We start from the raw sequence: 288,358 nt of genomic DNA on the forward strand, positions 1-288,358 counted from the left end.
TCCCCAGGTCCAACAACTTCTAACCATTGTGGTCAGATCTGAGAGAGAAGAAGCCAATTGGGAGAAGTATGGGAATAAGGAACCTAAAACAATTAAGACAGGCCCTATAAGCCTCCACCTCCCACAGCAGAAGACCTCATTGCTGTGAAAGTCAAGGCTAACCGTCCCCCGCACTCCCCCACCAAGTTAATGGAATGAAGTGCTGACTTTAATTTCAGTTATCATACTTTCTACTTCCATTTCCCCTTTCTCCCTTCCTCCCTCTCATCTTTCATTCATCCAGTCACTTGTTGCTACAGCACTGATCAGGACAGACAGACATGTAAGCCGCCCTAAAGGACTTTACAGTCTAGCAGGGAATACTGGTGAGTAACCACAGTTACTACAAAATCTCAGAAGGGTTATCCTGGGAAGTGCAGGTTGCACAGGAGATGCTGTTAGAGCTGCGTTTTTCACAGCCTGCAGGAGTTTGCAATTTTGCAGGCCTCCTCTCCCGGCAGAGGGATGTGCAGAGGGACCCGGCCTTACTCTCGGAACAGCTCCTCCCACGGCCCGAGAGCGGCCCACCAGGGCCCTTCCCCGCAGCGAGGACAGCGACCCGGCCCCGGCGGGAATCTGGGGCGCGGCGGCCCCGCCCAGCCCGGCCCGGGGCAGAGGCCGGTTCCCATAGGGACCGTAGACCGGGCGGGCGACGAGCCGAGCCGAGCCGAGTCGAGCGAGAGACGGCGAGGAGGGAGCGACGCCAGGCCCGGGCAGCCGCGGTTCGGTGAGTCCGGGGCCGGGGCTCGGCGGGCCGGGCTGCCACGTGGCGCCGCTCGAGGCCGCGCGGCGGGCGGGCCCTGGGAGGCGGCGGCTCTGGGCGCGGCGTGGGAGGGAAGCCCGGGAGGCGCTGGCGGGTCTTCCTACCGCGGCGCAGCAACGGCGGAGCAGGAGAGGCGGCCCCGCGCGGCTGCGGGACGGCGCGGCCCTGCTCCCGCCGTGTCCCGGTCCCGGGAGCCGGCTGCAGAGGCCGAGGGGCGCCTCGCGGTGCTGGGCGGTTCCCTCCGCTCCCGGCCTCCGCTGCTCCCGCGGGAAGCCGGGCGGTGTCTTCTTGCCGGAGGGAAATGAGACCCGAAATTAGAACCGGGGAAGCCCTTTGCTACCTGTTCTCCAGCCAGCTCATGTGTCTTAGATCGGATGAACTGTAACATTAAAAAGATGGATTAGCTTACAACTTGGTTCGTGTTAGGATGACGGGTTACATATTAACTCGAAGTGTGCGTAACAGGCGATTCCGATTAAATTGGGTCACGGAAGGCAGCAAACGCCAGGCTGTCATCCTCGCTCGCGTTGCCATTGCAGAGTGGTGAGACTTTAAGGATCTGAGTCCATTCCTAATTCTTTAACGGGAGCCCTTGTTCCGTTCTAGGTCCTTGACAGACTCATCTTTGAGTGGGGCTCTAGTGCAGTCTGACTCCAGTATTGTGTAAGTGACATTTTCAAACTATGTGAAGATCCTTTTTAAGAAGATTTATTCCTTTGTGATGGAGAAGTATGAAAAAATTGGGAAAGTTGGCGAAGGATCGTATGGAGTTGTTTTCAAATGCAGAAACAGGGACACGGGTCAGATTGTGGCCATCAAGAGGTTTCTGGAATCAGAAGATGACCCTGTCATAAAGAAAATTGCCCTTCGGGAAATCCGCATGCTCAAGGTAACTGATTCTCTAAAGTGAATTTTCAGGGATTATAAAAATAAAGCGAGTCTTCTTTTGTTAAATGAACACCTTGAGAAGTGGTTACATCTCCACTGCACGGACCTTTGTCCTCAGTGACACAAATGGAATATCCAGACACAAGTCACTCATATAATGAACTAGAAAGCAGAGACATAAATGAAGGATAAAGTGAGGAGAGCAAAAGCAGGGGTATTCACTTTCTAGATGATGTGGGATCTTTATTTTTCTTCCCAGTAGCTTCTCTTCCACACCACCTGTAGTTCTGGATTTTCAAGAGCCATCACACTTTAATAGTACAAGGGACTTAAAACAACTCAAGTTTGCTAGCATTCATGATTTTTAAACCCACAGGCTGTTTTCTGTTGATGTCTCGGTCCAGCCATTTCATTTTCATTCTATTTTACGTTTACCTACTGTTGACCATCATAGCATCCCGTCTCTGAAAGAAGAGTTCTCCTTAAGGAAGTGAAATTAACACTTTTAAAATGTTTATCAGTTAACCCTAGGAGACCATGATATCAGAGAAGAAAATAAATTATTTATTACAAGCTGAAAGTGGTTTTCCCCCTAATAGAAAAAAGCTTCTTTTTTGAATTTCTGTGAAGATGAAATCCAAATTGCAACATAGAAGGTGATAGGCAATGAATTTAGCAGGGATCAGCTTTTTAAAATTCTGGCCCCTGTGGTCTGAGAACTATGACTGAACTATATGACGAAGGAAGAACAACTTAGTAAAAGATGAGTGAACCTTGCAGAGCATTTACTCTTATCCTTGCTTCTCCTTCTCATTTACTCTTTCTCCAGCCTCTCTAAAAGTCTTCTTTTTCCTCCTAAATTAAGTGTGTGGGGTCATCTCTGGATAAGGACCCTGAATGGAAAGTAGCAGACTTTGGCTAAATTAAAAATAAGTGGCTAATGGGAAAATCTTCTTTGTTTGGGTCTGGAATGTTCTTTACTACTGTGGGTGTTACCTGTTCTAGGAAGACACTTCCAAAGCCCGGCAGTGAAATGCTCACCTGGGAAGGTGTGAGACCAGCAGTATCTTCCCACCCCATGCTCAGGGCCACTGTCCCCTTCACCCAGTCTGCATGAGAGTTTATCACCATTGGGCTGATCAGTGTTTTTCACTTTCTCAGATTTTCGCTAGCAAAGGGATCCTTCACTGCAAAGGAAAGAAAATCTTTCTAGCAGAAAGATACTCTTTTCTGTTTCTAAAGTTCACCTGTGAATGCATCTTTCAAACCTCTCACTGCTCTTTGTTAATACAACGTTTACAGGTATATTTCCCTGAGTTAAAAATTGAGTTCCTCCAGGATGGGGTCCTTGCCTCTTTATCTCTGTATCCCCAAAGCTCACAACTTTGCATATAGTAGGCCTCTAGTAAATGTTATTGTTGAATTGAAGAAAATATTAAAAAAAAAAAAAAAAAGCTCTTAGGAAATGTAGACGTTGCCAATAAAATAAGACTTGAGATATGTCTTCTCGTATAACTGAATATTGATGTACTTCAAAAAGTAATGTGCACAGGAGCCTGATTTCACAGCACACAGCTCCCCACTCTCTACAGTCAAGTGAAAGTTCATGGGTTTAGACTTCCATGATCTATAGGAGGTGATAGGATCAGATTATCAGTAAAGTCTGTCCCTTCAAGCTCTAAATTTTCAGAATTCTGTGATATTCCTAACACATAATATGTACTTAATAAATATTTGTTGAATGAGCAAATTGAAAGTATGTTAAATGAAGTCATATTTATTTTCTCTATTTATTTACTCAGTAAAACGCTTATAGAGCCCCAAATTGTGCCTCACACAATGTTTGTACGAAGTCGTGTACTCTGTCTTTCAGAAGCTTAAACTCTAGGAAGGGAGGTAAGGTGAGTTTCCCCTTGGCTCTCACTCCCGATAAGCTGGATTCTTAATGGCCAGGGCCTGTGTCATTCACCTTTTCCACCCCTGGCAAGAACTCTCCAAATGCTTGTTGAATAATGAAAATAAATTGTTTCGAGGCACGTTTGAGCCAGAACTTGAAGGGTTTGGGGAGACACAGAATGAGAGATAAGGCTTTCAGGGCAGACAGGCTACCCTAGGAAAAGGTACATGAGTGGAAAGCACATTGAGGAGACACAGGGGATGACCCCAAAGTCTTGGCCGTGATGCCTGCTGGGTGCTAACAGGCCAGCGAGTGAAGGCTGGGGAAGGGAGCCAGGGTCCTGTATACCTGGAATACGAGTCTGGCTCTGCAATGGGAGCCGTTAGCTGCATCTTGGCCCTGGGTGGCTGATGCGTTTGGAGGCTGACTCCTAGAGACATGTGGCAGTTCCTGAGAACAGGAATCCGGTGAGGTCTAGGCAGGTGTTTTAGGGCCCCATCTGAGCTGGAATTCAAGGTAGGGCTCCTGTGCCTGTGGGAAGGAGAGATACTAAACTGAGAGAAGCACAGTTAGGCAGACCCAAGAGAAAGTTCTAGCTAAGTGGCACATTCAGTTCCTGGGATTTTCCTCAGAGCACCCCTCATGGAACTGGGGCTGTTGGTGACCCGGCTAAGGAGGAAAAACTCAGGAACTAGGGGAGCTGAAGCTAAAGGTGACTCTGAGCTTTGCCAAGTTGGGTGAGTGCAGGCTGGGACTGACCCCCAAATGCTCCCATTATGGTAAGGAAAGTAGGAAAGATAGGCTGAGGCCAGATATGGAAGACTTTGGATGCCAGGCTGAGTTTGCCTTTCTCCCAAAGAGAAGGGAAGTCATCAGACATTTTTTTTTTAATTGAAAAATTGTCTTTTGCAGACTTGTGGATTCCATGGACCAATAAAATTTCAAATTTTTTTTTTCACAGATTGCCATAGGATTGTCAGCATTTTTTAAAACCAACTACCAACTACTATCACCATCATTTCATAAAAGAAAGGACATTTTAATATCCTGCAGTTAACCCTTTAATTTTTAATTTTGAATCGTATTTTTAGGGGTCATGTAATTAGGCTTTTAAAAAAATAAGCAGTTGCTCCAGTTAAAATTAAAGTTAATAGCCTGTACTTTAAGAACAAATTAAGTACCTCTAGTGGCAGTAATAAAATTATTCTGCAATGCCTGAGCACGGAGCAACTATCCTACCCTTTCCCAAACTCACTATCCATTGTGTAAAAAGGAAAATAATTCAATGCTTTCAGTCAGTGTTTTTGATGAGATACCTGTACATAAGATGGCTGACCTTTGTTCATTTGGCAAGTGTTTACAGAACTCGTGCCTTGTACCACACACTGTTCTTGGGCCCCTGTCCTCACGAAACTTGCATCTTAGTAAGAAACACCGATAGTAAAACAGATAGTAAACTAACTGGTGAAAAATAAAGCAGTGGGGGGGGGGTAAAAAGTGATTGGGGGAGGGCTTCCTTCTTTATATAGTGAGGTTAGGAAAAGCCTTTCCCATGAATGACATTTGAACAGAGACCAGAAAGAGATGTGGGAGTGAGTCCTGCAGCTCTTCAGAGAACAGCGTTCCAAGCAGAGGGAATAGCAAGTACAAAGGCCTTGAGGCAAGATCAGGTAATGTGTTTCAGTTGTGTTCTGTTGTTATGGGAGGAGTAAACAGGCCAGTGTTGCTGAGGCAGAGTAACTGAGGGGAAGGGTCATTTTAGATTAGGTTAGACAGGTAAGGGAGGTCAGACACGATTCTTGTGGTTCATGGTAAGGATTATGGATTTTCCTCTGAGAGAGATGGGAGCCATAGAGGGTTTTGAACAGAGGGTTGCTTTGACATGAGTTCCATTCTAAAAGGATTCCTCTAGCTGCTGATTGCTCTAGCTCCATGAGTGGGGGCATGAAGATGGATTAGGTGACTGTTGGAATAATCCAGGTGTCATGTGATGGAGCTTGGGTCAGAGTGGTTGCAGTGGAGGTGGTGAAAGGTCTTCAGATCCGTGGTTTATTCTGAGAGAGGAGCACAAAGGATTCTGATGGTTGCAGGAAGACTCAAGGACAACTCCAAGGTTTTTGACTTGAGCAATTGGAAGAATAAAGGCATCATTCACTCTGATAGGAAGACCCAGGATTAAATTTGGAAGAAAGGAAATTGAGTTCTGTGTTGGTCATGTTAAGTTTGAGATGTAAATTATACAAATCCAAGGAGATGTGTAAATTGGGCAGTTAAATACATAAGTCTGGCATTCAGGGTGGAGGAGTCCAGATTGGAGATATAAATTTGGGAGACATCAGCAAGTCAATGGTATTTAGAGCCATGGAACTGGCAGAGATTTCCATTAGGAAGGAGATAAAGGCCAAGAACTGAACCCTGGAGCACTCCAGCATTTGGAGGTCAGGAGGTTGAGGAGAGGCAAGAAAGGGTGATTTGCGAGGCAGGAAAATCCAGAGAGCAATATTCTTAAAGCTTAGTGAAGAGAATGTTTCAAGAATGTGGGGATGATCAGTGGTGTCAATGGTTAAGTGAGGTGAAGACAGAATTAGTCAAGGCTTTGAAAATATGAAGGTCCTTTGAGATGGGTGAGTGGTAGGAATGGAAGCTTCATCATGGAGGGTTCGAGAGAGAATAAGAGGAGCAGAAGTGAGATGGTGATGTAGGCAATTCTCTTGAGGAGTTTTATTATAAAAGGAAGCCAAGAAATGGAGTAGTAGCTACTTGGGAGGGGTCAAGGGAGGATTTTTGGGGTTTGGGTTTTTTTTTTTAATATGGGAAAAAATAAGTATGCTTATTTTATGCTGATGGGATCAATCCAGTAGAGAGAAAACTTGGTGTAGGAGAGAGAGGGGAGAGTCTCTGGAGCCATGGTCTTGACCTACTAACCAGGATCATGACCAAAATGTATACAATAGCATAAGAAGATTCCAACTCATGGGCAATCTAGAAAATTATGCTCCCCCTTTATTTGGAGTGTTGCTAGATTCTTTACATCCACCACTATCCTTAATCCTTATGTAACAGGACCCTCAGCTGGGTCCAAGCTAATGGTGTAGAACCTCTTCCGCTAGAATATTCTACCTCTTTTGATTTGCACGTGACCCACAAGCCCTACAGAAAAGAATTGAACTAAACATATATCAGATTCTTTGGGAGGTGGGGTATTCATGACAGAAGCCAGATTACAGAGACAAAGTCCCTGAAAGAAAAATCACCTTGAATCAAGAAGTCTGTTATGATGAGCTGGAGTCATCACAGACCCTGCTGGGGAAAGGGCCACTGATTCTGCATAAAGCAGGTGGACGTACTTGAACCCAACCCAGCCCCCTGGGGGACCATCTCCAAACCCAGGAAGGAAAGGGCTGTATGGCTCAAAACAAATTAAAACAAACACAAACCAAACAACCCAGAATAACTGTGTTTTCTAAGGCTCCAAGCCTCTTTCTGCTGAACCATCTTTTTGTTTCAATGCAAATGGTAACACTATTAGAAGAGGAAGGAAAGAATTCCAAGCAGCAGTGGAAGGAAGTGTAGATGCTCCTAGAGGAAATGGAGGTCAAGGGCAGGTCAGTGCCACCAAGAGGTGCCTGGGCAGACCTTCATTACGTGGTAGATGGTACTGGGGGCATTAGAGTAGATCAGAAAAGCTTCAGTCAAGGGCTGAGAGCAGCAGCTCAGGGATTATCTGTGGCATCCTTCCTCCAGAAGACTAGAAAAACAAGAGAGACAAGCAAGGAGAAGGAGTCAAATATTGTCATTTGGCAAGTAGGGGCTAGTGACCCAGTAAGCAGACTTGGGCAAACTGCCAAGCATCGTTACCTAGGGTGCACAAATTACATTTATAACAACTTTGGAAGGTAGATATTGTTATCCCTATTTTACAAATGGGTTTAGGATGGTTAATGATTTGCCAGGGCTTCCTGGTTAGTGAGCTGGAATGCAGACATACTGCTATCTGGCCCCAAGTCCATGCCCTGCTGCTCCTACACATCAGAACCGTCATGTTACACCAAACACCATACTCTGAAGTCTCCCAGTGACTGGTCTTTAGAATGTATCCTGCCCTTGCTTCCCAGCAGGGGCCTAGCTGTGATACCATGCCTTTCTTGGAAACCAATTCCAATTCTGGATGCCAATTCTTACTAGAATGGCATTTCTTTCCAAATCCCATTCTATAACCCCATAGATAATTTTAGAAAGTAAAAAGTATGGTTTGCCAGCAACGAAGATGAAAATAAACGGGTAGGGGGAGAATTTCCATCAATTTAGTGCATGCATTCTCAGAGGAATAATATGTCCTTCTTCTCAAGGGGGGAAAATTGGTTCTTGTAGAGGCAGGGAATCTTACTCTTTTTATGTATAATGCACAGATATATATATATATATGTACAGTACTTATGCAAACATACAGTATACCTGTGCTATTAAAATGTTACAGGGAGGAGATTTGGGAAAAAAATATCCAAAAATGTTCTTAGAGGGCAAAAATGAAAAAAAAAATGTGCATAGGGTGTGCGCAGAGTGATAATGTTAAGTGTATACTATGTGCCAGACACAATATTCATTTGATTTTAATTAATTATGACTATTAATAACCTGAGAATGGTTTGAGCATCCTCTTTTCTACTACTCTTTCCTCACTTTCAATAGCCTTTTGACAGCAACGTGGACTATGAGTGAATGGGGACAGGGACCACAGTTAGGGATTTCAGATTCTAATCCTGCTCAAAGTCATTGGGTGACCTTGGGCAAGCTCTAATGCCTCCGGGAACCTGTCCCACTGTTTTAATTTCCCAGCTGCTAAAACAAATACCATACAGTGGGTTGGTTTAAACAACAAATATTTATTGGCTCCCAGTTTTGAGGCTAGGAGAAGTCCAAAATCAAGGTGTCAGTAAGCCTTGCTCTCGCCCCGAAGACTGGCATTCTGGGGCTGGCTGTAGGCGATCCTTGGTTCTTGGCTTTCCCATCACATGGCAAGGCACACAGCCGCATCTTCTCTTTTCAAGTTTCTGTTGACTTCCAGCTTATGGCTGCTCACTGTGGTTTTCCCTTTCTTTCTCTGGCCCTCTCTATAAGGCCTCCAGTAAGAGGATTAAGACCCACACCTTAACTGAACTAACCTCTTTAAGGTCCTATTTACAATGGGTTCACACCCACAGAGTTTAAGAGCATGTTTTTCTGTGTTTCCAAACCACCACACCCACCTTATTTCCTTGATTTATGTCTGTTTGGCCATTGCTTTGCTGACATTTTGCTGAGGAGAGTAGAGTGCTCTCGGGCCAAGCATTTAATAGGGGTTAAGCAGTCTCACGGAGTGTACAGGCAGGAAAGCACGAGGGTCAGAAGGAGCAGTAGCACATGAGAGAGAAAAGCTCTGGTGGGAAGTGTCTGAGGGCAAAGCAACGCATACCATCTCTGCCAAGAGGTTCAGTGCTTTCAAATATCAGTCCAGAATTACCCCTGGGCAAATTACCACCCGGGAGACAGTAATGCACTGTGGGAAGGATGACTGTCGCCGTTCCCTGTTATCCCAAGAATTAAGTGTTTAATTGCGTGTGCTTTTGTGCCAGGACCTCAGTCTACCAAATGCAGAGTACCATGTAATTGCTCTGTAGCATTAGAATCTCATTAGTTGAAGGAGTATTTCCCCAATGTTAGTTGAAAGAACATTTCCCAACTCTTGAAAAAACCTCATTAGGAAACTCTGTGGCATCTTTAAGAAGTTAGTCCTGTTGTTGCTAATAGAGGCCATTTCTAGGTCTCTTCAAATTGCTTCATTAGCTTGCTAAAGTGAATTTAGTAACATCTCTCTCTAAATGGTTTAAGCCATGTCCAGCATTCTCTGTTATGGATTATATGGGATTACAAACTCAAATATCTGTGGGGATCACACAGGGCACAAAATATATGCAGCAGGCTGAATGTAGGGCAAGAGGCAGAGGGAGAGTCTGGGACAAACTGGAGACTCCATGTCTCATCTGAAGTGCATAGCCGCTGCTGGGTGCCGCAGACTGCGATCCCAGGGTGCCAGATTTCCAGAATCTTTAAAAGCCAGAAATCAGAATTGTATGTCAATTCTTCTAGTGCTTTTCCTTTAACTTTTTATTTTGAAAAAACTTCAAAATATATAAAAGTTGAATGAACAGTACAACGAATGCCTGTATACCCTTAACTAGAGTCATTCACCAATTGTTAGAATTTTGCTGCCTTTCTTTCATATTTCCCTTTCTTTTCCTCTCCCTCTTCCTCTCTCTCTCTCTCTCTCTCTCTCTCTCTCTCTCTCTCTCTCTCTCTCTCTCTCTCTCCCTCACACACACACACACACACACACACACACACAAACACACAGACTTTTTTTGGTTGAACCAATTGAGGGTAGGTTGCAGACATTATGACATTTCTCCCTAAGTATTCAGAATGAATCTCCTAGAACAGAAATTCTTCAACATAACCATGATACGATTTCCACACTCAAGAAATTTATCATTGACTCAATATTATATCTAATGTAAGTCCATGTTCAATTTTCTCATTGCCCCATAATAGTTATTTAATATGTATATGCACACACATACATGTAACTATATAAATATGTGTGTTATATTTTACATCCAGGATCTAATCAGTGACCATACCTTGCATTTAGTTGCCATACCTCTTTAGTCTCCTTTAATCTAGAACACTTTCCTTCCTTTTTTTTTTTGGTTCCTTTTTGTTTTCCTAATTTTCATGACTTTGACATTTTTGAGGAGTCCAGGACAGTTGTTTCCGGTATGTCCTTCAACTTAGATTGTCTGGCTGTTTCCACATGACTTGATACAGGTTCAGTGTTTTCAGCAAGAGCACACACTAGATGAAGCTGTGTCCATTGTGGAAATTTCCATCGGGAGGTACGTGATGTCTGTTTGTCCCATAATTGGTGTTAACAGATTTAATCTCCTGATTAAGATGGGTCTCCTGTATTTCTCATTTTTAAAGAAACATTTTCCCCTTTACAATTAGTAAGTAATCTGGGGGGTGATTATTTGAAACTGTGTGACTACTTTGTTTCCAGACAACTTTCACCCAATGGTTTTAATAGATTGATGATCCTTGCCTGAATCAATTACAATAACTTACTGTAAAATGGTGGTTTTCTGTAATTCTTTCTACATTCATCAGTCAAAAAAAGGGCTTTTTGTCACCTCCTCCTCTTGCTTTTTAGTAACGCTATGTATTCATGGTTCTTGTTTTTTTTTTTTTTTTTTAATTCAACATGTTACAAACCATCACGGTCATTATTCTTTTTGATTCTCAACTTGTCCCACATTTGGCCATTTGGGGCTTCTCTGAGGCAGCTCCTGTGCCCTGGCAGATGTCCATGGTTCTTTGAGTGTTTCTTTACCTTGTGGTGGAACAAAGTGTTTCAGGCTCATCTTATTTTTTCCTGCAGTAGTCCTGGAATCAGCCATTTCTTCAAGGAGTCCTGGTGCCTTTCAGTAAAAATGAAATCTCCTGACTTTTAAATGTTGACAAATACATTTTTAAAATTTTAAACAGCACTTAGGCCAAATAAAACACATTTGCTGATATCGTTTGGCCTGCCGGCTGCCAGTTTTAGGCCTCTGTGTTACACAGCTTTCATTTTATGCAGATGTTCTCATCAGAGACTAGCAGAGAGCTGGCTGTTGATGTTCATTACTAACATATAGATAGATGTTGGGAGTTGACATAATGTGGTTGTCAATGGCAGGGAAGACAAAGCAGGGCATTCTCTTTCCCACAGTGATAGACACCAAACAAATTCACCTTATCATCATCTCTCCGTATTTGTTCAACAAGTGGAGACCTGTTTAATTTCATTTTTTTTTTTTTTTACAAGATAACATACTAACTGCAAATAGTAACAGACTGTTTTGTTTGTTTATTAGAAGTATTTTTTGGCTTAGCTCACTATGTGTTTATCTAGAAAGATTGTATTCCTGCTGTGTAGTGAACTTCTTAGTAATAATGCTGCCGAGCAAATACTTCAAGAACAAAAGCAGCAAAAATCAACAATCTGGCATATTACCTTCTTAAAGACACCTGGTTTATAACTCGATTAAGCACCTACCACCATCTGTCGGTGTCCTAAAGACCCATACGCACATCCTGCCACACGCCTTCAACTTCAGGAAATAAAATACGGAGCTAGAGGAGGTAGGATAAGTAATTTTTTAATTCACACTGACAAAAATATAATTACACTATTGACTTTTTGCCATGTAAAGTATTTTATTTCCAGCAAATAAAACTTCTAGTTAGACAACCTATTTACATACAGTTATTATAAAACATACAAACCACACTAGAAAGTAGGTTTGTACAAAATGGAACATTTTTTTAATGGGTGGAACTTGTGTCCTTTACACTTAAAATATTTTTTTTCATGTTTTAATTTGCCTTTTCATTTAGCAGAATTAATGTTTTAAGCCACAAATTTGCTTTCAATGGGCATATTTTCTTATGAATTATTAACTTACTTTATGGCTTATTAACTATAACAGTCCTTTAGTAAAAAGACTGTTAGGTAAAATTGCCTGGTTGAAAAATCTTTGAACTCTACCTCTCTTTTTCTTGGAATAATGAAAGGTAAGAGTTTCTAAACCAAATGATGCTATCAACCTCCCATTTAAAATTAAGAATAATTTACTTTATAATTCTCAGAACATTGCATCATTAATTTTTTGCTGTGTTGGGTGGATATTCATTGAAAGCTGGAGGAAGGGGCATCCTGATATGTGTTGTCTGTGTTAATTTTCATTTTGGCCACTTTCATACTATTACTTCTTTCATAGTACTTTTCATATATTTTATTAATCAATGCAATGCAGTGAGCACCCACTGGAAGCATCATTGGCCAATGCTGGGCCTTGGGAGGGATCCAGAAAGATCTCAGCTCAGGTTTCTGGCTGGAGGAGCAGCTGGCACATTCTTTTCTCTCCATGTGGACTGCAGCAAACCTAAACGAAAGCTCTCCACTCAGTGATTCCAGCCCGTTCACTACTCCTTTACTCCATATGTAATACATTTTCCTTCTCCAGCTGTCCCAGCAACAAGACATTATCCAGGGCTACTTCCTGGGGGTTCTTGGCCTTAGAGGAAATGTGGGATCAGGGCAGCTTTCCTTTATCAAAAGAGTGTTCCTGAAGGATTCTTCAGCAACACTGGGATGGGAGGGGTGAGGAATATTTCCCCCCCAACTGGTGATCATAGTAATAATCTATATAGCTTCTTAATTTATAGAAATAATGTTTTTCCAAAGCTGATTATATTAACTAGGGATCTGAAACTAACTTAAAAATATTTATCGTGGTGATACAGTTTAGTGAAGGGACTTAAACAATTATTTTTAAGCTATTTGTATGAGATAGTAATATATGCTCATGTTAAAAAAAAAACAGAAAAGAAGCTTGAAGGTACAGAAGAATGTAAAGGGAAAAGGTAGTCTCTCGCATCCTTCATTCCTCAATCTCATTGCCCCCCAAACAACCAGTTTCTCATGTATCCTTCCAAAAGATTTCTTTGCTTGTACAAGAACATATTTCTTAAAAAAAAAAAAAAAAGATGGAAGTGTTATGTTATATCTACTGTTTTGTAATTTCCTATTCAGTGCTCACCCGGGCACATGGAGATCCTGCAAATACTGCACTTGAGGCAAGTGTCTTCTATACATGCTTGTCCTTAGATCCCATCCCCACCTTCTGCCAGGACCTAGAAACCTATAACTAGGATGAGGTTGTAGCAGTGTTTGTGCAAGGCAATATAGTTCCTGCTCCATGAGGAAATAACTATACTCAAGGGAATATAAGACCTCGGTCATGGATACCAGCAGGAATTTAGTTGGACCATGGCAGTGGTGAAAAATGAGGCTGGAGAGGGGAAAATTCATTATTATGGGAGCATTGTCGCATGACATGGGATGTGGTTCCTAACAAAGGACACCTGGACAGTCTTAGCTCTGTTGCTGGCATGGCTCATTGAAGGTTGAGCAAAATGATGGCTTTCAACAAATAAGGTGGAGATGTTGGAACTGCCTTGGCAGAGAACTAGGGAAGGGATCTGGGAACTCAAAGAGGTGGAATTATTCGAATGGATGTATGATGTGAGGCTGCAGAGCCCATCACCTGATTATGTTTACTTGGATGGCTTGGAGGATACTCCCTCCAATAAAGCTGTAAGGAAGGCACAGGTGAGATCACTGGCATATTTGGGAAGCTCCCTGGCAGCTGTCTTCTGAAGGCCAGAGTGGGCAGGGTAGTCCTCTGTAGGCTGATGATGCTACCGTGGAATGAGGCTGTCTAGTTCCAGCAGGAGTGATAAGATTCCACAGAGTCAGGGCTCGCGTGCTGAGTGGCAAGGTGCACATAGTTACCATAATGGAAGCAAGTCAGGATGTCTTAGTTCACAGAAACTTGTGCTAATGCAAAGAAAGGAACTCACTTGGAGTTCCTGTAGGCGAGACAGAAGGGCAGCTGGATGGTACTTTACTTGATTTGTATTATCAGAAGAAATCGGGAGTGTCACTTCCACAAATAAATATATTTTTTCTTATTTGTCTTGAAATATGTGGTTCTCTCAATTGCTAATACATTTTTCTGCTTTTAATAGAAACATGGGTAAATTAACTGTTCCATGTTTAACTCTAATATGGAAAACAGTAGTACAAGATTGATAATAAAGGCAACTCTCACTTGGCATGTCAGAGTTTGAGAGGGAGTGGTGGGGACTGTGGTGAACTGCAGTGCACAGGCCTTATGTAAAGTGGACAGCTGCTCCTCCCCCCAGCTCCTTACTGCCACAGAGACTACAGACCCAGCATTGCTTGATCACCAAAATTCTGGAGAGAAGCCTGGTAACGAGGCTTTTGGAGGAACATTTCCTGATTTTGAAGTGTTGGCATCTGGTTCAGAATTCTTCAGAATGCTGTGGGCTGAACAAGTCAAACAATTGGCCTTAGACCAAGATAGGGCCTGAGCTTACAAGAGCGAATGGATGGCTAGTGAAGACTGAGGGCTGATGAAGAGATGGCGGAAGTTGCTCGAGTAAAGTTGTGTAGGCTTCTCAGCTCTGCAGAGGAAACCGAGTAGAGCTCAGTTTAAGTTCAGTCAATGAAAACAGAGTCTTTTTTTTAAATGTCAGAGATAATGTTTCACTCAACTGTCTAATGTGGAGCATCAGTATTCAAAATACAGAGAGAAAAATAGAAGGGAGATCAAAATAAAATAGCAGTAGCAAAGGCGGAAACTTTTTACGTCAGACACTAGATCTGAGTTTGAGCAGGCCCGTGCTTCTATATATAGTGTTAACTGAAGGATGGTGTCAACTGGCCTGGAAGGACCACTGAGCCCCTCAGGATTGAGCTAGCACAAGACAGAATGCTGAGGAATAAGCCCAGGACTCAGGTTTTGGCTTCACATACCCACAAACAGGAAGGAATTACAATTAAATGAACCCTGAACTACATCTTTGTAATATATATGATAATTTTATGTATTCCGTATATTAGAATGACCAATATATTTAATACACATGTTGAGTAAGCCTGTGAACAGTTCATCCATCATTTTGCTTGATTCTTCTCATTTAATTCCTTTGTATGTCTCTCAAGAAGGTCACTTAATATTGAAGTAGAAAAAGCCAAACATTCACAATATTGGGGCTGTGACTGATAGCCCCAGGCTACCAACTGCAAAACTGGTTTAGGACCAGAGGTTGTCCTCTGAGGAGTGAGGTGGTTTGAGATGCTAAACCCACCCTGTCTCATTCTTGGTCTTACCACGGCACAGACACTGCTCCCAGCAAGGCCACACGCCTTCTGCTGGGAAGTCCACTGCGCGCTTCTCCGTCCTCTCCCCGCCTGACCTCTCAGCAGCAGCGTCTGTCACCACTGAGCACTTCCTCCTTCCGTCAGGCACCCGTGGCGTCACACTCTGCTGCTTTCTCTCTTACCTCTGGGCCGCCCTCCCTTTCTCCTTTGCTGCTTCCTCTTCACCCACTGCACATGTGGATGTCAGGGTTCCTTGGGCCTCTTCCTAGGCACTCTTGCCTTCTAGCTCTCACGCTTCGTGGGCAATCTCATCCATCCATGGCTTCAGTTCCACACACACACAGACTTCCTGGCTTCTGCCTTCAGCTCAAATTCCAGTTGACCTGACGACTCCCAAAACAATAGTTTCTTCCATCAAAACCTGTTCCTCCTTTTAGTGATGGCACCACCATCCACCCGGTTTTATGAATCTTTGTGTCATTCTTGACACGCCCATTCCCTCATCCCTCACATCCAGTCCATCACTACATCCTGACTATTGTAAAAATAAAATATATCTCAAAAGGGTGCCTTTCTCTCCATCTCTTCTGCCACTGCCCTAGTCCAAGCCACTATTATCTCTAACCTATCCACAGGCTCTTTGTTGCTCTCTTCTCATCCATTTTTGTCCATTCCAAACCATTCAGACCCTGCAGTCATAGCAAGCTTTCAGAAGCCTGAATTGTGTGCTATCACATCTTGCTAAAAATTCTCCAGTGGCTTCCCATTGCTCTGAGGATGAAATCTAAATGCCTTAGCACAGCCCAGCAGGCCCTTAGGCCCTGCCTTCTGATGTCTCACTGGCCTTAGTTCCACGTGCTCAACCCTCTGGCCACACACTGTACCTAACTAATCCCAGCACCTGTGAATATGACCTTATTTGGAAACCAGGTCTTTGCAGATGTAACCAAGTTAAGATGAGGTCAGACTGGAATGTGGTGGGCCCTACTGTTATTGACCGGTGTCCTTATAAGGAGAGGGAGATTTGGAGACATGTAGACACTGATACACGCACGCAAGGAAGAGGGCCATGTGACAACAGAGGCAGGGGCAGGAATGATGCATCTATAAGCCAAGGAACATCAAGGGTTACCAGCAGCCACCAGGAGCCAGGAAGAGATGAGGAAGGAGTCTTCCTTAGAACTTTCTGAGGCAGCTTGGCCTGCAGAACTGAGAAAATAAATTTCTGTTGTTTCAAGCCACCCAGTTTGTCGTAATCAGTTGCAGCAGCCAGAGGAAAGTAAGACACGGCCCAAGTTTCCTCCCACCTCAGGGCCTTGGCATTAGCCAGTCCCTCTGCTTGGAAAACTGCCATCCCTCCCCTGCCCCTGGTCTGGGCAGGTCCTAACTCACTGTCCAGACTCAGCTGAAGGTCATTTCCTTGGAGACAGTCTCTCTGGGGCAGGTTTGTCCTGTACATGGAGGACTTCATGGCACTTCTTTGTTTCATGCTCGAGTCCTCTGTCTCATTCGCCCATGTGTCTCTAGGGTCTGCAACAGTGCCCGCTGCAGAGTAGTTGTTCTACAGATATATTTTTTAACTTTTTATTTTGAAATAATTTCAAACTTGGAGGACAGTTGCAAAAATAATACAAAACCCATACAGAGTACTTCAGCATAGCACCACCCGGATACCTAGATCCACCAACTTTTAACATTTTGCAACATTTGCCATATCATTCTTTCCATCTATCTTTGCCATCCATCCATCCATCCATCCAGCCAGCCAGCCAGCCAGCCAGCCAGCCAGCCCTATTATCTATCTATCTACCTATCTATCTATCTATCTATTTTCTAAGCATTTCATAGTAGTTTGTAGACATTCCTTGAACACTTAATACTTCCATATGTATTTCCTAAGTACAAGGACATTTACTTATGTAGCCATCTTAAGTACAGTTATCAAGTTCAAGAAACTTAACATTGATGTAAAGCTTACAGTCTGTATTCTAATTTTCTTCAAATGCCCCCAAAATGTCCTTTTGGTCCTTTTATCTTCCATTGTTAGATCTAGTCCAGGATCATTAATTCCCATGGTCTCTTTAGTCTTTTTCTTTAAATTGTGGAAACATATATATAATATAAAATTTCCCATCTCAGCCACACCCAAACGTACAATTTGGTGGGATTATTCATATTCGCACTGTTGTGTTGCCCTCACCACCAACCATTATCAGAACTTTCCCATCATCCCAAATAGAAACTCTGCACCCATATACATTAAATACCTATCCCACCCCCTCCCTCTGCCCCTGGTAACCTGTAATCTACTTTCTGTCTCTATGAATTTCCCTATTCCAGTTATTTCATGTAAGTGAATCATAAAATATCTGTCCCTTCGTGTCTGACTTATTTCTCTCAACATGATGTCTTCAAGGTTCATCAGAACTTCATTCCTTTCTATGGCTGAATAATCCATTGCATGCATAAACCACATTTTTTAATCTATTCATATATTGATTGACATTTGGGTTGCTTCCACATTTTGGCTATTGTGAATAATGCTGCAATGAACATTAGTTTACAAACATTTGACCAAATCTCTGCTTTTATTTCTTTTGGGCATATAGAACTAGAAGTGTGATTTTAACCTTTTGAGGAACTGCCAAGCTGTTTTCCACAGCTGCATAATTCTACATTCTCATGAACAGTGACCTGGGGTTTCTATTCTTCGCATCCTCACCAGCACTTGTTATTTTGTTGTGTAATAATAACCATCCTAGTGGGTATGAAATGGTATCTTATTGTGGTTTTGATTTGCATTTAGCTAGTGAAAATGATGTTGAGCATCTTCTAATGTGCTTAATGACATTTGTATATCTTCTTTGGAGAAATGTTTATTCAAGTTGTTTGCCCATTTTTAATTGGGTTGTTTGTCTCTTTATTGTTGAGTTGTAGGATTTCTTTATATATTCTGGATATTAAACCATTATCAGATATATGGTTTGCAAATATTTTGTCCCATTCCATTGATTGTCTTTTCTTCTTCTTGATAATGTCTTTGGATGCACATTTTTAATTTTGATGAAGTCCATTTACCTATTTTTCCTTTTTTTTTTTTTTGCACAAATAACAAAAAAAAAAAAAAAAAAACAAGGACCTGAAGATACTTCCCTATGCTTTCTTCTAGGAGTTGGTATTTAACTCTTTTTTTTTTCTTTGCAATTTTATTGAGATACATGCGCATACCAGATACTCATCCAAAGTGTACAATCAGTGGATCAGTGGTTCACAGTGTCCTCATATAGTCATGCTTTCATCACCACAATCAATTTTTGAATGTTTTCATTACTCAAAAAAGGAAGAATAAAAATAAAAATAAAAATAAAAAAGAACATCTAAAACATCCTATACCCCTTATCCTCCCCTATTATTTATTTATTTCTTATCTTTGTTTTCTTACTCATATGTCCATACAATGGATAAAGGGAGTGTGAGCCACAAGGTTTTCACAGTCACTTGGTCACACCATGTACGCTACATAGTTATACAGTTGTCTTCAAGAATCAAGGCTAGTGGGTTACAGTTTATCAGTTTCAGGTATTTTCTTCTAGCTATTCCAAATACACCAAAAACTAAAAAGGGATATCTGTATAAGTCATAAGAATAACCTCCAGAATGACCTCTCAACTCCATTTGAGATCTCTCAGCCACTGAAACTTTGTTTCATTTCTCTTCCCCCTTTTAGTCAAGAAGGCTTTTTCAATCCCTTGATGCTGGGTCCAGGTTCATCCCCAGGAGTCATATCCCATGTTGCCAGGGAGGTTTACACCCCTGGGAGTCATGTCCCACATAAGGAGGAGGGCAGTGAGCTTACCTGCTGAGTTGGCTTAGGGAGAGAGGCCACATCTGAGCAACAGAAGAGGTTCTCTGGAGGTGACTCTTAGGCACAATTCTAAGTAGGCTTAGCCTCTCCTTTTCAGGAATAAATTTCATAAGGGTAAGACCCAACACTGAGGGCTTGGCCTTTTAAATTGGTAGTCTCCAATGCTGTGGGAATATCAGGAATTCCCCAGGTGGGGAAGTTTACTATTTCCACATTTTCCCACAGTCCCTCAAGGGGATGTTGAAAATACTTTTTATTCTCTGCTGAAATTACTCTGGGATGAGTCGGGGCATCACACTTACCTGTATAAACCAACAAGATCTCACTCCCTATTCAAGTTTCCATTCAGTTATGGTGTTCAAATAAACTGACCATACAAGTTAAATTAGTTAGTGTGCTACAGAAGAGTACTGGTTTGTATATATTATGTCCCCCAGAAAAAAAAACATCTTCTTTGATGCAGTCTTGTGGGGGCAGATGTATTAGTGTGGATTAGATTGGAATTCTTTGATCGAGTGTTTCCATGGAGATGTGACTCAATCAACTGTGAATGAACTGTTTGATTGGGTAATTTCCATGGAGGTGTTACCCCACCCATTCAGGGTGGATATTAATTGGATCACTGGCATCTTATAAAGGAGTTCACAGACAGAGGGACCTGAGAGCAACTGAGAGTGAATTTTGAAGAGCAGCTGCAGCTAACAGAGGGCAAAATGCCCCAAGAGCAACATTTTGGAGAACACCATTTTGAAATGCCACCTAGGAGCAAGTGGATGCCAGCCGTGGGCCTTCTGAACTAACAGAAGTTTTCCAAACGCCATTGGCCATCCTTCAACAAGGTATCCTATTGTTGATGCCTTACCTTGGACACCTTATGGCCTTCAGACTGTAACTTTGTAACCAAATAAACTCCCTTTATAAAGCCACTCCATTCTGGTATTTTAGTGGACAGCAGCATTAGCAAACTGGAACAGATTTTGGTACCAGAGAAGTGGGGTGCTGCTGAGTTTACAAATATCAAACATTTTGGAATGGCTTTTTAAATGGATAAGGGGAAGATTCTGGAAGAATTGTGAGGAGCTTGATAGAAAAGCCTAAATGGCTTTGAAGAGACTGTTGGTGGAAATATGGACTCTAAAGATACTTCTGATGAGGCCTTGAGCAGAAATGATGAATGTGTCATTGCAAACCGGAAGGAAGGCAATCCTTGTTTTAAAGTGGCAGAGAATTTGCCAAAACTGTGTCCTGGTATCAGATGAAAGGCAGAATTTGAGAGCAAGGAGCTGGGATACTTAGCTGAAGAGATTATGACACTAAATATTGAAAGTGTGGCCTGGCTTCTCCCTGCAGCTTATAGTAAAATGTGAGAGGACAGAGATAAGATTTGAAATGAACCCTTGGGTACAAAGAAATCAGAAACTGATAGTTTGGAAAATTCTGGGCTTCCAGAAAGTGAGACCCCAGAGGCTACAGCCCCACATAAGGATTTAACCAAACATGGAACCCGACAGCCATTTCAGTACAAGCCAGGATTGGAGATGGAGTTATCCAGAAAGGATTTGTGGAAAGTTCTATTGTCTGATGGTTTTGACCCCTGTGTGCTTCATGCCAAGCCAACAAGATTTTTGCAACATCTGTATAGACAGAGCCGCTGCCAGTCTGGACTTGGAGGGAATAGAAAAGGAAAAAATTGAAGGAAAAATTTCTTCAAGGACGGAATCATGGAAACTGAGATCTGGAGTCAAGAAATCTTGGACGAAAAGAGCAGAGCAACCCAGGCACTTGGAAAGTGTAAGTTTGCCCTGGATGAAGGAGAGTGGGCTTTCTGCCTAGATGCTCAGGAAGAGAGCTGCCACCCCAGGCCCCAGAGAGGGTGGAGCACATTCCTTGAGGATTGGGGAGAGTCTGGCCACCACCCCACTGTTGGGAGAGGGGAGAGCCTTTGCCCTGGAGAGGCAGAGTCCGGGTGGCACCCCGATGTTTGAGGAGGGTGGGGCCAAGAAGGTGGTCTCCCCAGTGCATGGATATGTTGGAGCACTCACCCCAGAGTTTGGAGAGAAAAGGGCTGCTGCGTAAGCCTTTGGAACATGTGGGACCGCTGCTCTCTCAAGCCCCAAGGATACAACGTCATTCTGTAAATGACTCTCAGACTTTGAAATCTAATGGAGTTTGCCCTGCAGGTATTAGGAACTGTTTTGGACCTGTGAACCCTGTTTTCTTTACTATTTCTCCTTATGACAATGGGAATGTTTATCCTATGAATGTCTCTCCTTTGTATATTGGAAGTAGATAACTTGTTCTAAGTTCTACAGGTCCACAGCCAGAGGGGAATTTTGCTTTAGGACAAGACCACACATGTGAATGATTTTGATGGGATCTTGTACTGAGCTATCATTACTGAAATGATTTAAGTTTCTGTGATATTGTGATGGGATGAATGTATTTTGTATATGGAAAGATCGTGGTTTTCTGGGGTCCATAGGGTGGAATGTACCGGTTTATATATATTATGTCTCCCAGAAAAAGCCATGTTCTTTGATGAACTCTTGTGGGGGCAGATGTATTAGTGTTGATCAGATTGGAATTCTTTGACCGAGTGTTTCCATGGAGATGTGACTCAATCAACTGTGAGTGAACCATTTGATTGGATAATTTCCATGGAGGTGTTTCCCTGCCCATTCAGGGTGGATATTAATTGGGTCACTGGAGTCGTGGGTCACAGACAGAGGGAACTGAGAGCAACTGAGAGTGACATTTTGAAGAGCAGCTGCAGCTAAGAGAGGGCAAAATGCCCCAAGAGCAACATTTTGGAGAACACCATTTTGAAATGCAACCTGGGAGCAAGTGAACACCAGCCACATGCCTTCCGAGCTAACAGAGGTTTTCCGGACACCAGTGGCCATCCTTCAGTGAAGGTACCCGATTGTTGATGCCTTATCTTGGACAATTTATGACCTTCAGACTGTAACTTTGTAACCAAATAAACCCCCGTTATAAAGCCAATCCATTTCTGGTATTTTAGTTAATAACAGCATTAGCAAACCAGAGCAAGAAGATATAAATTTTACACAAAATGAACATCTCTTCCTTTGATCTCACACCAAAGTTGAAGTTTTAAAACACCGTCAATATCATCCTTTATCCTTTAGTCTGATTTGCCTTAGTCCTAACCAGATCAACTTCATTCATATCTTTAATTGAGGTCTGATCTCCATTTCAGCTTTTTTAGCAGTTGCTGTATGGGATAGTAATTGACTTTCATAGCTGCAGAACTCTAGTTCTGAATCTCAGGTGTCATACAGAGGTTTTACACAAGAGCCCAGCATCTCAGAATTTAGAAATAATCATAAAATCTCAGGAATGGATGTGACTGCCATTAAGAGCTTACAGTCTAGAAACCTTCCCCTGATAACCTATGCTCTTGAATTCTATTCTCAGAGTTTGTACATTATATTTGGTCCATATTAGTGAGGTATTATACTATGAGTCTTTTCTTTTCTGGCTTATTTCACTCAACATACTGTCCTCAGGGTTCATTTTCATCTAGGTACATGCCTCACAACTTCATTCTTTCTTGCAGCCACTCAATACTCCATTGTATGCATACACCACAGTTTGCTCCTCCATGTGTCAGTCCATGTACCCTTAGGCCACCTCCATCCATTGCAAATCATGAATACTGCCACCATAAATACACATACACAAATGTCCATTCATGTCCCTGTTTTCAGTTCTTCCAATATGTACCTAATAACAGGGTTGCAGGATCACATGCCTTTGTTACATTTCATGAAAGTATATTACAATGTTACTGTTAACTTTAGACTCTAATTTGCATTGATTGTATTTTTCCATATACCATCCCATTTGTAACACCTTGCAATGTTGACATTCATTTGTTCTCCTTCATGTATAGACATTTTATATTTGTACATTTAATTACCATCATTGTCCACTTGAGGTTTCACTAAGTAATACAGACCCAGTCCTTATCTTCCATCTTTCCTTATGGTGTCATACATGCCCCTACCCTTCCTCTTACAACCATACTCACACTCATCTTTGTTCGGAGTACTTACAATATTGTGTTACTATCACACACTGTTATACTATCCATTCCATTTCTGAAGCTATGTAATCAATCCTGTTGAACCTTCTGTACTCCTTCAGCATCAAATGCCCAATCTCTAACCTATTTCTATCTCCTGATCACCTGTGTTCTCAACTCTCAAATTTCACTCATCAATGTTAGTCCATATCAGTGAGACTATACAATACCCTTACTGATAGTCTTCATTTCTACACTCTTCTCCAAACCTCTGTCTCCTGTCTTTTCCTATCTGCCTGTGGTGCTCCCTTTAGTGTTTCTTGTAGAGCAGGTGTCTTGTTCACAAACTCTTTCAGTGTCTGTTTATCTGTAAATATTTTAAACTTTCCATCATTTTTTAAGGACAATTTTGCTGGATATAGAATTCTTGGTTGGCATTTTTTCTTAAATATATCATACCACTGCCTTCTTGCCTCCATGGTTTCTGCTGAGAAATCTGCACATAGCCTTATTGAACTTGCCTTGTATGTGACGGATCAATTTTCTCTTGCTGCTTTCATAATTCTCTCTTTGTCTTTGACATTTGACAATGTGATTAGTAAGTATCTTGGAGTAGGTCTATTCAGGTCTATTCTGTTTGGGGTACTCTGCACTTACTGGATCTGTAATTTTATCTCTTTCATAACAGATGGGAAATTTTCAGTGATTATATCCTCCATTATTCTTTCTGCCTCTTTCCCTTTTCTTCTCCTTCTGGAACACCCATGACAGGTATATTCGTGTGCTTCATGTTGTCATTCAATTCCCTGAGACCCTAATCATAATTTTCCATTCTTTTCCCTATCTGTTCTTTTGTGTGTAGGGTTTCAGATGGTCTATCCTCTAGTTCACTAATCCTTTCTTCTGCCTCTTCAAATCTGCTGTTGTATGTTTCCATTGTATTTTTTTATCTCTTCATCTCTTCTGTGCCTTTCCTTCCCATTAGTTCTACCATTTGTTTTTTTAACTTTTGAGTTCTTCCTCATGTTTGCCCAATGTCTTCTGTATATCCTTCATCTCTTTTGCCATATCTTCCCTCAACTTGTTGATATGATTTTTGAATTGATTTAGAAAGTTTGTTTGAGCATTTTAGATTAGTTATTTCAACTCCTGTATCTTGTTTGAAGTGTTAGTTTGTTCCTTTGACTTGGTCATATCTTCATTTTTTCTAATATCACTCTATGTTTAACTCTTATATTTAGGTCTTTGACCCATTTTGAGTTAATTTTTATACAAGTTGTAAGGTATGGGTCCACTTTCATTCCTTTACATGTGGATATCCAGTTTTTCTAGCATCATTTGTTGAAAAGACTATTTTTCCCCACTAAGTGGCCTTGGTACTCATGTAAAAAATTAAATGACCATAGATGAATGGGTCTATTTCTGAGATCTCATTTCTATTCCATTTAGTGTATATGTCTGTCCTTGTGTCAGTGTCACACTGTTTTGATTACTGTGGCTTTGTAATAAGTTTTGAAATCGGGTAGTGTGAGTCCGTTGACTTTATTCTTCTTTTTCAAGATTGTTTTAGCTGTTCAGGGTCCCTTGCCCTTCTGTATGAATTTGATGATTAGCTTTTCCATTTCTCTGAAGAAGGCTATGGAATTTTAATTGGGATTGTGTTAAATCTGTAAGTTGCTTTGGGCAGTGTTGTGATCTTAATGATATTTAGTATTCCAGTCCATGAGCATGGAATATCTTTCCATTTATATAGGTCTTCTTTAATTTCTTTCAGTAATCATGTGAACTTTTCTGCATACAAGTCCTCTATATCCTTGTTTAAATTTATTACTAGATATTTCATCTTGTTACCTGTTATTGTGAATGGAATTGTTTTCTTGAGATTCTTTTTAGATTTTTCCTTGCTGGTGTATAGAAACACCACTGATATTTGTGTTTTGTTCTTACTTTATGCCACTTTGTTGAATTCATTTATTAACTGTGGTAACTTTCTTGTGGGTTCTCTGGAATTATCTCTATATAGGATCATGTCATCAGCAAATAGGGATAGTTTTAACTTCTTTTTCAATTTGGATGCCTTTTATTTCCTTTTCTTGCTTAATTGCTCTAGCTAGCACTTCCAGTACAATGTTGAATAGCAGTGGTGGTAGCGGGCATCCTTGTCTTGTTCTGATATTAGGTGTAAAACTTTCAGTTTTTCACTGTTGGGTATGATTCCATTGATATTTGCTGAATAAATCAATGAAGTGAAAACAGGGACTGGCTTTATGGGACTGGCTTTATAAGTGTGTTATGTCAGGTCAAATGCATATGCAGATGCTCTGGAGTGTTTTTAGATCAGCAAGAATCCAAGCAACTGAGAGAGAGTTAAAATTTTATTTTAAAAATTTATAATTTAATATTTTAATTGCTAATTATGATTTAGTCATTGTCATCTATTTTTTCTAAATTTAAGTTATCTTGAAAAAAAGGTTGACCAATAAGTTATATATTTGTAATTTTATAAAAGTTATCTCATGGAGACGGATCAGAGAGATGCAGTTTGAATGTATATATGTTTATGACACCTTCCTATGTTACCATAAGCTTTGCAAGCCCTTCTTGCAGGACACAATTTGACAGTATAGATCACAAGCCTTAAATGTCTATATCCACCTCAAAGCTGGCCATGGTGAGGTAACAAGTTCACTCATACTCCTTGCAGAGGGGCAAATATGTAGAATCCTTTTGGAGAGAATTTGACTGTATCAATTTAGAGCATCACACACTATTTCTGGGGTTCTAGAAAGTGCCCAGCTAATTTTGGTTCATCCTCAGTTCATACCTAATGGTCACTTCTTCAAGAAGATCTTCCTTTGGCCACCCTGACCCTCAAACCAGGATTAGTTCATCCTGCTCTTCCTCATGTAACCTTTAGCTTGCTTTCTAGAATATTTATTATATCTGTAATTGCTTATACAGTATCTGTCTCCACTCCTAAATTCTAAACTCTATAGGGTAGGGGCAGTATTTGCTTTATTTGTCTTTATATCCTTAGGGCTGGCCCAGTGCCTTGTACATATTAAGATAAATAAATAATTGTTGAACAAAATAAATAAGGAAAATCATCTTAAATAAAAATAGACTTGACACAAAGATAACAATTAACCTTCATGGAGAACTTAATATGTGCTTGACACTGTTTTATGTGCTTTATGTGTAATTGTCACAGCAGCCCTTAAGCTTCTTGCTCTTACTGATGGAAAACTGAGGCCTAGAGAAGTTAACTGTCAGTCCTTCATTCAGGACTTATAATAGCTAAAATAAACTTTATAATAGCTAAAAATTAGAAAGAACTGAAATGTAATTTGAGTAGAATGTCATGCAGTTCTTAGAATCTAGGTTTCGGAAAGGTGTATGATATCATAGAAAGATGGATGACATATAATATTTACTTGGCCCACCCAGTCCAATGGATTCTGCTGTGACATGCCATTCACTGGCCATAGCAGTACCCCCTACTTGGCATCCAAAGCTAGAGCTCTTTTAGTTCAAACCAACTGTGTCAGGCTGGGGCAGGGGAGGAAGGAAAGAGAAAGTGACATCTGGAAGGATGGGGGGTGTTTCAGATGGGAAACGTGGTGAACTAGTACTGAAATGACCTGAAATAAGAGGGAGGATGAGCCTTCAAGGAAGTGAAAGAAATTGAGTGTGTCTGGGAGGAAGTTATGTGAGATGAGTCTGGAGAGGCAAGGAGAGGCCAAACCAAGAGTCTTTGCATTTTATTCTGGGGTAGCAGTGCCACATGGTGATCACTGCAGATTTGGGCATGGCAAGTTGGATGCACCAGTCTTGGCATTCAGTGAATGTGGGAGGATTTATTTCAGTAGCATTGATACATTTGTACTTTTGCCAAAAAAAAAAAAAAAAAAAAAAGTTGACTAAAGATGAAATGAGAAGTAGATATGGAACATGGAAACTTAAAAAAAAATCTAAGATTCAAGGTCTTGGCCTCAATATTATGACCTTGCAAAAAGTGTGAAAATGAAAAGTAAAGCCAAAGGACAGTGATTTCTCAGAGCCTGAAACAAAATCTTTGCTTTCCACTGATTCTGTCATGGAGCTGCTGTTTAGCTGTTTTAATTTGGTTGTTTGCTTTATGTTTGAAACATCCCAACCAATGAAATTCATTGGTTGATGACAGTACTTCTATTCCTACCTATCTTAGTTGGTTCTATCTTGAAAATATTAGTTCAGGATAAAAGTTTTCAGGCATGGAAGCAGTGGGTTTTATAGCGTGGAATGCCCTCCATTCAAGGCCCAAATGTGACTAATGGACTTTTGAGGATCTTGGGTATTTTATTCTTGCTGCATTGAGTATAATGTCTGAAGCAGGAATTTCATGTCTCAAAGATACAGAGGGACTTTACAAAGAAAATGAGAAGACATTGGCAGCATCTCTCTTTCTGGCTGCCTCTCTTCTGATGACATCTGTGCTCCAGTGTGCAGTTCAAGAACTTCAATTTCTCTCCTTCTACCTTCTATCACTTACGGGGTGCCTGCTTACCTGTGATTCATACTTCTGGCTACACGTTAGAATCACCTGGCGAGTTTTGGAACAAACAAATGAACAAATGTCTGCCCACTTCCTGAGAACAATTCAGGATATCTGGGAATGGGGCCTGGGCATCTATATTTTTCAAAAGCTCCCCTGGTGATTCTAATACAGAGTTGAGAACTATGTCAGTTACCTATTGCCGCTTAATAAAACTCCTCCAAACTTAGTAGCTTAAAACAAGGACTTATTTCTCATAATTCTAAGGGTTGGCTAGGTGTGTCTTCAGCTGGTCTTGCCTGGGCTCACTCATGCAGCCAAGTTCAGCTGGAGGGTTGGTTGGGGGCTAGGCTCAGCCTCTTTCTCCACATGGTCTTTCATCCTGAGTTTCTGCAGAACACAAAGGTCTCCAGGCAGTGGTCTGAGAGACCTAAAGGAAGTTGCAAGCCTTCTTAAGGCCTAGTATTGGAAGTCAAGCAGCATTACTGCTGCCTCATGCTATTGGCCAAAGCAAATCAGAAGACCAACCCAGATTCAGGGGGTGGGGAGATAGACTCCACCTTTTGCTGGGAGGAGTCACAAAGTCATATGGCAAAGAAAGGAGGAAAGGAGTTGTAACAGTCATGTTTGTAAACAATCCACCATGAGAACCATGGCTCTTTGATCAACTTAACTTTCAATTCTCACTTGAGACCATCCATCAACTACAACCCCTCTGTGTACCCTAAAAAGGAACATGGGAAGAAGACTCGGTTTCCTTCTTCTCCCTCATTCAGATTCCTCATTCTTTTCAGCAGTCCCATCATCCATCTATTGCAAATGTTCATAACTTGGAAGTAATCTTTAACCCGCTTTCTTCTACAATAAAAAGATGTGACATAGCTCTCCTTATCCCAGGAAGTCCTTTAACGTCAACCTGCATCCTTCAGCCCTCCACAGATTCATTCACATTTGTGTATGCAGCAGGCTGGGTATACATGTGTGTGAATTTAGTATTGGCTACTTGTATTTTTCCAGGCCGGTTTAGGCAGAGCTATCTCAGAGCTAGGCTGTCTTGTTGAAGAAGCACACTTCAATAGCCAAAAGTGATTGTGAAGGAAGCCTATCCTTTAGTCATTCCTTTCAAAAAACATTAAAGGGTCCTAGCCATAGATCCCACACCCTCACCTATTCAAATCTTTGTCTCTGGTCCACTTCCCTCACACCCTGCACCTTCACCCTGTTTTTCTCAAACCCCAGGTCAACTCCTTACCGCAGCCTCGTGGTCTTTCCTCTACTCCTTCTTCCCCCTGCACCACGATAACCTGCAGCATTTTAAGTAGATTGACTCAGCCTCTGTCCCAGCAAGAATAAATCTTGTCTTTTTAGAAAAGGGATGAGATGGGAACATCGGATTGACAGGGACAGGATTCTCTTTGGCAAGCTGGGGGATGAGGGGAGTCTGTGAATAACCTCATGGTAACCTTTGTATGCCTTTTCACAGTAGTGTCAGGATGTATTGGTTATTGTTTTGGCTTTGCATAATAGAAAGCCAAAAAGAATATGGCTTAAGCAAGGTAAAAGGTGGACTGGAGGTAGGGGGTCCAAGCTGGTTTGGGTGCTCACAGCGTAAGAAGCCCAGGTCCTCCTTGTTGCTCCCCCATCTCCAAGACGTGGCTTCCTTTTCTTGTTCCCAAACGGCCGCTCGCATCTGCATTCCAGCCAGTAAGGAGGGGGAAGAAAAGAAGTGTCTGCTTTCTTTGAGAACACATCCTGTGAGTTGTGTGTAACACCTTCATTGAAATTCCTGTGGCCAGCACTGAATCACAAAGCTACAGCTAGCTGAGAGGGACGGTGGGAAATATGGTCTTTATTCTGGAGGCAGGTGACAGCTAACCACAGGATTCCATGACTAAGAGAAAGGGAGAACGTTTGAGGTACCACAGCACTTTCTGTCCCACGAGCTGACCTTCTGCTGAGATGAGAATCCATGTGCCCTGAACTGCTTAGACCTGGCAGTCTCTGTTTTTCCACATGGAAGAAGTATTTCCAGTTGTCAAGGGATATTTTCATCTGAACTGGTTAGTATGAATTAAAAATATTTCTTTCATTAAAATTTTTAATTTTAATTTTTTTCTTGATGGAAAAAGTCAGTAGTGTAAAGCAACACAGGATTGTAAAATTCTTACAGAAAATTATCCAGTGGCACTATCAAAGAATATCTGGAAAAAGATGAGCAATGTATGAACTGTTAAAATTCCTCAACAATAAATAAAACAGACACTAATGGTGATCAATTAGATCAGTGGAACAGGAATGGACACCACAGAAAAGGACCCCATAATTGATGTATTTTCCTTTAAATTTTTTTCTTCCAAAGCACATGTTTCTTAGTTCCTTTTCATAAAACAAGATCAGTGCCTGGTTATATTGTTTGACAGGATTGTGTAAAGAAGGGGCCAAGAAGCTATGTACAAGATTCATCTCTGTCAAAGCCAACATACATCCATTCGTGTCCTTTTTTTCTTGACACACATCTTCAGGCACATCAGATTGGAGAGCCTTCCTCATTTTCCCATTTAAAAGTGTTTCATCAGCCTATGATTCACTCATTCACCCACAGATAATTATTGAATGTCTGATGTGTGCAAGGCCCGGTGCTGGGGATACAATTACATAATTTTTAGTAAACCAGAGAACCCAGGCCCTGACCACACCGTTCTTACATTCTTATGAAAGTGATACACATTAAACAATTAATTAAACAATAATTACTAAGTTAGCATTGTGATAAATTCTCTAAAGGTCAATTGCTTTAGCTAATTGTTATTAGAGTATTAACCTGGGTGCTGAACCAGTCTGGGAGACTGAACCTGTCTGGGGAGATCAGGGAAGGGGCATTTTTGAGCCTTCAAAGGTGAGTTTGTATTAACTAAAAATCCACCCTCTTTCATCTTCTTTTCTTTTCCAGACTTCTCATATCTCTCTTTGCCTTTATCAGCCACTGGGTTAAAGTCATTTTTCACTTAAGCTATGAACTAATAGCTTGTAAAGAGCTATTGTTTGCAGCCTCCTTCAATCCATACAAATAGCTTTCTTTCTTTCTTTCCATTTTTTTGTGGGTTTTTTGTTTGTTTGTTTGTTTGTTTTGTTTTTTGCCAGCATAAAGCACTTTTATTGCAATAATAACTCAAAACTCATATGTGGTATAGGAGATGGGAGAATGAGGTGGGGAGCAGCTGCAATTTCTCTCACCAAATCACTGCACAGGTCAGCAAAGTTAAGAAGCGGAAGGAAAAGCCTGGGAACTTGGAAAAATCAGCAGCAGGGCTGAGCATCAAACAGGGGCAGTGAAGCTGTGATGATCAACATCATTTCCTGACAAGGACAATCAAGGATTTGTCAAATGCCTGGGCTTTCATTGGATGTTAACTGTCTGCAAACAGCACCTTCAGTTTATACTTTCAATTAAAGTTGTTAAAATTTAGGAAGTGGTGGAGCTTTGACAGCTATGAGAAGAGTACAAAAGTGCTGAAAATCCATTTAAAAAACCACAGAAGGGGGGCGAAAAAAAACCAGGCCATAAAAAAGGCTTCAGAAGTCCTGCCGGCCTGGGGTCAGATACCTACAGTGTCCAGCACCGCAGTAAAAACTGTCTGCTTTCAAAAGGCAGCAGGTTTGAGGGGAGAATAGGGTGGGGCTGGTGGAGGCAAAGGCTCTCCCCTTTCCCATTTCAGTTTTGGGTAGGGACTTGAATTAAACCCCAAGACATCTCTCAGCTTGGAGAATGATTCAGCCCTCAACAGCATGTCACATCTGCTAAGACTTTGCAGTGCAGCAGCAAGAATGTTCAGTATATAATAGATAAAAATTTCATCCAAAAAACCCCAATAAAGTTCTTATATCCCCTTTCCCCAAACACCGATTTCTATTCTAACTTTAACCTATCGTTTGTTCTGTTGATACCTGAACATATACTTAACCGGAACCTAGACCCAAAAGACTGGAACTGAATCATCACCCCAAAACCAAAACAAAAAATGAATAATTTGAGGTTTATGGCATATTGTTTAAGTCAACACATATACGAAGAGAAAGGGGAAGAGACAATGGAAATGTCAGAAGCAAACCTGAGTAATAGAACACTTTCTTTTTGTTGGATCAAAAATTGTTTTCCATAACTCAAATTTAGCACTTTGCTTTCTGTGTTTTCAGCAACTCAAGCATCCCAACCTTGTCAACCTCCTTGAAGTCTTCAGGAGGAAACGGAAGCTTCATTTGGTGTTTGAATACTGTGACCACACAGTTCTCCATGAGTTGGACAGATACCAAAGAGGGTAAGTGATCAGTCTCTTAATTTCCACAGGAGGAAATTTAAAGCTAAAAAAAAAAAAAAAAAAGCAAACAACAAAAACACACACACAAACAAACAAACAAACAAACAAAAATCCACCAGGATTCATGTGGAAAAATTAACAATGACCTTCTTTAAGATTAGGCAAGAACACTCAGTCTGTACAACCTACGCTGCAGCTGGGGTTGACAGCAGACATATTACCAAACATTTTGGGAAAGAGATCAAAAATAATAATTTTATTTAAATAAAAACAGCAACATTATTAGGTTGAACTTGATTTCTTTAGTTCATTATCTCTTTGTAGAAGCTGTTTCAGTCTCTAAGAATGAAAAGGAGGGGTATTAGTTTCTCCATGCCTGACTAGGGAGCCGTAAGGATTTGGAGACTGAAAGAAGGAGCCCAAAAGCAATGACTCACAGGAAGTTTAAGGCCAAAACAAATGTGATATTTCATCCAAAGCATCCTGGGTGCCCAGTCTGTTGTATTAATCAGGATTTCTTTGGTTGGACATGACAGAACCCCAACTGAAGTAAATACAGATGAAAAAGAAAGATGGTGGTGGATGTAACTGGGAAGGATGGGGCTGACTCTGAGGGTGCGGTCGCAGCTAGGGGCGTGCAGTCACGGAACCCTCTGCGCTCAGCGTTGCTTGAGGGGTACTGGCGGCAGCTCTTCCCGGAGGCGAAGGTGAGGCGGGGGACTTGGCCGAGTCCCCGGCGGAGGCGTGCAAGGTGTGGAGGGCGGTGAGAGAGGGACGCGAGACACTCGCTTTTCAAGGTAGTAGAAAAAAAGCCTTTATTCAGGGGTGAGCACAAGTTATATAGGGTGGCATAGAGGGCGGGGTCGGTGTTAGGGGTGTGGGGTCCTTACATGGCAATGCTGAGGGGATAAAGGCTAGGATTGGTTCTGAGAGGGCGCGGAGGTCGTTTGAAAAGGGGCGGGAGTTGCTCTGGCAACGGTGTAAGCGCACTGGCGGTGGCGGGAGTTGCTCTGGCAACGGGGCGTGTGCGGGCAAGATAAAGGGGGCGGTTTTCTCTGGCAAGCTTCCTCTAACGGTTGTATTTTGGGTGAGGGAGGTGGGGCCTGTAGCCGGCTCCACTTTCTCAGGCCCGGGGGGCTGTGGAGGGTATTACTGCCCATGCCCACTACCCTCTCCAGGGGCTGGCCAGGTTCCCTGGGGGGGGCTGTGGAGGGCGCTACTGCCCATGCCCATCGCCTCCCCCAGGGGCTGACCAGGTTCCCTGGCCCCGGCCCGCCAAGTTGGAACTCAGCACCAGCAACCCGCATGGGGGCTTAGTTGATCTTATCGTGCATCTCTTTAGCATATGCAACACTTTTGTGCACGTTAGAAAGAAGCCTGGTGAGCAGAAACAGCCCTTGTACGAAGAAAAAGGAGTCCCTTCCTCTGGTTGAGGGTAGCCTCCCGCCGCGGTGAGCAGAGTGCAAGCTGTATTTTGTCTCCCACTCACTTCTCAGTGGGACACCATTGGGTGAAGACATCATAGGTGGTAGCTGTGCTCTCTCTTTCAAATTATCCTCATCACTGCGTGTTGACTTCATTCTGTCTTGCAGATAAGCCTTCACCATACTGTGGGGTTTGAAGGGTGTATGTATGGCATGGGATGGAAGGAATTAGGAAGGGAAAAATAAGGTATGGAAACAGGCTTATATTAACCTATGTAGTGATTGTAGAGGAGAAGAAATTCTAGAATATAGCATCTGACTGTCTCAGCTCAGGTGATGTGACTGCCCCTGGGGCCAATCCCTGTGACCTCAGGGAGAAGGTAGAATGATTAGCAGCTCCCAGGTGTGGTCAACCCTTAGGCTGGAATTAAACTGTGGAACTATGGTAGGCAGCCTCTCCGGAACCACGCAGCCTGAGAAAGAGGGGTTCCCAAGGAAGGGGGTGCAGGTGCTACTATTACAAGAAGATGGAGAAAAAGGGACCCATTATATCTATACCTTTCAGGAAGTAACCTGTATTCAGTTCACTCATACTAAGTGAGTTGGTATGAGTCCTTATTTCAGGCAGTTCTCACTCCTTGTTTCAGGCAGTTCTCACTTCTCTTCAGTTTTGTGTTTTGTCTTTATTTTAAAGGCCCTGGAAGTGTGTATCAGTATCTCATATTAGTCTACAGTGCGCACTACTTCCAACAGAGCACTAAAAAAATTAAATTGAATTTGTCTGTTTAGGGTCTCACTTTCTCTTTAAACTGTAAATGAGCACAAGGACCACGAATACTCATCTTTGTACGCAGTGTATGTTTATTGAGTTCTTAAAGTATTGTCTCTGTATCCACCGTGTCAACCGAGATGTCTTCCTTCAGGAAGCTGGGGAAACCCCTCCTGGATTCCCTCTTGGTCCTGTAGTAATGTTTCACCTAAGGATTCTTCATGGATGGTTCTGGATTCAGAGAATTTAATTAATGAAAGAACTGTAGATAGATGTTATATAGATAAAAGAATTCATGTTAGGTATGTAACTGTGGTTCTGTTGAAAGGCAAGAATGTAACAAACTTACCACCATAGTACATTTTTCTGCTTAAATGATGATGTATGTCAAGAAGCTTTGTGGTTTGCCTAGTTTTGTGTTCTATGTATGTCTATGTAAAGGCACTGGAGTTTGTGTCAGTATCTCATACAAATCTGCAGGAAATTTTTGATGGATAAATTCCGTTTTAACCTGAGCTGCAATTTTGAGTGATAGGTCCTTAATTACCAGAATCTGAGTAGCTGGAGTTTGTGATTCTCCTGAGTTGAATGACTGAGCTGATGGCATAAGTGATGGTTGTCATATGCAGAAAATACTTATCAAGAGTGATGTGGCTATTTTTTTTTTCACCCTCTGGTAAACATATATATTGACCAGAAGGCAAAGCAAAACCAGAGGAAGAAATAGGATATCAGACTGGTGCCCATCTTGATAGATTTTTCTGCTGTTTTGCCCTTTACCAGTGCATGGTCCTGATTCTCTGCCTCTAAGAAAATTATGTACTAAGACCACCATATATAGATACATGTCGTGGATTATGGTTAACCTCATGGACTGAGGAGCTGTGAGTAAGATATATCTGCCATATCTCTAGCCTGGGAAAGTGGATAGGGACTTGCCCAGGCTAGCAGTGATGGGCACAGTAGCAGAGACAGAGTTGCATTGGAAGGAGTGGGGCGCCAAGCAGTGGCCTAGCCAGGAACCCAGTGGTCCTCACAGGATGTGATCCTTACCAGTAGCCTAGGAATCACTTGCTAAAACTAAGATCCTGATTCAGGATGCGTGGGGTGGGTCCTGAGGGTATGCATTTCCTACAAGCTCCCAGGAGATCCCCAAGCTGCTGGTCACACTAAGAGTAACGAGAGGCTAGACTGACTGGAAAGAACACGTAATTATGACAGCTCCTGTGACCTCCCAGAGCTCCTGTGAGAAAAAAGGGACCTTGAAAAGGGGACCTTGCATCTGTCCTGGGGACATGGATTATACATAAATAAAAGGAGTTAAATAGTATTTAAATTCCATGTTTATATACTTATATATGCAAGCAATATTTATATACTGCCTTGTGGTTTACCTTATCTGTGGTAACAGACATTTATCTGCCTGCCTCTCACTTGGGCTTCAGTAAAGAAGGCTTTGTTATGAAGCCAGGAGATCTTTGATGGATTAAAATAAGGTCCTCCAGAAGAAATAGGACGCTGGACAAGGGGGCCTGTAATCAAGAATGTAATCAAGAATAAGCTAGGTGAGTAGGTGGAGTTTGGTCCAGAAGAAGGATTAGGAGAAAGGAAATGTGAGGAAAGATACAAAAGAGGATATTGGGGAGCATTTTAGACTTGCTGCAGAAGGTGACAAGGGACAGTAAGAAGGCATTGAAGTGGGTTGTAAGAGTCCTAGAGATGGTTTGGGATGAAGTATGAAGAAGAAAGAGTAGGAAAATGGAAGTATGTAAGGTTAGCATGATTCATTTGTCATTAGGGTTTGGTGGGGGGAGGAAAACAAAAGTAGGCTTATTTTTACTAGGCTGGGAGGAGAGAGCGCCATAAGAATATGATTGATTTGAAAATAGTCTCTAAAACAAAGACTCTTCAATATGTTGGCTTGCTACTGTTTTGCAATGTTTAGACTTGAAGAGATCAGGCATGAGAGACCATACTTATCTTTAAATACGTGATTAAAACCCAATCCCCAAGCTGCTTAGGGATCTCTGCCCCATGCCACTCTGCCATTCCTTTATAGAAGAGATGGAAGGAAAGGAGGATGAGAGATGAGCCTCCTTGGGGTGACCTGAAAGAGGAGGCAAATCAGTACACCATGACTCACGTGACATTCTTCTGGGGCTCTGACCAGATCCCCTGCCAGGGCTTGTTGCAGGATCACACAATAATCAAGCTCCAGCAGGATACAGAAAACTTCTCCAAATTGGTGGTTGAAAGCATCTGAGCTTCCACAGGGGCCCTTAGCCTCCACCATGGACAACCACTTTGGTGTTTGAATTGTCCCATGTCTCATTTCTCTGACTTAGAAAGCTGTGTGGTGTGTCTGTCTCTATGGAGTTGCCACTGTGACTACCCAGAAAGATAGTATTAGGGTCACACTGCCTAGAGAATCTCAGAGAATACTCCTGCTAATAGGGGTTGGCAGCAATTCTCAGACAGCCGAATGGATGAAGTTGTCAAGGAAAGAAGAGATGTTGGGGTCATATTGCATTGATCAGAAAGTTGTTTGACAAAAAAAAAAAAAAAAGAAAGAAAGAAAGAAAGAAAGTTGTTTGAATGTCAGTTATCACTGATATGCATTTTTTTCATGTTAAGTGTTTCTCCTATCTCCTTGGTGCCTAGTTTTCCAGTAACTTTTTCATATTAAAAATATCCCCAGTGCAAAAACACCTAACCTTCATTTTTAGTTCATGCTTGGATACTTCCTGCATGATGAATTAATCCAACAGACACTTTTTTTCATGTGCAGAGAGCTTTGTAAAGTAATTGAGAGATGAGCAAAACACAGGTCTACATCTTCACAGGGTAAGTAAAACAAGGCAAAAGGTGATACTTTGCACAAAAAAATATAAGTTCAGAGAAGGGAACTATTCAAAGATGATCAAAGAAGGCTTCATAGAGGATGTGGCCTTTGAGAGTTGAAAGGTGGAGAGGATTTAGAGAAGTTGAACTGGGGAGAGGGATATCCCATTTTCTCCTTCTTTTCCTCTGTTCTAGGGAGCCCCACTTTGGGGACAATATGAAGAGTGCACTGGGGAGGGGGCTTTCAGATCAGAGCTGTGGAATGGTGCCCCATCTCAGCTCACATTCGCACTCCAGTGGCTGGAGGCTGAGGCTCTTCTAACAACTCTTTCGACCCTTTGCCAACAGCTTGCTCTGCCAAGTGCTGGTAGACCTGTATGACCTGCCATTACCTCCAGGCAAATGGGATTAAAGTAGCTCGTGACCATGTTAGTGACCGTGACACAGGCTTTTCATGGTCCAGAATGTTAATGTACAAAGCCAGAGAGAGCAAAGAGGGCAGACACTTTTTTTCAGAAAGTCATTGATACAGTGTTCAAGAGAGAAAACATTTAGTATGCTGATATTCGTTCTTTAGACAGCTTGCAATTGATACTTCAAGTAGTGTAATTTACTCATGGTTATGTGGTACTATAGAGATTTTAAATGGAGTTTGATTAATCATGTTAAGTTGAGTGGCTTGAGGAACACTAATCAGTGGGGATCAAAAGCAATTAAGAATTAGTTCTTTTTGGGCATATAGTTTGGGCAAAAGAATAGGACAGACCAAGGAGTGATTAGAGTTTTGAAAGCAATTTTGTTTTGTTTTGTTTTGTTTTAACACCACTGGCTAAAATGTATGTTCCAGGAAATAGAAAATGCTTTAATATGGAGGTGAGTTATAGCAGGGAGAGATAATGTGTGGGTTAATTACAAGCAACCTCATTTCCAAATGATAAAATGCCATGAATTTTCAAATATAAGATTTACTTAAGGAACACTAATAAATAAGCAAGTTTGAAAAATAAGATTTTCTCTTAGCCAGATCAGAGCCATTTATTCTGAAGCTTAAGAATTTTTGATTGTTTTTAAAATAAAACTTACTTTCCATTATACTGAATATTTGGAAATTCTCTGACCTAATTTAGATGCTATTTCAAAATTTTGCTTGCTGTCATTGAGGAGTAATTGTCCTTAAACTGTGTCAAGCAAAGATTTTGAAATACATTGAAAAACTTTCTAAAATTTAAAGATCTCATATTATAAAATAAAACTTAGTAAGTATATTCCCAGTAAAGTTGAAGCACCATCATCTGTGTGACCTTGGGTTTATAGGTATCCTCACCTGTAAAAATGAGAATGTAGACTGTGTAAGGCTTAAAGGGAATTCCAGCTGTAGAATGTGATGGATTGATTATTTACTCCCCTAGGTCGGAAGACTGATCTCATTTGGTTTCATATTTGATCTAGCAGACCATATCAACAAAGGATAATATGTTAACTGCAGATGTTTTCCCTGCCTGGCATTGGTTTGGGTCCTCTATAAATTTGCACACTTACCCCAAGAGTGTCCTGTGGTCACTGACTGTATTTCTGAATACACACTTCTAAAAGACAAAGCTGATCATGCCACTTACTTACATAAAATCCTTTACTGGCTTCCCAAAGCTTACAGGTATGGTGAAAACTCCTAACCCAGAATACAAGCTCTCACCCACTTTACAGTCCCATTTTCCTCAATTTGCCACATAAAACATGACCCAGCCATACTGAATCATTTGCATTCTGAGCTTTGGTACGTGCTTTCTGTCCTGCCTGGCAAACTCTTACTTGTCCTTCAGATACAGCTCAAATATGACCTCCTTTAAGAAGCCTATGTTAGCATTACTGGTGGTATTCTTTCCTCTAGGCTCCATAACATATTCTGGAATTATTTATGTTGTATACCCATTTGCCCAATAAACTATAAAATCCTCAAGGGTAAGGGCTGTGCCTGCATCTGTGATTCCCTAGTATCTTGTAGCTCAATGCCTAGCACTTCGTATATACACGATACTTGTGGAATGACTAAACTATCAAACCAATAAATTGATACTTACAAAATTATTTCAAAGAAGTCACCATAACAATGTTTTGATTAACTTTCATTTTGAAATAGTTACTTTGATTTAAACATTCTAAAACCTAATAATGTCAAAGGAAATTATGAGTACCCACCCAGGGGGCAACTTGTTAATGTATAGTAAAAGCCTTAGAGGCATAATGTTTCATTCAGCAATTCTACTTCTATGAGAAAATAATTGAATTTATGTGCAAAGACTTAGTTACAATGGTGTTTATAGCAGTACTGTTTATAAGGAAAAAACTGGCAACAGCTGAAATGTCCAATATAGAGGATTGGCTAAGTAAATTATGATATATCCGTACAATGGACTACAGTAGACCATTAAGAATCATGCTTATAGATAAAATATACATTGACATAGGAAAATGTCCATGTGAAATGACCAAATGAAAAACATTTATGTTATAATATAAATACATATCATTTCATTTTCATAGAATTTATATATAGATAGGAAAAAAGAAAGGTAATACATATAAACATTTTGTTAGTGATCATCTCTGAGTTATTGTTGATAGATATTTTTGTTTCATTTGTGTCTTTATATTTTCTCTATGCCCCATTTATTATTATGATAGTGTTTTTTTTTTAAATTCAGTTTTATTGAGATATTTTCACATACCATACAGTCATCCACAGCATACAGTCAGTTGTTCACAGTACAATCATACAGTTGTGCATTCATCACCACAATCAATTTTTGAACACTTCATCACTTCAAAAACAGAGAATAAAAATAAAAGAAAAAAGAACCTAAAACATCCAACCCCCCCCCACCCTATTTTTCATTTAATTTTTGTCCGTAATTTTCTACTCATCTGTCCATACACTGGATAGGCACACTTCAAGGTGAGCCACAGGGCTTTCACAATTACACAGTCACACCATGTGAGCTACATAGTGTGAGCTACATAGTTATACAGTCATCTTCAAGAATCAAGGCTACTGGGTTACTGTTCAACAGTTTCAGGTATTCCCTCTAGCTATTCCAATACACTAAAAACTACAAATGACCTCTTGACTCCGTTTGAAATCTCTCAGCCACTGAAACTTTATCTTGTTTCATTTTTGCTTCCCCTTTTTTGGTCAAGGAAACTTTCTCAATCCCATGATGCCAGATCCAGGCTCATCTCCGGAAGTCATGTCCTGCATTGCTAGGGAGAATTATACTCCTGGGAGTCATGTCTCATGTAGGGGAAAGGGCAGTGAGTTTACCTGCCAAGTGGGCTTAGAGAGGCCACAACTGAATGACAAAAGAGGTACTCTGGGGATGACTCTTAGACACAATTATAAGTAGGCTTAGCCTCTCCTTTGCAGTAACAAGCTTTATAAGGGCAAGCCCCAAGATTGAGGGCTTGGCCTACTAAATTGGTAATCTTCAGTGCTTGTGAGAGTATCAGTAATTCCCCAGGTGGGGAACTTTAATATTTCCTCATTTCCCCCCAATTCCTCAGGGGGCCTCCTGCAAATATATTTTTATTCTCTTCCCAAATTACTTTGGGCTGTATCAGGGTTTCACACTAACCTGTACAAACTTACCAGATCTCACTTCCTATTCTAAGTTCCAGGTACTTATGGTGTTTGAATAAACTGATAATATAAGTTAAATTATTTAGTGTGCTACAGAAAATATAGATCCTGCACCAAATAAACATTTCTTCCTTTGGTCTCACACAGAAGTTGAAGTTTAAAAACATAGTCAATATCATCCTTTACCCTTTGGCCTGATTTGCCTTAGTCCTAACCATATCAGTTTCGTTCATATCTCTAATTGAAGTCTGAACTCTTTTTCAGCTTTTTTGACTAATATTGACATTCACAGCTGCCAAGCTCTAGCTCTGAGTTTCAGGTGTCATACAGATACCCAAAGTTCCAGAGACTGACCAGGTTATATACAAAGAACTTAGCATCTCAGAATTTAGAGATAACCATTACAGCTCAGGAATAGGTGTGACCTGCTGTAAGAATGTAGAATCTCAGGACCTTTAAATAAGCCTCCCTCTGATAACCTATGCTCTGAGATTCAATTCTCAGAGTTTACGCATTATAGTTGTCTATATTAGCAAGGCATAATGTTTGTCTTTTTGTTTCTGGCGCATTTCACTCAAAATGCTCTCCTCAAGATCCATTCACTTGGTTGCATGTCTCACAACTTCATTCCTTCTTGCAACCACTCAATATCAATATTCTGTTGTATGCACACACCACAGTTCACCATTCTGTTCATTAGTCCATGTACCTTCAGGCCACCTCCATCCATTGCAAATCATGAACACTGCCTCCATAAACGTTAGTGTGTACATGTTCATTCATATCCCTGCTTTCATTTCTTCCAAGTATGTACCCAATAATGAGGTTGCAGGACCTTATGGCACTCACATACTTAGCTTCTTGTGGAACCACCACACTCTCCTCCAGATAGGCTGCACCATTCTACTTCCCCACCAACAGTGAATAGGTATATCCCTCTCCATGTTTTCTCCAGCACTTGTATCCCTCTGTTTATTTTTTTCCTCTGCAATCTTATAGAGATATATTCACATACCATACAATCATCCACGTTGTACAATCAGTTGTTCACAGTGTCATCATATAGCTGTGCATTCATCGTCACAGTCAGCACTTGAATATATTCATTATTCCAAAAAGAAATTTAAAAACAAAATAATAAAAAAGATAAAAGAAAAAAGTTAAAATAAAATAAAATACAACAATGTCAGACAACAACAATTCCACCACCAAGAATCCCATACCCCTCACTTATAGCCCCCTCTTATAGACATTTAGCTTTGGTTTATTGCCTTTATTACATTTAATGGAAGCATATTAGAATGTTACTGTTAACTATAGATCTTGTTTGCATTGATAACATTTTTTCCAATACCTCCCTTTTCAGCACCTTCCAAGGTTGACATTCATTTGCTCTCCCACATGTAGAAACACTTTTTTTTTTTTGTATGTTAGTCACCATCATTGACAACTCTAGGTTTCACTAGGTTATACAGTCTCAGTCTTTGTCATCTGGCTTTCCTTCTGATGTCATACATTCCCCTAGCCTTCCTCTTTTAACTTTACTCACAGACATCTTTGTTCAGTGTACTTACAACATTGTGCTACAGTCACACATTATTGTGCTATTTCTAGATCTATACAATCAGTTGTGTTGAACATTCTATACTCCTTCAGTATGAAATGCCCGATCTCTACCTTTTTTCTATCTCCTGGTAACCTGTGTTCTCAGCTTTAACTCTCAAAGTTTGTTCATTAATGTTAGTTCATATTAGTGAGACCACACAGTATTTGTCCTTTTGTTTCTGGCTAACTTTGCTCAAAATATAACATCCTCAAGATTCATCCATGTTTTTATATGTTTTGTGACTTTGTTCTGTCTTACAGCTACATAATATTCCATTGTATGTATATACCACAGTTTATTTATCCACTTGTCCATTGATGGACATTTGGGCTATTTCCATCTCTTAGCAATCATGAATAATGCTGCTGTAAACATTGGTTTACAAATGTCCATTCATGTCTTAGCTTTCAGTTCCTCTGAGTATATATCTAGTAATGGAATTGCTGGATCATATGGCAGTTCTATACTTAGCTTCCCAAGGAACCACCACACTACTGTCCAGAGTGGCTGCACCATTCTACTTTCCTACCAACAGTGAATTAAGTGTGGCTCTTTCTTCACATCCTCTCCACCACTTATAATTTTTTGTTTTTTTTTTTTATAATGACCATTCTAGTAGGTGTGAGATAATACCTCATTGTGGTTTTGATTTGCATTTCCCTATAGCCAATGAAGTTGAGCATCTTTTCATATATGTTTGAGCCATTTGATTTCCTCTTCAGAGAGTGTCTGTCCACGTGTTTTGCCCATTTTTTAAATTGGATTGTTTATTTTCCTGTTGTTGAGTTGTAGGATCTCTTTGTATATTCTGGGTATTAAACCCTTATCTGATATGTGGTTTCCAAATATCATCTCCCATTGTGTAGGTTGCCTTTTTACTTTTGTGACAAAGTCCTTTGATGTACAAAAGTGTTTAATTTTGAGGAGATCCCATTTATCTATTTCTTCTTTCATTGCTCATGCTTGGGTGTAAGGTCTAGGAAACCACCTCATATCACAAGATCTTTACAATATTTCCCTACATTTTCCTCGAAAAGTTTTATGGTCTTAGAGCTAATGTTTAGGTCTTTGATCCATTTCAAGATAATTTTTATGTAAGGTATGAGAAAAGAGTCCTCTTTCATTCTTTTGGATATGAGTATCTAGTTCTCCAAACACCAGAAGAGGCTGCTCTGTCCATTTGCATTGGCTTGACTGCCTTATCAAAGATCAATTGTCTCTAGAGGAGAGGGTCTATTTCTGAACATTCAATTTGATTCCGTTGGCCAGTATATCTATATTCATGCCAGTATCATGCTGTTTTGACCACTGTAGCTTTATAGTGCTTTAAAGTCAGGTAGTGCGAGACCTCCCACTTCATTCCTCTTTCTCAAGATATTTTTGGCTATTTGGGGCACCCTGTCTTTCCAAATAAATTTGATTATTTGTTTTTGTATTTCTGAAAAGTAAGTTATTGGGATTTGAATTGGTATTGCATTGAATCTATAAATCAGTTTAGGTAGAATTGATATCTTAACTATATTTAGTCTTCCAATCCATGAACACGGTATATTCTTACACTTTTTTAGGTCCTGTTTAATTTCTTTTAGCAGTTTCATATAGTTTTCCATGTATAGGTCTTTTGTGGCCTTGATTAAGTTTATTCCTAAATACTTGATTCTTTTGGTTGCTATTGTAAATGGATTTTTTTCTTGATTTCCTCCTCCTGTTGCTCATTACTTATGTATAGGAACACTACTGATTTTTGTGTGTTGATCTTGCACCCTGCCACTTTGCTGTATTCATTTATTAGCTCTAGTAGCTTTGCTGTAGATTTTTCTGGATTTTCTGCGTATACAATTATGTCATCTGCAAAAGTGAAAGCTTTACTTCTTACTCTCCTATTTGGATGCTGTTTGTTTCTTTTTCCTGCCTAATTGCTCTAGCTAGAACTTCCTGCACAATGTTAAATAACAGTGGTAACAGTGGGCATCCCTGTCTTGTTCCTGACCTTAAAGGGAAAGCTTTCAGTCTTTCCCCATTGAGTATGATGTTAGCGGTGGGTTTTTCATATATTGCCTTTTATCATATTGAGAAAGTTCCCTTCTGTTCCTATCCTTTGAAGTGTTTTCATCAAGAAAGGATGTTGAAGTTTGTCAGAGGCCTTTTCTGCATCGATCGAGATGATCACGTGGTTCTACTGCTTTGATTTATTTGATGTGGTGTATTACATTAATTGATTTTCTTGTGTTGAATCAGCCTTGCATACTTGGAATAAATCCCGCTTGGTCATGGTATATAATTCTTTTAATGTGCTGCTGGATTCAATTTGTGAGTATTTTGTTGAGGATTTTTGCATCTATATTCATTAAAGAAATTGGTCTATAATTTTCTTTTTTTGTAGTAACTTCGTCTGACTTTGGTATTAGGGTGAGGGTGATGTTGGCTTCATAGAATGTGCTAGTTAGCTTTCCCTCCTCTTTAATTTTTTTGAAGAGTTTGAGCATATTGGTACTCATTCTTTCTTGAATGCTTGGTAGAGTTCACATGTGAAGCCATCTGGTCCTGGGCTTTTCTTCTGGGGGAACTTTTTGATGACTCTCTCAATCTCTTTACTTGTGATTGGTTGTTGAGGTCAACTACGGTAAGTGTTTTGATTAGTAAAAATAATTCTTGCCAAATCAGACTCAACGTCTTGTGTCTTCTAGACTTTGAACCTTAAAACATACACTAATTCATCTCTTATTATATGTTGGTAACTTTTTGCACTCCTTTGGAAAGCTTTTGGAGAAGAGCAACTTCATGTTGCTACTAAGAAGCAAGTTTATGTCACCAGATAGTCTCCAACTACAGTGACCTATGAATATGTATCCATTATAATCCCCAGCACTGTGCTCATTTTGTTTATGTTTGCCTTCAAACAAAGCAAACCTTTTACCTACCACTCATTTTCTGTAGTACTTTATATGCTTTATACCTGTTTTCCTATAAACTATTGTTCTCCTCTACGTCAAAGTTTCATAAACAAGTAGTTTATTTTTCTGCTCACCTACAAGTGCAGCAAGACACAATACTTCATTGATTCCTTACTGCACATATTTCATTGCCAGTTCCTAGTCTGACTCTTATTTTGTTTTGGTCAAACATCTGGTGAGTAAATGGTTTTACCACAAGTTTTCAGTTCCTGACAATGGAATTCCAGAAGAACATAAAACTCTAAAAATCTCTTGTTTTCGATTTAAAAAGCCATATATTGTTTGTTGAACAAAAAAAATTTCAAACAACAGAGAAACATAGTAATAAATAAAATGAACAGTGTGAGAAATTGTTTTCCAGGTTAGTTTTTCTATGCTTATATATTTAAAGAGGTAACATGGTACATACTGTTTGTTTGTTTTTTTTCTTTTAAATGTGTTCTGGACTGTCTCCAGAACCTTGCATATCTACTTTTATTTTTAAAATGGCTATGTAGAATTCCATTGTATGGATATACCATGATTTATTTATTCAATCCCCTCTGATATTTAGATTGTTTCCCATTTTTCTCTTTTACTAACAGTGCAACAGTAAACATCTATTTGTGTAAATTTTTCTATAGGATAAATTCCCCAAAACAAACCCTTTTTATGGGAGCTAGGCCAGTCCTCACCCCCAACCTTGTTGTAGCCCTAAATGGAAATGAAGCCTTGATGAATATTGACTGTTTGACCTCTCACAGTGTCACAAATATTGGAAAAGATGGCTTCTGTATTGAGAATGCTGGAAAGAGATCCATGTTCTTTCTTCATCTCTCCTATCTCATATTTGTAAAGAATTTTTTAGAAATCAGTTTGAACCTTCGAAAGTTGTTTATGTTTATATTTCTCGGTGTTCATTTCAATTTTGTTACTGCACCATTAGGTTCAAAGTATAGCTTTCCCCAGAAAAACAAGGATATGAGAGACAGAAGGTTTCTGAGAGTTATTTTATGAAACCAATTTGTAATGTATCAGGGCAGAGCTATGCAAAACAACCTTAAAGAGATAGAATGTGTGGTAGGCCTGTTAGATTTGGCTGAATCCATGTATTTTATCTACTTACAAGACTTTCATAATGCAGGAATGGTTGCAATCAAGCTATCTCAGCTTAATGACACTAACTAGTTGAGTTGAATTGTCTGCCTTCCCTCATCCTGATTATTTGCTCACCATACAACACTCTGATTAAAACGTGGCTTTCTTCATGGAATGGCCTACAAAGAGAGCATGAGCTGGAACTCAGAATTTGAACATGGATGAATATATTGGCTTTATTGTTTTAATATATCAGGCTAACAAATTTGCTTAAAGTTCACCTGCCCTTTTGAAATGTATACTCTCTGGTGTACTGACAGGATTTTTAAGTGTCCATGTGTGCAAGCCTGGAGACCATAGTAAAGGCAGTTGACTGCTTTTCCAAACAAAGCACCACATTTTCTGTGACTGAGATGACTGTTTTTCCCTTCAATTCTATACCTTCACTTAATATTCTTTTGTGTGCATTTCTATATATGCTGCCATATAAATTTTAGATGTTATTAATAGATATAAGATATTACATTTAATTACATTGCATCTAACCATTCCTCTATTGTTGAATGTTGAAGCTGTTTTCAGTATTTGGTCTTATAAATGATTCTGGTATAAAAATTTTCCTATAAATATATTTTTCTTCTTTTGGACTATTTCTTTAGGAGAAATTCTCAAAATGGGACGTTCAGGTCATAAGGTTGGTTGAACTGAACCAATTTACCTTTCCACTAGTTATATGGATATATGTTTTTCGTTTTTCTTCCTATAGTCTTGCCACTATGGGTTCTGTTATTAAAATGTTTAACATATGAATTCTATCAGACATATAAGGAATAAATAATATCTGTCTTACATAAACTCTTTCATAAAATATAGGATGAAGGAACATTTCCTAAATCATTTTTTGAGGCCACCATATCCCTGATAACCAAACCAGACAAGGACATTTCAGGAAAAGAAAGTGACAAACAAATATAGTGCATTAATTTAGGTGCAAAATATTAGCAAATTAAATCCAGCAATATAATGTAATATAAAAAGGATGACACACTGTATTTCTTAATTTATTGATTTTTTAGGAATTATTTATAGACTACTTCCTGTAATGATAGATGAGGATTTAGCTCTCTTACACCATTATCTCCTCTTCTGCCCCTTCCCCATCTCCCAAAATAATTACATTAAATTTTTTATTAATTTAATATTCAGTATTATTATGCCTATGTAAATATTACTTATAGCTAAGCATTGTATTGTACTATGGTTGTTTCCTTTCGTACTTTGTTTTTCCTCAAATTAATATATGCCTTATTTTTAAAATTTGCTTGATATTCTTTAATACTATTGCTAATTTTTCCCATCTCTTTTTATAGCTTTTCAGAACACTTTCCACAAGGATAATATATTAGTCAGGGTTCTCCAGAGAAACAGAACCAACAGGGAGGAGGGGGGGGAGGAGAGATGTATTATAGGAATTGGCTCATGTGACCATGAGTTTAGCAAGTCTGAATTCTGTAGGGCAGACCACAAGCTGGAAACTCTGATTAAGGTGAAGTTGAATTCCCCAGAAGTGGGCTGGCTAAAGAAGAGGAAGAAATTCTTCTTTCTGACTTTTGAAATCTTCTGTTCCCCCTTTAAGCCTTCCTGTTGATTGGATGAGGATACTCCTCTTATTGTTGAGGGCAATTTCCTTTGTTGATTATAGATGCAATCAGCCATAGATGCAAGCAACTGACGAATGATGTAAATGCATCTACAAAATGCCCTCACAGGAACAATCAGGCCAGTGCTTGCTTGACCGAAAACTGAACATAACCTAGCCAAGTTGACAAATGAAATTAACCATTTCAGATAATAACATCAGGTACTCTATTAGTTCCGTTTTTTTCTTGGTGATGCTCTGCCTTTAGACCCCCATTCTCCTTCTGTCTGGCTTATATTCTAGGCCTGTGTCCAGCTGTCATCCTGGGACTTCTTTTTGCTGTCATCCTTGGGATTCCCTCTACACTTCCCTATGGTTAGATTCATTGCTTCCTAGATCTCCTGTCTTCCTCTTTCTGTGTTTACTTGTTTTGGTGGGGCACATTTTTAAATTGGTTTAAAAATGGTGCATCCACACAGAAATATAGACCACAGACCTTTCCAAGGACACAGACAACCCCCATCCCCACTGCTTCTTGGAGTCAAGCAGTTGGGCCCATTATGTTCCTGAGGGTGGAACAAAATTTCCAAAGCAGGCAAGAAGAATGCTGGGGGGTCACATTGGTAGAGGACTCGGGACTGCACCCCACCCTACCCCTTCCCACTAGTGGAAGATGTATGCTAGCTCACCAGAAGGGCTGCCTCAGCTGAGCTCTCCGTGAGGTAACTGAATTTAGGAAGACCCCAGGGAAGACTACCTGACTAGCCATGGGATGAAGATAAACTTTCCTGAGCCCCTTCCACCTTGGTTTGGGATACAGAGTAAAGGGGGTGTCCTTGCTCAGTTTTCTCATACCTCACCTGGATCCCTATTGCTAGGGCCTGGGGAGCTGACATCTTCGGGAGTAGAGATCCCACCATACTTTGCCCAGCTGGCTGGAGCCCAAGAGGCCTGGGCTGGACACTGTCCAGCTCCTTCTGAGCACCATTTCCTAGGAAGAGGAATTGGGGATGTGTCTTTTCTAAAATTCAGTCCCCTAATCTCAGTGTGGAGAGGAATATCAGGACCTGGAGCAACTCAGACCCTGTCTTCCCTCACAGGTCAAGGTTGAGTTTATTTATGATCCCTCTGAAGGGAGAGCTGGTCTTTGAGCTAGAATCCCAATGGGCTCCTAAGTTTGAGGGAGAATTGGGCCCCTTCCCTTCATCACTGTTCAAGTCCTCCCCCTCCTGCTCCAGATCTCAGCCTTGATCATTTACCCCAAAATGGAAACAAACACTTTGAAGTGGGGAGAATTCCTTGGCTTTGCCAGCATAGGCTATAGCTTTAAGCAGACCTTAGAATGCTTGCCCTATCCCAAGGAGTTTGGCCAGTCACCCAGACTCTTCCAAAGCTTTTAAGTTTGTTTATTAAATATTTTCATATTTTAAAGATGGTATAAGGCAGAGGACATGGTGATGACAACCCTCAACATGCCTGGCTCTTGAGTCACACATCCCAATCTGGACTGGTTGTTTCTATGCCTGGAATGCAGCTGTCATTCTGTCATCTCCCTCCACTATCTTCCTACAGATTCCCATTGCTTTTCTCTTGTGCTGGGTCTCCAGATTTCTCTATCTCATGACATCTTTTTCTTTAGTTTACTCCTTTTGGAAGTATCCTGCAGGGGCTTCCTAAGAAAGGGTGTGTGAAAGATAAAAATGTTGAGACCTTACATGTTTAAAAAGTCTTTATTCTACCCTCACACTCGATATATTTTGTTTGGGTGTAGTTTTTTTTATGGGTGTGGTGTTCTGTTTTTTTTGTTGTTGCTGTTGAAAATAATTGTCTTTCAACATATTGAAGGCACTGTTCAGGTGCCGTCTCCTTTCTGGTGCTGTTAAGAAGTCTGAAACTATTCTAATTCTTGCTCTTTTGTATATGTCCTGTTTCATTTTTTATTTCTGGAAGCTTGTAGAATTTTCTGTTTGTTCTCAGCATTCTGAATTGTGACACTTTTTGAGCACTTCTTTCTGGCACAACATGTTCCAGGCTCATTTTGTTTTTCCCTACCTCAACCCAGGAACCAGCAATTTCTTCAAAGAACTCTGGTTCTTTTTAGTGGAGAAGGGTATTTAGAAACCAAGATCTCAGCTCTAGCTGTACTCATTGCTTTTGGGTGTTGCTGCTTTCATGCCCTTTCATTGGACAGAGCCAAGAAATATTCCAATCCAATTCCAACCCCAAACCACAGGATATATTCTATTTTTCTCCCTTTCTGTATTTGTAACTCCTGTCGCCAACAGTGAATAATTATTCACTCCTATTACTGTCTCAGAGTGTATTATCACCTCCCTTAGTGTGCTGCTAAAGGGATCTTAGAGATAGAGTCTGTGGCTCCCACATTCCAGATGAAGAACCTAAGTAATGAAGAAGTGAAACGAATAATCAACCCAAGAGGGAACTAGGTAGTTAATGCAGTTTTTCATTTGAGAATTATGTGATAATATGCTCAACATTAGAAGAGCATTAATGATATACCATTATGGTTTATTTTCTTAAAGAATTTTTATTGTGCTAACATATACACAACATACACAACACATTTCCCATTTTAACCACTTTCAAGTGTACCATTTACTTTTTTTATGCTTTTTTTAATTCAGTTTTATTGAGATGTATTCACATACCATAAAATCATCCAAAGTTTACAGTCTGTTGTTCACCGTACCATCATATAGTTGTGCATTTACTTTTAAACTCTTTTTGCATAATTTTCTTTCAGAGATTGAAGTTACTTTTGCACTAATAACCTTGTACTAATGTTTTATTTGCTGAATCAAAATATATTCCATTTTTTCTGGACAAAAAGTGGAAACTTAGGGAAAGCATTCTTCCTGAAATGTCCCCTTTTTAGTTGCATTTTTCTAGACCTTCCTTCTAAACAGGTGAGTTTTCCACCATTTGTGCCTATATGCCACAGGTATAAGGAAGAGAATTTGAGGAGAAGCTACTTCAAATCCCGGGACTTAGCCTGGTCCAGAAATGTCCCAGCTGTTCTTCCTAGAGGCAGCCTCTTCATCTTCCTCCACGTTGTCCCACATCCCTGTTCAAACGTCCTTGGGTCTGCTTCAAAGGATTTCCTGAACGGCTGGTCTGTGACAACAGTGGCCTCACAACTTCTCCTAAAAGCTGGAAGTGAATTTTTTCAGTGACCTTATCACAACCATTCAGGGGTTTCCTCCCTGGTTTACTTATTAGTTCTGCCTGAGGACCATGACAAGGTCAAGGACAGGAAGTCCAGGTGGTGGTGGTGGCAGTCTCTAAAGGTACCTGTATTCCATTTCACTCATTGCCTAATATTTAAAAAATGCTGCCTAAACCTTCCCGAGGGGATGCCTTTTTCTAATTTGCACAGAGGGTCTGCTGGGGCCACCAGTTGCCCTTGTTATTTAAGCTTGGAGCGAGGGAAGCAGTGCTAGGAAGAGTGGCAGGGGGTTTAGAAGCTGTGATGGAGTCGAGGACAGAAAGATGTGCGTGGGAGGCAGCTGGCTGCCAGAAAGCAACATTGTGGGGAAAGAATTAAGATGCCTATCTGAGTTTTTAATTGTTATAATTTTTTTTACATGATGTGCAATATAAACCTCTTTCCTGTCTTCTATAAAATATTTATTACCTTATAAAAATGTTGCCTAGAGAGTCTTGGAAAAATGATGTCTATCTATTGTGCCCTCAGTTTGGAATAACTTGGAAAAATATACATCATTTTGCTGTAGATTAACTAACTTTCCATCACCAAAAGTTCCTTATAGAAATGGAGCTCAGTGTACCACCATGCAGTTTCCCCATGGTGTGACAGATGTTTGAGGCAGGTGGCTATAAATACCCATTTAAATTCCTGTGGATTTTCATAATCCCTCCCTATTGAAATAGATATTGACATTTTTGTTAACTTGCTGTCCCTAGACTTCAGCAGTGTGCTAATTTCGTGTTCTTTACACTTTGGACCCATGTAATGACTGCTCAGTGAGTTAGATGCCTTTATGTGTCACCTAGGATTTTTCACTACGTAAGCCTGTCTTAGTTACTCCTTTTTTTTTTTTTTGAGCTGAATTCTGTGGTTACACTAAGGAACGTGTTTGTGCTGCTGCTTTATTTTTTAATAGGGTACCAGAACATCTCGTGAAGAGCATAACTTGGCAGACCCTGCAAGCTGTAAATTTTTGCCATAAACACAATGTAAGTCTCATGATCTCCCTTGAAAAATAAGAAGGCTGTTCTTAAACCAAGGTGTAGCATTTATACAATGTTTATATCTTACTTTTGTGATATAATTTTTATCCAAATCTTCATAAGCCTGGTTAGGGTAGGTGGAGGCTAAAAAGCCAACCCAGCAATCTTTTCTTGCTCAGGTTATATAAAAGATATATTTTTATGCTTTTATGAAACCAGTTATATATTTAAAGTACAATTCCATTCACTTGGAGTCTGTAGTGGCCTGGTGACCCCAATAAGGCCCAGGTGACTTATGCCTGTTTAGGTGCAGTAAGAGGAGACCCAAGTGTGTGCCCAAGTGCTGGCGTCTGCATTGATGAGCTATGAGGGCTGAGTCCAGGTTGAAGCAGCCCAGCAGAATTCTCTGGAACCCCCAGCCACAGCCAGCCTGGCCGGAGGCACAGTGGACTACTGCCCAGGTGGTGTGATTTCACAGATGCTGGGAAGCCTGCTCTTCCATAAATCCAACACTGCCCACTCCCGCACAGAGAAAGCAGATTCCAATGTTAGTGCTTCATTTTGGCAAGAAGGGCAATTTGAGTGCAACATGTCATCCCACCAAGAGATGGGGTCCATTTAGCTGGTAGGGTTGATTTCCCTGCCTTGTGCGGTTCCAAATGAGGCTGTGTTCCCAGGAGGTGGGAGAGAGGCCTGCATTTCTTCCCACTGAGCCTCTACTTAACTGAAGCTTAAAATATCTGTCAAAATGCATGGAATGCAAGGAGGTGGACACCATATTTTGCTAATTACTGTGAATAAGGGTTAACACTTTCCTGAGAGCAAGTTTTAGGATGGAGGAGCCAGAGAGACGGCATGAAGGCCCCGGTGGGGAAAGACCAGTGTAATGCATCGTCCAGTTCCTTGGAGAGCCCACAAAACCTCTGACGGGCTCCATGTGCTGGTGCTGATGTGGGGGCAGATGCAGAAAACTTGTAAAGAATTCCAAGAACAGGATGGGAGCATATATTTTGCTTACAAATACTTCTGACTATATGTCATCATGATATTCAGGGGTGTTCTCATTTATAGCTATATGTGAACCCAGTGGTAATCGAGTAAAGATCTTGGAGTCATTAATTGCTGAGAACCAGATAGATTATTATAATAAAATAATTAATAAAATAATAATAAAACAATTAAGAAGTTGCCTCCCGGAAGATGTGCCAGAATAATAAATACACGGGGGTAGTGGTGGGGGGACTGGGAAACACGGGCACTGATCTCTCACCCTACAGGTCGTTTGCAGTGTGAAGTAGGCCAGGACCAAGAGTAACCCCAGATCCCCTCCCCAGATTCTAGAAAATTAAGAATAACCCAGGATTTTAGCTGCAGGCCAAAGAGGGTTTTGCGGGCTGCAAGCGGATCCAACCTTCTCCTCCAGAGAGGAAAACCCTTGGGAGAGGGAAACATTATTAGGAACCCTGAGCCATATTTTGACCCCACTGTTATTTTTATGTAATTGTTAAGATGGTTGATTTGTTCTTTCCCAAGGAAATTGCCATTTAATAAGAAACTCATGTGAAGATTCTTAAGCGCTCTCTCAAACATCACCCTGTTAAAGAATGTCTGTGGTCTGAAACCACAGGTGATTTGAGTCTAAATGACTGCGGGGGGCCACTTCCCTTGGACAAGATGCAGCACTGAGCACTTGTGTGTGGGTCTGAGCTGACATCTAGCGACAGTCCCCAGAATTGGGGTGGGGGAGCTGGTGCACTCTTGTTTATCTTGTTGGGACAAATGTCAGAGCTGGAAGGGCGATCTCTTGGCAAGCCAGTGGTTCCCACCCTTCTCTTCCCTAGTTTATCTCAGCAGGCCCAGGGCTTGTCCTGTTTACTGGGCAGACTGTATTCTGTTCTCAAACAACCGAATTGTGAATTCTGCTTAATGCACCAACTTGCAGCTCCTGCAGCTGTCATGCAGGCCTCACCTAGAGCCTTTTAACATTTTCCCCTTTGACCCAGGGCTGCCTGATTAAATACAGGACACCCGATTAAAATGTAAATTTCAGGTAAACAATGAATAATTTTTAAGTATAAGAATGTCCCTAATAAGTATGTCCCAAATACTGCATGGGACATACTTATACTAAAAGTAATTTGTTGTTTATCTGAAATTCAGATTAAACAGGGCATCCTGTATTGTTACTTGCTAAATCTAGCAACTCCCTTCAGAATTTGGGGTGATTCAGGCCATGAGAATTATGGTACTAGATTTAATTTAGGTTGTTGCTTTACTATTATCCAAAAGGCCAAAGAAAGATTCAAATAGTTTCTCAAATATTTTCTGAATATTCCTGTTTTATTTATCTCACATATTACAGATGCTTCTTACTAATCAGTTTTTGTTTTAATTTATTTTTTCATGATCAGTGCATACATCGAGATGTGAAGCCAGAAAATATCCTTATCACAAAACATTCAGTGATTAAACTCTGTGACTTTGGATTTGCTCGGCTTTTGAGTGAGTATTGAAATTGTCTTTAGTTAAGTGTAAAAGATGGAAAGTTCTTTGTATGATAAAGGAGCTAAACACTATAAAAAGCTAATTCTTTTATATTTAAGGCATAATATTGCTATAAATTTTAATTCTGTAACTACTGAGAAATGCGTGTAGACACAGAGGGATTTTAAAATATATGCTATATGTTTACTACAATAAAGTTGATATTAAGTATATTACCGCTTTTGTTTTTACCATCTTTTTGTTGTTGTTGTTGTTAAACTAGTACTTTGCAGAATATTTAAAAGAGTGGTTCCCAACCTTGGCAGCGGATTAGAATTATCTGGAGAACTTTTAAAATTATACTGATATCCTTCAGACCCTCCCCCAGGAATTCTGGTTTAATTGGATGGGAGTTGGGCCCAAGCATCAGTATCTTCAAAAATACTATGCTCCAAGTGATTTTAAAGTGACTCCAACATTGAAAACCATTGATTTGGAAAAACCCTCAAGACTGGGCACTAGCTTGATTTCTTAGGTCTTCCCTTCCCAGTTTTGATTCTAGACTTCCGCTGCTCTTTCTGTTTTCCATGTTCCCTTCTGGACAGCTGGACCGAGTGACTACTACACAGATTATGTGGCTACCAGGTGGTACCGCTCCCCTGAGCTGTTAGTGGGGGACACTCAGTATGGCCCCCCAGTGGATGTTTGGGCAATTGGCTGTGTCTTTGCTGAGCTGCTGTCAGGCATGCCTCTGTGGCCAGGAAAATCAGATGTGGATCAGCTCTATCTGATTAGGAAAACCTTGGGTGAGTGATGGTCTTTTTCTGCTTTTTGGGGAACTGGATGTTTTTATCCATGACAGTGCAGAGCAGGACCCAAGTTCCTAGCCTCTTCGAACACCCTTTATAATTAGGAAAGTATTGAGAACTCTGGAAGTCTTGTTAAAATGACTCCAATAAAGGCATCTACATTTGCTTTAATAAAAATAACGAACAATTGCTGAGTACTTACTAAGTGCCGAAAAGATACAGGATTCTCTCTTCAACATAGTTTAGATTAAGTTATATTCTGAATAGCGATAATAGCAACAATAAAAACTTATGTTTCTCTAAGGCCTTAAAAGTTTACAGAATGCTTTCAGGTTCTATTTCATTTATTTTGATGTGGTAACTCATTCTTTGTATGTTCTTGCTGGTTTGGATTATACAGATTATAGAGGAAGATTCTCAACCTTTTAAGTATCAGGAAGAAAGTCTGGTTTCTCCTAAAATGTCACTCTTCCTGTCTTGCTTTTCCACCCCAATGCCCTGTTCTTTTTCTTGACCTTACCTGAGGGGAGAGGGGTGGGGAGAGGACAGGTGAAAAGATCCACAAGTAGTGATTGCCCTCTTCAAAAGTCAGGGAGTTTAGAAGGAAATACCTGAAATTGTTGAACTGCAATCCAGTAGCCTTGATTCTTGAAGACGATCATATAACTATATATCTTATATGGTGTGACCATGTGATTGTGCAAACCTTGTGACTCACACTCCCTTTATCCAGTATATGGACAGATGAGTAAAAAAATGGGGACAAAAAGTAAATGAATAATAGGGGGAGGGGAGGAGGAGTATGCAATGTTTTGGGTGTTCTTTTTTACTTTTATTTTTATTCTTATTCTTATTTTTATTTTTTGGAGTAATGAAAATGTTCAAAAAATTGTGGTGTTGAATGTACAATTATATGATGATACTGTGAACAGCTGTACACTTTGGATGATTGTATGGTATGTGAATATATCTCAATAAAATTGCAAAAAAAAAAATCAGGGAGTTTAGACTCTGCTCCCCAATTTAAAGCAAACTCTTCGACCTCTAAACTCTTGCAGCACCTGCTATCACCCTGCCTTGCCTTGTACTCTTGTCTTCCCAAAGATTCTGTAAGCTGCCTGGGGGTAACATCATGTCCTATATCCTCCACCAAGGCTGGCACATAGTGGGCAGTAAATGTTTGCTGATAGTCATGTTTTGTTCAGAGAAGTATAAGGGACCTTATAGCCATTCCAGGGTCACACAACCTGGCTTTGATGTGTTTCCTCCAGTGATTTTAGCCCCTTCCCCACCCCGTGTTACCCCCTCTAGCAGTCTGATCCAAGAAGGTTGTTCAGGTCCAGGGGATTGTGTTCAGGATGAAGCTCACTGAGAACTGGGGCAAGGCGTTAGAGAGTATTTTTTGGTTGCTCATCCAAAACGGGGTGTGGCAGCAGCTTTTGGATTTGAGAGATAAAGTTCCAAAACAAATTGGTAAAATTAGACAGCTTGGTATCCTAGAGTGGGAGCTCCAGCCCAGTCCAATGCCAGCATGTCCAGGGGCCCTGGTCAGGAGATTTTCGTTTTCCACTGTGCTCTGGGAACGGGCCCAGTGTGCCCCACTGGGGCCCCTGAGCATCTCCCGATCTTCTCTATTCAGAATGCCTCTTCAAGCGTGATGTCCCTAGGAGTGTACATGAGGGCCATTTTAGCTCATTTGCTTGAAATGTGGGCAGGATGAGGTTCACATAATCCCCCAGAATATAGAAATGGTCCTTTTGTTGTATTACCTCACCTCATAAGTACTTCTAAACAGTAGGTACAAAGAAGAAAAGATGATTGCAGTTTGTAAATGTATTCCTTCTAGCTAGAAAATATTTCATGATTTGTTCCCTCCTTTTCTCTTTCCTCCTTCCTCCCTCCCTCCCTTCCTTCCTTCCGAGTGCCTGCTCTGTGTCAGGCGCTATGCTAAGTGTCAGGCCAATATATTCTTCTTATCTTGACCCATAAGGATTCAGTTAACACAATTTTCATTTGTAATTATTGTACTTTTGCTCTGAAAAAAAAAAAAAGCTGTTATTTTATGTGTTTCTGAGTTTTTTGGGTTGGATTCCTCAAATACATTGTAAGCCCTTGAGGGGCAACAATCTTGCAGCCTCCAGTTTCTGTTCATGCCTCCACTGTGCCCAGCATAGTGCTTTGTTCGCAGAGAGCTCCTAAAAGCTGCTGATGGCTTCTTGGAGGCCTTTCCCTCTGAGTGGATGAGAAAACTGCAGCCTTCATAGGTGTGTGCACAGACAGACACAGCCTCTAGAACTGTACATCAGTGTTTGCCAGTCAACCTCATTTTACTTCCTTCTCTGTTCTTGTTCAAAGGGGATCTCATTCCTAGGCACCAGCAGGTATTTAGCACGAATCAGTACTTCAGTGGTGTGAAAATTCCAGACCCCGAAGAAATGGTGAGTGACCAGGGTGTTTTAGTGGTGAATGTTCTGCTTACGTGGTGAGTTGCAGAGCTGGCCTGGCCAGGCGGCTAGGGTTTAGTGGTTGCTCAGCTGCTTAAGCCCCATGGCCCACCCTGTGCTGGAAGGTCTAAGGATGAAAAAGAAATTTGGTGCAAACTGGCTAGCAAGCCGCAGGCCTTCAGTGCTAATTTAGATGCTGCTGATAAGGGTTCAGCCAGCACAGTGGACAGGAAAGGAGAGCTGCCAGCATCTGCCCGTCGTCATTTGCAGCAGTTGATCTGAGGTATCTCAGAGTAAATCAATTTTTAGACAGTAGCCCATGAAGGAAAAGTTAACTATTCTTCCCCAGCAATGTCTAAAACCTCTGTTCTAAAGTGCTTTCACTCCCCAGACCTGGGAAAAACCATTATGAGTTTGCTTGGCCAGCCTCACTCTGGGACCTGTTCCTTGCAGCCAATTTGGAGAAAACCATGTTTAAAATATCTGAAAAATTAAAAATGTCTATGCCCTCAACTCACTTCTGAGAATTGATCTCAGTGAAATCATTAGACAAGGGCATAAAGATGTAGCATTATTTAATAAATAATAGTTCCCTTTAGTGTTCCAGCTGTAGGAGATTCAGTATTATAAGTTATGATATCTTCTTACATTAGAAAGACCATGTAACCATTAAAAAATGATTAGACATATATGTATTAACATGAAAAAATGTCCACAACATACTAGTAAGTGAAAAAATGATTATAAAACAGTATATATATATAGTGACATAATTTTAGTAAATATTTAAAAAATACACACATACATATGCACATATATTTACCTGTATAAATACATAATACATAATAACCTCTGGGAAATCACTCAAAGCTTTTTACATTTGTGAAAGAAATGGAAAATGATTATAAAACAGTATATACATATTGTGACATAATTTTAGTAAATATTTTAAAAATACACACATACATATGCACATATATTTACATATATAAATACATAATAAATGATAACAACCTCTGGGAAATCACGCAAAGCTTTTTACATTTGTGAAAGAAACGGCTGCAAGGATATATACCAGAATATTTCCAGCGGATATCTCTTTGTGTAGAATTTTGGGTTTTTTTTTTTTTTCTTTATGGTTTTCTATATTTTCTGAAGGTCTTCTAGTGAGCATATATTATAACAAAAAATATCTCAGAGCAAATTAAAGTTTGTGAAAGTCTGAGTTTCTACTGTCTGAGGAAGATTCTTTAAAACTGAAACTAACCCTCTGGTTGTTCAGTTTCCAGATGGAAGCTCCGTCTGTCCATTCCCGCTCCCTCTCAGCTCATCCGCCGTGAAGGCTCTCACTTCCCTGTGCCACCCCCTTCCGGCAGTACCAGCAAGAGGAAAAGTGGGTCAGGCTGGAGCATGCTGGGACCCAGAGGCAGGAATGACACCTGGAGTATGGGAGGCGACCCATCTGGCTCCCCATGACCTGGACATTCCTAGATCCGCACTAAATGTCGCTTAGCAATTTCCTGATCGCTAGTCTGCCAGTGAAACCCCAGAAACAGCCAGATTTCATAAATGTAAAAGCTTCTCATGGTTTCCCAGGGGTAGTCCTGCAGGAGATTTCCTGTTGACAGAAAGAAACACAGGAAGAAGCCATGCGGGGGCTGCACTGGTTGAACATCTGTGCCCAAGAGCCTCTGCCGGCCTGTCACCCTGACAGAGGGAAGCCTGCTTGCTCCTGGGGCTCGGAAACTGGCTAAGCAGGCAGGATGGGCCCCAGCATATCAGAGCCAACCAGCCGGCCTCGTCCCAGGCGTTGCTGCTGAGGCAGCAGAACCCAGTGTCAGCAACGTCATGTCACTCCCCAGCCGTACTCAGATTCAACCACAGAAACAGCAAGAGAAAGATTTAAGCTATGGGAAAAATAAAGTCTACTCCCAGAGGCTAATACAAATCTGCTTTAAGACTTTTTTTTTTTTTTTTTTTTTTTTTTTGAGTTTAGGAAACTCCAATCTGAGGCTGATACCTTTAGCTCCTATCAGTGATCAAGTAAGGGCAAAATCCTGAGTTGGTTGTTAAGGGCTGGTTCCCTGTCCAAAATAACACTGTGCTCTTCAGCTTGATCACAGCACCTGAGATTGTATTTCATTAGAGGAGCCCGGCCAGTCGCTGCAGTCTCCAGCTCACACGGTGATATCTTTACACACATAACAAACTGTGGTCATTTCTTTTGCTCAGCTTGGCTAGCTGTTTGTAGTTTTTCAGTTTCCTCCCTTGATTAGCCTCTTTATCAAGGGTATATTTCTTTAACTGGCCTGTTTGTCTGCCTGACATTCAGCATTCCTCCCACTTTGTAGTATTTGTTCTTCCAGACTGTCTCCAGCATGTGACTGGAGCAAAATAGCCTTATATGGCCAAAGGGAGATTGATGAGTGCCTGCTCAGGAGACTGTTTAAACAGCAGGCTGATCAGGGAAACAGCAGACTCTTGTGGGCGGGAACAACAGTGTTCATTCCAGAAAACCACGAAGTATCTGGACATTACCTGGGTGGGGGAAAAATCTCTTTTGAAGTTCTCTTTATAAAAATACTAATGAATGCCCCCAATTATGGGCAAGTTATATAAATTGAGTAAGAAAAAAATGAAATAGCAATTGCTCAGCAAGTGTTTTTTTTTCCCCCTCTCTGTTAGTGTTCCCTCATAATTTGTTACCTACATCGGTTCTTCAGAAAGTGAAGGGAGTGGTTAGGAAGTGAAATTGGAAAAGCAGTTTGGAGGTGGGGAGAAAGGAGCTTATGAAACAGGTAAAGGGAGGTTGTGTAAGATGGGAGGGTGGGCAAAAGGTGGAGGAGGTACCTCCTCCAAAGAAGGTAACAGGACGATGCTTTTCTCACTTAAAATAAATTTAATTTGAGGTAATCAAATATTTGAATAAATTGCTGTAAATAAAAATAACTTTTCTTTTTCTCTCTCTTTCTCTTTCTCTCCCCCCTCCTCCCCTCCTCCCCTCTTTCTTTCTATAGGAACCACTTGAATTAAAATTTCCAAATATCTCTTATCCTGCTCTGGGGCTCTTAAAGGTAAAAACATGGCTTTCAAAAGACCAGAAAGAACACAGCAGCTGTCATCATTAGGGAATTGAATTTCTTGTCATTCCATAGATTGAAATGAAAACAGTTCCTCTAGAATTCTACTTCTCCTTTAAAAAGAATGAACACTTTCAATTTGTAAAATGAGTCACATTCTAGTTCAGGAAAACATCTTAAGTGTTTCTCACTTTAAATAAACCTAACATTGGTATTTGAAACCTAATTTTACACAAAATAGAAATTTCAGGGGAGTGGTGTTTGTTATACAAAGGGATTCTTCCTTCAAAACATGCTTAGCTGTAGGATTCTTTTAGTCACCCCATACATTTATTTTAATGTATGTACATTTTGATTTTCAAACTTGATTTATAGACATATTTTTAGAAATACAGTTCATATAAAATGATGTTCGGTTGCTGCAAAGGAGAGGCTAGGCCTCCCTGTATTTGTGCCTAAGAGTCTCCTCCTGAATGCCTCTTTGTTGCTCAGATGTGGCCCTCTCTCTCTGGCTAAGCCAACTTGAAAGTTGAAATCACTGCCCTCCCCCCTACGTGGGATCAGACACCCAGGGAAGTGAATCTCCCTGGCAACGTGGAATATGACTCCCGGGGAGGAATGTAGACCCGGCGTCGTGGGATGGAGAACATCTTCTTGACCAAAAGGGGGATGTGAAAGGAAATGAAATAAGCTTCAGTGGCAGAGAGATTCCAAAACGAGCCGAGAGATCACTCTGGTGGGCACTCTTACGCACACTTTAGACAACCTTTTTTAGGTTCTAAAGAATTGGGGTAGCTGGTGGTGGATACCTGAAACTATTAAACTACAACCCAGAACCCATGAATCTCGAAGACAGTTGTATAAAAATGTAGCTTATGAGGGGTGACAGTGGGATTGGGAATGCCATAAGGACCAAACTCCACTTTGTCTAGTTTATGGATGGATGTGTAGAAAAGTAGGGGAAGCAAACAAACAGACAAAGGTACCTAGTGTTCTTTTTTACTTCAATTGCTCTTTTTCACTCTAATTATTATTCTTGTTATTTTTGTGTGTATGCTAATGAAGGTGTCAGGGATTGATTTAGGTGATGAATGTACAACTATGTAATGGTACTGTAAACAATCGAAAGTACAATTTGTTTTGTATGACTGCGTGGTATGTGAATAAATCTCAATAAAATGATGATTAAAAAAAAAAAAAAAAAAAAATGATGTTATTTGCAAGTTACAGTCAGTGCCCCACACATTTTTAGAAGTATTTAATACCTTTACTGATGCATTTACAACAGAAAAAAATTGAGAAAATTCCTTAGGGTGTATAGTTCTGGGACTTAATCTAAGTATAAGCCCAATGACCTACTAAATGTCAAAGAATATAGTTAAGAATGTATAGTATGCCCTCCCCCCTTATATAAGTATACATTTATTCTAGTAAATACAGACACTATTTCTGGAGGGATACACCAAAAAACAAACACAAAACAAAACCAAAAAACAAAAAAACAAACAAAAAAAAAAGTGGGAGGGGGAATGGAAGAACAGGTATGATGGACTCTGTTGCATGTGTGGGTATTATTTTAAAATAAAAAATAATAGTTTTTACAAAGTACACACAAGGGACCAAGCTGGCTAAGTGTATTATCCCAGCTGACCACTGAGGTAAACTCAAAAGTTATATACTGCTTGCTGCCTCAGGGCAGAGTACCAACTGACTCAAGAACAGAACAAGGTGGAGAAAACAACTTTTGTTACTCTTCCTAGAAATTGTGTGTTTATTTATTTGTTGTTTGGGAACAGCAATGGAGGGAACTAAAATCATGATTGGTGTGATTTTCCTAATTTCCCCCCATCTTGTTCCCAACTGAAGAGTTTAATCTTTCAAAAAAAAATTCACATAAGTTAATACAATTTTTAAAAAATTGTTAAGTACAGGGAATTTTCATGTCTTTTAGGGCTGTCTCCACATGGACCCCACTGAGAGACTGACATGCGAACAGCTGTTGCAGCACCCTTATTTTGACAGCATCAGGGAAATAAGGGATTCGGCAAAAGAACATGAAAAACCACCAAGGAGGACCCAAAAACAGAACCGAAAGCACTTGCCTGGGGTAAAAATGGTGCATGACTTTAGGTTACAGTTTCCAAAGATACAGTTTCCAATTATTTCCTATTTACCACCTGTTACAGAGTCTGAATCTAGACTCAAGGGTGGCAATTGTTAGCCTGCAGCTCCAGCACCCTCATTCCAGCAACAGGAAACGGGCCACATAATCTATCAACCAGGACCCAGAGACCTCTGCCTCCTGAGGTCCCTTTTCCCTGAATCCTAAAGGCTCCCTTGTCCTGCAGTTTCCTGCTACCCTGCAGGAGCCAGGGCTTCTGGTGAGCACGAGTGCAGGTCTCAGTCAGGTACACAAGCTTGAGTCTAGCCAAGCATGTTGCTTGTGCTTTGGAAAACGAAATCAGACTTATCCCAAGAAGCTTCTTCTCTTTTGTGATTACTTACCACGTTTGCCTTCAGTATTGACATTCCAGGTTTATCCAAAAAGGAATTGTTTTCTTCCCTGATCTTTAAAGGTACTCTTCAGAGCTGGTTAGGGTACAGTACAATGATGCGTGCTTTCAGTGATTTCAGCAAATGGTACATTTAACCAGATGATGGTATCTAAACTGCCCACTGGGGGCCCCTGAAGAATTGCAACTGACGTACAGTGTCAAAATGACCTAAAGCTATGTCTTGTCATAAGCCAAAATCTGTAATAATTTAGAGTGGCTTACAGTTGGAACCACAGTCAAGATAAGCTGGCTACTCTAGTCACTTCTCGGTCTGCCTAGATACCCTTAAGCTGTAAATCAGCTTGCCTTAGCCTTTTCCTTTGCAGAACTGACACTGTGAGTAGCCTCCACTGTCAGCATGCTGAATGGCATCTGGGTGGTACGTGTGAAAAAAAAATGCAAGTTATTGTTCGGACCCTAATTCTGTGTTTTGTATTTTTAGCTGCAATACCTACCTCAACTGACCAGCAGCAGCATTCTTCCAGCTTTGGAAAATAAGAAATACTACTGTAATACCAAGAAACTTAACTACCATTTTCCAAACATTTAAGGAGTTTTGAGATTGATGATAAAGAACGTATTGATAAATAATCTGAAAAGGAAATTTTTGATTGAGAACAACCACACTGTACACCAGGAGAAAGCACATGGCACAATATGAAGGGGAAATCCAGGTCCAATCTTCCATGCTCATTGATATTATCTTGAACAGAAAGTTTGTTTGGAGTTTCATTTGTATTTTTGTTTTATCTAAGCAGCCAAACTTATGATTACAGACAGAATATAAACTGTGTCTATTGCCCATACCTCGGGCAAAATTAGATGATGTCAAAAGATTTGTTCCAGTTGAACCATATGCAACAAGTTAAAAGCAGATTACAAACTGTTTATGTGTATTTTCTAGGATCTTTGTTACCTTGAGTCCTATCTCCTGCCTTTCAGATTGACTCAACAGATTTAAGGATAGTGTATTTCTTGAAATCAAAATGTCCAAAATTCCATTTCCTGCTTACTCTATCTCTTGATTTTTATATTTTAAAAACATTTTTTTGGAATATTTAAGACCTGTTCAAAATATTTAAAATAATATTATCATTAAAAAGCTTTGTAATTTATATGCTTATATATTTAGTGATATGTTTTTAGACATTTCTTATATATACTTTTTTCTTTACTTTCATTAAAGTGTGCATCTTAGTCATTTTTGTAGGCAAGATGGATGTATAATACTTCATCTGCACTTGTTTGCCCAATGCCCCTAGCAACCAATGTCATGAAGCTTGGCAGCTGACCAGTGTGGTCAAGGGGTAGAACAAGACCTAGAGCTTCAAAGGAACTAAACCCATCATCCTGAAAATGATTAGAACTGCATTCTGTCCAGCTCAGCCTTAGACCTGGAGACAGATCTACTTCAAGTTGTACTGTACATAGCGATCTGGATTTTGGAAGAAACTGCTTGAGCTTTCACTTGGATCATGAAAGACAACAGGTTGCAAACTGATGTATTCCCTAAAATATCTCTTTACATTGAAAGTATGTATGTGTGTATGTATGTATGTTATCTATCTATATCATCCTAACAACTAATGTATAACTAATAAGTAGTCCAAAATGATATTAAGGATTCCTAGCTTTGTACAGTGAGACTTAAAATGATGACATTGATTAGCTTTTATTTGGCCTACTACCCGTATTCAAAAAGCTTTTTCCATCCTTGTTCTCTGGACACAAAGGCAGCGTGAAGTTCATGTTTCTCTTACAGCCCAACACTAGTTTTGATTGATGTGCTGCCACTATTTTCTTGCCGTTCTGTCAGAGTTTTCAATGTTATATTTTACTGTATCATCAAAACACCTTTCTTCTGCATTTCAAGTTTATTGCAATGTTAATTTTCTTCATGGGAGCATTTGACCCCATTCGCTTACTGCTAAGTGATCCACTAAATTCTGGTATCTGCTCAATAATTTTGGCTACCCCAGCCAGTTATTGACATCCTAAGGCTTCCTGATGTACATAGCTTCTTGCATAGAGCTGATGGTGGATTATATAATAGTCCCAGTTCCATCCCACTCTTGTTATGCAGCCTTGATTCAAATGACAAGGAAGGACATCCAACTTCAGTGAATAATTTACATTTCATGTTCTTTTTTTTTTCCATAACCCAAGAAACTGTACTTGACAGAGGCAGATGACTATAACTGCCTAACTCATTTCTAATTGTTTTACAGAAAACAATTCAGAATAGAAAAGTAGCACCAAACTAAATTGTGGCAAACTGGTTGCCTGACCTCACAGAAATGAAACAGAAACTTGAGGAAAAGGGCTCCTCTTTTTCCTTAATGAGTGCTATTAAATTTATGCTTTTGTTTAATTTAACCATACTTGTAATGCTTTTCTTCAGCATGTAATCACCACTTTATCACATGAGACTGTTCTAGATCTTTGTTTTGTTTTTTAAATTTGCTATTTTCTGATTTTTTAATGAAAGATATTAGCAATTAAATTAGCAAACAGTATATCATTTACGGTACATGTGATTTCCATAAAGTGTTTTCTAAACACAACAAAAATTAATTTTTATACTTGAAAGCTGCATCATAGAAAGTGGTTATTTGAAAAGTATTTCTAGTCAAGGTTATATTCAACAGCTTAATGTTAAAATCAAATATACAGATATCCACAAACAAGTTAGCATATAACTAACAATAAAGACCTATTTTATATGTTTATAATATTCTTTATCCCTTCTTTCTAGATCTAATTTGAATTTTGGGTTTATGCTTCTTTTTTGATGTCCCTTGAATTCACAGAAGGTAGAGTATCCAAGAGAATATGAAGGAAGAAAAATTAGTTTTTAATCAACATGTTAAAATTTTTTATGTTTAAAGCAATTTTTTTTTTTAATTTAAGAAAAAAGTAAGTATAGCTGTGCTGGTCTTTACCTTCGCAATTTGTTTCCTCTGTTCTATTGCAAATTAACAAAACTATTTGAATTCAGCCAAGTATCTCTAATAAAACACTACTTTAAGCTTACAAAATAGACAAATTAACCAGAAATTATTCATTTTGAGAAAGGGTATATGTTATAAACAATACAGGAAACCAGGATCATAAGAAATGCATGTGAATCCCGGGAAGCAATATAAAATGCATGCCTGAATAACCACTGATTACTATGCATAATTGATTCTGTCAATGAATCTGTAATTTAGCGTCCCACTTTTAATTATTGTGCATTTATGTAACAGGCTTAAATAACTTTAAAGTTGTTAAAATGTAAATTACTGTTATAATTCAATAAAGAATACCTGTTGCACATTTAAATCATTTTGAAGAATTCTATATCAATATCTATACATCAAGAGATATCTATGTAGATATCTATATTATGTGAGGAATATATTAGAATTAAAATGCTACCTGTTTTGCATTTTTCTTAAAATGATTTAATGTACATAAAGTCTCACTTCCAACTTAGTAACTTTAGTGAGTCACATCTGAATATTTATTTTCTGTCTATAATTGAGTCAGCATATCCTTTCTTCTTAGAAAGTGTCATGATATGACATCTTTATTGTTCTGTGATGATTATATAATATTTGTTTCTGTTAAGGTCAACAATCTCAAATGATTTCTATACTGAAATGAGACACCTGATTATCTTTTTTTCTTTTACTTCAAGTCCAATTTTAGTTCCAGAGAAGGAAGTGTTGTCTGAAACATTTGAACAAGTTTTTCTTTTTCTCTTACTCCAGGAAGATCACGTAACAACAAATACTTAAGGTTTCTGCAAATAGAGGGAAAAAAAAATTCACTTCAATTTGGCCTTATTCTTATAGCATTAAAAATAAACTTAATTTATTGACTTTTAGGAAAGTTTACTCACAGAATATATTTATGCTACCCTGGATCTTCAAACTGACTTTTGGAACAGTATTCTTAAATGAAATTCATGCTAGGAACTAAGCCAGGCTTTGGAAACTTTAGTTGTTCTGAATTACATCAATATTTCTCAGTGAATCTTTCCAAATACTATATGTAGATTATGGCAAAGAACTGCCGTGTATGTGAAATATGAAATTTGAATCTTAATTCAAAAAAGGAAAACATTAGGAAGGTTCTTAAAGGAGCTCACGTTTCTATTAGAAGATGAAGCCTTGAAGCCTCAATAATGTAAGACACAAACAATCCAGTACTTCTGGTTTTAACGTTTAAAACTTCTCAAACTTCCTGTGACATTGAGGTTATTGGCAGGTGTGTTACACATTAAAGCGGAAGCACATTGAGGATTGAAAATCTAAACAATGGCTCACTGAAACAGGAATTTGATTAAACAAACATAAATTCTCCATTAATCTGATAAGACTCAGAATTCTGCAATTTGAGAATTAAAAATTCCTTATTAGTATTATCTGTTTTTGCATTTGGAATTGGGTGATTGCTATTGCAGTGGGTTGGGTTGGTGGCAGAAGTGGGCCAAGGACACCTTCCTGACTAATGGATGCTTGCTTTTGAAATGCAGTATAGAGTCAGACAGTGTCCTAGGCCCCAGGTACAGAAAGGTGAATATTTCAAGGTTTTTGGTCTCAAGCAACTTAATTATAGAGTTAAATGCTGATGGGCATATACCAGATGCCATAAGAATACCAAGAACATGGGGGAAATTTCTTTAAATGATGAAGAGTAATAGTAGCAGCTAATAGAGTGTCTACTATGGCAGGTACCATGCTAGTTGCTTTATGTAGATTTAATTTTTATAAAAGCATGCCCCTAAAAAATACAATATTACCTTAATGTATGCAGGTTGATAATTTTAACCATTTTGAAGAAATGTAGATAAAAGTTAATTCATTTTCTTAAATTATACTGTGCCGGTTTGAATGTATTGTGTCCCCCAAATGCCATTATCTTTGTGGTCTTGTGGGGCAGACATTTTGGTGCTGGTTAGATTTGCTTGGAATGTGCCCCACCCAGCTGTGGGTGATGATTTTGATGAGATGTTCCCATAGAGGCGTGGCCCCGCCCATTCAGGGTGGGCCTTGATCAGTGGAGCTATATAAATGAGCTGACTCAAAGAGAGGGAACTGAGTGCAGCTAGGAGTGATGTTTTGAAGAGGAGCAAGCTTGCTAGAGAGGAACATCCTGGGAGAAAGCCATTTTGAGGCCAGAGCTTTGGAGCAGACGCCAGCTGCCTTCCTAGCTAGCAGAGGTTTTCCGGACGCTATTGGCCATCCTCCGGTGAAGGTACCCGATTGCTGAGGTGTTACCTTGGATGCTTTGTGGCCTCAAGACTGTAACTGTGTAGCGAAATAAACCCCCGTTTTATAAAAGCCTATCCATCTCTGGTGTTTTGCATTCTGCAGCATTAGCAAACTAGAACATATACTTTTCAAAACTAAAAATAAAGATACCATCCCTGAATTGTTTTAAATCCTGATTATTCATCTTAACATCATCAGTTTCCATTTTGGCTTTGACCACCTACCTTAAGTGATGCAAAGCAATGATGCCTTTGTCTGTGATATTCCCACAGGAAATTATTTCCATTTCCAACATGCTTCTTTGTAAATTTTCAATTTGACTAAGCCTCTCCAAACACTCATCCTCGATATAATGACACTTGCATAGCTTTATTTTTTGAACATGCTGTAGGCCCTCTGTGGGGGGAAAAGTGCAATTTAAGAATCTGCTTTAATATTAAGGTGACCAACTGTCTTGGTTTGCCTGGGGCTGTCCTTGTTTTAGCAGTGAAACTTCCCTGTCCTGGGAAACCTCTCAGTCCCAGGAAAACTGGTACTATTGGTTACCCTATTAACTGAACAGAATAATCACTGTAGAAGTTGTGCTGATGCATTACATATTAAAGCATTCTTCAATCAGATGTTCATGCATTGGAGGAAAAAAATGCCCAAATAAGGGGAAGCTGTATGCATATAATTATTTCTACATTATTGAGGGTTTCTCAGTGGCAGAAGTTTGGCAAAGATATCAAAGGCCTTGAATTTGAAGTCAAACTACAGACTAAAGGCATGCATAGACAAGCTTAGAAAAGTGTTGTGGGTTGAACTGTGCCCCCCAAAAAAGATATGCTGAAGTCTTAGGCCCCAGGACCTATGAATGTGACCTTATTTGGAAATAGGATTTTTTTTGTTTTGTTTTTTGTTTTTTTTTTTCAGATATAATCAAGTGAAAATAAGGTCACACTGGGTTAGAGTAGACCCTAAATCCAATGACTGGTATCCTTACAAGAAGGCCATGTGAACAGAGACACAGACACAGAGAGAGGGGAGAATGCCATTTGACAACAGAGGCAGAGATTGGAGTGACATATTTGCAAGTCAAGAAATGCCAAGGATTGCCAGCAACCACTCAAAGTTAGGAGAGAGGCATGGAACAAATTCCCTCTCAGAGGCTCCAGAGGGAGCATAGCCCTCCTGACACCTTGATTTCAGATGTCCAGCTTGCAGAAATGTGAGAGAACACATTTCTGTTGTTTTAAGCCACCCAGTTTGTGGCACTATTATAGCAGTCCTAGAAAACTAATACATGAAGAGAGGAAGGAGAGGAAAGTGTTTGTAACCTCTATTTAATTTGAAAATAAATACCAAACACAGGAATAAATAAACTGGAGTGTACTGAAGTGGTCAAAAAAGAATATGATAGTGAGTCAACTCCAAAAAAATGGTCACTGGAGGGCACCTGTATTTCACATAAGTAAAATGGTAGGGTAGTTACCCATGTGATCAAATCCAATGCTCATGATACAAGAGTGGGTGGCATCAATCGCTTGAATCTTGTATTTATCCAGAGGGCCTGTTGGGAGGTGGTTGTAGTCCTTCTGCCACTTCTCCTGGCCCTGGTATCGCACCATCGCCCCACAGCGCAGCAGCCACTCAGAGGCCGCCCTGTCGGGGCCAACGGCCCTGATGCGCTCATGATCCACTCTGTTGGCAACAGAACAAAAGCAGATTTGCTTTTTTCTTTCTTTCTTTCTTTCTTTTTTTAAGAGTAAGCAGGTAGAAAATTTATTAGATACACATGTGAGAGGACATCTTTAAGTTTAAGCCGACATGTGGGCACTGTCCCAAGAAAACGGCAATGTGGGGCCATTTGCTTTCATAGATTAGCTTTACTTACTCCCCCTTCCCCTTCTTTGTTCAGAGCTCCTTCTCCTACCCTCCCTTCTCTCTTCTCTCCAGGGTGGTGCCTGGTGGCAGACAGTGCATTTGGGTGGGTAGGCTGGCATGGGGTGTTTCCTGTAAGCAGGTAGCCCCCAGGCAGGGGGTTTGTGCTGGACAGGCCCTCCTGGGCCTCCCGAACTTGATTAACCATCCTTGCTCAAGGGCTCCTTCACAGGCTCTTCTCTCCCCTCTCCCTGTCCTAGCCTGTCCCAACTTCCCCCTAGATTCGCTTTTACTATAATCATTAGCTTCTTAACTATGTTTTCCAACATAAATACAGAGCAGGAACAACATTTCATTTCAAATGACTGAGGAGAGAGATAAGTATGATAGTGAGATCCAGGCAAAAAAGAACATACTGTAACTCTATCTGCTACTTTTTTTGTTTTTGTTTCCAAGTGAACTTTATCAAGGTATATTATTTTTATATAAGATTATCAGGGAGGCATGAGTCCTCATTGATTCCTATGTAGCACACTGCTTGACATCAGGAGGCTCTCAGTAACTGTGTATTGAATGAAGGACAATTGGTTATCTTTTATGCTTAATGACTAAGGATTTAAAAGGGAATAATTTTGAAACTATGTTCAAATTAATCTCATCAAATGATATTTTTTAATTTCCACACATGCCTTTTTCTCTGGTTAGTGGTCATAATGCTATACTAAGCAACGAGGTTAGTTTCATCAGTCTCAGATACTCCTCAGCATGTCACCTGCTGCTTTTTAAAAAACCTGAGTTGGCTACCTACATTCCTTAAGAAGCCATAGAATAAAGTATCTTAAAATTACATTTATTGATATTTTCTGATTTTAAATGTAACAAATGTTCATTGTGTACAACTTGAAAAACATCAAAAAGGTCAAATAAGAAAAGAAAAATCACTGAAATCTTGCAACCCAAAGAGCCACAGCTATTACTTTAGAATCAATTTTTCTAGTCTTGTTTCCATGTTTGTGTGTATGTTGTATTTGTTTTTAAACAAGATTAGGAGCATACTGCATATATTGTTTCAAAAACATTTGAAATACAAGAAATAACTAAACTAGCTATTGGGAATTCATCTAGCTGTAATAATACCCACATTTCTTCACTTTAGTTAGAGTAACTTACTTATTAAACACAGCATTCAACCAGCCCCAGAAGTATCTGGAGTCACATGACCATGGGAGTTTCTTTAAGTTTAAGCCGCCCAACTGCTGGGAAATTTTTCCAAACAGCATCACTTGATCTAGACACACAAAATAGCACTTATATTAGATCATCAGCTGACAATCAGAGTCCCATACATATAGTAACTTACTTCATATCTTCAGTCAATGCTTTTGTGCTGATAAAGCTGATGACTCACTTGTCATTCAGCAATTATTGAGCAAGTCAGGTCCTGTCTCTCGTTCTCAGTTTCTCTGGCTGTCAAAATGAGGAGTTGGACTGGATGGTCTCTAAGTTTCCTTCCAGACTTACATTAAGTTTCATTGTTCAACTCTCAATTGGAGTCTGTCTGCAGTTTGCCACCTTGTGTCCATTCAGGCAATGCAACTACAAATTTGCTGAAACTAGCTCCACTCCCAAACTACATTTCTAGTATCAGAATGACAAACTAAAATCACTTAGGGAACATTCTTGAGCTTTTCCATCTCTCCTGCCTGCCACAAAGCTGCATGCCATGGTCACAGAAGGCCACAGCAAATGAATTCTTTCCAATCTCTAATACCCTTAGCTGATCTCTAAACATCATTTCAATTTAGCAAATATTTTATGAACACCTACTGTGAACATGCACTTTGCTCAGCTCTGCCGTGATCCAGATATAAACAAACCATAGTCTAGATCTTAAGATGCTTATATCCAGGAAGGAGATGAGACATGAAAACACACCTAATGACTAAGCTATGAGTAGTGTCATTGGAACAGTACAAAGAACTGTGCAAGGGCAGCTGGGAAAGACTGGGCAAGTAACTTTACCTCTCTGATCCTTGGTTTTCTCATTTGTAAAATTAGATGATTTGCTCAGATTGTTTCCAGCTGGAAAAATCTATGACCATGATTTGCTCAGATTATTGAACTGGGTCTCAATCTGATTTATCTCAATTCATGGTTCTCTACTCATGTGTCAGGTGTGTGTACGGGGGTGGGTGGGTAGGGGAACAAAGGTAAGTGAAACTTAGTCTCTGCCTTTGAGGAGCTGACAATCTAGTACAGGAAGGAGTGGGCTAAGACAAGTTATTGAGTAGTCAAAGTAAATGACAGAACCTGATAAATGCCTCAAAAGTGTTACAAATAAGGATAGAGAGGATTTTAGCACACAAAGATGCTGAGAAAGGGTATTTCAGGTTATGAGCTGAGGTGGGAACATTTAAGGCATGTTGTAGCATGAAAAGAGAGCTCAGTGATTTGCACAGTCAGGTCATGAAAGGTCTCACATGCTCAGCCAGGGAATTTGGACTATATTCTGCAAGGAGTTGGGAATCACTAAGATTAAAACAGCATTGACATTGTTAGAACTACACTTCAGGACTGTTATTCAGATAGTAGTGTTAGGACCAGGGGTTAACAGAATAGGGCAAACGACCAACAAGGGCTTGAACTACATGTAGCCAAACAAAAGGGGCAGAGTGGGGTGAGCATGGGAGTGACATTTCAGAGTTAGTTACCATATGTACCATATGACTCAGTAAGTGAGGTGTAGGGGCAAAAGTCTGAAGAGTTGAAGATAAAACAAAGGGTTTGGTCCTAGACCACTGGTAGGATAGTGATACCATTAACAAAATCAAGTCCAGGAGGGCAGAGTTGTGGGTTCATGTTTTTATATTCTGAATGTGAAGTGTTGGAGATGACCAAGTCGTTGGAATCAGAGACACAAAACGTAAGAGCTGGAAGTGACCTAGACCAATCCTCTCATGGTGTAGAAATGGGGAAACTGAAGCCCTGATATTAAGTAACTTACCAACACCCTAAATCCTTTCTGGAAAAAAGATGGGGTATTAATAAATGCATTTGTTTAAAGGGACTTGCCCAACTTTCATGGCTAATTAGTGGCAGGGCTAAAACTTGATCCCAGTTCTCTCTCTTGCCATTCTAAGACTCTTTATTAAATTATTGGATGGTTCCAGAACTCAGGAGAGAGAAGAGAATTAGAAAGAGGCCATGATGAGTGGTAGCTGCCTTAGAGCTGAGGAAATGACTTAAGGATGCTGAGGTTATAGAAAAATAAGAGATGAGACCTGAGGACAGAACCCTAGGATCACCCATTACCCTCTTCATCCCTTTTCCACCATCACTCCCCTTCACTACTGCAAGACCCTCCCCCTGCTACCTCCTCTGATATTCTCAACCCTATCCAGCTTTTTGCTAACACTCTCTCCACTTGTGCCCACCTCTAATAACTCCAGTCATTGCTAATCTCATTAACAAGTCTGAGCTTTCCTCCTACCTGTGCTGTTCTCTTCTTACCTTCTCCCTCAGTCCTGTCTGTGGAAATCTTATCCATCCCCAAAACCTCAGTCAAAGGCCATCACCACTCATTCATTCATTCACTCACTCACTCAATAAATATTTATTGAATGTCTGCTACATTAGTGCAGGAGTTGCAAAGGTAAAGCAAAAAAATAAAACAATGAAGGAGAGAAAGACATGGTTTCAAATGTCCTCATAGAATGTATAACCTAATGAAGAAGACAGATAAATAACAATGCAACATGGTATCTAAGGGGTATGAATAAGTGCAATGAGGACCTGCAGACGGGACAAAGGGAAAAACGTCACATTGGAGGTAACTTTTGAGATGGATCTTGAAGGATGATCAAGACTTTCCAATTGGGAAGAAAACTGAAAAGTATGCAGAGTAAAAGGAAAAACAAGGATCACATTTTATTCATTTCCATTTTTCTCAGCAGTGAACAGTGCCATCCCCCAAAGCAAGGGATTAATAAATATTTGTTAATTAATAGTCTTCAGTGGTTAAAATATGTCCATGAAGAGAGGTAAAACCAGAGGAACTGTTATTAGGCAGGTAAAGTAGAATAGTCTGTGAAATCTGAAGTACTATTACTTGATTGATTATGGCCTATCTTACAATTCTGTTTGGAAAGGCCAAATTTACTTCAGCTGTGATCTCTAAAAATCACTAATCTATTTAAACTAATTTAAACATGAAAGTTAAATTTCTATTTGTCAATAAAGGAAAAAAATAAATAGGTGAGTTTTTACATTCTCAACTGCTACTTTGCTAGTTGATTTTTGGAATTATTCTTACTTGAATCCAAGCAGCTACCCCTGGGCCTGCTTTCTATAGGGAAGCAGGAGCCCTCTAGTGGCAAGTTAGTGAATTTAGCTTGAATGAATTGGAAGAGTTAAAAGCAAGTTGTGAAATAAAGCTACCAGTTGACTACTGTGATAAATAATCTAAGAATTAACATTGTTGGAGGGAAAAAAAACCCACAACAAAACCTTCTTACTGTAAGAACATGGCTTAGATCCACAAGTTTTGTAACAGATGTTTCTGAAAGTTGCAATTATGTGACTTTGAGGCCATATCTCTGATGTGTTACTGAAAATAGGATATCATACAGTGTTTTCTGAGTAGGTTTGATTCAGAGTTTTCCTGTTTGCATAAAAATAATCAATTTTTTAAAGTAGAAGTCCCGATTTTACATATTAGATGTAAATACTTAGGCTGGTTATTTAGAGTGATGGTCAAAGATAAACCAGGTACCATTTAAATTTGGTGGCTGTCAAAAAAGACTGAACTAGAGTACTAGTTTATGATGATGGTAAAATGTGGAGAGAGGGATGCAGTGGCATCAGAATGAGAGAGTTGTTTTTCCAAATGGGATTGGGATGGATAGGGAGTAGAGGGAGTGGCAGTAAAGCAGAGACAATTTTATAAAAAGAGCATGTATATTGTGAGCTTTTTCACCCTTGGTAAACTAAGAAACGTATGCCCCAAATCACATAGTAATGAAGAAAGCCACTAACATGGGCCCAAGTGGCCCATGAAAGTCTGACTATAGCCCTTCAAGATGCATAATTCTATAGTCGGCCTAGCAACAAATCAACTACATTCTCTGCAAATAACCATCTCCACTGCACACTTATCAGAAAGGTTAAAATAAAAAATAGTGACAATACCAAATGCTGGAGAGGATGAGGGGAAATTGGATAACTCATACATCATTGGTGGGATTGTAAAATGCTGCAGCCACTCTGGAAAAAGTGTATGGCACTTTCTTACAAAACTAAGCATGCACTGAACATATGACCAAACAATGCTGCACTTCTGGGCATTTATCCTAGGGAAATAAAAGTTTACATTCACACAAAAACCTGTACATGAACGAACAATGGTTTTACTCCCAACAGTCAAGCCCCAGAAACAACCCAGATGTCCTTCAATGGGGGAATAGTAAAATTGTACCTCCTCAATAGGAAATACTACTCAACCACCAGGATGACTCTCCAGAGAATTATTCAAGTAAACAAAAGCCAATTCCAAAAGGTTATATACTGTTTGATTCCATTTATATAACATCTTGACATGAAAACATTTTAGAAAGGAAAGACAGATTAGTGGTTGCTAGGACTGGGGAGGGGCCCTCAGAGGGAGGGAGGTGGGTATGCTTTATAAAAGGCCAACCCCCAGAATCCCTGTAGTTTTGGAACTGTGCTGTATCTTACTGTGGTGGTGGAGACACAAACTTACACATATAAAAAAATTGTAAAGAATTAAATACACTGGCCAGTACAAGTAAAACTTGAGAAATCTAAATAAGATCAGAAGATTGTATCAATGTCAATATCCTGACTGTGATATTGTACTAAAGCATGATGTTATCATTGGGGGAGAATGGGTGAATCTACAACTGTCTCAAAATAAGTTTAATTTTAAAAGTAACTGTTTTTTCATTTGTGACAGAACAAGCAGGTAGCTTTCTACATTGTGTTTTCATAAATAAAGCAAAAGTCAACAATAGTCCAAGTGTAGAACCATTTAGAAATAACAAAGGCCATCATTTACCAAGGACTTCACTGTGCTAAACACCTAAAAAGTCTTATCTCATGTAATCTGGTCAGTATCCCTGTGAGGGAGACACTGCTATTACCCCTAGTTCACAGAAGAGGGGCTAAGGAAAAGAGGTGGAACAACTTCCTCAAGTCATCTTGCTAATGAGTGGAACCAAGATTCAAATGGACAAGTAGAGTCTTTCTAGCAATACTGTTACAGGCATACCTCACTTTATTGCGCTTTGCAGATATTGTTTTTCATAAGTTGAAGGTTTCTGGCAACCCTGCATTGAGCAAGTCTATCTGTCATTTTTCCAACAGCATACGCTCACTTCATGTCTCTGTGTCGTGTTTTTGGTAATTCTCACATTATTTCAAACTTTTTTATTACTATTAAATCTGTTACAGTGATTTGCGATCAGTGATCTTTGATACTACTATTGTAGTTTTCTGGCACCACAAATCGTGCCCAAATAAGATGGCAAATTTACTTGATAAATGTTGTGTGTGTTCTGACTGTTCCACCAGCCAGCCGTTCCTATCTCTCTCCCTTTCCTTGGGCCTCCCGATTCTCTGAGACACAACAATACTGAAATTGGGCAAATTACTAACCCTAAGATGGCCTCTAAGTGTTCAAGTGAAAGGAAGAGTTGAATGTCTCTCACTTTAAAAGCTAGAAATTATTAACCTTAGTAAGGAAGGCATGTTGAAAGCTGAAAAGGGCTGAAAGGTAGGCCTCCTGCACCAGTTAGCCAAGTTGTGAATGCAAAGGAAAAGTTCTTGAAGGAAATGATAAGTATTACTCCAGTGAAGAGACAAATGATAAGAAAGCCAAACCACCTTATTGCTGATATGGAGAAAGTTTTAGTGGTCTGGATAGATCTAACCAGCCACAACATTCCCTTAAGTCAAAGACCGATCCAGAGCAAAGCCCTAATTCTCTTCAATTCTATGAAGGCTGAGAGATAAAGAAGCTGCAGAAGAAAAGTTTGAAAAGCAGAGGTTAGTTCACGAGGTTTAAGGAAAGAAGCTGTCTCCATAACATTAAAATACAAGGAGAAGCAGCAAATGCTGATGTAGAAGCTGCAGCAAGTTATCCAGAGGATCTAGCTAAGATCATTGATGAAAGTGGCTTCTATTGGAAAAAGATCTCATCTAGTACTTTCATAGCCACAGAGAAGTCAATGCCTGTCTTCAAATCTTCAAAGGACAGGTTGACTCTCTTATTAGGGGCTAAGGCAGCTGGTGACTTTAAATTGAAGCTAATGCTCATTTACCATTCCAAAAATCCTAGGGCCCTTAAGAATTAGGCTAAATCTGTTCTGTCAATGCCCTATAAATGGAACAACAAAGCCTGGAACGCAGCACATGTTTACAACATGTTTACTACTTTAAGCCCACTGTTGAGACTCACTGCTCAGGAAAAAAAGATTCCTTTCAAAATATTATTGCTCATTGACAATGTACCTGGTCACCTGTGAACCTACTGGAGTTGTACAATAAGATGAATGTTGTTTTCAAGCCTATTAACACAATATCCATTCTGCAGCCCTGGATCAAGGAGTCATTTGAATTTCAAGTCTTCTTATAGAAGAAGCACATTGTGTTTAAGGCTATAGACTCCATAGATAGTGATTCCTCCAATGGATATGGGTAAGGTAAATTGAAAGCCTTCTGGAAAGGATTCAGAATTCTAGATGCCACTGAGAAGATTCGTGATTCATGGGAGGCAGTCAACATGTCAACATGAACAGGAGTTTGGAAGAAGTTGATTCCAACCCTTATGAATGACTGTGAGGAATTCAAGATTTCAGTGGAAGAGGTAACTGTAGATGTGGTGGAAATAGGATGAGAACTAGAATTAGAAGTGGAGCCTGCAGATGTGGCTGAATTGCTGTAATCTCATGATAAAACTTTAACAGATGAGGAGTTGCTTCTTGTGGATCAGCAACGACAATGATTTTTTGAGATGGAAACTACTCCCAGTGAAGACGGTGTGAACATTGCTGAAATGACAACAAACTTAGTCGATACAGCAACAGCAGGGTTTGAGAGTACTGATTCCAATTTCAAAAGAAGTTCTACCGTGGATAGGATGCTACCAAACAGCATTGTATGCTACAGAGAAATCTCTCCTGAAAGCATCCTATACAGCAAACTTCACTATTGTCTTATTTTAAGAAATGGCTATAGCCACACTCCAAACTTATGCAACCACCACCTTGATCAGTCAGCAGCCATCAACCTCAGGCAAGAACTTCCACTAGTAAAGACTGTAATTCACTGAAGGTTCAGATGATGAACAGTTTTTAGTAATAAAGCATGTTTAATAAGTATATTTAATATATACAGCAGATACAATGCTATTGCATACTTAATAGACTACAGTATAGCATAAACATAACTTTTATATGCACCAGGAAACCAAAAAATTCATGTGATTCACTTTACTAGGTGGTTTGAAACCGGGCCTGCAATATATCCCTCTGAAGTATGTGTATATCAATCTGTTTTTGTTCTGTTCAGCTGTCCTGACCTTAAAAATTAAAAACTTCCCTCAAGCACAGACAAAAGTTAAGGGTTAGAGTTAAACAACTGGGGCAGTAGTACAGAACCATGTAATTTTACAAAGTCAGGTCTTTTTGAGATCACTTAGCCCACCTCTCTCATTTTACAGATAAGGAACCAGGGATGAAGTGATACGTACAGCATAGTTAAGTCGCTAGCCCCAGGTCTACTCAACGTATCTTAAACTTTATCTCAGTCCAACACTTAAAAAAGGACCCAAATTCAAAAGATGGTAGAGGCCAGGCTGTCTGGTTCTGCTAGTACTCCAGCGCCCAGCTGAGTACAGAACAGGAGATATTTACAGGACGAATAAATGAATGACCACCACCAGGAGCCCCAATAAAAGCTCAGAAGATTGCAGGCTGTCAGGCGTTGCCTTGACGAAGAAGCCCCACCATTCCAAGCTAGGGCCAGAGAGGAGACGCCCCACGGTGGGTACCCTCCAGAGGGGGTACGGTGAGTACCCCGCTGGAGTGAGCGCCCCAGTGGGTAACCTCCGGAGGGGGCTGGGTTGGAGACGCAGGTGCCCAGCAGAGGGACGAAAGGAGACCGCTGGGCCCGCCCAAACAGGACTTTTCACTATAATCACGCCCGGACTTTGTTCCGCGGACCTAAGGCTGCCCGGCGGTGAAGGTCAAAGACGGGCAACTTGGCTGGCCACGTATTCGTCAGCCCAGCGACGGAGCAGGGAACACCGCACAGCGTAACCCAACCCTAGGCCTGCTCCGCCGGAGCCTAGCTCTTCTACTCACAGCGTCAGAGGGAGGGAACGAGCGAACGTCCCCCACGTCTACGGCGGCGGCAACTTGCCCTTCGACCTCAGCCGCGCGCCCTTCCATTGGCCGCCAGTGGCCGCTCCCACGTGTGGCAAAGGCGGGCGCCTCATTGGCCTCGGCCTGGGGGCGGGGCTAATGCACGCCTAGACTCGGGGAGACCGAGGCTCACGTGGTCGCCAGTAGTGGCTGAAGGAGGGGAGGGGATGCAGGCGGTGCTGCCCAGGCTGCGCCACTTGAGTGGCGCTTGCGGGCGGGCCCGTGGGGGCTTCTCCGAGGGCTTCCCTGGGGCTTGCGGGCAGGCTCGGGGGAGGTCCTGGCCGTTAAGTGTAAGTTCCCGCTGTGGCTGTAGTGCCAGCACCAGGTGAGTGGCCGCTGGCCCGCCCCCGCCACCATGCTGCTTCTGTTCTCTTAGGTGGCTTGTGCCGGACCGATGCCACAGCTTGTACTTCCCTCTCTCGGGAATGAGAGAAGATCGGGGTCCTTTGGAGGTTCATTCCCTGTATTTGTGTGCCAGCGGAAAAGAATAGGATAGGAGAGGCAGCCTTGAGTATAAAGGTCAAGAGTAGTTCTGGATTTGAAGACAGCTCCTCCACTTACAAGTCAACTCGAGGCTGGTTATTTAACCTGTTTAAGGGCCCATTTGGGATTAGGATCCTAGGCTGTCTCTAGGTGGATCTTTTTGAGAATTAAATGACCTAGTGCACTATGTTTCTTCGGAGATCTGGAACCAGTCTTAAATCAGTAAGTTTCTGGAGTTGCCCTGTGAGAAGCAGCTCATTTGCTAAACCAAAGCTTGCAGAATTCATTGTCCTGTGATTTGAAGTTTGGAGGTCACGTTTGAAACCACTGTCTCTGCCCTCTGTAGAGGGAACAGTTTGTGCGAAGGCTCTAAGGCTGGAAATCTCTTGGCTAGTTCAAGGATTAGAAGTGGGCAATAGGAGTGTGGCTGGAGCTTTAGTGGACTGGAGATGGTGCGGAATGAGGCCTGAGAGGGATGACATCCGGCAGAGTTTTTATTGTGTTTTTACCAGACATTGGATTTTGTACTAAGAGCCATGGGAAGGTTTTAAAGGGTTTTAAGAAAGAGTTTGAATGTCGATTTTTCAACAGTTGACTGGCTGCTGTGTGTTAGTGGATTGGAGGGACATTAGAGTGGAATAGTAGTTACAAGGTTTGTGGTTGATTGTGGAATATGTAAACAATTATTTTGCAAAGCTTTTCTTAGGGGAAGAGATGTAGGGTTAGTGAAGGTTTTGTTTTTACTTTTCATTTTGAAATAATTGTAAATCCACAGGAATTTGCAAAATTACAGAATTCAGTGTACCTTTCACTGGTTTCCCCCAATGCTAACACCTTTTCTAACTATACAACAATATGAAAACCAGGGAATTGATAATGGTACAATTCACAGACCTGTCAGATTTCACCAGTTTTACATTCACTCGTGTGTGTGTGTGTGTGTGTGTGTGTGTGTGTGTGTGTAGTTCTGTGCAATTTAATCTTATGTGTAGATTTGTTAAACTACTCCCACAATTAAGATACAGAAATGTTCTGCACCACAAAAATATTACCCTTTGTATTCACACTCCACTTCTCCATCTTCCCTGAAGCTTAGCAACCACTAATGTTCTTGCTCTCCATAGTTTTGTCATTTTGAGAATGTTATATAAGTGGCATCACCCAGTATGTAACTTTTCATTCAGCATAATGCCCTTGAAATCCATCAAAGTTGTTGCATGTATCAATAGAGCATTCCTTTTTATTACTGAATAGTATTCCATGATATGGATGTATCATAGTTTATTCACTCATTGAAGGACATTTGGGTTGTTTCTATTTTTTTACTGTTATGAATAAAGCTGCTATGAAACTCATATATAGGTTTTTGTGTGAATATGTTTTCATTTCTCTGGGGTAGATGTCCTAAGAGTCCAATTGCTGAGTCATGTAGTAAGTACATGTTTAATATTTTATGACACTGCCATATTCTTTTCCAGAGGGGCTGTACTGTTTTACATTCCCATCAACAATGGATGAGTGATCCAATTTCTCCTCAACCCCTCTAGCGTTTAATGTCATCACTTTTTTATTTTAGCCATTCTGATAGTATGTGATGATGTATCATTGTGATTTCTTAATTTGCATTTCCCTAATGGCTAATGATGTTGAACATCTTTTCATGTGCTTATTTGCCGTCCATATATCCTCTTTGGTAAAATATCTATTCATATCTTTTAACCATTTTTTAATGGATTGTTGTTTTGAGACTTCTGTATATATTCTAGATATGAGTCCTTTGTCACATATGTGGTTTGCAAGTATTTTCTCCCAATATGTTGGTTCTCTTTTCATCCTCTTAATGGGGTCTTTTGCAGAACAGAAGTTTTTAGTTTTGATGAAATCCAATTTATCAAATATTTCTTTTAGGGATTTATGCTTTTTGTATCAACTCTTCACTTTGCCCTAAGTCCCAAAGATTGTCTCCTTTGTTTTCTTCTGAAAGTTTTGTAGTAAATATTTGGTGCTATAAAAAATTCATTATTTTTTGTTGTTATGATAGCAGCATTATGGTTGTGTATGTGTTTGAAGAGACCTTTTAGTGATAACATATTGAAATATTTATAGATGAAATAATGTGATTTGGGGATTTGCATCAAAATAATAAAGGAGGGGTGAAGCATGTGGGTATAGAAGAAAATTAGCCATGAATTGATAACTGTTGAAGTGAGGTGATGGGTATTTGGGGGTTCATTGTACTAGTCTGTCTACTTTTGTGTATATTCACACTTTTCTGTAATAAAAAGCTTAAAAAAAGAAAATTATTTGTTAAACTCCTCATTGGTGTTGATTTGAGATTGAATTGCAGAGGAAGATGCTCCCTTCAGCCTCCATGATTAACTGGGCCTGTGACTGTCCTCCAGCAGTCATCCATTATTGTAGTTCTAGCCTCCCTTCCCTGTGTGCACACACACACCTTCTTTCCATTGGTTCTTATAGGAGATTGAGTTTATTGGTTGATATAGATGTCACCTTCATAGACAAAAAAGAAAAGTACATGACATATGGTTAAGTCATAAACATACCAGTATCTTAAGTATTTGTAAATGTTTTGAATCCCTACCTTAGTCGTAGATTCTGGAGATTTTTGGAAAATAGAAAGCCTATTTTAAACACTGTTGGAATTCTTATAAGTCAGGGTTTTTAAAAGATCTGTGTATTATAAAAGTTGTGTAATTGGTGAATGGATGTACATCAGTGTAAGTAACGATAGTGGCATATGAGTACTTTACATTTGATCTAGTAAAATTTATGTGTTTTTGTTTGTTTGTTTGTTTTTTAACAAAACTGTTTAAAGCCTTGTACTTCCACATGCCCTTGGACTACACCATTAGTTCTTAATTGACCACTGGAAGCGTTTACTGATAACCACTTTAGGCACGGACTCAGAATCTCATTTTACCTGGGCTGCTCTTTTTACACCTTTTCTTCTTAAATGTGGGCATTGTTGACTATCACACACACACACACACACACACACACCTTGGTAACCATTTCATCCAACTGTCTAAAAGTGCTGCAAGTGACAGCCGCCTGTTGAGCACCATCTCAAGTCTTTCCCGGTCCAGGTTTTGAGGCTTATACACAGGGAGTGAACTTTATGCACTTATGGCCCCCAGATTAATTAACATCCAGGTTTTGATTTATGAAGCACATGTGGCTTGGTCCCTACATTACCTAGTAGCTGCTTCTGGTTCCAGACGTAGCCTCAGAAATGGTAACAAATGTAATAATTGATGTGCTTCTGCAATATTGATGTGCTTCTGCTAATGATTTTGAAAGTAAAACCTCAGATCACATTTCAAAGGAAGGCCCTGGACTGAAATTTCCTCACACTTGTGGTGCTATAAAACGTAGAGTTGTTGACCATGACGAGGTCAGTGCTAAAGGGAATCTTTTAAGCTTCTCATTGCGAAGTTAGATGGACTTTAAATGCCCTTTGTAATTTTTTGAATGGTTATGTAATGTTTGTCATGGCTGAAACTGTGGTTCTGCACCAATTTCTGGGCCACTTATTTCCCTCAGGTTTAATGATCTCACTGGCTATTTCCCTCTCAACAGAAAAGAAACACACACACATACACAAATTTAGGGTATTCGGATCTTAATTGTTACTATACTCAAGAATACTTGAATTTTAAATAAAAAAGCTGTAGAGAAGAGTGTGATGCTTAACACAAAGGAGTTACTGATGTAACCAGCTGTCATGGTTTAGAGCTAGATGTACCCCAGGAAAACATGTTCTTAAACTTAATCCATTCCTGTGGGTGTGCATCCATTGTAAGTAGGACTTTTTGATGAGGTTTGATGAGGTTACTTCAGTTAAGGTGTGGTCCACCCCAATCAGGATGGGTCTTAATCCTATTATTGGAGTCCTTTATCAGCAGAATGAAAGTCAGACAGAAAGAGAAAAAGCTATGGAAAGTGAGAAGCTGAAAGTTAGTGGAACCCAGAAGAGAAGGGAGAGACCAAGAGAGGTGGCCATATGCATTGCCACAGGACAGAAGAGCTCAGGACCAAAGATCACCAGCAGCCAGCCCCAGAATGCCAATCTTCTGGAAGAAAGCATTGCCTTTATTTGGACTCGCTTTAAACTTTTTCCTGGCCTCAAAACCATAACCTAATAAATCCCCATGTTTATGCCAACCGATTGCATGATATTTGCTTGAGCAGCCAAGGAAACTAAAACACCAGCCCAGAATGAAGAGCTGAGTGGCTCAGGCCACCAGCCACCTGGCCTGCCAGTAGGGTGTACCTGGTTATACTTCTGACCAGCAATATATGCAACTTTTACAGGTTTGTTCATGAGTGTGAAGCCAAATAGTACCAAGTTTAATAAATATTTGCTTTTAACAATTACAAATTAATAGCGTAATTGCACATTGATGATGAAAATTATGCCTGTGAAGCTTGGTGATGTCAACTGTAAACATGCATTACTTTAAAGGTGACTGACTTTCTCTTAAAGCTCTTTTGATGTAGTCATTATTGGTGGCGGAATCGTGGGGCTTGCCTCAGCCAGAGCACTCATCCTGCAACATCCAGCCCTTTCCATTGGTGTTCTAGAAAAGGAGAAAGATTTAGGTATGTATGTTATCAGTGGTGTTCTTCAGGCTTACCTGAGCGCCTGCTCATTTTGTCATTTCCTCATCTTTCATTTTGCTGATTATTTCATTTTGCTGAATATTTTTGTTTGGGTCTCCTGGAAACAGTCTCAGACAGGGACTTGGGTGTAGGTGATTTATTTGAGAGGTTATTCCAGGAGGCAGGTCTGAGGGAGTAGGGAGAATACAACAGAGGAGGAAGAAAAGTAACATAAAGGGTGCATTATCCAGGTTACCATTGTGGGTTTGATTCTAGTGGGACTTCTGAGGAGCTATGTGATGTTTCCCAGAATTGTGCTCAATTATCCATCAGCATCTGTCCCATTTGGCTGATGATTGCCCATAGAGATTGAAGCCCCCACCTTCATACACGTAAATACATTAGAAAAGGCTCTGGTGTACAATGTAGAGTGGTAGTGGTCCCTTGAAGTGGTCTGGAGAGGTAAGTCTGTGCAACAAAGTAGTAACTGAAATCAGAGAAGGGTTGGGTGTCACGGGGTAGGTGACACAGACACTGGGACTGCTGCTATAAGAAGTTACCAGCTCTCTCAGAACAAGTTCAGGCAGAATTTTAAATGATATGGTTTCTAATAGTTTCAAATATAAATTTGTTCCCTACTTCTTAGGTTTTGTATAAGTGCTGTACTTTCTCTTACCCAGTTTCTCATGTTTTGTAGCTATTCACCAGACTGGACATAACAGTGGTGTTATACATAGTGGAGTTTATTATAAACCTGAATCTTTGAAAGCTAAATTATGTGTAAAAGGCGGAGCCCTCATCTATGAGTACTGTAACAGAAAGGGAATTTCCTACAAGCAATGTGGCAAGGTATGACATTTTACTTGGGCCTTGATTTATTTATAACTAGATTTTCTTAGTGATGTTTGATATTGAATTTTAAAAAAATACTGGGCTTTTCTTCTTTTGTATCTATATAATTTGTAAAATCTAATATTAGGGAATAACATTTTAAAAAATGATTGTATGACTAAATCCACATAATTTTTTTTAAAATAATAGTTTTATCAAGATACAATTTATGTACTGTATAATTCACTCTTTTAAAGTATACAGTTCAGTTTTTTAGTTGGGCAACCATCACCACTACCTAATTTTAGAACATTTCCTTTTCCTCACCCCAAAAAAGAAACCCCATACTCATTAGCGGTCACTTGCCATTCTTCCCTCCCTCCAACCCCTGGCAACCCCTAATCTACTTTCTGTTTCTATGGATTTCCGTATTTTGGATATTTCATGTAAATGGACTCGTGCAATGTGTGGTCTTTTGTGACTGACTTTTTTTTTTTTTTAGGTTTCATTTTGTTTATTTTAATTTGTGACTTGAGCTTTTTTCCACTCTAAATATATGAACTATCATTTGTTTTTCTTAATAATTTTTAATTCAATTTATTGAGATACATTCACATACCATACAGTCATCCAAGGTATACAGTCAGTTGTTCATAGTACCATCACATAGTTGTGCATTCATCACCCCAATCTATTTTTTGAACATTTTCCTTGCACCAGAAAAAGTGAAAATAAGGATAAAAAATAAAAGTAAAGAAGAACACCCAACCCCCCCACCTTAATTTTCGTTTAGTTTTTTGTCTCCATTTTTTTACTTATCCATCCATACACTGGATAAAGGAAGTATGATCCTTAAGGATTTCACAATCACACTGTCACTCCGTGTAAGCTATATTGCTATACAGTCGTTTTCAAGAGTCAAGGCTACTGGGTTGCAGTTTGATAGTTTCAGGTATTTACTTCTAGCTATTCCAATGCATTAAAACCTAAAAAGGGTTATCTGTATAGTGCATAAGAATGCCCACCAGAGTGACCTGTCGACTCCATTTGGAATCTCTCAGCCACTGAAACTTTATTTCATCTCATTTTGCATCCCCCTTTTGGTCAAGAAGATGTTCTCAATCCTACTATGTCAGATCCAAATTCTTCCCCAGGGTGACTGGCTTTTTTTCACTTTACATAATGTTTTCAAGATTCAGCCATGCTGTAGCAAGAATAAGTACATTGTTCCTTTTTAGGACTGAATAATGTTCTATTATATAGACACAATTACATTTTATTCATGTATTCATCAGTTGATGGACATTTGGGTTGTTCCACTTTTTGGTTATTATAAATAATGCTGCTATGAATATTTGCATACAAGTTTTTCTGTGGACATATGTTTTCATTTCTCTTGAGTATATGTCTAGGAGTGGAATTGCTGGGTCATGGTAGCTTTATGATTCCTCCTTTTGAGGAAGTTTTCCAAAGTTTTTTTCAAAGTGGCTGCAACATTTTGCATTCCCCCAGCAATGACTGAAGATTCCATATTTCCACAACCTAACAGTTAACTGTTATGGTCTTTTTAATTCTAGCCATTCTTATGGATGTAAATGGTATCTCATTGTGGTTTTCATTTTTATTTCCCTACTGACTAATGATGTTGAGCTTCTGTCTTTTCTTGTGCTTATTGGCCATTTGTATATTTGATTTGCAAATATTCTCCCCCATTCTGTAGGTTTTCATTTCACTTTCTTGATATTGTCCTTTGAGGCCCAAATGTGTTTTAATTTTGATGAAGTCTCTTTTATCTATTTTCACTTTTGTTGCTCATGCTTTGGGTGTAAAGTATGAGAAACTGCTGCTTAACACAAGAAGAAACCACAATGTTTCCTCTACAAATTTTATAGTTTTAGTACATATATTTAGGTGTTTGATCCATTATTAGTTGATTTTTGTATATGGTGTGAGGTAGGGATCCACTTTCATTCTTTTGCCTGTGGTTATCCAGTTCACCAGTACCATTTTACTATTCTTTCCCCACTGAGTGAACTTGGCATGCTTGTCAAAGTTCAGCTGGCCAAAGTTATGAGGGTTGATTTCCAAACTTTCAGTTCAATTGCATTTGTCTATATATCTGTCCTTGTTCCAGAATCACACTGTTTTGATTACTCTATCTTTGTAATAAGTTTTAAAATCAGGAAGTGTGAGTTCTCCAACTTCGTTCTTCTTCTTCAAGACGGCTTTAGCTTTTTGGCGACCCTTATGTTTCCATATGATTTGTATTATTTTTTAGTTTTATTTTTAAAGAGAAATTGATCATGCAGAAAATCATATACTTGCCCCCATTATTAACATTTTGCATTAGTCTGATAACTTTGTTACAAATTGTGAGAGAATATTATTATGAACTATAGTCCATAGTTTACATTAGGAATCACTCTTTGTGTTGTATACTTCCATATGAATTTGGTGATTGGCTCTTTCATTTCTGCAAAGAAGGCTGTTGGAATTTTGTTGGGGATTGCTTTGAATCTGTAAATTGCTTTGGTATAATTGACATCTTAATATTTTTGTCTTCCAGTCCATGAATGTGAAATGTCCTTCCATTTATTTAGGTCTTCTTTAATTTCTTTCAATAATGTTTTATAGTTTTCTGTGAATAAGTCCTTTACATCCTTGATTAAATTTATTCCTAGCTATTTGATTCTATTGTAAATGAATTGTTTTTTTCTTAATTTCTTCTTCAGATGTTGTGTGTTGATCTTGTACCCTGCCACTTTTTGTCTTGTTCCTGATCTTAGAGGAAAAGCTATCAGTCTTTCACCATTGAGTATGATGTTAGCCCTGGGGTTTTTAATGTATGCCCTTCATCATGTTGAAGAAGTTCCCTTCTATTCCTAGTTTCCTAAGTGTTTTTATCAAAGAGGGGTGCTGGATTTTGTCAAATGACTTTTCTGCATTAATTGAGATGATCATGTGGGTTTTTTCCTTTGTTTTACTAATATGGAGTATTACGTTAATAGATTTTTTTTTTATGTTGAATCACCCTTGCCTATCGTGGATAAATCCCACTTGATCATGGTATATAATTCTTTTAATGTGCTGTTGGGCTCTGTTTGCTATTATTTTGTTGAGTATTTTTGCATCTATATTCATGAGGGTTATTGGTCTGTAATTTTCTTTTCTTGTATTATATTTATCTGGCTTTGGTATCAGGGTGATGTTGGCCTCATAGAATGAGTAAGGGAGTGTTCTCTCCTCTTCCATTTTTGGGAAGAGTTTGAGCAGGATTGGTGGTAACTCTTAGAATGTTTAGTATAATTTACCGATGAAACCATCTGGTCCTGGGCTTTTCTCAGTTTGGAGGTTTTTGATGACTAAGTCAATCTATTGCTCTATTGAAATTTTCTGTTTCTCCTTGAGTCAGTGTAAGTAGTTTGTGTATTTCTAGGAATTTGTCCTTTCATCCAGGTTATCTAATTTGTTGGTGTACAGTTGTTCATAGTGTCTTTTTATAATCCTTTTTATTTCTATGGGGTCAATAGTATTGTCCCCCCTTTCTTTTCTGATTTTAGTTATTTGTATTCTCTCTTTTTTTCTTTGTTGGTCTAGCTAAAGTTTGTTTATTTTATTGATCTTTACAATGAGCTAACTTTTGGTTTTATTGATTCTCTTTATGGTTTTTTTAAAATTCACTATTTAATTTATCTCTGCTCTAATCTTTATTTCCTCCCTTCTTGCTTTGGGTTTAGTTTGCTCTTCTTTTTCTAGATCTTCCAGTTGTGAGGTTGGGACTCCTATTTGAGATCTTTCTTCTTTTTTAATGTAAGCAGTTAGAACTATAACTTTCCCTCTCAGCACTGCCTTTACTGCATCCCATTAGTTTGTTTGTTGCTTTTTTTTAATCTCTGAAATGGCTTTTTATTAAACAGCAAAGCAGAATTGCAATACAATTTTCAAACGTTTGTAAATTAGTCACAAAAGGAATGTAAAATGTTTTCAGTACAACTATTATATATTCATACAGCTAAAATCATTTATTGAATTTTACTTGCACCAATACAAATATAAGATTATTATTTCATGATTAAAAGTGGCCCAAATCTAAAACCACAAGCTATATTAGTGGATCTGTCTTCCTATTATAAATAGCATTTTAACATTACTTTTGCAAAATTCCTTTACCAAAAACAAAACAAAACAAAACTCTTTAGTAAAAGGATGCCCAGAATTCTGCAAATCAAGTAGTTGGATTTACAGAAAATTCAAGAACTGGTGAGATAAAATATTGAGAAAAACAAGCAATTAGTACAAATGTAAAACCCTCCCATTTTATTCATTATTCTGGTACAATATACTCTTAAGAGTTTTTGCGAACTTGATCTTCTGGGCACCATAAATAAACCTTAAGAGACCAAACACTTTGTAGCTGTTCTCTTCCAGCTGTGGCTTACATAAAGTTAGTCAGACTTAATCCGCTTTCATATATAGTCCCCAAAAGACCTAATCTATGTCAGGGATGACACAAATCTGGAGTGAAAGCATTTGTAGTTAGTTACTGTTTATCAAGTACTTTTTCCATTCTATTTCTATGTTTCCTGAGATTTTCTATTTTAAACACACACGCATACACACACACAACCAGAGCTCCAAGTGGTCATTTTGTGCAGAAGGAAGTTTTGTACAACAAATCTTCCCAGTTTGAAAATTCACAGTTTCAGTGAACAATCATCATTTTTATAGTCTCAGTTTTCAGTTTCTCAAATAGGAACTGATAGTCCTGTCTTGTTACTAAATATAACAAATGACAGGTCCTGGCTGAGAAACTGTCTTATTTTGGTTAAGTTCAACAAAGAGTTCGGGTTATTTTCATAAATGATTAATTATTAAAATTACTTTTACAAATGTGGAACCAACTGCTTTTCCTTAGGGGAAGGGAAATGGGAAGGAAGAGGCAAATAGAAAAGAGGCACAAGACGGTGGGCAGGGTACATAAAGCCGTGCACTCAGTACATGATTTTGTTCACTTTTTTACAACATGGTAGTTATTTTCTTGTATCGTCTTTTATGAAGCCTATAATAAAAGATAGTGCTAAACTTATAAATCAAAGAAAATTTGATAAAGCACTCATTTTCAAGTTTTCGTAAATATAGGCAATTCTAATTATAAAGTCTCTACAATCAATACATTTACACGTTTTCATAGACTAAGATAATATGCAAACTCATGAAGTCTCCAGTTACACTTTTAGAGCTCTTCATTTTTGCCTAGCTCTGCCATTATCTTCATAAATATTCAATGAAGTCACAAACAAAGGTACTGTAACTTTTGGACTCAATTCAAATTTTAAAGGAAAAAAAAATCAGCAATTCCATAAAACAGAATGGTTATCAATCCCTTACTTTCTTTTGCTTTTTGTGTCAGTTGTTTGAAAAACACTAGAAGCTGACATGGGTTTTCTATGTATTGTCCAAGAACTTGGTTTTCTGATTTTAGCTTCAGATTTTCTTCCTTAACTGCGTCTACTCTTGCCGAGAGATCTTCTAGTTTGTGTTGGAGTTCCAACAACACTTGATTAATAAGTCATGTTTTTTCCTCCAGTTCTACCTGATTTTCGGCATCAACACCATCCATGTCGACATTCATCATCTTGGGTAAAAAAACTTTTGGGCTGCAGATACAAAACCCTTGATGAATGGTCTGTTGCTTGGGGCCCGGGAGAGGGGAGGGGATTTGGAAAATTAAGCCTGAGGCTGGGGCACTTGGGCCAAAAAAAAACCCCAGTAGTTTTTTTCTTTATTTCTTTGTGTGTTTTTATGTTTCCTTTCTTTTTTGCTACAGTGTTATAGATACTGAATTTGCTGTTTTTAACATAGAAGTTTTTTTTAATTTTATTTTATTGATTGTTCACATACTGTACAATTATCCAAAGATCCAAAGTGCACAGTCAGTTGCCCACGGTACCATCATACAGCTGTGCGTCCATCACAATTTTTTTTTTCAATTTTTAGAACATTTTCATTACTCCAGAAAAGAAAGACAAAAAAAGAAAACTTAAATCCTCCCATACCCCTAACCACCCCCCTTCCATTATTGATTCATAGTATTGGTACAGTACATTTGTTACTATTGATGAAAGAATGTTAAAATACTACAAACTGTAGTGTATAGTTTGCAATAGGTATATATTTTTCCCTTTATATTCCTCTATTATTAACTTCTAGTTATAGTGTGATACATTTGTTCTAGTTCAGAAGAGAGATTTCTAATATTTGTACAGTTAATCATGGAGATTGCCCACCACAAGATTCACTGTTTTATACATTCCCATCTTTTAACCTCCAACTTTCCTTCTGGTGACATACGTGACTCTAAGCTTCCCCTTTCCACCACATTCACATACCATTCAGCACTGTTAGTTATTCTCAACAATAACGTGCTACCGTCACTTCTGTCCATTTCCAAACACGTAATTTCAACCTAGTTAAACATTCTGCTCATAATAAGCAACTGCTCCCCATTCTTTAATCTCTTTCTATATCCTGGTTCCTTATATTTCATGTCTGTGAGTTTATCTATTATAATTAGTTCATGTCAGTGAGAACATGCATATTTGTCCTTATGTGTCTGACTTATTTCAGTCAATGTAGTGCCCCCAAGGTTTCTCCATCAGTTGGTTTTTTTTTTAAATGGTTTTGTTGACCCACCATACTTTCCATCCTAAGTAAACAATTGATGATTCCCTGTATAGTCATATATTTATGTATTCACCACCATCAACACTATCTATTTAAGGATATCTCCATTTCTTCCACAAAGAAGTAGGAAGAGTCAAAGAAGGCAGAGAGATGAAAAAGAAAGAGGAAAAAAAAAACATGACAGCTAAAAAGCAACAAAAGGAAAGACAGAGTTCACCTAAAGTAGAATAAAAGAGTCAGACAACATCACCAATGCCAAGAGGCCGAAACCCTTCCCTTTTGTCCCCCTCTTAAAGGCTTTGGTATATTGCCTTTGTTATGTTAAAGGAAGCATAATACAATGTTTCTGTTAACTATAGTCTCTAATTTGCATTGATTGTGTTTTTCCCCAATACCTCGCTATTTTTAATACCTTGCAAGATTGACATTCATTGTTCTCCATATGTAAAAACATATTTGTAGATTTTATCACAGTTATTGAGCACTTTAGATTTCACTGAGTTATACAGTCCCAGTCTTTATCTTTCCTCTTTCCTGCTGGTGTCCCGCATGCTCCTAACCTTCCTCTTTCAACCATATTCACAGTCATCTTTATTCAGTGTACTTACATTGCTGTGCTACCATCATCCAAAACTGGGTTCCAAGCCTCTCACTCCTGTCTTTTCTTATTTGTCTGTAGTGTCCCCTTTAGTATCTTGTTCACAAACTCTCTCATTGTCTGTTTGTCAGAGAATATTTTAAACTCTCCTTCATATTTGAAGGACAGTTTTGCCAGATATAGGATTCTTGGTTGGCAGTTTTTCTCTTTCAGTATCTTAAATGTATCACACCACTTCCTTCATGGCTCCATGGTTTCTACTGAGAAATCCGCACATGGTCTTATCAAACTTCCTTTGTATGTGATGGATCGCTTTTCTCTTGCTGCTTTCAGGATTCTGTCTTTGTCTTTGACGTTTGATAATCTGATTATTGTCTTGGCGTAGGCCTATTCATATCTATTCTGTTTGGGGGTATGCTGTGCTTTTTGGATCTGTAATTTTATATCTTTCATGAGAGATGGGAATTTTTCATTGATTATTTCCTCTATTATTGCTTCTGCCCCTGTATTAGTTAAGGTTCTCTACGGAAACAGAATCAATTAGAGATATCTATAAATATAAAGATTTATAAAAGCGTCTCAAACAACTGTGGGTATGCATGAGTCTGAATTCCGTAGGGCAGGCAGCAAACTGGCAACTCCAGTGAAGATGTTCAATGAACTTCTCAGGAAACGAACTGGCAAGTTCAACGAATGTGTTCGATGAACTCCTCAGGAAACGAACTGGCAACTTCAATGAACTCCTCAGCAAACACTTCTCTGGTTAGCCGAAGAAGAAGTGAAGGTCCTCTATCTGTCTTGCTTAAAAGTCTTCAACAGATTGGATTAAATCCAGCTGACTGCATTCTCTCATTGTGGAAGACATGCCTTTCGTTGACATCATCAGTCACAGCTGCAGCCATTTATTAACCAGCCACAAACATCCTTGCAGCAACAGTTAGGCCAGTGCTCGCTTGACCAGGCAGCTGGGTACCATCACCTGGCCAAGTTGACACATGAACCTAACCATCACAGTCCACCCCTTGTCAACTTGGCAGTTATACACATCACCTAAAACCATACTTTATCTCTAAGTAGGTAACAATAACAGACATATATTTTGCCTAACAATACTCAGCTGTGCAGCATACAACTGGAAACGTACTAAATCTCTCCAGAGTATGGTGCAAGTCCTTGGGTGACATTAACTTTTTTTTTTTTTTTTTTTTTAATCGTCATTTTATTCAGATATATTCACATACCACGCAGTCATACAAAACAAATCATACTTTCGATTGTTTACAGTACCATTACATAGTTGTACATTCATCACCTAAATCAATCCCTGACACCTTCATTAGCACACACACAAAAATAACAAGAATAATAATTAGAGTGAAAAAGAGCAATTGAAGTAAAAAAGAACACTGGGTACCTTTGTCTGTTTGTTTCCTTCCCCTATCTTTCTACTCATCCATCCATAAACTAGACAAAGTGGAGTGTGGTCCTTATGGCTTTCCCAATCCCATTGTCACCCCTCATAAGCTACATTTTTATACAACTGTCTTCGAGATTCATGGGTTCTGGGTTGTAGTTTGATAGTTTCAGGTATCCACCACCAGCTACCCCAATTCTTTAGAACCTAAAAAGGGTTGTCTAAAGTGTGCGTAAGAGTGCCCTCCAGAGTGACCTCTCGGCTCGTTTTGGAATCTCTCTGCCACTGAAGCTTATTTCATTTCCTTTTACATCCCCCTTTTGGTCAAGAAGATGTTCTCCGTCCCACGATGCCGGGTCTACATTCCTCCCCGGGAGTCATATTCTACGTTGCCAGGGAGATTCACTCCCGTGGGTGTCTGATCCCACGTAGGGGGGAGGGCAGTGATTTCACCTTTCAAGTTGGCTTAGCCAGAGAGAGAGGGCCACATCTGAGCAACAAAGAGGCATTCAGGAGGAGACTCTTAGGCACAAATATAGGGAGGCCTAGCCTCTCCTTTGCAGCAACCGTCTTCCCAAGGGTAAAACTTATGGTAGAGGGCTCAACCCATCAAACCACCAGTCCCCTATGTCTGTGGTCATGTTCGCAACCATGGAGGTGGGTTAGGCGAATACCCCTGCACTCTCCACAGGCTCCTCAAGGGGGCACTACATCTTTTTTTTTTTCCTTGTTTTTCTTTCTTTCTTTTTTTTTTTTTAACTTTCCCTTCTTTTTTAAATCAACTGTATGAAAAAAAAAGTTAAAAAGAAAACAAACATACAATAAAAGAACATTTCAGAGACTATAACAAGGGAGTAAGAAAAAGACAACTAACCTAAGATAACTGCTTAACTTCCAACATGTTCCTACTTTACCCCAAGAAAGTTACATAATATAGCAACATTTCTGTGAACTTGTTCCTACTATATCCATCAGAATTTAACAGACCATAGTCATTTCTGGGCATCCCCAGAAGGTTAAATAGCTTATCTGTTCTTCTTGGATTATCGTTCCCCCTTCCTTAATTGCTCTCTACTGCTAGTTCCCCTACATTCTACATTATAAATCATTTGTTTTACATTTTTCAAAGTTCACATTAGTGGTAGCATATAATATTTCTCTTTTTGTGCCTGGCTTATTTCGCTCAGCATTATGTCTTCAAGGTTCATCCATGTTGTCATATGTTTCACCAGATCGTTCCTTCTTACTGCCGCGTAGTATTCCATCGTGTGTATATACCACATTTTATTTATCCACTCATCTGTTGAAGGACATTTGGGTTGTTTCCATCTCTTGGCAATTGTGAATAATGCTGCTATGAACATTGGCGTGCAGATATCTGTTCGTGTCACTGCTTTCCGATCTTCCGGGTATATACCGAGAAGTGCAATCGCTGGATCGAATGGTAGCTCTATATCTAGTTTTCTAAGGAACTGCCAGACTGACTTCCAGAGTGGCTGAACCATTATACAGTCCCACCAACAATGAATAAGAGTTCCAATTTCTCCACATCCCCTCCAGCATTTGTAGTTTCCTGTTTGTTTAATGGCAGCCATTCTAACCGGTGTTAGATGGTATCTCATTGTGGTTTTAATTTGCATCTCTCTGATAGCTAGTGAAGCTGAACATTTTTTCATGTGTTTCTTGGCCATTTGTATTTCCTCTTCAGAGAACTGTCTTTTCATATCTTTTGCCCATTTTATAATTGGGCTGTCTGTACTACTGTCATTGAGTTGTAGGATTTCTTTGTATATGCAAGATATCAGTCTTTTGTCAGATACATGGTTTCCAAAAATTTTTTCCCATTGAGTTGGCTGCCTCTTTACCTTTTTGAGAAATTCCTTTGAGGTGCAGAAACTTCTAAGCTTGAGGAGTTCCCATTTATCTATTTTCTCTTTTGTTGCTTCTGCTTTGGGTGTAAAGTCTAGGAAGTGGCCGCCTAATACAAGGTCTTGAAGATGTTTTCCTACATTATCTTCTAGGAGTTTTATGGTACTTTCTTTTATATTGAGATCTTTGGTCCATTTTGAGTTAATTTTTGTGTAGGGGGTGAGGTAGGGGTCCTCTTTCATTCTTTTGGATATGGATATCCAACTCTCCCAGCCCCATTTGTTGAAAAGACCATTATGGCTCAGTTCAGTGACTTTGGGGGCCTTATCAAAGATCAGTCGGCCATAGATCTGAGGGTCTATCTCTGAATTCTCAATTCGATTCCATTGATCTATATGTCTATCTTTGTGCCAGTACCATGCTGTTTTGGCAACTGTGGCTTTATAATAAGCTTCAAAGTCAGGGAGTGTAAGTCCTCCCACTTTGTTTTTCTTTTTTAGAGTGTCTTTAGCAATTCGAGGCATCTTCCCTTTCCAAATAAATTTGATAACTAGCTTTTGCAAGTCTGCAAAGTAGGTTGTTGGAATTTTGATTGGGATTGCATTGAATGTGTAGATGAGTTTGGGTAGAATTGACATCTTAATGACATTTAGCCTTCCTATCCATGAACATGGAATATTTTTCCATCTTTTAAGGTCCCCTTCTATTTCTTTTAGTAGAGTTACGTAGTTTTCTTTGTATAGGTCTTTTACATCTTTGGTTAAGTTTATTCCTAGGTACTTGATTTTTTTAGTTGCTATTGAAAATGGTATCTTTTTCTTGAGTGTCTCTTCAGTTTGTTCATTTCTAGCATATAGAAACATTACTGACTTATGTGCATTAACCTTGTATCCCGCTGCTTTGCTAAATTTGTTTATTAGCTCTAGTAGCTGTATCGTCGATTTCTCAGGGTTTTCTAGATATAAGATCATATCATCTGCAAACAATGACAGTTTTACTTCTTCTTTTCCAATTTGGATGCCTTTTATTTCTTTGTCTTGCCGGATTGCCCTGGCTAGCACTTCCAGCACAATGTTGAATAACAGTGGTGACAGCGGGCATCCTTGTCTTGTTCCTGATCTTAGAGGGAAGGCTTTCAGTCTCTCACCATTGAGTACTATGCTGGCTGTGGGTTTTTCATATATGCTCTTTATCATGTTGAGGAAGTTTCCTTCAATTCCTACCTTTTGAAGTGTTTTTATCAAAAAGGGATGTTGGATTTTGTCAAATGCTTTTTCAGCATCTATTGAGATGATCAATTGATTTTTCCCTTTCGAGTTTTTAATGTGTTGTAATACATTGATTGTTTTTCTTATGTTGAACCATCCTTGTATGCCCGGAATGAACCCCACTTGGTCATGGTGTATGATTTTTTTAATGTGTCTTTGGATTCGATTTGCAAGTATTTTGTTGAGGATTTTTGCATCTATATTCATTAGGGAGATTGGCCGGTAGTTTTCCTTTTTTGTAGCATCTTTGTCTGGTTTTGGTATTAGATTGATGTTAGCTTCATAAAATGAGTTAGGTAGTGTTCCCTTTTCTTCAATGTTTTGAAAGAGTTTGAGTAAGATTGGTGTCAGTTCTTTCTGGAAAGTTTGGTAGAATTCCCCTGTGAAGCCATCTGGCCCTGGGCATTTATTTGTGGGAAGATTTTTGATGACTGATTGGATCTCTTTGCTTGTGATGGGTTGGTTGAGGTCTTCTATTTCTTCTCTGGTCAGTCTAGGTTGTTCATATGTTTCCAGAAAAATGTCCATTTCTTCTACATTGTCCAGTTTGTTGCCATACAGTTGTTCATAGTATCCTCTTATAATTTTTTTTTAATTTCTTCAGGATCTGCAGTTATGTCACCTTTTTCATTCATTATTTTGTTTATATGGGTCTTCTCTTTTTTTGATTTTGTCAGTCTAGCTAGGGGCTTGTCAATCTTGTTGATCTTCTCAAAGAACCAACTTTTGGTGATATTTATCCTCTCTATTGTTTTTTTGTTCTCTATGTCATTTATTTCTGCTTTAATCCTTGTTATTTCTTTTTTTCTACTTGGTTTAGGATTGGTTTGCTGTTCATTTTCTAGCTTCTTCAGTTGATCCATTAGTTCTTCGATTTTGGCTCTTTCTTCCTTTTTAATATATGCATTTAGTGCTATAAATTTCCCCCTTAGCACTGCTTTTGCTGCATCCCATAGATTTTGGTATGTTGTGTTCTCATTTTCATTCGTCTCTATATATTTAACAATTTCTCTTGCTATTTCTTCTTTTTTTTTTTTTTTTTTTTTTTTTCATTTAAATTGTTACTTTTTTGGAAACAGACTACAGATAGTACCACAAAGTATAAAAAAATGCAAAAACAGCTCATATGAATTTTCTAACCTCTGACAATGTCATTGCTCAAGAATATAACTAAATTTCTTTTGAGGTATTTTATAATTTGGGTTTTACATTTAAAAAGTTTTTAAAATAAAACTCTACATAAACATGAATTCAGTAATTACTTAATCTTTTCTATTTATATTCTGATAAATTAATTGGCACTTAAAATAGCTACATTTTATTCATAAAATATCCAAATTAAAGGTTATACTCCAGAAATAGTATTTAACTTCTAAAATAATTGTTTTAACAGCAACATGCTTACAGTGGCTCAGTACTGCATATGATGAAGGTATTTCAGGAAAATGTGCTTACAATGGGCATAGCTATATTATAATTTGAAAACTTACATATGAAAAATAACCAGTCTACTCTTAAGGTTTCACTGATTCCACTAATTCAATTTTGAGGATACTAACAGAATTTTATATCACATTCCATATGTGATGATTTACATAAAAAAGTAAATCTTTTTAAAAAGTTCAATAATTCAAACCAAAACCTGCTATAAGCTAAAAAAGAAAAAATTCACTTAAAAACTATTTGAAAAAAATACACTTAACACTAGATTACCATTCTGAAGCTTTTTATGACTTTGATGACATGTTATTTTTAAGCAACTGAAGACTTGAACACCTTTATATGCTTCCAAATACTGTTGACAATCTTGTTTAATACTGTATTAGATGCCATTAAAGAGAGCCTTGTTCTCTGAATAAGCTTCCTTGTTATTGTGGGAAATACTATAAGGCATGAGCTTAAAATGCTGTGACACTGAAATACTGTTGGCTTCTGGAAGAATCTTCTGACATTTGGAATTCTAGTTATACATCTGAGGAGTCACTCCAATCAGTCACAGTTACCAGGCTGCTTTTTAATGTGCTTGATTCATTTTCTTGAAGTCCTTCTCCCTTTGGCCCTCTAGCATTAGATGCACCCCAGGCACTTGGTATGTGAGTAGAATTTGATTCATTCTTCACCAGTGGAGGTTCCTTCTGTTCTTTCCCAGTTTTTTCCCCCAAAGATTTTTCTTCCTCTAAGGATGATATGTCCCAGTCATCCTCATCCACATCTGCACACTTTAGTCCTTCTGGTATTTCTTCTTCTTTGATGAATGCCTCAGCAACATTAATACCACCAACTAGTTTATTAACATTTCTGTGATTTGTAACTGTTTTTTCAACTTTTTCAGTTAGTGTTTTAATGGCGGTTCCTGCAGGCTTGGGAGAAACATCAGAGTCCTCAATTTCACTCTCTTTGGTCCAGTCAGTGTCACTTTTGGCAGTATTCATTGCAAAGCTACCCTTGTTGCTTTTAGATGATTGCAGAGGAGGTAAGTCTGGGGATGCATATGTCTGTACGAAGTCATCATCATCCAATTCCTCCTCTGAACTAAAGGGAGGGGTCGTAATAGTAGATGGCTTTCCGGGAAAATTATCTTCTAGGATATTTTTCCGAATTTTTGGAACAGATGTTCTATCAGTAAAAACTGGTCTTTGTCTAATCAAATGTCTGCTTTTGGAAGAATGTTGCATTGCTTTGGATCTTTCTCCAGTTGCAAGGGTATCCATTTGAGAAATACTGCATTTATCTGAAGACAGTAATGTTCTCTCCTCAATTTTACAGCTGACCTGATATTCAAGGAATTCTCGAATTTGCTGAATGTTAGGTATTTGTCTTTCTCTTTCATGTCTTGCTGATTCCACATTTCTCAGCACTCTATTCAAGTGATCACTTGGGATACCACGTATATCTGTATTAATTCCCAAGGTTTCCAGTTTCTCCACCAAGCTCTGTTCCAAGACAGTTCTTATTTCCTTAGTGAGGGAGGGATTATTCTTCAAAGCTTTCCTTAAATGTACCTTGCTGTTATTTAATTTGAGTTCATTTTCCCTTACTTTTTCTTCCTCTGAAAGTTCTTCTATTGGTTCCAGTATGTGTGATGCGAATGCCTGTTCAGGTGCTATTGTTAGACCTGATTTAGCATCCAAAGTCTGTGGTGCTGGAGCATTCACAGGTACGGCTGGGGCAGGTGTCTTAGGTTCGAAAGTTTGCCAGGCTTTGGGTTCACTGACACTGTTTAATGGTTTACTGGTAAACTCTTTAATCTGCTGCCTCTGAGTAATAATCACCTCATTCTGTTCCTGGAGTCTCTGGCCTAGCTCTTCTATTCTTTTCTTGTAGAAAACATTACTTGCATTTAGATCATCTATCATTGAGGTTCGAAGTTTCTCTATATGTGAAAGGAGCCGACCCTTTTCTTTCTTGTGTTCTTGATGAAGGGCTTGAACTCGAGCTGTCCACTTGCTTTCCTGACTATCAAGAAGTTGCATCACATTTTGGAAATCCTGAGGATACTGAGGACGGTCTTCTTTAAACTCATGTGCATCTTTTAATGTGCCTATGTTTGACTTGATCTGCATATTGGACTTCTGTATTTCTGACAATTGATATTCTAATGCTGAATTCTTGGAAGTTAGTTCTTTAAACTCCTTCATAAACATCTCCTTGACTTTTTCCATCTCATCAACTAGTTTCTCCTTTTCTTCTTCTTTCCATCTATCAAACAACTTCAGAAATTCTTCCTCTTTTGTTTTTTGCATTTCATACTCCTTAGAGAATCTGACCGCATGTGCATGCTGTGCCGCCTCTAACTGAGATTTGGTGAGCTGCAGCTGTTCCTTCAATATGTTGATTTCATCCTGGAGCTTATCGGTCTGCACCTTTTTCTTATACTCAAGGTGAGAATCTTCAGGATGGCGGCGTTGAATATGACTTTGCAGGAAAGCTTGGTTCATAAAAGCCTTGTCACAAAAATGACACTGGTAATAGCTGGCTTTGGCCTCGATCATCAGCTGCTGGGTGGAGATCATCTTTTTCCTGCGTTTACACTCATCCTTGAGTAACTTGATCTCCCCCGCCTGTTTGGTGACCAGCTTCTTGCTCTGCTCGCAGTCGGCCAGGGTCAAGCGCAGCCGCTCCTCCAGGGTGTGCAGCTGCGAGGTGAGGAAGTCCTGCGAGTGCAGCAGGTACTCAATCGTGAGCTGTGCCAGGCGGATGAGTTTCAGCAGCACCGGGTCCACGCTCGACTGGCAATGCGGACACTTCTCGTCCTCCAGCTTGCAGAAGGTGATGTTCATGATGTTCTCCTGCAGTGTGAGCACGTCCACGGCCCCCGCCACCTTGTCCACGTCGATGGCGCTCAGCCGCCGCCAGTCCACGTTCTCCAGCCGCGGTCGGAATTGGAAGAAGGGCAGGGACCCCGAAGCCGCGGTGGGGGGAACACAGGCCATGGCGGCTGCGCTCGCCGCGCCCGCCGCAGAGGCGGCAGTGGCCGCCGGAACCTCCGGGCCGCTGGCCAGCGGATAGTACACATGCTTCTGGAAGGGCATGCTTGGAAGCTAGTGCGCCGCCTCTGGTTGCATCCAAGGAGGGGGGCTGGTCTCGCCAATCCGGGCCGCCGCCGCCACACTCCTTGCGAGCTGGAGAAGGCCGGGACCCCGGAGGCGGCGGCGGCGGCCTAAAGTCTGGGCGTCCAGGCCGTTGCTATGACAGCGCCCCCGGGCGTACCGGCAGCAAAGGGCGCCCGCCCCGCGCGAGGTCAGCGCGCGCCCAGGGCCCTTACAAACTTATATCCGGGCTGCATTCTGTTTTCCGGAAAATTGAAAACATTTCTAGCAGCTCCTTGCAGATTTCGGGCCTCTCATTCTTGGGGTTTCTTGGGGCTGCCTGTGGTTACCACAGAGAAGGATGGCTGAAGAAAAGCCAGGCATTCCTCAGTGGCCAGCGAGGCCCTGCTTGGACCATCAGGAATTTTTTTTTTTTTTTTTTTAATTTCCTGGTAGCTAGGTGGACTGTCAGTTCCATCCACTGGACTGCAGGCTCAGCGGCAACAAGGATTGTGCTCCCTCTCGCTCACGGTTATATCCCCAGCATCTAGCTGCGGGCTCCTCGGCGGGCGCCGGGCGCTGCAGGCAGATGGGGACGACAAAGGGGATCCGGACTACAGGGGCGCAAGTCGCGCAGGCGGTGCCCGTGGAGGCGGAGGAGAAGCAGAGCTAGTAGAGGCGAGCCGGCTTTTTTTTTCCAGGGCGCAGGATGAAGCCTGTCTCGTCTGGGCAAGTTGTGGCTAGGCGGGACGACTGGCGCTGCTCCCGGGCCTCACAGACTCCGGGCCGCGAGTGCCTCGGGATCCCCCACCCCCCTCCCGCCCCCCTCCCCTCCGCGTTCTCCCTCCGGCCTCTTCGCTCCTCGCCCCGGCCCCTTCTCGCTATTTCTTCTTTAACCCACTGATTGTTTAGGAGTGTGTTGTTTAACCTCCAGGTATTTGTGAATTTTCTAAGTCTCTGATGGTTATTGACTTCTAATTGTATTCCATTGTGGTCAGAGAATGTGCTTTGAATAATTTCAATCTTTTTAAATTTATTGAGGCTTGTTTTATGTCCCAGCATATGATCTATTCTGGAGAAAGTTCCGTGAGCACTAGAAAAGTATGTGTATCCTGGTGATTTGGGATGTAATGTCCTGTATATGTCTGTTAAATCTAATTCATTTATCAGATTCTTTAGGTTTTCAGTTTCCTTATTGGTCTTCTGTCTGGTTGATCTATCCATAGGAGAGAGTGATGTGTTGAAGTCTCCCACAATTATTGTGGAAACATCAATTGCTTCCTTTAGTTTTGCCAGTGTTTCTCTCATGTATTTTGTGGCACCTTGATTGGGTGCATAGACATTTACGATTGTTATTTCTTCTTGCTGAATTGCCCCTTTTGTTAGTATGTAGTGGCCTTCTTTGTCTCTCAAAACATCCCTGCATTTGAAGTCTATTTTATCTGAGATTAATATTGCTACACCTGCTTTCCTTTGGCTGTAGCTTGCATGAAATATTTTTTTCCATCCTTTCACTTTCAGTTTCTTTGTGTCCCTGTGTCTAAGATGAGTCTCTTGTATGCAACATATTGATGGTTCATTTTTTTTGATCCATTCTGCGAGTCTATATCTTTTAATTGGGGAGTTTAATCCATTTACATTCAACGTTAAAACCGTGAAGGCATTTCTTGAATCGGCCATCTTATCCTTTGGTTTATGTTTGCCATATTTTTCCCTCTCTCTATTAATATCCTTTATTGTACCCATACCGAATCTCTTTAGTACTGAACCTTTCTCCAAGTCTCTCTGTCCTTTCTTTGTTTCTCTGTCTGTAGGGCTCCCTTTAGTATCTCCAGTAGGGCAGGTCTCTTGTTAGCAAATTCGCTCAGCATTTGTTTGTCTGTGAAAAATTTAAGCTCTCCCTCAAATTTGAAGGAGAGCTTTGCTGGATAAAGTATTCTTGGCTGGAAATTTTTCTCACTCAGAATTTTAAATATATCGTGCCACTGCCTTCTCGCCTCCATGGTGGCTGCTGAGTAGTCACTAGTTAGTCTTATGCTGTTTCCTTTGTATGTGGTGAATTGCTTTTCTCTTGCTGCTTTCAGAACTTGCTCCTTCTCTTCTGTGTTTGACACTGTGATCAGTATATGTCTCGGAGTGGGTTTATTTGGATTTATTCTATTTGGGGTTCGCTGAGCATTTATGATTTGTGTATTTATGTTGTTTAGAAGATTTGGGAAGTTTTCCCCAACAATTTCTTTGAATACTCTTCCTAGACCTTTACCCTTTTCTTCCCCTTCTGGGACACCAATGAGTCTTATATTTGGACGTTTCATATTATCTATCATATCCCTGAGGTCCATTTCGATTTTTTCAATTTTTTTCCCCATTCTTTCTTTTATGCTTTCATTTTCCATTCTGTCATCTTCCAGGTCACTGATTCATTGTTCAACTTCCTCTAGTCTTGTACTATGAGTGTCCAGAATCTTTTTAATTTGGTCAACAGTTTCTTTAATTTCCATAAGATCATCCATTTTTTTATTTAGTCTTGCAGTGTCTTCTTTATGCTCTTCTAGAGTCTTCTTGATTTCCTTTATATCCCCTACTATGGTCTCATTGTTCATCTTTAGTTCTTTGAGTAGCTGCTCTAGGTGCTGTGTCTCTTCTGGTTTTTTGATTTGGGTGCTTGGGCTTGGGTTATCCATATCGTCTGGTTTTTTCATATGCTTTATAATTTTCTGTTGTTTTTGGCCTCGTGGCATTTGCTGAACTTGATAGGGTTCTTTTAGGGTTTGTAGACCTATTGAAGTCCTTATCTCTAATTTATCAGATCTACAGCTTCGTGGAGTACACTTTCTCTAACTAACCAGCGGGTGGCGTCCACGAGCCACCTGTTCTCCACAAGCCAGTTCTCCCCTGCTTAGCCTTTTTGGTGAGTGGGGGAGTGAGTCTTGTGGGGCCCAATTGGTGTACCAAGCTTGCATGTGCAGTTGGTGTTGCCTGCCCTGTATGTGGGGCGTGTTTCTGGGCAGTCGGGGAGGGGTGGTGGCCCTAACAATCAAATCTCCCTGATGATCCTAGAGTTTTAAAGCTGCTGCAATAGTCTAATCCTTCAGTTCAGTCCTGCCACAGTTTGTCTCTGCCACTGACCCACAAGTCTTTGGTATTGGCGTATGGCTCCTGAGACTTGCAAGTGGGCCCCTCTTCCAGGCTGTGCACCCCGGGTCCTCTGTTGAGGGATGACTGTGCTATGTCACAGGTGAGTGCCGTCCCCCCAGGGCAGTTCTGGGCTGCTGGGCTGTGTAGGGAGGCTCCCAGTCTGCTCAAATGATGGCTGAGTGGGGCTTTGTTAATTCACACTGCTCCACCTTCCCTACTCTGGGACAATCAGCTGAGGTTGCAGGGAAGGCTAATGTCCACGCCCAGTTTTGTGGTGTGTGCCTGTTATTTGAAGCACTTCCGTCACACTGGGTTGTCTGGGGCAGCTCTGGGCTATGGGGCTGGCGATGGGCAGGAGTGTTTCCTGTCCACCAGGATGATGGCTGTGAGCGGACACCCCCCTTTTCTTGGGAAGTTGTGGTGTTTAGTGAATTTTCTCAGCCACTGGATTATTGCCTTTTGTCTCAGAGCTCTCTTAGTTCTGCTCTTGACTTGACGTGCCCAAATTGAAAGTCTTTGAAGCTTTCTGTATTGGGCTTCTTAGAGTAATTGTTTTAGAAAAAGAAAAAAAGGATTAAAAAAAAAAAAAAGGGCCTTCCTCAGAGATCTAATGGGTTATTGAAATGCTAATAGACAAAGCAACCAGGGCCATTAAGGAAAGGTCCACAGGGCAGAGAGATCAGCTTTTCTTCAGGGATTTGCATATGCGCCTCAAGGCCTGAGCTCCGCCCTTCCCCTTTCTGTGTTCACCAGAACTCCAAAAATCCTCCGCTTTTATTTTGGAGTTTTTCGTGTTGTTTTTTTTTCTCTGTGCCTGTCTCCTCTCTGCTGGGCTGGCTGCTCTCAGATTCTCTGGTGTCTGGTCTCAGTCTATCTATGGTTGGAGTTTGGATCAGTAGAATGAGTTTCTGATAAGATCTGCCACTGCAGTTCTCCCTTCTCCTTCCCGGAACTGACAGCCCCTCCTCCCACGGGACTGAGCCTGGCAGGGAGGGGTGCGGGTCCCCTGGCCGCAAAAACTTACAGATTTTGCTGATCTCAGCAGTTCGACATTTTCATGAGTGTTGTATGAAGTATGCCCAAAGACAGATTGCTCTGTGGTGTCCAGTCCACGCAGTTCCTGGCTTTCTACCTACTTTCCTGGAGGAGTGACTAAAACATACAGGTCACCAGTCTGCCATCTTGCCCTGCCTCCCGACATTAACTTTTAAAATTTATTTCCTTTAGCTTAAATACAGCAAAATGAACAATAAAGTTTATGTCATATGGTAAGGGGATAAGACAGAGAAGAAAGCAAAGATATTTGCTTTACAAACAAATACAAACATAATCCTAACAAAACAAGGAGGAAATATTCATGCCATCATAGTCCTCATTTCTGTAACTGGTCATGTTGCCATAGTTCATATTTATCGCTACCTTCTTCCACTACCCATACCATGTTCCCTTTACCCTCAGCAAGCACTTCAGCTGGATGTGGTTCTTTGCCTGGTAGGGTGACCCAAACCTTCATTCCTGAAGTTTCTTGGCCATTGGTAGTCCTACCTGGATTGGGTTGTTGCAGTTTTCCATTGACTTTAATCACAGGGCATGGTAGTACTAAGAAATACCCTAGGGGATCTCCTGTATTCCAGGAAAGCTCTTCTTTACTTCCATTGTGTAGTTGCAGTGCTATTTCCCCTTGATAGTCAGGATCAGTCACCCCAGCCAGTAGAGTAATCCCCTTTCTTGCCTGTTGATTCAGAGACATAAGAAGCCCACAATGGCCAGGTGGCAGTCTTAACTTCCAGTTCAATGAGATTATTGCTGTGTTTCCTGGTGGAAGCACTCCTCCTTTTCGAACAAAGACTTGTAGACCAGCAGAGCTTAAGCTTTCAGGGACAGGAAGCAAAAATTTACCTAGTGGATCACTAGGAAAGATAGTGAGTGGTGCCAGTCCTGTTTCCACCCCATTATTCCTGGACCCATGAATCCTGTCTATGAAAGAAACAGCCCCATAGAGTGGACGCTGATTCAGAACATACACAGTCTCCTGGAGAACACTGCCCCAGCCCTGCAAGGTATTGCCACCTAGTTGGCGCTGTAATTGAGTCTTCAACAGGCCATTCCGCCGTTCTATCAACCCAGCTGCTTCTGGATGATGGGGAACATGGTAAGACCAGAGAATTCCATGAGCATGTGCCCATTCCCTCACTTCGTTTTCTGTGAAGTGGATTTCTTGGTCAGAAGCAATGCTGTGTGGAATACCATCATGGTGGATAAGGCATTCGGTAAGTCAACAGATCCAGTAGTTTTGGCGGAAGCGTTTCGTGCAGGGAAGGCAAACTCATATCCGGAGTATGTGTCTGTTCCAATAAGAACAAATTGCTGCCCCTTCCATGATGGAAGTGGTCCAGTGTAATCAATCTGCCACCAGGTAGCAAGCTGATCACCTTGGGGATGGTGCCATATCGGGGATTGAGTGTGAGTCTCTGAGTGTTCCCACTGGCAGATTGGGAACTCAGCAGTGGCTGTGGCCAGGTCAGCCTTGGTGAGTGGAAGTCCATGTTGCTGAGCTTATGCATAACCTCCATCCCTACCACCGTGACCACTTTGTTCATGAGCCCATTGGGCAATGAGGAAAGAGGCTGATTGGTATCCACCAAACGGGTCATTTTATCCACTTGGTTATTAAAAATCTTCTTCTGCTGAAGTCACCCTCTGGTGAGCATTCACATGGGACTCAAATATCTTCATGTTTTTTGCCCGCTCAGAAAGGTCTATCCACATACCCCTTCCCCAGATTTCTTCGTCACCAATTTTCCAGTCATGTTCCTTCCAAGTCCCTGACCATTCAGCCAAACCATTAGCAACAGCCCATGAAGCAGTATACAAATGCACCTCTGGCCAGTTCTCCTTCGAAGCAAAGTGAACAACCAGGTGCACTGCTCGAAGTTCTGCCCACTGGGAGGATTTCCCCTCACCACTGTCCTTCAGGGATATCCCAGAAAGGGGTTGCAGTGTCTACTTTCACGTGGTGCCTGCATGTCGTGCAGAACCATCTGTTAACCAGGCCCAAGTTTTCTCTTCCTCAGTCAACTGATTGTAAGGAACACCCCAAGATGCCATAGCTGAGGGTTGGGAAAGAGAAAGTAAGGTGGAAGGAGTGGGGGCTATGGGCATTTGGGCCACTTCCTCATGTAACTTACTTGTGCCTTCAGGACATGCTCAAGCTCTATCTCGTATATACCATTTCCCTTTTATGATGGAATGCTGCTGTGCACGCCCAACTTCATGGCTTGGTGGGTCAGACAACACCCAGCTCATGATAGGTAACTCAGGTCTCATGGTAACTTGGTGGCCCATGGTTAAGTGTTCTGTCTCTACTAAGGCCCAGTAGCAAGCCAACAGCTGTTTCTCAAGTGGAGAGTAGTTATTTGCAGAGGATCGTAAAGCTTTATTCTAAAATCCTAAGGGCCTGCTTTGTGATTCTCCTATAGGAGTCTGCCAAAGGCTCCAAACAGCGTCTCTATTTGCCACTGACACTTCCAGCACCATTGGGTCAGCTGGATCATATGGTCCAAGCGGCAGAGCAGCTTGTACAGCAGCCTGGACCTGTCTCAGAGCCTCATCTTGTTCTAGTCCCCACTCAAAACTAGAAGCTTTTCTGGTTGCTCGGTAAATGGGTCAGAGTAGCACACCCAAATGAGGAATATGTTGTCTTCAAAATGCAAAGAGGCCAACTAAGCATTGTGTGTCTTTTTTTGGTCATAGGAGAGGCCAGATGCAACAGCTTATCCTTCAGCTTAGAAGGGATATCTTGACAGGCCCCACACCACTGGACACCTAGAAATTTTACTGAGGTGGAAGGCCCCTGTATTTTTGTTGGATTTATCTCCCATCCTCTGCCACACAGATACCTTACCAACAAATCTAGAGTGGTTGCTACTTCTTGCTCAGTAGGTCCAATCAACATGATATCATCAATATAATGGATCAGTATGATGTCTTGTGGGAGGGAGAAATGATCAGGATCCCTGTGGATAATATTACATCATAGGGCTGGAGAGTTGATATAACCCTGAGGTAGCACAATGAATGAAAACTGCTGGCCTTGCCAGCTGAATGTAAACTGTTTCTGGTGGTCCTTACTAATAGCTATTGAGAAAAAAACATTTGCCAGATCAATAGCTGCATACCAGGTACCAGCGGATGTGTCGATTTGCTCAAGCAGTGATACCACATCTGGAACAGCAGCTGCAATTGGAGTCACCACCTGGTTAAGCTTACGATAATCTGCAGTCATCCTCCAAGATCCATCTGTTTTCTGCACAGGCCAAATAGGAGAATTGAATGGGAATATGGTGGGAATTACCACCCATCAAGTCCTTGAGAGTGGCATTAATCTCCGCAATCCCTCTAGGAATCCAGTATTGCTTCTGGTTTACTATTTTGCTAGGCAGGGCCAGTTCTGGTGGCTTCCACTTGGCCTTTCCCACCATAATAACCTTCACTCCATGAGTCAGGGAACCAATGTGAGGATTCTGCCAGTTGCTGAGTATGTCTATTCCAGTTATGCATTCTGGCTCTGGGGAAATAACCACAGAATGGATCTGGGGACCCACTGGACCCACTGTGAGACAGACCTGAGTTAAAAGTCCATCAGTCACCTGACCTCCATAAGCTCCAACTCTCACTAGTGGATCAGAGTGACGTTTTGGGTCTCCTGGAATTAATGTCACTTCTGAACCAGTGTCTAATAATCCATGAAATATCTGATCATTTCCTTTTCCACAGTGCACAGTTACCCTGGTAAAAGGCCATAGGTTCCCCTGGAGAAGACTGGGAGGAAGATTAACAGTATAAATTTTTGGCAGTGTGACAGGGTCCTTCCCCAAGGGTACCCAGCCTTCCTCTCATTCAAGGGGCTCAGTATCTGTAAACTGTCTCAAGTTTGGGAATTGATTAAAGGGCTGTGACTCTCTGTTTTTGTAATTCAGTGGAGACTTTTTTTCACTTGACCGAGAATTCTTCTGCTTATATAGTTCAAACAAGAATTTAGTCGATTGCTCATCTGTTTTACTACTTGGTACTCCATGATCTACTAGCCAATGCCATAAGTCTCTGTGAGTCATATTATTTTGATTGCTGCTTTGAGCCTGTGTTCCAGTATGGTAGCCATGCCTACCTTGTCTGTGGTAATTAACTGCAGCTATTTGGCTTCTGCCGGCTCGGGATCTGATTATCCCCATTGTGTTTAAGAATTCCAGCTCAGTGACAGCAGTTCCTACAGTAATATCTGACCTACAGAGCAGGGCGACTGCAGAGCTCTTCAGAGATGATGGAGTTAGTCTCACAAATATATTCCTCACAGTCCTGGTAAAAGGTGTGTCCTCTGGACATTCCAGGGGTATGTGAGCAGGTCTTCCATGATAAATCCACTCTAACATTCCGATCTCTCTAAGCCTTTGAATCTCTTCTTCTACATTATACCAGGGCAGTTCTGGCATTTCAGCCTCCAGTAATGCTGGCCACCTTTTGATCCATGTTTCAGCCAACCACCCAAACAAACTGTTAATGCCCTTTCAAACCCCCCAAACTACAACATTGAATGCAGAATCTCTGCTTAGTGGGCCCATATCAGTAAATTCAGCCTGATCCAACCTTATATTCCTTCCACCATTATCCTACACCTTTAATATCCATTTCCACACATATTCCCCTGGCTTCTGTGTGTATAGGGTGGAAAAGTCTTATAGTTCTTTTGGAGTATAGTGTACTTCCTCATGGGTCACACTTTGTACCTCACCCTTCAGCACCTGTTGGGACTTTAGTCTAGTTACAGGTTTTGAAGCAAAGATTGGTGGTGGGGGTGGATCATAAAAAGAATTAGAAGTATCCTACAAGTCATTTACCTTAGGACATTCTGTTGCATCTTTATCTTGTAAAACAGGATTAATCTCTCCAGACAGAGGAGTGAGGGCTGCTTCCTCAGGGGAGGTGATTGCAGGATTAACAGGCACTGAAGGGTTAATCTCCTTAGGTGGAGGTTGGATGGCAGGCTCCTTAGGGCAGACTGGAGGTGGGGAAGCTGCTTCTTCAGGGCAGATTGGAGATGGGGGGACTGTTTCCTCTAATCTAATGGTGACTCAGCAGAATCCAGGGATCCCGTGTCCTCGCTGCCATTATTATCAATCCATGTGTCCCCATCCCAAGTTTCAGGATCCCATTCTTTTCCAATTAATGCCTTTACTTTAACTGCAGACACCCTGAGAGGTTGAGATTTTAGTTTACGTTGTAAATCTACTACTCGCACAATGAGAGTCTACATCTTGTTTTCAGAAATCTCAAGTCTGCAGCCACAGGAAATAAGATTTTCTTTCAGGGCTGACATAGAAACCTTCACATCTGTCATACGGTGCTTAAGTTTTAAATTTGAAGCCTTTTGCTCATCCCTTTCCCTTATAATTTTATCTAACATATCTAAGAACAGCCAGCCAGCATCATTATACCTCTTAATTCTGCAAAACTCTGTAAAGGTGTCAGAAACACTGTCACCCAGAGCCTTGCTTCGTATAAGAGTATGATTAGGAGAATCAACTGTGCTATTTTGTGTATCTCCATTGCCAATTCATGCCATGGACTGTCAGTGCCCCCTTGATTATTGGAAATGGAGTCATTAGTGCCTTTGAATCTAATCAGGTAGAAAACCACTTGTAAAAGCCCATTTTAAGATTCTATTTCTCAAGAACCACTCCTGGTACCAAGTTGTATTGGTTAGGGTTCTCTAGGGAAACAGAATCAATGAGAGATATCTATAAATATAATATCTATGAAAGTGTCTCACACAGCTGTGGGTATGCATGAGTCCAAATTCTGTAGGGCAGGCAGCAAACACAACCTCAGTGAACATATTTGATGAACTCCTCAGGAAACGAACTGGCAACTTCAATGAACTCCTCAGGAAACACTTCCCTGGTCAGCCGAAGAAGAAGTGAAGGTCCTCTGTCTGTCTCACTTAAAAGTCTTCAACTGATTGGATTAAATCCAGCTGACTGCGTTCTCTCATTGTGGAAGACATGCCCTTCGTTGACATCATCAGTCACAGCTGTAGCCAATTGACTGATGATTTAATAAACCAACTTCTTGGTTTATTAACCAGCCACAAATGTCCTCATGGCAACAGTTAGGCCAGTGCTTGCTTGACCAGACATCTGGGTACCATCACCTGGCCAAGTTGACACACGAACCTAACCATCACAGCCCCTTTTCCCTTCTCTTGTCCTTCTGGGACACCATGACATGTACATTCATGCACTTCATGTTGTCATTCAGTTCTCTGAGATGTTGCTCATATTTTTCCATTCTTTTCCCTATCTGTTATTTTGTGTGTAGGCTTTCAGTTGTCTTGTTCTCCAGTTCCTAAGTGTTTTCTTCTGCCTCTTGAAATATACTGTTGTGTGTCTCCATTGTGTTTTTCATCTCTTGTGTTGTGCCTTTTATTTCCATAGATTCTGCCCGTTGTTTTTTCAAACTTTCGATTTCTACCTTGTGTTTGCCAGTGTTTTCTTTATAGCCTTCATCTCTTTTGCTGTATCTTCCCTGAACTTGTTGATTTGGTTTTTGATTTAACATATTTCTTTGGAAATCATTAATAGATTTTTTCATTAACGTGAAACAATGCCTCAAATGTATCTTGATTGATGTGTAAATTTATTACTTTTACTGGGCCATATCTTCGTTTTTCCTGGTATAGATTGTAATTTTCTGTTGTCTTGGTGTGCCGGTTTGAGTGTATTGTGTCCCCCAAATGCCATTATCTTTGTGGTCTTGTGTGGGGCAGAAGTTTTGGTGCTGGTTGGATTTGCTTGGAATGTGCCCCACTCAGCTGTGGAAGATGATTCTGATGAGATGTTCCCATGGAGGTGTGGCCCCGCCCATTTGGGGTGGGCCTTGATCGGTGGAGCTATATAAATGAGCTAACTTGGGGGGAGAAAGGAGAGTGCAGCTGGGAGTGATGTTTTGAAGAGAAGCAAGCTTGCTAGAAAGGAACGTCCTGGGAGAAAGCCGTTTTGAGGCCGGAGCTTTGGAGCAGATGCCAGTTGCCTTCCCAGCTAACAGAGGTTTTCTGGACGCTTTGTGGCCTTAAGACTGTAATTGTGTAGTGAAATAAACCCCCGTTTTATAAAAGCCTATCCATCTCTGGTGTTGTGTATTCTGCAGCATTAGCAAACTAAAACACTTGGCATCTGGTTTCCTTGGTTACCCCTGTCAGATTTTCCCAGACCAGTATGGGTTTAGGTCTCAGAATGGGGTTATATTCAGGGTGCATCTTAGAAGAATGACAGACTTTCCTGTGAGATCTCCAGTGGCTGTGCTTTTCCTAACCTGCCCAGCAGTTGGTGTCTGTCAGCCTGTTGCTCCTGACTGGTGTAAGGAGATGTGTTTTGGCTTCAGTTTCTGTTTTGGCTGTTTTCCCCCAGGCTCTGGGGTCTAGTTCTGAAGGGAAAGCTGGGTCCCACCTCCTTACTCTTAGGGAAGATACACCCCTAGGTAGTTATCATTTGCATTTGAATTGTCTCTCTGACTCTGTTATCTCCACCCCTGTCTGGGTCAGAGTGCTGAGAACTGAAAATGGCTGTGGCTCTCTTCTCTGAGCCCCTCAGGTTGAGAGAGGGAAAAAGGGACAGAAAACCCCCTTTTAGAGCCATTACACAGCCCCTCAGTTTCACTTGTCAGCCAGAGGTAACAACTGGTCTTCTGGGCTCCCCCTCCCAGGACTGATGAGTTTTCTCGTTCTTTAAGGTCAGTCGTCACTAAAAGCCTCTCTCTGCTTGTTGAGGATTTGTAGCTTGTATTCAGCAGTCCACATTTGTTAATTAAAACCCCATTTGGAGCTCGGTTGAGCTATATTCGCTTGCTGGGAGAGTGCTGCTCTCTACCACAGTGAGGTTTTGTAGCTAAGCCTGCCATGGGGTAGGGGGCTCCCAGCACAGTTCCGCAGTTTTCACTTACAGATTTTAGGCTGCAATCTCAGGCATTCCTCCCAACCCAGGTTGGTGTACAATGTGTGGACAGTCACGGTTGTCCCCCCAGCAGTTATTCCAAATTATTTACTAGTTGTTCCTGGTTGTCTGTTAGTTGTTCCAGGGGACTAACTAAATTCCACTCTTCTCTATGCCGCCGTCTTGCCATTCCCCTCTCCCCCATAATTTTGATATGTTGTGTTTTCATTTTCATTTGTCTCAAGATATTTCCTAATTGTGATTTCTTCACTGATCCATTGGTTTAGAATGGATTGTTTAATTTCTACATATTTTTGAAATTTCTAGTTCTCCCTCTGTTATTGATTTCTAGCTTCATTTCATTGTGATCAGCGAAGATACACTTAGGATTTTTCAGTATTTTTTAATTTATTGAGACTTATTTTGTGATCTAACTATGATCTCTTCTGGAGAAAGATCCATGTGCATTGGAGAAGAATGTGTATTCTTCCACTGTTAAATGAAGTGTTCTATACACGTCTATTAGGTCTAGTTGGTTTAGAGTATCATTCAAGTCTTCTATTTCCTCATTGATCTTCTGTCTAGATGTTCTGTCCATTATTGAGAGTGGTGGATTGAAGTACTATTAATGTAGAACTGTCTATTTCTCCCTTCAAATCTGTCAGTATTTGCTTCATATATCTTAGGGCTCTGCTGTTAGGTGTATAAGTATTTATAATTTTTGTCTTCTTGTTGAATTGACCCCATTATCAGTACCATTTGTACCTAGCACTATTTGTTGGAGATACTATTCTTTCTCCATTGAGTGGAGCTGGCTCTCTTGTCAAAAATCAATTGGCCATAGATGAGTGGGTTTATTTCTGAATTCCTGGTTCCCCTCCATTGGTGTATATCTCTGTCCTCATACCAGTACCATATGGTTTTGGTCACTGTAGATGAGGTGTAAGTTTTAAGATATGGAAGTGTGAGTCTTCAAGTTTTGTTCTTTTTTAAGATGGTTTTGAGCCCCTTGCCTTTCCTTATGATTTGATGTTTAGCTTTTCTGTTCCTGCAAAAAAGGCTGTTGTTTTTTTTTATTGGAATTGCGTTGAATCTGCAGATCACTTTGAGTAGTATTGACATCTTATCAATATTAAGTCTTCCAATTCATGAACGTGAGATATCTTTCCATTTATTTAGGTTATTTGGTTTCTATTTCTTTATTATATTCTCTGTTTATTACTCTCCTGGTTTACTTTAGTTGTTTGTCCATGGTTTCCTTAATTCTTTGAGCATATTTAAGACAGTTGACTTATATTTGTCTAGGAGGTCAAACTTCTAGGTTTATTCAGGGATGGTTTCTGTCAAGTTCCTTTTTCCCTTTAACTTCTGTAATCATATTCTCCCCTTCCCCAGGGTTGGTTGGTTGGTGAAGACTATAGTCATCTGCTTGTATAGTGACCTTTCCAAACTGTTTATTGCCAAGACAGTATTCCTTGTCTTGTTGGTCATTGTGGTGTAACAGAATAGTTATGAACTGAACAGAATAACTGTTCTGTTACACCATTGGTCAGCCAGTGACCTGACAGATCACCTTAAATTCCTGGGTCCAAAATTTAGCAATCTCTTTCTTCATTAAGCATTGCCCTGGTAGTTGTAAGTTTATTAAATTTCAGGCTTCCAAGAATTTTTTTCTGTCAGTTTTTGCTAGCATTGTTGATTCAGTGGGGGATCTGATTCTTGGAGTTCTCTACTCTGCCATTTCCATGATGTCACTCTTTGCATGTGATTTTTAGGAGTAGAAGTTCATTGTCACCATTAAAGATGCTTATGAATATTTTTTAATGCTGTGTGAAAATGGTTCTGATATATTCTTAAGTGAATAAAGCAAGATATAAAACTCTTTTGTTGTTGAGTTGTTAAGAGTTCTTCGTATACTCTGGATACTAGATGCTTATCAGCTACATGATTTACAATACTTTCTCCCAGTTTCTGCTTTGTCTTTTCACTTTCTTGATAGTATTGTTTGACACCACTTCTATTTTTAAGGTTAATTATTTGTTGATTTAAAGTATTACCTCATGAAAGTCATTTGCCCACTATAAAATAGTGACTTGTGAATTCAAATGTCCCTGTGAACATGCAATTGTGCCTTCATTTGCTAGTAGCTGTTATGTAAAGAAGAAACTCAACCTCAAGCAGATACTTTGTCCAGAAATAAATAGAAAATGTGTCTTAAGTAAAGTTGATGAATTTATTCTTTTTTTTTCCTCTGTGGTATAAGGCATTAGAAAATACTTTGTAATGTACTTTATTCCAAGTTATAAAATGGATAGTTTTCTGTTGGGAATGTCCCATTATACTGAACACTGACTGACTTTTTGATGTACTAATAATTCATCATGTTCTCCCATAGAAATAAGAAGGCCATTCTGTCTTGAAAAAAATTTAGAGACTAAGCAACTTGTGCTTCTGCCTCCCTCTGAGATTGAGAGGTGGTAATTATAGTTGCTTATGGCCAAGATTCATGTAGGGATGTAATAGCAGATGTGTAAATTGAGACTATGTCTCACTTTTGGAAAGATTTGTCATCATACAGTTTTCTTAAGACAACTTTTTTGGTGGGGAAAGAAAATGAAGTAATGAAGAAAGGGAGAAGTAGATACAATAGAAAAAAAACAATGTAACTTGAGTCATGCAATAATTTATGATTTTCTTTTGATGCTCTTTTTCACAGTTGATGGTATGTTTAATTGCATCCATATTGTTAATCTCTTTTTTGAAGCTTATAGTAGCTGTTGAGCAAGAAGAAATTCCTAGGCTTCAGGCCCTATATGAGCGAGGGCTGCAAAATGGTGTCCCAGGCCTGCGGCTGATCCAGCAGGAGGATATAAAAAAGAAAGAGCCATATTGTAGGGTAAGTGATTCACCCACCCCCACACATGCGTTCAAAGGGACATTTTCACTCACAGCTCAGTCCTGTGATATGGAGGCTGGTGGTGAGCGCATCATTTGAAATCGATTTGATATCCTTGTCACAGAAGCAGTGAGGTGACAGACACAAGAAGGCATTACCACAGACTCTGGACACCTGGTTTATTCTTTCCCTGTGAAAAAATACCAGGATCAGCTGACATAAGCAAAGGCGAGAAGAGATGTGAGACCACAGGGCATGTTTGGAAAGCACTGAGCAGTGATGTGTGGTTGGAGCACAGAGTGTGTAGGGAGAGAAGATATGTGAGACTGGAAAGACAGGATTAGGCCTGTACAGAGGACCTGGCATTCATGCTAGCAACTTTTAAGTTTATCCAGTAGACTTGGGGAGCCACTGAAAATTTTTGAGGAGGGATAGCTAGTTTCTAATCTGTATTTTTGGAAGATAAGGCTAACATGAGTGTAAAGAATGGATTGTCAGATATCTTACTTAAACATGTGTGGTGGTTTCAAGCTGTATGTACCCCCAAAAAGTATGTTCTTAAAGTTAATGCATTCCTCTGTCTGTGGACCCATTGTAAGAAGGATTGTTTGGTGAGGCTATTTAAGTTAAGGTGTGACTCACCTTATTCAGGTAAGAGGATTAATCCTCTTACTGGAGACCTTTATAGGAAAATGAAATTCAGACAAAAAGAGAAAAGCCATGGAAGCAATAAGCTGAAAGCAAAGAAACCCAGAAGAGAAAGGAGACACCAGTAGATGCCACTATATGCCTTGCCGTTTGACAAAGGAGTCCAGAATTGCCAGCAGCTGGTCTTCAGGAAGAAAGCATTGTCTGTCTTGATGATGCCTACATTGGGATATTTTCATGGCTTTAAAACTGTAAGCTTGTAAGCTAATAAATTCCCATGGTTAAAGCTAACATATTTCATGATATCTGCTTTGAGTAGTTTAGCAAACTAAAACAACATACTGTGGGGAAAAATAGATCTTTTCTTTTTTCATGAAGGAGACATGAATAATAATATAATAGTTACTCTTACATGTCAGCTTTCACCAGAGACTGTCAGTCCAACCCCCAGCTCCACTCCAATGAATGGCCATTTTTCCTACTCCCCCAACCCCACTGTTTAATTGACAGTATACAGTAACTGGACTCCAGGTACCTGTCTTAGAGTGTGCCCTTGAACTCACTGCCAGGAAATGCTTATCAAAACCTTGGTTTAGAGGAACCCTGTGTATCGATATATCCTTGAGGATATGCATTCCATTCTTTCCTCTGCATCTCTCCAGGCCATTAGAGTGGTACACCTACATTGTAGTGTTTTGCCTTTGCCGCCACCCATCACCCACCCAATCTATTCCCCAACCCCAGATTACTCTGAATTGTACACTGGTTTTTTGGCATCAGCCTATGAAGGAGGCCATCGTGTCATTCACTGCATCTTCTGTAAGGATATGGTTGAGGACATATGTTGTTCACTGTGTTACACAATGTCTCACTTTGAAAGCCCTCAGGAGAAATTTCTCTCAGACCTCAATTCTAAGAATAATTTTCTTCTTCCTGGATGCAACTGGCTTGTTTTATTTATGGACATTGTGAATCATTTAGCTGATTGAATTCTGGTAAATTCAAATTAGTTTTATTTTGAAATTTTTGAGGACTTTTTCCTGATATCTGTTAAGATAATTAGGGATACTTAGTTATTTATTTTCTTTTCCCCCTGGTTTATAATTTCCCCTTTCCTGATGCTTTATTGTAACTCATTATTTTATTCTGTGTATTTCCTTTAAGCCGTATCAATTCCTTTCTGTGGTAAGATAGGCTGTTTGAAAACATGAGAGAGATATCCTAGGATATTATAAAACTGGAGTTGTCAATAACCCATAAAGAGCTGGTTGTTTAGACTGATTCCAGGCTTCAAGGAAAAAAATAAAAACTAGAATTAAAATCAAGATATGAAACTCACTTCCGTCCCTTATCCATATAGTGAATGACAAAAACTACTGAGTGCTTCCTGAAATTGACTAAACCTGTGTCTATTTCACAGCTTTCTGTGATTTTGATGGAATGTGGTTGTGAAACTAAGATGTTAGAATCTCACTGACTTGTTCCTATCAAATATTACCATGCCATTTGAGAATAAAAGTAATTTATAACCTCCCTCAAAAAGGCATGCTAATTTTCACATGATGTGTTTCTACTTTATATTTGCTAATGAAAAGCTCTTTTAAACCTTAAGACTGGTGTCAAAAAGAAAAAGAAAAAGAAAAAATATAAGAAGGTCATTTGAGTTGCTGACCCCACTGTAGATATGATCATGATATAAGAACAATATTGATTGTAGAGTTTGAAGAACAGGATTTCTGGTTTACTGGTGGTATTGAAACTTGGGAGATTTGGAAGATTCCAGGTGATTTTCTCTTGTTGGTTGCATATCCTTAAAATAGAAAAAACAGGAACAGGAAATTATGAAACTGTAGACTGTCCTTTGCTGTGAAAAATGCCTTTTCACACATTGTAAAGATTAAGGATGTGGCTGGATATTGTTCTCTGCACTTGATCATCCTCACGTGTCCTCTGAGTGAGGTAGAATGAGGTATGTGTGCATAGATAATAAAATTACATCTATAATTTTTTTAATTAGAGAAGTTATAAATTTACAGAAAAATCATGCAGAAAATGCAGTTTCCATTTACCCTTTCTCTCTCACATAGTTTTCCTTATACTAACACTTTCTAAAAATATTTATTCTAGTAACACTTATAGTACCTACTTTTCCCTTTTAACTACATTCAAATATATAATTTAGTGGTGTTAATTACCTTCACAATACTGTGCTACCATCACCATTGTCCAGTACCAAAACTTTTCCATCATCCCAAACTGAAACTTGGGGTACCAATTAAGCATTAATTCATTTCCTATCCCCATCCCTGCCCCTGATAACTTGTATTCAAGTTTTGACTCTGTGAATTTGCTTATTCTAATTATTTCATAAGTGAAATCATAAAATATTTGTTCTTTGGTGTCTGGCTTATTTCACTCAGCATGCTGTCTTCAAGGTTCATCCATGTTGTCGCATGTGTCAGAACTTCATTCCTTTTTATGGCTGAATAATATTCCATTGCATGTATATGCCACATTTTGTTTATGAATTCTTCTGTTGACAGACACTTAGCTTCCACCTTTTGGCAATTGTGTATAATCCCGCTTTGAACATGATGTGCAAATGTCTGTTCGTATCTTGCTTCCAGTTCTTTTCAGTACCTACAAGTGAATTGCTGGGCCAATAGTATTTCTATACTTAACTTTCTGAGGAACTGCCAAACTGTCTTCCACAAATATTCCCATTTCTGCACATCCTCTCCAATACTTATATTCCATTTTTTAAAATAGTAACTATTCCAGTGGGTGCGAAGTGGTACCTTGTGCTTTTGATTTGCATTTCCCTAATGGCTAGTGATGTTGAGCATCTTTTCATATACTTATTGGCCATTTGTGTATCTTCTATGGAGACATTTCTATTCAAGTCCTTTGCCCATTTTAAAATTGGGTTGTTTGTCTATTTGTTGTTGAGTCGTAGTAGTTCTTTATATATGTATATTTTTGATATTAGGCCCTTATTAGATGTGATTTGAAACTGTTTTCTTTCATTTTGTAGTTTTTTGAAAAAATTTCTTGATAATGTGCTTTGCACAAAAAGTTTTAATTTTGATGAAATCTAACTTATCTTTTTTTCCTTTGTTGCTTATGTTTTTTTATTTTTAATTTTTTATTATTGTGGGAAAATACACATAACATAAAATTTACCACTCTGACCACTTAAAGTATACAATTTAGTAGTGTTATGTACATTCATAATGTTGTGCAACTATAACCAGAATTTAGTTACAGAACTTTTTTACCACCCTAAATAGAAACTTCCTAACCATTAAATAGTCACTCCCCATTTCTCTCTCCCTCCCAGACTCTGGCAACAGAAATTTGCTTTCTATCTCTATGGACTTACCAATTCTGCATTCATATAACTGGAATCATACTATATGTGACATTTTGTGTCCGGCCTTTTCTTTCACTTAGCATGTTTTCAAGGTTCATCGATGGTATAGCAGGTAATGGATTTCATTGCTTTGTATGGCTGAATAATATTCCATTGTATGGATATACTACATTTTGCTTATACATTTATCTGTCAGGCATTTAGGTTGTTTCTACTTTCTGGCTTTTGTGAATATTGCTGTTATGAACATTTGCGTACAAGTTTTTGTTTGCACCTATTCAATATATATTCTTTTGGAGATACACACACACACACACACTCTTTTGGGTATATATGTACTTTGGGTTATATACCTAGGAGTGGAATTGCTTGATAATTCTGTGTTCATCTTGTTTAAGAATGAACAATCTCTCTTCCATAGCAGCTGCACCATTTTGCGTTCCCACCAGCAATGTATGAGGATTCCAATTTCTCCACATTTTCACCCATACTTCATAGGAAATTGTCTATGAAATTATAATCTATGGAGAAGGAGTCGAGACATAAGTTGTTTTTTTTTTAATTCAGTTTTATTGAGATATATTCACATACCATATAAGCATCCACAATTTCTAAACATCTTCATTGCTCCAAAAAAAAGATAAAAATAAGAATAAAAATAAAAGTATAAAAGTAAACCTCAAACATTGCATCCCCCCATCCCACTCTATTTTTCATTTAACTTTTGTCTCCATTTTTCTACTCATCTGTCCATACATTAGATAAAGGGAGGGTGAGCCAAAAGGTTTTCACAATCACAAAGTCACACCATGTAAGCTACATAGTTATACAGTTGTCTTTAAGAATCAAGGTTACTGGGTTGCAGTTCAGCAGTTTCATGTATTTCCTTCTAGCTATTCCAGCACACTAAAGACTAAAAACGGATATCTATATAGTGCATAAGAGTACCCTCCAGAGTGACCTCTCAACTCCATTTGAAGTCTCTCAGCCACTGAAACTTTAATCTGTTTCATTTTGCTTCCCCCTTTTGGTCAAGAAGATTTTCTCAATCGCACGATGCTGGGTCCAGGTTTATCCCCAGGAGTCATGTCCTGTGTTGCCAGGGAGGTTTACACTCCTGGGAGTCAGAGACATAAGTTTTTGTTTTGTTTTGTTTTGTTTTGTTTTGTTTTTTTATTAAATTCAGTTTTATTGAAATACGTTCACACACCATACAGTCATCCATGATATACAATCCACTGTCCACAGTATGATAACATAGTTATGCGTTCATCACCACAGTCTATCTCTGAACATTTTCCTTACATCAGAAAGAACCAGAACAAGAATAACTGCTTAACTTCCAACATGTTCCTACTTTACCCCAAGAAAGTTACCTAATATAGCAAAATTTCTGTGAACTTGCTCCTCCTATATCCATCAGAAATTAACAGACCATAGTCATTCCTGGGCATCCACAGAACATTAAATAGCTTATCTGTTCTTCTTGGATTATTGTTCCCCCTTCCTTAATTGCTCTCTATTGCTAGTTCCCCTACATTCTACATTATAAGCCATTTGTTTTATATTTTTCAAAGTTCACATTAGTGGTAGCATATAATATTTCTCTTTTTGTGCCTGGCTTATTTCACTTATCATTATGTCTTCAAGGTTCATCCATGTTGTCATATGTTTCACGAGATCGTTCCTTCTTACTGCCGCGTAGTATTCCATCGTGTGTATATACCACATTTTATTTATCCACTCATCTGTTGAAGGACATTTGGGTTGTTTCCATCTCTTGGCAATTGTGAATAATGCTGCTATGAACATTGGCGTGCAGATATCTGTTCGTGTCACTGCTTTCCGATCTTCCGGGTATATACCGAGAAGTGCAATCGCTGGTTCGAATGGTAACTCTATATCTAGTTTTCTAAGGAACTGCCAGACTGACTTCCAGAGTGGCTGAACCATTATACAGTCCGACCAACAGTGAATAAGAGTTCCAATTTCTCCACATCCCCTCCAGCATTTGTAGTTTCCTGTTTGTTTAATGGCAGCCATTCTAACCGGTGTTAGATGGTATCTCATTGTGGTCTTAATTTGCATCTCTCTAATAGCTAGTGAAGCTGAACATTTTTTCATGTGTTTCTTGGCCATTTGTATTTCCTCTTCAGAGAACTGTCTTTTCATATCTTTTGCCCATTTTATAATTGGGCCGACTGTACTATTGTCATTGAGTTGTAGGATTTCTTTATATATGCAAGATATCAGTCTTTTGTCAGATACATGGTTTCCAAAAATTTTTTCCCATTGAGTTGGCTGCCTCTTTACCTTTCTGAGAAATTCCTTTGAGGTGCAGAAACTTCTAAGCTTGAGGAGTTCCCATTTATCTATTTTCTCTTTTGTTGCTTGTGCTTTGGGTGTAAAGTCTAGGAAGTGGCCGCCTAATACAAGGTCTTGAAGATGTTTTCCTACATTATCTTCTAGGAGTTTTATGGTACTTTCTTTTATATTGAGATCTTTGGTCCATTTTGAGTTAATTTTTGTGTAGGGGGTGAGGTAGGGGTCCTCTTTCATTCTTTTGGATATGGATATCCAACTCTCCCAGCCCCATTTGTTGAAAAGACCATTATGACTCAGTTCAGTGACTTTGGGGGCCGTATCAAAGATCAGTCGGCCATAGATCTGAGGGTCTATCTCCGAATTCTCAATTCGATTCCATTGATCTATATGTCTATCTTTGTGCCAGTACCATGCTGTTTTGGCAACTGTGGCTTTATAATAAGCTTCAAAGTCAGGGAGTGTAAGTCCTCCCACTTCGTTTTTCTTTTTTAGAGTGTCTTTAGCAATTCGAGGCATCTTCCCTTTCCAAATAAATTTGATAACTAGCTTTTGCAAGTCTGCAAAGTAGGTTGTTGGAATTTTGATTGGGATTGCATTGAATGTGTAGATGAGTTTGGGTAGAATTGACATCTTAATGACATTTAGCCTTCCTATCCATGAACATGGAATATTTTTCCATCTTTTAAGGTCCCCTTCTATTTCTTTTAGTAGAGTTATGTAGTTTTCTTTGTATAGGTCTTTTACATCTTTGGTTAAGTTTATTCCTAGGTACTTGATTTTTTTAGTTGCTATTGAAAATGGTATCTTTTTCTTGAGTGTCTCTTCAGTTTGTTCATTTCTAGCATATAGAAACATTACTGACTTATGTACATTAACCTTGTATCCTGCTACTTTGCTAAATTTGTTTATTAGCTCTAGTAGCTGTATCGTCGATTTCTCAGGGTTTTCTAGATATAAGATCATATCATCTGCAAACAATGACAGTTTTACTTCTTCTTTTCCAATTTGGATGCCTTTTATTTCTTTGTCTTGCCGGATTGCCCTGGCTAGCACTTCCAGCACAATGTTGAATAACAGTGGTGACAGCGGGCATCCTTGTCTTGTTCCTGATCTTAGAGGGAAGGCTTTCAGTCTCTCACCATTGAGTACTATGCTGGCTGTGGGTTTTTCATATATGCTCTTTATCATGTTGAGGAAGTTTCCTTCAATTCCTACCTTTTGAAGTGTTTTTATCAAAAAGGGATGTTGGATTTTGTCAAATGCTTTTTCAGCATCTATTGAGATGATCAATTGATTTTTCCCTTTTGACTTGTTAATGTGTTGTAATACATTGATTGATTTTCTTATGTTGAACCATCCTTGCATGCCTGGAATAAACCCCACTTGGTCATGGTGTATGATTTTTTTAATGTGTCTTTGGATTCGATTTGCAAGTATTTTGTTGAGGATTTTTGCATCTATATTCATTAGGGAGATTGGCCGGTAGTTTTCCTTTTTTGTAACATTTTTGCCTGGTTTTGGTATTAGATTGATGTTAGCTTCATAAAATGAGTTAGGTAGTGTTCCATTTTTGTCAATGTTTTGAAAGAGTTTGAGTAAGATTGGTGTCAGTTCTTTCTGGAAAGTTTGGTAGAATTCCCCTGTGAAGCCATCTGGCCCTGGGCATTTATTTGTGGGAAGATTTTTGATGACTGATTGGATCTCTTTGCTTGTGATGGGTTGGTTGTGGTCTTCTATTTCTTCTCTGGTCAGTCTAGGTTGTTCATATGTTTCCAGGAAATTGTCCATTTCCTCTACATTATCCAGTTTGTTGCCATACAGTTGTTCATAGTATCCTCTTATAATTTTTTTAATTTCTTCAGGATCTGCAGTTATGTCACCTTTTTCATTCATTATTTTGTTTATATGGGTCTTCTCTCTTTTTGATTTTGTCAGTCTAGCTAGGGGCTTGTCAATCTTGTTGATCTTCTCAAAGAACCAACTTTTGGTGATATTTATCCTCTCTATTGTTTTTTTGTTCTCTATGTCATTTATTTCTGCTTTAATCCTTGTTATTTCTTTTCTTGTACTTGGTTTAGGATTGGTTTGCTGTTCATTTTCTAGCTTCTTCAGTTGATGCATTAGTTCTTTGATTTTGGCTCTTTCTTCCTTTTTAATATATGCGTTTAGTGCTATAAATTTCCCCCTTAGCACTGCTTTTGCTGCATCCCATAGGTTTTGGTATGTTGTGTTCTCATTTTCATTCGTCGCTATATATTTAGCAATTTCTCTTGCTATTTCTTCTTTAACCCACTGATTGTTTAGGAGTGTGTTGTTTAACCTCCAGGTATTTGTGAATTTTCTAAGTCTCTGATGGTTATTGACTTCTAATTGTATTCCATTGTGGTCAGAGAATGTGCTTTGAATAATTTCAATCTTTTTAAATTTATTGAGGCTTGTTTTATGTCCCAGCATATGATCTATTCTGGAGAAAGTTCCATGAGCACTAGAAAAGTATGTGTATCCTGGTGATTTGGGATGTAATGTCCTGTATATGTCTGTTAAATCTAATTCATTTATCAGATTGTTTAGGTTTTCAGTTTCCTTATTGGTCTTCTGTCTGGTTGATCTATCCATAGGAGAGAGTGATGTGTTGAAGTCTCCCACAATTATTGTGGAAACATCAATTGCTTCCTTTAGTTTTGCCAGTGTTTCTCTCATGTATTTTGTGGCACCTTGATTGGGTGCATAGACATTTACGATTGTTATTTCTTCTTGCTGAATTGCCCCTTTTATTAGTACGTAGTGGCCTTCTTTGTCTCTCAAAACATCCCTGCATTTGAAGTCTATTTTATCTGAGATTAATATTGCTACACCTGCTTTCTTTTGGCTGTAGCTTGCATGAAATATTTTTTTCCATCCTTTCACTTTCAGTTTCTTTGTGTCCCTGTGTCTAAGATGAGTCTCTTGTATGCAACATATTGATGGTTCATCTTTTTTGATCCATTCTGCGAATCTATATCTTTTAATTGGGGAGTTTATTCCATTTACATTCAACGTTATAACCGTGAAGGCATTTCTTGAATCAGCCATCTTATCCTTTGGTTTATGTTTGCCATATTTTTCCCCTCTGTCTATTAATATCCTTTATTGTACCCATACCGAATCTCTTTAGTACTGAACCTTTCTCCAAGTCTCTCTGTCCTTTCTTTGTTTCTCTGTCTGTAGGGCTCCCTTGAGTATCTCCAGTAGGGCAGGTCTCTTGTTAGCAAATTCTCTCAGCATTTGTTTGTCTGTGAAAAATTTAAGCTCTCCCTCAAATTTGAAGGAGAGCTTTGCTGGATAAAGTATTCTTGGCTGGAAATTTTTCTCACTCAGAATTTTAAATACATCATGCCACTGCCTTCTTGCCTCCATGGTGGCTGCTGAGTAGTCACTACTTAGTCTTATGCTGTTTCCTTTGTATGTGGTGAATTGCTTTTCTCTTGCTGCTTTCAGAACTTGCTCCTTCTCTTCTGTGTTTGATAGTGTGATCAGTATATGTCTCAGAGTGGGTTTATTTGGATTTATTCTATTTGGAGTTCGCTGAGCATTTATGATTTGTGTATTTATGTTGTTTAGAAGATTTGGGAAGTTTTCCCCAACAATTTCTTTGAATACTCTTCCTAGACCTTTGCCCTTTTCTTCCCCTTCTGGGACACCAATGAGTCTTATATTTGGGCGTTTCATATTATCTATCATATCCCTGAGGTCCATTTCGATTTTTTCAATTTTTTTCCCCATTCTTTCTTTTATGCTTTCATTTTCCATTCTGTCATCTTCCAGGTCACTGATTCGTTGTTCAACTTCCTCTAGTCTTGTACTATGAGTGTCCAGAATCTTTTTAATTTGGTCAACAGTTTCTTTAATTTCCATAAGATCATCCATTTTTTTATTTAGTCTTGCAATGTCTTCTTTATGCTCTTCTAGGGTCTTCTTGATTTCCTTTATCTCCCGTACTATGGTCTCATTGTTCATCTTTAGTTCTTTGAGTAGCTGCTCTAGGTGCTGTGTCTCTTCTGGTATTTTGATTTGGGTGCTTGGGCTTGGGTTATCCATATCGTCTGTTTTTTTCATATGCTTTATAATTTTCTGTTGTTTTTGGCCTCGTGGCATTTGCTGAACTTGATAGGGTTCTTTTAGGATTTGTAGATCAATTGAAGTCCTTATCTCTAATTTATCAGATCTACAGCTTCGTGGAGTACACTTTCTCTAACTAAGCAGCAGGTGGCGTCCACGAGCCACCTGTTCTCCACAAGCCAGTTCTGCCCTGCTTATCCTTTTTGGTGAGTGGGGGAGTGAGTCTTGTGGGGTCCAATTGGTGTACCAAGCTTGTGTGTGTAGTTGGTGTTGCCTGCCCTGTATGTGGGGTGTGTTTCTGGGCAGTCGGGGAGGGGGGGTGGCCCTAACAATCAAATCTCCCTGGTGATCCTAGAGTTTTAAAGCTGCTGCAATAGTCTAATCCTTCAGTTCAGTCCTGCCACAGTTTGTCTCTGCCACTGACCCACAAGTCCTTGGTATTGGCGTATGGCTCCTGAGACTTGCAAGTGGGCCCCTCTTCCAGGCCGTGCACCCCGGGTCCTCTGTTGAGGGATGACTGTGCTATGTCATAGGTGAGTGCCGTCCCCCCAGGGCAGTTCTGGGCTGCTGGGCTGTGTAGGGAGGCTCCCAGTCTGCTGAAATGATGGCTGAATGGGGCTTTGTTAATTCACACTGCTCTTCCTTCCCAACTCTGGGACAATCAGCTGAGGTTGCAGGGAAGGCTAATGTCCACGCCCAGTTTTGTGGTGTGTGCCTGTTATTTGAAGCACTTCCGTCACACTGGGTTGTCTGGGGCAGCTCTGGGCTATGGGGCTGGCGATGGGCAGGAGTGTTTCCTGTCCACCAGGATGATGGCTGTGAGCGGACACCCCCCTTTTCTTGGGAAGTTGTGGTGTTTAGTGAATTTTCTCAGCCACTGGATTATTGCGTTTTGTCTCAGAGCTCTCCTAGTTGTGCTCTTGACTTGACCTGCCCAAATAGCAAGTCTTTGAAGCTTTCTGTATTGGGCTTCTTAGAGTAATTGTTTTAGAAAAAGAAAAAAGGATTAAAAAAAAAAAACAAAAAAAAACAAAAAAAACAAAAAAAACAGGCCCTCCTCAGAGATCTAATGGGTTATTGAAATGCTAAGAGACAAAGCAACCAGGGCCATTAAGGAAAGTTCCACAGGGCAGAGAGATCAGCTTTTCTTCGGGATTTGCATATGCGCCTCAGGGCCCTTCCCCTTTCTATGTTCACCAGAACTCCAAAAATCCTCCGCTTTTATTTTGGAGTTTTTCATGTTGTTTTTTTTCTATGCCTGTCTCCTCTCTGCTGGGCTGGCTGCTCTCAGATTCTCTGGTGTCTGGTCTCAGTCTATCTATGGTTGGAGTTTGAATCAGTAGAATGAGTTTCCGATAAGGGCTGCCACTGCAGTTCTCCCTTCTCCTTCCCGGAGCTGACAGCCCCTCCTCCCCCGGGACTGAGCCTGGCAGGGAGGGGCGCGGGTCCCCTGGCCGCAAAAACTTACAGATTTCGCTGATCTCAGCAGTTCCACGTTTTCATGAGTGTTGTATGAAGTATGCCCAAAGTCAGATTGCTCTGTGGTGTCCAGTCCACGCAGTTCCTGGCTTTCTACCTACTTTCCTGGAGGAGTAACTAAAACATACAGCTCACCAGTCTGCCATCTTGCCCCGCCTCCTGTTGGGAGGATTTTGATGACTGATTCAATCTCTTAACTTGTAATTGATCTGTTGAGGTTTTCTGTTCTTCTAGATTCAGTGTAGGTTACTCATGTGTTACTAGGAATTTGTTCGTTTCCTCAAAATTGTCTAATTTGTTGTCATATTGTTGTTCATTGTACCCTCTTATGATCCTTTTAATTTCTGTGGAGTCAGTAGTAATGTCCCCTCTCTTATTTCTGATTTTATTTGCATCTACTCTCTTCTGTTCTTTATCAGTCTAACTAAGGGTTTGTCGGTTTTATTGATCCTCTCAAGACAACCAACTTTTGGTTTTGTTAATGCTACTGGTTTTTTTTGTTTTTTAATTCTCAATTTCATTTATTTCTTCTCTAATTTCTCTTATTTCTTTCCTTCTGCTTGCTATGAGATTAGTTTGCTGTTCTTTTTCTAGTTCCTCCAGATGTGCAGTTAGGTCTTTGATTTTAGCTCCTTCTTTTTTTAATGTAGGCATTTAGGGCTATAAATTTCCCTCTCAGCACTGCCTTCACTGCATCCCATAAGTTTAGATGTATTTTGTTCTCATTTGCATTTGCCTCAAGATACTTACTGATTTCTCTTGCAATTTCTTCTTTGACCCACTGTGTGTTGTTTAGTCTCCATTTATTTGTGAATTTTCCAGTTCTCTGCCTGTTACTGATTTACAGCTTCATTCCATTAAGGTCAGAGAAAGTGCTTTGTATAATTTCAATATTTTTAAATTTATTGAGACTTGTTTTGTGACCTAATAGGTGGTCTATCCTGTAGAATGATCTATGAGCACTAAAGAAGAATGTTTATCCTGCTGTTTTGGAGTACATTGTTTTGTATATGTCGTTAGATCTAGTTTATTTATCATGTTATTCAAGTTCTCTGTTTCCTCACTGATCCTCTGTCTAGATGTCCTATTCATTGAGGGTGGTGTATTGAAGTCTCCAACTATTATTGTAGAGACATCTGTTTCTCTCTTCAGTTTTACCAGTGTTTGCCTCATTTATTTTGGGGCACTCCGGTTAGATGCATAAATATTTATGAATGTTATTTCTTCTTTGTGGATTACCCCTTTTATCAGTATAGTTTCCTTTGTTGTCTCTTGTAACAGTTTTGGATTTAAAGTCTGTTTTGTCCAATATTAGTATAGCTACCCTAGCTCTTTTTGGTTATTATTTTTGTGGAATACTTTTTTACAACCTTTTACTTTCAACCTATTTTGGTCCTTGGGTTTAAGGTGAGTCTCTTATAGATAGCATATAGATAAATCATACTTTTTTATCCATTCTGCCAATCTTTGTCTTTTGATTGGGGAATTTAATCCATTAACATTCAGTATTATTGCTGTAAAGGGAGTACTTACTTCAACCATTTTTATCCTTTGGTTTTTATGTCATATCTTATTTTGTCTCTCCTTTTATCCTTTTAGTTACCCTTAATGATAATCTTCATTTCTACACTCGCCACCAAGCCTCTCTCCTGTCTTTTCCTTTCAGCCTGCAGAACTATTTTTAGTATTTCTTTTAGTATTTTAGTATCTCTTGATGATGAACTCTCTCGGTTTTAATTTATCTGTGACTATTTTAAACTCTCCCTCATTTTTATTTATTTTTTTAAGTTCAATTTTATTGAGATATATTCACATACCATCAGTCATCCATGAGGAGCAAAACAGTGTACAATCAATTGTTCACAGTGCCATTAGATAGTTGTGCATTCATCACCACAATCAGTTTTTGAACATTGTCATTACCACACACAAAAAAGAATAAGAATAAAAGTTAAAGTAAAAAAGAACACTCAAAACATCCTGTACCCCCCATCTCTTCCTATAATTCATTTACTTTTTGTCCCCGTTTTTCTATTCTTCTGTCCATACACTGTATAAGGGGAGTGGGAACCTTAAAGTTTTCACAATCACATGGTCACACAGTATAAGGTATATAGTTATAGAATCTTCTTCAAGAATAAAAGCTACTGGGTTGCAGTTCAACAGTTTCAGGTATTTCCTTCTAGCTATTACAATACACTAAAAACTAAAAAGGGATATCTATATAATGCATAGAATAACCTCCAGAATGACCTCTCAAATCTATCTGAGATCTCTCAGCCACTGGAAATTTATTTTGTTTCCTTTCTCTTCCCCATTTTGGTCCAAGAAGGCTTTCTCAATCCCATGATGCCAGGCCAAGGTCATCCCTGGGAGTCATATCCTGTATTGCCAGGGAGATTTACACCCCTGGGAGTCATGTCCCATGAAGGGGGGAAGGCATTGAGTTTACCTGCAGAGTTGGCTTAGAGAGAGGCCACATCTGAGCAACAAAAGAGGTTCTCTAGGTGTGGCTCTTAGGCACAATTTTAAGTAGGCTTAGCTTTTCCTTTGCAGTAACAAACTTCCTAGGGCAAGCCCCAAGATCAAGGGCTTGGCTTTCTAAATTGGTAATCTCCAGTGCTTGTGAGAGTATCATTAATTCCCCAGGTGGGGAAATTTAATATTCCCACATTTTCCCCCAGTCCCTCAAGGGGGCTTTGCAAATACATCTTTATTCTCTGCCCAAATTACCCTGGGATGTATTGGGGCTTCACACTAACCTGTACAAACCTACCAGATTTCACTCCCTATTCAACATTCCATGTAATTATGTTGTTTGAATAAACTAACCATATAAGTTAAATTATGTAGTGTGTTACAAAAATATAGATTTTGCACTTAATAAAATCTCTTCCTTTGGTTTCACAGAGAAGTTGAAGTTTTAAAACACCATATCATCCTTTACCTTTAGTCTGATTTACCTTAGTCCCAACCAAGTCCATTTCATTCATATCTCTAATTGAAGTCTGATCTCTTTTTTCAGACTCCTTAACATTTGCTGTATGGTTTAATACTGACATTCATAGCTGCTGGACTCTGGCTCTGAATCTCAGGTGTCAGACAGATGCCCAAAGTTCCCGGGACTGACCGGATTATACCAAAGAGCTCAGGATCTCAGAATTTAGAAATAACCATTACAACTCAGGAAGAGACATAACTGCTGTAATTGCTTACAATCTAGGAACCTTTACAATAAGCTTTCCCCTGATAACCTATGCTCGCAGACTTAATTCTCAGAGCTTGCACATTATAGTTAGTCCATATTAGTGAGGCTTTATAATGTTTTCCTTTTCATTTCTGGTTTATTTCACTCAACATACTGTCCTCAATGTCCATTTACCTCACAACTTCACTCCTGTAGCAGCTCAATATTCCATTTATGGTATACACCACAGTTTGCCATTCCGTTCATCAGCTGGCACTGCGAATCATGAATAGTGACACCATAAAACCCACTATGCAAATGTCCATTCATGTCCCTCTTTTTAGTTCTTCCAAGTATATACCCAGTAACCGAGTTGCAGGACTGTGTGGCAACCCCATGCTTAGCTTCCTGTGGAACAACCACACTGCCCTCCAGATGGGCTGCACTATTCTACTTTCCCACCAATGGTGATTAGGTACATCCCTTTCTCCACATTTTCTCCAGCACTTATATCCCTCTGTTTATTTTTTAGATGGCTTTATTCACACACCATACATTCCATCCTAAGTAAACAATCAATGGTTCCCTGTATAATTACGTAGTTATGCATTTACCACCACTATCTATATAAGGACATTTCCATTGCTTCCACAAAGAAAGAGGAAGAGGCGAAAAAAGTAAAAAGAAAAAAGAAAAAGAAAGAAAAAATGACAACTAAAAAGCAACAAAAGAAAAAATAAAGTTAAAATAAAATGCAATAAAAAAGTCAGACAACACCACCAATGCCAAAAATCCCATATCCCTGCCTTATATCCCCCTCTTATAGACACTTAGCTTGGGTATATTGCTTGTGTTACAATTAATGGAAGCAAATTACAATGTTACTGTTAACTATAGACTCTAGTTTACATTGTTTGTAACCCCATTTTTAACACATTGCAAAGTTGACATTCATTTGTTCTCCCTCATGTAAACACATATTTGTACATTTAATCACAGTCATTGACCACTCTAGGTTTCACTAAGTATACAGTCTCAGTCTTTATCTTCTATCTTTCTATCTTTCCTTCTGGTCTCCTACATGCTCCTAACCTTCCTCTTTCAGCCAAACTCACAGTCATCTTTGTTCAGTGTACTTACATTACTGTGTTATCATCACCCAAAATTGTGTTCCAAACCTCTCCTATCATTTCGTGTCTGCCTGCAGTGCTCCCTTTAGTATTTCCTGTAGGGCATGTATCTTGTTCACAAACTCTCTCAGTGTCCTTTTGTCTGGGAATATTTTAAACTCTCCCTCATTTTTGAAGGAAGTGTTGCCAGATATAGAATTCTTGGTTAGCAGTTTTTCTCTTTCAGAATCTTAAAATATATTGTAACACTGCTTTCTTGCCTCCATTTCTGCTGAGAAATCTGCATATAGTCTTATCGAGCTTCCTTTGTATGTGATGGATTGCTTTTCTCTCACTGCTTTCAGAATTTGTCTTTGACATTTGATAATCTGATTATTAAATGTCTTAGCATAGGTCTATTCTGTTTGGGATATGTGGTACTTCTTCGATCTGTAATTTTATATCTTTCATAAGAGATGGGAAATTTTCAGTGACTTTTTCCTCTATTATTGTTTCTGCCCCTTTTCCCTTCTCTTCTCCTTCTGGGACACCTATGACATGTACATTCATGTGCTTTGTGTCATCATTCAGTTCCCTGAGACGCTGCTCATATTTTTCCATTCTTTTCCCTATCTGTTCTTTTGTGTGTAGGATTTCAGATATCCTGTCCTCCAGCTCATGAATCTTTTCTTCTGCCTCTTCAAATCTGCTGTTGTATGTCTCCATTGTGTTTTTTATCTCTTGTATTGTGCCTTTCATTCCCATAGCTTCTGCCAATTGTTTTTTTGAAACTTTCATGTTCTTTCTTATGTTTACCAAATGTCTTCTTTATAGCCTTCATCTCTTTTGCTCTATCTTCCCTCAACTCGCTGATTTGATTTTTGGATTGATTTATAAACGTTGCTTGATTAATAATTAGTTGTTTCAATTCCTGTATCTCAGTTGAAGTGTAAGTTTGTTCCTTTGACTAGGCTGTATCTTCATTTTCCTGTGTGACTTGTAATTTTTTTTTTTTCCCCTGTCTAGGCATCTGGTTTTCTTGATTACACCAGTCAGATTTTGCCAGACCAGATGGGCCCAGGTCTCAGGATGTAGGTGCAATCAGTATCAGGTTTCCTTCAGGAGCAGGTTGTCAGATGTTCCTGTGAGGCCTCTAGACTTGGTGCTTTTTCTATCCTGTCCAGCAGGTGGCACTTTTCAGCTGGCAGCTCCCCACTGGTGTAAAGAGTTGTGGTCCCTTTAATTCTCTGTGGACCCTGTCCTGGTCAGGGGCTGAGGGTGTGAGAAGCCGACTTAAGTTGTTTCTGGTCCCCCCTGCCCCCCCAGGCCCTGGGGTCTGAGTTCTCTGAGGGAGCTGGGCCCTGCCCCCCTTTTCTTAGGGAAGATACACCCCCCCAGGGAGTTATCTTCTGCACTTGAATTCCTCCCTTGTCTTTCTATCTCTCTTAACTCCACCCTTGCCTGGGTCAACAATTGAAAATGCCTGAGGCGTTCTCTAATGAGTTGCTTAGAATGAGAGGAAAAAAAAGGAAAAAGAGCACAAGCCCCTTTTCAGAGCCAGTCCCCAACCCCTCAGCTTCTCTGGTTGACTGGTGTTTGTACCCAGTTCTCTGTGCCCCTTTTCTTGGGGCACAGCCATTTTCCAGTACACAGAGCTCAGCCGTCTCCAAAAGCCTCTGTTTTTATTTAGTTGTGTATTTTTTTTTCTTCAGCCCTGCGTCCTCTCTGCCAGGAGGAACTTCAGATTTCTGCTTGCTCAGGGCTTATCTGTACTTGTAGCTTGTATTCAATAGTACAAAATTTTTAAATTAAAACCACAGTTGGAGCTTGGTTGAGCTACCATCCCTTGCTCCCAGCAGGGACTGCTTCTTTCTCCCACAGCGAAGTTTTGCAACACAGCCTGCTGTGCAGGTAGAGGAGGGGCACCAGCTCCGCAGTTTTACTTACAGTTCTGTGCTGCGTTCTCAGCCATTCTACCCATTCCAGGCTGGTGAATAATATGTGAGCAGTCACGGATGTCCTCTGTTCTGGTTTGCTAATGCTGCCCTTTTGCAAAACACAGAAATGGATTGGCTTTTATAAAGGGGGTTTATTTGGTTGCAGAGTTACAGTCTTAAGGCCATTAAGTGTCCAAGGTAAGGCAACAACAAAGGGCACCTTCACTGGAGAAAGGCCATTGGCATCCAGAAAACCTCTGTTAGCAGGGAAGGCATGTGGCTAGTGTGTGCTGCTCCCAGGTTGTGTTTCAGAATTGCATTCTCCAAAGTGTTGCTCTTGGGGCATTTTGTCCTCTCTTAGTTGCAGCTGCTCTTCAAAATGTCACTCTCAGTTGCTCTCTAGAGGGTTCTCCTGTTTGTGAACCCCTTTATTAGACTCCAGTAAACTAATTAAGGCCCACACTGAATGGGTGAGGCCATACCTCCATGGAGACTTTCAATCAGAGGTCACACCCTAAGCAAAGTGTCACTCACAGTTGGGTGGGTCACATCTCCATAGAAACACTCAATTAGAAGGTTCCAATCTAATCAGCACTAATACTTCTGCCCCTACAAGATTGCATTAAAGAATATGGCTTTTTCTGGAGGGCATAATATATCCAAACTGGTACATCCCCAATAATTGTTCCATACTGTTTACTAGTTGTTCCTGGCTATTTACTAGTTGCTGTAGAGGACTAACTAAATTCCGCACCTCTTTATGCCGCCATCTTGCCCCCGTCCACTCGCCCTCATTTTTGAAGGACAATTTTTCATTTTTATTTTTTGCCTTGGATTATAAAAAACTTTATTTTGTAAGCTGTTTTCATATTCATTATTTCATTATTCCATTTGGGCATCAAACATTCTTGTAAGGTGGCATGTGTACATTACTACCATTTTTCAGATAAGAAAATGAGACACAGGTTATTTAACTTCTTCTATGTCACTTAGCTGGTTTGTGTTGACAAAAGAGCTTGGGCTTGGATCTTCTTTCTGAGTCCAACATCCTTTCTGCTGCAGACACCCAAGCAGCTGGTCACACTGTAGCTAAACAGCTTAGTTTGAATTAGCCTTTATGATACAGATATTTACTGGGGGTACTAGTTAATCAGAATTCAACCCACTGCCCTGAATACGATTCCAGATATTAGAATCTAAGATAACTTAAAGCTCAGTGAATTTCCTAAAATTAAAAACAGTAGAAACCCTGGCTATCCAGTTTTTACTGTCCCTTTGCAAGAACTAATTAAAGCTTATGGATAAAAGTTACTGGGTTGTTGCATTCTTCTAAAGTGAATTTCCAATTCACTTTAAATACTAAGGATTAAAGGTTTTTAAAGCTTTTTCTAAAATTCTAGCCATAGGCTTCTTCCCCTTTTACTCATCAACTCTCCCTAAGCAATCTCAACTACTGCTGAGCCTCAACATCCTCTTGCACACTGACAATCCCAGGTTTCTCTCTCTGTCTAGCCTGTTTCTCTCTCCTGATGGTGAGCCCAGTACATTCAACTGCTTACAAGAAATTTCCATCTGGATGCTTTGTAAGCACCCTGAATATCAAAAACTGAATTTGTTATCTTAATTACACCAAAATCTCCTAAATTCTCCTAACTAAATTTCCTATTTTGAAAAATATCAGGACCTTCTTCCTGTTAGTCAAGCTAGACTTGACTCCTCTCTCTTCATTTCCCACAATACACTTAATACTCTTCTTTCTGTCCTATGACTACTTTACATTTTTGTTTCTCTTGTCTTCATCCCTCTAATATCTGTTCTCACACTCATGTTCCCACACTGCTTTCTTATTGGTCTCCTACCCCCAGTTTCATCCCCCCTTCATCATTTCTCATGCACTATTCCATGGTTATCTTTTTCAAACAGGAATGTCACCACATTTTCCCCCTCCTTCAAAATGTCAATGCTTCCATTCTAGGCCCCTTAGAATTCTACCCATGACTGTACAAAATCTGGCCCTACCTTTCTAGAATCATCCCCATCACCTCCTAATAATGAGGGGGAGTATGGCATAATGATTGAGAATGTAGGCACTTAGTCAAGATTACCTGGCTTTACCATTAAGTTTCTTAATGTATTTGGGCCTCATTTTTCTTCATCTGGAAAATGGGATAATAGTAATTATACTTACCTGACTCATTGGGTAATTTTTAATTGCTGAGAAAAGACATAACTGATATGTTCAAAGGATTCAATAAATGTTAGCTATAACTGTGAGCTTCCTTATCCAGCCATAAGTAAATACTTATTATCCTGTGCTCTTTATGCCAAGAAAGCCCCCACCCCTCTTTCCTGGTGGTTCAGTGCCACAGTCTTCAAGATCCAACTCAAGTATTATCTCCCTGTGAAGCTCTCTCTCCTCCTCCAGTAGTTAGTTACTCCTTCCCTTTGGGCTCTGTAGCCTTAATATGTCTTACTACCCTTACACTTTGTACTGTAATGTGTGTGTATATATATGTATATATATATATTTTTTCAATTGTAGAAACATATATACAGCCTAAATCTTCCCATTCTAATCCCTCCCTAGCATTCCATTAGTGGGATTAATCGCATTTAGAATGTTGCAATGCTATCACCTTCCCACCTTCCATGTTATGTATATATTTTTATGTACCTGGCCTTTTCCTTCAACTCTAGTTTGAGCTCCTAAGAGAGGTAGCGTTGTTTCCAGTGCTGCTGCCTTTCACAGTGCCTGATTGAATAGGCATGCAGTACAGCTTTGCTGAATGACTAGATCTTCATTCCTTAAATTATGGGAACTAACGGACTCTGCTTTGCAACACTGTTATTTGCTTGAGAGCCTCAGACCACATCTTCCCCATCTTTGTGTCCTGGAAGCACCAAGAGTTCTTCCCACAACTCCTCTATTGTTAAAAACCACACATCTGTATCCTAATTCTTCACTGACATGGATCATATGAAGGATATATGGTTCCTTGCTTATTCAGTAAGGCCAGGCAACAATAAGATAGTAGGACTGGTGTCAGCATCCATGTAACACTTAATGTTATCATTATCAAACCAGTCCAGTGAAATCTGCCCTCCATCTGCAGTTTTAATAAGCTCATTCCTGTACTGCTCTGGGGGTTTGGAGGTGATGAAAGGTCTCCACAGTCTCTCCTTGCCTCTCCCAGCACCAAGCCATCAGGTAGTATATTTCTGTCACGACGGGATAGTGGCCCTGAAGGAAGCAGCTAAAGCTCTCACCTCCTGTCACTAACTGGGGTTCCTTGGCAATGCTGCTCAGGTAATAGCAGGCATAGGCAATGCTGAAGCCCAGGATCAGGGATAAGCCCACTCCCGACCTGAAGAACCCGATTGGACCTGGTACTCCAGGTAGCGGGAGAGCCCCTGCAGGTCTGTGGCTAGCCACTGTATGGTCCAGGCAGGGTGGCGTGTTGTCCTACAGCCAGAGGCAAGCCAGTCAGCAACAAGCAGGAGCTTGGCAATGTGCAGCCCCTGCCCCTCTGGATAAAGAATTCTTGCCTGGCAGTTTTGCTCTTTCATTACCTCTGCCTTCTTGCCTCCATGGTTCCTGATGAGAAATTGACATTTAATCTTATTGCTCTTTCCCTTGTATATGATGGACTGATTTTCTCTTGCTGCTTTCAGAATTCTATCTTTATCTTTGGTGTTCAGTATTCTGATTAGTATGTGTGTTAGAGTAGGACTGTTAGGATTTATTGTTTGGTTTGCATTGTGCTTCTTGGGCATGTATATTTGTGTCTTTCATAAGAATTGGGAAATATTTCAGCTGTTCTTTCCTCAAATATTCTTTCTGCCTCTTTTCCCTTCTTTTGTCTTTCTGGGAACCCATGATGTTTATGTTTGTGTGCTTTGTGCTGTCATTCAGTTCCCTGAGATTCTGCTCAATTTTTTCCATTCTTTTCTCTATCTGTTCTTCTGTCTGTGAGATTTTTATTTTCCTGCCTTCTAGTTCACTGATTCTTTCTTCTGCCTGTTCAAATTTGTAGTTGTATGCCTCTAGTGTATCTTTAATCTCCATTATTGTGCCTTTCATTCCCATAAGTTCTGTTTCTTTTCATACTTTCAAATTCTTCTTTATGCTCACCCAGTGTCTTCTTCATATCTTTTAGTTCCTTTTTCCATATTTTCCTTCATGTCCTTGAATTGATTTAGGATATTTGTTTGAACGTCTTTGATTAGTTGCTCCAAATTTTGTGTCTCCTCTGAAGTTTTAATTTGTTCCTTTAACTGGTCCATATCTTTCTGTTTCTTAGTATGGCTTGTAAATTTTTGCTGATGTCTAGGCATCTGGTCATCTTGATTAGTTTACTCTGAAGGTCAGTTTCTCTCTCGTGCCTAGGGTTTTATTTTAGATTGGCTTTGTGTTAAGCCTCTTCTTTGCCACTTGGTTCAACTTAATCTAGACCCTTAGAATTGCCTGTGGTTTATCAGATTTTTTTTTTCAGCTCTTCATCTGATTCTTGCCCTGAGGATGCTATACAATTTTAACATTGTGTTACTTGTACAGCGTTTCACCCCCAGCAGAAAGCTTCCCTTACTCAGTTCCTTCTCCAGGTATCTTGATCTGTTTTGTTTTTAGTCTCCTTTCATAGCCTCTGGCTGCTTTTGCCTGGAGTGCAAATTCTGAGAGGAGGGTCATCCCAGAGACAACTTTCCCAAGTTAGTATTTCCCAGCCAGAACAGGACCAGGGACCCACAAAGGAGTTGTAGACCAGTTCCAAAGAGCCTTGGGAAAAGGGTCAGGAAAGATGCCAGAAAGCCTTTTGATGGCTGTCCAGATCTACACTTTCCTGGCCTGCCCAGCAGATGGTGCTATTCAACAGACTTTTCCCTGCAGGCCCCAGAAGGCCTTGCCTCTTTGAACTTCCACTGCCTTTGCCCCTGTTGAGGACGGGGTTGAAACAATGGCCATGGTGTTCCCTATCCGGGGTAGGCTGAAACTGTAGTGCAAAGCCAGGACCCAGAGATCACAATTTGCTGATCAAAAGCCACAATCAGTACTTGACTGTGTCCCCTCTATTCTTGGAGAAGAGGGCTTCCACATCCCTCTCTGTCTGCAGCAACCATCCAGTAACAGGCTGGAGGTGGCTAGCCTTGAGAGTGGGGGTTTGACGTAAGCATTCGCTGCTGAGTGCTTTACTCACACTTCTTTATTTCAGTGTCTCAGCTTTTTTGTCCCGCTCTTCCCTAGATGCTATATAGTGCTCCCCTGGCCTCCAGAGCCCCAAAACAGTTGTTTCAGACAGTTTCTGCCTGCCCGCTAGCTGTTTTGGGAGGAGGAGTAAGAACTGCAGCTCCCTACTCCACCATCTTTCCCAGAAGTTGCCTAAGTGATTCTTAACTGTATTGTGTTGATGTTTTTCACAATCCTGTCCAGGGTCTGATGGCTATTGATTGCCCATACACTGGCATTGTGAATTATCGGCAGGTGGCTTTGTCATTTGCCCAGGATTTCCAAGATGCAGGTGGCTCTGTCTTGACCAAATTTGAAGTAAAAGATATTGAAATGGCTAAAGAAAGTCCTTCAGGAAGTAAAGATGGTAAGCCATCCTTATTGTCTTTTCTATTGAATATTTTTATTGACCTTTAAAAAAACCGGGTCCAGTTTTTGTCTGGGGTAATACTGGTGGGAGACTCTCCAGGTGCTGGACTAGAGTAGGGCCCAGAGTTGGAGGAGGATTCAGAAGGGGGAGAGGTAAGATTGGTTGCAGGAGAACTAAGACTCCTGGAGCTTCTTGTGTTGTTAGAACTGGGCACTGATTGGATGCTAAAACCTGAACCTCCAAGGCTATTTATGGAAAATATGCCCCCTAAACTCTTGCCTTACATACTGCAGGCTAGAGTCATAATCTCTTTGGATGCTTGCTAAAAATGCAGATTTTAGCATCACCCATACTTACTGAATTAGACTATCTGGGGATAGGGATCATCTTTTAGTGATTCTTAGACATACCAAAGGTTTAGAATGAAAGCGTAAGGTCATAAATGACTGAGTCATTCTCAATCTCTTCTACCAGGCTGCACTTAGATTTTGTTTTGTTTTGCTTTGCTGGGGGTGGGAGTGGGTGGGGTTGGGTGTGTGTGTACACGCACATATACATGCACACATTTATATGTTTATATGTAATATAAATATATATGTATTTAAACCAATTGAATGATTGGTAAGCTTTGTATATGCTGTAGGGAAATTTGAAGGAGGAAAAAAGTAGAGTTTGGTTCAGTCTTCCTGGAGAGCTTTTTGTTTGTTTATTTGTTTTGAGAGAGAGAGAAAAGGAAAAACTTTAGTTAAAATCTTTACAATAAAATAATTTTGATTATAAATCTCTTCATAGTTAAGTTTTATGTACATATTACATGGTACTTTATAAAAGAATGGAACTGGGTAAAGTTTTCCAGGCAAGCCTAATGCACAAATACACCATATTTTAGAGTATAGTGTCAGTTAAACATTCTTAAATAGCTGTGTCAGACGATGGCTCTGCTTTGCGCAAAACATGATAAGCAAAATTAAGAAAAATTCTATAAAATTCTTTAGTTCCCCAAGGAAATTACTACAAAAGAAAATAATAAAAGGAATAAAGGTCGTACACTCAAGCTTGATTGTATACAGAGGCCAGCATGACCAGCACAATGTAACCCCCATATCTGCTAGAAATAAGTCCTTGGGTAGCTTTAGTTTGGAGTTAAAAGCTAAAGTCCTAGCAATTGTGCTTTTATGCAGCCACATGGCCAATAAGGTAGATGTTATCATAAAAGTGCCCTACAGGTTAGACTAGGACTGGAATTGAGTTTCCTCGCCCTTCGGTTTGAGAAAAAAAGAATGTCTTTGAAGAGGAATTACAGGAAGAACATGTGATAATCACATTAGTTCCAATAAAAGAGGAATCTCAAGTGGGTCATCAGATGGAACCAAGTACTTCAACTGCACAAGTTAAACCAAAGAAGTCTAGGAAAAAGGATAAAGTTCATCTTCCTCAAATGAATGAGCAATTCAAAGCTTGCTCAAAATGTAAAGTACCAATGCTTCCCTTGCCGACCATTTTGCCTCCTATTAATAAGGTACACCGGGACACTTTGCGGAAGTGGTGCCAACATTTTAATTTGAGTACCGACGGCCCGAAAATAGACGTTTATCTGAGGCTCCAGCAACATGCTTACCCTGAGCAAAAACAGGATATTCCTGACACACCAGAGGAGGCTAAGTTACAGTTATGTTCGAAGAAATGCAAGGTGATGCCCAAGACAGCAAAGGATCAAAAAAGTTGTAAGAGAAGGGAGAGAGAAGAAATGACTAATAGAGTTGAAGTGATAACTTCAGCTCAGGAAGCCATATTGGCATCATGGACAAGAATTGCTGCAAGAGCAGTGCAGCCTAAGACCGTGAATTCATGTCCCATTCCCACTTCTGTCGAAACCTTTTTGCTTCAAGCCTCTGGTGTCAGATGGTGTGTGGTCCATGGCCGAGTTCTCCCTGCAGACACCCAGGGCTGGGTTCGCCTGCAGTTCCATGCAGGGCAGGCCTGGGTACCTGACACTCCTAAGAGGATGATCTCTCTCTTTCTGTTACCAGCCTGCACTTTCCCATCTGCAGACGTAGAAGATAATATGTTGTGCCCTGAATGTGTGAAGAGGAATAAGAAGTTAATGAAAAGATTAATTCTAATGGGGAAGGAGAAGTGATCTGCTTCGAACACACCATCATCTCTCTTTTTGGATGGGCAATGTTTTAATAAACAGCAAATAGCCTAGAGCCCATAGCCAAATTGACTTGCATCCCAATGATTGCTATATGCTGTGTTGTGTGCTAATCATCCTCAGTGCTGCCTGCTTTCTTGAGTATAAATAGGAATTTCTGGATTCTGGATTTGGGGTTTGCCAAAAAGTGGCTGCTACTGCTGCTTTTTTATGAGTTAGGTTTAAGAAGAGGTTTTCCCATCTGCTCCAATTAAAGTGTTTCTCAATGAATTGGTTCCATATAAATTGCTATTAGAGGAGAGTTCCATTACAGAAAAAGCATCAGTAAATATTTTAACATTAAGTATGTAGCGATATAGAATATGTTTTTGCTCCTTTAAGAAATTTTCTTGTGTGTATAAATTCACAATATTCAAAATGTGCTTAAGGGTATAAGTGACATATTTCTCATTGTAACACGGACACAGTTAGCCTTGTTGAATCATATTGTGTGTGTGTATTTGTACAATGAAATTTCTAAAAATGGATTTATTGTTGAATAAAATTCCTACAAGTGGAAAAAAAAAAAAAAAGTGCCCTACAAAATCTGCACAAGGTTTTGAGCAGCACAATGGGTATTTCGAATAAATTCTCTTTTTGACATTTTATTCCTCATGTGAGAGCTAGTGAGGCCAACAGAAAATAGAATCAAAGAGTAGCACAGTACATAGACCACATCAGAACTAAGGCCAAGTTCTCTCATTAAAGCAGGGTCACAAGCACATAACCTATGTGAGAACTTTGTTAGAAGAGTTTCAAGATATTCCCCCACGCACTTCAGGGGCATGGATATGATGAAAAAATACTCTCAGTGTATTTGGCAAGAACTGATTTCTAAAATTATGCTGTGTTACATGGTCATCCAAGACATCTCTTCTTTCATTAAGAAGTTTCTCGGTTTCTTCCAAATTAGTGTTCTTGTACAGAAGATAAACTTTGCTATTTCCTTTAGCGAATCATCTATGATACCCTTGGATATACGGTAGCTCGCTCCCTCATCTGGGTTGGCATTGAAAGTCAGGCTTCCTTCATCCAGCTGCATATACAGTTTTCTAAAAGGAAATCCTAGAGGTGGGTTCTTATTGTAGATGGATCGGTGACCCCAAGTGGATTTGCATAGCCATTGCCAGAAAAGTTCTTCATTAGTGAGATCCTGCCAAACACATGAAGCCAAAAAGAGGTCCTGGACAGCTTTTTAAGGAGATCTGGGCTATCTGAATCATTTGCTCAGCATCCTCCTAAATTCCAAGATGGTGAACAAAATTGTTAGTTAAATAGTTAAACTTGTTATAACTAGGATAGTGAATCACATTTATGATACAGGTATTCTTTACCTATTGTATAATATGCTTTATAAGACTCTGAGATTCCATGTGTTTGATTGGGAACTAATTTTATAAATGATCAGTTTACTACTGAGAGTTTTGTTTTGATGTTGACTCTTGCTTCTCTACACCTAGAATCTGTAGGGACTCAAGTAACCAACACTTGCACAAAAAGTTTTCTCATATCATAGCATTAGTCCTTGGAAAATACATACTAATTTATGATAATCCATTTGACAGCATGGTTTCCAGGATTGTACCTCAGGAAAAACCTGGGACTGCCTATATTGGAGTTGAGGAGGGAAATGGTTTTATAAGCATGGATGAATTTAATTAAAATAAAATAAAATAAAGCATGCCTTAATTTTATAAATTGCCAAATGTGGATTAGTTTAATTGTTACTAATAAGAAGCTTAAGAATGAAAAGTGGGGTGTAAGTATTGTTATGACAGAATAAAATCATCTAAATTTGTTACTAGTGTAATATTTCAGATAATGTAGGCCCTTTGCTAAAAATAAGCCCTTCACTAATTCTTTTTTTTTTTTTTTTTTTTCCTTTTTTTAGGATTGAAATACCCAATTGTTATTAGAAATACAAAGGTAAAGTTTCTTAAGCATGGTTGTCTGCTTTCTTCACCTCCCATTTCTTAAACTGTCAAATAATCTGAAGTGCTATAATTTAAGTCATTGAATGAAGTTTGTCTAATTGTAAGTTTTACTCTGAGAGAAATTCTTTAAGAGCAGTATAACTGCTTTTATTCCAAAAGAAGTTTCAACTTGGGACTGTCTTCATAAAGAATAGGATTATCAACATGTGGCATGTTTAATTTAAGGCAAAACTGGTAGAAATTTTAGAGATCTGTCTACTGATCAACATAATCTTGCTAACTCCCTGTTAATTAGATGGGGTGCAGCGGGAGATGAACTGCTTTCCTTGATCCCCACATAGTCCAAAATAAGAACCATCAAATAACAGAAGCATTGCATTTGCTGTCTGTTCTCTGCATTATCAGGGTTCACTCAGGAGCAGAGTCATTTAGGAATGATACAGGATTTATTGTAAGAATTAAACTTAATTGCAAAAGGATCTGGGGAAGCAGAGGCCTAAAAGGGGATGTGGCAGAACAAAGAAGTCTTCAACCAATCTGAGAAGCCAAGCATGCTAAGGGTATGCTCATGGGAAGATCTGTGGACACCTGTTGCCACTGTGTCTGTACCCAACTAGTGGGCCCAGGGCTGTTCTTGGTCAGTAAGATCTGCAGTTGGGAAGTAGAGCTAGATAAGAAGTGTAACTCACTGGGAAATGGGTGGCTGTCTGTCCACCACATCAAAGTAGGATGACCTACAGAAAATAGTGACTGCTGTTTACTTCTGCCTGCCAAATACTATGCATATTCCTCTTTTGGTCAACTTAAGTTGGGACCCTACAGTAAAGAGGATTCTGTTAAGCATGGTTCCCAGCTTAAACAAGTTGATAGAATACAAACCCTCAAAATCCATCCCTTGTCAACTTGGCATCCATATGCATCCCTTATAACCATATTTAACTTCCAGAAAAAGAAAGTAATGAAAATTATGTGTGCTGATTTGTATATATTATGTTCCCCCAAAAGCCATATTTTAATGCAGTCTTGTGGGATATTTGGGTTAGGTTGTTTCCATGGAGATGTGACTCACCTAACTATAGGTGATACTTTTGATTAGATTATTTCCATGGAGGCATGGCCCCGCCCATTCGGGTGGGTCTTGATTAGTTTATTGGAGTCCTTTAAGAAGAGCACAGGCCCATACACTTGCTGATGCTTTGAGATGCTAGCCCAGGGTTTGCTCTGGAGAAGCTAAGAGAGGACAGAATGCCCCAAGAGCAGCTGAGAGAAACATTTTGGAGAAAGCCATTTTGAAACACAACCCAGGAGCTAATGATCAGCAGATGCCAGACATGTGCCTTCCAAGCTAACAGACATGTTCTGGACACCACTGGCCATTCTTCAGTGAAGGTATCTTCTTGTTGCCTTATTTTGGACACATTTATGGCCTTAGGACTGTAAATTTGTAAACAAATAAACCCCTTTATAAAAGCTAATCCATTTATGGTATTTTGCATAATGGCAGCTCTAGAAAACTGGACCATTATGCTTCCACCTAACAAGATACGACTATTCCTGATAGAACTGAAGACACGCTAACCCTCTCTCCAAAGAGGAGATTACTGGGTAATGTTCATTCCTTTTCTAGCTGAATCATACTCCTTCTTTGATGCTTTGTAATTTATATACTGAGTTACAAGGTTAACTACTATTTAAGCATCTTATATTAGATAAGTTGTTATCAACCAGAGGTGATTTTGTCCCCCAGGGAACATCTGGCAGTGTCTGGAGACATTTTTGGTTGTTAAAACTGGAGGAAGGAATTACTACTGGCATTTAGTGGGTCAAGGCCAGGGATGCCACTGAATGTTCTACAATGTACAGGACAACCCCCCATAATGGAATTATCTCGCCCCAAATATCAGTAGTCCCAAGGTTAAGAAACCCTGTGTTAAATAATAGGGGAACAGTAGAGAAAGAGAAAAGAAAGAATTGGTTAATCTATGTACAAATATATTTCAAAGTAAGGAAGAGATACTCATAACTCCTGTATTCCTTGTTTCTGTAACTGGTCATGTGAACATAGCTGATATTTATAATTTTCTTCTTCCGCTACCCAATCCATATTCCCTTTGCCCTTGGCAAGCATTTCAGCTAGTCATGGTTCCAGGCTTGGTGGGGTGACCCAAAGTTTCATTCCTGAAATATCTATGTTATTATCAGCACTGCCTGTTTTGGGTTGTTGTAGGTTTCCATTAACTTTTATAATAATACATAGGAGTTCTAAAAGGTGCCCTAGAGGATCTGCATTATCATCATACTCCTTTATTCATCCTCAACCCCTCTTGAGAGCCAGGATCAGTTGCCCCATTCAGTATAGTGATCCTCTCTTGACATGAGGAACCCAAAGTGGGCAGGTGGCAGTCTCAACTTGCAGTTTAATGGAACCATTGCTTGTTCTCTAATGGAAGCATTACTTCCTTGGGAATTAAGACCGCTAGATCATCAAAGCCCAAATTGTGAGGATAGCAAAATTCTCTATTGAATAATTGGGGTAATGGTAAAGAGCTACTCCCATTTCTACCTTTTGATTCCCAGACCTATAAATCCTGGCCGTGGGAGAAATAGCACCATATATTGGTCACTAATTTAGAGCATATACTGGATCCTGGAGGACATTGCCCCAGCCCTGCAGGATATTGCAGCTGGTGCAGTAACTGAATCTTCCAAAGGTCATTTCACCATTTTGTCACTCAGCTGCTTCAGGGTGACGGGGGAAAGGGTAAAACCAGTGAATTTCATGAGCTGGAGTCCATTACTGCATTTCATTTGCTATAAAATGAGTTCACAGATAAGCAATAATGTTTCTTTGATCAAGTGCCATGATGCTAACTAAGACATATTGGAAGTTCACAGATGGTGGTTTAGCAGAAACTTTGTGGTCAAGGAAGACAAATCTATATCTAGAGCAAATGTCTATTCCTGTGAAACCTAAGCACTGCCCCTTACATGATAGAAGTGGTCCATGGATCATATCAGAGGCTCAATTGGTCTCTGCTATTGATAGACTGAGTGCTCATCGGTGGCTGTAGATTGATTGGCCTTGGTGAGCAAGGCCATGTTGCTGAGCCCATGAATTCCTCCATCTATATTGCCATAACCACTTAGTTCATGAACTCATTGGGAAAGGGCAAGGGAGCCTGGGAAAGAGGTTTACTGATGTTCACAGAACAGGTCATCTTATCTACTGATTATTAAAATCTTCCTCTGCTGAGATTATTCTTCATAAGCATTCATATGGGACACAAATATCTTTACTCTCTGAGCCTGAGTTCTTGACAGTTCCTTTTCAACAATCTTCCTGACCTTACAGCCAAACCATTAGTCATTGCCCATGAAGTAGTATAGATCCATACTTCTGGCCATCTCTCCTAGGCAAGATAGCCAAATGTGGTGCTCAAAGTTTTGCTCCCTGGAAGATTTCCTTTCACCACAATCCTTCAGGACCACCCTTGAGTGGTGCTCTAGTGTTACAACTGTTCACTCTCAAGTGGTGCCAGAATGTTGTACAGAGCCATTTGTAAACCAGGTGTGTTAGTCAAGTTTCTCTAGAAAAACAGAACTGACAGAAGTTATCTGTAAGTATCAGATATTTAATAAAATTGTCTCACATGACTTGGGATAGTGAAGTCCCATTCTGTAGGGCAGACCGTGAGCTGGAAATTCCAATGAAGGTTTTCGATAAATTCCCCAGGAGAAACTGGCTGGCTGAAGTAGAGATGGAAATTCTCTCTTCTGACTTCTCTCATTGTTGAAGGCATTCCCCTCAGTTGATTACAGATGTAGTCAGCCATAGATGCAATCAACTTTCTGATGATTTAAGTCCATGAAATGTCCTCACAGTGTCAATCAGGCCAGTGCTTGCTTGACCAAGCAACTGGGCATCAAACCTGGCCAAGTTGACACATGAAGTTAACCATCACAGTCTACGCCTTGTCAGCTTGGCAGCCATACACATCTCCTTAAAGCACACTTAATCTCTAAATAAAAACAATAACAGTTATATTTTTGTCTAACAATACTCAACTGTCCTGCATACAACTGGAGGCACACTAACTCTCCCCCAAATAGGGTGCAAGTCTTAAGTTTACTCTTAAACTTAATATTCTATATCTTAAATAGTACAACATGAAGCTAATACAACTTATGAAATATGATAAGGGGATAAGATAAGGAAGATGATATTCGCTTTATGTACATATACAAACATGCTCATAACAAAACAAGGAAGAAATATTCATAACTATAACAGTCCTTGTTTCTGTAACTGGTGACTTGGTCATAGCTCATATTTATGACTGTCTTCTTCTACCACCCATTCTGTATTCTCTTTGCCCTCAGCAGGCACCTCAGGTGGCCATGGTTCTTTGCCTGGTGGGGTGACCCAAACTTTCATTCCTCAAGTTTCTGGGCCATTGATAGTCCAGCCTGGATTGGGTTATTGCAGGTTTCTATTGACTTTCATCACAGGGCATGGTAATACTAAGAGACACCCTAGAGGATCTCCTTGTATTCCAGGCAAACTCTTTTTTACTTCCATGGTGTAGTTGAAGTCCTATTTCCCCTTGATAGTTAGGGTCAATCATCTCAGCCAGTATAGTAATTCGTTTCTTTGCCTGTTGATTCAGAGGCATGAGGAGCCCAAAGTGGCCAGGTGGCAGTCTTAACTTCCAGTTCAAGGGAATCATTGTTGTGTTTCCTGGTGGAAGCATCCCTCCTTTTAGAACTAAGAGCCTGCAGCGACAGGAACCAAAAAATTTTCTAATGGATCACTGGAGGTAATAGTTTGTAGTGCCATTGCCATTTCCATCCCTTGATTCCTAGACTTATGAATCCTGGTGATGGGAGAAAGAGCACCATAGAGTGGATGCTGATTTAGGGCATACACAGCCTCCTGGAGAACATTGCTCCATCCCTGCAAGGTATTGCCACCTAGTTTGTGCTGTAATTGAGTCTTCAAAAGGTCATTCCACTGTTATATCAATCCAGATGCTTCAGGATGTTGGGGACCATGGAAAGACCAGTAAATTCCATGAGCATGTGCCCATTCTCACACTTCATTTGCTGTGAAGTGGCTTCCTTAATCAGAAGCAATGCTGTGTGAAATACCATGATGGTGGATAAGGCATTCTGTAAGTCTACAGATGGTAGTTTTGGCAGAAACCCTGTGTGCAGGGAAGACAAACCCATATCTGGAGTATGTGTCTATTCCAGTTAGAACAAAACACTGCCCCTTCCTTGATGGAAGTGGTCCAATCATGGATAACCTACCACCAGGTAGCAGGTTGATCACCTTGGGAATGGTACCATATCAGGGATACGTGTTGGGCTCTGCTGCTGCCAGGTTGGGCACTCAGCAGTGGCTATAGCCATGTTGGCCTTGGTGAGTGGATGTCTATTTTGCTGAGCCCATGCCTAACCTCCATTCCTACCACCATGGCCACTTTGTTCATAAGCCCGTTGCACAATGACAGGAGTTGCTGGGGAAAGAGGACAGCTGGTATCCACAGAATGTGTTATCCTATCCACTTGATTATTAAAATTGTTCTCTGCTGAAGTTACCCTCTGGTGAACATTCACGTGGGACACAAATATCTTCATGTTTTTTGCCCACTCAGAAAGGTCTATCCATGTACCTCTTCTGCAGACTTCTTTGTCACCAATTTTCCAATCATGTTCCTTCCAAGTTCCTGACTGTCCAGCCAAACCATTGGCGACAGCCAATGAATCAGTATATAAACATACCTCTGGACAGTTCTCCTGCCAAGCAAAATGAACAACCAGGTGTACTGCTCGAAGTTCCACCCACTGGGAGAATCTCCCATCAACACTCTCCCTTAGGAACATCCCAGAAAGGGGCTGTAGTGCTGCAGCTGTCCACTTTTGGGTGGTTCCTGTATATCATGTGGAACCATCTGTAAACCAGGCCCGAGTTTTCTCTTCCTCACTTTTTTCCTCCTAAGGAACTCTCCAAGAGGCCATAGCTCTGGGCTAGAGAAGAGAAGGTAATGTGACAGGAGTAGAGGCCATGGGTATTTTTGGCCACTTTCTCATGTAACTTACTTGTTTCTTCAGGACCTGTTTGAGCCCTATCTCATATAAATCAATTGCGTTTTATGAATTGCTATGCATGCCCAAATTTATGGCTTGGTGGGTCAGACAACATCCAGTTCATGATAGGTAACTCAGAACTCATGGTAACTTGGTGGCCCATGGTTAAGCATTTCACTCCCTACTAAGGATCTGTAATAGGCCAAAAGCTGTTTCTCAAAAGGAGAGTAGTTATCGGGAGATGGCAAACCTTTGCTCCAAAATCCTAAGGGTCTATGTTGTGATTCTCCTATAGATGCCTGCCAAAGTCTCCAGACAGCATCTCTGTTTGCCAGTGACACTTCTAATGTTCTCAGAGGGTAGAGCCTTCACCGCAGTGTTTGAGGAGAGCATGGCCACTGAACAAGCACTTGGAAAGGGTGGGGCTGCTGCTCCATCATGCCCAAAGGACAAAACATCATTCTGTAGATGACCCTCAGACCTTAAAATCTAATGGACTATGTCCTGCAGGGTTTCAGAATTGTTTGGTGCCCGTGACCTGTTTTCCTTCCAATTTGTCCCTATGGGAATAGGAATGTTTATCCTGTGCCTGTCCCTCCTTTGTATATTGAAAGAAGGTAAGTTGTTCTCTAGGTTTCACAGGTCCACTGACTGAGGAGAATTGTGCCCCAGGACAGACCACACCTATAACTGATTTTGAGACTATACTTAGTAATGCTACTGAAATGGTTTAAGGCTTTTGGGATATTGTGATGGAATGAATGTAGTTTGTATATAGAAAGAACATGTCTTTTTGGGGTCCAGAGGGTGGAATGTGGTGGTTTGAAGCTGTATGTACCCCAGAAAGACATGTTCTTAAATTTATCCATTCCTGTAGGTGTGGACCCATTGTAAGTAGGATCTTTTGATGAAGCTACTTCATTTAAGGTGTGACCCACCGCATTGAGGGTGGGTTTTTATCTTCTTACTGTAGTCCTTTATAAACACAATGAATACACAGAGAGAGAGAAAGCCAATAAAGCAAGAAGCTGAAAGCAACAAAACCTGGAAGAGAAGGGAGAGACCAGCAGATGCCTCTGGGTGTCTGGTCACATGGCAGAGGAGTCAAGGATCACCAGCAACCAGTCTTTGGAAAGAAAGCATAACTTTGCAATGCCTTTATTTGGACATTCTCACAGCCTCAAACTGTAAACTAATAAACTCCCATTCTTTAAAGCCAACCCATTTCATCGTATCTGCTTTGATCAGATAAGAAAAGTAAAACAGATTTTTGGTACCAGGAAAGTAGGGTGCTGTGCCGGTTTGAATGTATTGTGTCCCCCAAATGCCATTATCTTTGTGGTCTTGTGGGGCAGACGTTTTGGTGATGGTTAGATTTGCTTGGAATGTGCCCCACCCAGCTGTGGGTGGTGACTTTGGTGGGATACTCCCATGGAGGTGTGACCCCACCCATTCAGGGTGGGCCTTGATCAGTGGAGCCATATAAAACATGCTGACTCAAAGAGACTGAACGGAGTGCAGCTATGAGTGACGTTTTTAAGAGGAGCAAGCTTGCTAGAGAGGAACATCCCGGGAGAAAGCCATTTTGAAACCAGAACTTTGGAGCAGACGCCAGCCATGTGCCTTCCTAGCTAACAGAGGTTTTCCGGACGCCATCGGCCATCTCCAGTGAAGGTACCCGATTACTGATGTGTTACCTTGGACGTTTTGTGGCCTTAAGACTGTAACTGTGTAGTGAAATAAACCCCCATTTTATAAAAGCCTATCCATCTCTGGTGTTTTGCATTCTGCAGCATTAGCAAACTAAAACAGATTTTGGTACCGGAGAAGTGGGGTGCTTTTGCTGCTGAGTTTGCAAATACCAAACATGTTGGAACGGCTTTTTAAATGGATAATGGGGAGTTTCGGGAAAAGTTGTGAGAAGCTTGATAGAAAAGGCCAAAACTGCTTTAAAGAGACTGTTTATGGAAATATGGACTCTAAAGATACTTCTGATGAGGACTTGAACAGAAATGGTGAATGTGTTGTTGTAAACTGGAAGAAAGGCGATCCTTGTTTTAAAGTGGCAGAGAATTTGGCAAAATTGAGGCCTGGTGTCAGATGGAAGGAAGAATTTAAAAGTGATAACCTGGAATACTTAGCTGAGGAGATCTCCAGACTACATGTGGAGGATATACCCTGGCTTCTCCTTGCAGCTTATAGTAAAATGCGAGTGGAGAGAGATAAACTTAGGACTGAACTCTTGGGTTCAAAGAAACCAGAAGCTGATGGCTTGGAAAATTACCAGCTTCCAGGGGGTGGAATCCCAGAAGCTACAGCCCAACGTGAGGATGTAACCAAACATGGAACCCAGCCACCATTTCAGTACAAGCCAAGATTGGAGATGGAATTATCCAGAAAGGATTTGTGGAAACTCCTATTGTCTGATGGCTTTGACCCCTGTGTGCTTCATGCAAAGCCAACAGAATTTTTGAGAGAACTTTATAGACAGAGCCGCTGCCAGTCTGGACTGGAGGAGACAGACAAGGAACAAATTGCAGGAAAAATTTCTTCAAAGACAGAGCCATGGAGGTTGAGGTCTGGAGTCAAGAGGCCTTGGGCTGGGAGAGCAGAGCAGCCCACACACATGGAAAGGGTGAGTTTGCCCCGGAGGTCGAGGGCAGGCATTCCACCTCGGTGCTCTGGAAGAGTTTTGCCACCTCAGGTCCCAAAGAGGTTGGAGCACATTCCCAGGGAATTGGGGAGAGCCTGGCTGCCACCACACTGTTCTGAAGGGGTTGAGCGTGTGCCCCGGAGATGGAAGGGAATCCGGGAGCTGCCCCGATGTTTGAGGAGGGTGGGGCCGAGAAGGTGGTCTCCCCAATGTGTGGAAATGTTGGAGCACTCACCCAAGCATTTGGAGAGGAAAGGGCTGCCAGAAAGGCCCTTAGGAAGGGTTAGACTCCCACTCTCTCAAGCCCCAAGGATGCAACGTTGTTCTGTAAATGACTCTCAGACTTTGAAATCTAATGGAGTTTGTCCTGCAGGTTTTAGGAACTGTTTTGGTCCTGTTAACCCTGTTTTCTTTACTGTTTCTCCTTATGGCAATGGAAATGTTTATCCTATGAATGTCCCTCCTTTGTATATTGGAAGCATATAACTTGTTCTAAGTCCACAGATCCAAAGCTAAAGGAGAATTGTGCCTTAGGACCCACCACGCCTGTAATTGATTTTGATGGGATTTTGTACTTAACTTTTGTTACTGAAATGGTTTAAGTTTTTGTGATATTGTGATGAAATGAATGTATTTTGTATTTGGAAAGATAATGTCATTTTGGGGTCCAGGGGGTGGAATGTGCCGGTTTGAATGTATTGTGTCCCCCAAATGCCATTATCTTTGTGGTCTTGTGGGGCAGACGTTTTGGTGATGGTTAGATTTGCTTGGAATGTGCCCCACCCAGCTGTGGGTGGTGACTTTGGTGGGATACTCCCATGGAGGTGTGACCCCACCCATTCAGGGTGGGCCTTGATCAGTGGAGCCATATAAAACATGCTGACTCAAAGAGACTGAACGGAGTGCAGCTATGAGTGACGTTTTTAAGAGGAGCAAGCTTGCTAGAGAGGAACATCCCGGGAGAAAGCCATTTTGAAACCAGAACTTTGGAGCAGACGCCAGCCATGTGCCTTCCTAGCTAACAGAGGTTTTCCGGACGCCATCGGCCATCTCCAGTGAAGGTACCCGATTACTGATGTGTTACCTTGGACGTTTTGTGGCCTTAAGACTGTAACTGTGTAGTGAAATAAACCCCCATTTTATAAAAGCCTATCCATCTCTGGTGTTTTGCATTCTGCAGCATTAGCAAACTAAAACAGGTGCTGCTATTGCAAATACCAAAAATGTAGAAATGACTTTGGGATTGTTTGCTGGTCAGAGGCTGGAAGAATTGTGTGCTGTTTGATAGAAAAGACTTAGATTGCTTTGAAGAGACTGTTTGTAGAAATATGGATGCTAAAGTTACTTCTGTTGAAGCCTTAGAAGGAAATGATGAATGTGTTGGAAAATGGAAAAACAACGATCCTTGTTTTAAAGTGGCAGAGAACTTGGCAAAATTGAGTCCTGATGTCAGATAGTATGCAGAATTTGAAAGCAATGAAATTGGATATTTGGCTAAGGAGATTTCCAAGCTAAGTATGGAAAGTGCAACCTGGTTTCTCCTTGCAGCTTGTAGTAAAATGTGAGAGGAGAGGGATAAGCTGAGAATTGAACTCCTGGGCTCAAAGAAACCAAACATTGATGGCCTGGAAAATTCTGAGCCTCTGGAAGGTGAGTTCCTGGAGACTAGTGCTCCATGTGAGGGTTTAACTGAACATGGACCCAGTCAGCCATTTCAGTGCAAGTCAGGATTAGAGACACAGTTATCCAGGAAGGATCTGTGGAATGTCCTACTGTCTGATGGTTTGGACTCTTGGGTATACATGCAAAACCAACAAATTTTTTTTTTTCAAGATCTATATGAATTTGCCTGGACTAAAAGGAACAGAAAAGGGACAGATTGAAGAAAGAATCACTTCAAAAGCAGAACCATGGTAGCTGAGGTCTAGACCAAAAACATCTTCTTGGCCAAGAAAGCAGACCCACGCATGTATGTAGAAAGAGTGAGCATGCCCTGGCACTTGGAGAGGGCAGGACTTCTGCCTGTTGTTCAAGAAGAGTGCTGCTGCCCCAGTCTTTGTAAATTGGAGCATATTCCCCAGGGATTGTGGAGAGGCTGGCTGCCACCCCACTCTCAGCACCAAAGCTGTATTAGGGTTCTCTAGAGAAACAGAACCAACAGGAGATACCTGTAAATATTATGAGATTTTTATAAGATTTGTCTCACATAACTGTGGGGACACACAAGTCCAAATTCTGTAGGGTGGGCCACAAGCTGGGAACTCCAATGAAGGTTTTCAGTGAATTCCTCAGGAGAAGCTAGCTGGTTGAAATAGAGTTGGAAATTCCCTCTTCTGACTGCTTAAATCATCACTTCTCCTTTTGAAGCCTTCAACTGATTGGATGAGACTTCTCTCGTTATTAAAGATAATCTTCTCAGTTGCTTGTAGATGTAATCAGCCATAGGTGCAATCAACTGACTGATGATTCAAATACATGAAATATCCTTACAATCAGGCCAGTACTTGCTTGACTAAGGAACTAGACATCAAAACCTGACCAAGTTGACACATGAACTTAACCATCACACCAGGCTTGTGTTTTTTCTTCCTTGGTCTACTAGACATAGGTAACTCCCCTTGGGACCACATGAGCAGGTTGAGAGGTGAGAGGCAGTTTAGCAGCAGTAGAGTCATGGAAACCTGAGCTACTTGCCTCTGCAACTTACTTGTGCCTGCAGGACTTGTATAATCATGATGTTGTATCTTTTGCGTCCTCTTGGTGAAGGAGTACTGCTGTATACACCCACTTTTGTGGCTTTTGAGGTCAGATAAACACCCAGTTAGCTCAGCTCACATGTTAATTTGGTGATCTGTGGTTAAGTGTTCAGTCAGAGCCTGAAGTGCTTTCTCAAAATAGGATAGTTATCTGTAGAAAATGGCATAATTTTCCTCCAAAATCCTGAAGTTCTGTACTGTGATTCACCTTTAAGGACCCCCCCCCTCCCAAAAGTTCCATAAAACAGCCCTATCTGCTACACATACTTAGGGACCCCCCCCAAAAAAAAAAGTTCATAAAGCATCCCTATTTGCTACACATACTTCATTTACTATTAGTTCTGCTGCCTCATTATGGCCCAAGTGGCAGAGCAACTGTGGTTTCCATTTAAAGAAATATTAACAGTATGTTTCTTGGAGAACATCTTGGGGAGCTGGCAGGCTAGGGAGCTCCAGGACTCAGTCCTTCCACTGAAACAGCTACTAAACAGTCAGGAACTGTCTGAAACAACTATTTTGAAACTCCAGAGGCCAGAAGACCACTGTATAGCATCCAGGGAAGAGAGGGAGGAAGAGGCAGGTAAATTGTGGTAAACAACTGTAAATTGCACTCTGCATAGCTACCACTGCCCATCCTCACTCTTGTGGCAGGCCACTGACTAGTGGCTGGTGACAGAAAGAGACATAAAAATCCTCTTCCCCAAGAACAGAGGTGGGCAAGGCTGATCAATCATCACAGCTTTTAATTAGCAAATTCGGATGGCTGGGTCCTAGCTCTGGGGGTACCTATTGTTTAAAACCTGACCCAGACAAAGGCAGGGGTAGCCATTGTTTCAACCTTTGCCAGACAGGGGTTCAGGTGGTGAAGATTTAAAGATGAGCATTTCTTAGGATTGCAGGAGACAGTTACTGAAGGATTGCATTTGCTGGGCAGGCCAGGAAAGTTGAACTTTGGGGAACCATTGGAAAAGCTTTTGACAGCCTTCCTGATCTCCACCTCAGGGCATTTTGGAGCTGGTCTGCACCCCCCTTCATGGGTCCCTGGCCCTGTTTTGGCTGGGAAAGACTGACTTGGGAAAGTCCTCTTCAAGGTTATACTCCTCCCAGAATTAGCCCTCTAGGCAAAACCAGCATGAGACAACAAAAAGGGTATAAAAAACTATAGAGGCAGACAGTCTGGGGCAAAGGTCTGCTGGCTTCAAAAACCTAGGAAGGGGAGAGAACCCAAGATGGCAGCTAGGTAAGACAGGGTAAAAAAACACCTCCATGAAAAATACTAGATAAAAGCCAGGAAATAACTGAGAACAGCAGTTCCAGTGATGCACCAGCCAGACAAGTTCTAAATCCACAGTGACCATGCATGTGGTGAAACCAGGAGTCTGCACTCTGAAACAAGTGAGTGAGCTGTGCCATGCTGCAGTGTAGGGAAACCATGGGTTGGCGTTTGGAGATGGACTAGTTCTTTAAAAAAAAAAAAAAAAAAAAAACCTGGGACCAACTGCGGATACAACGGTGAGAACTGCGCAGTGAAGCACGGCAGGAGTGGGCTCTCCCAATGCCTCGGTGTCTGGCATGGAGGATAGCCATTCCCACACCCGCTGCTGATTGTCTCGAGGCCGGGGAGGGGGCAGAGGGGAGCCAAAAGGAGAAAGAAACCGCACCCCTTGCAACCATCTCCCTCGCGGGCTGGGGATGCTCCTGCCCGGGGCCGGACCCACAGCCCAGAGCCGTGACAAGAAACCGAGTATGATGGGGAGTGTTTCCTGCAGCACCGCACACATGCCACAATATCGGCCATGAACAGTGGTCTTTAGGGCACCCACAGCTAATTGTCCCGGAGCTGGGAAGGCGGAGCTATGTGAAGAGGGGGGAAATTAACATGCCCCATTGAACCATCTTTGCAGCAGGCTGGGAATGCCCCTACACTGCCTGGCAGCCCAGGGCTTCCCTGGAGGGCTGGTGTGCACTTGTGACATGTTGCAGCCTTCCCTCGGCAGGGGTCCTGGAAGAGCACGGCTGAGAGGGGGGACCCACTCGGAAATCCCAGGGACTTGTGGGTCAGCGGCAGAGACGATCTGTGGCAGGACTGAGGTGAAGATTTGGACTCTTGCAACAGCCTTAAATCTCTGGGAACACCTAGGAGGTTTGATTATTAAAGCCAACCTGCCTCCCTAACCACTCAGACACACGCCCCACATTCAGGGCGGACAGCACCAACAACACACCCAAACTTGGTGCACCAATTGAACCCCACAAGAATGAGACCCACGACATGACAAAGACAAAGTTGGGGAGAACTGACTTGAGGGGAATAGGTGACTCGCAGACGCCATCTTCTGGTTAGTTAGAGAAAGTGTACGCCACCAAGCTGTAGATCTGACAAATTAGAGATTGGTATTTTATAGACCCTGAAAGAACCCTATCAAGTAAAGCAAATGCTAAGAGGCCAAAAACAACAGAAAATCTTAAAGCATATGATAAAACCAGATGATATGGAGAACTCAAACCCAAACACCCAAATCAAAAGATCAGAAGAGACACACAGTACTTGGCGCAATTAATCAAAGAACTAAAATCAAACAATGAGAGCATGGCACAGGATATAAAAGACATAAAGAAGACCCTAGAAGAGCATAAAGAAGAAATTGCAAGGGTAAATAAAAAAATAGATGATCATATGGAAATAAAAGAAACTGTTGGCCAAATTAAAAAGACTGTGGATACTCAAAATACAAGATTAGGGGAAGTTGAACAATGACTCAGTGTCCTCGAGGACCACAGAATGGAAAATGAAAGAACAAAAGAAATAATGGGGAAAAAAATCAGAAAAATTGAAATGGGTCTCAGGAATATGATAGATAAAATAAAACATCCAAATTTAAGATTCATTGGTGTCCCAGAAGGGGAAGAGAACAGTAAAGGTCTAGAAAGTGTATTCAAAGAAATTGTTGGGGAAAACTTCCCAAACCTTCTACACAATATAAATACACAAAGCATAAATGCCCAGTGAACTCCAAATAGAATAAATCCAAATAAACCCACTCCGAGACATATTCTGATCAGACTCTCAAATACTGAAGAGAAGGAGAAAGTTCTGAAAGCAGCAAGAGAAAAGCAATTTGCCACACACAAAGGAAACAACATAAGACTAAGTAGTGACTACTCCGCAGCCACCGTGGAGGCGAGAAGGCAGTGGCATGACATACTTAAAATTCTGAGAGAGAAAAATTTCCAACCAAGAATACTTTATCTAGCAAAGCTCTCCTTCAAATTTGAGGGAGAGCTTAAATTTTTCACAAACAAATGCTGAGAGATTTTGCTAATAAAAGTCTTGCCCTACTTCAGATACTAAAGGGAGCCCTACCAACAGAAACAAAGAAAGGAGAGAGAGATATAGAGAAATTTAACAGACATGTATGGAACATTATATCCCAAATCACCAGGACACACATTCTTCTCTAGAGATCATGTATCTTTCTCCAGAATAGACCATATGCTGGAACGTAAAACAAGCCTCAATAAATTAAAAAAAAAAATTCTCTGACCACAATAGAATACAAATAGAAGTCAATAACCATCAGAGACTTAGAAACTTCACAAACACCTGGAGGGTAAAAATGAGGGGGAGATGAAAACATTCCTGGCTAATCAAAAGCTGAGTGACTTCATCACCAGTAGATCAGTCCTGTAAGAAATGCTAAAGGGAATTGAGCAGGCTGAAAGGAAGGGACACTAAACAATTGACTGAAACTACATGAAGAAATAAAGATTTCAGTAAAGATCACATGGTAAATACAAAAAAAAGACAAACAAAAAACAAAAAAACCTAGGAAGGGAGGTCTGTCTCCTGGGAAACAGAGGGGCAACCAAACCCCTGTAAGCAGGGGAACTCCAAAACAACTAACAAGCAAAAGTCCAGGATGAGACAGAAAGACAGGGAAAACCCTACACACTGCATTCACCTTGGGCAGACTTTCCTGATAGCAGGTCTGAAGCCAAGAAAATCTGTCTTATCATCAGCTGGTTACAAAACCAAGAAACAGACGTCCAAGAGAGTAATTCCCATAGATAACATTTTGAAATATTAAAATGTACAGTGTGCACCAAGAGTATATGACAAAGAAATAGGAAATGGTGGCCCATCCAAAGGAAAAGTATAAAAATACAGGAAAAAAAAAAAACAAAACTATGATGCAGACAAGAATAGGGACATGCCAAACAAAGCCTTTAAAAAAATGATCCTAAAAATGCTCAAGATGAAGGAAAGTGTACAGAGAAAGAACTAAAGGATATCAGAAAAACAATGAATAATAAGAGTTAGAAATTTTAAAAAGGAACCAAACAGAACTACTGAAGTTGAAGAGCACAATAAGTGAAATGAAAAATGCCCAGGAGGGTTTCAAAACCAGATCGGAGCTGACAGAAGAATCAGTGTACCTGAAGACAAGACACTTGAAATGAGTCAGGCTGAGGAGCAAAAAGAAAAAAGAAATATTAAAAGCAAAATAGCCTAAGACACCTCTGGGACAGCATCAGGCACACCAGCATATGTATTACGAGAGTCTCAGAAGAAGAAAGGGGCAGAAGGACTACTCAAAGAAATAATGACAGAGAACTTGCCAAACTTAGCAAAAGCCATGAATATGCACATCCAAGAGGCTCAGAGAACACCAAACAGGATAAACATGCAGAAAAATACGCCCTCTCATATACTGATTACACTATATAATGCAAAGGACAAGGAGAAAGTTCTGAAAGCTGCAGGAAAAAAGCAATGTGTTATGTAAAATGGAGTCCCAATTAGATTGAGTGCCAGTTTCTCACCAACAACCATGGAGGTAAGGTGGCAATGTGTTGAAATACTTAAAGTGCTGAAGGAAAACAACTGCCCGCAAAGGATTTTATATACAGCGAGACTGTCAAAACTGAGGGTGAGATTAGACATTCTCAGATAAACAAAAGCTGAGGGAGTTCATTACCACTAGATCTGCCCTTCAAGCAATGCTAAAGGGAGTTCTTCTGACTCAAAGGAAAGGATACTAGACAGTAGTTCAAAGCAGCATAAAGAAATAAAGACTTGCAGTAAAAGTAACCTTTTGGGTAATTATAAATGCTTGTATTATTTACTGTTTGGTATATAACTCCACCTCTTACTTCCTACTGTGCTAAAAGGTAAAAATCTATATTTTTGGACAGACAATGTACAAAGATATAAGTAGTAATAGGTACAAAAAAATGGTGAGGGATACAGAGGTGTAGAAAAAGTATGCTACTTAAGTTAAGTTCAAACCAAATGTAATTGCTATATATTTAGGATGTTAAATTTTATCCCCATGGTAACAACAAGGAAAATAGATGAAAAATATATCCAGATTGAAATGAGAATGTACTCAACATGGTACTACACAAAAAAGCAAATAAGTATAAAAGTAGGCTTTAATGGAAGTGAGGGACAAAAAGGTTTAAGACTTACAAGGTTAAATAGCAAAATGCACTACTGTATTATCAGTAGTGACTTTAAATGTAAATGAATTAAACTGTCTAGTCAAAAGGCAACAATTGGCTGAATGGATGAAAAAAAGCATGACATAGCTGTATGCTATCTACAGGAGACTCACCTTAAAGACAAAGATAAAAGTAGCTTGAGGGCAAAAGGATGGGAAAAAAATATACCATACAAGTAGTAACCAAAAGAGAGCTGGGGTGGCTATACTAACATAGGATAAAATACACTCTAAGTCATAAACAATGTGTTGGTTAGATTCATATGTCAACTTGGCTAGGTGATGGTGCCCAGCTGTCCAGTCAAGCAAGCACTGGCCTATCTGTTTCTGTGAGGATATTTCATGGACTTAAATCATCAGTATGATTGATTGCATCTGTGGCTGATTACATCTGCAGTCAGCTAAGGGGAGTGCCTTCTGCAATGAGAGACGTTTAATCATTTGAAGGCTATAAGGGAGAGATGACAGCTTCAGTAGTCAGAAGAGAGAACCTTCATCTCTACTTCAGCCAGCCACCCTCTCCTGGGGAATTTATCAAAGACCTTCATCGGAATGCCAGCTTGCAGCCTGCCCTACAAAACTGATGTATTTAAAGAGAGAAATTGAGGCTTCTACATTAATAGTAGGAGACTTTAACACACAACTCTCAATAATGGATAGAACATCTAGTCTGGAGATCAATAAGGAAATACAGGACTTGAATGAAACACTAAACCAACTAGACCTAATAGACATATATAGAACACTGCACCCAACAAAAACAGAGTATACATTCTTGAGTGCAAATGGATCATTCTCCAGGACAGACCATATGTTGGGTCACAAACAAGTCTCAATAAATTCAAAAATATTGAAATTGGTATAATGTATATTCTTTGACCACAACAGAATTAAGCTAGAAATCAGTAACAAAGGGAGAAATGGAAAATTCACGTAAGTGTGAAAATTAAACAACATACTCTTAACCAATGGGTTAAAGAAGAAATCAGAAGCAAAATTAGGAAATAATCTTGAGGCACATGAAAATGAAAATACGGTATACAGTATACAGAAAATTCTAAAAAGTTCACAACAAAGCTCCTAGAGGTAATAAATGAATTAGGCATAGTGGCAGGGTACAAGATCAACACCCAAAAATCAGTAGTGTTTATGCACACAAGCAATGAACAATCAGAAGAAGAAATCAGAAAAAAATCCATTCACAATAACAACTAAAAAGAATCAAATATTTAGGAATAAATCTAACCAAGGATGTAAAGTATTTGTCCACAAAAAACTATGAAACATTGCTAAAAGAAATTAAATCATATCTAAATAACTGGAAGGATATCTTTGTAAATATCATTAAGATGTCAGTACTACCCAAATCAAGTTATAGATTCAGTGCAATTCCAATCAAAATTCTAACAACCTTCTTCTAACAAGCCAGTCATCACATTTATATGGAAGGGTAAGAGGCCCTGAATAGTAAATGCCATTTTGAAAAAGAATGAAGTTGGAAGACTCACACTTCCTAATCTTAAAACTTACTAAAAAGCCACAGTAATCAAAACAGCATGGTACTGGCACAAGAAGAGACATATAGACCAATGGAATAGAATCGAGAGCTCAGAAATCAACCTGCACATTTATGGCCAACTGATTTTTGAGCAGGTGGCAGAGACCACTCAATTGGGAAAGAAACATCTCTTCAACAAATGGTGTTGGGAAAATTGGATCTCCATTTTCAAAAAAAAAAAAAAAAAACAGGACCCTTACCTTGCACCATATACAAAAATCAACTCAAAATGGATCAAAGACCTTACTATAAGAACTAAAACTATCAAACTCCTAGAAAAAAACAGGGAAGTGTTCTAGTTTGCTAATGCTGCAGAATGCAAAACACCAGAGATAGATTGGCTTTTATAAAATGGGGGTTTATTTTGCTACACAGTTACAGTCTCAAGGCCATAAAGTGTCCATCAGCAACCAGGCACCTTCATCGGAGGATGGCCAATGGCATCCGGAAAACCTCTGTTAGCTGGGAAGGCAGCCGGAGTCTGTTCCAAAGCTCTGGCCTCAAAACGGCTTTCTCCCAGGACATTCCTCTCTAGCAAGCTTGCTCCTCTTCAAAACATCACTCCCAGCTGCACTCCGTGAGTTTCTTCTCTCTGAGTCAGCTCATTTATATAGCTCCACTGATCAAGGCCCACCCCGAATGGGTGGGGCCATGCCTCCATGGGAACATCTCATCAGAATCATCTCCCACAGCTGGGTGGGGCACATTCCAAGCAAATCTAACCAACACCAAAACTTCTGCCCCACACAACTACAAAGATAACGGCATTTGGGGGACACAATACATTCAAACCGGCACAGGAAGCATCTTCAGGACTTTGTTTCAGGCAGTGGTTTCTTGGATTTTATACCCAAAGCACAAGTGATAAAAGAAAAAAATAGATAAATTGTACCTCATCAAAATTAAAAACTTTTGTTCCTCAAAGTACTGTATCATGAAAGTGAAACTACAACCTACACAATGGTAGAAAATACTTGGAAACTGTAAATCCAATAAAGGCTTAATAACCAGAGCATATAAAGAAATTCTTCAACTTAACAAAAAGACAAACAACCCAATTTAAAAATGGGCAAAAGACTTGAACAGACATCTCTCCAAAGAATATATAAAAATGTCCAGAAAGCACATGAAAAGATGTTCAACATCATTAGCTGTCAGGGAAATGCAAATCAAAACCACATTGAGATACCATTTCACACCTATTAGAATGGCTCTATTTTTAAAAAAACAGAAAACAGTGAGTGTTGGAGAGGATGTGGGGAAATAGGAACACTGATTCATTGCTGGTGGCTATGTAAAACGGTGCAGCCACTGCGAAAGACAGTTTGGTGGTTCCCGGGAGAGCTAAGTATGGAACTACCATCTGATCCGACAATCCCTCTACTAGGTATATATCCCAAAGAATGGGAAGCAGGGACTCAAACAGATATTTGCATACCAATGTTCATAGCAGCATTATTCACAATTGCAAAAGATGGAAGCAACCCATGTGTATATCAACCAATGAATGGATAAATAAAACGTGATGTATACATATAACGGAATATTAATCAGCTATAAAAACAAGTGAAGTCCTGATACATGTGACAACGTGGATGAACCTTGAGGACATCACATTGAGTGCAGTAAACAAGACACAAAAAGACAAATACTGTATGATCTCATTGTTTTGAAACAATTAGAATAAGCAAACTCACAGAGTCAGAATCTAGAATATGGATTACAAGGGTTCATTATGATAATACTGTTTCATCAACTTTAACAAAGGTACCACACTAATGCAAAGTGTTAATAATAAGGAAAACTAACTGTGTGTATGGACGGAAGTGATATGGGAACTCTGTACTTGCTGCATGATTTTTCTGTAAACCTCCAGCTTCTTTAATTTAAAAAAAATTATAGTTAAATAAAGTATGTTTCTGTTCCTGCCCTTATCTAAGGGACATTTTCCCTGCAGTATGGCATCATGTGATGGGAACATATGCAAGGGCCTATGAGATAACCTGTAGCTATATTTTTCACCCAGAGTTGCTATAGTTGTTGCTTTTTATTTTGGTATCTTCCTTCAGTACAATTTTTATTAAATTCAAATTTTGTGGTCTACTTACCAGGTTAGACATCTATGCTTTTATAAGAGGTTAAAGGAAAATGAATTTTTAAAATAAATTTTTGCAGGCAGGATTTGCCAAACTAAGATTTATGGATTGGATAAGGGTGAAAAGTCTGTCTCACTTATGAAATAGCAATAGAGATTTACCATTTATTTTTAAAAGAAATTTGTATTTGAACAAGTATATCATTTCATGTTACCTAAATTTCATTCTTAGAAGTGAAATTAATGTGTTACTGAATTTAATTATTGTTTGATGTAAAGAGTAAAATTATTTCAGAGGCCTGTTGATAGTTTTTAATCATTTCCTTCTTTGGAACTATTGCTTATGTTTTTTAAAGAAAACTATTAGGTTATTGCATGCTGGTGCCATTCTACAAATTCTTTTGTTATCTGTGTATTATTTATTGCAAGACTTTCTACATTTTATGTTCCAGGAACAAAAAATTGCTGCCCTTTCAAATAGGAGCTAGTAGATTTGTATCACATAAAAATATTTCTTGTACTTCTGGTGCATAATTTAGATGAACAGGAAAGATATTAACCTACTTAGAAAAGAAGATAATTTGTTGTTGTTGATATATACTTTTTTTACTTCAAGGGTCATGGTTTAGTCTACTAATTTGGATTCACTGTGGAGGAGTTTCATCTGTTTTTTTTTCAAAAATGTGACTTATATAAATCTTGAAAAGAGGGAAGACATAAATAAGAAGCATATGGAGATGAAAATCTAGTTCAGTAGAATAAGGCTGAATCGGTTAGGGCTGGAAAGAAAGAAAATGTTGAGACTGATGAGAACACTGAGGCTTCAGAAACACATGAGCTGGGAGGGAAATCTAGGAGCAGGAGTTGCCAGCTGTTCCTCTGTAAAAAGTAAAGAAATGGGAATTAGAGGGTGGTGGCAATTGGGGGTTAAAGGAAGTCATTTAGGAAATAGGGTAGCAAAATGTCTAAACCTGCCAGGGTGATGCTAAAAATATGTGGATGATACAAAATTTGTGGGAAATCACAGCAGCCTAAGATTAGCAGTCTCCTCATCATTAAATCAACCCTTGACTATAGTTTTGCTTTCAGTAAATGTGGGTTGAATGAATAAGATTTCTAAAGTAGCCTCAGTTTGCAGAGTACATATTGATCAGGAAGGAGAAATTGGTTGGTGAGTGACTGACAGTTGGAATTGAGTAGGAGCACTGAATGTGAAGCAATGTAAGAGTAATTGGGCAATTACTCATAGATAGGGCTAGAGAAGCATCCTGGAATAACAGAGGCCAAATTGGTGGAGACCATTTAAATGAGTTTGCTTTGTCATGCAACAAATAATTAAGTTTCTTACCAGGTTCAGGGAAAATAGGGTCTTCTTTGTGTGGCTTATTGAGTGTCCTTGCTAGATTAACAATTATATATCGAATTCAGTTTAAAGTACAGAATTTAAGGTGACATCCTCTTCTGTCCCACCACCCTAAGTTTACAGTTCAACCTAAATGCTGAATAACTTATTTTACTGGTACCTATGTTTAATTTCATTTTTTTAAAAGAAATAAAAAGAAAAAGTAAGTCCATTTCTGTACTCTCATTGTCTTTTCTGTCATCTTTTTTTCTCCCCTTGATCTATTCTACTCCTCTCCACTTTATTTTGTACTAGGGAGAGGAGGTTCGCTGTCAGTATATCCTGACATGTGCAGGACTTTACTCAGACCGTATTTCAGAGTTGAGTGGCTGCAATCCTGACCCTCGAATTGTACCATTCCGGGGAGATTACCTGCTTTTGAAGCCAGAAAAAGGTTATCTTGTAAAAGGAAATATTTATCCGGTAGGTAATGATATTTCTGCCTCCGCACTTTCATGAAGATGGTTGTGGGCATAAAGGAGTTAAACACAACTTTCACCTGTGTCTGAAGTAAGAGATTTTGAAGGGCTGTTGGTGCATACATTTAATCTGCTTCTCGTGTGGTTAAATCCCTAAGTTTTAATTTTGATATCATGGTCATTAAATTGTAATTAATTCCCCATAAGTGCACATCCTCAGAAAGCATCAGTGCACTATGGGAAATGCTACCAAGAAGGAATCTGATTCTTCCTCCTCTCTGGTGGAGGCAACACTCATAAGAGAACTTTCCTTTATGCAGTCCCAGATACCCGACTCGTTTTCTCAGTTAATTCCCTGTAGATACTGAAAAGGGGATGTGGCCACCTTGTAGTTTCAATGGATAGAAGACAGAGCTGATTAAATGAGGAGTTCATTTTTCTGTCTAGAATTACCTGGAAATGAATCTCCTAAAATATATTGGATTGAACTAGGTGAAATTACCAATATTCTGCTATTTGATGTTTTATAAGTTTTTGGGCTTACCAAAGCATCAGTTTCATCCGGTTCAACCTAATGCATTCCCCATTGCAAAAGCCTGTTCTATAAATGTGTGTTTTTTTCTGGAAGCTCTGATTTTACTTATTTTACATATGTTTGCTTATATCTTACATGTATTTATTTATATTTTACATATATTTATCTATATTTACATTTAATTACTTATTTTACTTATATCCCTAGTTTTGGGAGAGAATAACCTGAAGTAGGAAAGTTCTGGCTTTTTTAAACCCAGAAAAATGAATAGATAAAATGATGAGTATTGTCGATTGCATCAGTATTTCTTGTCTAGCATTTCTAAGCTTCTATGGAAGTGTGTTAGAAAAGTATATCTGAGTACAGTCACAAATAAGGCAAATTAAATGTGTGGGAAGGAAATGTTTTTTATTACCAATTGAATGATTGCATCTATAATGAAATGGAATAAGAAATGGGGCTAAATAGTTCTTTGCTGTGTTAAATCTGTAGGTACCAGATAGCCGATTTCCTTTCCTAGGAGTTCACTTCACACCAAGGATGGATGGCAATATTTGGCTAGGACCTAATGCAATTCTTGCCCTTAAACGGGAGGGTTACAAGCCCTTTGACTTCAGTGCCACAGATGTTATGGATATAATTATCAATAGGTAACAACATTACTTAAAAATAGTTCTACCTGCTTATATTTTTAATATGGAAAATTTTTTCTTGATATTCTACTTATTGGGTAAGTCCTTACTTTTGTGATTAGTATATGTTTTCTTCATTAACACAAATTAAGAGCTTTGTGGAATAAGCATAATGTTTTTTTTTTAATTCAGTTTTATTGAAATACATTCACACACCATACAATCATCCATGATATACAATCCACTGTCCACAGTATGATAACATAGTTATGCGTTCATCACCACAATCTCTCTCTGAACATTTTCCTTACATCAGAAATAACCAGAACAAGAATAAAAAATAAAAGTGAAAAAAGAACACCCAAATCATCCCCCCATCCCACCCCGTTTGTCCTTTAGTTTTTATCCCCATTCCTCCACTCATCCATACACTAGATAAAGGGGGTGTGATCCACAAGGTCTTCACAATCACACTGTCACCCCTTGTAATCTACATTATTATATAATTGTCTTCAGGAGTCCAGACTGCTGGGTTGGAGTTTGGTAGTTTCAGGTATTTACTTCTAGCTATTCCAATATATTAAAGCCTAAGAGGTGTTATCTATATAGTGCATAAGAATGTCCACCAGAGTGACCTCTCGACTCCATTTGGAATCTCTCAGCCACTGAAACTATTTCGTCTCATTTTGCATCCCCCTTTTGGTCAAGAAGATACTCTCAGTCCCACGATGCCAGGTCCACATTCATCCCCGGGAGTCATACTCTGCGTTGCCAGGGAGATTTACACCCCTGGGAGTCGGGTCCCACGTAGCGGGGAGGGCAGCGAGTTCACCTGTCGAGATGGCTCAGTTAGAGAGAGAGAGGGCCACATCTGAGCAACAAAGAGGTACTCAGGGGGAGACTCTTAGGCACCATTACATACAACTTTAGACTCTCCTTTGTGGTAATGAGCTTCATAAGGGCAAGTCCCATGCTCGAGGGCTCAGCACATCAAACCGCCAGTCCCAATGTTTGTGACAACATCAACACCAGTCCAGGTGAGGATGTCCAAGACATCCGCACCTTTCCCCAGATCCTCAGGGCTGGGGAGGGGGAGGCTGTAAATATATTTTTTATTATCTGCCCAAATTACTCTAGGATGTGTCACTATTTCACTCCAGCCTATACTAACCTACTGTATCTCACTCCCTATTCAAAGTTCCACGCAATTGTGGTGTTTGAACAACTTGACTGTAGAGTTGTACTGTTTAGAAAATTTAGATCCTGTACCAGATAGATATCTATTCCCTTGGTCTCATATGAAAGTTGAAGTTTTAAAACATAATCAGTTTCAACCTTTATCCTTTGGCCTGGCTTGCCCTGGTCTTAACCAGACCTGCTTCATTCATATCACTAATTGAAGTCTGGGCTCTTTTTCAGCTTTTTTTTTTTTTTTTTTTTTTTGACAGTGGCTGTATGCACTAATACTGACTAAGCATAATGTTTTAACTACTTAAAAAAAAGTCCTGATGAGCCAAAGGTGATGTCTTGGTTAAAAAGATCAAAATCTGGTCTCACATCTGACAATCCTTATCTTATATTGCTAACCTTCTAATTGAGTTTGAAAAAAAGAGGTTTTCTCAAAATCAGTAGATGGCTTACTTTGATAAGATCATTTCAAGCCAGTCACAATAATTTTGTAAGCCACTGGAGAAATTACTGATGACCAAAGTTGTTTTGTTCTGTGGAAAACTAACAATACTTTTGTTTTGACCTGGAACACAGATTCTTCATTATTGTAAGGAATAATTTAATGAAGTATTTTGTTTGGTCCTGCTAGCAGTGTTTCTCTCCTGAGGGTTTCACATCAAAATCACTGGACACTTTTTAAGCTATATTTGGGCTTCACCCTCCAAAGATTATGAAACAGAAGTTCTAGGAGAGGGCTTCTCAACATGTGTGTTTGTTAAAATACATACATGCATACATAAATACATACAAACATACATATGTAGGCTCTGTCCGTTCTCATTTGAGAATCACTACTGGGATATTTTACCACTGTTTGATAAAAGAAAAGATGTCCTCACTTGTTTAAAGCTCTGATTTAAAGATCTGTAAATGCCTTTTGGCATTTCATTTGCATTAAAAAGGCTTAATGTTGGCAGGTTTAGAGAATCCCACTCTGAAACCAGCACTCCTTGGGAACATTTTCGAATTTGAGTTTGGAAGGTGGTATTTACCTCTTGAGTTGATGAGATTTCTTTCTTTTTTTGGCCAAATTTACTTTATTTTTATTAGTAGTGTTTCTAACTCTGCCTGTGTTTCTGTTGCTACCAAAAAACACACAAAAATCTAATAGTAAAGGTGTTTTATACTGGTAAAGAATTCCTTTCTCTCATAAAGCTTTTTTTCTTTGTTTTCAGTGGTTTGGTTAAACTGGTGTTCCAGAATTTCTCCTATGGAGTTAGTGAACTGTATAAAGCCTGTTTTCTCAGTGCAACAGTGAAGCACCTTCAAAAATTCATCCCTGAAATTACTATCAGTGATATAATTAGGTAAGGAAAAGCAATAAGGATTGTGTATACAGTCCTGACCTAGATGTACTTGGGAGGTGGGTCTGACTTTGTGATTAGTAAGCACACTTTCAGTCAGTGTGACCACTGAGTCTGCTTGCTCCTCTTTTTCCCAACAAGTTGAGTTCCCTTTATAGTATATATGTTGGGAATTTCTGCATTGTGGCCCTTTGTGCTTGAATTAGTTCTGTTTATAATTAACTAAACCACCTTACAGCTTTAAACTGAAATCTCCATTGCAACTTTATTGTAGTAATGTTTGGCCTGTACCTTTGTGTCTCACAATGACATAGTGTAGTCTTTAGCCATCACTTGTGATAAATACATATTGCCTGAAATTTTTAAAATCTTTCTGACCCCTTACTTTTGGAATCACCATGTTGTAACTGAGAAATTAAGAATTAACAAACAGTTATGATTACTGAATCAATATATAAATTCTCTTACTTTCTAGTATATTAGAATAGCCAAAAGGAAATACCCAAAATTACTGAACTGTAACCCTGCTGCCTCGATCTTTGATAATGATGGCATAACTATATAACCTTTATCTTGTGATTGTCAAAATCTTGTGACTGGCTCCACTTGTACCCCCTTATCCTGTTTTTCAGCTATGGAGTCTTAGAATCACAAAAGACAGCTCTTAATGTTTATTAATGAAGGAACTTGAGTCAGCCCAGAACTAACCCACCCCATTTCCTAAATTATCTTACAAGACAAAGCTGGATCTAACCAAAATTGACCCTCCTGACATGTGCAGTAGCTTAAACTTTAACCTGTAAGTGACCTACACCTCATTATAATACTAAAAATTATGCCTATCATCATACTAAGGCTACCGTTTTCTTACGTATGTTCTGTGCCTAAGCATGTGATCAATCTGCACATGCTTGATAATTAGACCATCTCTAACTCTGTCATCTCTAGCCATTGCACTCATTATCCTAAAACCTGCCTATCTTTTGATACTATAAAACTGTCAGTTACTGCAGTCTGGGAGACAGATTTTTAGGCTGCTAGGCTTTGTGTGATCTCCTGCTTTGTGCTTAGCAATGAACTTTCCCTCTTTGAAACCTTGCTGTCTCAGGAATTGGTCATTTGAGTGCACTGGGCAGAGACCACACCCCACACCCCACACCCTGCTTTTGATCAGTATCAATGTTAACTACTTGGGTAATAAACACATTAAAACATTACATTTGATTGATTCTTCAAACCTCTTAGAAACACACTCCTAAACCTGGGATCTTATCTTGCTTCCTCTCTACTTCTGTTGTTTTTGTGACCCTACTCAATTCAGGGACTCCACTTACAGGATAGAAGTGGGACATCATGTAGTGATCTAAGCCCTTGTTACAGGAGTTGGAGCAAAAGAACTTTTTTTTTTTTTTCTTAATGATAAAAGGCTTTCTGTACTTGACCTGAAGATTTCCTAAATATTACTCAACCCAGTTTCTTTCTTCTTTGGTATTATTTTTAGTGTGTTCACCTCCCCTCCCCCCACCCCCAACAAGCCATTTGTTTGAATGCCTAATCAGTGGTGTACTTTGAGGTGCTCTCCCTGCATTTAGAGTCCATCCCTCCATGAATCTCTAGAACACTAAATGCCTGTCACCTTTTTAACAGCTGCTGAACTTGCCTGGTGTAAAATGTCAGCAGGTTTGACTCTTTTTCTGGGAAGAGAGCAATAACCATGTCAGCTGTCTCCCTTAGGGGACTGTCCTGGTCTAAATCTGATTTTAATCCATCATTCTGAGACCACCCTTTTAAATCCTTAGAACCTTTGAAACCTGCTAATGTTTTTAATCTTACCTTCCTCATCCCCTCTACTCATGTTCTGAAATAGAAGGGATAAAAATATCTAGGCTTTATTTTCTTTCACTCACCTATAAATAAATGCTATTATGTTTCCAGTGGTCTGCTTTAACACAGTTAAGATATTTTGTATCTGAAAACAGACTGGTCAGATCTGATTTCTGTTACTGCTATTACTTATTCCTCCGAAAACACACTAAATGGGTGTAGTGAATTCTACATATAAATAGTTGCAGTGAATTCACTACTGATATTTGATTCCTATCCTTTCACAGGAGTCTGAGGAAAACCCTTTAGGCAGTGGATTTCTTAAGGGGTAGAAATGGAGTTGGGACTTGTGGATGTTGGTTGCCACTCCTGTCTCTAGGTCTAAGGGTATGAAGCTCAGTTAACAGATTCATTGGCATGTAGTAGAAAAGGACAGACTGCATGGCAGGCAGGTGCATTGGAGATAAATTTAACCTGATCACAGATGAGCTTCTCTTTAGAGAAGCTGAATACATCAGCAATTCCATTTATTCCTTCCCTTGTTTCCTGTATCAAATGCAGGAAATTATCAATAACAAAAAGGAAATTGTAGAAGATATATATAGTTTAATAACATTAATATAAAGTTTAAAAACAAGCATAACAATACCATATATTGATCACCCATGTAACATGAGAATAAAACAAGAATGGGAATGATAAATACCTAATTCAGGAAACTGGTTACTTCTGCTGAAAGAAGGGAATGGGATTCCAAGAGCTCCACAGAGGGCTTTGATTGTATCTGTAATGGTTTATTTCTTAAGCTGTTTGGTAAGAAAATGGGTGTTCATTATGTTACTCTCTGTATCTTTTTGTATGCTTGTAATATTGCTTAATAATAAGTTAAAAATAAGGTCAGCAGACTTCTTCACAGTTGGAAGCCCAATACCTGACCTGTCACATTTGTCTTTCAGCCCAGTGGAACAAAACTCTAAATGCTCTATCTTTTTATTTCTTAATGTTTTATGTTGAAATAATTTCAAACTTACAGGACAGCTGCAAAAATAACATAAACCTCACTCAGAGAACTCCAACATATCCTCACTCCCTCAGATACCCATATCCACCAATTTTAATATTTTGCCACCTTTGCCTAACTTGCTTACCTGTCTTCCTTCCTTCCTTCCTTCCATCCATCTATTTTCTGAATATTTGAGAGTAGGTTGCATACATCATTCTCCTGAACACATAATACTTCCATGTACATTTCCTACGAACAAGGATATTCCCTTACATAATCCACCTTAAGTACAGTTACCAAGTTCAACGTATTTATCATTGAGATAAAGCTTACATTCTATATTCCAATTTGTTCTTATGTCCCAATAATGTTCTTTTGAGCCTTTTCTTCTGCATTCTTAGATCCCATCCAGTATCGTGTATTACATTTAATTGCTATTATCTCTTTATCTTTCTTCCTTTGTCTTAATTGCCATTTAAGGGTTAGAAAGGAGGTCTTGGGTTTGCACAGGGTAGAAAACTGGAACTGTGTCCCCTGTGAAAAGCCAAGGACTCTTGAAGGGCTGCACCCTAACTGAAAAGGTAGTATAGAAAAAAATATTACCCTTGGTGCCAGGAAGTGTTAAGGAATTTTATCTGACTTGGTATCCAGTGTAAAAAGTGGGAGGAATCACCTGAAAATTTAAAACCTTTGTGTGCCTTCACAGATGTTTGGAGTTTGAATTTTTACCACCTGCTTAGCCTAGGAACTCTAAGCTGAAAAATGAACTTAAGAAGTGGACCCAGACTTGTTTTGCTGCTTCAAACAAACCATTTCCTCTGTCTGCCTGTCTCAGCCTCTTGCCTTCCCTCTTTCACTGTAAACAAATTAGAAAGAGAGAGGGAGAGATTGAAAGAGTGAGAAAATCAGGGTAATTTGACTACAGATGGAATATTAGAAGATATTAAGCATTTATAGGCTTTGTATTTTTTTAATGTTTTTTTCCCTAGCCATTTGCTTATGTTTATTTATTTGCTTTTTAATTTTTTTAATTAGAGAAGTTGTAGGTTTACAAAAAAATCATGTAAAATATATAGCATCCCCATATACCTCACCTTCCTTTTATTAACACTTTGCATTAATGTGATATATTTGTTACAGTTGATGAAAGAACATTATAATTGTACTATCAACTATAGTCCATAGTTTACATTAGAGTGTATTTTTTTCCAATATACCATCCTATTATTAACACCTTGCATTAGTGTGATATATTTGTTATAATTCATGAAAGAATATTTCAATAATTGTGTTATACAGTAGGGGTCACTGTGTTGTACAGTTGTATGTTTTATCTTTTAATTTTTAATGTTTGTTCTAATAACATATATACGACCTAAAATTTCCCCTTTTAACTACATTCACATATATAATTCAGTGCTGTTTAATTATACTCACAATGTTGTGCCATCATCACCACCATCCATTTCCAAAACTTTATAATCAACCTAGATTGAAATTCTGTACAAATTAAGCCTTAACTCCCCATTTCCTATCCCCAACCCAGCCCTGGATACTCTATATTCTAGATTCTAACTCTGTGAGTTTGCTTATTCTTATATTTCATATGAGTGAGATCATGCAATATTTGTCCTTTCATGTCTGGCTTATTTCAGTATAATGTCTTCAAGATTCATCCATGTTGTCTCATGAAACAGAACTTCATTCATTTTTAATGCTGAGTAATATTCCATTGTATGTTTATACCACATTTTATTTATCTATTCATCGTTTGTTGTATACTTGGATTGCTTCCATCTTTTCACAATGGTGAATAATGCTACTGTGAATAATGGTGTGCTAATCTCTGTTCAAGACCCTTCTTTCAAGTCGTTTGGGTATATACCTGATAGAGGAATTGCTGGGTCACATGGTAGTTCTATACTTAGCTTTCTGAGGAACTGCCAAACTGTCTTCCAAAGTGGCTGACCATTTTACATTCCCATCGGCAATGAATGTGTTTGTATTTCTCCACCTGCTCTCCAACACTTGTAATTTTTTTTTTTTTTTAAATAGTAGCCATTCTAGTGGAAGTGAAATGGTATCTTAATGTGGTTTTGATTTGCATTTTCCTAATAGCTAGTGATGTTGGGCATCTTTTCATGTGCATTTTAGCATTTGTATATCCTCTTTGGAGAAATGTCTATTCAAGTGTTTCACCCATTTTTAAATTAGGTTGTTTGTCTTTTTATTGTAGACTTCTAGAATTTCTTTATGTATTCTGGGTATTAAACCCTTATTGGATATGTGGTTTCCAAATATTTTCTCCCATTGAGTAGATGACCTTTTCACTTTCTTGACAAAGTCCTTTGGAAAACAAAAGTGTCTAATTTGCGGGAAGCCCCCTTCTTTCTTCTTTTGTTACTTGTGCTTTGGGTGTAAAGTGGAAGAAACTATTGCCTAACACAAGGTCCTGAAGATGATTCCCTACGTTTTCTTCGAGGAGTTTTATAGTCCTGTTTCTAATATTTAGATCTTTGATCCATCTTGAGTTAATTTTTATATATTGTGTGAGATAAGGGTCTTCTCTCATTCATTTGCATAGGGATATCCAGTTCTCTGAGTACCATTTGTTAAAGAGACTTTTCTTTCCCAATTCATTGGGAAATGGACATAAAGATGTTTTTGGCTATTCAGGACTCTCTTCCTTTCCAAATAAATTTGATAACCAGCTTTTATATTTCTGCAAAGTAGGATGTTGGAATTTTGATTGGGATTGCATTGAATCTGTAAAACATTTTGGGAAGAATTGACATCTTAATATGTAGTCTTCCAGTCCATGAGCATGGGCTGTCCTTCCATTTATTTAGGTTATCTTTGATTTCTTTAGCAATGTTGTAGTTTTCTGTGAGCAAGGCTTTTACGTCCTTGGTTAAATTTATTCCTAGATATTGGATTATTTTAGTTGCTATTGTAAATGGAATTTTTTCTGGATTTTCTCCTCAGGTTGCTCCTTACTAGTGTATAGAGACATTACTGATTTTTGCGTGTAGATTTTGTACCCTACCACTTTGCTGAATTCGTTTATTAGTTCTAGTAGCTTTGTTGTAAATTTTTTGAGGTTTTCCATATATAGAATCATGTCATCTGCAAATAGTGAAAATTTTACTTCTTCCATTCCAGTTTTGATACCTTTTATTTCTTTTTCTGCCTTATTGCTCTGGCTGGAATGTCTAGTACAATGTTGATTTGCAGTGGTGACAGTGGGGATCATTGTCTTGTTACAGATCTTAGAGGGAAAGCTTTCAGTCTTTCACCATTGAGTATCATGTTACCTGTGGATTTTTCATGTATGCCTCATGTCATGTTCAGGATGTTTCCTTCCATTCCTAGTGTTCTGCATGTTTTTATAAAGAAAGGATGCTGGATTTTGTCAAATGCCTTGTCTGTGTTAATTGAAATGATCGTGTGTTTTCTTCCCTTTATTTTGTCAATGTGTATATTACATTAATTGATTCTCTTATGTTGAGGCACCCTTGCATACCTGGGATAAACCCATTTGATCATGCTGTATAATTCTTTTAATGTGCTGTTGGACTCAATTTGCAAGCATTTGTTGAAGATTTTTACATCTATATTCATAAGGGAAATTAATCTGTAATTTTATTTTCTTGTAATATTTTTATCTGGCTTTGATATTAGGGTGATGTTGGCATTATAGAATGAGTTAGGTAGTGTTCCCACCTGTTCAGTGTTTTGGACGAGTTGAACAGGATTGGTGTTAATTAACCTGGAAGTATTTGGTAGAATTCACCTGTAAAGCCATTTGGTCCTGGGCTTTTCTTTATTGGGAGGTGTTTGATGACTGATTCATTCTCTTTTCTTGTAATTGGTCCATTGGAGTCTTCTGTGTTGTATAAGTCAGTGTAGGCTTTTTGTGTGTTACTGGGAATTTGTCAACTTCATCTGGGTTTTCTAATTTTTTGACATAGAGTTGTTCATGGTATCCTTTTATGATTCTTTTTATTTCTGTGGGGTCAGTAGTAATGTCTCTCATTTCTGATTTTATTTACTTGCATCTTATCCCTTTTTTTTTCTTTGAATAGCTAGGGGGGTGTCAATTTATAAAATGTTTTAAAAGAACCAACTTTTTATTTTAATGATCTCTATTGTTTTTATTCACTATTTCATTTATTTCTACTCTAATCTTTGTTATTTCTTTCCTTCCACTTTCTTTGTGATTAGATTGATGTTCTTTTTCTAGTTCCTCCAAGTGTGTGGTTGAGTCTTTAATTTTAGGTATTTCTTCTTTTTTTAATGTAAAACATTTAGGCCTTTAAATTTCCATTTCTGCACTGCCTTCACCGCATCACATAAGTATTTATATGTTGTGTTCTCATTTTCATTCATCTCAAAATATTTACTGGTTTCTCTTGCAATTTCTTCTTTGATCCACTGATTGATTAAGAATATGTTATTTACCTTCCATGTATTCATGGATTTTCTAGTTGTCTGCCTGTAATTGATTTCCAGCTTCATTCGATTATGGTCAGAGGAGATGCTTTGTATAATTTCAACCATTGTAAATTTATTGAGACCAGACCTGTTTTATGACCCACCATGTGGTCTATCCTGGAGAATGATCTAGGTGCACTTGAAAAGAATGTAAGTCCTTCTGTTTTGGTGTGCAATGTTCTGTGTATGTTTGTTAGGTCTAGTTCCTTTATCATATTATTCAAATTGTCTGTTTCCTTATTGATCTTCTGTCTAGATGTTCTTCTCTTGATAAGAGTATTGTATTGACGTCTCCAACTGTTACTATAGAGGTGTCTATTTCTCCCTTTAGTTTTGCCAGTGTTTGCCTTGTGCATTTTGGGGCACCATAGTTCGGTGCATAAATATTTATGATTGTTATTTCTTCTTGATCAATTGACCCTTTTATTAATATATATTGCCCTTGTCTCTTCTAACAGGTTTTGAATTAAAGTCTATTTTGTATGATATTAGTATAACTATTGCAGCTCTCTTTTGGTTATTATTTGCATGGAATATCTTTTTCCATTCTTTCACTTTCAACCTATTTGTGTCTTTGGGCTAAGGAGAGTCTCTTGTAAACAACTTATAGTTGGATCATTCTTTTTTATCCACTCTGTCACTTTGTATCTTTTCATTGGGGAGGTTTAATCCATTGTCATTCAGTGTTATTACTGTAAAGGCAGTCCTTGTTTTAGCCATTTTGTCCTTTGGTTTTTATGTCGTATCTTTTTTTTGGGGGGGGGGGGGGCTCTTTTCCTTTATTGCAAACTCCTTTCAGTATAGTTGATCTTTCATGTATCTAACTGATCCCTTTCCCATTTCAATTTTTGTAGATTTTAAAAGTATTTTCCTTTTTTTTTTTTTTTTTTTTGGTATCACAAAACCTACATTTATAAGCTACTAATTTGAAAAAATACCAGCTTAACTTCAATAACAGACATGATCTCTGCTCCCATATCCCTCTGTTTCCTCTCTTTATGTTCTTTTTGGGCCATTTTACCTATTTATATTTAGCATGTACATTATCAGGAAATATGCCTTTTTCTTGTTCAATTACATTCTAACTCTTACAGGAATTAGAGAGTAGGGTTGGATATGGAGGATACCATATTTTGGGATTTGCATTTACCCTTTTAGTTACCTTTATTGCAGATCTTCATTTTGTCACACTATACCAAGCCACACTCTCCTGTCTTTTTTGTTTCAACTTGCAGAACTCCCTTTAGTAATTCTTGTAGGGCAGGTCTTTTATTGATGAACTCTCGCAGTTTCTGTTTACCTGTGAATATCTTAAACTCTCCCTCAGTTTTGAAGGACAGTTTTGCCAGCTAGAGAATTTTGGGCTGGCAGTTTTTCTCTTTCAGTACCTTAAATATATCATACCTGTGCCTTCTTGCTGCCATGATTTCTGATGAGAAATCAACATTTTTTCTTATTGAGAATCGCTGTGAGTGATGAATCACTTTTCTCTTTTGCTTTCAAAATTCTTCTTTGGCGTTTGATGTTCTGATTAATATTTGTCTCGGTGTAGGTCTATTATGGTTTATTCCTTTTGGAGTACACTGTGTTTCTTGGACATGTTTAGTTATGTCTCTCTTAAGAGTTCTGAAGTTTTTAGCTGTTATTTCCTCAATTATTCTCTCTGCCCCTTTCCCTTCTCTTCTCTTTCTGGGGCCTCCATGACAGGTATATTTGAGCACTTCATGCTGTCACTCAAATCCCTGAGACACACTACTTAATTTTTTCTATTGTTCTCTAGCCATTCTTCTATCTGTATGTTTTCAGTTGGCCTGTGTTCTAGTTTCCAAATTATTTTTTCTCCCTGTTCAAATTTGTTGTTGTATGCCTCTACTGTATTTTTATTCTCCTTTATTGTGCCTTTCATACACCTAATTTCTATTATGTTTCTTTTTATACCTTAAAGTTCTTATGTATGCTCACACATTGTCTTCTTAATATCCTTTAGCTCTATATCCATATTTCTGTTCATCTCCTTGAATTGATTTAGCACAGTTGTTTGAACTTCTTTTTAGTAGTTTCAAATTCTGTTTCTTCTGAAGTTTTATTTTGTTCCCTTCACTCAGCTGTATCTTCCTGTTTCTTAGCATGGCTTGTAGTTTTTTGCTGATGTCTGGACGTCTGATTGTTTTGATGCATTGACTCTGAAGGTCAGTTTTTCCCTCTTATCTAGGGTTTTGTTATTGATTGGCTTTGTGTTAAGTCTCTTCTTTGATGGTTCAACTTATTTTGGACCTTTTAAGAAGCCTAGTTTATTCAGATTTTCTCAGGTTTTCTTCATTTGTTTCTTGCCCTCGGTGTGCAGTACAATTTTTAAGATTACACTTTTTGTGCATTTATTACTCCTCCAGGAGAAAGCGTCCTTTTCTTTGTTCCTTCCCCAGGAGTCTTGATCTGTGCTGTTCGTGCAGAATTTTCTCCCCAGTTTGTATGATTTGTTTGATTTCTCTCCTTCACTCATTTTCCCCTTTTCCTATCTTTTTCAGTTCTGGGACCTATCCTTTCTTACAGCAGTTCAGTTGTTGCCCTCTCCCTTTTTTTTTTTTTTTTTTTTTTTTTTTCCCCCTCTTAGATGGAGTTTTCCTTTGGGACCCAGGTGGAGTTAACCCAAAAAGGTGGGAAGGTGGGTCAATCCAGGAAAGTCCATTTTACATTTAGTTGGTTCAGTCAACAGAAACTGAATTGAATGTGCACAACCTCTTGCCAACAGTTCTGCCACGGTGTCTCTCTCTCTCTCTCTCTCTCTCTCTCTCTCTCTCTCTATATATATATATATATATATATATATATATATATATATATATTTTCCCCCCTGGGGGCCCTTTTCTATGCAGTCCAACTCAGTGGCTTGTGTTCTGCCCTGGGTCTCTGTGGACTTCGGTCCCTGTTTCTGGATCAGCGTGAGGTTCTAACTCACTGCTTTGAGTGTCTGTGTAGTGTGCTTCCATGGCAGGGGTGATGTGGGCCATGCTGCCTCCACGTAACTCCCAAGCTGCATGGGACCAAGCAAGGGGGAGTGGTCTGGACTGGCGGGTTCAGGACAGAAATTTTCTATCTGGAGATTATTTTTCTTTTCTTTGATTCAATGTTTGTGGTTTCTTTCTCCCATCTCTACTATCCTCCAGAGATCCAGTCAAGTGGAAATTGTCTTTTTATTTGATTCTGAAGGTAGACTTTTCCAGTATATCTCTTACATCACCATGTTGATGATATCACCCCTTTTATTATTTTTAAGAATCCTTTTAACAGAAATACACAGTGAAGTGAAATGATATCCCATCTGCAGTTTGCTTTAAAATTATTCATTGGAGAGAGGTGGATAGTGGGTAAGGACATAGATGAAATAAGATTGGCCATGTGTTTATAATTGTTGAATGATAACTTCCATGTATAATGGGTGTTCAGTATACTGTTCTTTTTACTTCTGTCCTTGTTTGAAAATTTGCCTAATAAAAGGAAAATACCCCTGAAGCACCTGATAGAAGCAAATGCAAAACCTTTGTGGAGGGGCACACCCCAACCCCAAGCTTCTCAGGACTCCTCCAGATAAAGTCTTGCTGAACGTGAACTTGCAATATAAAGTTACAAACCATCATAAGTAAGAGTCAGCAGATAAAAGGAATAGCAGAATTAGACCCCTAATAATTTTGAGTAATAGTAATATTAAAAGCTGTAAAATAAATTCTTGTCAATGGATTTAAAAAAAAAGTTGAAAACATGAAAAACAATGACAAAGAAACAAACAAACAAAACAGAAAAATACCAGGCAAATCCAAAAACCGCCTAATTAGAATTTTAGAAATTAAAAATGTATACCTTCAATTTTACAAGTCAAATGACTAGGTTAAACAGCTGGTTAGACCCACCTTAAGAGAAAATTAGTGTATTGGAAGGTAAATCTGAAGAATTTACAGAAAGCAATACTACAAGGTCAACATGCAATGTGTGGCAATGTGTGAGACTTAAGTGACGGAGAAAACAAGAGGATCCAAACTGCATATCATATGAGTTCCAGAGGAATTGGAAAGAGGCAATATTAGAAGAGGTAACAGTTAGTAATTTTCTAGAAGTGACAGAAGACATTAAATTCAGGATGCACAGTGAGTCCATATGAATAAATAAAACTAAATAGAGCAGAAAAGAGAAATAAAGAAAATTCAATTAAGGAAATGGTAAAGAAAACCCAGAAAAATCAGGATAAATAACATAATATAATAAGGTAGAAAGCCAAACATAGCAGTGATGGTTATAAATGTAAATAGTATAACTCAATAGTTAAAAGATAGAGATTGGCAGATTGGAAAATCCAGCTATGTGCTGGGCAAATGTTTATCAGCAGAAAGATAGTCACTGAATTCATTTAAGATAAAAAATACTTAATGGCAAAAATTTTTATTGGTGATAAAGAGGGTCACTGTAAACTTGTATGCATATAATAACATAGCTATGAAACAGAAAACAAAAACTGATATAATGGCAAGCAGAAATAAACCCACAATTCTGGTGGGTGATTTTAAGACATGTCTTGTATTTTTAAAGCCCTCACAATACATTTACAAAAACTGGTCATTTTCTAAGCCCTAAACCAAGTTCTCAACAAAATTCAAATTTGGACATAAGAAACTGATATTCTCTTATCACAATCCAGTTAGGTTGAAGATCATTAACAAAAATACTCTCCCCTCTTTTTGGAAATCAAAATGCAATGGTTTACTCTCGCCAGACCACCATGAGCAATTTAAATGTGCTCATGTGAACACTATTTTCAGATTATTTGTAGATTCTATCATGAGCTTTATTAAATATTAAATTGCCCTATTTGGGACCAGCCAAAGATGTTAATTGTAGTCTTTCAAAAATGTTGCCCAGGCACAGCTTATAAGAGCCTGCCACATAACAATAATGCAATATATATTTATGAGATGAATGAATGCAATTTTAGCATATTTACTTGCCCTTATTTCTGAATATATTTAAGGTTATAAGATGTACATTCCCATTAAATTTAACTACAAATATAGCTAAATATGGGGCAACAACCAGCACTAAACAATTAAATGTAGCCGAATTCACAGATATTAAATCTGCTGAATTGTTTGTTCTTTCAGCAGTTAAAAAGAATTAAAAGTTTATGTTTTATTTAATCAGCCTCTTAGCCCTATTGAAAACTGTATTAGTTAGGGTCCTCTAGGGGAACACAATCAAAAGAGATATCTACAAATAAAAGATATTATAGAAGTGTCTCATAACTGTGGGTATGCACAAGTCCAAATTCCGTAGGACAGGCAGTAAACTGGCAACTCCAATGAAGATGTTCGATAAACTCCTCAGGCAGCAAACTGGCAACTTCAATGAATGTGTTCAATGAACTCAGGAAGCAAACTGGTGACTTCGATGAACTCCTCAGGAAACACTTTGCTGGTTAGCCAAAGAAGAAGTGAAGGTCCTCTATCTGTCTCGCTTACAAGTCTTCAGCTGATGGGATTAAATCCAGCTGATTGCATTCTCTCATTGTGAAAGACACACCATGGATTTAATCAGTCACAGCTGCAGCCAATTGACTGATGATTTAATAAACCAGCCTTCTGGTTTATTACTCAGCCACAGATGTCCTGCTGTAACGGTTAGGCCAGTGTTTGCTTGACCAGACACCTGAGTACTAACACCTGGCCAAGTTGACACATGAACCTAACCATCACAAAAACCTAAATGTAAAAGGCATGAATCTATCTATTTGTGGGGGTAAGATGAGAGTGTTGTAGAAGACACTGTCCTTATCCTCAAGTAATTTATGGTGAACATTTATCTTACCTGAGATTTCAAATTATAATGCTGATATCAAACTGAAGTGTTCTGAAGGGGGATGCCTGTATCTAATCATCCAGAGATAAACCCTGAAGGGATATTTCCAATAATAAGGAACATGAAGAATTTGGTTTTAAACATTTAATATTAAATAGTTACTTTGGTTTGAACTAAAGTGACATCCTAAGAAAAACTTAATATTTTATTTTATTTTTTCAGTTTGGATTATAGATTTTGAATCCTTGGGCAATAGCTTAGGGGAAATTGAGAACATAATTGGTGTTTATAATATAAATAAATGTACACAAATATTTTTAATTGCAGTTGACCAGTATTAACTTCTATATACTTTGAAGGAGCAAAGGAATGTACTGAATAAACCTCTATCCAGAAAAAGGTTTTTATATTGAATGCTGTGCATCAGTGGCTGGTCACACAACTATGTAGCCCCAACAATTTGGCCTTCTGCCAGATACAAAAAGAGGGACAAAAGAAGTCAAACATGAAGTTGTTCTCAACAGCAGCAACAGCATTTCCAAGAAAAGAGGGGAGAAATGCTGCTTTGATGAGTAGAGATAAGCTACAAATACAGAATGCACAAGTGGACCACATGCTGATTGATACACTGATATTCATCCGTATCCTAGGAAATTTTCAGCTTCCAATCCCTTTCTCCCTTTTTGTGTTTTAAGTGATGCATCTCATCCTTACTTGGAAATCATTGCAGTTCAGATATGTCCTGCCCAGATTCCCTGCAGTCTTCTATAGGGTGTTATTTGCCTTTATCATAGAGCCTTTCACATTTGTCACAATTCTTACTTACATTTCTTACAGTATAGCCATGTGACTGCAGGCAAGTTGCTTAATCTCTCTCTTTCTCTTTGCTGTTAAATATAAACTGTGTCATCCTCTTAGAATTTTGTGAGGATTAAATAGGATAATTCACAGCATAGGGTAAGCACTTGATGAATAGTAACTAGTATCATTGTCTCCCCTCAGCCAGGCTGAGGTCTTAGAGAGCAATGCCCTCATTTTGTTCTTTGTTTCTTCTTCAGGTACTTATCTGAGTTGGCCCAGAATCATTCAAAAATATTTAATATTGTTCTGGGTTTCTTGAGTTTTGGTGGTATATGAGGCAACTGTATTCAAACTGGGATTCCTTGAACAGTTTCAATGGAAGTGCTCTTGGATTCCAAAAACACTTTTTTCAAATTTCATTTGTAAGGTACATTTTAACCATTTTAAAAACTAACAGAAATCCTTTGTGAACCCAAGTGTTACAAAACAGAACATTAGAGAAGACTGTATTAACATGTTGCCAAGTTAATTCATTTCTTTGCTTTCCTTCATCTCTGTTAATTGAAAGGTATCCTGATAGTGAAGAGTAAATGGTTACAAATTAAAAACAAACTACAAAACAAGAACCTGTTACCATTTGCAAAAAATTTTAATAAATTTTAATATTGTCCAATGAAAACAAAATACAAAAATAAATAGTAAGACCTGTAGGTGACCTAATATTCATTCCAACTGAAACCCATAACCCCCTGTTTCATAGCTTGATATTAAAGAAGACGGCATATTGTTCCTATTGGTTGATTTTATAATAAATTCATTTTATAAATATAAATTTAAAATGCATCTAATCGAATTTATCTGCCACTTTTGGAAAGGACACATATTTGTAACTAACTTATCTATATGTTTATTCATTTGACAGGCATTTATTGCACAGTTCTCATGTGGCAGGCATTATTGTGCTGTAGGCTGAAGATACAGGTTTGACAAGCTGCAACACAAATCTATTGAGTTTCACATATTTTGCACGTAGAAGAATAAAGACTTTATTTCATTAAGAATAGGTTTGAAAACGACTGACTTGAAAGTGTCCTAACTCTTTTTGACCACAACTCTTGCTTTTGCAGAGGTCCAGCTGGAGTAAGAGCCCAAGCCCTGAATAGAGATGGAAATCTGGTAGATGATTTTGTATTTGATGGAGGAGTTGGAGATATCGGAAGTCGCATTCTGCATGTGAGAAATGCACCTTCCCCTGCTGCCACTTCTTCCCTTGCAATTTCTGAAATGATTGTAAATGAAGTGCAACAAAGATTTGAACTGTAAATAGTGAAAGAAAGTGGGTATGCATTTTAGCAATTTAATTTCTAAATTATGCAACAATGTGCTAATTAAATTATATAATTTTAATTTAAGAAAACAATTTGAAGATTCCATTTGTAGGTCACAAATAACCACTGAATTGTTAAAATTTTGTAACAGTAATCATAATTTTACTTTGTGAATGAAGAGGTTTCCCATGACTGGCTATGTATAGTTACATCTGTCCTGAATCCCTGACATTGTTAATAACATATGTTCACCAACTATGAGCTATAGAAGATTTGACCCTTTAGAATTTCTGGGAAAGATGGCATAAAAATTGATGATTCTCTTAACTTTTTGACTTTATAACTTCTAAGCTATTTTATCTTTCCTAGACAAGAAAATATAGTATATTGTAGGCTGCAAACCTTTTAATTTTGAAAAGTCGTATAGAAACTAATATTATTTAGAGCAAAAATATTTGTATTTGGTGATTTAAAAGTCTTGATTTGAGGAAACTAAATGAAATTTCACATTTTTAAGTAGTTTGAATAGGATTCTATCTTAGCTATGAAATTTGTCAGAAATAACTATGTAAACAAAGGGAAAAAAAAAACTTCAAAGCCTTTTTTAACCCCAGTTTCTTTATAACTGACTTGGTGTGGTGTTATTACTAAATCTAAATAGCAGTACACTGTGAATGGTTGATGCCTACATTTCAGTCTTCTGTGGTTGAGAAAGTGGAAACAACAATAGGTTTTTAGGAGAGCAGTTTTACAGTCCTGGCACTGATATATAGAACTTGTAATTTAAAAATTTGTTTACCTCATATGTCTCTGTTCTTCAGTCACTCAAAAGTTCTCAAAACATTGGCAAAGACTGCTACGATTCATGCCTACTTGGTTTTTCAGGGATCCTATAAACCTTTTTGAGGATATTTTCTCCATTTGATAAATACCTAAATTTGAGGCATTCAGTTCTGTAACCGCAGATGTGCCTTACATTCATGTATACTTCATGAGTATTTAAAGTTGTTGTTCAGTGTCATACTGTCTCCTGTACATATGTCTGCGGTATCTGTCGAAATGATTCTAAAGTTGGAAAGTTGGAAAATAGAAATATAAATGAAAATGCGGCACCTACTGACTGGGAAACTTTTATTATACAACTACACTTAAGTGAGACATTTTCATCCATTTCCTCATCGGTGCTCTCTCAGATTAATTTCCCTACTTCCACTCTTCTTTTTTTCTTTCTTCTTATCCCTCCAAAGCTATACAATGGGTGAGTGGGAAGAATGTGCATTTGGTAGATAGGAAGAACTTTTCTGTTTTCTTCTTTTTCTGTTCACTTCAAGCCTTGGTTATGACATTGATTGAGCTACCTCATCCATTCACATGAAAGGCCACACATCATCAGCTCATGTTCAAGAAGTAGCTCCCAGGTAAATGGACTAGGCCATTGTTCGACACTTGGGATGAACATATTGAAAGCATTCATAAACCATTCACAGAAGAAACAAACCCTAACGGTTCTTCATAGAAACTTATTTCTTCAAAAATGCAACAGGCAGGATATTTTTCTGTTCATTGTAAGACTATTAAGAGATGGAAAATATTATAATTCTCTATTTCATCAACAGTAAGAGTACATGCACACTGAGCTATAAACAAGTACATTCTTGGTATTTCATGTTATATAATGTAGCAATATATATATCAAAGCTCCTCTCATGATCCTTACAGAGTTTGTACCATTTGGGGAGTTGTCTTTACTGTTGGCCAACGAGGAATTTGCCTATTAGCTTGTGGGATAACCTTAAATCTTAGAACTTTCTTCAAAGGATGGTGGTGGGAGTGTTGTATATGGCCAGGCTATGGCATATGGGAGTTTGTGGGGCTTGCTTTTGGAGACTATCCAACCCTGAAGGCTGTGCCTATAAGCCATGCCTGTGAGCCATCCCTGTGCATGAAGGAGAGATGGTGTCTATTGTTTCAAGGTTGACTCTGCCCTCCTGGGTTGATGATCAGGTCCAGGCTTCTTGGTCAGATGTTTCTTTATCTCTATGGGCATACACTGTTTATTATATAAAGATCTTGTAAATATTTTTGAGGAGCAAATATGTTGTCAGTTACTAAATATTTCTAATACACTTGGGAGTTTTTAAAGTCTCTTCATTAAAACTTAATGTGGAAGAATAGGGCAAGGTCAAGGAAGAGTTGTTAGGGGAGGAGAAAGAAGCCTAGAAATGTTTTAAAATAATTTGTACCCACTAAAGACTTAAAGAATGGGAATAAAGCCCTGAAGCCCTGAAGGGAAGAACAATGGTTAATGCCAACTAACTGCTTTTTTATCCTCAAATCCTCGAAAGTATAGCATTCCTTTTGTTTTGTTAAGTATGATTATTTTCTGCTAAAGGAAAGGTCTCACATCAAAGTTATTTCATTTTAAGTTTCTTTTTGCCTGTTAGATAAAATGGGAAAATTTAACTATTAGATATATGTGATAACATGCTGGGAGTCACCAGGGACCCAGAATTTGAGTTTAGGGAAAGACCTGAGGGACATTGATAATGAGACCTGTCTCACTGGAAAACCTTGAATTTCAGCCATGTTCTTCTTCAAACTCTGTCTTCAGAATAGCCTCTTTGAACTTTGTTGACCTGAAACAGTGATGGAGTAAAATGAAGTGCGCAACAGCAGTAATTTAACTTAAACTTATCAACTAGGATTCGAAGGGGTATCCCTCAGGGATACCAACTTATGGAAAGGGTGTTTTTTGGGTATCTGAGTTGAAATGGGACAGAGTTCCCCAAACCACACTGACCACATATTCATTGCTGTTTCCCAGAATGCTCAGATCTTCCAACTTTTGATTACCTATCTTTTTCTTGGATTCCTGATAAATCATTCTAGCTGGGATATATACAAGGTTCTGATCACCTGGGTCCTTCTAGGTATATAGAACCAACAATGTTGGTTATGTTACAGGCTGGAATGGATTGACTCGTGTCCCTCACAGAGACATGTTCAATTCCTAACCCCAAGTCCTAAAGATGGGAACCCATTTGAAAATACGGATCTTTAAAGATGTTATTAGTTAAGGTGAAGCCAACTGAAGCAGGATGGTCCTTAATCCAATATTACTGGAGTCCTTATAAGCAAAGGAAATTTGTACATAGTAGAAGCCAGAGGAGAGAGATGGCCATGTGACAGAGGCAGAGATTGAGTTATAGGTTATCTGCAAGCCAACATTAGAACGCTGCAGGCTTCAGAGAAAGCATGCCTACCAACCAACATCTTGATTTTCAACTTCTAGCTCCAAATCTGTGAGACAATAAATTCCTGTTGTTTAAGCCAATTAGTCTGGTACTTTGTTACAAAAGCCCTGGAAAACAAAGACACAGACCAAGAGAAAAGTTTGTCTGCTGATATCCAAGCTTTTATTTTGATATTTAGGAATATAAAAATGCCTTTTTGTTTGTTTGTTTGTTTTACTTTGCACATTAGAGTTTGGTAGTTAATTTTTGAAAGTATTTCGATTTAGACTTCTCTCTAAAATTACTTGGTAAATTTTCTGGGATTAAAGGAAAGAAAAACAACTAGTATTAAATATGTTATTTTAAAAAAGGTGATGTGACAGTGAGGATATCAAGGCTCTACCAACATTTCCAATTGAAAGGATGATAGTTTCCTATGAAAAAAGCATATAGTGATGACGTTTATTCTAAGAATGGATATGGTAAATGAGAACCACAGAATTTAAAGAATCTAGAAGTTATTCCAAGCTCCAGGAGGAGCCACAAGATTTTTCAAGAGGATCGCACCATGGATCACACCAAAAGATTGCACTCATTTTTCTTAAGTAGAGAGAAAATGACTGTGCCAGTTTGAATGTATTATGTCCCCCAGAAAAAGCCATATTTTTTTATGCAATCTTGTTGGGCAGACATAATAGTGGGCATTAAGTTGGAACGTTTGGATTAGGTTGTTTGCATGGAGATGCACCCCACCCAACTGTAGATGATAACTGATGGGATATTTCCATGGAGGCATGGCCCCACCCATTCAGGGTGGGCCTTGATCAGTGGAGCCATATAAATGAGCTGACTCAAAGAGAAGGAACTCAGTGCAGCTGTGAGTGATGTTTTGAAGAGGAGCAAGCTTGCTAGAGAGGAGCATCCTGGGAGAGAGCCATTTTGAAACCAGAACTTGGGAGCAGACGCCAGCCACGTGCCTTCCCAGCTAACAGAGGTTTTCCGGACGCCATTGGCCATCCTCCAGTGAAGGTACCCGATTACTGATGTGTTACCTTGGACACGTTATGGCCTTAAGACTGTAACTGTGTAACCAAATAAACCCCCTTTTTATAAAAGCCAATCTGTCTCTGGTGTTTTGCATTCTGCAGCATTAGCAAACTAGAATAATGACCATACTATTTGGTAAAAACAAAACAAAAACAAAACTGCTTCTGAGTATCTGTGAATAGAGTATAATACTGTAATCATGAAGTACCCACCATAGATAACTAAGTAAACACCAAAAGAATACTTTGTTATGGGTTAGGAATATAAACTAACATGTGCCACATTTTCTGTCCTTGAGGGATCCTTGATGGATGCTTAGCTAGGCTGACAAAGAAAAAAAGAGAGATGATGCAAATAAATAAAATCAGAAATGGGAGGGAGGACATAACTACTGACCTCAAAGAGGTAAAGGAGATAATGAGAGTATACTGTGAGCAACTATATGTTAACAAACTATACAATCTAGATGAAATGGACAATTTCCTAGAAAACCATAAACAACCAACATTGACTAGAGAAGAAATAGAAGACCTGAACAAACCAATCACAAGTAAAGAGATTGAATCAGTCATCAAAAAACTCCCCAAAAAGAAAAGTACAGGACCAGATGGCTTCACATGTGAATTCTACGAAGCATTCAAGAAAGAATTGGTACCAATCCTGCTTAAACTCTTCAAAAAAAATTGAATAGGAGGGAAAGCTACCTAACTCATTCTATGAAGTCAACATCACCGTAATACTAAGGCCAGACAAAAATACTACAAGGAAAGAAAATTATAGACCAATCTCTTTAATGAATATAGTGTAAAAATTCTCAACAAAATACTTGCAAATCAATCCAGGCGCATATTAAGGGAATTATACACTGTGACCAAGAGGGTTTTATTCCAGGTATGCGAGGGTGGTTCAACACAAGAAAATCAATTAATGTAATATACCACATCAATAAAGCAAAGGGGGAAAACCACGTGATCATCTCAATTGATGCAGAAATGGCATTTGACAAAATTCAACATCCTTTCTTGATGAAAACACTTCAAAGAATAGGAATAGAAGGAAACTTCATCAACATAGTAAAGGGAATATATGAAAAACCCACAGCTAACATCATACTCAATGGTGAAAAACTGAAAGCTTTCCCTCTAAGATCAGGAACAAGATAAGGATGCCCGCTGTCACCACTGTTATTCAACATTGTGCTGGTAGTTTTAGCTAGAGCAATTAGGCTTCATCATTGGAGATGAAGAAGTAAAACTTTCACTGTTTGCAGATGACATTATCCTATATGTAGAAAATCCTGAAAAATCTACAGCAAAGCTACTACAGCTAATAAGTGAGTATAGCAAAGTGTCAGGATACAATATCAACATGCAAAAATCAGTAGTGTTTTTATACAGTAGTAAGGAGCAGTCTGAGGAGGAAGTCAAGAAAAAATTCCATTTACAAGAGCAACCAAAAGTATCAAATATTCTGGAATAAATTTAATCAAGGACATAAAAGATCTATACACAGAAAACTACAAAAGAATTGCTAAAAGAAATAAAGGAAGACCTAAATAAATGGAAGCACATACCATTTTCATGGATTGGAAGACTAAATATAGTTGTCAGTTTTACCCAAATTGATTTATAGATTCTATGCAATACTAATTAAAATCCCAACAACTTATTTTGCAGAAATAGAAAAAACAAACAAAAAAAACCCATAAAACTACAAGTGTTGGAGAAAATGTGGAGAAAAGGTATACTTATGCACTGTTGGTGGGAATGTAGAATGGTGCAACTGCTCTGGAAGGCAGTTCAGCGGTTCTTCCCTAAGCTTAGTATAGAATTGTCTATGATCCAGCAATCCCATTAATAGGTATATACTCAGAGGAACTGAAGACTGTCTAGGACATGAACAGACATTTGTACACTGATATTTATAGCGGCATTATTCATGATTGTCAAGAGATGTAAACAGCCCAAATGTCCATCAATGGACAAGTGGATAAACAAACTGTGATATATATGTATATATATATGATGGAATACTATGCAGCTGTTTGACAGAATAAAGTCGTGATGCATGGAACAACATGGCTGAACCCTGAGGACATTATGTTGAGCAAAATTAGCCAGAAACAAAAGGACAAATTCTGTATGGTCTCACTAATATGAACTAATGATAATATGCAAACTCTGTGAGTTAAAGTTAAGAACACAGATTGTCAGGAGGTAGAAAGAGGGTAAGGATTGAGTATTTGATGCTGAAGGAGTACAGAATGCTCAACAGTATTGATTGTAAAGATCCAGAAATTCATAGCACAATATTATCTGATGGTAGCACAATATTGTAAGTATAATGAGAAAAGCTGAGTGTGAGAATGGTTGAAAGAGGAAGGCTAGGGGAATGAATGACACCAGAAGGAAAGATAGAGGATAAAAGCTGGGACTGTATAACTTAGCAAACCTAAAGTGGACAGTGATGGTGATTAAATGCAGAAATATAAGGAAGTTTTTACATGAGGGAGAACAAGTGAATGTCAGCATTGCAAGGTGTTTAAAATTTGATGGTATATGGGAAAAATACAATCAATGCAAACTAGTGCCTATAGTTAACAGTAACATTGTAATATTCTTCCACTAATTGTAAAAAAAAGGCAATATACTAAAGCTAAGTGTCAATTGAAGGGGATGTAAGGGAGGGATATGGTATTCTTGTTGTTTCTCCTTTTTTATTTTTTTACTTTTTTATTTACTATTTTTCCTCTTCTTTCTTTGTGGATGAAATGGAAATGTCATATAGATGGTGGTGGTGAATGCATAACTATGTGATTATCCTGGGAGCTATTGATTTTTCACTTAGGATTGATTGATGTGTGAATAAAACTTAAAAAAAATAAACAGAAATATACAAGTGCTGGACAAGATGTAGAGAGAGATATATATACCTATTCACTGTTGATAGGGAAGTAGATGATGCCTCTGGAGGGCAGTGTGGTGGTTCCACAGGAGGCTAAGTATAGGGTTGCCATATGATCCTGCAACCCCGTTATGTGGTATATGTGCCAGTTTGGATATATTATGTCCCCCCTACCCACCCAAAAGCCATATTCTTTAGTGCAATCTTCTGGGGCCAGACATATTAGTGTTGATTAGGTTGGAATCCTTTGAGTGTTTCTATGGAGATGTGACTCAACCAACTGTGAAACATTTGATTAAATTATTTCCATGGAGATATGGATGTTGCCCATTCAGGTGGGTCTTGATTTAATCACCAGAGTCCTATAAAAATGCTCACAAACAGAAGGAGCTCAGAGCAGCTAAGAGGGACATTTTGGAGAGAAGCTAAGAGCTGTCACTGATGCTGACACTTGGAGATGCTTGGAGACGTTTGGAGATGCTACCCCAGAGTTTGCTCCAGAGAAGCTAAGAGAGGACCCCGACACTTAGATGCACAGTAGCTGAAGAAGCTAAGAGAGACCCAGAGACACTTTGTAGAAAGCCATTTTGAATTGCAACCTGGGAGCAAAGGAACAGCAGATGCCAGCCGTGTGCCTTCCCAGCTGACAGCAGTGTTCCAGACGCCATTCTTCAGTGAAGGTATCATCTTGTTGATGCCTTAGTTTGGACACTTTTATGGCCTCAGAACTGTAAATTTGTAAGTTAATAAATCCCCTTTAAAAAAGCCAATCCATTTCTGTTATTTTGCATAGTAGCATTAGCAAACCAGAACAGTATATACTTGGAAGAATGGAAAGGAGGGACACAAATAGGCATTTGCGCACTGGTGTTTATAGTGGCAGTATTCACAATTTGCATTGGATGGAGGTGGCCTAAGAGTGCATCGAATGGTGAAGGGAAGGGAAAACTGTCAGGTATACCTACAATGGAATATTGAGCGGGTGCAAGGAAGAATGAAGTCATGAGGCATGCAACTCTGAGAATGAACCTTGAGGACATTATGTTGAATGAAATAAGCCAAAAACAAAAGGACAAATATTGTAAGGCCTTACTAATATAAACTAACTATAATGAGCAAATGCTGAGAACTTAATTCGAGAGCATAGGTCATCAGGGGATAGAAAGTGGGCAGAGACTGGCAATTGACAATGCAGGACTACAGAATGTTCAATAAGGCTTATTGTAAAGGTATCTGGATTGTAACTTCTTAACAGCAGCAACATCTATTCATGAATTTTAACTGTTATTTAAGAGATCTTTATTTAGTACAAAATTTATATTCTCTGTAGCACACTATCTAATTTAACCTGTATGGTCAGTTTATTTAAACAACATAATTACAGGAGTCTAGAATAGGGAATGAGATCTTGTTTTTCTGTACGGGTTAAGGTAATGCCCCAATATGTCCCAGAGTATTTTGGGCAGAAAATAAAACATATATATAGATATGTATATGTATGCAAAGTCCTTTTGACGGACTGGGGGGAAATGTGGAAATATTAAACTCCCCCACCTGAAGAATTCCTGATATTCTCACAAGCATTAAGGACTCCCAATTTAATAATTCAAGCCCTTGATCTTGGGACTTGACTTATTGAACTTACTCTTGCAAAGGAAAAGGTAAGCCTTCTTGTAATTATGCCTTGGAGTTTCCCCCAGAGAATCTCTTTTGTTCCTCAGATGTGACTCCTCTCTCTCAGCCAACACTGCAGGTAAACTCACTGCCCTCCCCCCCTACATGGAACATGACTCCCGGGTGTATACATCTCCCTGGCAATGTGGGACATGACTCCCAGGGATGAGCCTGGCCCTAGTAACATGGGATTGAGAATGCTGTCTTGACCAAAAGGGAGAAAAAAATGAAACAAAAAGTTTCAGTGGCTTAGAGATTTCAAATAGAATCAAGAGGTCATTCTGGAGGTTATTCTTATGCATTATATAGATAAACCTTTTTCATTTCTAGTGTATTAGAATAACTAGAAATAAATACTTGAATCTGTTTAACTGTAATCCAGTAGACTTGATTCTTGATGATTGTATAACTATATAGCTTTTATTGTGTGACCATGTGATTGTGAAAACTTTGTGACTGACACTCCCTTTATCCAGTGTATGGGCAGATGAGTAATAAAATAAAGACAAAAACATATATAAATAATAGGGGGCCATAAGAGGTATGGGAGGTTTTGAGTGTTCTCTTTTATTCTTATTTTTATTTTGGAGTAACAAAAATGTTCTAAAATTGATTTTGGCAATGAATGCACAACTACATGAGATACTGTGAGCCATTGATTATATACTCTGAATGGATTTTATGGTATGTGAATATATCTCAATAAAATTGCATTAAAAAAAGAGATTACAGTTCAGTCTTCCTTGAATTTTTTTAACTGCCTTTTAAAATCTGAGATGAGCCATATGACTCAGCAATTTTACTCCTAGGTACATACCCCAAAGATTGAAATTGCACTCAAACAGATAATTGTACACCAATGTTTAAAACAGCATTACTCATAATAGCCAAAAGGACACAGCTCAAGTGTCCATCATCAGATGAATGGTTAAATGAAATGTGGTATATACATACAATGGAATATTATTCAGCCGTAAAAGGGATTGAAGGGCTGATACATGCTACAACGGATGAACCTTCAAAACACTATAGTAGATGAAATAAGCCAGACACAAAATAACAAATATTGTATGATTCCACTTATATGAAATGTCAGATTCATCGAGACAGAAAAATTAGAGGTTTCCAGGGGCTGAGGGGTGACGAATGGGGAAGTCATCGCTTAATGAGTTCAGAGTTTCTGTTTTGGGTGATGAAAGAGTTTTGGAAATGGATGGTGACAGTAGCATGACATTGTAAATGAAATTAATGGCACTGAATTATACATTAAAAAGTGGTTCAAATGGGTAGTGGCATCATCAACATAGCAAAGGAAGACATCCACTATAAAAGTTTCCCCACTGAATTAGCTACCAAAAGGACAAATCCCAGTTTCTAAGAACTGTGAAGGACAGTAGAGACTGGAGAAGGATTCAACAAATGCTGAATCAAAGAAAAATAATAATAATCTCCAACATCAGGTGGGAAATTACTGTCCCATACCCACCAGTCCAGACACTGCCCCTCACTTGATAGCACACAGTTTGGGAGTTGCACAGAAGCAGCATGGCCCATGTCCCCCATAGCCATGGATGAAGACTACAGAGTCACTCACAATGGTGAATTAGAACCCTATACATATCCAGGCACAGAGACTCAAGAACACTGAGACCCAGGGCAGAACACAAGCTGCTGAGTCAGGCTGCCTAGAAATGTGCCCCCAGGGGGGGAAAAAGAGAGAGAGACTATGGCAGAACTGTTGGCATGAGGTGTGTGCATTCAATCCAGTTTCTACTGACTGGACCAACTAATGGCAAAATGGACTTTTCTGGATGGACCCACCTTTCTGGGTTGACCTCACCTGGATCCTTGAAGTGGGAAAAGCCTCACAGGGAAAAAAAAAAAAAAAAAAAAAAAAAAAAAGTGGAGAGGGACAACTGAACTGCTGTAAAATAGGAAAGTTTCCAGAACTGAAAAGGGTAGGAAAAGGGGGCACTGAATGAGGGAGAATATTCAAACAAATCATAAGAGCTGGGGATAAAATTCTGCCCAAAGACAAACAGAACAGATCAAGATTCCTGGACATGGAACAGAGAAGAAGCTTTCTCCTAGAGGAGAAACAATTGCACAAAAAGTGCAATCTTAAAAACTGTACTGCACATTGAGGGCAAGAACAGATAAAGAAAATCTGAATTGTTAAACCTGGGCTTCTCAAAAGGTCCAGAATAAGTTGAACCAAGCATCAAAGAAGAGCCTTAACACAAAGCCAATTAACAACAAAACCCAGGACAAGAGGGAGAGACTGATCTTCAGAGTATCAAAACAATCAGATGCCCAGACATCAGCAAAAAATTACAAGCCACACTAAGAAACAGGAAGATATAGGTGAATCAAGGGAACAAAATAAAACTTCAGAGGAAATACAGAATTTGGAAGTACTAAAAAAGAAGTTCAAACAACTCTCCTAAATCAATTCAAAGAAATGAACAGAAATATGGATATACAGCTAAAGGATATTAAGAAGACAATGTGTGAGCATAAACAAGAACTTGAAAGTATAAAAAATAACAGAAATTAGGTGTATGAAAGGCACAATAGTGGAGAATAAAAATACAATAGAGGCATACAACAACAGGTTTGAATAGGGATAAAAAGTAGTTAGGAAACTAGAACACAGGCCATTTGAAGAATGGCTAGAGAACAATAGAAAAAATTAAGCAGTGTCTCAGGGATTTTAGTGACAGCATGAAGTACACAAATACACAAGTCATGGAGGTCCCAGAAGGAGAAGAGAAGGGAAAAGGGGCAGAGAGAATAATTGAGGAAATAACAGCTAAAAACTTCAGAACTCTTAAGAGAGACATAACTATACATGTCCAAGAAACACAGTATACTCCAAATGGAATAAACCCTAATAGACCCACACTGAGACAAATATTAATCAGAATGTCAAATGCCAAAGAAGAGAGAGAATTCTGAAATCAGCAAGAGAAAAGCAATTCATCACACACAAGGGATTCTCAATAAGAAAAAGTGCTGATTTCTCATCAGAAACCATGGAAGCAAGAAGGCAGAGGTATGATATATTTAAGGTACTGAAAGAGAAAAACTGCCAGCCCAAAATTCTTTAGCTGGAAAAGCTGTCCTTCAAAACTGAGGGAAAGTTTAAGATATTCACAGGTCAACAGAAACTGAGAGAGTTCTTCAATAGAAGACCTAGCCTACAATAATTATTAAAGGGAGTTCTGCAGGTTGAAACAAAAAGACTGGAGAGTGTGGCTTGGAATAGTGTGAAGAAATGAAGATCTTCAACAAAGGTAACTAAAAGGGTAAATGCAAATCCCAAAATATGTTATCCTCTGTATCCAACCCTTCTCTCTAATTCCTGCAAGAGTGAGAATATAATTGAATAAGAAAAAGGCATATTTCCTGATAATGTACATGCCAAATATAAATAGGTAAAGTGGCCCAAAAAGAACAGAAAGAGAGGAAACAGAGGGATATGGGAGCAGAGAACGTGTCTGCTATTGAATGTAAGTTGGTATTTTTCAAATTAGTAGCTTATAGATGTAGGCTGTGTAATACAAACCTGAGGATGACCACACAGAAAGTATTTTAAAAATCCACAGAAACGGAAATGGGAAGGGGATCAATCAGATACATTAAAGATCAACTATACAGACAGGAGGTTCTAATAAAGGAAAAGAGAGACAAAGAAAAATGATACAACCTATAAAAATCAAAGGACAAAATGGCTAAAACAAGGACTGCCTTTACTGTAATAAAACTGAGTATCAATGGATTAAACCCTCCAATCAAGACACAGAGAGATAGAATGGATAAAAAAGAACAATCCAACTATAAGTTGTTTACAAAAGACTCACCTTAGCCCAAAGACACAAACAGGCTGAAGGAAAAGGATGGAAAAAGATATTCCATGCAAATAATAACCAAAAGACAGCTGGGGTAGTTATACTAATATCAGACAAAATAGACTTTAAGTAAAAACTTGTTAGAAGAGACAAAGAGGACAGTATATATTAATAAAGGACCAATCCACCAAGAAGAAATAACAGTCATAAAATACTGATGCACCTAACCACGGTGCTCCAAAATCCATGAGGCAAACACTGGTTAAACTGAAGAGAGAAATGGACATCTCTAAAGTACCAGCTGGAGACTTCAATACACCTTTCTCATCAATATCGAGAACATCTAAACAGCAGATCAATAAGGAAACAGAACTTAAATAATATCATAAATGAACTAGCTCTAACAGACTTATACATAACATTGCACCCCAAAACAGAGGATATACAGTCTTCTTAAGCGCACATGGAACATTCTCCAGGATAGATTAATTAGGATAGATTAATTAGGAACCTGAATAATATGATAAATAAACTAGGTCTAACAGAAATGTACAGAACATTGCATCCCAAAACAGAGGATATACATTATTCTCAAGTGCACATGGAGTATTCTCCAGGATAGATCACATATTGGGTGACAAAACAAGTGTCAGATTTTAAAAGATTTAAATTATACCAAGCATCTCCTCTGACCATAATCAAATGAAGCTAGAAATCAATAACTGAAAGAAAACTGGAAAATCCACAAATACATGGAAGTGAAATAACACACTCTTAAACAGTCAGTGAATCAAAGAAGAAATTGCAGGGGAAATCAGTAAAGATCTTGAGACGAATAAAAGCAAGAACACAACTTAGACCTAGCTGCACACCTGGAGTAACTAGAAAAAGAACAGCAAACCAAACCCAAAGCAAGCAGAAAGAAAGAAACAACAAAGATAGGAGTAGAAATAAGTGAAATAGAGAATAACAAACAAAATAGAGCATTAACAAAACCAAAAGTTGGTTTTTTGAAAACATAAAAAAAGACAAACCCCTAGCTAGATCGACAAAAGAGAGAAAATGCAAATAAATAAAATCATAAATGAGAGGGGCGACATTACTGCTGACCCCACAGAAATAAAAACTATCATAAGAGGATACTATGAATAATTGTATTCCAATAAATTAGACAATCTATATGAAATGGACAAATTCCTAGAAACACACAATCAACCTACACAAACTGTAGAAGAAATAGAAGATCTCAGCAGACCAATTACAAGTAAAGAGATTGAGAATTGGTCATCAAAAACCTCCCAACAAAGAAAAGCCCAGGACCAAATGGCTCCACAGGTGAATTCTGCCAATCATTCCAAGAACCAATAATACCAATCCTGCTCAAACTCTTCCAAAAATTGAACACTTAGGAATGCTAACTAACTCATTCTATGAGGCCAACATTACCCTCATACAGAAATTAAAATTATGGCTAATTTATCTTAGGAAATTGGATGCAAAAATACTTAGCAAAATACTTGCAAATCAAATCCAACATCACCTTAAAAGATTTATTCACCATGGTCAAGTGTGTTTTATACCAAGTATGCAATGATGGTTCAACATAAGAATATCATTTAATGTAATACACCACAATAACAAAAAAGAATGGGAAGAAAAATACATAATCATCTCAATTGATGCAGAAAAGACATTTAATAAAATCTAGCACTCTTTCTTGATAAAAACACTTAGAACACTAGGAATAGAAGGACATTTCCTCAACATGATAAAGGGCAAATATGGAAAACCCACAGCTAATATCATACACAGTGGTGAAAGACTGAAAGCGTTCCCTCTAAGATCTGCAACAAGGCAAGGATGCCCACTGTCATTCTTATTCAACATTGTACTAGAAGTTCTAGCCAGAGCAGTTAGGCAAGAAAAAGAGTGAAAACACATCCAAACTGGAAAGGAAGAAGTAAAACATTCACCATTTGCAGATGACATGGTCCTACATAGAGAAACTTCAGAAAAATGAAAACAAATCTACTGGAGCTAATAAATGAATTCAGCAAAGTGGTGAGGTACAAGATCAACATAGAAATATCAGTAGTGTTTGTATACATTAGCACTGAGCAATCTGAGGAGGGAATTAAGAAAAAAATCCATTTATAATAGCAACAAAAAGAATCAAATATCTAGGTATAAATTTAACCAAGGATGTAGAGTAGGGTTTTTTTTTTTTTTCTGGTTTGTTTTGTTTTTTTGTTTTGTTTTGTTTTTGTTTTTATTTTTGTTTTTTTTTTTTAGAAACTACAAAATATTGCTAAAAGAAATCAAAGAAGACCTAAATAAATGGAAAGACATTTTGTGTTCATGGATTGGAAGACTAAATATCATTAAGATGTCAATTCTACCAAAATTGATTTACAGATTGAACACAATCCCAATCAAAATTCCAACAACCAGAGGCGGGGCAAGATGGCGGAGTGGGGAGGAGCAGAATTTCGTCTCTCCCCTAGAGCAGCTGGCAATTACCCAAGAACTATATGAAACAGTGTTTTCGGGGTCTCCAGTAACCAGTCACACATTGGACACAAGTTTGGAATTGGAGGAAAAGCTGAGATCGCAGCGAACACTGTAAGTTCCCCGGACCAGGGCTCTGGCGCCCCTCCCCACCCAGACCTCACAGACTGTCTTGCTGCCGGCTCCCAGAAAGGAGGGGAAAAAACAAAAACCAAAAAACAGCAATCTGCTGAGGGCAAGAAGGGAGGCTCAACCCAGCCTCAACTGCAGAATTAATTAACAAATTAATTGACTAACTTTGGGAGCTGGGGTGCTAAAGAAGGGCTGGGATCCAAGAAGTGGGGGCACGTAAAAGCGGGCACCCATTCCCAGACTCCAAAAAAGCCATTTTTTTTTTCCCTTACATTTCCTCCCTTCTGGCTTCTCACTGATCCCTTATCTTTTTGCATTTCAATACCCCCAGCAGGGGTGGAACTGAAGCAGTTGGAGAGTAATTATCAGACAATAGCCCAAAGCATACCTTTAAATGCTCTATTCTGACACTGACAAAACTTCCAGGCTGGGGAAAGACGTTTAAAAGAGACTCTTTTTTCTTTTTTTTTTCCTTTTTTCTTTTTCTTGATTTCTTTTCTACTTCATTTTTTTTTTTTTTTTTTTTTTTTTTTTTTTAATCTAAAAGTAATATATGTGGTTATTTTCTATCGGAAAGCCCAGGTTGAGGGACTAGGCTGGGCTTCAGAGGAGACAGAGTACCCACAGTGTCTTTGAATTCCGTATTCACTACTGAAGGCCTCCAGCCCCGTCTTTAATTGGCAACTCAGGCTGACCAAGGAATCTACCTGGAGAGGCCTCAAAGAGGAGAGAGGAGAAGGGAATAGTGCCCCTGAGACACAACTGGAGTTCTGAGGATTGGGAGAGTGGAGGGAGGCCCAGCTCAACTGGCAGTCCTCCTTCTGGGAATTCAGACCCCAGGGGCTGGAATTCAGATTCTGGCTTCAGTCAGCCACACCCCTGACAGGATCAGAGTCACCAGGAGAACTAAAGGCTCCATACCTCCTTACACTGGTGGGGGAGCTGCGGGCTGGCCAGCGCCACCTGCTGGACAGGAGAGGAAAAGCACCAATTCTAAAGGCCTCATAGGAGGGTCTCATTCTCAGGAAAACTCTATACCCTCCCAATGAGACCTGGGCCTCACTAGACTGGGAAAATCTGACTAGGGTCGACCATATCTGAGGAGACCCACTCACAAAAAGGTTACATAGAGGCAGAGCAAGAAACAGAAAAAACAAGAGGGGAAAAATTCTGATCAACTAAATAGAACCTAAGTTAGAGGTCTAGAATAAGTTGAACTGAATAACAGAGGCCAGGAAACAAAGCCAACCAACAAGAAAACCACTAGGTAAAAGACAGAAAACAAGCTCCAAAATAAACTAATCAAGAGAATCAGATGCCTAGACAACTTAAGATAACAAGCCATACCAGGAAACACGAAAACATGGACCAGCCAAAGGAACAAACTAATAGCTCAGCTGAGACACAGGAGTGGAGGCAACTAATGCTAAATAAATTTGATGAAATGAAGGAAGATATAGCTAAAGAGCTGAAGGATATAAAGACGACACTGGCTGATCATAAAGAAGAATTCATAAACTTAAAAAAACAAATGGCAGAACTCATGGGAATGAAGGCCACAATGGAGGAGATGAAAAACACAATGGAGGGACACAACAGTAGATTTGAACAGGCAGAAGAAAGGATCAGTGAACTGGAAGACAGGTCATTCAAATTCATACACACAAAAGAACAGATGGTGAAAAAAATGGAAAAATATGAGCAGGGTCTTAGGGAGCTGAATGACAACATGAAACGCACCAATATACGTGTTATGGGTATCCCAGAAGGAGAAGAGAGGGGAAAAGGGGCAGAAAGAGTAATAGAAGACATATTCACTGAAAATTTCCCAACTCTTATAAAAGACAGAAAATTAGAGATTCAAGAAGTACAACGTACCCCAAATAGAATAGATCCCAATAGACCTACTCCAAGACACTTACTGGTCAGATTGTCCAATGTCAAAGACAAGGAGAGGATTCTCAAAGCAGCAAGAGAAAAGCAATCCATCACATACAAGGGAAAGTCAATAAGACTATGTACAGATTTCTCTGCAGAAACCATGGAGGCAAGAAGACAGTGGCATGATATATTTAAGATACTGAAAGAGAAAAACTGCCAACCAAGAATTCTATATCCAGCAAAACTTTCCTTCAAAAATGAGGGAGAGATTAAAACATTTTCAGACAAACAGACACTGAGAGAGTTTGTGAATAAGAGACCGGCACTACAAGAAATACTAAAGGGAGTGCTACAGGCTGATAGGAAAAGACAGGAGAGAGAGAGTTGGAGAAGAGTGCAGAAATGAAGATTATCAGGAAAGGTAAAAGGAGAGGAAAAAATAAGATATGACATATAAATTCCAAAAAACAAAATGGTAGTAGAAAGTACTGCCCTTACAGTAATAACACTAAATGTAAATGGATTAAACTCCCCAATAAAAAGACACAGACTGGCAGAATGGATTAAAAAACAGGACCCATCTATATGCTGTCTACAAGAAACTCACTTTAGACACAAGGACAAACATAGACTGAAAGTGAAAGGTTGGAAAAAGATATTTCATGCAAACAACAACCAGAAAAAAGCGGGAGTAGCTATATTAATATCAGACAAGTTAGACTTCAAAAGCAAAACAATTAAAAGAGACAAAGAAGGACACTATATATTAATAAAAGGGTCAATTCATCAAGAAAACATAACAGTCATAAATATTTATGCACCAAACCAGAATGCCCCAAAATTCATGAGGCAAACACTGCGATCACTGAAAGGAGAAATAGATACCTCTACAATAATAGTTGGAGACTTCAATACACCACTCTCATCAATGGATAGAACATCTAGACAGAGGATCACTAATGAAACAGAGATGTTGAATTGTATGATAAATGAACTAGACTTGACAGACATTTATAGAACACTACATCCGACAACAGCAGGATACACTTTTTTCTCAAGTGCTCATGGAACATTCTCTAGGATAGACCACATGTTGGGTCACAAAGCAAGTCTCAACAAATTTAAAAATATTGATATTATACAAAACACTTTCTCAGACCACAATGGAATGAAGTTGGAAATAAATAAAAGGCAGAAGGTCATAAAATTCACAAACATATGGAGGCTAAACAACACCCTCTTAGAAAACCAGTGGGTAAAGGAAGAAATTACAAGAGAAATTAGTAAATACCTCGAGGCAAATGACAATGAAAACACAACTTATCAAAACTTATGGGATGCAGCAAAGGCGGTGCTGAGAAGGAAATTTATTGCCCTAAATGCCTATATTAAAAGTGAAGAGAGAGCAAAAATTGAAGAGTTAACTGCTCACCTGGAGGAATTAGAGAAAGAACAGCAAACTAACCCCAAAGCAAGCAGAAGGGAAGAAATAACAAAGATTAGAGCAGAAATAAATGCAATTGAGAACAGGAAAACAATAGAGAGAATCAACAAAACCAGAAGTTGGTTCTTTGAGAAAATCAATAAAATCGATGGACCACTGGCTAGGCTAACAAAAAAAAAGAGAGAGCAGATGCAAATAAATGCAATCAGAAATGGGAAAGGAAATATAACTACCGACCCTGCAGAAATTAAGGAGATAATGAGAAGATGCTATGAGCAACTATATGCTAATAAACTAGACAACTTAGATGAAATGGACAACTTGCTAGAAAAGCATAAACAACTAACATTAACTCAAGAAGAAATAGATGACCTCAACAAACCAATCACAAGTAAAGAGATTGAGTCAGTCATCAAAAAGCTCCCAAAAAGGAAAAGCCCAGGACCAGATGGTTTCACATGTGAATTCTACCAAGCATTCAAGAACGAATCAGTACCAATCCTGCTCAATCTCTTCAAAAAAACTGAAGTAGAGGGAAAGCTACCTAACTCTTTCTATGAAGCCATCATCACCCTAATACCAAAACCAGGCAAAGATACTACAAAAAAAGAAAATTATAGACCAATTTCTTTAATGAATATAGACGCAAAAATCCTCAACAAAATACTCGCAAATCGAATCCAGCAGCACATTAAAAGAATTATACACCACGACCAGGTGGGATTTATTCCAGGTATGCAAGGCTGGTTCAACACAAGAAAATCAATTAATGTAATACACCACATCAATAAATCAAAGCAGAAGAACCACATGATCATCTCGATTGATGCAGAAAAGGCATTTGACAAAATTCAACATCCTTTCCTGATGAAAACACTTCAAAGGATAGGAATAGAAGGGAACTTTTTCAATATGATAAAGGCAATGTATGATAAACCCACAGCTAACATCACGCTCAATGGGGAGAGACTGAAAGCTTTTCCTCTAAGGTCAGGAACAAGACAGGGATGCCCACTATCACCATTGCTATTAAACATTGTGCTGGAAGTTCTAGCTAGAGCAATTAGGCAAGAAAAAGAAATAAAAGGCATCCAAATTGGAGAGGAAGAAGTAAAACTTTCACTATTTGCAGATGACATGATTCTATATGTAGGAAATCCAGAAAAATCTACAGCAAAGCTACTAGAACTAGTCAATGAATATAGCAAAGTAGCAGGCTACAAGATCAACACGCAAAAATCTGTAGTGTTCCTATACACAAGTAATGTGCAACAAGAGGAGGAAATCAAGAAAAAAATCCCATTTACAATAGCAACCAAAAGAATCAAGTATTTAGGAATAAACTTAACCAAGGACACAAAAGACCTTTACATAGAAAACTATAAGAAACTGCTAAAAGAAATTGAACAAGACCTGAAAAAATGGAAGAACATACCATGTTCATGGATTGGAAGACTAAATATAGTTAAGATGGCAATTTTACCTAAATTGATTTACAGATTCAATACAATACCAATTCAAATCCCAACAACTTACTTTACAGAAATAGAAAAACCAATAACTAAATTTATTTGGAAGGGTAAGGTGCCCCGAATAGCCAAAAATGTCTTGAGAAAGAGGAGTGAAGTGGGAGGTCTCACACTACCTGACTTTGAAGCATATTACAAAGCTACAGTGCTCAAAACAGCATGGTACTGGCATAAGGACAGATATACTGATCAATGGAATCGAATTGAGTGTTCAGAAGTAGACCCTCACATCTATGGACAACTGATCTTTGATAAGACAGTGAAGCCGAAGCAACTGGGAAAGAGCAGCCTGTTCAATAAATGGTGTTTGGAGAACTGGATATCCATTTCCAAAAGAATGAAAGAGGATGTCCATCTCACACCTTACACCAAAATTAACTCAAAATGGATCAAAGACCTAAACATTAGCACCAAGACCATAAAACTCTTAGAAGAAAATGTAGGGCAATATCTTAAAGATCTTGTGAAAGGAGGTGGTTTCTTAGACCTCACACCCAAGGCACGAGCAACCAAAGAACAAATAGACAAATGGGATCTCCTCAAAATTAAACACTTTTGTACATCAAAGGACTTTGTCACAAAAGTAAAAAGGCAACCTACACAATGGGAGATGATATTTGGAAACCACATATCAGATAAGGGTTTAATATCCCGAATATATAAAGGAATCCTGCATCTCAATACCAGAAAGACAAACAATCCAATTAAAAAATGCGCAAAAGACAAGAACAGACATTTTTCTGAAGAGGAAATACAAATGGCTCAAAAGCATATGAAAAAATGCTCAACTTCACTGGCTATTAAGGAAATGCAAATCAAAACCACAATGAGATATCATCTCACACCTACCAGAATGGCCATTATCCAAAAAACAGAAAATGACAAGTGCTGGAGAGGATGTGGAGAAAGAGGCACACTTATTCATTGTTGGTGGGAATGTAGATTGGTACAGCCACTCTGGAAGACAGTATGGAGGTTCCTCAGGAAGCTAAATATAGATTTGCAATATGACCCAGCTATTCCATTGCTGGGTATATACTCAGAGGAACTGAAACTTAAGACACAAACAGACATTTGTAAACCAATGTTTATTGCAGCATTATTCACAATTGCCAAGAGATGGAAACAGCCCAAATGCCCATCAAAGGACGAGTGGATAAACAAACTGTGGTATATACACATGATGGAATATTATGCAGCTGTAAGACAGAACAAAGACATGGATCATGTAATAATGTGGATGAACCTTGAGGACATTATGTTGAGTGAAGTTAGCCAGAAACAAAAGGACAGATTCTGTATGGTCTCACTAATATCAACAGACATTAATGAATAAACTTTGGGAGTTAAAAGCTGACAACACAGGCGACCAAGAGATAGAAAGAGGGCAGAGATCAGCCATCTGATGCTGAAGGAGTACAGAATGTTTAGGATTGATTGCATAGATCCAGAAATAGATAGCATAATACTGTGTGATGGTAGCACGGTATTGTAAGTACACTGAACAAAGATGTCTGTGAGTAAAGCTGAAAAAGGTGGGATAGGAGAATGTATGACACCAGAGTTAAAGATAGATGATAAAGACTGGGACTGTATAACGTGGCAAAAACTGGAGTGGCCAATGACTGTTACTAAATATACAAATATAAAAATGTTTTTGCATGTGGGAAAGCAAATGAATGTCAACCATGTAGAAATTTGAAAAAAGGATGGTATACAGGAAAAAACATAATCAAAGCAAACTGGAGTTTATGGTCAACAGTAACATTATAATATACCTCCATGAAATGTAACAAAGGCAATACGCCAAAGCTAAATGTATATGAGTAGGGGATATAGGGGAGTAATATGGGATTCTTGGTAGTGGTGTTATTTGCTGTCCTTAGTAGTATATTGTATTGTATGACATGTTATTTTTCTTTTTATCATTTTTTCTTATTGTTAAAACAAAAAAACAAAAAAAACAATTTTTCTTGTAGTAATCAGTATGTTCAAATGCTGATTGTGGTGATAAATGTATAACTTTATGATGATACCATGAACAACTGATTGTACACTGTGGATAAATGTATGGTATGTGAATATAACTATAAAATCGTAGGAAAATATATATATAGGAGTAAAAGTGTTGGAGAAAACATGGTGAGAGGGATGATGCCTCACCAATATGAACTAACTACAATGTATAAACTCAGAATTGAATCTTAGAACATAGCCTAACGTGGACACAATAATTGTAATAGTCCCTAGATTGTAAGCTCTTACAGCAGTTAACTCTATCCCTGAATTGTAAGGCCTATCTCTAAACTTTGAGATGCTGATCCCCTACCGTATGTTGTCACAAACATTGGGACTGGCGGTTTGATGTGCTGAGCCCTCGAGCATGGGACTTGCCCTTATGAAGCTCACTACCACAAAGGAGAGTCTAAAGTTGTATGTAATGGTGCCTAAGAGTCTCCCCCTGAGTACCTCTTTGTTGCTCAGATGTGGCCCTCTCTCTCTCTAATTGAGCCATCTCGACAGGTGAACTCGCTGCCCTCCCCGCTATGTGCGACCCAACTCCCAGGAGTGTAAATCTCCCTGGCAACGCAGAGTATGACTTCCGGGAATGAATGTGGACCTGGCATTGTGGTACTGAGAGTATCTTCTTGACCAAAAGGGGGATGCAAAATGAGACGAAATGGTTTCAGTGGCTGAGAGATTCCAAATGGAGTCGAGAGGTCACTCTGGTGGACATTCTTATGCGCTATATAGATAACATCTCTTAGGCTTTAATGTATTGGAATAGCTTTAAGTAAATAGCTGAAACTACCAAACTCCAACCCAGCAGTCTGGACTCCTGAAGACAATTATACAATAATGTAGATTACAAGGGGTGACAGTGTGATTGTGAAGACCTTGTGGATCACACCCCCTTTATCTAGTGTATGGATGAGTGGAGGAATGGGGATAAAAACTAAAGGACAAATGGGGTGGGATGGGGGGATGATTTGGGTGTTTTTTTTCACTTTTATTTTTTATTCTTGTTCTGGTTCTTTCTGAGGTAAGGAAAATGTTCAGAGATAGATGGTGGTGACGAACGCATAACTGTTATCATACTGTGGACAGTGGATTGTATATCATGGATGATTGTATGGTGTGTGAATGTATTTCAATAAAACTGAATTTAATAAATAAAAAAAAAAGTTAAAAAAAAAAAATTCCAACAACCTACTAACAGAAATGGAAAAGCTACTTATCAAATTAATTTAGAAGGTACGGGGCCCCAAATAGCCAAAACCATCTTGAAAGTGAAGAACAAAGTTGGAGGAATTACACATCCTGACTATTAAGCTTATTATAGAGATAAAGTGATCACAACAGCATGGTACTGGCACAAGGACAGACATATAGACCAATGGAATTGAATTGAGAGTTCAGAAATAGACCCTCACATCTATACCCAATTGATTTCTGACAGGGCTTCTAAGTCCATTCAATTGGGAAACAATAGTCCCTTCAATAAACGGTCCTAGGAGAGCTGGATATCCATATGCAAAAATATGAAAGAGTATCCCTATTGTACAACATATACAAAATTTAACTCCAAATGCATCAAACACCTATATATAAGATCCAGGACTACCAAATTCCTAGAAGAAAATATATGGAAGGTCTTCAGGATCTTGTGTTAGACAATAGTTTCTTAGACTTTACACCTGAAGCACAAGCAACAAAAGAAAAAAATAGATGCATAGGACCTTAGCAAAATTAAAAACTTGTGTATCCAAAGACTTTATCATGAAGGTGAAAAGACAGCCTACTCAATGGGAGAAAATATTTGGAAACCACATATCTGATAAAGGCTTAAAACCTAGAATATATAATGAAATTCTACAACTCAATAAAAAGAAAAACAGCAGAATTTAAAAATAAGTAAAAGGAGGGCGGGGCAAGATGGCAGACTGGTGAGCTGTGAGTTTTAGTTACTCCTCCAGGAAAGTAGGTAAAAAGCCAGGAACTGCGTGGACTGGACACCACAGAGCAATCTGTCTTTGGGCATACTTCATACAACACTCATGAAAATGTCGAACTGCTGAGATCAGCGAAATCTGTAAGTTTTTGCGGCCAGCGGACCCGCGCCCCTCACTGCCAGGCTCAGTCCCGTGGGAGGAGGGGCTGCCAGCTCCAGGAAGGAGAAGGGAGAACTGCAGTGGTAGCCCTTCTCGGAAACTCATTCTACTGATCCAGACTCCAACCATACATAGACTGAGACCAGACACCAGAGAATCTGAGAGCTGCCAGCCCAGCAGAGAGGAGACAGGCATAGAAAAAAAAAAAAAAAAAACAACACGAAAAACTCCAAAATAAAAGCAGAGGATTTTTGGAGTTCTGTTGAACACAGAAAGGGGAAGGGCGGAGCTCAGGCCTTGAGGCGCATATGCAAATCCCGAAGAAAAGCTGATCTCTCTGCCCTGTGGACCTTTCCTTAATGGCCCTGGTTGCTTTGTCTATTAGCATTTCAATAACCCATTAGATCTCTGAGGAGGGCCCGTTTTTTTTTTTTTTTTTTAATCCTTTTTTCCTTTTCTAAAACAATTATTTTAAGAAGCCCAATACAGAAAGCTTCAAAGAATTGCAATTTGGGCACCTCAAGTCAAGAGCAGAACTAAGAGAGCTCTGAGACAAAAGGCAATAATCCAGTGGCTGAGAAAATTCACTAAACACCACAACTTCCCAAGAAAAGGGGGGTGTCTGCTCACAGCCACCATCCTGGTGGATAGGAAACACTCCTGCCCATCGCCAGCCCCATAGCCCAGAGCTGCCCCAGACAACCCAGTGTGACGGAAGTGCTTCAAATAACAGGCACACACCACAAAACTGGGCGTGGACATTAGCCTTCCCTGCAACCTCAGCTGATTGTCCCAGAGCTGGGAAGGTGGAACAGTGTGAATTAACAAAGCCCCATTCAGCCATCATTTGAGCAGACTGGGAGCCTCCGTACACAGCCCAGCAGCCCAGAACTGCCCTGGGGGGAAGGCACTCACCTGTGACATAGCACAGTCATCCCTCAACAGAGGACCCGGGGTGCACAGCCTGGAAGAGGGGCCCACTTGCAAGTCTCAGGAGCCATACGCCAATACCAAGGACTTGTGGGTCAGTGGCAGAGACAAACTGTGGCAGGACTGAACTGAAGGATTAGACTATTGCAGCAGCTTTAAAACTCTAGGATCACCAGGGAGATTTGATTGTTAGGGCCACCCCCCCTCCCCGACTGCCCAAAAACACACCCCACATACAGGGCAGGCAACACCAACTACACACGCAAGCTTGGTACACCAATTGGGCCCCACAAGACTCACTCCCCCACTCACCAAAAAGGCTAAGCAGGGGAGATCTGGCTTGTGGAGAACAGGTGGCTCGTGGACGCCACCTGCTGGTTAGATAGAGAAAGTGTACTCCACGAAGTTGTAGATCTGATAAATTAGAGATAAGGACTTCAACTGGTCTACAAACCCTAAAAGAACCCTATCAAGTTCAGCAAATGCCACGAGGCCAAAAACAACAGAAAATTATAAAGCATATGAAAAAACCAGACGATATGGATAACCCAAGCCCAAGCACCCAAATCAAAAGACCAGAAGAGACACAGCACCTAGAGAAGCTACTCAAAGAACTAAAGATGAACAATGAGACCATAGTACGGGATATGAAGGAAATCAAGAAGACTCTAGAAGAGCATAAAGAAGACATTGCAAGACTAAATAAAAAAATGGATGATCTTATGGAAATTAAAGAAACTGTTGACCAAATTAAAAAGATTCTGGACACTCATAGTACAAGACTAGAGGAAGTTGAACAACGAATCAGTGACCTGGAAGATGACAGAATGGAAAATGAAAGCATAAAAGAAAGAATGGGGAAAAAAATTGAAAAAATCGAAATGGACCTCAGGGATATGATAGATAATATGAAATGTCCGAACATAAGACTCATTGGTGTCCCAGAAGGGGAAGAAAAGGGTAAAGGTCTAGGAAGAGTATTCAAAGAAATTGTTGCGGAAAACTTCCCAAATCTTCTAAACAACATAAATACACAAATCATAAATGCTCAGCGAACTCCAAATAGAATAAATCCAAATAAACCCACTCCGAGACATATACTGATCACACTGTCAAACACAGAAGAGAAGGAGCAAGTTCTGAAAGCAGCAAGAGAAAAGCAATTCACCACATACAAAGGAAACAGCATAAGACTAAGTAGTGACTACTCAGCAGCCACCATGGAGGCAAGAAGGCAGTGGCACGATATATTTAAAATTCTGAGTGAGAAAAATTTCCAGCCAAGAATACTTTATCCAGCAAAGCTCTCCTTCAAATTTGAGGGAGAGCTTAAATTTTTCACAGACAAACAAATGCTGAGAGAATTTGCTAACAAGAGACCTGCCCTACTGGAGATACTAAAGGGAGCCCTACATACAGAGAAACAAAGACAGGACAGAGAGACTTGGAGAAAGGTTCAGTACTAAAGAGATTCGGTATGGGTACAATAAAGGATATTAATAGAGAGAGGGAAAAATATGGCAAACATAAACCAAAGGATAAGATGGCCGAATCAAGAAATGCCTTCACGGTTTTAACGTTGAATGTAAATGGATTAAACTCCCCAATTAAAAGATATAGATTCGCAGAATGGATCAAAAAAAATGAACCATCAATATGTTGCATACAAGAGACTCATCTTAGACACAGGGACACAAAGAAACTGAAAGTGAAAGGATGGAAAAAAATATTTCATGCAAGCCACAGCCAAAAGAAAGCAGGTGTAGCAATATTAATCTCAGATAAAATAGACTTCAAATGCAGGGATGTTTTGAGAGACAAAGAAGGCCACTACATACTAATAAAAGGGGCAATTCAGCAAGAAGAAATAACAATCGTAAATGTCTATTCACCCAATCAAGGTGCCACAAAATACATGAGAGAAACACTGGCAAAACTAAAGCAAGCAATTGATGTTTCCACAATAATTCTGGGAGACTTCTACACATCACTCTCTCCTGTAGATAGATCAACCAGACAGAAGACCAATAAGGAAACTGAAAACCTAAACAATCTGATAAATGAATTAGATTTAACAGACATCTACAGGACATTACATCCCAAATCACCAGGATACACATACTTTTCTAGTGCTCACGGAACTTTCTCCAGAATAGATCATATGCTGGGACATAAAACAAGCCTCAATAAATTTAAAAAGATTGAAATTATTCAAAGCACATTCTCTGACCACAATGGAATACAATTAGAAGTCAATAACCATCAGAGACTTAGAAAATTCACAAATACCTGGAGGTTAAACAACACACTCCTAAACAATCAGTGGGTTAAAGAAGAAATAGCAAGAGAAATTGCTAAATATATAGAGACGAATGAAAATGAGAACACAACATACCAAAACCTATGGGATGCAGCAAAAGCAGTGCTAAGGGGGAAATTTATAGCACTAAACGCATATATTAAAAAGGAAGAAAGAGCCAAAATCAAAGAACTAATGGATCAACTGAAGAAGCTAGAAAATGAACAGCAAACCAATCCTAAACCAAGTAGAAGAAAAGAAATAACAAGGATTAAAGCAGAAATAAATGACATAGAGAACAAAAAAACAATAGAGAGGATAAATATCACCAAAAGTTGGTTCTTTGAGAAGATCCACAAGATTGACAAGCCCCTAGCTAGACTGACAAAATCAAAAAGAGAGAAGACCCATATAAACAAAATAATGAATGAAATAGGTGACATAACTGCAGATCCTGAAGAAATTAAAAAAATTATAAGAGGATATTATGAACAACTGTATGGCAACAAACTGGATAATGTAGAAGAAATGGACAATTTCCTGGAAACATATGAACAACCTAGACTGACCAGAGAAGAAAAAGAAGACCTCAACCAACCCATCACAAGCAAGGAGATCCAATCAGTCATCAAAAATCTTCCCACAGAGAGGCGGGGCAAGATGGCAGACTGGTGAGCTGTATGTTTTAGTTACTCCTCCAGGAAAGTAGTTAAAAAGCCAGGAACTGTGTGGACTGGACACCACAGAGCAATCTGTCTTTGGGCATACTTCATACAACACCCATGAAAACGTGGAACTGCTGAGATCAGCGAAATCTGTAAGTTTTTGCGGCCAGGGGACCCGCGCCCCTCCCTGCCAGGCTCAGTCCCGGGGGAGGAGGGGCTGTCAGCTCCAGGAAGGAGAAGGGAGAATTGCAGTGGCTGCTCTTATCGGAAACTCATTCTACTGATTCAAACTCCAACCATAGATAGACTGAGACCAGACACCAGAGACTCTGAGAGCAGCCAGCCCAGCAGAGAGGAGACAGGCATAGAAAAAAAACAACACGAAAAACTCCAAAATAAAAGCAGAGGATTTTTGGAGTTCTGGTGAACACGGAAAGGGGAAGGGCGGAGATCAGGCCTTGAGGCGCATATGCAAATCCCGAAGCAAGGCTGATCTCTCTGCCCTGTGCACCTTTCCTTAATGGCCCTGGTTGCTTTGTCTATTAGCATTTCAATAACCCATTAGATCTCTGAGGAGGGCCGTTTTTTGTTTTTTTTTTTTTTTTTTAAATCCTTTTTGCTTTTTCTAAAACAATTACTCTAAGAAGCTCAATACAGAAAGCTTCAAAGAATTGAAATTTGGGCACGTCAAGTCAAGAGCAGAACTAAGAGAGCTCTGAGACAAAAGGCAATAATCCAGTGGCTGAGAAAATTCACTAAACAACACAACTTCCCAAGAAAAGGGGGGTGTCCGCTCACAGTCACCATCCTGGTGGACAGGAAACACTCCTGCCCATCACCAGCCCCATAGCCCAGAGCTGCCCCAGACAACCCAGTGTGACGGAAGTGCCTCAAATAACAGGCACACACCACAAAACTGGGCGTGGACATTAGCCTTCCCTGCAACCTCAGCTGAATGTCCCAGAGCTGGGAAGGGGGAGCAGTGTGAATTAACAGAGCCCCATTCAGCCATCATTTGAGCAGACTGGGAGCCTCCCAACACAGCCCAGCAGCCCAGAACTGCCCTGGGGGGACGGCACTCACCTGTGACATAGCACAGTCATCCCTCAACAGAGGACCCGGGGTGCACAGCCTGGAAGAGGGGCCCACTTGCAAGTCTCAGGAGCCATACGCCAATACCAAAGACTTGTGGGTCAGTGGCAGAGACAAACTGTGGCAGGACTGAACTGAAGGATTAGACTATTGCAGCAGCTTTAAAACTCTAGGATCATCAGGGAGATTTGATTGTTAGGGCCACCCCCCCTCCCCGACTGCCCAGAAACACGCCCCACATACAGGGCAGGCAACACCAACTACACACGCAAGCTTGGTACACCAATTGGGCCCCACAAGACTCACTCCCCCACTCACCAAAAAGGCTAAGCAGGGGAGATCTGGCTTGTGGAGAACAGGTGGCTCGTGGATGCCACCTGCTGGTTAGTTAGAGAAAGTCTACTCCACGAAGCTGTAGATCTGATAAATTAGAGATAAGGACTTCAACTAGTCTACAAACCCTAAAAGAACCCTATCAAGTTCAGCAAATGCCACGAGGCCAAAAACAACAGAAAATTATAAAGCATATGAAAAAACCAGACGATATGGATAACCCAAGCCCAAGCACCCAAATCAAAAGACCAGAAGAGACACACCTAGAGCAGCTACTCAAAGAACTAAAGATGAACAATGAGACCCTAGTACGGGATATGAAGGAAATCAAGAAGACCCTAGAAGAGCATAAAGAAGACATTGCAAGACTAAATAAAAAAATGGATGATCTTATGGAAATTAAAGAAACTGTTGACCAAATTAAAAAGATTCTGGACACTCATAGTACAAGACTAGAGGAAGTTGAACAACGAATCAGTGACCTGGAAGATGACAGAATGGAAAATGAAAGCATAAAAGAAAGAATGGGGAAAAAAATTGAAAAAATCGAAATGGACCTTAGGGATATGATAGATAATATGAAACGTCCGAATATAAGACTCATTGGTGTCCCAGAAGGGGAAGAAAAGGGTAAAGGTCTAGGAAGAGTATTCAAAGAAATTGTTGGGGAAAACTTCCCAAATCTTCTAAACAACATAAATACACAAATCATAAATGCTCAGCGAACTCCAAATAGAATAAATCCAAAAAAACCCACTCCGAGACATATACTGATCACACTGTCAAACATAGAAGAGAAGGAGCAAGTTCTGAAAGCAGCAAGAGAAAAGCAATTCACCACATACAAAGGAAACAGCATAAGACTAAGTAGTGACTACTCAGCAGCCACCATGGAGGCGAGAAGGCAGTGGCACGATATATTTAAAATTCTGAGTGAGACGAATTTCCAGCCAAGAATACTTTATCCAGCAAAGCTCTCCTTCAAATTTGAGGGAGAGCTTAAATTTTTCACAGACAAACAAATGCTGAGAGAATTTGCTAACAAGAGACCTGCCCTACTGGAGATACTAAAGGGAGCCCTACAGACAGAGAAACAAAGACAGGACAGAGAGACTTGGAGAAAGGTTCAGTACTAAAGAGATTCGGTATGGGTACAATAAAGGATATTAATAGAGAGAGGGAAAAATATGGCAAACATAATCCAAAGGATAAGATGGCCGATTCAAGAAATGCCTTCACGGTTTTAACGTTGAATGTAAATGGATTAAACTCCCCAATTAAAAGATATAGATTCGCAGAATGGATCAAAAAAAATGAACCATCAATATGTTGCATACAAGAGACTCATCTTAGACACAGGGACACAAAGAAACTGAAAGTGAAAGGATGGAAAAAAATATTTCATGCAAGCCACAGCCAAAAGAAAGCAGGTGTAGCAATATTAATCTCAGATAAAATAGACTTCAAATGCAGGGATGTTTTGAGAGACAAAGAAGGCCACTACATACTAATAAAAGGGGCAATTCAGCAAGAAGAAATAACAATCGTAAATGTCTATGCACCCAATCAAGGTGCCACAAAATACATGAGAGAAACATTGGCAAAACTAAAGGAAGCAATTGATGTTTCCACAATAATTGTGGGAGACTTCAACACATCACTCTCTCCTATAGATAGATCAACCAGACAGAAGACCAATAAGGAAATTGAAAACCTAAACAATCTGATAAATGAATTAGATTTAACAGACATCTACAGGACATTACATCCCAAATCACCAGGATACACATACTTTTCTAGTGCTCACGGAACTTTCTCCAGAATAGATCATATGCTGGGACATAAAACAAGCCTCAATAAATTTAAAAAGATTGAAATTATTCAAAGCACATTCTCTGACCACAATGGAATACAATTAGAAGTCAATAACCATCAGAGACTTAGAAAATTCACAAATACCTGGAGGTTAAACAACACACTCCTAAACAATCAGTGGGTTAAAGAAGAAATAGCAAGAGAAATTGCTAAATATATAGAGACGAATGAAAATGAGAACACAACATACCAAAACCTATGGGATGCAGCAAAAGCAGTGCTAAGGGGGAAATTTATAGCACTAAACGCATATATTAAAAAGGAAGAAAGAGCCAAAATCAAAGAACTAATGCATCAACTGAAGAAGCTAGAAAATGAACAGCAAACCAATCCTAAACCAAGTACAAGAAAAGAAATAACAAGGATTAAAGCAGAAATAAATGACATAGAGAACGAAAGAGGACCTTTATATCATATCATACACAAAAATCATCACAAACTGGGTCAAAATCATATATTTAAGAGTCATTAAATATAGGATATGGTAATCCTATAATGAACAATAGCAAGACAAACAACCCAATGTAAAGTAGACCAAAGGCTTGAATAGACACTTTTCCAACAGGATATACAAATGACTAAAAAAGCACATGAAAAGATGCTCAACATTACTAGCAATTAGGTAAATGTAAATCAAAACCAAAACCAAAATGAAATCAAAACCAAAATGATATAACAGTTCACACCCAGCAAAGAGGCTAGTATTTTATAGAACAGCATATTACCAGTGTTGGAAAGGATTTTGAGAAATGGGGACACTCATCAGTTGCTGGTGGCAATATAAACTGTTGCAGCCACCGTGGAAAATATCTTCAGATTTCCTCAGAATACTAAGTATAGAAGTACCATATGACCCAGGAATCCAGCTAGTGGATATATACTCAGAAAAATTGAAAGCAGCTACAGATATTTGCACACACATGTTTATAGTGGCATCATTCACAATTCACTAAAGATGGAAGCAACCCAAGTTTCCATCAACTGATGAATGGATAAAAAGAATGTTGTATGTACATAGAATACACTATCATTCAGTAAAAAAAGATATGAAGCCCAGATACATGTGATAACATGAATGAAACTGAGGATGTTATGTTAAGTGAAACAAGCTAGGCACTAAGGCAAATACTCTATGATCTCACTTCTATGAACAAATTATAAAAAAGCATATTCATAGAGTTGGAATTTAGCATATAGTTTATCAGGAGTAGTTTGCTGTAGAGAATGGGGATCCAATGCTTAATTTGTACAGAATTTCTGTATAGTTGATTTTTAGGGTTAGGATATGGATGGTAGATATAGATGAACATTATTGTGAGTGTAATTAATGGTGCTGGATTATGTATGGGAATTTGGTTGAAAGGGGATATTTTGTATTATATGTTACTGGGATGAAAGCCAGAATAATAAAACATGGGACTACATTATAAACTGAATCCTGTTGTGTACAATGGACTGGGGTTAATATACAAGCACAAAAATATTCTTCCCTGAATTATACTAAATGTATGACACTAATACAAGGTGTTAAAATGGGGTGGTAAATGGGAAAAATACACCTAATGTAAATTATGGACCATATATGATAGTACTGTTATAATATTCTTTCAATTGTAAGAAAGGTTCCACATTAATGCGAGTGTCAACAGTAAGGGATTATATATGAACACTGTACATTTTACAACTTTCCTGCAAAACTACTTCTTAATTAAAAAATAATAATTGGAAGACATGTTAAGTGAAAGAAATCAAAGTACTAAATATTTTATGACTCCATTTATGTAAACAGGAAATATTTATTAAAGCTCTAGAGACAGAAAGAGTTTAGTGCTTAGGAAGGGATGGGGAAGATTAGGGGGATTGAGAGGTGACTGTAAGGGGTATGGGACTTTTCTTTCTGGAGTAATGGAGAAGTTCAAATGTTGACTGTGGTGAAAATGCACAATTCTGTGAATATAGGAAACCCCACTGTACACATTGGATAGATTTATGGTATTTAAATATATCTCAATGAAACTGTTACAAAAAGAATAAAGCTGGTATGAACATTCTTGTACAAACAAATAATGTTCCTAACAAAGGCATTCTGGAGGAAAACCACAGCATTGCACTTGGAGCCAAATAAAAAGTACATGGAGCAAAGGCAGATTAAAATGAAAGTTTAACTGTAATTATATGAAATATGAATAGTCTACATAATCAAAATAGCCTAGTGGAATTTGAAAACTATGCTTTATTTTAGAACTCATCTAAGATATACAGCAAAGTTGAAGTAAAGGTGAGAAGGGAACATTAACTCACTCATTCTATGAGGTCATTGACCAAATACCAAAGCCAGAAAAGTTACTACAGGAAAAGAAAATTATGGACCAAATACTGTCATGAATGTAGGGGAAAAAGCCCTCAAAAAAAAATACTTCAAAATGAACCCAATAGTGAATAAAAGAATTATACTCCATGACCCAGTGCTTTTAATCCCAGGTATGCAAGGGTGGAACAACATAAGAAAATTAATTAATGTAGAACACCACATCAATAAAGGTAGAGAAAACATGATCATCAAATTTATGCAGAAAAGGAATTACCAAAACTCCAACATCCTTTCCTCATGAAAAACCTTAGAAAAATCAGAAAAGAAGGAAAATCCCTCATCATGATAAAGGGTATTTATGAAAAACAATGAAAACTTCATGATCAGTTTTTAAAGACTGATAGTTTTCCCTATAAGATCTTGGACAAGGTGGGGTGTGGCAATATGCAGAGTGATGAGATGTGGAATTTAGTCACTCTTCTAGGGCAGCTTGTAAATAGCCTGGAACTGTATGAATCAGCATTTTCAGGGTCTTCAGTGACCAGTCACATATCATAGTCTAGAATGGGTGGATTGGCTGAGATCCAAGTGAAACCTCTAAGTTCCCTGGCCAGGGTGTTTTTACCTCTCCCCAACAGACACAGTAGACTGTCTTGGAACTGGCTCCTCAAAGGAAAAAGAAACAATCTGTGCTGGAAGCAAGAAGGGCTCAACCCAGCCTTAATTGCAGAATTATTTAACAAATTAATTAATAAACTTTTGGATTTGGGGGTCTTTGGTGTACTGGAGATCTGGGCTCTGGAAAGGGGGGCACATAGACACAGGCACCCAATTTGTCTCTCATTCTGTGGCTTCAAAAAGGCTTTTTTTTTTTTTTTTTACCTTTTTCCCTTGTCTTTTCTTACTCTCTGACTCCTTATCTTTTCATACATCAACAGCCCCCCCCCCCCAGCAAGTGAAGAATTAAAGCTGTTGGAGAGTAATTATCCTGGGGAAAGAGATAATAGCCTAAGGCACATATCTTTTATACTTTTTATACTGAGACTGACAAACTTGGGAACTGGGGAAAGGCCATAAAAGTGGGTTTCTTTTCTTTTTTCTTTTTAAATAACTGTTCTATTTATTTCTATTCTCTTTACAGAAAGCCTCAGATATTTGTAACTGGCCTCTGGACTCAGGCCAGAGCAAAGTGGAGATAGGTCTGACAGAAGAAGCAATGAATCCATTGGGGGAGACAACTCCCTAAAGGGCATAACTTCTCTAAGAAAAGGGGGGCATGATTAAATTCAAGTAGCAGCCCTCCTTCAAAGAACTGGGACCTCAGATGCTGGAAAACAGAAACCAGCTTCAGTCAGCCACCCCTCAACAGGGACAGAGTCTGCAGAGAACTAAAGGCACTGCTTATCTTTACACTGGTGGGGAGCTGCAGGTTGACAAACACAACCTGCTAGATAGGAATAGGAAAAATACAATCTAGAGACCTCGCAGGAGGGTCTCATTCTCAAGGAATCTCCATGTCCTCCTCTTGAGACCTGGGCCTCTGTGGAGTGGGAAATCCTGTTTGGAGTCAGCCATATCTGAGGAGACCCTCTCACAAAAGTTACATAGAGACACAACAAGAAACAAACAAACAAAAAAAAAAAGAGGTGAAAGATTCAATCAACTAAATAGAAGCTAAGTTAGAGGTCTAGAATAAGTTGAAATGAACATCGCATGAAAGAATAGAGAACAAATCTAACCAACAAGAAAACCCCAGGTAAAATTGAAAATGAGCTCCAGAAATCAAGAAAGTCAGATGCTTAAACAGCTTAAGATAATGAACCATACCAAACATGAAAATATGGACAAGCCAAAGGAACAAACTAATAACTCAACTGAGATACAAGATTTCAGACCATTAATTAATGATGTTCAAACAAATCTCCTAAATCAATTAGAAAATCAAATCAATGAACTGAGGGAAGGTATGACAAAAGAGATGAATGATACAAAGGAGGCACTGGATGATCACAAAGAATTCATAAGCTTGAAAAAGAAAGCCAAAACTTATTGGAATGAAAGGCACAATAGAAGAGATGAAAAACACAATGGAAGGATAAAAGAGTGGATATGAACAAGCAGAAGAATGGATCAATGAGTGGGAAGACAAAACATTTGAATTCATACACACAGAAGAACAGACAGGGAAGAGAATGTTAAAGTACAAGCAGGGTCTTTTGGAGCTGACTGACATGAAATGTGTGAATATACATGTTTTTTTTGTGTTCCAGACAGAGAAGAGAAGGGAAAAGGGGCAGATACGATAATAGAAAAAGTAATCACTGAAAATTTCCCAACTCTTTTGAAAGACATAAAATTATAGATTCAAGAAGTACAGCATACCCCAAACAGAATAGATTCCAATGGACCTACTCCAAGACACTTACTGATCAGATTTCCAGTTTCAAAGAAAAAGAGAGCATCTGAAAGCAGCAAGAGAATAGTGATCCATCAAATACAGTGGAAGCTTGGTAAGACTTTGTACATATTTCTCCACAGAAACCATGTGGGTGAGAAGGCAGTGGTAAGATATATTTAAGATACTGAAAGAGGAAAACTGCAAACCATGAATTATATATCTAGCAAAACTGTCCTTCACAAATGAATGAGAGGTAAAAATACTTTCAGACAGACACTAAGAGAGTTTGTGAACAATATATTTGAACCTCCAGCAACCTGACAAGGCCATGACAACTCCACCATCTGTCCACCTCTGTGGCTTTCCTCAACCATGATTTTTCCAAGCCTGCACAACAGTCATGCTTGCTCAGGGTCCTCCCTTCCTCCACAGGGTCTCCCTTCCAACATCACAATGAGTTAGGAAACATGAATCAGGATTTAAGAAGATCACTGGATCTTCTTTTCATTTAGATAGACACCAAGCCCTTCTATCTCTTCTCCATGATCTGTCTGCATCCTTCCCTGCCCCTCTCATCTCCACCCTCTCCAATCTCATTTCTGTGACTTCTTTCTGTTCTCAAACTGACCAATGACTTTACATCAGGACTTCAGAAGCATGTCCCATATGTCTGGAACATCATCCCCTGAAGCTCTCCAGCCTTTGTCACTTTCCAGATCACCATGCCTGCTTTCTTTGTGAATTAGACACAACTTGCTACTTCAAAACAAAGGTATTCTTGGCTTTCTTTTGCTTATTTTTTTCTGTTTTCTCAGCTAAACATCACCAGTCAGAGTCCATGCATTTCTCCTGAGCACTGAATCTGCATCCAAGCAGGGACAAATGTTTGTTGAATGAGTCAAGGAAGGAGAAGGCAGTGGAGTGCCTCCATCCCAATGTGAGATAAAGGGAGGTTTTAATATGAGAACCCCAGGTCTAATGGTGATAAATGCAATGACCTCTTTTATATGCATGTATTCACTCATTCCTTCATTAATTTATTCAGTAGCTGAGATCATGACAGACCTGCTGTGACCCTAGAGGCACCAGGACCATCCTATGCCTTGCAGTGAAAGATCTGAGTCACATGAAATGACAGGAATATGTAACAGAAACACTCCCTTCCATCCCTTTCCAGAAACACAGTGCACAGCCCAAACAGGCTGAGTACTTCCCAAGCCAAATTGATCCAAAATAAGATCCAAAGAAGATTCCAAAGAAGACCCCTGTACTGGCTTGAATGACATGGCTGGCACCCTCACTTTCCTTCCACTCCTGCCTCATCTCTCCACCAGGGAAGGATCCTCACCCATCTTGCTTTCCCTATCTGTCCTGAAGCCCAAATTTCCTCCCAAGGTTGCACACTGGGAAGCAGGTGCCAAACTCCAGTCAAAGCAGGTTCAAACAGGTCTGGTTCCAGTGCTGTGGGAGCCCCAGTAGATACAGATGCAAGGCCTGATGATGAAGGGGCACAGGTGAGGAGACCCTGTTCTGGCCCCCATGTGCCCCCTCTCCCAGGTCAACATCCACTCCAGCTGCACTGCCCCAGCGTCCTCCTCAGCCCATGCCCCATGGCACCTCACAGGTTCCCAGCTTTCTGGCCAGGATGTGACTCTGTGAGAAGAGATTTGTTGGTGAAGTAAAAATAGGACAAGAGACATCTGAAGTAATTGTTATGGTTATGGGAGGCTGAGTGGAGTAAGGACAGGAAGTTTTGACTTCTGTGGAAGCTTTGGAAGAACAAAAGGCCAAGTGGTGGCTGAGGAAAGAATGTTCTGAGGAGAAGCTAATCTAATGACATCACTGTTGGGAGAGGGGTCTGCCTCTGCTAGGACAAAAAAATGGGGTAAGGGGAAAGAAATGGGGTAAGGAGCAACAAGCAGTGGTGTCCATCCTGGTCAAAGTTGATGAACCCCAGGAGAAGGGAGAGGGACTCTGGGTTTGACCCTCACTCATTGCAGGCAAGCTCAGAACACCCCCCCAAAGACAAGGCCCTGCACTCTGAATCTAATCGAGGAAAGGGTTCACCAATTGAGTAGGATATAGGGGTTGTATCTGGTCTTGCTTTCTCCCACCTCATCCCAGAGCCCTGCAATTTGGTGTGTGTGGTCATGAGGGGAGCAGCTCACCCTTCAACTCTCAGCCCCCATGCAGACCCACACCATTCATGGCAGTATCAGGCCCCTTCCCCCACCCAAGTCCAAACGAACTCCCCTCTCAACATTCCAAGCCCTGTTCTCCTCCACCACAAAACCAGCCTAATACCCTCCCCTTCACCCTAAGCCAGTTCCTCCCCATCCCAGGACAAGCCCTGACCCCTTCCCCAAATCCAAGGCCAGTTCCTCTCCAAACCCAGGACCAGCCCCTCTCCTAGCCCAGGGCAGACCCAGTTGCACCTCACCTTCTTCACCCAACACTTAAACACCAAAAGATTTGAGAGGAAAACAAAAATTTCTACCTTATTCTGGAGCATGGGTAGAAAAAATTATATGTGAATTCATTATGATATCAAAATAAAAAGTCTAAGTAAAATTTTTTTTAAAAGTGGATCACAGATGTAAATTTAAGACTAAAACTATAAACTTCTTCTATGAAAACATAGGAATAAATCTTCCTGAACTTGGGTTAGACAATGATTTCTTAGCTATTCCACAGAAAGCACAGATGACACAAGAAAAATATAGGTAAACTGAACTTCATCAAAGTTTTAAACTTGCACTTCAAAAGATACCAGGAAAGTACAGAAAATCCAAAAAAATGGGGAAATATTTGCAAAATTTACATATGTGATAAGAGACTTTTATATAGAATATATAAAGACCTCTTACAACCCAATAAAAAGTATAACACAATAAAAATGTGGGTAAAGGATTTGAATAAACAGTTCTCCAAAGATAACATACAAAGTGCCCTTAGGTACATGAAAAAATGCTCAGTGTCACTAGGAAAATGCAAATCAAAATCACAATGAAATATTACATCACACTCACTAAATTGACTGTAATAAAAATGATGGATAACAACTGTTAGCTAGACTGTGGAGAAATTGGAAGCCACAAAGACAGCATGTGAAAATGTATAATGCAGCTGTTCTACAAAACAGTTTGGTCATTCATCAAAAGGTGAACAAAGAGTTACCATGTGACCCAGCAATATGTCCATGTAAAAACTTCTATGCAAATATTTGCAGAAGTATACTTTATAATAGCCAAAACGTAGAAAGAACCACAATGTCCACTGATTGATGAATGGGTAAACAAAATGAAATATTATTCATGCAATGGAATTTTACTCAACCATAATAAAGGTTTGAGATGTGTGCTAGAACATGGATGAATCTTGAACACATTATGCTAAGTGAAAGAATCCAGTCATCAAACACTACATATTGTGTGATTTCATCTATAGGAAATGTCCAGAATAGGCATATGCATAGAGATTTAAAGTGAATTAGTGGTTATCATGGTCTGGGGAAGAGAAGGAATGGAGAATATAGTAGGTTGAATCCAAATCCCTGAAACCTGTAAACATTACCTATTTGGAAAAATGGTCTTTGTGGATGTGATTAAATAATGGATCTTGAAATGAGGTATTACCCTCGATTTTCCAGGTGGGCCCCAAATGTGCTTGAAAAAGAGAGGAAGTTTTCCAGAGGCTGGAAGAGGTAAAGAACCAATTCTTCTCTAGAGTCTAGAGGCAGATGACTCTGAGGAAGGATATGATCTGACCCTCATGTGAAAAGGATTACAATGGCTACTGTGTGAACAACATAATGTAGAGAGTAATGGTGGAAGCAGGAAGATAATTTATAAAGATATTTGAATGATACAAAAAAGATAATGGTGTTATCAAACAGCACAGAGAAATGGTTATACTAAGATGTAAGATTCTGGGTCAAAATTTTATAGGTACAACACAGAAAATTTATTGATGGATTGAATTTGGGATGTGAAAGAAAGGAGGATGACATATAAAAGGTGCTTCTTAGCAGGTAGGTCTGTGAGACCAGAGATCAGAGAGAAATCTTGGCTAGATATACACATTTAAGAGTCTTACATAAATAATATATTTTAGTATATTATTTGAAATATATTTATTTTGAATAAATATAGCATTATTTAAACCAAAAGATTGGATGAGATCACCTAGGGGAAGAGTTAGATTGAGATAAAAAGAGCCCTGGAAAACACCATCAGTTAAGTGTCAGGGAGATTAGAAGGAAACAGAAGAGGAGTTCAAGAAGAAACTTGGGATTTAGATTTTTTGACCCTTCCTGGACTATAATTTCTAGACTATCTCATAGAGATTTGAGGGCCTTGAGCCAACTTCCCAGTCTGACCCAAAGATTCAGGAGGACTTCAGAGCTGTGACTAGACCTCTGTGGACCCAACGCAGAAGCTTAATCCAACCTTGACCTCAGAGTTTTCCTGATGTCCACTGAAGAAAATTCCCAGAAAGACTCCCTGACCTCTAATTCTTTCTCCTTAGAAATGTTAATAAAAGACCTGAGTAACTTGACTCTCAAACCTGGTACCCAATCCCTTTCCTCCATGCCAGAAGATCAAGTTCAACAGATGAGAAAGGAAAAGAGAAATAACTTTGGCAGAAAGAAATGTTTGAGAGAACGGTTGAAAGACAGCTAACTGAACTGGAAAGGAGAGTGTTCAGAATTGATCAAGAAATGAAACATTAAGATGTGCTGTCTTTTTTTGCCTATATTATAATTGAGACTCTTCTGAGAATGCCAGAATGGAGAATAATTATGACATTTAGTCAATTAAGTCATAAAAATCATTCTAGTACAGTTCTCTGTAAGTAGTAATTTTAGGATCACTCTGGAGCAAGCTGTAAAAGCTACTATATGCTAGGGCAGGTTATACCTTTTTTGTTTTGTTTTTTTAAAATTCAGTTTTATTGAGATATATTCACAAACCATACAATCATCCATGGTATACAATCAACTGTTCAAATGCTACAGGTTTTGATGAACTATGAGTCCTGTGACATAAGTTGCCTTTTTCCTTCTTGCATCTTTCCTTCCTACACTGATGTCAGAAGTTTATAAGGAATCTATTCTGAATGTCTTGCTGCATTCAATTTTCTTTAGTTCTACTTTATGTGGATAGAAGAACTTGTTTAAATTGAGATGTGCTTGAGTACCATTTTTAAAAATTTTTATATACATGTCCTTGATAGTATATATTCAATGATTCAATAATTTTTTATTCTCACCATATATCTAGGATGTAAATAATCTGCCATTCCAATCTTTTGTGATATCCCATTAGGAAGGAATTTTACACATTTAGATAAGGTTAGAAAACAAGAGCACAGATAGATTTTTGTGTATGTCAGCTTCATGGAAGGGATGTTAAACAGGGAGGGAGGGAAAAATTATAACTAGTTAAATGATTAGAAGAAGGTAGCAGAGTGAAGCGGAGTTTAAGAGGAGAGAGTTGAAAGACTATCATAATGATAAGGGAACATGCCTCCAGTGGTGTTTACTTCAGTTTTTTTCCTTCTTTCTTTTGATGATATATACAGATATGCCCTTCCTTGTGGGATACAGAAGACTTATGAAATTTGTCCTCCACTCTCCAACTTTTACATGTTCAAAGTGTGATATTCATTAAAAAGAAAAATCAAAAGAATCAGGTATCTAAGGGAAAAAGCAGCTGGAGAACTGGGGTTAAAGAAATGCAATGAAGAATTTAGATTGGGTAGATAAGGACCTGTTGATATTCTGAAAACCTGTTGCTATTCAGAATGTGGTAGGAGCAGAGAGGCCACTTAGGCAGTTGTATATGTGTATGTAACATGGTACATGCACCTGGAGGATTGGTTGCAACAGAAGTTGCAAAGTTCAATAGTGGAGATATTAAAAAGTGATATGAAAGAATATGATAGTTACATGTTAATATCCACCCACACTACCAAATTAGGTCTTCTAATGAAATTACCATACTCAGAACTATTCAACCCATCATAGTCTGGCAGATGGATAAATGTGGGGCAATCTTAAGTTTTTCTTAACTAGCAAGTTCTGGTAGCAAGCTATGTTGACTTTCTGTAGGAAATTGAGAATTTCTTTGACTTAAAAAGTCTTTTGCAATCATTTTTAATGTAAATCTTAAATTTATGAGATATAATATCCTAAGAACATGGATGAATAAACAACACATTCTACATTAAAAAGAAAAAGAGGGAACTCAGAGCTACTGAGATAGGAGGCATCCTGGGATCCAAATGAAAAATTATCTTGAAGTAAGGGGAAATGAACTCTGACAAATGCTGCTAATAGATGAAATATTCTGAAAACTAAAAGTGGACCAAAGGATAAACCAACTTGGAATTTGTTGTTGACTTTGACAAGAGTGATTTTCAAGGAGAATGAGAAAAGAATTGGAGACCACAAATACAGACAACTGAGAAAGTTTTCTGTAAGCACAAGAAAAAATAAAATAAGCAGGACAGGGATGTGTCATCCAAAGGGGGACACTTAATGAGAGGTGATATGATAATCAATATGTTTACTGATGAGATGATCCAGAGAGACAGAACACATAATCCTGGACAAAGAGGAGACTTCCTGGAATGACATCCTTGAGCAAACAAGAGTACTTGGAGTTAGTGCAGAGGCAGAGAGTTTCACCTTAGCCGGAAACCAAATAATTCACCAACAGTAATGGGACAATGCCCAAGATTTTATGGAGAAAGTTTAGAATGGTGAATAAATGACTGTGAGAGCCAGTCCCCAATATGCCCCCCACCACCAATGAATCCCTTTTCCTGGTATTCATACCTTGTGTAGACCTCTCCTCCACTGTACCAGGGTTGGTCTGTGGGGCCAATCACATATAGCAAAAATGATGTTATGTCACTTCCAAAATTAGGTTATGAAAAGAATCTCTGGTTTTGGGCATCTTGGTTGCAAGATCTCTCTCTTAGAACACTTTCTTTGGGGGGGAACATGACAGGGATATCTCCAGGGAGAGGTTCAAAGGGTAAGGAAATGAGGCCTCTTGCCAATGGCCAAGTGAGTGAGCTTAAAGCAGATCATCCAATGTAGCCAACACCTCAGAGAGTAAAAACCTAGCCAAATTCTTGTCCACAGTCTCAGGAGACACGTTGAGCCAGAATCTCCCAAGCTAATCTGTTGCAGATTCCTGACCTTCAGAAACTGGTTGAGATAATGTTATTTCAGGCTTCCAAATTTTAGGATAATTTATTACACAGCAATAGGTAGCTAATAGAAAGGGAACTCATTGAACCATATCTTTAAATGTGCTGGGCAAGAATTCACATACAATCTCATCTACTGGCATGTAATGAATTTAGATAACCTCCCATCCAGCTGCATGCAATTACCTCAAAAAATAAAGCCTTAAAGGAAAGGGTAGAGAAGGATACATTTTTTTTGGCTTAACAACTGAAATTGATTGGCCCACAGTTTGAAAGGCTAAATGTCTTGCTTCCCCTCAGGGTTGGTATCTTCTCTCTGGTCAACAATCCTTGGGGCTCTCTGGCATTTCTGTCACAACCCCATGTAAACAAAAAATACACATTTCCTTTGAATGAACTACTTTAACTCATTAATGGAAATCTTAGGGTAAAAACCATATACATCAGCCACAGTTAGCCCCAGATATGGTAAAAAAAAAAAAAAAAAAAAGTCAGGGTTTTACTTGGCTTTCATCTTTCTGGTACTCTTAGTTACTCAAATTTACCTTTCAAAAGATTGGGTAATAGAATGTCATTTTCCTTTTCTTTAAGGAAGAAATTTAGAGGGCTGGAAATATCTGGATCAATGAGTGGCCTGAATTTATCATGTATATTCAGGTTCCCATAGGAAACATTGCATAAATAGTAATATTCTATCACAGAAGCATAAGAGAGGAAAAAACTGAAGACTGGAAGATATAACCTTGTACCTCACTATAAAAATCTCTTTCACCTTATCTCAGGTGTGCATGGATACTTCTAAAGCTCATGAGATATCTCAGGCAGAAGGACACATCCTAGAGCCAATCAGAGAGAAGGAATAGGAATACTTCACATTATCTAGTGATATTTCACAACACACTACCAATGTGATACTGCCATTTGGTTGTTGTAGCAAGCATCTCACACTTAGCTGAAAAAAGAATTGATCTCAGTTTCCCAAAAACCTGTTCTTCCAATCTACTCTAAGTCAGTAAATAAAACACTCTACCTTTGAACCATGCACAAAAAAATCCTGGTTGCATGTTTTAGGGGCTTCATTAGAGTCAAGGGGGGCTGTACTAGAGTTGGGGCCAATACACACAGGAAGCAAACAAGAAAAATAAAGGAAACTGTGCAGTTGGGAAAGAGATCAAGAAATGAATTTTTAAATGTTTTAAAGTGCCTTAAATGGTCTGGGTCAGAAAGGTGCAGAGTGGAGGCAGGTGAGGTTATAAAACAAGATTAGGATTTTTAAATGCATGAATCCCCTCAAGAGAGCACCAAGGGCCCACCGGCTGCTCAGAAAACCCATCTTTGCATTGTTTCCCAGGTGGCTTCCCTCTCCCTCAGCCACCTCCACTGTGCGATGCCGCCACCTCCAGCCAGCAGCTTTATCACCAGAGCCCCAAACTCTCACTTTCTTTCTAATCCATTACATCAGATCAGCAGCATTCCCCAGCATGTCAGATGCAGCTATGGATACCAGCTCTGAAATCACCACCAAGGACTTATATGAGAAGAAGGAATTTGTGGAGCATGCAGAGAATGGAAGAGATGCACCTGCTATTGGGAATGCTAACAAAAAAAATGGGGAACAAGGGGCTGACAATGAGGTAGATGAAGAAGAGGAAGAAGGTGGGGAGGAAGAGGAAGAGGAGGTAGAAGGAGATGGTGAAGAAGAGGGTGGAGATGAAGATGAGGAAACTGAGGCTGCTATGGGCAAATGGACCACTGAAGATGATGAGGATGATGTTGTGGACACCAAGAAGCAGAAGACTGATGAGGGTGACAAGACAGCAAAAAAAGGAAACATTAAACTTAAAAATAAAAAAGGCTGCCATGATCTATTCTCACTCCACTTCCAGTCTCAGAATCTAAACATGGTCACCTTCAAGTAGAGAGGCCACCCACCACTCACTGCAGGCAGCACCACCTGCAGGTGACACGTGCTCTCCACCACCCAGCCAAAACCACAGTGTGAATTTGCAACAGGGGAGGAAAAAAGAAAGAAAATTGCCAAGGCCCTGCTTTTTATCTTAAAAGTACTTTAAAAGGAAAATAAGTTTGTATTTTTTGTTTACATCTTACAGTTTTGTATCTATTGTTAGGGGTCAGCCATTTTTAATGATCTCCAATGACCAAACCAGACTTCTGAGCATTCTTTGCCCTACTTCTGACTTTACTTGTCAAAGTTCAAGGGGGCTTTTGTAGTCAAAGGATGAAAGAAAGCACTAAACACATTCTGAGACATGAGCTTTTATTATAGCTCTTACCTACACATTGGGGAAGATGAGTCATGTTACCCTGAAATCAGGAGCTTCTCTGAATGGATTCAGGATCTGCTCTGAATGATGGCATGTTCAGAACACAATGTGGAAATAGTCCACATTTGGGGGGGGGGTGCTGAATAAGATGGTTATAAGGGCTCAACATTCCAATGGGTATGAGAGCATGAGGAGGGGAGTGGAGGGTCATGCAATGAACAGAGGTAGTGATTGTAGTCAACAGGGAGGAGGGGAGGATTATAGATAATATCTCAGGGAGTCTCAGGCAGGAGGTAGTTTTGGGTATAGATTACATTTAGCACCTGATACTACAAGAATAGGTCAAACCTTACCTTACCTAGGTCACTCAAGCTGCTGTGTGCAACCTTCAAGGCCCTTGGTGAATGCTCTGTGCCCAGGATTCCAATACTTGTGGTGTGACATTATCCATTATCATCTTAATGGAGAAAAAACCTTGTAAAAAAGGGAAAAACAACAAAAAAATCTTTTTCTGAGCATTCCAGTAACGTTTTTGTGTATGTACAAGTAGTTGGTTTGTATGAGATGGTTAAAAAGGCCAAAGATAGTTTTCCCTTTTTATTTTTTGTCTATAAAGTTGCTATTTGTTTATTAATTATTTTTGGCCTATTTGATGTATGTGTGAAACAATGTTGTCCAACAATTAACTGGAATTTTATTTTGCTGAGTTCTAAACAAAAAAAGACAGACCACGAAGGGGGTCAGGATGGGAAGGGAGGAACTAATGGCCTGGTTGGGCCTCTTCCCCAGGAGAGCAGGTGGGAATGGTGAGGGTGAGAAGCCAAGGGGAGTGGGGGGGGAGGGCATGGGGAGGCCAGGCCCTCAGGGCAGCAGAGGGAGTGGGAATGAGGGGAAGGGTGGAAAGGTGAAAGGGATCCACTTGGGACCTCCAGACAGTCCTTTAGGAGCGCCATGGCTGGGAACAGAACCTTTGGGCTGCTTAGAACTGGGAGTGCCATCAGGAGCTGGGGGGCTTTTGTCACTGAATCCCTCCTGCCTCCCCAAAGAGAACACTTGGGGCAATTCTAGGTGCCACATACCCCATACCAGAGTCCTTACCGGTTCCTGTCCATGTCTTGCTAGAATTGTGGGAAAAACACAAGGCCCTAGGCGGGCCCCTAGTGAAGCCAGTGACAAGGATGATGCCTCAGGCCTCAGGCACCACCATTACCTCTGCAAGCACTCACTGAGACGTCTTAACGGCTTCCAGGTCCTGGAGCAAGGCCATGCATGGGTTGAACGCACGTGCACCCTCTGGTGCCCCTAGCGGCGACCTAGTGTTTCTGCAGTTTGGCTGTGGGATGCGGAGTTAGCAGCAAAGACCCGGTGTCCCTGGAAGGGCCTGGGTTGCCAAGGTTTGGTACCTCAGGGAATACATTTCCCCTCCTAGAAACCCACTCTCATAACCCTCAGGTGTCTCACATTTTCCATAAAAGCAGTAGTGCATGCTACATGGTTATGGACCTTGAAAATGCAACTGGGCCTTGATACCCCCTTCCTTGAAGTTGCAATTAAGGGTGATCCAATCCAGCCCACTACATGGTTTTGCACAACTTGCAGCTATTTAAGAATGATGCATACAATTTTAAGTGGTTGGGGGGATTAAAAGGAGAATGTTATTTTGTTGATCTGAAACTTATGTGAATAAGTTTATGCAATTTATGCAATAAAATAATGATTTTATTGTAACACAGACAAGTTCATTACCTTCTGTATTGTCTCTGGCTGCTTTCCTGCTACAACATCAGAGTTGATTAATTGCAACAAAGACGGCCCTTTATTCCCCTCAAAGCCTAAAATATTTACTACCTGGCTCTTTATAGGAAAAGTTTGCTGTTCATTGGTTTACTTGTACTTTTTCTTCTTTAATTTATTGACCAGTTCTGCCAAAAGTTTATCTTAATAATCTTGTGAAAGAACATGCTTTTTATTTTGTTAATCTTCTGTAAAGCTATTTTGTTCTCTATTTCATTTATATTTTCTCCATTCTTTATAATTTCTTCATTCTTGACCCATGTGGGTTACTCTGTTGCTACTCTTTGCAACTTTTAAGCAGGAAGCCTAGATCATTATACATAACCCCCTACATGTTTAATGCTATAGATTTCCCTTTAAGTACCGACTAAGCTTTGACTCACAATTTTGACTGTAATATGTAATGTGTTCATTATCATTCAATTCCATGTATTCCCAAATTTCCCTAGTAATCCTTTTATCAAAGGTTTATGTGGTAATACTTTATTTATTTTCCAAAATATGTGGGATTTTTTTTGAAACTATTACTTTATCAATTTGTATTTTTGTAGTATTATGGGCAGATCACACAATCTAAATATGATTGATACTTGCACTTTAAGATTCCTGTTCATATTCAAAATTAAGAGATCATAGATTTAAAGATATTTGTGGTATCTAAAATGAATATATGTGAAATGATATTCTTAGGCCTAACAATAACTGCAGTGTTCATATATTACTATTAACTAAACTCTAGTCTTTATTTGGATTTCACTGGTTTTTCCATTAATGTCCTTTATTCCAGAATTCCATCCAGATACCACAACACATTTAGTCATCACATCCCTTAGCTTACTCTGGCCTGTGACAGTTTCTCAAACTCTTCTTGTTTTTCATGACCTCGGCAATTTTAAGGAATAACTAATGACCAGGTATTTTGTAGGCTGTCCCTCAGTTTGGGTTTGTCTGCTGTTTTTCTCACCATCACACTGGAATACCACAAAAGTGATGAGCCCTTCTCATCAGTTCACAGTGGGGATACCTGCTATCAACCTGACTTATATCTAGGGAGTTAGCCTTGGACAACTGACAAGGATTGTCTGTCAGGTTTCTCCACTATAAATTTATTTACCCCTTTTCATACACTGTTCCTTGGAAGCAATTTATTAAATCCAAACTACACTCAGGTAATGGAGGGGAGTTTGAAGTAGGGGAGGAAGGGAGTTAAATTCCACCTCACTGGGGGAGTGTGTCTACATAAGTTATTTGGGATTATTTTGTAAAGAAGATCAAAATTAAATAAAATTTAGAATTCAGTAGAGCAATCACACTAGACACAGTTCAGATCAAGTCAATAGCTAGTGGCTATTATATTTCATCCCAGAAAGTTCTCTGGATAGGACTGATTTGATTTTCCAACATTTCTTCTTTTCAAACATATTCATTTAAAGATCTAAATTTCAAAAAACTACTTTAACACATTTACATAAATATTTTCATTTCCAAAATATGGACCTATGAATTATTTAGAGCCATGAAGAGAACTAGAATGAGGAAAACAAGAAGCCTCAAGCACAAAATAAAGGAACCACTCTCTCCCAAGTCTGTGAAAATGCAGGGACAAATGGCTATTTGCATCATAGTCCTCTTGCTTGTCTCACCCTATTCCCAGCTCCATTTAAAAAATGTATTGCTTAATTTGCAAACTATTGTTTGTTTTTTTTAAATTATCTGTTAATGATTTCTAATTCAATTCCACTGTAGTCATGGCTAGTTGCGGCAACAAGCCCTGCATCTAGTATCATAATTAATGGTGAACTATTGAACATGAGATGTCTGCTATAACCACTTCAACTCAAAAAGACATCTGGAATAGCCAAGACAATTAAAACCAAAGACTTATGTAAAGCTACAATAATTAAGATACTGTAGAATTAGCATAAGGATAGAGAACTGGTTAAAAGGAATACAATAACATCCAGAAAAAAATATATATAGTCACTTACCTGGTTCACACAAATGTTTTGCTGCAATACAGTGGGGTAAAGAGTGGTGTTTTCATTAAATGATGCTAGTTAATTTGGAAATTTATATGGGAAAATATTAACTTTGGTGCCTTAATTCTCACCCTTAAACAAAAAATCAATTTCAGATGGATCATAGACCTAAATGTAAAAATATTAGATAGTAAAACTTCTATAAGAAAACATAGCTGGAATATCTTAAATTTCTTAAAATGGAGACACAAAGCACCAACCATAATATACATACACATATGTATGAAACCACCCCCAGATCAAGATACAGGACATTTCAGTGCCCCCAAGTTTTCTCTAATCCCCCTCAACTGACAACTGAGTTAAAACAAGGCAAGACTTACACAGGCAATAGAGGAGATACCACTAAAACTTCAAGAGTATGGCTCTAATTAAAGTGTCTGACATTACCAAGTATTGAAGAGGTTTTGTCTCAATGCAAATCTCAGTATGGATGGAGGGAAAATAAATGGTTTCTATTATTTTGAAAAAATAATTGATAGTATCTACACTTTATCTTCAGTTCCAGAAATTCTTCTCATAGCTATATATACCCAAGAACAAATGAGTCCATGTTCCCATCAAAAGGTGCACATGAATGTTCATAGAAGCTCCATCAAAAACAACCAAAGAATCAGCCTAAAAGCCCATCAACAGTAAAAAGGTTATATAAAACTGTGCCATATTCATTTAATGGAAATCCACCAAACCATGAAATGGAATGCATTACTGTAACACATCCATGATGCGTCTCACAGATATTATTTAAAAGAAAGCAAAGGCAAGAAGATATTGTGTGATTTCATTTATTTAAGTTTAAATCAGACAAAATTAACCTATAGGTGTAGAGATTAGAATAGATTTTACTTAGGGGGAAGGGGGCTGGAAGGGAGTGTGAAGGAAACTTTGGACTACTTCTTGAAACCAGAGAGCTGAAGAATTGTCAATGGAAACCCCACATTTGATGATATTGCTTGTGAGCATCAACAAACTAGATATACATACAGCCTAGCCTAAATTCTTTCTTTCTTGATTTTTGCAATTGGGCAGAGAATAAAATTGTCAGCCAGAATACTAGGTGCAAGGGAGTATGGAAATCTAGTGTTCATGGTCATTCCCTTTTTGCTTTTAGCAGGTGACAACTGAGGGTCAGTTATTGTGACTGATGCTGACAATAATGGATGCTGCATATCTTGATCCTGGCTGAACTGAAGTTTGAATAATAATCCCTATTTCTGGAAGCAACCTTTCCAGCTGGCTTGGTTATTTAAATGTTTGATGATTCTTGGTTCTGTGCTCCATTTCCTCCTTCAAAGTCAAAAATTGCAGCTGGTCAGAATACTGAAAATGGCCATGTTGAAAGAAAAGTGGCCCATAGAACCGGGTATCAAATTTGGTTTGACTGCTAGTTAATAATGAGTAATTAATTGATTATTTAAATTCATCATTAATTAATTACTAATGATTTATGTTTATTGTCTGCCTCCCTTCATAGAACTTATGCCATTTGAAGAGAGCAATTTTTTTCTGTTTCTTTCACTAACATATCCCAAGTACCTAGAATATAGCCAGCAATCAAGAAAAATTGTTAAATAAACAAAATATATCTGGTTAGACTTAGAAATAGATTCAGAAAAAGAATGTAAAACCTGACAGTGGGTCAGCACTTCAGGCTGGAAAATGAGCTGGATCCTCTAGTTATTTGTGATTCACTGAGGTGTGTGCCAAGTGATGCCCATGAACTTGGAGACAAGAAGGGGAATGCCTCCCACCTGATGTCATCACTCATCTGCAAATGTGGGGTCCAACTGTTGCAAGGGGAACTGCACAGTTGGGACCTGCAATCCAAAACTCCTTACTTTTTTGTGATTCAGGCAGCAAACAAGTGTGCCCATTTTCTAAAATTGCTATTCACTCCTCCTTACTTCCAGAAGCAGCATCCTGGTGAGAAGATTCCAGGAAATGGCAGCTTTGGAAGGTGGTGGAAATGATGCTTGTCAAAAGTGGTCAAAATGAATTTTAGCATCCAGAAACTGCCAGAAATGTCTCAGAGTGACTCCATTGCATTACCAGTTGTAGCTCAGTTTTAATTTATTTTTTTCAGAGCATTTGTAGGTTTACAGAAAGATCATACAGAGTACAGAATTTCCCTATTCCTCCCTCACACATGCAGTTTTCCCAGTTATTAATAGTTTTCTTTAGTGCACTATATTTGCTATAATTGATTGACCATATTATTATAATTATTAGCTAAAACCATAGTTTATATTAGATTGCACTCTGTGTTGCACAGATCTGTTTACTTTTTTTAGTTTTTATTTTATTGTGCTGCCATGTATGCCACATAAAATTTCCCTTTTGACCACTTTGAAGTATGCAATTCAGAGGTGTTAACTGTATGTACAATGCAGTGCTGCCTACAACACCATCCACCTTGGATCCCCTGCTGGCTGCAACTGCAGCCTCCTCCTTGTCATTACTTGGCAATGGTGTCCTGTCTTGCTGCAGGTATTGACAGCAGAGTGTCCTGGCTGCCCTGTCCCTGCTGTTGTTGTTGCAGATACTCACTGTGGGCATCTCCACTGCTGCCACCACTGCGCATCTCCAAGGCAGCCATTTCCTTCTTTCCCAGGGTTTTGGGGAAGAGCCCCACTGTGTTTAGGGCCACATGGGTGGGACTCCCTGCCACCCTACACTGCGGGAGGAGCAAGTGCTGGGCGGTGGGAGAGAGTGCAGAGGAACGGCTGCAGAGACACAGGGGCTGGGGCATTGTGGTTCCAGGATATTTTTCCCTATTTTGATTGACTGTGAGGGAAACACAAAAGGTCAAGATTTATTTTTGATAATTAGTAAATTCTTCCTGCAGATGACTCTCAGTGGAGTTACTGACCTTTCCCTTTATTTTCCTTTTTATTGATTTAGTGAAATGATTGCTACCTGTTTCTGTTTTTCTATATGTCCTTACCCAGAGTAAATCTCCGAATTGGCTTGGCTTGATTTTGGCTGGCATTGTCTTTCTCCTTGCAGCAAGTTTGTAATAAAACTAAGAAAAGTGCTCATACCTGAATTGTCTCGAGTTTTTTCCTTTTTCTCCTTTATAGTGTAAGAAGAGCTCCATTTCCAATAAAATTTTATATTTTTACATTTAAAAATTAGATATAAAACTTCAAATATATTTTTGTTGCTTTATCAATTAAATATTATCAATAAATGTAATGAATATAATAAAAAATTGTCTATGTTCCCAGAACATTATTTTTAAAACTTAAATTTCAATTTATAAATGTTTTTGCAAAGATAGATATGAGAGGGTAGTTAAAACAGATTTTCATACATAAAGTCCATCACATCATCATAAAATCCTGTGGAGGGAGTAGACCAGAATCAAGAGTTGAGAGAATTAATGCAACAGAATGAAAGTTTTAACCTTTAATGAGAGATATTGGAGTGCTTTTTTTAAAAGAAATGATGTTAAGTATCAAAACCCTATGTTATTTATACTCCTTGGAAACATTTAAAAGAGTGATATTGATAGATTTATTTAGTGTCAATATTTATAGCATGGAGAAATGACATCCTTTCCAGGGTTTAAACTTATGATGAAAAATTTCAGATTTCAACTGAAAAATGTTTGATGATGAATATAACTTTGCAAAAATACTGTAGAGGAAAAGAAAGAAAACTGTGACCACTACAGGTTAAGATGATGTTTCTGAAAATTCTCCAAATATTAGAATGATTTGGGACATTAGTTATGCTTACAGAGTCTAGTAAATTTACACCTAGGAAATTCTTTTAATCAGAGGAACTCCATTATTCCTCCTCAGAGTTTCCAGGAAGCCCATCCTCATTTTCTGGTCTTCTGGATATCCTGCAATGCTGAGGGAGTTTGAGAGGTACAATCAAAGTCAGAGATCTGGGTCTGTATTTCTCATTTGTGACTGCACTTTTGAGTCACTGAGGCCCTGCTTCTTAAGCCTCAATAAATTAAATGAACTGCCTCTGAATCACAGGGCTGGTGTCCTCACTTTCCTGCCACTCCTGTTTCTTCTCTCCACCAGGGAAGGATCCTTGCCCATCTTACTCTCCCCATCTGTCCTGAAGCCTAATTTCCCCCCAGGATGGATCCCACTGAAGCAGTTGCCAAAATCTGACCCAGACCTTTTCAAACATACCTGTTTGGGTGCTGTGAGGAACCCTGTTGGCCACAGACACAAGGCCAGTGGCAAAGGGGTACAGCTCTGGGACTCTGCTCCTGCCTGCACTGCCCTTTCTTGCAGCTCTGCATCCCATCTGACTGTGCCACCCTCAACACCCTCCTTGGCTGCTCCCTGTGAGCTGTCACAAGTCCCAGTTTGATGGAGAAGAGATTTTTTGGTTAGGTAAAAAGCGGGCAAGTGAAACCTGAAGTAATCATTAGGGTTGTGGGAGACTGAGTAGAGACAGGCAGGAAATTCTGGCTTCTGAGGAAGTTTATAAAGAACAAAAGGCCAGGGGGTGACTGAGGAAAAACATTCTGTAAAGAAGTGAATTTAAGGGCATCACCAATGGTGGAGGGCAGGCTGCTGCTTCCACTTCTGGGGTGAACAAGTGGGATAAAGAAAGGGGGCAAGATGGTAGACTGGTGAGGTCTAGGTTGTAGTTACTCCTCTGGGACACTTGGTGGAAAGCCAGGAACTATGTGGACCAGACACTGCAGAGGAATTTGAGATTGGACAAACTCCATACAACACCCATGAACATGTTGAACAGCTGAGATCAGAGAAATCTCTAAGTTCTCACAGCCAGGGGGCCTGTGCCCCACCCTGCAAGGCACAATCCCAAGGGAGGAGGGGCAATCTGGGCTGGAAACCAGGAGAGAGAATGAAAGCTGCAACCATAGATAAACTGAGAGAAAATCTGGGAGCAGTCAGCCCAGTGGAGAGGAGATAGGACTAGTAAAACAGCAAAAAATATATAAATAAATAAAAGGAGAGACTTTTTGGAGTCATGTGAACATAATATGGAGAAAGGCAGGGCTCAAATAGAATCAGACACAAATGCAAATCCAGGGAGGGGGAGCCCTTGTCTGAAAAGCCACCTTCTCTGCTTTCTTGATTGCTCCTTAATCATCCTCAACTCCTGGTTTTTTAACATTTCAATAGCCATTAGATCTGCAAAGACTGTAAAGAGTTCATACTGGGCCCTTCCATTTATTTTTTTTTTTTATTTTTTTCTCTTTTTCTAAAACAATGACTCAAAAAAGCCCACTACAGAAAGCCTCAAAGACTTGCAATTTGGACCCAGGCAAGAGCAGAGCTAAGATAGCTGATTGACAAAGCAATAAGTCTGGTGGTGGAGAAAATTCACTAAACACCATAACATCCCAGCCCTTTTGGGAGCTCAGATTCCTGGGTTTGGAATTCATTAACTAGCTTCAGTCATCCACACCCTGGACTGGGTTAGGGTCACTGTATTAGTTAGGGTTCTCTTGGGAAACAGAATCAATGAGAGATGTCTCTGATTATCAAATTGTAAAAGTGACTCACACAACTGTGGGTATGCATGAGTCCAAATTCTGCAGAGCCATCAACAAACTGTCAACTCCAAGGAAGATGTCTGATGAACTTCTCGGGAAATGAACTGACAACTTTGATGAACTCCCCAGGAAATGCTTCACTGGGCAGCCAAAGAAGAAGTGAAGGTTCTCTAACCATCCGGCTTATAAGCCTTCAACTGATCACCTGAACCAAATGCAGCCAATTGCATTCTCTCATTGTGGAAGGCACGCCCCTTGATGAGTCATCAGTCAGCTGCAGTCAATTGACTGATGATCCAACAAATCGGCTGATCACCCGGACCAAATCCAGCCAATTGCATTCTCTCATTGTGGAAGGCACACCCCTTGATGAGTCATCAGTCAGCTGCAGTCAATTGACTGATGATCTAACAAACCAACATGTTGGTTTATTAACCAGCCTCAAATATCCTCACAGCAATCGTCAGGCCAGTGCCCGCTTCACCAGACAGCTGGGTCACCTAGCCAAGTTGGCACATGAACCCAACCATTACAGTCCACGCCTTGTCAACTTGGCAGTTGTACACATCACTGAAAACCATACCTTCAAAATGAACATTACAGCTTATGCCATATGATAAGGGGATAAGACAGAAGAAAGCAAATATATTTGCTTTACAGACAAATACAAACATAATCATAACAAAATGAGGAGGAAATATTCATGTCATCATAGTCCCTGTTTCTGTAACTGGTCACGTGGCCATAGTTCATATTTATCACGACCTTCCTCCACTACCCATTCAATGTTCCCTTTACCCTCAGCAAGCACTTCAGCTGGCCGTGGTTCTTTGCCTGCTGGGGTGACCCAAACCTTCATTCCTGAAGTTTCTTGGCCATTGGTAGTCCTGCCTGGATTGGGTTGTTGCAGTTTTCCATTGACTTGAATCACAGGGCATGATAGTAATAAGAGATGCCCCAGGGGATCTCCTGTATTGCAGGAAAACTCTTTACTTTCATTGTGTAGTTGCAGTGCTATTTCCCCTTGATAGTCAGGATCAATCACCCCAGCCAGTACAATAATCCCCTTACTTGCCTGTTGATTCAGAGGCATAAGAAGACCAAAGTGGCCAGGTGGCAGTCTTAACTTCCAGTTCAATGGGATTATTGTTGTGTTTCCTGGTGGAAGCACTCTTCCTTTTGGAACCAAGACCTGTAGACCAGCAGAGCTTAAACTTGCAGGGACAGGAAGCAAAAATTTCCCTAGTGGATCACTGGGAGTGATAGTGAGTGGTGCTACCCCTGTTTCCACCCCTTGAGTCCTGGACCCATGAATCCTGGCTATGGGAGAAACAGCACCATAGAGTGGATGCCGATTCAGAGCATACACAGCCTGTTGGAGAACACTGCCCCAACCCTGCAAGGTATTGCCACCTAGTTGGCGCCATAATTGAGTCTTCAATAGGCCATTCCACCGTTCTATCAACCCAGCTGCTTCTGGATGATGGGGAACATGGTAAGACCACAGAATTCCATAAGCAAGTGCCCATTCCCTCACTTCATTTGCTGTGAAGTGGGTTCCTTGGTCCAAAGCAATGCTGTGTGGAATACAATGATGGTGGATGAGGCATTCTGTAAGTCCACGAATCGTAGTTTTGGCAGAAGCATGTCGTGCAGGGAAGGGAAACCCATACCTGGAGTATGTGTCTATTCCAGTAAGAACAAATTGCTGCCCTTTCCATGATGGAAGTTGTGCCAGTTTGAATGTATTGTGTCCCCCAAATGCCATTATCTTTGTGGTCTTGTGGGACAGACGTTTTGGTGCTGGTTAGATTTGCTTGGAATGCGCCCCACCCAGTTGTGGGTGGTGACTTTGGTGGGATACTCCCATGGAGGTGTGACTCCACCCATTCAGGGTGGGCCTTGATCAGTGGAGCCATATAAAACATGCTGACTCAAAGAGACTGAACGGAGTGCAGCTGTGAGTGACGTTTGGAAGAGGAGCAAGCTTGCTAGAGAGGAATGTCCTGGGAGAAAGCCATTTTGAAACCAGAACTTTGGAGCAGACGCCAGCCACGTGCCTTCCCAGCTAACAGAGGTTTTCCGGACGCCATCTGCCATCCTCCAGTGAAGGTACCTGATTACTGATGTGTTACCTTGGACACTTTATGGCCTTAAGACTGTAACTGTATAGCCAAATAAAACCCTTTTTTATAAAAGCCAGTCCATCTTTGGTGTTTTGCATTCTGCAGCATTAGCAAACTAGGACGGAAGTGGTCTGATGTAATCAACCTGCCACCAGGTAGCAGGCTGATCACCCCGAGGAATGGTGCCATATCGGGGACTCAGTGTGAGTCTCTGCTGCTGGCAGATTGGACACTCAGCAGTGACCATGGCCAGGTCAGCCTTGGTGAGTGGAAGTCCATGTTGCTGAGCCCATGCATAACCTCCATCCCTACCACTATGATAACTTTTTTCATGAGCCCATTGGGCAATGACAGGAGTTGCTGGGGAAAGAGGCTGATTGGTATCCACCAAATGGGTCATTTTATCCACTTGGTTATTAAAACCTTCTTCTGCTGAAGTCACCCTCTGGTGAGCATTCACATGGGACACAAATATCTTTATGTTGTTTTGCCCACTCAGAAAGGTCTATCCACATACCCCTTCCCCAGACTTCTTTGTCACCAATCTTCCAATCATGTTCCTTCCAAGTCCCTGACCATCCAGCCAAACCATTAGAAAAGGCCCGGGAATCAGTATGCAGATGCACCTCTGGCCAGTTCTCTTTCCAAGCAAAGTGAACAACCAGGTGCACTGCTTGAAGTTCTGCCCACTGGGAGGATTTCCCCTCACCACCATCCTTCAGGGATATCCCAGAAAGGGGCTGCAGTGCTGCAGCTGTCCACTTTTGGGTGGTGCCTGCATATTGTGCAGAACCATCTGTAAACCAGGCCTGAGTCTTCTCTTCCTCAGTCAACTGACTGTAAGGATCTCCCCAAGATGCCATAGCTGTGGGCAGGGAAAGAGAAGGTAAGGTGGAAGGAGTGGGGGCCATGGGCATTTGGGCCACTTCCTCATGTAACTTACTTGTACCTTCAGGACCTGCTCGAGCTCTATCTTGTATATACCATTTCCATTTTATGATGGAGTGCTGCTGTGCACACTCAACTTCATGGCTTGGTGGGTCAGACAACAGGGTCAGACAATACCCAGCTCATGATAGGTAACTCAGGTCTCATGGTAACTTGGTGGCCCATGGTTAAGCGTTCTGTCTGTACTAGGGCCCAGTAGCAGGCCAACAGCTGTTTCTCAAATGGAGAGTAGTTATCTGCAGAGGATGGTAAAAAGCTTTACTCCAAAATCCTAAGGGCCTGCATTGTGATTCTCCTATAGGAGCCTGCCAAAGGCTCCAAACAGCATCTCTATTTGCCACTGACACTTCCAGCACCATTGGGTCAGCTGGATCATATGGTCCAAGTGGCAGAGCAGCTTGCACAGCAGCCTGGACTAGTAGCAGAGCCTCATCTTGCTCCAGTACCCACTCAAAACTAGAAGTTTTTCTAGTCACTCAGTAAATGGGCAGGAGTAGCACGCCTAAATGAGGAATATGTTGTCTCCAAAACCCAAAGAGCCCAACTAAGCATTGTGCCTCTTTTTTGGTTGTAGGAGGGGCCAGATGCAGCAGCTTATCTTTCACCTTATAAGGAATATCTTGACAGGCCCCACACCACTGGACACCTAGAAATTTTACTGAGGTGGAAGGCCCCTGTATTTTTGTTGGATTTGTCTTGCATCCTCTGCCATGCATATACCTCACCAACAAATCTAGAATAATTGCTACTTCTTGCTAACTAGGTCCAATCAACATGATATCATCAATATAATGGACTAGTGTGATGTCTTGTGGGAGGGAGAAATGATCAAGATCCCTGCGGACAATATTATGACATAGGGCTGGAGAGTTGATATAACCCTGAGGTAGCACAGTGAATGTAAACTGCTGGCCTTGCCAGCTGAATGCAAACTGTTTCTGGTGGTCCTTGCTGACAGCAATTGAGAAAAAAGCATTTGCCAGATCAATAGCTGCATACCAGGTACAGGGGATGTGTTGGTTTGCTCAAGCAATGATACCACATCTGGGACAGCAGCTGCAATTGGAATCACCACCTGGTTAAGCTTATGATAATCCACAGTCACCCTCCAAGACCCATCTGTTTTCTGCACAGGCCAAATAGGAGAGTTGAATGGGGATGCGGTGGGAATCACCACCCCTGCATCCTTCAAGTCCTTAAGAGTGGCATTAATCTCTGCAATCCCTCCAGGAGTCTGGTATTGCTTCTGGTTCACTATTTTGCTAGGCAGGGGCAGTTCTAGTGGCTTCCACTTGGCCTTTCCCACCATAATAGCCCTCACTCCAGGAGTCAGGGAACCAATGTGAGGATTCCACCAGTTGCTGAGTATGTCTATTCCAATTATGCAATCCAGCACTGGAGAAATAACCACAGAATGGGTCCAGGGACCCACTGGACCCACTGTGAGATGGATCTGGGTTAAAACTCCATCAATCACCTGACCTCCATAAGCCCCAACTCTGACTGGTGGACCAGAGTGATATTTTGGGTCTCCTGGAATTAATGTCACTTCTGACCCAGTGTCTAATAATCCATGAAATATCTGATCATTTCCTTTTCCCCAATGCACAGTCACCATGGTAAAAGGCCATAGGTCCCCCTGGGGAAGGCTGGGAGAAAGATTAACAGTATAAATTTTTGGCAGTGTAACAGGGTCCTTCTCCAAGGGTACCCAGCCTTCCCTTCATTCAAGGGGCTCTGGATCTGTAAACTGTCTCATGTCTGGGAATTGATTAAGGGGCCATGACTCTCTGTTTTTGTAATTCAAGGGAGACTTTTGTTCACATGACCTAGAATTCTTCTGCTTATATAGTTCAAACAAGAATTTAGTTGATTGCCCGTCTATTTTACTACTTGGAACTCCATAATCTACTAGCCAATGCCATAAGTCTCTGTGAGTCATATTATTTTGATTGCTGCTTTGAGCCTGTTTTACATTATGGTAGCCATGCCCACCTTGTCTGTGGTGATTAACTGCAGCCACTTGGCTTCCGCTGACTCGGGACCTGATTATCCCCATTGTGTTTAAGGATTCCAGTTCAGTGACAGCAGTTCCTACAGTAATATCTGACCTAGAGAGAAGGGCGACTACAGAGCTCTTCAGGGACGATGGAGCTAGTTTCACAAATTTATTCCTTACAGTCCTGGAAAAAGGTGTGTCCTCTGGACATTCCAGGGCTGAGTGAGCAGGTCTTCCATGATAAATCCACTCTAACATTCCAATCTCTCTAAGCCTTTGAATCCCCTCCTCCACATTGTACCAGGGCAGTTCTGGCATTTCAACCTCTGGTTATGCTGGCCACCTTTTGATCCAGGTTTCAGCCAGCCTCCCAAACAAACTGTTAATACTCTTTCTAACCCTTTGAGCTACAACATTGAATGCAGAATCTCTGCTTAGTGGGCCCATATCAGTAAATTCAGCCTGATCCAACCTTATATTCCTTCCACCATTATCCCACACTCTCAATATCCATTCCCACACATATTTCCCTGGTTTCTGTCTGTATAAGTTGGAAAACTCACACAGTTCTTTTGGAGTATAGCATACTTCCTCATGGGTCACACTTTGTACCTCACCCTTTGGGGCTTGTTGGGACTTGAGCCTAGTTATAGGTCTTGAAGCAAAAACTGGTGGTGGGGGTGGGTCATGAAAAGAGTTAGAATTATCTCTCAAGCCATTCACCTCAGGACATTCTGTTTCATTTTTATCTCTTAAAACAGGATTAATCTCTCCAGACAAAGGAGTGAGGGCTGCTTCCTCAGGGCAGACTGGAGGTAGAGAAGCTGTTTCCGCAGGACAGCCCTCTACAGGTAAATCTAACAATGACCCAACAGAATCCAGGGTTCCAATGTCCTCACTGTCATTATTATCAATCCATATGTCCCCATCCCAAGTTTCCAGATCCCATTCTTTTCCAATCAATGCCTTTATTTTAACAGCAGACACCCTGAAAGGTTGAGATTTTAGTTTATGTTGTAAATGTGCTACTCGCACAATGAGAGACTGTGTCTGATTTTCAGAAACTTCCAGTCTGTGGGCACAGGAAATAAGATTTTCTTTCAGGACACACATGGAAACCTTTACATCTGTCATATGGCATTCAAGTTTTGAATTTGAAGCCTTTAGTTCATCCCTTTCTCTTACAACTGTATCCAAAGTATCTAAGAGCAGCCAGCCAACATCATTATACCTCTTAATACTGCAAAACTCCGTGAAAGTGTCAAAAACACTGTCACCCAGAACCTTGCTTCATACTAGAGTATGATTAGGAGAATCAAATGGTGCTATTTTGCATATTCCCTTTCCCAACTCCTGCCATGGACTGTCAGTGCCCTCTTGATTATTGGAAATAGAGTCATTAGTGTCTCTGAATCTAATCAGAGTAGAAAACAAATTGTAAAAGCCCATTTTAAGATTCTGTTTCTCAAGAACCACTTCTGGTACCAAGTTGTATTACTTAGGGTTCTCTTGGGAAACAGAATCAATGAGAGATGTCTCTGATTATCAAATTGTAAAAGTGACTCATGCAACTGTGGGTATGCATGAGTCCAAATTCTGCAGAGCCATCAACAAACTGTCAACTCCAAGGAAGATGTCTGATGAACTCCTCTGGAAATGAACAACATCAACGAACTCAGGAAACAAACCGGCAACTTTGACGAGCTCCCCAGGAAATGTTTCACTGGGCAGCCAAAGAAGAAGTGAAGGTTCTCTAACCATCTGGCTTATAAGCCTTCAACTGATCACCCAGACCAAATCCAGCCAATTGCATTCTCTCATTGTGGAAACATGCCCCTTGATGAGTCATCAGTCAGCCGCAGTCAACTGACTGATGATCCAACAAACCAACCCGTTGGTTTATTACCAGCCTCAGATATCCTCACAGCAATCATCAGGCCAGTGCCCGCTTGACCAGACAGCTGGGTCACCTAGCCAAGTTGACACATGAACACAACCATCACAGTCACCCAGAGAACAAAAGTCTCCCTGCCTGCTTACACTGGTGGGGGAACTGTGGGCTGGCAAGATCCACCAGCTGGACAGCATAGGAGAAGCAAAGGGTCTAAAGGTCTCATAGGAGAGTCTCATTTTCAAGGAAACACCATATCCTCCTCTTGAGACCTGGGCCTCTCTGGACTAGGAAAACCTGACTGGAGCTGACAATATCTGGGGAGATCACCACAGAAAAATGCTACATAGAGGCAGGGCAAGAAACAGAAAAAGAAGAGGTGAAAAACTCTGATCAACTAGACAGAATATAAGTTAAAGTCAAGAATAAGCTGAACTTAACATCAAAGGTTAGAAAACACAGTCAACCAACAAGAAAATCCTAGGTAAAAGTGTGAAAGCAAGCTTCAGAATAAACTAATCAAGAAAATCAGATGCCTGGACAGCTTAAGATAAGGAGCCATACTAGGAAACATGAAAATATGGATCAGTGAAAGGAACAAACTGATGGTTCTACTGAGATACAGGAGTTGAAGCAATTATTGCTAAATCAATTCAAAGATCTGAAGGAAGAAATTATTGGAGATGTTCAAACAATTCTAAACCAATTCAAAAATCAAGCCAATGAAATGAGGGAAGACATAGCAAAAGAGATGAAAGATATAAGAAAGACACTGGATGACCATAAGGAAGAATTCATAAATTTGAAGAAACAAATGACAGAATTTATGGGAATGAAGGGCATAATGGAGATGAAAAAGACAATGGAGGGATACAACAGTAGATTTGAACAGGTAGAAGAAAGGATCAGTGAATTGGAAGACCAGACATATGAATTCACACACATGAAAGAACAGATGGTGAAAAGAATGGAAAAATATGAGCAGGGTCTTAGGGAGCTGAGTGACAACATGGAATGCACAAATATATGTGTTATGGATGTCCCAGAGGGAGAAGACAGGGGGAAAGGAAGAGAAAGGATAATAGAAGAAATAATCACTGAAAATTTCCAAACTCTTATGAAAGACATAAAATTAGAGATTCAAGAAGTACACCAAACCCTAAACAGAATAGACCTCAATAGATGTACACCAAGACACTTACTGATCAGAATTTCCAATGTCAAAGACAAATAGAATTCTGAAAGCAGTAAGAGAAAAGCAATCCATCACATACAATGGAAGCTCAATAAGACTATGCACAGAGGAGGTGGGGCAAGATGGCGGACTGGTGAGCTGTATCTTTTACTTACTCCTCCAGGAAAGTAGGTAGAAAGCCAGGAACTGCGTGGAGTGGACACCACAGAGCAATCTAACTTTTGGCATACTTCATACAACACTCATGAACATGTTGAACTGCTGAGATCAGTGAAATCTGTAAGTTTTTGTGGCCAGGGGACCTGCACCCCTCCCTGTCAGTCTCAGTCCCATGGGAGGAGAGGCTGTCAGCTCCGAGAAGGAGAAGGGAGAACTGCAGTGGCAGCCCTTAAGGGAAACTCATTCTACTGATCCAAACTCCAACTGATAGACTGAGACTCAGTCTCAGATAGACTGAGACAAGACACCAGAGAATCTGAGAGCAGCCAGCCCAGCAGAGAGGAGACAAGCATAGAAAAAAACAGCACAAAAAACTCCAAAATAAAAGAGGAGGATTTTTGGAGTTCTGGTGAACATAGAAAGGGGAAGGGCAGAGCTCAGGCCCTGAGGCTCATATGCAAATCCCGAAGAAAAGCTGATCTCTCTGCCCTGTGGACCTTTCCTAAATGGCCTTAATTGCTTTGTCTCTTAGCATTTCAAAAGCCCATTAGATCTGTGAGGAGGGCCCTTTTTTTTTTTAATCCTTTTTTCTTTTTCTAAAACAGTTACTCTAAGAAGCCCAATACAAAAAGCTTCAAAGACTTGCAATTTGGGCAGGTCAACACAAGAGCAGAACTAAGAGAGCTCTGAGACAAAAGGCAATAATCCAGTGGCTGAGAAAATTCACTAAACACCACAACTTCCAAAGAAAAGGGGGGTGTCTGCCCACAGCCATCATCCTGGTGGACAGGAAACACTCCTGCCCATCGCCAGCCCCATAGCCCAGAGCTGCCCCAGACAACCCAGTGTGATGGAAGTGCTTCAAATAACAGGCACACACCACAAAACTGGGCATGGACATTAGCCTTCCCTGCAACCTCAGCTGATTGTCCCAGAGTTGGGAAGGTGGAGCAGTGTGAATTAACAAAGCCCCATTCAGCCATCATTTCAGCAGACTGGGAGCTTCCCTACATAGTCCAGCAGCCCAGAGCCTCCCTGGGGGGATGGCACTCACCTGCGACATAGCACAGTCATCTCTCAACAGAGGACCAGGGGGTGCATGGCCTGGAAGAGGGGCCCACTTGCAAGTCTCAGGAGCCACATGCCAATACCAAGGACTTGTGGGTCAGTGGCAGAGACAAACTGTGGCAGGACTGAACTGAAGGATTAGACTATTGCAACAGCTTTAAAACTCCAGGATCACCAGGGAGATTTGATTGTTAGAGCCACCCCCCCTCCCTGACTGCCCAGAAACATGCCCCATATACAGGGCGGGCAACACAAACTACACACGCAAGCTTGGTACACCAATTGGACCCCACAAGACTCACTCCCCCACTCACCATAAAGGCAAAGCAGGGGAGAACTGGCTTGAGGAGAACACGTGGCTTGTGGACGCCACCTGCTGGTTAGTTAGAGAAAGTGTATTCCAAAAAGCTGTAGATCTGATAAATTAGAGATAAGGACTTCAATTGGTCTACAAATCCTAAAAGAAACCTATCAAGTTCAGCAAATGCCAAGAGGTTAAAAACAACAGAAAATTATAAAGCATATGAAAAAACCAGATGATATGGATAACCCAAGCCCAAGCACCAAAATCAAAAGATCAGAAGAGACACAGCACCTAGAGCAGCTACTCAAAGAACTAAAGATGAACAATGAGACCATAGTACAGGATACAAAGGATACCAAGAAGACCCTAGAAGAGCATAAAGAAGACATTGCAAGACTAAATAAAAAAATAGATGATTTTATGGAAATTAAAGAGACTGTTGACCAAATTAAAAAGATTCTGGACACTCATAGTACAAGACTAGAGGAAGTTGAACAATGAATCAGTGACCTGGAAGATGACAGAATGGAAAATGAAAGCATAAAAGAAAGAATGGGGAAAAAATTGAAAAAATTGAAATGGACCTCAGGGATATGATATATAATATAAAGCATCCGAATATAAGACTCATTGGTGTTCCAGAAAAGGAAGAAAAGGGTAAAGGTCTAGGAAGAGTATTCAAAGAAATTGTTGGGGAAAACTTCCCAAATCTTCTAAATGACATAAATACACAAATCATAAATGCTCAGAGAACTCCAAATAGAATAAATCCAAATAAATCCATTTTGAGACATATTCTGATCACACTGCCAAACACGGAAGAGAAGGAGCAAGTTCTGAAAGCAACAAGAGAAAAGCAATTCACCACATACAAAGGAAACGGCATAAGACTAAGTAGTGACTACTCAGCAGCCACCATGGAGGCGAGAAGGCAGTGGCATAATATATTTAAAATTCTGAGTGAGAAAAATTTCCAACCAAGAATACTTTATCCAGCAAAGCTCTCCTTCAAATTTGAGGGAGAGCTTAAATTTTTCAGAGACAAACAAATGCTGAGAGAATTTGCTAACAAGAGACCTGCCCTACTGGAGATACTAAAGGTAGCCCTACGGACAGAGAAACAAAGAAAGGACAGAGAGACTTGGAGAAAGGTTCAGTACTAAAGAGATTCAGTATGGGTACAATAAAGGATATTAATAGAGGGGAAAAATATATATGACAAACATAAACCAAAGGATAAGATGGCTGATTCAAGGAATGCCTTCACAGTTATAACGTTGAATGTAAACAGATTAAACTCCCCAGTTAAAAGATATAGATTTGCAGAATGGATAAAAAAAAATGAACCCATCAATATGTTGCATACCAGAGACTCATCTTAGACACAGGGACACAAAGAAAGCGAAAGTGAAAGGATGGAAAAAAATATTTCATGCAAGCTACAGCCAAAAGCAAGCAGGTATAGCAATATTAATCTCAGATAAAATAGACTTTAAATGCAGGGATGTTTTGAGAGACAAAGAAGGCCCCTACATACTAATAAAAGGGGCAATTCAAGAAGAAGAAATAACAACCATAAATGTCTATGCACCCAATCAAGGAGCTAGAAAATGCATGCGAGAAACACTGGCAAAACTAAAGGAAGAAATTGATGTTTCCACAATAATTGTGGGAGACTTCAACACATCACTCTCTCCTATAGATAAATCAACCAGGCAGAAGACCAATAAGGAAATTGAAAACCTAAAAAATCTGATAAATGAATTAGATTTAACAAACATATATGTAGGACATTACATCCCAAATCACCAGGATACACATACTTTTCTAGTGCTCATGGAACTTTCTCCAGAATACAGCATATGCTGGGACACAAAACAAGCCTCAACAAATTTAAAAAGATTGAAATTATTCAAAGCACATTCTCTGACCACAATGGAATACAATTAATAGTCAATAACCATCAGAGACTTAGAAAATTCACAAATACCTGGAGGTTAAACAACACACTCCTAAACAATCAGTGGGTTAAAGAAGAAATAGCAAGAGAAATTGTTAAATATGTAGAGATGAATGAAAATGAGAACACAACATGCCAAAACCTATGGGATGCAGCAAAAGCAGTGCTGAGGGGGAAATTTATAGCACTTAACACATGTATTAAAAAGGAAGAAAGAGCCAAAATCAAAGAACTAATGGATCAACTGAAGAAGCTAGAAAATGCACAGCAAACCAATACTAAACCAAGTAGAAGAAAAGAAATAACAAGGATTAAAGCAGAAATAAATGACATAAAGAACAAAAAAACAATAGAGAGGATAAATATCACCAAAAGTTGGTTCTTTGAGAAGATCAACAAGATTGAGAAGCCTCTAGCTAGACTGACAAAATCAAAAAGAGAGAAGACCCATATAAACAAAATAATGACTGAAAAAGGTGACATAACTGCAGATCCTGAAGAAATTAAAAAAATTATAAGAGGATACTATGAACAACTGTATGGCAACAAGCTGGATAATATAGAGGAAATGGACAATTTCCTGGAAACATATGAACAACCTACACTGACTAGAGAAGAAATAGAAGACCTCAATCAACCCATCACAAGTAAAGAGATCTAATCAGTCATCAAAAATCTTCCCACAAATAAATGCCCAGGGCCAGATGGCTTCACAGGGGAATTCTACCAAACTTTCCAGAAAGAATTGACACCAATCTTACTCAAACTCTTTAAAAACATTGAAGAAAATGGAACACTACCTAACTCATTTTATGAAGCTAACATCAATCTAATACCAAAACCAGGCAAAGATGCTACAAAAAAGGAAAACTACCGGCCAATCTCCCTAATGAATATAGGTGCAAAAATCCTCAACAAAATACTTGCAAATCGAATCCAAAGACACATTAAAAAAATCATACACCATGACCAAGTGGGGTTCATTCCAGGCATGCAAGGATGGATCAACATAAGAAAATCAATCAATGTATTACAACACATTAAAAATTTGAAAGGGAAAAATCAAATGATCATCTCAGTAGATGCTGAAAAAGCATTTGACAAAATCCAACATCCATTTTTGATAAAAACACTTAAAAAGGTAGGAATTGAAGGAAACTTCCTCAATATGATAAAGAGCATATATGAAAAACCCACAGCCAGCATAGTACTCAATGGTGAGAGACTGAAAACCTTCCCTCTAAGATCGGGAACAAGACAAGGATGCCCGCTGTCACCACTGTTATTCAACATTGTGCTGGAAGTGCTAGCCAGGGCAATCCAGTAAGACAAAGAAATAAAAGGCATCCAAATTGGAAAAGAAGAAGTAAAACATTGTTTGCAGATGATATGATCTTATATCTGGAAAACCCTGAGAAATCGATGATACAGCTACTAGAGCTAATAAAGAAATTTAGCAAAGTAGCGGGATACAAGATTAATGAACATAAGTCAGTAATGTTTGTATATGCTAGAAATGAACAAACTGAAGAGACACTCAGGAAAAAGATACCATTTTCAATAGCAACTAATAAAATCAAGTACCTAGGAATCAACTTAACCAAAGATGTAAAAGACCTATACAAAGAAAACTACATAACTCTACTAAAAGAAATAGAAGGGGCCCTTAAAAGATGGAAAAATATTCCATGTTCATGTATATGAAGGCTAAATGTCATTAAGTTGTCAATTCTACCCAAACTCATCTACAGATTCAATGGAATCCCAATCAAAATTCCAACAACCTACTTTGCAGACTTGGAAAAGCTAGTTATCAAAGTTATTTGGAAAGGGAAGATGCCTTGAATTGCTAAAGACACTCTAAAAAAGAAAAACGAAGTGGGAGGACTTACACTCCCTGACTTTGAAGCTCATTATAAAGCCACAGTTGTCAAAACAGCATGGTACTGGCACAAAGATAGACATATAGATCAATGGAATCGAATTGAGAATTCAGATAGACCCTCAGATCTATGGCCGACTGATCTTTGATAAGGCCCCCAAAGTCACTGAACTGAGTCATAATGGTCTTTTCAACAAATGGAGCTGAGAGAGTTGGATATCCATATCCAAAAGAATGAAAGAGGACCCCTACTTCACACCCTACACAGAAATTAACTCAAAATGGATGAAAGATCTCAATATAAAAGAAAGTACCATAAAACTCCTAGAAGATAATGTAGGAAAACATCTTCAAGACCTTGTATTAGGTGGCGACTTCCTAGACTTTACACACAAAGCACAAGCAACAAAAGAAAAAATAGATAAATGGGAACTCCTCAAGCTTAGAAGTTTCTGTACCTCAAAGGAATTTCTCAAAAAGGTAAAGAGGCAGCCAACTCAATGGGAAAAAATTTTTGGAAACCATGTATCTGTCGAAAGACTGATATCTTGCATATATAAAGAAATCCTACAACTCAATGACAAGAGTACAGGCAGCCCAATTATAAAATTGGCAAAAGATATGAAAAGACAGTTCTCTGAAGAGGAAATACAAATGGCCAAGAAACACATGAAAAAAATATTCAGCTTCACTAGCTATTAGAGAAATGCAAATTAAGACCACAATGAGATACCATCTAACAACGGTTAGAGTGGCTGCCATTAAACAAACAGGAAACTACAAATGCTGGAGAGGATGTGGAGAAATTGGAACTCTTATTCATTGTTGGTGGGACTGTATAATGGTTCAGCCACTCTGGAAGTCAGTCTGGCAGTTCCTTAGAAAACTAGATATAGAGTTACCATTTGATCCAGCGATTGCACTTCTCGGTATATACCCGGAAGATCGGAAAGCAGTGACACGAACAGATATCTGCACGCCAATGTTCATAGCAGCATTATTCACAATTGCCAAGAGATGGAAACAACCCAAATGTCCTTCAACAAATGAGTGGATAAATAAAATGTGGTATATACACATGATGGAATACTACACGGCAGTAAGAAGGAATGATTTTGTGAAACATATGACAACATGGATGAACCTTGAAGACATAATGCTGAGCGAAATAAGCCAGGCACGAAAAGGGAAATATTATATGCTACCACTAATGTGAACTTTGAAAAATGTAAAACAAATGGTTTGTAATGTAGAATGTAGGGGAACTAGCAGAAGAGAGCAATTAAGGAAGGGGGAACAATAATCCAAGGAGAAAAGATAAGCTATTTAACATTCTGGGGATGCCCAGGAATGACTATGATCTGTTAATTTCTGATGGATATAGTAGGAACAAGTTCACAGAAATGTTGCTATATTAGGTAACTTTCTTGGGGTAAAGTAGGAACAGGTTGGAAGTTAAGCAGTTATCTTAGGTTAGTTGTCTTTTTCTTACTCCCTTGTTATGGTCTCTTTGAAATGTTCTTTTATTGTATGTTTTTTTTTTTTCCGTACAGTTGATTTTAAAAAGAAAAAAAAAGTTAAAAAAAAAAACAAGGAAAAAATATGCAGTGCCCCCTGGAGGAGCCTGTGGAGAATACAGGGGTATTGGCCTACCCCACCTCGATGGTTGCTAACATGACCACAGACCTTGGGGACAGGTGGTTTGATGGGTTGAGCCCTCTACCATAGGTTTTACCCTTGGGAAGACGGTTGCTGCAAAGGAGAGGCTAGGCCTCCCTATAATTGTGCCTAAGTGCCTCCTCCTGAATGCCTCTTTGTTGCTCAGATGTGGCTCTCTCTCTCTAGCTAAGCCAACTTGAAAGGTGAAATCACTACCCTCCCCCCTACCTGGGATCAGACACCCTGGGGGAGTGAATCTCCCTGGCAACGTGGTATATGATTCCCAGGGAGGAATGTAGACCTGGCATCGTGGGACGGAGAACATCTTCTTGACCAAAAGGGGGAGGTGAAAGGAAATGAAATAAGCTTCAGTGGCAGAGAGATTCCAAAAAGAGCCGAGAGGTCACTCTGGTGGGCCCTCTTATGCACCATATAGACAACCCTTTTTAGGTTCTAAAGAATTGTAGTAGCTGGTGGTGGATACCTGAAACTATCAAACTACAACCCAGAACCCATGAATCTCGAAGACAGTTGTAGAAAAATGTAGCTTATGAGGGGTGACAATGGGATTGGGAAAGCCTTAATGACCACACTCCACTTTGTCTAGTTTATGGATGGATGAGTAGAAAAATAGGGGAAGGAAACAAAGAGACAAAGGTACCCAGTGTTCTTTTTTACTGCAATTGCTCTTTTTCACTCTAATTATTATTCTTGTTATTTTTGTGTGTGTGCTAATGAAGGTGTCAGGGATTGATTTAGGTGATGAATGTACAACTATGTAATGGTACTGTGAACAATTGAATGTATGATTTGTTTTGTATGACTGCATGGTATGTGAATATATCTCAATAAAATGAAGATTAAAAAAAAGGAAAAAAAAAAGACTATGCACAGATTTCTCCACGGAAACCATAGACGCAAGAAGACAGTGGTGTGATGTATTTAACATACTGAAAGAGAAGAACTGCCAACCAAAAATACTATATCCAGCAGAATTGTCCTTCAGAAATGAGGGAGAGATTAAAATATTTTCAGACAATCAGACACTGAGAGAGTTTGTGAATATGAGACTGGCATTCCAGAAAATACTAAAGGGATTACTACAGGCCAATAGGAAAAGACAGGAGAAAGAGATTTGGAGAAGACTGTAGAAATGAAGAGTATCAGGAAGGGTAAAAGAGAGAGGAAAAAATAAGTCATGACATATGAAATTCAAAAGACAAAATGACAGAAGAAAGTACTGCCCTTCCAGTAATAACACTAAATTTTAATCAATTAAACTCCCCGTTAAAAAGACAAACAGTGGCAGAATGGATTAAAAAACAGAACCCATCTATATGTTTTCTACAAGAAGCTCACCTCAGACACAAGGACAAAGTAGACTGAAAGTGAATGGTTGGAAAAACGTATTTCATGCAAACAGCAATGGAAAAAAGTGGTAGTAGCTATACTAATATCAGAAAAAACAGACTTCAAAAGCAAAACAAAAGAGACAAAGAAGGACACTATATATTAATAAAAGGGTCAATTCATCAAGAAAACATAACAATCATAAATATTTATGCACCAAGCCAGAGTTCCCCAAAATTCATGAGGCAGGCACTGAGAACACTGAAAGAAGTAGATAATTCCACAATAATAGTTGGAGACTTCAATACACTGCTCTCATCAATGGATTGAACGTCTAGACAGAGGATCAACAAGGAAATGGAGATGTTGAATTGTATGATGAATGAACTAAAATTGAGAGATATTTATAGAACACTACACCCCACAACAGCAGGATACACATTCCTCTCGAGTACTCATAGAACAATTTGTAGGATAGACCACATGCTGGGTCACAAAGCAAGCCTCAACAAATTTAAAAATATTGATATTATGAAAAAACACTATCTCAGATCATAATTGAATGAAGTTGGAAATAAATAACAGGCAGAAGATTTAAAAATTCACAAATGTATGGAGATTAAACAACACAGCCATAGAAAACCAGTGGGTAAAGGAAGAAATTACAAGAGAAATTAGTAAGTATCTCAAGGCAAATGACAATGAAAGCACAACATATCAAAACTTATGGGATGCAGCAAAGGTGGTGCTGAGAGAGAAATTTATTGCCTTAAATGCCTGTATTAAAAGAGAAGAGAGAGCAAAAATTGAGGAATTAACTGTCCACCTGAAAGAACTAGAGAAAAAACAGCAAATAAACCACAAAGCAAATGTAAAGAAATAAAGATCAGAACAGAAATAAATGAAACTGAGAACAGGAAAACAATAGAATCAACAAAACCAGAAGATGGTTCTTTGAGAAAAGCAACAAAATTGATGGATCCCTAGCTAGGTTAATGAAAAGAAAGAGAGAGAAAGGGGAGGGGGGATGCAAATAAATGCAATCAGAAATGAGAAAGGAAACATAACTACTGACTGCAGAAATAAAGGAGATAATGAGAAGATACTATGAGCAGATATGCACTAAGAAACTGGACAACTTACATGAAATGGACAACTTCCTAGAAAAGCATAAACAACCAACATTGACCCAAGAAGAAATAGAGGACCTCAACAAACCAATCACAAGCAAAGGGATTGAGACAGTCATGAAAAATTCCAAAAAAAAGAAAAGCCCAGCACCAGATGGCTTCACATGTGAATTCTACCAAACATTCAAGAAAGAATTAATACCAGTCCTGCTCAAACTCTTCAAAAAAATTGAAGAGGAGGGAAAACTACCCAACTCATTCTATGAAGCCAACATCACCCTAATACCAAAATCAGGCAAAGATACCACAAAAAAAGAAAATTATAGACCAATTTCTTCAATGAATATAGATGCAAAAATCCTCAACAAAATACTTGCAAATTGAATCCAGCAGCATGTTAAAAGAATTATACACCATAACCAAGTGGGGTTTATTCCATGTATGCAAAGCTGTTTCAACATATGAAAATCAATAAATGTAACACACCACATCAATAAATCAAAGCAAAAGAACCACATGATCATCACAATAGATGCAGAAAATGTATTTGACAAACTTCAACATCCTTTCTTGATGAAAACATTTCAAAGAATAGGAATAGAAGGGAATTTTCTCAATATGATAAAGACAATATATGAAAAACCCTCAGCTAACATCATACTCAATGGAGAGAGACTGAAACCTTTCCCTCTAAGATCTGGAACAAGACAGGGGTGCCCACTGTCATCAATGTTATTCAATATTGTGCTGGAAATTCTAGCTAGAGCAATCAGGCAAGGAAAGGAAATAAAAGGCATCCAAATTGAAGTGGAAGAAGTAAAACTTTCACTGTTTGCAGATGACATGATTCTATATGTAGAAAATCAAGAAAAATCTACACAAAGCTATTAGAGCTAATCAATGAATATAGCAAAGTGGCAGGCTACGAGATCACCATGCAAAAATCTGTAGCGTTCTTATGCACAAGTAGTGTGCAACAAGAGGAATAAATTTAAAAAATTTCATTTACAACAGAAAACAAAAGAATCAAGTATTTAAGAATAAACTTAAAGAAGGCCACAAAAGACCTATACAAAGAAAAGTACAAGAAACTGCTAAACAATTGAACAGGACCTAAAAAAATGGAAGAACACACCACGTTCACAGATTAGAAGACTGAATATAATTAAGATGTCAACTCTACCTAAACTGATTGTGCTGGTTTGAATGTATTATGTCCCCCAATATGCCATTATCTTTGATGTAATCTTGTGTGGGCAGACATTATCAGTGTTGATTACATTGTAATTCTTTGAGTGTTTCTGTGGAGATATGCCCCACCCGACTGTGGGTTATGACTCTGATTGGATAATTTCCATGGAGGTGTTACCCCATCCATTCAGGGTGGGTTTAATTAAATCATTGGAGCCATATAAATGAACTGACAAACAGAATGAACTCCTTGCAGCTGAGAGTGACATTTTGAAGAGGAGCTACAGCCAAGAGGGACACTTTGAAGAATGCACAGAAGCTGAGAGTAGCTGCAGATGAGGGACAGTTTGAAGATGGATGTTGAAGACAGACTCTTGCTCTGGAGAAGCTGAGAGAGAACAAACACCCCAGGAGCAACTAAAAGTGACATTCTTGAGGAACTGCAGCCTAGAGAGGAACATCCTTGGAGAAAGCCATTTTGAAACCAGAACTTTGGAGTAGATGCCAGCCACATGCCTTCCCAGCTGATGGAGGTTTTCTGGACACCATTGGCCATCCTTCAGTGAAGGTACCTGATTGCTGATGTGTTACATTGGACACTTTATGGCCTTAAGACTGTAACTGTGTAACCAAATAAACCCCCCTTTTTATAAAAGCCAATCTATCTCTGTTGTTTCGCATTCCGGCTGCATTAGCAAACTAGAACAGATTTTCACTTTATGGCCTTAAGACTTTAACTGTGTAACCAAATAAACCCCCTTTTATAAAAGCCAATCCCTCTCTAGTGTTTTGAATTCTGGCAGCATTAGCAAACTAGAACACTGATTTATAGATTCAATGTAATACCAATGAAAATCCCAACAACTTACTTTGCAGAAATTGAAAAACCAATAACCAAATTTATTTGGAAGGGCAAGGTGCCCTGAGTAGCCAAAAATATCTTGAGAAAGAGGAATGAAGTGGGAGATCTCACACTACCTGACTTTGAAGTATTACAAAGCTACAGTGCTCAAAACAGCATGCCACTGGCATAAGAACAGACATACCAACCAACAGAATCAAACTGAGTATTCAGAAATAGACTCTTGCATTTACAGACCATTGATCTTTGATCAGGCAGTCAAGCCAAAGCAACTGGGACAGATCAGCCTCTTCAACAAATGATGTTTGGAGAACTGGATAACCATTTCCAAAAGAATGAAAGAGGACTCCTACCTCACACCTTTTACAAAAATGAACTCTAATTGGATCAAAGACCTAAACATAAGTGCTAAGACCATAAGACTCTTAGAAGAAAACATAGGGCACTATCTTAAAGATCTTGTGATAAGAGGAGATTTCCTAGCCTTTACACCCAAAGTGTGAGCAACCAAAGAAGAAATAGACAAATGGGATCTCCTCAAAATCAAACAATTTTGTACATCAAATGACTTTGTTAGAAAAGTAAAAAGGCAGTCTACACAATGGGAGAGAATATTTGGAAATCAAATATCAGATAAGGGTTTAATATCCTGAATATAGAAAGCAATCTTACAACTCAACAGAAAGACAAACAACCTAATTAAAAAATGGGTGAAAGACATGGACAGACACTTTTCTGAAGAGGAAATACAAATGGCACAAAAACATGTGAAAAAATGTTCAACTTCACTGGCTATTAGGGAAATGCAAATCAAAACCACAATGAGATACCATCTCACACCTACCAGAATAGCCATTACCCAAAAAACAGAAAATGACAAGTGCTGGAGAGGATGTGGAGAAAGAGGCACACTTATTCATTGCTGGTAGAAATGTAGAATGTTGCAACCATTCTGGAAGACAGTGTGGAGGCTCCTCAGGAAACTAAATATTGTTTTGCTATATGATCTAGCTATTCCATTGTTAGTTATATACTCAAAGGAACTGAAAGCTAAGACACAAATGGACAATTGTAAACTGATGTTTTTTGCAGCATTATTCACAATTGCCAAGAGATAGAAGCAGCCCAAATGTCCATCAACAGATGAATGGATAAACAAACTGTGGTATATACACATGATGGAATCTTATGCAGCTGTAAGACAGAACAAAGACATGGAACATATAATAATGTGGATGAACCTTGTGGACATTATGTTGAGTGAAGTTAGCCAGAAAAAAAAAAAGGACAAACACTGTATGGTTTCACTAATATGAAATAACACCAATGAGAAACTTTAAGAGTTAAAAGCTGATAACACAGGCTACCAGGAGATAGAAAGAGGGTAGAGATGAGGCATTTGATGCTGAAGGACTACAGAAATGTTCAGCAGGTTTGACTGTATAGATCCAGAAATAGATAGGATAATACTGTGTAATGGTACCACAATATTTTAAGTACATGGAACAAACATGTCTGTGAGTAAATCTGAAAGATTTGGGATAGGGGAATGTACAACACCAGAGGTAAAGATAGACAATGAAGACTGGGACTGTGTAACTTGGCAAAAACTGGAGTGGCCAATGACTGTTGCTAAATGTACAAATATAAATATGTTCTCACATGTGGGAGAACAAATGAATGTCAACAATGTAGAGTGTTGAAAAAGGGGAGGTATTTGGAAAAAACATAGAGCAAACTGTAGTATATGGTCAACAATTACATTCCAATATGCTTCCGTTAAACCTAACAAAGGCAATATACCAAAGTTAAATGTGTATGGGGGGGATATAAGAGAGGGATATGGAATTCTTCATAGTGGTATTGTTTTTCTTCTTACTATTATATTGTATTGTATGACATTTTTATTTTTCTTTTATTATCTTTTTTATTATTCACCAAAAAAATGCACACTCTTTCATAATAATCAATATGTTCAAGAGCTGAATGTGGTGATAAATGTACAATTATGTGAATATATTTCTGTACGATTGTAAGAAAAATATAAATAGAGGTAAAAGTGCAGGAGAAAACATGGAGAAAGGGATATAATTATTTACTTTTGATGAGGCAGAATGGTATAACTTTTCTAGAGGTCACTGTGGTGGCTCCACAAGAAGCTAAGTATGTGGGACCATAAGGTCCTGCAACATCATTATGGGGTATGCATTTGGAAGATCCAAGAGAAGAGACGTGAATGGACACTTGCACACTGATGTTTATGGAGGCGGTATTCATGATTTACAATGGGTGGAGATGGCCTAAGTGTACACTGACTGAGGAACAGAACGGTGAACTGTGGTGTATGCATACAATGGAATATTGAGCTACTATGAGAAGGATTGAAGTTGTGAGACATGAAATGAGGTGAATAGATCCTGTAGACAGCATGCTGAGTGAATTATGCCAGAAACCAAGGCAAATATTATAATACCACACCAATATGGACTAACTACAATGTGTAAACTCAGAATTGAATCTTAGAGCATAGCCTAAGAGGGAAATGATTATTGTAATGGTCCCTAGATTTTAAGCTCTTACAGCAGTCAAATCTATTCCTGAATTGTAATGGCTGTCTCCAAATTCTGAGATGTTGATCCCTTAATGTATAACCTTATTGGTCTCTGGAACATTGGGTATCTGTGTTATACCTGTAACTCAGAGCTAGAGCTCAGCAGATATGAATATCAGTGTTCTAACATTCAATTCTGAGTTTACACATTGTAGTTAGCCCATATTGGTGAGACATTATAGTGTTTGCCTTTATTTCTGATATACTTCACTCAAAATGTCCCCCACATACTTAGCTGTTTTGGAACAACCAAACTGACCTCCAGAAAGGCTACACCATTCTGCCTGCTCATCAACAGTAGATAGGTACATCCTTCTTTGCATGTTTTCTCCAACAATTTTACTCCTATTTATATTTTTTCCTACAATTGTATAAGGTTATATTCACATACCATATATTTAATCCACAGTATACAGTCAGTTTCTCATGGTATCATCATAAAGTTGTATAATTATCACCACAATCAGCACTTGAACATATTGATTACTGCAAAGTTTTGTTTCTAGCAAATAATTAAAAAGATGATAAAAAGAAAAATAACATGTCATACAATACAATATAATAGTGAGGACAGAAAACAACACCACTACCAAGAATCTCATATTCCTCCCTTATATCCCCCTCTCATACATACTTAGCTTTGGTATATTGCTTTTGTTACAGATTTCAGAACATTTTTGGGGGTACATACAGCTTCAAACCACCACTTTAATAAAACTGTGTTTTTTATGTTTGTTACTTAATTAGTACAGCATTACCATATATAATTTTTTATCACCACATCAGAACAATTGTGAAGAAAACAAAATTCTCAGTATTAAACTGCTCTTTCCCCCACTGAACTAAGTTGGCTGTATAGGAGAAAAGCTCCCATTAAAGACTTTTTTTTCCTTTTTCTTACAGTAGTAAAATACACATAACTCAAAATGTACCATTTCAACCACTGTTAAGTGTAAAAAATTCCAGGGGCATTAATTATACTCACAATAATGTATAATCCACACTGCTATTTCCAGAATATTTGCATTACATCAAACAGAAACTTTGTACCCATTTTCAATAACTCCCCATCCTTCCTTTCCCCCAGCTCCTGATAATCTCTAATCTGCTGTCTCTATGAATATGCATATTATAGATATTTCATATAAGTGGAATAATATGATACTTTTCCTTTTCTTTCTGGCTTATTTCACTTAGCATGTTTTCAAGATACATCCATGTTGTAGCAGGTAACAGAACTCCATTCTTTTCTTATGGCTGAATAATATTCCATTGAGTGGATATACCACTTTTGTTTATCCATTCACCTAATAGACACTTAGATTATTTCCACCTTTTGGCTACTGTGAATAATACTGCTATGAACATTGGTGTGCAAGTATCTGAGTCCCTGCTTTAAATTCATTGTGTTTATACCTAGAAGTGGAATTGTTGGGTCACATGTTTAGCATTTTGAGGAACTGACCAACTGCTTTCCATGGGAGTTACACTATTTTACATTCCCACCAGCAATGCAAGCAGATTCAAGTTTCTCCACATCAAAGCCATCCTAGTGGGGCTGAAGTGGATAAGCAAATCCACTTGTTTGGATTTGCAATTCTTTAAAGACTAATAATGTTGAGCAACTGTTCACGTGCTTATGAACCATCTCTATATCTTCTTTGGAGAAATGTCTATTAAGTCCCATCAGATTTTATGAAATATCCAAATAATTCCAGTAAACATGATTACCAGAATTTCATCTATATTATTCAGCTTGAAAAGCTCAGTAATATACATTATAGGCTGGCCTAATTTTTAACTTACAGGTCCAAACATCTCTTTTCATCATGATAAACCAGTTTCTCTTAAGAAAGCTGAGTTTTTGTCACCCATCTTGATCAACAGGAGTTTGGATACTTCCAATACTTGATTCTCTTTCTCCTCAGAGAAAAAAGTCAGAGATGAATGGTTGAGTACACATTACACCCAATCTACCTGTCCCAATAAGAAGCAATACTTTCTTGTGCTGAATGCAGCTAAAAAGTGAAATGGAAACCACTGTCATCCAGTTGGGAACTGAGCAGCACTACATTTGGTATCTGACAGAGCAGGTAGTAGGATCATTTGGGGAGAGTACATTCAACCAGGATGGTGGAAATTCTGACAGGAACTACATGTACTGGTTCTCTGAGACACTTGAATCTGTCAAGTGGAAATACTAAGGATTAAAGGAATTTATTTCCAGTAAATGGTATCTATTATTACACATTAAAATGTATGGAATAAAGAAGCTATAATTTCAGCTTTCTTCTAATCCCCTGGGCCCTACTACATGTATTTTTCCCAGAAGTTACTGTAATTAGAAGGCCCCAGGAAAAATAAGTGCATGAGGAGTCACCTCATGTGTGTGTTTCAGTCTATGAGACATAATCACAACCCATGTTCAACCCTCACCATGATCTGTTCCCAATGGCCTCATGTCATCTCCAGTTCTGGGAGGGAGGTAATCAAGGAATCTCCAGCATCCTGCACAGAATCTTGCATGTTGAAAATGGTTAACAAACCTTTTTATAAATAAACCAGCACACCACCCATCCCTGATTCATCTTTCTCCTTCCTATGGGCTGTTGTCCACCAACAAGAAACCAAATTTGCAGCAAGGTTCCTCATTAACAGGAGGCTTAACAATAACAAGTAATTATAGGTAAATCAGGATTCATCTCTGTCCTGATTTATTTGGGGCCTTTTAAGGTTTGTGTGGAAACAACCCTGTATCCCTCACTAAAACATTAGGGGAGTTGACCTAAGAGGAGAAAGCAAATGGAACTCATGCATCTCCAGTCAGGGGTAAAATGATAACACAGATCCATCTTATCAAAGGAAGTTATACAATTGGATAGGCTGTGCACTAGAATAAACTTATGCAGTTACTCATCAGGGACAGGGGAGTGGGGAACCAGCAGAGGCCTGACAGATACGGCATCTGCTGAAAACCCTAGCCTGGCTTATATGAAACCCAGCTCTGGCATTTTCAGGCCTCAGCCATGGACTGAGGCACATGGATACACTATTGAACCAGGGGGAGTGCCCAGGACCAGGGTCTCAGTGGAATTAGTGCCAAGATCTCCTGCAAAGAAAACTTTACTGCATTGTTGCTCACTATTGGCTACTAAGTATGTTCCAGAACCCTGAGTATGTACCTTGTGTGCACTGATCTACTTAACCACAGAATTAAGTGAGGAGGTAAGAGGATCTCAGAGAGAAGAAAGAAATGAGAAGATGATGATGCTGTGAGTTCCTGTAGCCAAATCTTGTCTGAGTGTTTTGAGTCTCTAAACATCATAGACATGTGAATAGCTGGAGATTCATGAGGTTTTTAAACTGGAAAAAAAGACAAATATAGATTGGGGAATACCACATGGTTTACAATAAAAATTTCCTTTATTTTTGACTGTTTCTATATAAACAACCATGCAAGGATAATTCCCAGATGTATGCCTCAAACCCCATCCATCTCTAGAAAGTCAGATTCACATTTCTGACTCTGTGGGGTACATGTGCCTGGAAAGCCCCATCAAACACAACAGCCCCACCCACCCCAATCACTGTTTATTTTCTTATTCCCATGAAATAACTGTTTGAAACTGTAGCCTCTGTTTCTTTATGATGAATTTATGATGTAAGTTTTAGTTTCCAAGTGCCCAGAATCATGCCTTTGGTGTGTGCACCCAAACTAGACCACCATACAAGAGGGGCATAGCAGGGGTCCTGGGTCATCAAAGGTCCTGTTGCCACAGGGAGGACAGGATTTGGCCCTAGACCAGATCATGCTGAGCCACCCCACCTCCTGCGGTATCTGCATCAGCTACATGTGGAGCTGAGCATCTCCCCAGGTGGGGGTCCCCATCAGTACCTTTGTAGCTCTCCATAGAAGCAGGATACAGCACAAGGCTTAACTTGCCCATCCAAATGGCAAGCCTCAGCAGGTTCTCCAGATGGCTATGGAGATGGGGTTTCAACCAAAGTTGAGGGTCCTTAGTTGAAAGCAGTGGCCCAAGTGGGGAGGGGGATGCTGAATTGGGAATCCATGATTCCACAGTCATCTAGGTCCAGATCCTGGAGGGTGGCTGTGAGTCTCTTGAGAAGAACCTTGAGGGGCCCAAGATTAGGGATGGTCAGGTTGACACCACTCATACTCAGATCCTTCACATGAGCAACATTTCAACACAGAGACATGTATCAGGTCTGAGTCCAAAAGCAGACAATTAGTGATGGAGAGGGTCTCCAAGGAGGTCTTCAAGCACCTGGGAACAAACAAAGCAGTAATTCTGGGGAATGGTTATGGTAGGTAGAGAGTGGAGGGGGAGCTGTTCAAGTTTGCTAATTCTGTAATACCAGAAATTGGCTCTTATAAAGGGGTTTATTAAGTTACAAATTTACAGTCCTAAGGCCACAAAAGTCTCCAAAATATGGCATCAACAGGAAGATATCTTCACTGAGGAAAGGCCAATATATCTGGAATTCCTCTGTCAGCTGGGAAGGCACATGGCTGGAATCTGCTGCTCCTTTGCTCCTGGGTTGAGTTTCAAAGTGGCTTTCTTCAAAATGTCTCTGGGCTTCTGTTTCTCTTAGCCTCTTCAACTCCTGTGCAACTAAGCATCTGGGGTTCCTGTTTTAGCTTCTCCAGGACAAATTCTGGGCTTCATTTCAGCTTAGCATCTCCAAATGTCCTTATGCTTGCATCTCCCAGTGTCTCCAAGCATCTGGGTCTGTGTTGGCTCTTAGTTTCTCCCAGGGGCAAACCCTTCATTACATGTCTTAGCTTTTCTCCAAATGTTTATTTCTACAAAATGTCTCTCTCAAATTCTCTGAGCAGCTTGTATCTGTGGGCTCTCTTACAGGACTCCAGTGATCTAATTAAGACCCACACTAAATGGGTGGGGTCATATCTCCAAGGAAATAGTCAATCTAAAGATCTCTCCCACAGTTGGATGAGTTACATCTCCACGGAAACAACCTAATCAAAAAGTTCCACCATAATCAAGACTGATAAGCCTGCCCCCTTGAGATTGCCTTAAAGAGCATGGCTTTTCTGAGGGACATAATACATCCAAACCAGCACAGGGGAGGAAACAATGGTTTCACACAAGCCCAAGGCCATTCTTACCATTTGATGATGGTCAACACTCAGGACAACACATGGTGAGTGTGGGCATTTAAGGCAGTCCAGGTCTAGATGGAAACTCCTCATCACTTTAATTGTCCTCTGACTGGTTCAAATGAATGAAATCTCTACTGATCCCTTTCCTCAGCTCCCATGGACACTGCAATATTTCTATCCCTCTTACCTCTCTTACTTGTCCTAAGAGTGAATCAAGATAAATACAAAAAATGCTAAGAGGAGAGTCTGACATGATGTCAGTCAACAGTCAAGACCAGTGAATTTTACTCCTGGGAGACAGGACTAAAACTACTCCTAACCCAGCTTCCTTAGGGCCACTTCTTGGGCCATAGCCACCCATATCTGTGCCAGATGGGGCTCCTGGGAGACATGCATTAAAGGGAAACCTGGGTAAGATCTGGCCAAATCACCCAAACTTGCCAGCCTGCAGGGGTTCACCTAGATCCCTTTGTCATGGCAAAGCATCCATTATGTTTTACAATTTTCTGCTCTTGCACCTTCACCCACACCTGCAGAATCATGTATTGCCCACTTAATAACTTACTGGGAGCACAAAACAGCCCTTTTACAGACAGGGATTGTTGGAGGAGGTGGCTCGTGTTCAGAGATGGTGAGTGCAGAGCTTATATTTTGACAACTCTCATTTGATGGGCTTTCTCCCCTTCACTAATGCCCTCTTCTCTCAGTTATTTCCATCTTAACTTAGATATCAGTTCCTAAAGCAGAATTCTCAAGTCTGCCATCACTAGGCCTAAATGCCTCATTACAGAATTTCCTAACAGTGTCTGTACTTGAAGCAGCTATTCCACTTTATATACAATATTGAAGACAATGTGGAGAATGTGTCTCCTAAACTTTACATTGTATGGTGGGTGGTATACAGTCAATACAGAATATTTTTTAAGGAGATGAATATGGCCTCGTTTTGGTCTGCAGAGAAGCCTTGCCACTCCTTACCTGAGCACCTGGTCCAAGTGATCTTCCAGAAAGGAAACAGAGCCCAAATGGAGCACCTGGAGTTGCTGCAGATGGAAGAAATGGGAGGTGAACTGGCCAACATACTGCTCCTCATTTGCTGGAGAAATAGAAGAAATGTGGATGTGGGAGAGGAGGAGCTTGTGTAGATTAACCATCTGGCCCAGGTGAGGAGCAAACCTCCCCAGGGTGGACAGTTTCCAGAGGCAATTCACTTCCAAATTCTGGATTGACTCCAGCTGCACCATCTTCAAGACATTCCTAATATTTTGGATTGCTATTGCAAAAATCTTGAGTTTCTTACAGCACAGCTGTAGTAAATCTTTCCTCTGCTTGACCTTCTTAATGAGGTAGGTGAGGAGTTCATCTAGGGTGCCCTCCCTGAGGCAAAGGTCCAGGAACACCTCCAGGGCAGCTGAGGGCCTCTCCTCCTCCACCCTGGAACCCTCCACTTTTTCCCTCTTAGGTATGGGATTGCCTGCCCCTGGCTCAATCAATGAGAACTCATGGGTTGCAGATCCAGACCAAACATTCCAGAAGTCCTGATGAGCATGCTTCCATAAATCTAGTACTCATAGTTTCCATTTCCTGGGAGAAAAATTGGGGACTGCCTGAGACACTCCAAGATCAACACAAATGAAGACTAATAGGGTCAGGGTATAGACTAGGACCAGCCAGACAACAGCAGTTCCCCTTCCTGCTTTTCTCTGGGATCCTTCTACATCCCCATTTTGGAAATCTTAAAGCACTGCTGGGAGAAGGGGAGTACCTGTTACTTCTGTGACCTCTGCATATTAATTTGCTTCCATTTCCAGAAGTCCTTTCCCTGAGTGAGGCTTGCAATGGCCCCAGGCCTCCCCAAACTCCCTCCTGGCACCTTCAGAGTCTCTGCCCAACCTTTTGGCCCTCCCTGATTCTCCCTGACCCCATCTATTTCTTGCTCTGACTCTCCTTGCCCTAGCAGGTGACTGGATCACCCTTACCTTGGGTGAACTCTCTGGGCAAGCAGGCCATGGATCCCACTGAACACAGCAGGTAAGCTCTCCTGGTGAAGCTGCTGTCCCTTCACTAGTGCCCCCAGTGGGAGGCAGATGAAGGGTCAGGCCTGTGTCATGGCCTTCAGTGCCTCACAGTGTCTCCCAGTGAAGGCTGCCATGAACAGTGGCAGGAAGAGATCCCCTGTGGCAGCTCTTCCAGTGCTGTGATGGCCAAGGCCTCATCCCTCAGCACATTCTGATAGGCCAGTTCCAGAAGCCTTGGTGGGGCCTGGCTGCTCATCCTGATGAATCTGCTTTGAAAGGAATCCTAGGGAAACAGCCAGGGTCAAGGTGTCCTTCACAAGCCAAGCATGAACAACCCTATCTTCTCCTCCATTCCCAGAGGAACCAACTCAGGGTTGAAGTTACTGCTCTGGCAATGGGGGCAGGGGAGGGGTGTCTTCAGTTTACCCCAATTACGTTCTTCACAAGTAGAGTATATCACTAAGCACTGAAGAGATTGTAAGACTACCATTGGCCCCATCCCACTAATCCCACTCACAATGTGAGCCCACATTAGTCTCCATCTGGCCCCACCATTTAGAGGAAAAGTTTCTGATAATTACTCAAGGGGCTACAAAAATGGAATGGGATGGAAGGATCATTTGGCTCAGCAAAGCCTACATTCTGTACGTTCCAACAAATAGCCAGGCTGGGAAGTATTAGAGAAGAGCCAGAAAATGGATGCCATTATTTTTCATTTAAAAAATTGGAAAGAGGAATCAGAAGTGGTATACCAATTACATAGCATCTGATTATCAGAGATGATGACACTAGCTTTGAGATGTACATTTTAATGCCTATTTCTTTTAACATATATTTAGGATCACTATTTTGGGATGGAGTTCAGGGGAATAAATATTTCACATCCAGAATACAGTCATCACTCTTGAAAATACCCTGTGGAATATTTCTTAAGCTTTTTAAAGGAGGCCAAACTAATAAAATCACAAAGCCATAAGTGACATGAAGTATAATTTTGAGGCACCAAACTGAATACTGAAAATGTCATTAAATAAAATCCAAAACATTTGGCTGTTCTATATTTCATAATGTCTTCTTGGTTAAGAAATAAGTATTTTAAACATTCATAAAGTGACATAAGTCCAAACACAAATCAAAGTGGTTTGACTGAAGGTGTTCTAGTTTGCTAATGCTGCCAGAATGCAAAACACCAGAGATGGATTGGCTTTTATAAAAGAGGGTTTATTTGATTACACAGTTACCATCTTAAGGCCATAAAGTGTCCAAGATAACAAATCAGCAATTGGGTACCTTCACTAGAGAATGGTCAATGGCATCTGAAAAACCTCTGTTAGGTGGGAAGGCATGTAGCTGGTGTCTGCCCCAAAGTTCTGGTTTCAAAATTGCTTTCTCCCAGGGTGCTCCTCTCTATGCTGCAGTTCCTCAAAGATGTCACTCTTGGTTGCACTTGGGATATTTGTCCTCTCTTAGCTTCTCTGGAGCAAAATCTGCTTTCAACGGCCATCTTCAAACTGTCCCTGTAAGCTGAAGCTCCTCTCTCAGTTCCAGTGTGTTCTTCAAAGTGTCCCTCTTGGCTGTAGCTCCTCTTCAAAATGTCGCTCTTGGCTGCAAAGAGTTCCCTCTGCCCATCAGCTCATTTATATGGCTCCACTGATCAAGGTCCACCCTGAATGGGTGGGGCCACACCTCCATGGAAATTATCTCATCAGAGTTATCACCCACCATTGGGTGGGTCACATTCCATGGAAACACTCAAAGAATTACAATCTAATCAACATGAATAGGTTCATCCACACAAGATTACATCAAAGATAATGGTATTTGGGGAGCATAATACATTCATACCAGCACATTTCACCCCCTGGACCCCAAAATGACATTATCTTTCCATACACAAAATGCATTCATCCCACAACAACATCACAGAAACTTAAAGCATTTCAGTAATAATAGTTAAATACAAGATCCCATCAAAATCAATTATAGGCATGGTCAGTCTTAAGGCATAATTTTCCTTTAGCTATGGATCTGTGAACTTAGAACAAGTTATGTGCTTCCAATATACAAAGGAGGGACATTCATAGGATAAACATTCCCATTGCCATAAGGAGAAACAGTAAGGAAAACAGGGTTAACAGGGCCAAAACAGTTCCTAAAACCCACAGGACAAACTCCATTAGATTTCAAAGTCTGAGAGTCATTTACAGAACAATGTTGCATCCTTGGGGCTTGAGAGAGTGGGAATCTAACCCTCTCTAAGGGCCTTTTTGGCAGCCCTTTCCTCTCCAAATGCTGGGGTGAGTACTCCAACATATCCACACATTGGGGAGACCACCTTCTCAGCCCCACCCTCCTAAAACATCAGGGCAGCACTCAGATTCCCTTCCATCTCCAGGGCAAATGCTCAACCCCTTCAGAACAGTGTGGTGGTAGCCAGGCTCTCCCCTATTCCCTGGGAATGTTCTCCACCCTCTTTGGTGTTTGGGGTGGCAGAACATTTCCTGAACATCAAGGTGGAAGGCCCACCCTCAACCTCTGGGGTGATCTCACCCTTTCCATGTGTGTGGGTTGATCTGTTCTCCCAGCCCAAGACCTCTTGACCCCAGACCTCAACCTCCATGGCTCTTTCTTTAAAGAAACTTTTCCTTCAATTTGTTCCTTGTCTTTCTCCTCCAGTGCAGACTGGCAACAGCTCTGTCTGTAAAGATCTCACAAAAATTCTGTTGGCTTTGCATGAAGCACACAGGGGTCAAAGCTGTCAGACAATAGGACTTTCCACAAATTCTTTCTGCTTAACTCCTTTTCCAATCTTGGCTTGGACTGAAATGGTGGCTGGGTTCCCTATTTGGTTACATCCTCTCATTGGGCTGTAGCTTCTGGGATTCCACCCCCTGGAAGCTCATAATTTTCCAAGCCATCTGCTTCTTGTTTCTTGGAACCCAAGAGTTCAGTTCTAAGTTTATCTCTCTCTGTTTGCATTTTACTATAAGCTGCAAGGAGAAGCCAGGAGATGTAGTCTGGAGATCTCCTCAGCTAAGTATTCCAGGTTGTCACTTTCAAATTCTTCTTTCCATCTGACACCAAGACTCAATTTTTCCAAATTCTCTGCCACTTTAAAACAAGGATCACCTTTCTTCCAGTTTGTAACAGCACATTCACGATTTCTGTTCAAGGCCTCATCAGAAGTATCTTTAGAGTCCATATTTCCACAAACAGTCTCTTCAAAGCAGTTTAGGCCTTTGCTATCAAGCTCCTCACAATTCTTCCAGAATCTTCCCTTTATCCATTTTAAAAGCCACTCCAACATGTTTTGGTATTTGCAAACTCAGCAGCATTCCACTCCTGGTACCAAAATCTGTTCTAGTTTGCTAATGCTGCCAGAAGGCAAAACACCAGAGATGGATTGGCTTTTATAAAAGAGGGTTTATTTGGTTACACAGTTGCAGTTTTAAGGCCATAAAGTGTCCAAGGTAACACATCAGCAATCTAGTATCTTCACTGGAGAATGGTCAATGGCATCTGAAAAACCTCTGTTAGATGGGAAGGCACATAGCTGATGTTTGCCCCAAAGTTCTGGTTTCAAAATGGCTTTCTCCCAGGATGTTCCTCTCTATGCTGCAGTTCCTCAAAAATGTCACTCTTAGTTGCACTTGGGGTATTTGTCCTCTCTTAGCTTCTCTGGAGCAAAAGTCTGCTTTCAGTGGACATCTTCAAATTATCTCTGTAGGTTGAAGCTCCTCTCTCAGTTCCAGTGGATTCTTCAAAGTGTCCTTCTTGGCTGTAGCTCCTCTTCAAAATGTCACTCTCAGCTGCACTGAGGTCCCTCTGCCCATCAGCTCATTTATATGGCTCCACTGAATGGGTGGGGCCTCACCTCCATGGAAATTATCTCATCAGAGTTATCACCCATGGTTGGGTGGGTCACATTCCATGGAAACACTCAAAGAATTACAATCTAATCAACACCAATAGGTCCACCCACACAAGATTACATCAAAGATAATAGTGTTTGGGGGTACATAATACATTCAAAGCAGCACAGAAGGTAAAACAAAACTGCATTTACAGGCCAAAGCACAGCCTGAACTCTGTTTATCTGCAAAGAAGAAAAAGGAAAACTGGGTGATCATGTTCTGCATCCCTGTGGAGACTCTGGCTGAGGGTGGAAGGATGGTGGTGTCCTCAGAATGAGGTTCTGACTCACCAGCTCCAGGCACCACTGGCAAAGCCATATGCTCTGACCTCACAGAGCACCACAGAGATGACAACAACACTCAGGACCCAGGTCCCTCCTCTGCTCCTTGGAAGCTTTTACAGTCCTCACTGCTCACACCTCCCCATTTCATCTCCTAGCTTCCAATTGTAAAGCAAAATTCAGTTACATTCCTGAATCTCCAACATGATTGCCAGGGTCTTTGGCTCCTCCAGATTAATTAATATGATTTGATGACAGACTGAATCACTCATTAAACTAGGGTGAAAGTCAGGGACTCATTGATTTACTCAGCAAAAAGGATACCCTCAAATCTGGAAGCATAATTGTTGGGGAATACTGGGCTCCATGAAGATGGCCAAAATGCTCCAGAGTGAAAAGAGCTTCAAGGGAACAATGTGTCACCCTCAAAAAAACTAAAATAAAAAAACCTTTATTTTATATCAAAGCAAAATGTCAAAAATAGGGAAAACTGTATGTGTGTATGGATAGAGGGGTATATGGGAACTCTACTTACTGCATAATTTTTCTGTAAACTTACAACTGCTCTAAGTAATAAAGTACATCAAAAAATGTAATAAAAATATCTCTGCGTATCAAGCTATCACATACTTTATGTTACCTGATAGAGCAAATCATCAGGTGCCCATTCAGGGAGGAACAGAATTCATATATAGAAAAATGAAAAAAAAAACACATAAAACTAGGATTTGTTTAGCATACTGTCATTTAAAACACTAAGAATTAAATTATTTTATTTCTTTGTCAGAAATGTTATGGAGAGTAACTTGAGTAATGCTTGCTGCTATTTGATGTTTAACTTTTGTTACAGAGAAAGCACCTTTTCTATTCTTTGCTGAACCATCACAATCCTTTCTAAGTTTGTGTCAGCTTCCAACATTTTATCCATTGCCCTTTTGATGTCATGCAACATTTCTGAGAATTATTTTAATGTGATGTTTTGCCAGCATCACTTTCTCCAGGACATTTCATCCTTTTCTTCACAACCACTTTCCTCATTTGTGTTCCTCTGTGAGGGGAATGTGAGCTTGAGATGGAATGGGCAGGATCCTGTTCTATGACGACAGGGTGAAAAAAGTTCCTCTATGTGATAGAGCCTAAAAACAACCAAGGCATTTCATTTTCCTCCCACAAGTTTTGGAAAGCTGACATGGGCTGAGATGGAGCTTTCCCTTCCTGGTACAGTAACTGAGGCTCTGCATGGGGAGCCAACATACACTGAGATGCTGGGGAGAGTGAGATGGAACAGGGCATCTGGGCTTGGTCCAGGGCCCAGGGTTCCCTCCCAGCCTTGCACTTGTGCCAGTCTGCAGCAGGTGTGTCTTGAGAAGTTGTGCTAGAATGGAGACATCCCACTATCTTTTTGTGACCTTATGGACAAGGTCAACAATGAGAGAAGGGAGCCTGTAAGTGGGTGGCATTACCCCCACAGTATGGGGACTCACAATGGTTTGTGCTCAGCAGAGGGGGTTTCAGGAGGATGGGGGAGTAAATATTTAAAGAGGAATCTGGACAGGCTGGTGCTCCCTGATATAAGGCACCTCAGCTCAGCAGCTGTACTCCAAGTAAGGGAGGCTCAGAGGAAACACCTCTCCACCTCCATCTCATTGCTAGAAGTAAGTAAGGAGAGCACCCTGAGCAGACCTCACACACAAGGCCTGGACCCAGTGGGAGAAGATGGGGATGGAGGCTGCTCCTACATCTGAGGCAGCAAGAGGACAGGAGAGCCTAGGTCTGGTGCTGCAGGAGGCAGAGCTCTGGGGTGTCTCGACTATGGCCTGGGCTCTGCTCTTCTCACCCTTCTCACAATTGGCACAGGTGGGAGATGCTAAGGAGGAGAACTTCTGGGCACCCAGGGTTGATCCTCTCTTCCCTCCAACCCATGCTTCCCTATGGTCATGGCCCTAACCCTATCCCTCTCTGCATGTACCTTCCTCTCAGGGTCCTGGTCTCAGTCTGCCCTGACTCAGCCTCCCTCAGCATCTGGGGCTCTGGGACAGATGGTCACCATCTCCTGTGGAGATGAAAGCAGGAGATATAACTGCCATTGTCACTGGGAGCAGCAGTGACAATGGCAGTTATAACCAGGTTTCCTGGTGCTAGCAGCAGCCCCCAAAGACCTAATGCATGGTGTTGTTCTCAGACCTTTGAGTCCCAACCTGATTCTCCCCCTTCAAGTTGGACCACCTGGTCTCCCTGACCACCCATGATGCAGCTGCAGGACAAGCCTGTGCATTCTCACTGCTCCTTTGCAAACATCTCCCTTCCCACTGAGCTCCAAGCCAGAAGGAAGTGAACCCAAACCCCACCTAAGTGCACACATAATCCCCTGCTTGGCCCCAAAACACAAGGCTGAATCTTTGGTGTCTGATGCCAGTTCTGCCCCTTCAACCTGAGCAGTAGTTCTGAACATGACAGTGGCTTTGGAGCAGACACCATAATACCCTGTGGTTCAGAGGTAGCAGGAGAAATGCTCCTGCTTCTTCTTTCTCCTGCCAGGGACCTCAGCAGGCAGACACAGCCTAGCTCTTCAGTGACAAGGATGGAGGGAGCAATGGTCTAGGGGCCATCTTACATGAAGACATCTTCTGCCCACTGTGGTCCAATTCAGACCAGCCTCAAAAGTCTTGCAAGACCTTGTTTCTCAGGTCTTCTATGGTTTCAATGTCCTGTTTACACCCAAACCAGAGTGCAGTTACCATGATGCTCCAAAACAAAGACTGTTTTTACTACATCTATTTATAAAGCAATTGTCTCTTGTGAAAACCTCTGCCAATAGGGCTGAGGAAATTGAAAACTAGAGACCCAGTCCTGTCCTTTCAGTGTGTCCCTCTTCTTTGTTTTTCAACCTGAGCTCTGGGTCTTTATTGGCTGAACCAGGGGACAATTTGTGTGACACACCCTATGCCCCATCAAAAGTGACTGACTACTGTCCTTCCACCACTTTGTGCCCCTTTGTTCTCTCCCTGTCAGGATGTATCTCTCTGTCCCTCCAGGAACAAGGCCTTGGTGAATTTGCACTCCAGCCCTCCTCCCCTCTTCTGGCCCCCCACCTTCCTGCATGACAAGACAGACAGATGGCTAGGGCCAGACCACTTAATTTCAAAGCAGTTACCCAGTTAGCTAATGAGATCAATCAATACAGATGTCTCAGTTCAACAAATCATAACTGCAGCTACTGTTATGAAGCAGAAGCCCTGGGCTGACCTGTGGGGAGCACATACTCTGTTTTGCCTTCACGGGAATGCTACATTGTGATCTCCCCATTTTACAAATGGTAAACAGAGGCCTAGGAGAGTAAGCAGGGTGAAGCTGAAAGTCACTTTGTGCACCAAAATGGAGGAATCAGGGTTTCAACTTACCTAGTTTTTGTCCAAATCACACACCTCTCACCTCAGTGCCCCCATTGCACAGGAGCTGAAGGGAAAGAATGAAGTGCCAACTCAGCAAGTTCCCTGGGGCTCAACAAAACAGAAACATTATTATTAGTGCTGGTGTTGTTTGTCTGACCAAACCTGTTTTTGCCTTATTTCTGAGGTGAAATCTCATGAGATCTTGGGGATCTAGAAAGGGGGTGCCCAGGGAATGCAAAGGGGGTTTGTTTTGGGGGGCTGGGGTGGGGAAGGGTAATGGCTACTGGAAGGGTAGGGGATGGACAGGGTGGGGGATGGACAGGAGGAGACAATTGCACTGTGGTGAGAATGATGGGGTGGGACTGGGCCTAGGGCCCAAAGAGGGGCTGGTTCTGGGGTCCAGGAGGATCTGGGCTTGGAGTGGGGGTTGGGGACCAGACTGGTCTTCAGGTGCTGGAAGAACTGGGCTTTGGTCGAGGTGAGGGGACATGACTGGAATTGAGGGGGAGGGAATGGGTCCCAGACTGGCATGAGGGTTGGGCAGGGAAGGGGGTTCAGAGTTGGTTGTTGGCTGCTACCACATGACCACATCCACCAATTGTAGGGCTCTGGGATGAGGAGGAAGAGGGTGAGACCAGGGCCCACCACCAAGACCTACTCCTCTGGTGTCTACTGTCATCCCTCAGATTTGGGGTGCAGGACCCAGTCTGTGAGGGTGTACTGAGTGTGCCAGCAATGACTGAAGTTCAGCCCCAGAGCCCCTCTCCCTCCTCCAGAGGAGACACCCACCCTTAGCCAGTAAGGCCTTCCACTGTGCACTGCTCTTTACCCCAGTTTTGCACCTGAAGTGGTGGTCCACCCTGCTCCAGAGGCCATTCCCTTAGACTAGCTTCTCCACAGAATGTTTTCCCTCAGCTCCCCCTGGTCTTTTGTTCTTGGGAAGTTTCCACAGAAGCCAAAACTTCCTGCCTTGCTCTACTCAGCCTCCTGCAACCCTAATGATTACTTCAGATTTCTCTTGCCCTTTTTATAACCTCACCAACAAATTCCTTTTCAGTCACACCCTGGCAGAAAACTGGGACTTGTGCAGAGCCACAGGGAGTAAGTGACCTGAGAGATCACCAAATGTGGTACAGCAAGAGGGAGGTGCTGAGCCTGGAGAGGGGGCAGGCAGGAGCAGAGTCTCCCAAGCTGCACCCCTTCATCATTGGGCCTCATGTCTGTGGCCACCAGGGGGCCCCACAGGTCTGGAACTGGGGCTGTTTGAACCCATCTGAGTCAGATTTTGGTGGCTGCTTCCATGAGGTCCATCATGGGGGGAAAGTCAGGCTTTAGGACAGATGGGGAGAGCAAGATGGGTGCAGATCCTTCCCTGGTGTTGAGACAGGAGTGGGAGGAAAGTTAGGGCCCAGCCCTGCAATTCAAGCCAGGATGGGGGACTTCCTTGAGGTCTTCTTGGGATCTTATTGTGGATCACTTGGGCTTGGGAAATACTCTGCATAGTTGGACTGTGCACTGTTTTCAGAGAGGGATGGAAGGGAGGGTGGTCTGGAACATACCCTTTCATCTCAAATGATTGCAGATCTTTTACCACAGGCCATAGGATGGTCATGGTGCCCCTGAGAGTCACAGTGGGGCTGTCAGTCTGGCTTTACTTTGTGGACCTGCCCTGCTCTTCCCCTAGATATGCTCCTGCTTGTGAGATGCAGAGTTTCAGGCTCCCAGCTACACAATGAATGAATGAATGAATGAACAGAGTGAATGATTGAATACATGCTTATAAATGAGGTAATTGCTTTTATCCCCATTAGACCTGGGATGCGCATATACAAACCTCCATTTTCTAACCTGGGATGGAGACACTCAGCTGCCTCCTCCCTCATTGAGTCATTCAACAAATATTTTTCCTTGAGTGGACTCAAGAGAATACACCTGCTCTGATTGGTGAGGCTTAGCTGAGAACACAGAAAAAAACACATGCAAAAAAACAAGACCTTTGTTTTGAAGTAGCAAGTTGTATCTAATTCTTGAAGAAATAGAAAGTGTGATATAGGAAGAGACAAAAGCAGGAGAGCTTGAGGTTGGCATTCTGGACATCAAGACATGCTGCTCAAGTTCTGACATAAAGCCCTTGGCCAATTTGAGAAGGGGAAGAAGCCATGGAAGGGAGGGTGGAGAGGAGGGAGATGAGAGGGGCAGGGAAGATGATAGATCATGGGGGAGAAGAGATAAGAGGACTGGATGTTTTGCTAAATGAGAAAAAGGATCCAGTGGTCTTCTCAAGTTCAGATTCATGTTTTATATCTCACCATGGTGATGCTGGTGGGAGCCTCTGTGGAGGAGGGGAGAACCCTGAGCAGGCATGTCTGTGGTCCAGGCTTGGATGAAGCTTAGTGGAGGAGAGCCACAGAGGTGGACAGATGGGGGAGGTGTCAGCATTGTCAGGTTGCAGGAGGTTCAGGTGTGGGACATGAGGGAAAGAGTGGCTGGAGGAAACTAAAACAAGTAATCTATTGCCATATTAATAATTACCCCAAGTATGGGATGATTTGGTTGTTTTTTTATTTTAATTTGTTCTCTATTTTGTAGTAATGAAAATGTCCTAATATTGATTGTAGTGATGAATGCACAACTATATGATGATACTGTGAGCCACTGATTGTATACTTTGGATACATTATATCATGTGTGAATATATCTCAATAAAATTGCATTAAAATTATCCCCAAACTTAAAAGCTCTAAACAACAGTTAGTATTTACCATTTCACGGTTACTGTGGTTTAGCTTAGTGGTTCTGGCCCAAGAGCCTCTTATAAGTTTTCCCTCAAAAATATTGTCTTGGGTGGCTTGAATAGGCTGGAGGATCCTCTCACAGGATGGCTCTCTCACTTGGAAGGAGGCCTCAGTTCCCTGCTGACTGCATCCATGGATACCAGAGACAATTTGAAGATCCAGGAGTAGCATCCTTGACTGCTGCTCAGAGGGGCTCAGCTTGGCCATGGGAGAAGAAGGGAGCAGGTAATTCTGAGCTGGGCCTCCTGTGGGAGAAGATCCCCACACTGGCTGGGGGGTGGCAGTCCCTATGGCTACAGGCTTTGATGAGTTCAAGACTAGACATTCCATTCTATTATTTGAGGAATTTCCAGAAATATGACCTAAGCTTGTGGTGGTCACATTTTTTTCTTTTCCCCTAAAGTATTTTTTCAAAGTTATGTTCATCATCAAACATTTTTTGGTTGATAGCTAAAATTTTTCATCATAAGTTTAAACCCTAGAAAGGATGTAATTTTTGGCATACTATTAATATTGATACTAAATAAATCTATTAACATTGGTCTTTTAAATATATCCAAAGACTATAAATAACATAAGCTTTTGATACTTAACATTGTTTTTACAATAAAAATACACAAATGAGCTCTTATTAAATGTTAAAACTTTATTCTGCTGCTTTAACTCCCTTAACTCTTGTTTCTAGTCTACTTGCCCCACAGGATTTTATGATAATGTGAAGAACTTTATGCATGAAAATCTATTTTTAATTACCCTCTCATATCTGCCTACACAAAACACATATATAAATTGAAATTTAAGTTTTAAAAATAATTTCCTGGGAGCACAGGCTTGAACATTTTTTTATTGTTACCACTAAAATTATTAATAATAGAGCATTGAGAAAGCAACAAAATATATTACAAGTTTTTATATGTAATTTTGAAATGTAAAAATACAAAAAACCTTATTGGAAATGGAGCTCTTCTCACACTGTAAAGGAAAAAAAAAAGAAAAAAAAAACTCGAGACAATTCAGGTATGAGTACTTATCTTAGTTTTATTACAAACTTGCTACAAGGAGAAAGGCAAAGGCAGCCAAAATCAAGCCAAGCCAAATCGAAGATTTACTCTTGGTAGGGAAATGTTGTAGATAAATACAAATGGTTAGTAATTGTTTCACTAAATCAAAAAAGGAAAGTAAACAGAAGGGTCAGTAACTCCACTGAGAGTCATCTGCAGGAAGAATTCACTAATTATCAAAAATAAATCTTGACTTTTCCCTCACAGCCAATCAAAATAGGAGAAAATAAATCCCCGGTCCCCCTTCCTCCTACCCCAGGCGGTGTCCACCGCCGATCTCCACATCCTCTCCAGCAGCCCCGCACTGGCTTCTCCTCCTGTGTAGAGCGGCGGGAGCCCCGCCAGAGGGGCCCTAAACACACTGGGGCCGTTCCTGAAAAGCCCCAGAAAGGAGGAAATGGCTGCTTTGGACAAGGATGGCGGCGACGGCACCCACGGCGAGTGTCTGCAGCAGCAGCGGCGGCAGCGGGGACACGGTGCAGAGACGGTGGCCGCCCAGCACGCTCAGCAGTCACCGCTTGCTCTGCTGCCAATACCTGCAGCAAGATCGGGCTTCCATCATCAGGCGAGGAAGAAGAGGAGGGCTTGGATGCAGCCGGCTAGGGGATGCAAGGTGGATGGTGCTGATGGGAGCACAGCTTTGGTCGTACAATTAACACCGCTGAATTGTAGACTTCAAAGTGGTCAAACGGAACTTTTACGTTGCATATATGGCATTACAATAAAATAAACTATAAAAACATCGACCTTTGCAACACAGAGTGAACTCTAATGTTAACAATGGGTTTAGCTAATAACCATAATAATATGGTTAAACAGTTGTATCAAATATAGCACACTAATGCAAAATACTAATAACTGGGAAAACTGCATGTGGGGGGGATGTAGGGAAAATCTGTGCTCTGCTTGATTTTTCTGTAAACCTACAACTGCTCTAAAAAATTAATTGAAACTGAACAACAGCAGATGATGAGATGGAGTCACTCTGAGACGTTTCTGGCGGTTTCTAGATGCTAAACATCACACTGACCACTTTGAACAAGCATCATTTCCACCATCTTCCAAAGCTGGCATTTCCCGGAATCTTCTCACAAGGATGCTGCTTCTGGAAGTAAGGAGGAGTGAATAGCAGCTTTGGAGAACCGGCAAACTTGTTTGCTGCCTGAAGCACAGCCAAGTAAGGAGTTTCTGGTTGCAAGTCCCGACTGTACAGTTCCCCTCCCAACAGTTGGACCCCATGATTGCAGAGGAGTGATGACATCAGGTGGGAGACAATCCCCTTCTTGGCTCCAAGTTCACGGACATTGCACAGCACACACCTCAGTGAATCACAAATAGCTAGGGATCTGGCTGATTTCCCAGTCTGAATGCTCTGATGCACTGTCAGGCTTTACACCCTTTGGCTGAATCTATCTCTAAATATACCCAGATAGTTTTTCTTTGTTTAACAAATGTTCTCGAATGCCTGCTGTATTCTAGATACTTGGGATATGTTACTGAATGAATCAACAAAAAATTGCTCTCATCCTGGGGCTTAAGTTCTATCAAGGAAGGCAGACAAAAGGAAAAATAATTAGTAATTAATTAATGATGAAATTAAATAATCAATTAATTATTAATGATTAATTGCACAGTGTAGTAGAAGGGGAAGAGGGCTGGGAAATACCTTAGAAGAAATGTAGCAGGGCAGGTGGGACAAGGAATTCTAAAATGGGGGAAAGTGGCAATTTTCAATAGGGTGGTCAGGGTGGAGTTCACTGGGCAGCATCTTTGCCAAAAGGTCCTTTTTTACATACAGAAATTTAATATTTTAGTCATGTTTTATTATAGTCTCTAACTTGTCACTAAGCCCCAAATGATGTTATTAGTAATGTTTATTTTCAATCTGGGAAACCTGGTGTAATGTCATTTTTATACTGCTCTACCTTTAGGATAATAGGTTATCAAAATAGAAATCCGCTAGTAATGTGAAGCTTCCTTCTCTTAATTTTTATTTCTTCCTTCACCTTCTTCTCTATCACTGAAATCTGCCCTCTTCAATATGTAAATATAACTTTATCATTTTCAATAAGTTCAAACATTAAGCATAGCAGAGTTTATTTCACATTATCCAAATAAGAAATATGGCACATAAAAAAGATTTCTGCCTTTTATATTTGCTCAATTTTAAAACATATTTCTTTTTTTATTCATATTTATTGAGATATATTCAAATACCATGCAGTCATACAAAACAAAGCATACATTCAATTTTTACAGTACCTTATGTAGTTGTACATTCATCACCAAAATTAATTTTTGACATTTTCATTAGCACACACACAAAAATAATAAGAAAAAAAAACTAAAGTGAAAAGGAACAATTAAAGTAAAAAAAGAACACTGGGTGACTTTTTCTCCTTTTATTTTTTTTCTTCCCCTATTTTTCTACTCATCCATCCATAAACAAGACAAAGGGGGGTGTGGTCCATATGGCTTTCCCAATCACATTGTCACCCCTCATAAGCTACATTTTAATACAATCATCTTCAAGATTCATGGGTTCTGGGTTGTAGTTTGATAGTTTCAGGTATTTAATGCAGGCTATTCCAATTAATTAGAACCTAAAAAGGGTTGTCTATATTGTGCATAAAAGTGCCCACCAGAGTGACCTCTTGGCTCCTTTTGGATCTCTCTGCCACTGAAGCTTATTTTGTTTCCTTTCACATCCCCCTTTTGGTTAAGAAGATGCTCTCCATACCATGATGCCATATCTAGATTCCTCCCTGGGAGTCATATTCCACATTCCCAGGGAGATTCACTTCCCTGTGTGTCAGATCCCATGTAGCAGGGAAGGCAGTGATTTCACCTGCCAAGTTGGCTTAGCTAGAGAGAGAGGGCCACATCTGAACAACAAAGAGGCATTCAGGAGGAGGCCATTAGGTACAATTGTAGGAAGGCTTAGCCTCTCCTTTGCAGCAACAGTCTTCCCAAGGGCAAGTCCTGTGGTAGAAGGCTCAGCCCATCAAACCCCTAGTACCCCATGTCTGTGAGCACATCAGCAATCATTGGGGTGGGAGAGCCCAACACCCCTGCATTTCCACCAGCCCAAGGAGGCTCTGCATAATTTTTCATTGTTTTTTTTTTCAATTAACTCCATTTTTTTTAAATTAACAATATCAAAAAAATTTTAAAAATATACAATAAAAAAAAACATTTCAAACAAACCATAACAAGGGAGTTCAACATGTTCCTACTTTACCCCAAGAAAGTAACCCAATATAGCAACATTTCTATGAACTTGTTGCCACCACACCCACCAGAAATCAATATACCATAGTCATTCCTGGGCATTTCCAGAATGTTAAACTCACATACAATAGCTTAACTGTTCTGGGGTTATCATTCCCCCTTCACCAATTGCTCTCTATTGCTAGCTCCCCAACATTCTACATTATAAACCATTTATTTTAGGAGTGTGTTGTTTAACCTCCAGGTGTTTGTGAATTTTCTAAGTCTCTGATGCTTATTGACTTCTATTTGTATTCCATTGTGGTCAGAGAATGTGCTTTGAATAATTTCAATTTTTTTAAACTTATTGAGGCTTTTTTTATGTCCCAGCATATGGTCTATTCTGGAGAAATTTCTGTGATCACTAGAGAAGAATGTGTATCCTGGTGATTTGGGATGTAATGTTCTATATATGTCTGTTAAATCAAATTCATTTATCTGATTGTTTAGGTTTTCAATTTCCTTATTGATCTTCTGTCTGGTTGATCTATCTATAAGAGAGAGTGATGTGTTGAAGTCTCCCACAATTATTGTGGAAACATCCATAGTTTCCTTTAGTTTTGCCAGTGTTTGTCTCATGTATTTTGTGGCACCATGATTGGGTGCATAAACTCTTATGATTGTTATTTCTTCTTGTTGAATTGCCCCTTTTATTAGTATGTAGTGGCCTTGTCTCTCATAACATCCTTGCATTTAAAGTCTATTTTATCTGAGATTAATATTGCTACCTCTGCTTCCCTTTGGCTGTAGCGTGCATGAAATATTTTTTCCATCCTTTCACTTTCAATTTCTTTGTGTTACTGTGTCTAATATGTCTCTTGCATGCAACATATTGATCATTCAGATTTTTTGATCCATTTTCCCAATCTATATCTTTTAATTGGGGAGTTTAATCCATTTACATTCAATGTTACTACTGTGAAGGCATTTCTTGAATCAGCCATCGTATCCTTTGGTTTATGTGTGTTAGATATATTTTTCCCTCTTTCTCTTATTGTCCTTTAATGAACCAATATTGAATCTCGTTAGTACTGAGCCTTTCTCTATATCTCTCAATCCTTTCTTTGTTTTTTCTGTTGGTAGGGCTTCCTCTAGTATCTGAAATAGGGCAGGGCTTTTATTAGCAAAATATCTCAGCATTTGTTTGTCTGTGAAAAATTTAAGCTCTCCTCCAAAATTGAAGGAGAGTTTTGCTGGATAAAGTATTCTTGGCTGGAAATTTTTCTCTCAGAATTTTAAATATGTCATGCCACTGCCTTGTTGCTTCTATGGTGGCTGCTGAGTAGCCACTACTTAGTCTTATGTTGTGTGGTGAATTGCTTTTCTCTTGCTGCTTTCAGAACTTGCTCCTTTCTTCAGTATTTGAGAGTCTGATCAGAATATGCCTTGGAGTGGGTTTATTTGGATTTATTCTATTTGGAGTTCACTGGGCATTTATGCTTTGTGTATTTGTACTGTGTAGAAGGTTTGGGAAGTTTTCCCCAACAATTTCTTTGAATACACTTTGTAGACCTTTTATCCTTCTCTTCCCCTTCTGGGACACCACTGAGTCTTATATTTGGATGTTTTATTTTATCTATCATATCCCTGAGGTCCATTTTGATGTTTTCAATTTTTTACCCATTCATTCTTTTGTTCTTCCATTTTCTGTTCTGTGGTCTTCAAGGTCACTGATTAGTTGTTCAGCTTCCAGTAGTCTTGTACTATGAGTATCCAGAATCTTTTTAATTTTGTCAACAGTTTCTTTTATTTCCATAAGTTCATCTACTTTTATATTTACTCTTGCAATTTCATCTTTATGCTTTTCTAGGGTCTTCATGTCCTTTATATTCTGTGCCATGCTGTTCTTCATGTCCTTTATATCCTGTGCCATGCTTTCATTGTTTGTCTTTAGTTCTTTCATTAATTGCTCTAAGTACTGTGTCTCCTCTGATCTTTTGTTTTGGGTGTTTGGGTTTGTGTTACCCATATCATCTGGTTTTATCATATCCTTTAATTTTTTTTGTTGTTTTTGGCCTCTTGGCATTTGCTTTACTTGATAGGGTTGTTTTAGGATATGTAGGATTATTCAAAGACAATTCTCTAATTTGTCTGATTTACAGCTTGGTGGAGTACACTTTAACTAATCAGCAGATAGTGTCCACAAGTCATTTATTCCCCTC

The 288,358-nt window shown here is 39.7% G+C and overlaps 4 protein-coding genes and 3 pseudogenes across 11 annotated transcripts; 3 read left to right on the top strand and 4 right to left on the bottom strand.

Annotated features, from left to right (window-relative positions):
* The first annotated feature begins 610 nt into the window (after window positions 1-610).
* CDKL1 (cyclin dependent kinase like 1) lies at window positions 611-67,032 on the top strand. Of its 5 annotated transcripts, XR_005216318.1 has the most exons (12): window positions 611-766; window positions 1,409-1,691; window positions 32,059-32,180; window positions 52,270-52,342; window positions 54,748-54,838; window positions 55,426-55,626; window positions 57,985-58,067; window positions 59,356-59,466; window positions 61,091-61,147; window positions 63,105-63,260; window positions 64,151-65,197; window positions 66,464-67,032. XR_005216318.1 is itself a non-coding variant. In XM_037832763.1 (11 exons), exons 2-11 carry the CDS (start codon window positions 1,524-1,526, stop codon window positions 64,256-64,258), a joined length of 1,170 nt encoding a protein of 389 aa, XP_037688691.1. In that variant the 5' UTR covers window positions 611-766; window positions 1,409-1,523; the 3' UTR covers window positions 64,259-67,032. The 5 variants fall into 5 exon arrangements, 4 of the variants coding, with proteins under 4 accessions (XP_037688691.1, XP_037688694.1, XP_037688695.1 ...); XM_037832763.1 differs by having other exon boundaries at window positions 64,151-67,032; XM_037832766.1 differs by lacking the exon at window positions 59,356-59,466 and having other exon boundaries at window positions 64,151-67,032.
* A 346-nt stretch (window positions 67,033-67,378) lies between these two features.
* Window positions 67,379-80,288, bottom strand: DMAC2L (distal membrane arm assembly complex 2 like). 2 transcript variants are annotated; one of them, XM_037832768.1, is made up of 5 exons: window positions 80,213-80,288; window positions 72,003-72,120; window positions 70,444-70,652; window positions 69,194-69,365; window positions 67,379-67,495 (listed from the first exon to the last, which is right to left on the bottom strand). In XM_037832768.1, exons 2-5 carry the CDS (start codon window positions 72,110-72,112, stop codon window positions 67,381-67,383), a joined length of 606 nt encoding a protein of 201 aa, XP_037688696.1. In that variant the 5' UTR covers window positions 72,113-72,120; window positions 80,213-80,288; the 3' UTR covers window positions 67,379-67,380. The 2 variants fall into 2 exon arrangements, with proteins under 2 accessions (XP_037688696.1, XP_037688697.1); XM_037832769.1 differs by lacking the exon at window positions 80,213-80,288 and adding an exon at window positions 80,072-80,207.
* A 112-nt stretch (window positions 80,289-80,400) lies between these two features.
* On the top strand, window positions 80,401-187,206 carry L2HGDH (L-2-hydroxyglutarate dehydrogenase). Of its 3 annotated transcripts, none has more exons than XM_037832770.1 (10): window positions 80,401-80,597; window positions 85,263-85,378; window positions 86,076-86,227; window positions 117,458-117,589; window positions 141,171-141,333; window positions 145,422-145,456; window positions 167,778-167,945; window positions 168,969-169,126; window positions 171,514-171,645; window positions 186,733-187,206. In XM_037832770.1, the coding sequence occupies exons 1-10, from the start codon at window positions 80,440-80,442 to the stop codon at window positions 186,926-186,928; spliced, it is 1,410 nt and encodes a 469-aa protein (XP_037688698.1). In that variant the 5' UTR covers window positions 80,401-80,439; the 3' UTR covers window positions 186,929-187,206. The 3 variants fall into 3 exon arrangements, with proteins under 3 accessions (XP_037688698.1, XP_037688699.1, XP_037688700.1); XM_037832771.1 differs by lacking the exon at window positions 186,733-187,206 and adding an exon at window positions 185,863-186,226; XM_037832772.1 differs by lacking the exon at window positions 117,458-117,589.
* On the bottom strand, window positions 91,594-91,887 carry LOC119531479 (annotated as a pseudogene).
* Window positions 99,676-103,336, bottom strand: LOC119531477 (annotated as a pseudogene).
* Window positions 187,207-231,853: 44,647 nt separating the features above from the next.
* Window positions 231,854-233,963, top strand: LOC119532647 (prothymosin alpha-like). The gene is made up of 2 exons (XM_037835050.1): window positions 231,854-232,287; window positions 233,780-233,963. The coding sequence occupies exons 1-2, from the start codon at window positions 231,854-231,856 to the stop codon at window positions 233,961-233,963; spliced, it is 618 nt and encodes a 205-aa protein (XP_037690978.1).
* A 34,376-nt stretch (window positions 233,964-268,339) lies between these two features.
* LOC119532648 lies at window positions 268,340-271,739 on the bottom strand (annotated as a pseudogene).
* Window positions 271,740-288,358: the final 16,619 nt, after the last annotated feature.

Source organism: Choloepus didactylus, chromosome 4 (assembly GCF_015220235.1).
Source record: "Choloepus didactylus isolate mChoDid1 chromosome 4, mChoDid1.pri, whole genome shotgun sequence".
Classification (NCBI taxonomy): domain Eukaryota; kingdom Metazoa; phylum Chordata; class Mammalia; order Pilosa; family Megalonychidae; genus Choloepus; species Choloepus didactylus.

Excerpts from the sequence above, each read along its gene's own strand:
- CDKL1 (XM_037832763.1), top strand. The coding sequence starts at position 1,524 with ATGGAGAAGTATGAAAAAATTGGGAAAGTTGGCGAAGGATCGTATGGA. Across the intron at positions 52,343-54,747 it reads ATTTTTGCCATAAACACAAT|TGCATACATCGAGATGTGAA; the intron begins GTAAGTCTCATG and ends TTTCATGATCAG. Across the intron at positions 54,839-55,425 it reads TGGATTTGCTCGGCTTTTGA|CTGGACCGAGTGACTACTAC; the intron begins GTGAGTATTGAA and ends CCTTCTGGACAG.
- DMAC2L (XM_037832768.1), bottom strand. The coding sequence starts at position 72,112 with ATGCTGTTTGGAAAAATTTCCCAGCAGTTGGGCGGCTTAAACTTAAAG. Across the intron at positions 69,366-70,443 it reads CATTGGATTTGATCACATGG|AGGGCCTACAGCATGTTCAA; the intron begins GTAACTACCCTA and ends TTCCCCCCACAG. Across the intron at positions 67,496-69,193 it reads ATTGCTTTGCATCACTTAAG|AAACCTTAAGTATTTGTTGT; the intron begins GTAGGTGGTCAA and ends CTCTATTTGCAG.
- L2HGDH (XM_037832770.1), top strand. The coding sequence starts at position 80,440 with ATGCAGGCGGTGCTGCCCAGGCTGCGCCACTTGAGTGGCGCTTGCGGG. Across the intron at positions 85,379-86,075 it reads AGAAAAGGAGAAAGATTTAG|CTATTCACCAGACTGGACAT; the intron begins GTATGTATGTTA and ends CATGTTTTGTAG. Across the intron at positions 169,127-171,513 it reads ATGGATATAATTATCAATAG|TGGTTTGGTTAAACTGGTGT; the intron begins GTAACAACATTA and ends CTTTGTTTTCAG.
- LOC119532647 (XM_037835050.1), top strand. The coding sequence starts at position 231,854 with ATGTCAGATGCAGCTATGGATACCAGCTCTGAAATCACCACCAAGGAC. Across the intron at positions 232,288-233,779 it reads CTAAACATGGTCACCTTCAA|AATTGTGGGAAAAACACAAG; the intron begins GTAGAGAGGCCA and ends ATGTCTTGCTAG.